We start from the raw sequence: 288358 nt of genomic DNA, 5'->3' as shown, positions 1-288358 counted from the left end.
TGGCTCTTTTCCAGTGATGTACTGGACAACGTGGAGGCTGAATTCAGCCTGGGATTACGAGGTGATTAAGTCTGAGCTATAGAAAAAAAATCAGTTGCTAAGCTCAGCCCAAAGGTAGGTGCCTCATGTCAATTGAGACATGCTAGGGCATGTGTCATAGCCATAAAGGAACAGCAGGCATGACACAGATGCCATGGGAAAATTTCTGGAGAAGCAGGCCTAAGCAAAAGGCCCTACAACATCTAAAATAAAGTTTAAACTGAGGAAGAATGTTGTCATCATATAGAGAGAAAATTAGAAAGGTGAAAGCTCAGCTAAAACTTAGTCTGGCCACTGCTGTGAAAGATAACAAAAAGTGTTTTTATAAATACATTAACAACAAAAAGAGAGTAAAGGAAAATCTCCCTTTATTATTGGTACACAGGGAAATGCAACACAGGATGAAGGAAAGATGGAGGTACTTCCTGCCTTTATCTCACTCTTTAACAGGAGGACAGGTTATCCTGGCTGGTAGACAGGGATGGGGTGCAGAATAGACTCCAGAAGGATAATAGTTAGTGACCTACTGAACCACTTAGACACTCAGAAATTTGTGGGGCCAGATGGAATCCACCTGAGGGTATCGTAGGAGCTGCAGAACAACTCACCAAGTCACTCTCCCTCATTTATTGTCAGTCCTGGCTCACCGGGGAGGTCCCAGATGACTGGAGGTTGGCCAATGTCACAACCATCCACAAGAAGAGTCAGAAGGAGGATCTGTGTAGTCACAGGCCTCTCAGCCTGATCTTGGTGTGGGGAACATTATGGAGTAGTTTATCCTGAGTGCCATCACATGGGACTTACAGGACAACCAGGGGATCAGGCCCAGCCAGCAGAGATTTAGGAAAGGCAAATCCTTTAGGAGAGGCTTGACCAACCTAATCTCCCTTTATGTATTCTGCTTAGATGAAGGGAAGGCTGTGGATATTACTTACCTGGACTTAATAAAGCCTTCAACACTGTCTCAGGGCATTGTCCTTGAGAAACCTGCAGCCCATGGACGGGTGCATTCTGTGCTGGGTTAAAAACCAGGCCAAGACCAACTGCAGAGGCTCAATAAGACAGAGTGACGGGTCTTGTACTTTGGTCACAATAACTCCACTTATAGCTACAGGCTTGGGAAAGGTTGGCTGGAAAGCTTCTCAGTAGAAAAGGACCTGGGGTACTGGTTGACAGGCAGCTGAACATGATCCCTGAGTGTGCTCAAGGAGGCTGATGGCATCCTGGCCAGTACCAAAAATAGTGCAGTCACCAGGACTAGGGCCAGTGATTATCTACCTGTACTCAGCACTGGTGAAGCCCAAATTTGAGTCCTGTGTCCAGTTCTGGGCCCCTCACTACAAGAAAGGCATTGAGGTGCTGGAGAGTGTCCAGAGAAGGACAATGGGGCTGGTGAAGGGTCTGACACGAGTCCTGTGAGGAGCAGCTGAGGGAGCTGGGGTTATTTAGCCTGCAGAAAAGGAGGCTCAGGGGTAACCTTGACTCTACAACCACCCAAAAGGAGGTTAGAGCAAGATGGGCGTCAGCGTCTTCTCCCAACTACTAGAGACAGGACAAGAAGAAACAGCTCAAGCTGTGCCAAGGGAGGTTTAGATTAGATACTAGGAAAAATTTCTTCACTGGAACTGTGGTTAATCATTGAAACTGCCCAGAGATGTAGTGGAGTCAGAATCCCTGGAAGTGTTCAAGAAACAACTGGATGAGTCACTTAGAGCTATGATTTAGTTGACACTAGTATTTAGTCAAAGGTTGGGTTCAATGATCATAGAGGCCTTTTCCAGCTGTAATGATTCTGTTCTACAATTTTATAATTTTGCAAGGAAAACCTTCTGTGAAAGTATAAAATAGTAGAACTGAAGACCAGGAGACTTTCTCTTATATTTTCAATGTTTGGTATATCATATCAGCTATTTGGTTGTGTAGACAAGTCTGAAGACCAGGTGGCACTCATGATAAAATTTCACATTGGACCAAGTCCCCAGTTATTCATAAAAGGTCACAGAAACAAAGGTAAGTTGACTGAAGGAAAGTAACAGAGATATTCATGTAAGGAAGTGTGCAGGACAGATGCATGAATATTATTAGAAAAATTCATGGTGTGTCCCCATGGTGAAATGAGCAGCAGGTGCAGGGTTGCTGCAAGGGAAATTAAACAGGCAGTTTGAAAGGGCAGATAGATAGCATAGCCCTGGGACACATTCATTATAGCAGAGGAGATGTGAATGTTCCCTTACCACATGCAATTACACTCTGCTGATTTGAAAACAACTGATTTTATTGTGAAAAATAAAGTCATAAGTGGCCAGAGAGCCAAAAGAACTCTGCTGAAAATTTCTGAGTACCTTTTTTTTTATTAAATGGAAGCACCAGACAAGTCTGGAGGTATTAAAACTGGACTTCAGGAAAGGCATTATTCTCAGCTTGTGGGACAGGAGCAGTGGAGAGCTCTGGAGAATTCAACAAAACTCCCAAAAGCCTGAGGAATTTTTTTTTTTCTTCGTAGAAAACAGTCATTGGAAAGGGCTAGGAAGATGTGAGTAACACTGGTACCTCTACAGAACGAATACTTTGGTATAAGTGTTTCTTAAATGTTTCCAACACATTAATCCTATAAGGTGGTAAATGAAATCCTATTTTAATGAAGGCCAAATACTGCTCCCCAAGAGATAAACTGAGAATGAATTCACTGATCTCAGTGGAGCTAGTGTGGATTATACAATCATGTCATGAAATGAAGGTTCAGTTTGGCTCTTTCTCAGCTAAGCAAGGGAAATGTCAACTTTATAAATGAAACCAGCCACATAGCAACAGCCTGGTTTCCCTTATCCAGCACAGACTCTGCTTTTAATTTCCATTTGTATTAAGGAAGTTTTATTTGGGTCATTAGGCATTTTTGTATCAGCACATCTGCCTTTGACTATAGAAACCGGTGATACGGCTTCCAAAATTAGCAGTGAAGGAAGAAAAAGGAAGATTGAGGAGAACAGCTTTAAAACATTGTAAAATGTGTTAGTTATTACTAATTATTTTAATCCATATATTAACTGGCTGAAAATACAAGATGAGTTGCAAGATTTTATAAATACATCAAAGACTTCTGGTTACATCAAAAGGCATTCACATTCTTTATCTATTATGCTTCGGGCTTAAGGTTTCCTATTCAAACCAGTTGTCATTTTTTCCTTTGAAGAGCAGATGCTCTAAAAGAGCATTGATACTTCAAAAGAATATACCTTGTACATCAAGTAACACTTAGTAAAAAATTTGTCTTATGTTCCTCTCTCCATATCTTGCAGAAGAGAAACATGGAACTTGCTAATACTTTTTGTCAAAACTCCATCACCATTATGATAAATAGAAAATGTCTCATATTTTGCTCCCCTTCAGTCCATCCTATACTTGTTTGAGAAATAGGAAAGATCTGTATTCACACTAAGTTGGACAGAGGAGCAAGACTTCATTACCCTTACACTAATTTGTGTTGCTAGGTGTGGGGAACTTCACTGGTGTGAAGTCATACTGCCCTTTTAGTTCTGGAATGATTGGTACATTGGAGAAGGCCTGAATCATCTGAAGCTGAAATCAAACCAGCATTTTTGAGAAATTTCCCAGAAGATTTCAGTGAACTTTGAATCATTCCCTCAAATGCCTCATAAGTCAAACAAAACAGAGAATTACATCTTAGAAAGGTTACAAGATAAGGGTAAATGTGATGCTTTTTTTCATCAGAGAATACTAAAATGGCCATAGATTTTGGAATATACAATTGCCAGGGAACATAACTAATGAGTGGGAGACAATAAGCAGGTAGAGAAAGTTATATGATTTATATAAGTCACAAGTAAGTGCAGAGCCAACCAACCCAAAATTTGCCAAAAGGGCAATCCTTCTGAAGAAAGGTTGCTACAAAGATGGTGGACCTAAGTCCTCTTAATTTAAGTTAAAACAGAGGGCAATGCCCACAGAGTGGGAGTTTGGTCGGGATGTTAGAAAACCCTGGCAGGCAGGATATATGAAAAATGTAGGAGGGCACTAAAGTGCTGGAACAGGTGCATGGAGACATTGTGGTAAATCCCTCTCCAGAGGGATGTGACAATGCCAGGTCTGATTGCTGACAGTGGCCCAGCTATTTGAGCTAAGTGGCTCCAGAGGCTTCCTCCAAGCAGTGTTTCTACAATTGCTTTGGTGACTGAAGGGCAGCATCTGCTTAGAATTACCATGTGTTTTAGTGGAATGAATCTTGCTTAAAGTATGGCAATACTTTGTTCACATTGAATGTGAAAGGGCAGGTCGGGTGTAATGGGGTTTGTTTGTAATCAATACAAACCTGCTGTTTTATTGGCATTTTGTTCCAAGTTTATGTTGTAGAAAGCCTCCAGTCAGCATCTCCCAGTGTCCTTGACACCTATGGAGAGGTTTCAAAAGGATTTTCAATTCCAGGAATTACACCTTTAATACAGATGGGAGCTGGTCTTCTGTGCTAGCAGTTTCTCTAGCCACTCATAACAGTGAATTTCTTACCTATTGTACTCATTATTCCAGAGAAATTGCTAAATCTAAGAGGGAAATGGTCATTAAAAGGAGGCATAGGTATTTCAATTTGTTATCAGCTTTTATTTATGCTACTCCAACTTCTTATTAGAGAAGCTAACTACCAGCTTCAGCCCTCTGCAAAAGAGTTACCTCATTTTTTGCAGCTCTAGCCTAGAGCAGTCTGAATGATATTGAAAATGTATATAACCTACAACATATCCAGTAATTTAAAAAAATAAATTATTGACACACATGTTTACTGTGAACACCTAGTGTAACCTAAATAGCTCACTGAGTTAATTTCTTCTCTAAAATGATGCATACATTTCAGAAGAACATGCAGCCTTGATTTTAAAATTGCTGCTGCTGTAGAAACTCATATTATTCTAAAGAATTGTCCCAGAGTTCAACTACTCTGGTGAACTCATCTCTATTCTGTACTGTACTTATAATTTGATTTTCTTTCATCTTGCTTTCAGTGTATTTTCTTATATCAAAGGTTCTCTCTGTGTAAACAATGTCTAAACATTGTTGCTTAGGTTGGTTTTCAAAGAATTCATAAAAGCACATGTTAACAATATGATATTGTGTCTTATGTGCCTGAAATGATACAAATAGGAAACACTGAATAGGAAAGACAGTTCAGGTTTCTCTTCCCTCTATTATTGCAATTAAATGAAGATCAAACAAACTCAACTGAGAAATTAAATCCATGACAAAAAGCGCAGTACATGTATAAAACGTCATTCCCATGAGTTTAAAATGACAGCAACACTAGCTGGCTCATTGTTAATTTATATCAAAGGCAATATTTATATCAAAGGCATCTAGTGCAATTCAGTCAATTGGAGATCAGAGTTTTGTCTGCACTATTTAACTCTACAAGTTTAGAAAGGGAGGATCCCAGAGGTACTTCTCTTCTGAGTGAGGAGCAGAGGTTTAACCTTGTGACTCATAGCAAGTTTAAAGCAGACTGTGTCCCCAGATCCCCACCTCTCACATTCCCACTCCCACTTGTTAAGAATAGCATGCCTAAATAGTAAGAAAACAAATGAGCAAATTACTTGGTTTATTTTCCCACTAATGTATGAAATGAGCTATGGTTTGTCTTTATAAATGTATTAACCAAGGAAATCCCATGATGGAGAAAAGTGTTATTTGGGTTAAAGAACTTAGATAACCTGGCTGTAAAGAAGCTTATAGTGATAATTAGAACACTTCTAGACATTATTACAGTGAAGATCCTTAATAACTTTCTACTTGGAGGCATTAAGGCAAAAAAAAAAAATCTAATTAGCTGAAAAATGGAGCTTGATCAATTATAAACCTATGGGGTTACAGGATGTGACTACCAGCAATGACAGGGGACTGAACTCATTGAAGTCTCTCTGATGCTTTGATTCTTACTGGAATATTTCAACCCTTCTCAGTTCTCCTGCCTGTGAGAGAGGTTCCACCTTGTGTTTTCATGGTATGGGAAGAAAAGAAGACTGACAGTTTCACAAGACATGTCGGTTCATTGCATCGTGTTCCTCTTTGATTCAAGTCCTCCAAAGCAGTAACTATCATTCTCTTTTCACAGCAAAGTGTGCACTTTTCCAACACTGGTGTGAGTATCTAGAATTGTGTTCAATAGGTTGGTGTAAATCTGTAGGTACATTTCTACTCTGCCTCACCTCTTCCGCTGTTACGATGATCCTCTTCAATCCCTTCCAACTCAGAATATTCTGTAATTCTGTGATTCTGAAATAATGGCATTGCTCAACATTTGCATAGATTTCTTTCAGTGACAATTTCTCCCACATTTTCCTGATGGAAAGTGAAGTTCCCTTTCCTTTATTTCACTGCCATGGGTACACATATTCCATTTTGGCATGTTCGGAGTATGACATCCCATCACCTGAACCTCTTACCTCAGGCAATAAGGCCAGCTGCCCGTCTGCACCTTCACTGGCTTGGGTGTCCTCCTGCAACAGAGCTCCTCTGAACCTCAAGGATCCCAAGCATCCCTGTGACCATGTGTTTTCCTGATATTGTCCTCCACAGGGCTTATCAAACATGTTAAAGGCGACACCAAAGACAGCTCTCCAGCTGAGTCTTGCAGAGGTAGACACAGCAGGCATGGCATTGACATTTTGTAGGCACTTTGGAACACCTCAGAGAAGATAAGGCTTTCCAACCCGACAAAACTTTTGGCAAAAGACATAGACACAAAATATTCTGTGCGTCTTTTAAGTTCACACATGTGAAAATGATAACCTGTGGCATATTGAGTAGTTTATATTTACTCTCTCTCTTCTATCTTATTATATGGAGTCACACCCATTAATCTTCATGAAAACAAAACTCTATAAAAGAGTGTCTGAAAAAAGTTTTATCCCTCATACTTTCCTTAATTTGAGGACACTGCAACTAAGAAATTTTGAAATAGGACAGAATAGGAATTTTGTCTTATTATATCTTAATGTATTGTAGATTGGGATGGATAAAATTAAACTGGAAAATGCTTTGGGCATGGTATCACTCAAATCTGCTTTAAACAGGATTAGATAACTAGGAAGGAAAAAAATTACCTGAATTCTGTAAAGCCTTGTCTGTAGTCACTTATCATATTTTACCCCATGAAATAATGAGGTAGATCACCAGAATAGTAGACTAGATACATAAATTAAAGCAACGATTTCTATTTAGACGTTTGTGCCTTATTTTACTCCAAACTGCTTGGGGTTTTTCTGTTAGCCATCTCTAATTTCCTTCTCTGAGCTTGTAGAATCCATTCATTTGAAGGGGACATAAGCCACCCTAGAGTCATAAAGTTGAAGAGGTTACAGAATTTAATCAGCTTGTTTACATTATTTATCTTTTTAATTTTTAACAGCCTATATTTTCTCTGTCATTCTCCCAGGACATTATAGCAGTAAAACTTTTCCAGATGAGGCTGCCAAGCCTGAGTTTTCAAAACATCTCCCTTCACAGCCCAGGATAAATTCCAGTGTGATCTTACTGAGGAGATTCCAGATTAAAAGAGGAACCATTTCAAGCTGCAAAATCTGTAATGCAAAAAGAGCTGAACTTGATGTAGAATTAGGATATGTCCTTGGTTTTTTGGTTGGTCTGCAGGGACATATCCCAGACACTATCCTCCTGGTGCTTAGAGCTCCACTTTTGTGGAGGACCCTGCCTCCCAAGAAAGCTCTCCACAGAGCCCACTTGCATTTCTTAGCTCTCCTACCGCAGCCCTCCTGGGCATTCAGTGACTGGGGCTGCCATGCAAGATTTGCCCTGGAATCAAGGGGCCCAGGAGATACTGTTATTCTTTTTCCTCCATACCTAGCATTACCAACTGCCATGACAGAGAAGATTTTGGGAAGACAGGCACAGCAGAGAACACACTCACAAGTGTGTTGTGTAGGAAGCTCATGGGAAAGGATAAAGAGCCCCTTTTTGTCTCCTAAAAGAATAGCAAGAAATGAAGCACAATAAACCAAGAAAGCGTTAGAGAAATTCAGAAGAATTGTACTCCAAAAGTGGAATTGCAGTCTGTGATGCAGAGATTTGGGACTTCGCAGTGTGTAGCCCACGACTGGGCTAACGTCAAAACCATGGCTGTTTGTGGAGTAACGACCATCTGAGGAGCAGCCTTCCAGGGCTTCAAGCCGTAAAAGCTGCAGATGTCAGGAGTACTTTAAAGGGAAATAGCCTTAAGAATGAAGTGTTTGGAGAAATCTTGTTGAGACATACCACACTGAAGATAAATCAATGCAATCATTCCTGGAAAGCCTGGCTGACAAATTTCCCTATTGCATAGTTTGGTTGGGATAGCATAAAATGTTTCCTGCCTTACTGATGCGAACATTCCGGGTAATTTCAGTAAGACCCAGACTAAATCTTGGAATGAAAAAATAGGATAGAGCCAGGAGTTTCCTGGTGCTTATGAAAATCCCCCAGGAGTCAGAAGGAAAATTATAGCTGTATTAAGGTAGTCTAGAATGTGAGAGATAATGCTTGATATGGACTTTTCAGGGGAATTTCAAAATTGATTCAAGAGGTTTCTCATTAGATTCACTCTCTGCTGAGTGCGGTTGCTACAATACTGTAGCGATTTTTGTTGGATAGGTTTTCCTCCATATTAGGAAAACAGCTTTCTAAAAGACAAAAATGACACATGAATGAATATGGCATACAGTAATTGAAAAATGATGTGTCTCAGTCTCCCATACATGAGCTGATATGGCTAGACTTATTTACAAACTGTTTTAGGTCTTCAGCAGAGGTGATACAGTTGCTTATCACAGATAATAAATATATATACTGAGAAGGAGTTTAGGTTCAGCTGCAAAACTACTGAACTTCTCATGACAGCATGGTTCTTCTGGAAGATTTCTGTGACTTTCAACCAGTGGTCAACCAAAACAATGCTTAACCAAAAGGGCCAGCTGCCATTTATCCCTTTTAGGGAATGTGACTATCCATACATATTGGAAGTATTTTTTTAGTGCTCAAAGTGTAATTCTTTCAGGACAAAACCGCTGTTCACAAAAAGTTATCTGTTTTGAAGCAACCTGGTGCCTCTAAAATGCAAGTTGCCAGAAGTTGCTGGCAGTGAGCTGGAGGTGGATGAGAGCTGAGGGGAATTCTTGGAGGAGCTGGGCTCCAAAGGGGCAGCATGGAAAGAGAGCATCTGGTGGTGGGAGCTGTGACCCCATTCACTGTGAGCCACACACAGGGACACTCTCCCCAGAAGTTGCAGTCACATCCTTTTGAAGGAGATCAGCAATTCCTGTTCTGAACTTCCTTTAGGGCTTTAGTAAACGCTGAGACTTTTCTTCTCATCCTGTTGAATAAACTGCAGAAGCAGAAAATGTCTCAGGATCCCTTGGGAATGCTTGTTGGCTATCTAAGCACAGACACAGGATTATATAGCTGCAGGTATGGAGTCCTTGGCTGGATCAGTTTATTTTATTGATTACGTGTAAAGTTGTGTCATTCTGGTTGCTCAGCTGAAGCCACATAGTAAGAATTAAAATAGAAGAGAAAAGATTTAGCATGCAGGACACATTGTCCAGAGGTAATTACTTTGGTCCAGTCAGAACATTACTTTTTTCCTAAGAAATGAGGAGAAAGAAAGACAGCGCTTTTCCCCATTGTATTTTTCTGTGCTTCTGCTGCAACAATTAAGTTAATATATCACATCTACTGTGCATCCTAACAAGGGAGGGTAGTCAGGATCTTACCCAACTCATCCAAGAGCAAGAAGCCTGAGATGTTCCTTTCTGAAACCCTGCAAGCAAAGTCTTTATTATGGATGAGGAATGTGACTGGTACTTATATCCTAGACCTTTTCTTTATATCTAAAAGCAGTTAATATAGATTAGTTTTCTAGCTTTCCCATTCCAACAGCCATAATATTCTTCAATTTTTTTCACAGAATTCCTAACCAGGAGACCAGTGATTAGTGTGTACCCCACTGGCATTTGTCTATACATCAGGCAAGGAAATAAGAGTGTAATCCAAAATTAATCAATGAAATGAAAAAGGGTCTGAAACTACTGTAAGTTTTTTTTTTTTAGTAAGTTTGAATTTTGATGAAGAGAGTTTGAATTTTTAGGTTTTCAAGCTACTAACTTTGACTTTTGGGAAAAAAAAAGGAATCTAACCCTCCAAATAGTTTCAAGCCAAGTGGAAAAGGAAATTTTTGGCTCACAGCTTCTAAAAGGATAATTCAGCCTAATCCAATCTTCAGGAGTAACTAAAATTTTGATGCCAAATTTCTGTTTCTAGCACAAATTGTTTTGTTATGCCAAAAATGTGTCTTGAAGAATTAAACTGCCTGAGGTTAAAATGTTTTCCCTGATTTACAATGTTTGGTTAAAAATGTATTTAGGCCAATGACAAGCAAAGCAAGGTGTAATTTAACTTGAAAAGAAGTTACTATAATGCTGAAAACCTCTCTGAGAAACTTTGGATATATAAAAGATAAAGGGAAATGCTGACAAACCAGAACTATCACAATGCCACAGAGTAAAATGGTCTTTAATAATGTGCATATTTTGTGAGGTATTCTTTTTATAATTGACAGTGGAAATGTGTATACTTTGCAAATTCTAATCATGGCAAGTGCTGCAAGATCAGCAAAGGTTTATATATAACTTCATCTGCATAAAGCAACTGCAGTGAGCTACATCCCATCTAAAATTAATGAATTCACAGATCAAGCCTGGTATTAAAGCACCTGTATTTAAGTGCCTAGCCTACTCTCTCTTTCTAATTAAGGTGTTACAGTGTGTTAAACCCAGTATCTAGCATTACGTTTCATCAGCTGAATAGCTTTTGAGGTCCAGGGAAGGGGAAAGTTCAGCAGCCTGAACAGACCTTTTGAAACGCTAAATATTTCCTTTACTTAAATATTTTCAATTATTCTACACAGCCTCAGCTGCTGCTGCAGAATAACATGGGCTCAATCTGTCACCGAGTGGTGACAATCATTGTCACCCCAATGGTGACAGCCTTGGGTGCCATGGGCTATCTCACTTGGCACTGACAGCCTGACTCTGGGTAACTGAGTCTCACCTTTTGTTTACTGGGGGTACTAGAGGCTCGATTCAGTTGTATGAACAAAGATGGGCTTAAAATTGGCTATTTCAGAGGACTCAGGATGTCAGCGGAATCTACTCAGGTGCCGCAAATATGGGTCAGGCCTCAGGGGACAGCCAGCAGAAAGGCAAAATGTCTTACCCAGGTCATTTAAAAAGGCACTGGGTGCCAAGCTGGGGTAACTCAATGGAGCTGTCCATTTTCATTAACTCTTACAGGAACACAAGAATCTGGAACTGAATTTCTGTCTGTATCTTGTATTTAAGCTGGTTATCTAAACTTTCCCCATGATCAGCAAAGAGAGATGTTTCCAGGGTCACTGGCATTAAATGTTTATTTCAATGTGGAACAAATCTTTCTGCAGAAAATCCTCAGCCACTCTGTGTTGGTTAAAGGGGGGACCTATATGGAAGGCTGCAGGAAAACAACAAAGGGGAGATGAGAAAAAATGCCAACTACATTCTGTATTATTTTTTCAGAATATCTTTTTATTAATTCTGATAAGGTCTATTGAGTTCAGTGGAAAATCTTTTAAGTTTTATTGAGAACAATTGTAGGTCCAAAGATACTTCAGGTCAATGAATTCAAAAGAGGTTTTATGCAATAATACACCAGTCTATTCTGCTTTTATAGACCACCTGTTTTAAGTGAAATATTTGGTGGGCCTGTATTTGCAATATAGTAAATTTCTGGGCAATTGCTACAGGACCATATTCCAATACCTGAATAATTTTGTCTTTTATGTTCTTATAGGGCTACCTAGAGATTAAATTGACCATTTCTGTTCCTCTACAGTCATTCACTGTCATTATCAGAAAATGCAGGGACAGGTAAACTCTCCTGCATGAGCAGGTCAGTTCAGAATTGAACCTTTGGTTATTGCTGCTGCCAAGCTACAGTGACCCTTTCTAAAGTAAGATTGGTTCTTCCCTTAAAAGATTTTTCAGTACAGAACCTGTGTTCCTACCTTCGGAAAACTGGAGTTTGGTATGCGGGTGGTGTTGCTACTTGTTTTTTGGAATGTTTAAACAGAGAAACCCAGATAATTTTGTGACTGCTTCTGGACCACACTATGATTACAAGTTTTTATAAGAGGTAAGAACCATAGCAGAAAATGGAAGGGGCTGTCTTCGTTCAATGTTGGGGTTTTTTTACACAGAAAAAATTCAAAAGAAAAAGCTGTTTGATGTGGAAAATACCATCTCTGCCTCTCTCTCTAAAACATAGATCTAAAAATCGTTATTCCAGCTCTCTGGTATTTGAGTAGCTGAACAGTTTAGGCTGAATATTGTCTTTTAGCTAAAACATACAATTTCTAAGTGTCAGACAGCTAATAAAAGAAATTGACTTATACTGCTGTATTAAATTAAATTAAATTGTTGTGTTAGCTAATTTTCCTCTGTACTCCAGATTAGACTGCTATGGATTTTCCCATAAAAATACTGAATGTCATCTGTATTTTAGTACTAGTCCAGACTCATCTTGACTCAGCTGTGAAGAATTTTGCTGTCAGGAAGACCTCACACTATTCGATGAAGTGTGTTCACAAAACAGTACTTCAAGTGATTTCTAAGCATACTATGATCACACTAGGAAAGAAGCACATATAGTTTAGGATTACATACATTTTTAGTGCTGTTTATCAGAAAGGAATATGATATTATTTCACAGGGTATGTGCTTTCAGTGGGTTTTAATAAGTTCAGTGCTACAATTTACTGTGAAATTGAAATTGTTTCATGCCAAGGGCATAATCAGTGTGAGAATAAGATTGTGATTTGATAAAATATGAGTTTGAGGGAATAAATTGTACAGGGAGCTAGCAGAAAGGCCTGGCTAAAAATGAGCATCTTAGCTTTACCTTTTAGGAAAAGGAGAATACTTAATTTTGATTCAGAGCAGATTCATGTTTCAGCTAAAACTTCAGGCCTCCTTTTGATCCATTTGAATATGACAAAGGACTTCACTGGGTAAGACAGCAGCTGAAAAGAAACCCTTCATTATTATTTACTTTCCCACAGTGATCACCCAGTAACCAGAGAAAGTGCCTTTGCAGGCTCAGGAGGACAGGACAGCCCATCCCTGGCTGGGACCTCCTCGGGGGAGCATCCACGGAACAGGGGCCCTGGGGAGGAGCTGCTGAGTGCCTTTCGGTGCAGTTACACCATTGCTCTTGGCAGCACATTTCACAGGGACTGAGAGCACTTGATGCCCAATGTGGACAGCACCAGCTGCTGTGCTGTTGTGCTCAGATTTATCCTCTCCCCTCTATGAGCTGTGTGGGTATTGGCTCAGTTCTGAAATCTCAGTTTGATGTTCTGATGTGAGAGGATAAACTGAACTGAATTCTGCAATGCTGAGAGGAATAGCCATAATGTGCCAGTGTGCCAGACTGCTGTGTGCTACCTCAGCTTTTCCTGCAGACAGGGTGATTGCATTCCGCTTATAAAAATAGCCCCAACATTTGTTTTAAACTCATGCTTTTGAAAACATTGCCCTTATGTAATTCCTGACATTTTGCAAAACGCATGTAATTGTGTTCAAGCCTCAAGCACTGGGGTTTTTTTGTCCCTGAAGGCTGGATTTCCAGTACTTGAAGAGTAAAGCCCCACCTCCATTCCTGATACATTTCAGTTTATCACTCTGTTTTTCACTTGCCAATGCGTACAAACTAAGACCTAGGAAAACCTTTTCAGGATGCTAATGGGGAACCCTCCAGTTTGGCAGTGCTAGCAGGATGCAAGGCTACAGCAGAAAAGGAGGAAATTAATCTTTCACCCTGGGAAAGCATTGCCTACTGCTTTAAGGAGCCATCTAATCTCAGTAGCCTTTTTAAACAGTTTACATGAAAAGGGAAAAAACCCCTGAACCCAACAAACAGAGGGAAGAAGGGAAGAAAGGAAGAAAGGGATTTCTGTTGCAAATTGACAGGAATGGTTGTATTGGATTTCTGCTGATAAAATCTCTCCACAGCAAAGAGTTACAAGGAACAAAAGAGGCTTTATGACTTTTTAGTTGGAGAGAAATGAGGACATAATGATGAGGCTGAATATGCAAGCAAAGTTCTCCAAATTTACCTGAGTATTTGGGGATTTATCATTTATGTTTCTTCATAAGCACCACATCTACCTGGCGTTTTTTTCAGTTAATTTGGTGAGGTTTTTTTTCTGTTTGTGACTCAGCTATTTGTGAGTGTCCAAAAGAGAGATTGTACTCTACAGTCAGAGGTGACAGCAACTCACTAGGCTGTTTTAAATGTGAATTAAAAAATCCGGGTTACCGTACCGGCCGTACGTTAGCGAGTGCAAGTCAGTTTAAAACAGACTGTACAAAAACCATTTATATATAATAACTCAAATATTTGTCTTTCCTGCAATAGCAGTATGGAAAATGGAAGGCATTTGAGAAATCCCTGAAATAAAGAATGATATATTTAATACCAATAGACTGCAGAGAAGAGAGAAAAATTTCTAGATGATATTTTCAACATGAAATTAATAGTCAATAGGAGAAAAGCCCTGAAGTTTAAAAAATACAAATTTAAAATATCTTCCATTGTTCTGGAACCATTCAGGTCAGAGATATCTTAAAATTATGAATATTCATCCAGTGACACTTACTAGGTCAGTAAAGCAGTAAATATGATTTGATAAACTGCATAAAGGATAGCACATCCGGGTTACCGTACCGGCTGTACGTTAGCAAGTGCAAGTCAGTTTAAGACAGACTGTACAAAAACCATTTATATATAATAACACAAATATTTGTCTTTCCTGCAATAGCAGTATGGAAAATGGAAGGCATTTGAGAAATCCCTGAAATAAAGAATGATATATTTAATACCAATAGACTGCAGAGAAGAGAGAAAAATTTCTAGATGATATTTTCAACATGAAATTAATAGTCAATAGGAGAAAAGCCCTGAAGTTTAAAAAATACAAATTTAAAATATCTTCCATTGTTCTGGAACCATTCAGGTCAGAGATATCTTAAAATTATGAATATTCATCCAGTGACACTTACTAGGTCAGTAAAGCAGTAAATATGATTTGATAAACTGCATAAAGGATAGCACACAAAATCTGATAACTTAATTATTGACTATTATTTCCTAAAGCAGTGAGAATGTCAAAGAAATATGAGGAGAAGATTTAAAGCATTCAAAAAGGAACATAATCACCTGGGTTATGTAAACTAGATGTTCTGCCCTCAGGAACACGCAAGAGCCAGGGTTCCACAACATGAAGTCTCTGGCAGCAATATTGGCTGCAGGTATTCTCATTACTATCTTTTCCTGATTTCACCTGCAAAGTTTCTTGAAATCCACTGGGGAGCCAATCATTCCAATATAGTTAATGGAAAGTTTTAAAGATTTGGTTGGGTTTTTTTGTGGGGTTTTGTTTGTTTGTTTGTTTAAGTTCAGAGCAGCTGCACTAAGACTGAAGCATGAGCTGATATTCATGCTTCAGTCTTAGTGCAGCTGCTCTGAACTTTGTATTATGAAATTCACACTTTGTATTATGAAATCTATTAGCTTGTACCTAAAGGTTTGATATAGCAAAGCTGCTGTCTTGTTGATGAGAGCAAAGACATTGAATGAAATAAATGCATTAAAACTGGTAAAACTGGTAAAAGATAACTACCCAGAAGTTTCATTCATTCTAAATGTTTGAATGCCATCTTGATCTTTTATCTTCAGTCAACCTCTTTACATCCTTAAGTATGCAATTCCAGTGAGTGCTTCTACATCCTTCACTGATAATTGTTCTGAGTTTAACCAGCCAAATTACTTTTTAAAGTGAAGTTTTATATTCTTAATAGCTCCAAGGATTGGTGTGAGAACATCAAAAGCTAATTTTATGCTTTCAAGAAAATTCCCAGCATACAGGAGTCTTTCTTGCCTATCAGATGTATTTCACTTATCAGAAATGTTTCTCTAGGCTGCTACCCTGCAAAACCAAACTGACCCATTGCATCTCGGAGCTTGTTGTTGCCCAGTTGTTTTTGGGGTTCTGGGCATGACTAAACTAGAGCAATAACCTGTTTAGAAAAACTCCTTTGGAAAACAAATTTCCTCAGAAGTAGCCAGCCATCTTAAAGCCTTATCGAACATGAAAAATTCGCAACATAAATAATTTTCGTAATAATTGCAGGGATTAGAAAGTAATTATTATGTTTAAAGAGAAGTGCCTGGAGATAGATAAAATCCATGCCTATTGACTCTGGAATCTGCTAAGTTCTGTAAGGGTTTCCTACTGCTAAGTTTCATCTAAAATGCTGTTGGCTGTCATTAGGGATGCTTTTCCTCTAAATAGGATAATACACAGACACAAAAGCTCCTTTTAATATATTTTGTTCTGAACGGAATGATCCATTGCTAAGGAACTCTTCCCAGCTGGTGCTCATGATTAACAAACTTTATCCAGGTGCCAGTTTTACGACATCTTGCAACTGCTGACTGCCCACCAGAGTCTTAATTCTCTTCTGTATGGAGATACTTTTGACTGTTTCTGGGTCAAGGTCAAGCAGAAGTCTTTCCTGTAAACATACCTATTTCCTGAAGATAAATACAATATCCTCCTAATGATATAGTACTTCTGAGTGCTACTCAAGATTTTCAGAGGATTATTGGCTTTGTAGGCATAAATTCAGTAACAATTTGTCTGTATTATTTTTCAATAAACAAATGGGAGTTTATATTCTTTCCAGGGCTTTGTATTTTTTTAATATGTCAAATTAGAAAAATAATAAGCTAACCCTGAAGAGATTTTATTTCTATAAAAATAGGCACTATGTATTAGTGTTATCTTTATTAATTGTCATCTTTCCAATAGCCATTAATTCTGTACATCACAAATATCTTTTTGCAAGGAGTTTCAAATACAGTTTAGAGGTACTCTACAATGTATAGAAAAGTGCTTAATTTTGATGAATTAATCATGATTTATTGCAATAATTAATGCAGACAAGTGGAAAAGAGAAGATGCAAATGCAGAAATCATGATAAATAGGTTGTATAGCATACAAGAGGTACTAATTCAATCTCTCTGAAACAATGCAATTCAGATGTGAAATGAAGCAGAGCCAATGTATAGTGAGGAGCATATGGAATTGATGTACCTCAGAACAAATCATCATAGGAAACATTTGGAAATGATCAGGAAAAACAAACAAAGAGATTGCCTTAAATCCTAGAGCTTGCTAATCACAAGCTATTGACTAAAAGAAGCTGGAAAACACAACAATTGTGAACAAAAAATGGTGTAATCAGTCCAGATCATCAATAAAAATAATAAACAGAAAAAAGCTGTAGTACCTCTATACTCTGAAAATGTGTTTCTCTGAATAACTCCTCTGGAGTATCTTTGATGCATTCACTGAGAAAATCCAGGTTCTCACTCTACATTTCAGATAATGCTCTGAAAGCCAAGCATCTCACATATATGTAACACCTTACATAACTTCCTGCTTTAGGTCTTTGCTGATACTAGCCCTACGTCCTCTGTGGTTCTTAGACAAGGATTTTCTGAATGATCCTGAAATGTACACAAAACTTACATTTTTTATCTTTTTTTCCCCTGCTTCAGTTGTATGTCGCATTATTTTGGAATTCTGCATGTTTAGGATGCCTGGATGAAAGATACTAAAGGAATAGATTCAATAGAAGACATTTTACATCAGCAAAGAAAGGTAGCTTTGAGTAACAACTATTTTAAGATTTCTATATAATTTAAGTAGTCAAGTCAAATAAAATAAATTAGGTCTCAGTTATTTCTTCATTTCTTTACCAAATTTATAGTTCCCATATGTGAAATTTGTCAGTCTTATGAGAATAGCCAAAATGGCCCTAAGTACCTTGGGTTTAACTTGAACTTAAATGCTCTAATGTGCCTATTTTTATAGAAATAAAATCTCTTCAGGGTTAGCTTATTATTTTTCTAATTTGACATTTTTTTATGTGTAGTATTTTAGTCCATATACTTCAGATTTCTTTTTCTAATTTAGCTTTAGTAAAGTGGCAAGTATTAGTCTATAAAACTTTACTGTAAGGAAAAAAAGTCTAAGGAATATATTTTCACAAGCAAAGAACTATGAAAAGTCTGAGATAGGTGCCACAGTCTGGGCCAGACATTGTTATCTTCATCACAAATTTGTTGTAATGGGAATGGAGACAGTGACATTTTAGATCACGTCGATATTCACATGAACAGAATTCATTTTAGTTTACTTTCTAAGTTTACTATGATTCACAAGGTTATACATCTGCCAGTGAGATACTGCCCTATAATGGAAGCATTAAAAATGCTGTGAAGAAAGCCACCTTGTGTCCAGCACTTTGCTACCAGGATCCCGTGCTGGTGTAGCCTCTGCAGCCCTGTAAGAACCATGTTGGTTAGCACTGAGTATTGAGACACACAGTTCAGCCATGGCAGGAGAAATTAGTGGTTTTGCTTGCTCTATCAAGCAGAATGTTCAAAACCACCACCTGTCTGGAGCAATAGGGCAGCTGTAGGTAGTTAATGTGGGAGCTGAAGGGTGTCTGATAAACACAGCTCTTTCACAGAAGAATGGAATAGTGTATTTGGGCCTCTTTTATATGCTTTTACTTTAGTGTTTTGCTTATCTTCTTAAAACCTTTATTGGTTATAACATAAAGGGGACTGGGATTAGGAAATTTTGCAGCTGTGTTTAAGAACTTTCTCAACAAACATCTTCATAAAACTGTTCCAGGGGGACTTTGGAGACACATTTATTTCCAGATAGTTCTGTTTGCTCCTGTGCTTCTTGGGTATTCCCAACAAGGAATCAGCTTAGAAAAGAAGAAATAAAAAAACTAATTTATAGGAGTTCAGGGAAAGAAACTTGGATATTCTGACAAAGGAAACTGTTCCAGAAATTTTCTACCACAAGCAGGGGAAATCCTCCTAGCATTCACTATAATGGATTTGTCCAACACTGAGGTGTTAGTTATATCTTCATCAATGAATTATGTCTATGTAGAAGATAGAGTTTGAAAAGAGTTTTTGGTACTCTTTTGCTTCAAAATCTGTATTGATAGATTTATTCACTGTAACTCTTTCTATTCTGTCTTGATATGACATCCATGAATAAGACGATTTCTTTTAAGATTTCTGAGAAGGAAGATAAATGTTGTCCAAAATATAGGGAATAAAATGCAACACTACTGGCCTCCTGGTCTGCAAATTCTTTAACTGCATGTGGTGCAGGCATTTAAATTCAGAGAAACCTTTTCTGTGGTTACTACATTCAAAGCCAATATTGGAAATTTTTCTCTGTTCTTTTATTTTTCACCAGATTCCTTCTAGTGATACTTTTAGAAATGCTAGAAAATTAGAGAATAACCCATTATTATTCCTTCTACTTTCAACTAACTGTCAATCAAACTTCCCACACAATTCTCCCTGATCTTCCTCCTGCTCCCATAGAAAGTATTTGGCTTGTTAAATATTTTTTTTCCTGTAACATTGTTAAGACATGTCTGATTCCATCCCTCCAGCTTGTAATGACCACCATTCCAGTTGCAGGTCATGTTGAAGCATTTTTCTCCAATGAAGATTCATGGTGCTATTTCCCAGATTCACATTGGAAAAAACAAGCTTATTCCAAATGAAATAAGACCCTACTGCAATTGAATGCTTTTTCCACCAGATTTTCTCTTCCATCCTTATCCACAAAGAGTTATTTTTCAAATAGGGAACCTTATCTTTGCTTCTTTTGATTCACAGTTCTATAAGTATAAATCTAAGTATATAAAAGAAAAACATTTCTTAATTCAGTAAAGCAGAATACTTATTTTTAAAGCTTTTTATTTTTAATGTATTTTTCCTTGATTCTCAATGTCAGAATTATTGCCCGTTCATTGAGCAGTGAAATGCATAAAAGGTAAGACTTATTGCTGCCTGGTAGCAAGATACCTTTCTCCTACTGCTTCATGAGATAATGATTGCTTATTAAAAATGTCTATAGTGGGAGGTGTCTGCTCTGAGGAGAAAGGGAGCTGGGGTGCTCTGGTGGCTCAAGCAGACCCTTTGTTCCCAGGCTGTTAGAAAAGCAGATGGATGTGAAGTGGAAAATGCCCAGCTCTGCAATTACCCCTGAGTTTATCTGAGAAAGCAAAGGCCTGCCTCCAGCTTCAGGTGAGGGTGTGTGGCAACAGCCCTGAGCACACTGTGGTGTCCACTCTCAGCAAGGAGGAGCTGATTTGCACAACCAAAGCTTCCCGGGGGAATTTCTCACTCACAGCCCTCCTTCTGCAGGGTAGTACTGCTGAGTATCACCCTCTGTCCACGGACTGAAGAGGCAGAGGGTCACTTCTGTGGAAGCTGCTGATGCCAAGGGACAGCAGCGAGCCCAGCAGGTCAGTGTGGCAGCCCTGAGGCACTCAGAGCTGGCACAAAGGAAAGCTTTGGAGAATAGATCATGTGCTGATTTTTGTCATGCATTTCTGAGAGAATTCCTCAGATACTATTCTGCAGCTTAGAACATATCCAGACTTTGTGCTTTCCCTTGTTCTTTGTTGGGAAGCTGCTCAGAGGGGAACAACGCTAAGCTGAAAGATGAGCTCTTAGAGGGCTGAGCATGTGCAGACAAGCACAATATTGACTGTAAAGAACTCACAAACAACGCTAAGCTGAAAGCTGAGCTCTTTTCTTAGAGGGCTGAGCATGTGCAGACAAGCACAATATTGACTGTAAAGAACTCACTATGTCCATTACCATGAGAAAAATCTCCTTCCCATCTCTCTTTCATATCTCACCATTGCAAAGGAAACCCAAGTCCTGCAATACTAAAAAATTAACCTACTATTTACCTGATATTCACCAATATTCATCGTGAAATACAGCGTTACACTCCATCTCCAGACCTTAAAATATTCAAAAAAATTGTAGTTTGTTGATTTTTTTTCTCATTACAGACAGAAGTTTATATCTCTGTTACTCTTTGATTTAAAATGTAAAAAGTACAATCTTTTCTTTGCCCAGATTAGGACCCATTTAAACTCTGGCAGACCAACAGGCACCTATTCAAAAGTCAGCACAAGCAGAAAATGAAACATCTCTGTCACTTCTCAAAAACCACCAAATAAAAGCCTTAATATATCTTTTTCTTAACATTTGATACAGCTTGATATGTACTGATACTCTCTCCTAATCTAAAGAGAATCTCTTTACTTGCCCCATTGCTGCCACTGGGACACAACAGTCTCTTCAAAGAACCATTGGAGAGTGACTCTGCTGTTTTGTTTAACAGCCTTCCTGAGAGCAAAAGCTCAATTTGCACTGAGCACATGCTGCCTACTGGTCTTGGCAGATTCTGCGTAAGGAGACAGGTCACCAGTGTAAGGAGAGGTGCTACAAGCAGAAGAGTATGCCTATGGTGATATGACAAATTTGATTTTGAATAAAGGCAGACTCTAAAGACAAAACCAAAAGCATAGAGATGGATGGTTTTACTGATGCAATGATTAAGTACAGGCAAATTTATGAGATGTTATGACATGTTTTTTGTTGATATAAAAAATATGAGTGATAGATAAGAAATTATTATCAGGAATAAAATCCAAGTTCCCAGTTAAAGGTACTGGGAACCTTTACCATGAAACCAAAAGAAGGATAGAAACTGTCATGGCCAATTAAAAGAGCCTCCTACTGCTTGTGTTTAATGTTAAAAAATCATGATACATCCACAGGGAGACAGCTGTTAGATGCTCAGAGATACTGTTACTGACCTCAGTAGGAAAGGTTAACATGTACCATGAACCTGAATATCATCAGTGTGCTTGTGATAATGAAAGCCATATGGCACAATCAATGCTTCAAGGAGGTTTAATTTTAATGAAAGATCTGAAAGGCTCAGGACAGAGCCCTGAGGCTCACTGACACTCAGAGAACTTACAACTGAAAAAAGCTTGATCAGCACTGGAGCTGAAAGGGTGGTTATGGAGTAACCAAACCTCATTCCAGCCCATGGAGCTTCTCAGACAACAGCTGCTGAAGTGATGCCAAGGGCAGCTGTTCAGCTGAACAAACCTGAAGAAAATCTGAGGAATGTCACTCAAGACCCTTGTTCCTTACAACAACTGTCTGAAAAATACAACTGCACACTAAACAAATGGTCAGTTTGAGACAGCATATGCTAAAGGATGTGTGGAAGAAAAGACCATAAAAAATAAGTGTAGATTTTGAACAACTGTCTGAAAAATACAACTGCACCTTGTTATACACTAAACAAATGGTCAGTTTGAGACAGCATATGCTAAAGGATGTGTGGAAGAAAAGACCATAAAAAATAAGTGTAGATTTTAATGAACTATAGGAGATAGTAATGGCTTGGTTCCAGTCATAATGGAAGCCTCATATCAGGCTTGGAATTCTGGTGTGAATCTAGAATGACTCATTGAACTAATAAAACCGAGAGTTTTCAATGTGGTTTCCTTCTCTAACAGTTGAAACTCTTAAATTAGGTCCATTGAGCATGAATAAACAATCCTTTCCCACCCTAACAATTAATTCCCTAGCTGCTGGTCCCTTACCTGGCCAAAGCACACATTACATTGTGTTACTGACAGACAATAAATGTATGGACATAGCAGTTCTGGTTCGAACGCTGATGCAGACCCCCAGTAGGGACACTTAGAGTGTGTTTAGTTCTGTGTAAAGAGTTGCATAATTTAAGTCATGCACATTTTGTTGCATCCTGAATATTCAGAAAGTCAATTAACTTTTTCTTCTGCTGAGGCCTATTTCCATGACTGTGCTATTCAACTCTGTCACTAAGATTTTTTAAAGGCTCTGAGGTCTATAGAAAGCAAGACTGAGCTACACAATTTAAAAAGGCGTGTACAGGGTACAGTCATTTACATATAAGGAAATTACTAATTTGACTGGACTTTAATTTCAGTTCACTGGAATCTCTCAGATATAATATTTTTTTGTCAATGACTTTTAAAGATCATGACACGCTGTAAGAAATTTGCTCCAGAAATACAATTTCAGTACTTCTGATAGGATACAATAATGTCTGTAAATCTCAGAAACCCAAAGCAGAAATAAAAAACAGCACAATGAGTCCTTGGATATACTGTTCACTAATTAACAACCATCTTGTTTTGGAGAAGATAACAGGCAAATGTAAATTCTGTGTTATATATATGTCTTGCCATAGATATTTTCCAAGGATAAATTTAGTAGGTAAGATTTTTGTAAATTATTGGTGTTACACATCAGTTGTCTTTGTTCACTTGCTAATTAAGGTTTTAGGGCTTTTTTCCCAGAACAACTCAGAAAACACAGATGAGATATTTTTCTTATATTTGTAAATCAGTAAGGAATCTTTCAGAAAAAAAAAATCTAAACAATAGCAATAGGAAAGCTCACAATTTTAATGTAACCTAAAATTCCTAGAATGTTCTCAGGAATATTCCAGTGGTGACTGGGTTGGTAACAGGTTGGTCTCATCATTACACCATTATATAAATAATATACATAATAAGAAACAAGCTACAAGCAAAGCCTGCAGTTTGGCTTTCCTGACTACATGCCATCCCAGTTTCTACAGAGAAGGTGATGAGGGGTTCCCTTCTCTCCAGGATCCAGCAGAAAGGGTCCTGTCATTAGATGTGCCAGATGCTCAAACAGGCAACACCTGTAATTCCAGAGCCTTCACTTGGCTGTAGAGCCACATAACCACTACTCTAGTTGTTCAAAGGAAGGAAATTATTTCAGGCACTAAATGCCCTTTTCACCTATTACAGAAGTAGCTCCTTAGGCAAATACAGACACTGATGCTCTGCCAGACAGGTCTGTCTTTGGTACCACAGTGCTGGCAGTGACAAATCCCTGTCTGAAAGCCTAAAGTGGACCCATACAGGGTCTAGGTCCCTTCAGGCCTCTAAATGAGCTCTGTAAATTTGGCTCTGGGCTTTTGGGCACTGTGGTAACACCTGCCAAATCTCCGTGGGTCCCAAGCTGAATGCCTTATTGGATGCTTCCTCATGTGCGTGGCACATATGTGTGCATGTGCATGCATGTGTTATCATTTATTTGATCACTTATTTATATGCAAAAGTATCTTCAATATAACTACATTATTAACCTGCTCTTCATACATTTTGCATAGGCAAAAGAGCAAGGACAAGACTTTGAGCAGTGTTTCAAACAGGTTAGCTTGAGTCCATTTCTTTGTAAGCATACATAAAATATATGATGGCATGACATAAAAATGTCAACACTTTTAGAGAAGAGTTTGTCAGATGACCAGAATGGAGACTGAACTAGCTATGAAGGTCATGTGCAGCTAGAAGAGGCAGCCAAAAGACACAGCACTTGGTGCAGCAGATGATGCAGAAGAGTGCAAGAGAGGAGGACAGAAGCCCTGTACTTGGTGTGCTTGGTGGTGGTGGACATGGTCCCAGCACACATGGGATCAACTCCCCTGGCACAGCAGAGACCTTGACCCAGAACAATCTACCCCAGGAGGACAGAGGTCCAGAGCCTCTGTGCCTCCCTCTGGGACCAGGGGAGAGGAAGTTCTTACATGCAGCCCATGTGCATGGGGGAAGGCTCTAAGCCAACAGGGAAAGGAGCTGGGAGAAGATGTCAGCAGGATGCATGGCCTCAGGGATGGTGAGAAAGAGGGAAAATGGTAGACTGGCTTTTCTATACTCAGCTCTGGTGAGACACCTCTGGAACACCAGGCCCTGTTCTGAGCTCCTCAGTATAAGGGATACATGGAGATTCTGGAGTGAGTCCATCAAAGGGCCACAAATGTGACCAACTTTGGCATCTTCCGTTTGAGGAGTTGTTGAGAACTGGACTTAGTGGTCTTAAAAGGGTCTTTTCCAACCAAAATAAATCCATGATTCTATGATTTTATTCAGCTTGGAGATGAGAAAGCTCAGGGAATCTTGTCCTTAGATGTAAATACCAGGTGGAGTAAAAAAGTAAGAGCCAGACTCTGCTTGGTGATGCCCAGTGACAAGAGGCAGTGGGCACAAACTAGAACACAGGAAATTCTGTATAAAGATAAGAAAATACTTTCTTCCTCTGGATGTCATCTGGCACAGTTTGCCCAGAGATGCTGTGGAAACCTTCAAAACGTGACTGGACATGGCCTGGCAGACTGCTCTGAGAGGAATTGTTGGGGAAGATGATTACCAAAGCTCTATTTCAAACACCACTGCTCTGACATACCTACTCAAGTCAAATGATGCTATTTTTTTTTGGAAATGTGGTAATTGAAAAAATGTCTGCAAGAAAGCCTTATGACACATAGCATTAATTTTGCACTTATCATACCTGTGTATGCTGATGTATGTGTTAATTTTTTTGCACATATGGAAACAGCCATGCATAAATTGCTGCTAACAAGAAATACTGATATGCTCGCAAATAATGCAAACACACATAGGCATGTCTTTACACATTTATTAGCTAATTTTTTATCTTGAATTTTTAAATTGTCTAAGAAAGTGGGGCTCGAGCCTGCTTTGGTGACACTTTCCAATGATAAATAAAAATACTTCCTAGCAATAATGAAGGGCCATGCAACAAAAGACACCTGATAAATGTCTCTGGTGCAGCAGTCTTTTATTTATTTATTTATTTATTTTTCTAAAACTGTGTGATATTAAAGCTGCTATATTTTTGTATATCAAACATTTCCTTGTTCAGTGACAGATTCCAGTCAATACCCCATACAGAGGTTAGGGGAAAAAAATCTCATGTAATTTTTAAAGGATACCAAGCAATCCAATCTCACTAGGAAGGGATTTCTCCAAGAAAGTATTAATTTTTGGGTCAGCTTGCCTGCAGCTGAGGGCTTTTAATATTTCAGCTGAGTTCACCAGGCAGTGTGTTACTACAGTCTTTAACAATTACCAGAAGGAATGCAGGAGCAGTCAAAGCATCTGTTTTCCAGCACTGACATACATAATGTCATCCTGAAAAACACAGGTATCTGGAGCCCTGAACTCTTACTGCAGTGCCTAGAGAAGCAGAGACCATGGCTTTCTTTCCTCTTTGTGTCCCATTTGCTATTTATCATCTCTTATATAATGTTTTTGGTTATAGCCTGTGCTCAGCTCATTTTATTTGCTTCTTCTATGTTGCAAGTACTTTTTTTATTTGTTGTTTCTCCTCTTCTTACCATTGTCTCAACCTGTTTTAAAGCTAGGAACTAGCTAAACTTTTGATTTTTATCCAGTTCTGATGCAACATCTATAGATTTTTGACCATGATTTTGAAACCTTGCTGTGACCCTTCTCTTCCTCTGGTGGAAGGGATGATTCAGAAACAGATTGAAAGCTGCTCTCTGCCCAGGCATGTGTCCACAGTCTCTGTATGAGGTCAAGACAGTTGCTGTAATTGGGGATCTCCAGCATAAGGAGCACCACAATAAAAAATGTACTGTAAAACTATATGGGGAAAAAAAGTGAATACTTAAAAACTTCCTTGGAAAGGGAGTCCTATGGGATAACAGAACAAAGAGCCAGAATAAGGATGAAGAAAACATGTCTGTGGAGAACAGAAGTGCCTGCAGGGACATGCTTTAAGAAGGAAGATATGTGAGTAGAGTAGGAACTAACAAAAAGAATTATTCCCATCTGCCTTTCATCTGGTGGTAAAGAAAGGTCGAAGATATATTCTTTGGCACATTGTTAGACGAAAAGTAACTCAAAATTAGAGGTGAAAATTATGGCAGATTTACAATGTAGTTATTAAAAAACTCAATCAAAGCTGTGAAGAGCCACGGGGTAACAAAGAAGGGCAGGCATTGCTGACAGCAGCTGGATTTACTTTTGGTAGAAAGAAATGCCTCTTGTTCCTGAGCACAAGGCAGATTTTTTTACTTCCTTGTGCCCTGTAGCTCAGCTCACTGGAAGAATTCAGGATTGCTTTGCAGTCGTTTCAATGAAAATCTTGAACTTGCTGAAAATATCCTTTCAAAATAACAAAAAGTTGTAAAAGGTCAAGGAAATTTTAACAAAGCACTGGAGTTAAAAATGTAGTTTTAATTCCTTATGATGTCAATAATTTCTTCTGTAATTACAGGTGATAGAGGAATAAAGACGGCTATCAGCTAAAGTTATTTAGAAGCTAATTGTCTCCTGAAATCACACAAAGAAAAACTGTTTTGCATATGGCAAAATCCTGGCATGTTCTTTAGCAGCCCTGTAATTTGTTCTGATATCCCAACGATGTACCAGCCTAATTTGGTTTTGGTGTGTTTTTAGATGCAAATACAAAAACAGCAGACCCAGGCTTTGGTCTTTCATGCTGAGGCTAGATTTATTTTTTGTTTTACACCAATTGCTGCAGGATGTCCAAGGAGGCTGGGTGGAGAACAGCCCTATTCCAAGGTAAATACTCCTCATCCAAGCTGCCCAGGTGAACAGGCCCAGTTATCCTGCCGAAAGACTTTCTACTCGGTGTCTGGCCCCAGCAGGGTTCTTTGCATGGTCCCATGAAACACTGATGCCCAGCCAAAATATTCATCCCTTCTGCAGCTCTTTAACCTCCAACACTCATTGCATGACCTTGTCCCTCAAGCAGGGACTCAGAAGTCTTGCCAGTCTTGGTATTGCTTTGCTACATAACCCTCCACAAAATGGGGATATCTCAGTTCCTTGGGTCTGCTCTCTTTCCTGAAGTTGGGCACAGCTTTAGCTGGGAACACCAATGCCTTTCTCTTCACATTCCATAGCTGGAATGTTAGGACAATAACTAAATATTTTTCCCTCCTGATTTTTTGGCTGTGTGATGACTAGGGATACACCACGTAGAAATGAGAAACTGTGGACTATAGGGAACTCTATGCGTGACACATCTGTGTAAAAGCTCTCTTTGTCCCGTGCACATTCCATAGCTGGAATATTAGGATGATAACGAAATACTTTTTCCCTTCTGATTTTTTGGCTGTGTGATGACTAGGGATACACCATGTAGAAATGAGAAACTGTGGACTGTAGGGAACTCTATGCGTGACACATCTGTGTAAAAGCTCTCTTTGTCCCTCAGATTGTGTCTGTCTGTCTGTCTATCTATCTATCCATCTATCCATCCATCCATCCATCTATCCATCTATCTTTTATCTGACTGTATCAGTGATCTGCATTTTCATTTCTCCTTAAGTATTGCATGACCAACAGCCAGTAGAGGCCAGTTACAGCAGACATTTGAAGACTGAGCGTCCTTGAATTAAACCTAAGATGAACCTGCAAAGAGCTCTCAACTTATTTTGCAGAAGAAGTAAACTAAATGTGACAGGAACTCACAGGGTTAGAAGATTTTCAGTTGGTCTGGTAGGTGTTAACCACCTCACTACCCCAGCATAATGAAACTCCATTAAACAAAACGAAACCCTAGAAGCCCCTAGGATTATGTGAGCTGCCTTCTACAAAGCAGATATTTATTTTCCCTGACTGGTGGAAGCCAGTGGAAAAACTACTATCTGCTGCTAATGGAAATTATCAACATCTCCTCCAAAGAAGCTTGTTTGTCAAGGTCCCTGAAAACAGGCCTCATTTCAAAAAGAATAAGGAAGTTAGAAAAGCCACATCCCGCATTTCCCTATTTCCAGACTGGGAAAATTGAGGAGTGGCAGGGAATGCAAAGCACGTGACATCTGCCATCATTCTTTGTAACTGGGATGACTTGGTCCTCAAGGAACTATGATATTATTGAGGACCATGACATCCTGAAGTTCCCATTGTTTGGCTTTCTGCAGCTTCAGAACAGCAGAGCATGAGTTACAGAGTCACCACACCTGGAGTCGTTGGCATCAGAGTGGTTTCAGTTTTAATTACTTTAAAAAAGCCAGTGATTCGTGATAGACAACAGTCTTTCTAGCCTAAATGCTCGGGTTTTTTTTAATCTTTTCAAAATATAAAGATATAATTTGGTATTGTGGAGGGGTGCAAAATGATGTCAGACCCACAGAAGGGTGATGATGATTTGACATAGCCAGTACCATCCTAAGATTGCTTTTCTTTCAGAGAAATTGAGAGATTTAGAAAAATCTAGAGATTTAAATCTAGACATTTAGGGAAAGTCAGTGAATCAGATTATCCATGCAAAACTTCAATAATGTTATTTGGAACAAAAGCAGTAATTAGCTAAGTACCAGACTCCTATTTATGAGGCTGGATAGAAGCAGATGTATTTGACATTTGTCTGGACAATTGATGTCAGCATGCAAAATGCCTTATTTTAATCACCAGGAATGAAATTAATCCCATCTAGTTTCAGATGATTCAAAATAAAGTTGTGAGTTTAGCTAATCATCCAGACTCTTGTATTCTGTGGAGATTTACAGACATTCATGAAAGGTGATTCATTCCACCCTGGATATTCAGTAGCAGTTGGAATAATCACTCTTCAGAGGTGTCTGTCCTTTTCCCTTGGCTATAGCAGGAAGCTAAGTGCTAGTTTAGGCTAAATGATTAGCATTTAATTGGAAGGCAAGATTAATCCCAGTTCATTTTAAAAATTCCCTGGCTACAACAGGCTTAATCCTGTCCCTTACATAAAGTAACATACTTTACTATTGCCTAGAGGTGGAAATGAAGTGTGTTTGAAGCTATGGAACACGAAGACAGATTTCTGCCTAGTGCTAAGTTACTGGAACCACATTAACCCTTTATCCCAACTTTCTTCTGGGTTCCAGTTTGAAGAGATGATTGGTTTGAAACCTGGATTTTACTTTTCAGTGACAATTAGCTGGGTCTTACAGAAATGCAAAGGTAGCCAAGGCAAAGGGCCTAAGGGACATGAGCCTTTTTTCTTCTATTCCCTCAGGGGCTTCACGTGGAGAAGGGTGATGATTTTCCTGCTTTTTCAGAGCATAAGACTGAACCAGACATTAAAGCCATGACCTATCTTGCAGGATTTGAATTAAATATTATCCTAGATTCAGACAGGACTTTGAAAATTATGAAACAGTTGGATGCCTGATCAAGAATATAATATGAAAATGGATGCATATCACTCCACATTCTGCTTCTAGCCTTTTCTTCCTTTCACTCTTCCCTTTCATTTTTAGCACATGCACAATTCCCAGAGTACTTTAATAATTCTGAATTCCCTCCCAAATTCTTCTTCCAGTGAGAATCCACTTTGATCATGATAATAAAATTAATTTTTCTGTAGTAGTACATTAAATTGAAATTGTGTAGTACTGAGTTTGGATCACAATCCTTCCTAATTTTCTTCTGCAAATCTGGTGCTTCCTACCATCATTATGCAGCAGCAAAAGAAGTGAATCACTGACCCTTCCGACCTTCCTAGGGGAGAGTCATATAACACAGCTTCAGGTTTCTATTACTGAGTTTTATAACAGTAATAAGGTAAGAATTTACTGCTGACCTGATATGCAGGAACAAAATCTTGCCACTTAATAAAGCTATCAAATATTCTGGATTTTTCCCTTGTAAGAGATCAAAATTACAACAATACCCAAATGTCCCTGGCACTACAAGGTAGCATTTAATGCCATTATACAGAATCATATGGTTTGTCCATAGATTTTATAATCCTGGAAGATACTGTGTCTGGAAAGTGGTTTTATTGTAATTCAATCCGTCCTAGATATTGCCATCAAAGATTAAACATCACTTTATCGCAGTGCTTGTTAGGGAAAAACACCTGGTGTCTGTGCAGCAAAGGTTATTGTGTTTCCCTTTCACAGGAGAGGTTTTCAGTCTTAACAATGGACTAGCTTCTTATAGCTGAGATTAAACCTGAGAATATGACAAGCAGGGTGAGGTGCTGCTCTGTTTATTGAATAATCTGATGATTTAAACAGGAAGATATAAAGATAATTCTCTCCCCAATGTTTCTTTTATTTTTCCAAGAAATCATATGTATAATGCCAAGTTCTAAAAATGTTATTCTTCTAAAGATTTTTCCACTTACATTTTTTCCAGGTATACCTGTCTCTCAAAAAAAAAGCAATTTTTAATTTGTTTAAATCTTGGACTTAGTGTTTTCACATGCAGCTGAAACTAGATTAATTAAAAGTGGAATTAAGGTAAGACTTATTTTCCAAACCCATTATTCTGTTACATTAATCATCACAACAATTTCAATATAAAAACTCTCCTACTGAAACCTTCAAAACCACCTCCAACTGGCCCAGAGACACTGAAAAAAAAAAAAGGAAAAGAAAAATAAGTATTAGCCCTCCTTAATTTAAACAGGTTCACAATGAAAATTGTGAGATTCATAGTAACTAGAACACATTTAAGAATGTTTATAATGCTCTAGTTGTTAATTTTTCAGGAATCATGGCTATCACATGCCTTTCTAGATTTTAGCATTAAGTTATCCTCAAACAAACTTTCAATAATTTGTGAACATTTTGAATGCGTTTTTCTTTAGCATTTTCCATTTTTTTTTTTTAAGCACAAAAAAAAAAACTCCAAAAGAGACTGTGGAGTCTTGTTGCCAGGACACTTAAGATAATGTGAGTTTTTTGAACTCTGTTATGAAGACTTAGCTTGTGTTTGACTTACATTGATGGATGAGATGTTAATTGGTTGAAGTATGGATGAACATATGGATAGAGAAGACCCACACTTTGGGAATGTCTTCTGTAAGCCTGCCTCAGCTGGCTCTGCTAGCATGGGAGTTACATTGCAAAAAAAGCAAATGCAACTCACTGCTCCCACTTTGCCTCCTAACCTTGTACATTAACCTGGGAAAGTCTGGTGCTAACACAGCTCTACAGACTCCAGACCACAACTGGCTTGGATATGGCCGGATTAAAAACTGGGCTTTTGCCATAGTGGACAGAAAGAAAAGAGAGCACAGTGATGGTGTCATGGATCCTGGCCGTGCAGACGCTCCCTGCTAATGCTGAAGGCAATGCTGATGTCACCCGTGCTCATCCCACACATGCACAGCCCCCAAATGTGGGAGCTGCCAGAGCAGGAGCCTGGGTGCTGCTGCTGCAGAGACAAGGGGCTGCTGCAGAAGAGCCTTCCCTCAGGGCTCTCCAGGCTGGTGAGGGTTCTCAGCAGGTGGGACAGGAGCCAGAGCTCTGGCTGCATCCTGAGCAGAGCGTGGGTGCAGAAAGGTGCCTTGCCTTTCTCAGGCAGAGCACCTGGTCCCCCTGTGAATGCAAATCCATCCCCTCCCCTGCAATGTGTGTAGAGCAGAGCAGCACCAATCCTCTGTGCACCTCCAGCCACTGCAGAAAGAAAGAGCTGGACTTAATAAATCATATGACAGAGATGGAGGAATCTGTGCCTTCTGCTTTATACTTCTGTGTAGCCATGATATTTTATGAAAAAAAACCCTTTACTAGGATTTTTCTCCTATTCTAGCTGAGAGGCCTCAGAAAAGAAATGTAAACAATTAACTCTCTGATGGCTGTGGAATGTGGTCTGGACATTGTTTACCAACAGGTGCATCTGTGATTGGGGCATGCTGGTTGTTTCTAATTAATGGCCAATCACAGTCAGCTGGCTCTCTGGGAGTCAGGAGCCTTTGTTATCATTCCGTTCCATTCCATTCCATTCCATTCCATTCCATTCCATTCCATTCCATTCCATTCCATTCCTGTTCTTTCTAGCCTTCTGATGAATCATTTTCTCTCTATTCTTTTAGTATATAATTTTAATATAATATATATCATAATATAATAAATCAGCCTTCTAAAACTTGGAGTCAAGATTCACGTCTCCTCGCACAAAGCATCAACCATACTTCTCCACATATGATAAAAGCTGCCTATTAGCTTCTTCTGTGTAAGTAAGAATAACTTCAGCCTTTTCTTTCTTTTTCCTTAAGCGTATTCTTTTCTGATTCTAAGATTCCCCATTTGCATCACTGTGCTATCCCAATTCCCAGTGGTATGGGATTATTTTCACATGTTCTTTTTTTCTTCCTAGATTGAGCTAGTGATTCATTGTCTCCACTAAAGGCCTTTTCTAAACTCAGACCAGTATGAGAATCCCTTTTCTTTGCTCCCTGACTTTTAAAAACTTGAGAGAGCATCAGTAATTCAAATGCAGTAGCAGTGCTGGGAATGGTTTCTGACTCACTGTAATTACTGGAGCAAAGGCAGTTAAATAGAGATACTGATAAATCTGCTCCAAGGAGTATATATCAAAGGGAAAAGATTTTCCTCCTGCCTCCTCCTATATGTGAAAATAACTGTATTCTAAAAGGACAGGAATACAAGAAAGAAAAAAAAAAAGGGCTTTTTTTCTTTTTTTCTTTTAACCTTCGCTTCAAGATGATATGCCCAAGGGAGCCTCCAAAAAACAGGGAACCAAAGTTCAGCTGTAGCATAAAACTGAAAAAGCAGAGATTCCATTAGAGATTAAAATGACAAAATTAAGGTCAATTAATTTAGGTCAACCAAGGAATGACCCAGTTGTTAACTATGGGCCATTTTCCACGTCTAGAGTATCTTGCCTATTGCTCTGGAGAAGCCACATCTCCCACAGATTCTGTGGCACATCTGCCAGTCCCTGTAGCTATCTCTTAAACTCTGGGGTTTCCCAAATGGCAACAGATGCCAATGCCTAGGCACTAGTCACATACACACGGGAATTTAAGTGTCTTAGTTTGGAACTGGACACCTCATAGAATATTTGTTTCCTCTTTCATCTCTCTGGAATCATGGAGTGACTTTTTTGGTGGTTTACATGGCATATACAGCTGAAGAAAGCATTTAGCAGTTATTGGAAAATGAATCACACCTTTTTTTTAGAATAACAGTCATCACTGTCAGTCCTTTATATGCCTTTTCTTGTAAAATAAATTGGCAAGCACCTAGAAAATAGCTTCAAAATGAGTGTAAGTTAATAGGCATTTGTCAAGAACAAATATATCTGACAAATTGTGTTTCCTTCTACAGCAGGGTAACCAGAACCAGGAAGAGCCAAGAGGCAGTACTTGTTACATAGCTAGTTCTCAGTGAGGCTTCTGGCACTGTGACCTGTGGGCACTTTTACAAACAAACAAGGGAAATGTTACCAGACTGAAACTACCACAAGCAGGTATAGGAGCTGCTGGGAAACCTCTGCTCAGAGAGAAGCTGTCAGCAAGTACATTGTCACAACACTGGCACTGATGGGTATTTGTCAGAGAAAGAGAAGGTTTGTCTCAGGCTTAACATTTTTCCATTAGCTCCCAGACACCTCAAAATGTGGAACGCAGGATATGTTTATTATATTTGCAGCTGATGCAGACTGTAAATTCACTGCAGCACAGGACTGAAAACAAACATGGTCCTGATGAGGTGGGATTAAATACACACATGTTCTTGACAAGGTGAAGACAGAGTGGAGGTAGCTCTCCTGAGTCCACAGGGGTTGCAATGGCTGTGAGGGGTATGTTATTCAACTTTGATGTGGTGTCATGATAAAGGCAAGCACTATATTTGGGTTTGAAGACTTGAATTATTGTTTTTATCCTTTTGCTCCAAGCAGCTGATAAAGTTTTGCACTGAATTTTGTATTTGCTTTTAGACACTGCCCTTGTAGTAAAAGCAATGTAGGATGAATTGAAAAGAATCCATAGGGAAGCAATGCAAATTATGAGAAATCTCAAAAAACAGGGCTTATAGGAGAAGGCTGAAAAAAGACTAGGGATATTAAAGCTATGACAGAGAAAAGAAAGCTTGGGGGGGGAGGGTGTGGAATCAGTCTGCAAATGATGAGAAAACTCAAAAAACAGGGCTTATAGGAGAAGGCTGAAAAAAGACTAGGGATATTAAAGCTATGACAGAGAAAAGAAAGCTTTGGGGGGGAGGGTGTGGAATCAGTCTTCAGGCACAGCAAGGAAATGACTGCCATGTCTGGGTGCTGGAGTTTCAACACCAGCCCCGATGACAGCAAGGATGCTATAGTCAGCATTTCCAGCACTTGGGCCTGGCCTAGCTCTCTTGGGAGAGCTGATGGGACATCAGAACAGGACTGCAATAACTGTAGGCTGAGAGTTTGCCCTGACTAAAATGATCATAAAGCATTCTAATTCAAGTAACAATTAACTATGTATCATGTCATGCCTCTGCCAGGAAAGAAGTGTACAGTGTATAAATCCTGGACCACTGTTGGATTTTGTACTTTATATTTTTTTTCTTTTTTCAGCAATAAAAGGTGAATTTCAGTAATAAAAGGTGTGATTCTTGTAGAGTTAACTTGATGAGTAGTTCTGAGCCAGTTTGGAGGGTATCTCTGAGGCAAGGCTTTGGGAATGTGATGGAAAGCTGTCGCAATTAAAAGGATTTTTTTTTATACTGATAATTGGAATTTATGACTCAGAGATAATCCCAAAACTATGTTGATTCAGTAAGAAAAAAAAAATCCTCTGAACTTCATTTCACTCATCTTTCCCACAGCACATTAATCCCAGTAAAATCCCTCTTTGTTCTCTGCTTACCTGTGCAACTTTGCAAATTTAGCTTTGCTGTTATTACCCCTGACTTCAATAGTTCTACACTACAAAATCATTTTGTTTCAGAATTGTTTCAGTTCCTATGAAACTATATGGAAGAGAAAGCTTGTTTGAGAAGGGGTGAATGACTTTTTTTCAGGGAGTCACCTTGATCTAATGTGAAGGTGTCAGGCTGGTAGCCCTTCCCTTCCCTTTGCCAGGAAGGGCTCTTATCCTTGATTACAAAAAGTCAGAAATCCACCCATTGGTGGTCTGTCATTTTGCCTCATTAGAGCCTTCCCTGTTTTCCTCAAGGCTACCTCAGGGATAAATTTTTGGAAACCTGCCTCCAGCTGGGTATGGCCTGTGATCTCCCTTCAATGGGAATTCCTTAGCAAGGCTATGATTCGGTCATTTGTCTGTTGACAATTATCTCAAACTGAGATTAGATAAGGTTTCATTACCACTCCTGGTTTTGTTAAGATCTATTCTGCCCAAAACAAAATTGTTACTGAAATTCACCGGTTTACTTTAGCAGAAATTAAGCAGTAGAGTTAACATTCTTTATTACAAAAATCAAGACACATTCATACAATCCAAACTTGCTAATAAATTTCTATTTCTTATCATAGCCAAAATTTCCTTAGCCCAGTAAAAGCAAATCACTGACAGATGATCAAAGCACCATCTTTCATAACCCAAATAATCTAGATTACACATTCACTTATTTAGATCCCACAATACATCTGTAGTATCTTATTCCAATAACTAAACATCAGTTCATTTACATTTACATAAATTCCATATTTTAACACCATTCAGAGCACAATAACTTTACAAAGATTTTGTCAAATTCCTTTTGCATTACAGTGACTGTGGTTACATTCACTAACTTCTTTGACAGTGACACCTCACCAATGCCTTGGCAAAACTTCCTCATCCTCCAGCATCAAACAACTTCACCACCCTTCAGACACATTCCATTCCAGCAACTCAGCACAAAACCATCTGAATTTTAATCACTTAATCAGTGCCTGCTTCCACGTAAAAGACAAACCATCACTGCTTCTGCCACATCAACCCACCAAGCTCCCAAACCAAGACGCTTCAGTACCCATCAAGTTACACCATTTACCAAAAAACCTTGGCTTTTTCAACTAGAGACATAAAAAAGTGTCTCCACATTCTTTATCATGGTGGTGGAAGTGCCCAAATTTTATGAGGAGATAGGACTAATTCTATGCTTCTATGGATTGGGAAATACCTGAGGTTGTAAGACCTTGCTTGCAGATAAGATTGTAGGCAGATAGAGATTTAGGCACTAGAAACAGAGGAACATTTTTGTCCACATAATTAAAATTAACAGAAGTAATGAATCATGTTGCCACAACCTGTGAAAATAAGTTACAGTTTAAAAGCTATCTCTATTTCAGTACTCATGAATGTTACAAATCCAACAGTAAGAAGACTCATTTTACAGAAGTTTTCCATATTGTGCTATTTTCTGTTCCCAGTTCCTTCTTTCTTGACCTGTATTTCAGTTCCATTATTTTCTGATGCTGCTTCCAACTCTCAGACCCCTAAGCATTATGGACCACTGCAGTTTCACACGCTATTCCCATATTCTCTGTGAATAGAAATCCTCACACTGGTCCCTCCAAAGCACACCAGGCTATCTCCATCACCTTTCACCATGACTTTAAACCCACTAACGCTCTCTGTGTCATGCCTTTTACAAAATATTTCCCTAGTTTGAGTGATTTTCTGACAGTTTTCCTTATTTGACCTTCCTGGACTGTTAATCCTTTCCCCAACAGAAAGTGCTTCCTGCAGAAACTCTCACCTTTTGTTTGAGAATTCTTTTTCTATCAGCCTGAAGAGCATCAACAATCTGAACTTCAACATTTTTCAGCCTGAGTCATTTCCTTCGCTTTTATGAACAAGCAGTTAACAATACTTTGCATGTGAAGGGTTTTTTCAACGGTGCACTCTAATAACTTGAAGAATGAAGCATACCTCACCACAGCATCATTAGATAAATACTCATGCTGTTTAGAAATAGATAAAATGAAACCTCTGAAAGAGACCTATACAGTATAGAGAGGTGAGTCTAAGTTAAAACCCTGGAAAAAGGGATATTTACATTCATCTACGGAATATTTTTTTCTTCTCATTTTCTGTAAGGCAACCACCCAAAACCATCTACCATGAATATAAAAAGGCTTTCCAGTTATGCCTCAGAGAACCAGCCCCATTTCCTTTGCAGAAGGTTTTAAAAAAAAAACATAAAAAACCAAGTACTTTTGACTTCAGCATCCAACTTATATGTTAAAAGCCAGCACTTCTCAGCTATCTTTTATGCATTTCTTTTAACTTGTAACTGTTGGCTACTTCTCTGCTAGAAGACAGTTTTGCTGAGGAGCTCTTGGTTTCTTAACACAACCAAACCATTTGGCCCAGGAAGTGCTATTAATGTATAGCATTTTTCAGCATTGGATAAGCCAATAAATTTAGAATCTAAAATACTTGTGCACAGGAACAGTGCAAGAGAATGCATGTGAGCACATAAAATCTTTGTTTTGTAGTCAAATAAAAGTGTATTTATTCATTGACGCTGCCTGAATGGCCGCTTTACTGAAGTGTTATTATAAAAGTCTTATTTTGAAAAAAACAAGGGCTCACTGGCTCACTCACTCCTTGTTGAGAGAGATTTAATATGACTTTGACCTACAACATTTCACCTGATTCATATTTAAGAGGCAAAATGTAGGCTTCACTGAGGCCAATGAAAAATTGCCTTCGTACTTCAGCATAGTAAGGATTTTAAGGAGCTGTCTATAAATTCCTGTATTATATCCAAAGAAATGGATTTACTCTGTAATCACCACTATAAAAATATACCATTTTCTAAATATATGGAGTGGTAGTCACTTGATCTGACTTTAGCTATCTAAAAGACAGATACCAAATATGCTCTGGCTGTATGTGACTCCTCGTATGACCAATGGCGAAAGTTCAGGCGTGGAGTGAGATTCTTCCTGTTCTGAGTTAGGTGGCTAGAATACCTGGAATGAACATTTGCAGGTGCTATTTGTTTCCCATTCCTTAAGGAAGATGCCTAGAAAACATGCTTATGCCTAGGTGACTAATAATTGCTCATTTAGACTGAAGTGTGATTAATTTCATGCACAAAACTTCTTCTCGAATCAGCAAGTTTTCTTTATTCCTCTTGCCATCCCACAAAGTAAACTTCTTGATTTCTATAGAACTAACTGTTCATAAAAGAGTTGACTGAATTTATTCTTGTGTCAATTTTAACTTTTATTCAAAACTGTGACTCTCCTTTCCTGGGGTTATCCTGAATCATATATTTAAAAGCACAACCGCTTTGTTATCTCCATTCAGACAGTAATGGCTACACTGCTGCATTTACATCTCCCCTTATTACCTCAGTTCTTCTTTAGCTTTCCTTTAAGATGAGCCTTTCATCTGATCCTGTGTTATTGAATGCCATCTTTCTTTTCGACCAGAATTTTGCACTCTTCCAGATAAGCATCTACCAGACTCACTGCACTGTGGTAGCAATGCTTTCTGGTTTTACCTTCCTAGGTGTATTTCCCAGGGATGTTCTTTCTGCCTTTAACTTCCATTTCTCTCTTTCACTCTCGGAGTTCCAGTCATGATTAATCCTCCACATTGTTTCTGTTACTGTTTCAATAGTAACAGATTAAAAATATGTCAGATATGTCAGTTGTAACAAATAAAATTTTGCACACAGAGGTTTTGTTGTATTTTCTTTAGTTTTTCTTTTTTCTTTCTTTTTTAGTTTTTGCATTTTCTTCACTCTGACAATGAAAATCAGTTGTATGAGAGTTCATGCAATGGACTTTAACCGTTTTTTCTTCTCATTTGTCAAACTTTCAGGAGAATGAGAAGAAAAATTGTGGGAAAATGATTTTTCACTCTTCAGATGAAATGAGGGGCTGCCTGCCACAAGCACTGCCAAACCTGACATATAAGGAGGCAGCTTTCCATGCTTCCATGGAAACATGGAAAAATGTATCCATCCTCCTTATGCAGACCTTCCTATGAGGATGAATGACAGTTAAAATTTTCCCTTCGATCCTTTTGGACATGCCTTTAGTAAATGTGCCATCCTCATAGCCTGTCCTGAAGCAGATTTCCCTTTCCTTTCCTGACTATGGCAGAAGCTGGAGGAGCTACTTAAGGAATGTGTGGACCTTGTTACTGGAGCCAGTTCAGCCTCTCTTTCTGTGGGGTCAGATTCTATCCCAGAGAAGCCTGCTTATAACTTCATCATGTAATTCTGTTGCCACGCAAGATGTGGCCATCCTGTGCCTTTCCTTTTCCTGCCATGAGAAATGTCAGGGAAGAATTAGAGATGAAGACATCTGGGACCTGGCTTGCTTCTCCTTCTGCTTGTGGCAAAGCTGGAATAACTGGGATAATGGGGACACTGGGGTCTGTTGTACCCATATGCACCAACCAGACCCTCAACATGATTTGCAGAGCTTTTGAATTCCAAAAATAGATAAAAGGTTGTCAGGACTTAGGGCTTCTCTGTGCATGAGAACCAGCACGAATACAGCTCCATAAAATATTTTCCTTTCCCTACACCAAATAGCAGCTTTGCAGTTGATAGATTTTTTTTTTTATTTTTTTAAATGCTACATGTTTCTACTGGCACAGTTAAATACACATGAAAGCATTCATAATTTGATGAGTAACTGCCAGCCTTAAAACTGGCTAATGGCTTGTGCAGACTTCAAGATTATTGAGAATGCTGTGCTTGTTCAAATGAAATTTCTTCATCCTGAGAGATTTCCAAGTAACACTAATATGGAGCAGTGACTTAATAAAAATGGAAAGACAAATCATTCCTGTTTCATCCCTCCTGTGGAAGGAAGTAGGAAAATATGAATTATTGATAGTGGATAAATAACATTTTTCTTCTCTTTTTGTGTATGTAATTCAAAGGTTTATCCTAATTTCCTCAATTTTTACATCTTTTAAAATTTACAGCATAACTCAGGGCACTTTCTTATATAATAAACCCTGTTTGTCTAAATAATGTAGTAATTCTATTACTACACTGTTAGAAGAGAAACAGTATTATTCTATTCTGAACCCAATTTGTGCCTGTTCTGGGTTCTAAATTGTTCCTCATCTCACTCTCTACCATAACCCACTGGCATTATATCAGCAATGTTTGTTTTAAAAAAATATTTGTTAGACTAAAACCTAATATGTAAAAAAGCTCCACCAACTTTAAGAAATGTTCAAGGAGCATGTGGATGTAAACTGATGGAAAAATTGAGACAGACGCCACAGCCACTAGAAGAAATTAAAAGGATATGTGACTAATTGTATAGAAGAACAAATCTCCACTTGCTAATTTCTAATTATTGGTTGTGTGTGCCACTGGTTGTAATTATTAATGCAACAGAGGCTTTTCACATCTTCCTATACCTACAAATCTGGATTAATCTATTTCATCCTCTGGCCATCACTACTACTTGCATAAACAAGATGACAGAAATATAGATCAGACAATCCTCTGCTGGTGGGAGATGTTCTCACTATGCTGGCACCACCTTCACACCTGCCACAGGGAGGCCTTTTTTGCTATTCCATAAGGGAATAGAATCCCAATAGAATAAGGGATTGGAATCTAGGCTTCCCAAGAGAGACACATACTTCTAGGCTATGAACTACTGTTAGTGAGGACACACAATTTAATAACAGAAAAAAAAAAAGAAAAGAACTCCTAACCCCCCAAGCAGACATTAATGAGATTGGGTATATATATTACTGCTATTAAAGGGAGCTGGTTCTAGGGTTATCCTAAAATAACCTATTATCTTTCTGCTTGTGCTCCTTAATCAGGTCTCCTAGTGCTGTTTTAATTAGAGAGAAATGCTATTAAGCCCAGAATAATGAAACCAAATAATTCAGTAATTGTAGAAGAGTGACAGGTTTATCTGCATTCCTTCTTTAAATTATGCTTCAAAAATATTCTCAACATTCAAGTTGCCATATTGCATTAGTATTTTGACTTCTCATTTAATTTCTTGTGTATATCCTGAAAATGGTAACTTTTAAGAAAATAAAAAAAATAACGCCAACTTTTTCAAACACACACTTCTTGCCTCTCTAATATTTAAAAATTGAAAATGCGACTAAAAACAGAAAGAAAGGTGAAAGAATAGAATAATAATAGAGAAACATTTTCAAGTGGAATTGTCTGTTTTCTAAGTAAAATAAAAATGAGGAAATAAAAAATTGCTAATGAAACCTTTTCCCATCCTGTCATGTAGTAGTTAGCTGTCAATTTGTTACCTTTCAGTGATCTAAATAGCTATAGCTGTATTTTTCCTGTTCAGTGACTATATAAAACACAAAGCCTCCATTTGCTGCCTTTTAAAGGCTTGATTATAAACCATTGTAAGGGTTCATAATTTTCAGGAATAGTTCTAATTACTCTCTATCCGTGTGTATTAACAAGAAATGAGGTGCTATTCCTTAAGAGGAAGTATCTCAATGAATTCAAATAACTATAAAAATTAGGACAGTTAAAGGAAGGAGACTTCTAAACTTTTTAGCTATTATCCCTTTTTAAATGGAAGTCCAAGAACAATAGTCTTATGCTAGAGCATTATATAATAACTTGTGTATCTCAAGATTTTATAAAAGTAACACAGCACCTGCTAAGAGAATTGTTCCCACACTTGGAGGAAACAGCAAAGCATTGCCTGAACAATTCACCCAAGAAGAATGTTACTGAGCCATACATTTTAGAGGAACCAGACGTTTTAAAACACACCTGTGCTGGCCTTGGGAAACAGCTCATGAGAAACTGCAGTTTTGCTAGCAGCTAAAGTGCTTTCTCCAAAGACATGATTTACTGGGAAGTCTGAGCTGTTCTCACAGGGGCTCCTGCTTCACTTGGGTCTGACTCTTTGGAAAGTGAAGATTCATGGGCTTGAACCTACCTCTGTGTAAATCAGGACTATCTCCTTTGAAGTCAGCAGATGTAAAAATCTGGGTGAATAAAGGAGGATCAAGGCCTGGGGCTGTCATCCCTGCCCTGCTGCTTTTATTCAGGTTAGGCTTTCAAATATGGAATTGCAATATTATTTTTCCTGTCATTTGGGAATGTGGGTTGAGGCTGAGCTGGAACAAAAGGATGAATAGGTGCAGGCTTTGCAGAGCTGCAGCATGGTGCCAAGGAAGGCAGTGGTGGCAGGTTTTCTGCTGCCCTGTCACTCTGAATGATCTCTCTCAGCACTGCTCCAGAACTCCCTCTTTTGCTACTCCATTCCTCTCTCAGGCAGCAGCAATAATGCCACTGTTATCACACTGTAGTAGAAGACTTCACGACTTCCTAATATATTGTTGCACTTCTAAACCAGAGCAACCTCATCAGTGATGGTTTTCTAGCCCATATCTTTCCTATATCACCCTTGTGCAATATATGTCCCTCACCTTTAACTGGGAGTATGCTTTGTACTGGAGTTCCTTCTCAAAGCAAGATGAATCCCACCTGGGAAAGTTACACATTATCTTAAGCATCAGTCCTCATGTTGGAGGTGAGGTTGTAAAGGTTATGATTGCAGCTGAGGTGTTCAGCGACCTGCGAGAGGCACGTGATATGGCAGGGCTGGCCAAAATTAGTAACATGATGAATGATTGTATTATTTACAGTCTCATTAACTGGGCCTGCACTTGAATCAGAAAACCAATTAAAAAAATTAAAGAAACAGAATATTCCACTCAAAGAGTGGAGTTAATGCAAAAGCCTACCTCAGAAGAAAGCACTTGCACCTGCAATGTTCAACTCCCACACGAATGACAATTTAATCTGTTCTGGCACAGAGATTTGATTTATGCACACAGATTCCCTAAACGTCACAGTCCAAACCAAGAGTCTAGCCCACACTGAAACCATTGTTAACATCACTGTTCTTTAGTCTCAATTTTTTACTATATTGAGTGCTAAATGAATAGTTAAAATGTAAAGAGGGTTTCTTTAATTTCAGAAAGCATATTAAATACAAATAGCTCAACATCAGCACTTCGAAGTGAGTGGGATTTTCCTCATGTGGAGAAGACAAAAACATTGTGCTCATTTCTATATGGGCAAGCAACTCAGTAAGACAGGACAATACTGCATTTTACATCCCTCTACCTCAAGACACACTTCCACTATTGCAAAGACCAGTATGTGAAAATACATCAGAAATGGTAGATCACGTACATAGCAACTTGTGCACGTTTTTGTTTATCACCAGCTTCCCAAAGCTGCCCACTGAAGGCCTTCAGGCCAGTTGTGTCCTGGCCAGTTACTGAGGTCCTGCTGTGCACTTCCTGTGTGGGTCAGCTCTTCTTCACTCCTCAAACACAAACTAAAACAGCATTTCCAAATGAAATGAATACCCTCAGTTTTGGTGACACAGATGAGAGCCACTAGCAATGCTCATTTTGTTTTGTTTTACAGGCTTATCTGAAAATTGTGCTGCTGCAGCTAAAAGCAGAATCTGCTAACGACTAGACATCTGTTCTATAGGAACAATTAAAAAGAAATATTTACTGTATTATTAAATAATATTTTAATGGAATCTCCTACAGTCCTTCATGGTGCTATAAAGGCTGGACATCTCAAAAAGAACTGGTTAATGAGCTGACATTTTAATTTGTGCTCTCAACAGTATCCTGTTGCATTTTCTACTGTGTAAAGAATATAATGTTTGCAATTAAGACACGGGACTAAAACAGATGATGCACACTGGTGTTTAGTGACCTACTATTACTAAAATAATGAAAAATGTGTTTTCACCTGTACTCGCAGATTTCCTGCTTTTCACAATGTACCCAGACCAGAGAGACTTTTATGCTTCCTACCTTTGGGACCCTCTGCTAACTGAGAGTCTCTTTGTTGAGCAATTGAAAAATGGGATACCCAAAACTCATAAAAAATAAACTAACAGCAGAAAAAGCAGCAACTTTATTGCTCTCTGAAAGCCAACAATGGGAAAATACAGTAGACTGGAGACAGTCTACTAAATAATTTATGACATATAGCCCATTTCAGAACTTTTTTTTTCCTGTTAGGTGTGCATTAACACATAAAAGTCAAACACATGGAAAATCTTATCTGGTCTCAGAGACAAACAGTCCCCCACCCTTCCATTTCCTCAAGCTCAACACTACTCTGAACTGCTACTGTCTTCTAAAGAGATTGTGTTATTGTTGCTCTAATTCTACTGAACCCCAAACTGGGATTTAAGTACACTTTTGAAACAATCATTATACCAACACAGGCTTCATCTACTACTTTCATTGCTTGCATCTCAACAGATTATTCCTCAAAAATCTGCATTTGTTAAACATAGCATTATACAATGTTACCTCATTCCTAGTCACAAAACTTTCAAATAAAGGGAAAAATCCTCATCTAAGACCGCATGCTACATTAAGTACCATATTTTGTTTTTATACAAGGATTACTTGCTCCCCCTGGGTTTCAATTCATTACTATGGACCATGCAAAATGCCACAGACCACAGAAGCTACATTTTCAAATGGAAGTTTTTATTGATTAATCAGGCATTGAATCACGTATTGTAAAATAAACAGATTTTGTTTGTTAAAAAATGTCCAGAAGAATACTATTCATAGCAAACTTGTTTCCTCATTGTCATACAGAATACGAAATTTTCCAAGAAACAAGGAAAAAAGGAACACCTGACTAACTGCTGTCACTTTGTATGTGTATATACATATTACAAACGTATATGTTTGTGTATACACAAATTACGCACTATATTTGTGCATATGCTGGTGTGTGTATACCCATACATATGTGTACATATATACACAAACATATATGCACAAAGAGTACTGACTGAGTTAATAGGACATTGGAGAAATGTGGCTTAGCTCCAAATGAAGTATTCTGTGTTAAAATAAAGATGATACAGCAAGGTCTGTAGATAAAAGACCATCCTTTTTCCACTGGCCAAAACCACAATCTGTCTTTAGACTCATGCTCTATCTTTACAATGAAAATATGTGAAATCATTTGGGACCTCTCCAAATTCATGGTATTATTTCCATCCAGCTCAGTCTCTGCCAACATTGTATAACCAAACACTGAACAGTATTTTCAGTTTATCCACTACTGAAATCAGCTTCTAGATCTAATATTTCTTGCAAAAGAGAAGATACACAGCCTTGCTACATGTACTTTGGTAATTCACTCTTTCCTTTTAGGCAGAAACTTGGCAATAACCGTAGAATAAAAGTCCTTTCTTCATGCATCCTTTTAACACTGCTTTGCATCAGACATCTTCTGTCAATTAATTTAAAAAATTTTCATACCACCTCAGCTAGCTCCCAAACATTCCAGGTCAGATCATCTGGGCATTGTATATCAGACTGTACCAGTAGCATTGTGCTCAGTTTTAAAATGTGACGCTTGGGGACTGATTTACTTTTTAATTTTTGAGGTTATACACTTCTTGATTATTAATGACACTATGATAAACAGTGAGGTTCACTGTATATACACACTTTGACTTTTTATGTCTACTTGGGAAAGATCAGTGGCTCCTACCTGTGAACTATGGGATGTTGCCCAGCTGAAAGCCATGGTATCAGCAATGTACTGCCAGATTTTTCTCCATTTAATTCAGCAGTTAGCAGGGCATGTAAAGAGAAATCAGATACATGGAAAGGAATTTATTTTCTATGAAAAAAAATCCCAAACAAACAAACAGACATGTGCATATTCTCCTCATCTTTTTCATAATTTTTTTTTATATAATCATAAGGCAAACTGTAGTAGAGCTTTGTACCTGGAGAATCAGTATTTAAAAAATCTGAAGCTGAGCTTGGGACCGTTTTATTTTGGACCCAATAGTGAACAAAGTGCATTAAGGCATCTTTGTCAAAAGACACCTAAAGCATGGTTATAAATTACTGAGCAAATCTTTAAAGCTGATATTCAATTTATCTTTTCTCTACATAGGCAGATATTCACCACTTGCATAGTAACAACAAAACACTGTAATAAAACCATTCTTTTAAAGTTGTCATATGCCTGAATCATCTCCCAAAATGATAATTTATACATAAGCATTGCAATAATTACAAAAAGCTTTTATCTGTAAAGGGAAAGAGGAAAAAAAATGCACCTGATTCAGCTCTGAGATAAAGTACATAGAACCTCTATTGCCTTCACTGAAGCTCTTCTACCAACACCAGGATGAACATAGGGTCTCCCTATGCAGATTTCTACTGCTGCTAAAAGCTTACCCTTTACTTTTCATTCACAAAGTGAACTGTGCTTTCCCAAACAACCTGGGACAATGATAACTATGAGCAAACTCCAGCTGCAGTGTTTCTCCATACAGCACATGCAAAACAGATTTCCTTGCTTTGTTATAGACACTACACAGTGTATGACAATGAAACATTTGTATTTAATTTAAAACCAATGGTAAAGTGGCGCATGTCTCACTTCCGAGTTGTTGGCTGGGCTTGCTATGTTGAACCTTGTAAAATCAGCAATAAGCATTCACATGTCTGCCATCAGAATTGTGACATCTTCTATTACAATCAATCTTTAAATGATGCCGTGCTTTATCAAATTAGTCTACAGTCAGACCTTGCATTGGCTGTTCTCCTCCAGTGCTGCTGATTCTCACAGATTGTATTGGTCTTCCACATCCTCAGTGATTCTATAATGTTTCCCAAAGAAGAAAGTGAAGCACTGGTAGATGGGAGTATTGCCATCAATAAAATAAATCACCAGATGATTTATCCACTCACATTTCTAGGAGATACTCCACATGTTTTTTATGAACAGAGAGAGCATTGCCCTGTGAACAGAAGTAAATTAAACTTTATTCTTTTGCTGTGTTGGCGAGCTCCACTTCCTCGCTTGCTTATTTTTGTTCTTTTGGTCTGCACATTCCCATGTGCAAAGTAGAAATTGAGAGTTCTCACACTCAACAAGACTGGTAATGAGACCACTTATGTTGGTACAAGTAAAACCTGCAGTATACTGACTTGTCCACTCCGCAGTTTTTATCTTTCCAATTTTCTTCTATTATCCACTGTAAAATAAAATTATTCAAAAGGCTGATGAAACTTTAATTAACAGGACCACCAATGTGCAAAAAAACCCCCCACAAAAAAACAAGAAGTCATTTCCCAGATGTCCATTCTAGGCTTTCACTTTTCTCTTTTTTTTTTTCCATTTTTATAAATAATTTATAAATCTTCCTGTAAGAGATGAAATACAAAACCAACCAAACAAAACCAACTGAAAAAAAAAGTTCTAAGGTATTATTGAAGCCACTTCTTGTCCTTCAGTACAAAATACACAGGAAGAGGTTTTCTCTCCTTGTCAGTTGTGCCCAAATTTGGCAGCATTGTCTGGGATGCCACATGGATCCTCCAGCTCTGGGTAAGCTCCTGGTGGCCCCACCTGGCCGCCCTGGGAAGATGTGCTGTCCTACCTTTTGGCTTTTAGCAGTCACGCCAGCTGCTCGGAGGAGTCTAGGTGGTCGGGGATAGGCAAGCCAGTTATAATGGTCAAACATTTATTCCACACCGTGAACGTGGGGCACACTGGCTGGCCAAATGTAATGTCAAAAGTGTAAAGGTGTAGGGAGTTCAAAGCATCGTAAAAGGCAAGGGAACCATTGTCGTAGTCCAGCAAAATGCCGACCCGCCGGAGGTGAGGCGCGGGCTCGATGGGGATTTCTTTGCTGTTGTGCCGCACCACCCACGTGTTGTTGCAGCGGCAAAGCACCCAGGAGGCAGAATTCTTTCCAATCCACTCGTGCTTCGGTGCTGACTTGTAGGAAATACCAATAGCATACCTGCAAAATGAAAGAACATCTCAAGGAAACAAATGCTTCCTGCCATTTTGTCTCTCAGTGAAGTCAAGTGTTAGCCCAGAGGACTTGCTGGAATGCCCCCACCTTTTACTGCTGTGAGTTAAGCTCTAATTAAACAACGTTTCACCACAACATCTGCACAGGCCTAATTAATGCTTTTCTCTATCTCTCTTTTGGGTCTGAGAGGTCAGGGAAACTCATAGTATTATTTCTGGTTTGGCAGCTACGGAAATTTTTTTGAGGGCTTCCCTCTGGTATTGAAAAGGAAGACTGTTGAATACTCAGCAACTCAGGGTTTAAATCACTGGACCTCAAATTTCCATTTCCAACAGATGGATACAGAGGAATTCATTGATTTTAAAATACACTGCTATCTGTCAGCTAATCTGATCTCTCCTTGCTCCTTTAATATGTGGCCCTGAAGAAGGAATGCAAGAGTAAACATCAAAGGACACATTAAACATCTCCCCCCCGCCCCCATTTTGCCACTTTCAAATATGTTTTGCCAGATGTTGGTGTGGTTTTCAGATTCAAATGAACATTTTTGAGACTGGGTTTCAGGCCAAGTTAAGCAACCGTAGGTGAAGACATTTGCTCTGCAAACCATAATTTATGGCAAGATGTGCAGAGCAGAAGGATTGTGAAAATATTCTCATTAAAGGATACTGAGGAAAAATACCTGATATGTCATATATAACAGAAATGTAAAAGTTCCTCACGTTCTAGAGACACTGCAGTATTTGTTGGACTTTCAACCGACAGAGATTAATCTGTCGTAAGACTTTTTTCCCCATCCCTTAGGACTGGCACAGACAAACAGCATTTTGCTTCTTTGAGACGGTGGGAAATACCTGAAGACCCCACTGATTTTCCACTCCATTAACTTTCATCATGGTGTCTTTGAATACCAAAGGATAACATCTCTTCCATTGACTAAAGGCCCTCTGAAATACACCTCTGTGTGACACAGAGGATCATTCAGAAGCGAAGGAAAGCAGTCTTCTGTTTCCTGCCCCTTGCTTCATTCCCCGGGGCACAGACCTACAGCTCTGCTACTTCACGTCCCCTTCCCAAAAGCAAGTCTGACCTCTGCCCCTGTTAAACTGGATCATCAAGTTGTCCTCAGTTTTATTTATTTTTTTCATCATGAAGGACAGAAAATCTTTTACATTTAGTAGAGAAATGATCACATTTATATAGTTATCTCTATGTAAACAAGATGGAAGTTTTTGATCCCTCAAATTAAAAAAAAGTCTTAATAAATACTGTATGTGGGTTCAAAAAAACAACCAACCCCAGCTGTGGAGTAAAAGTCCTGTGAAAGCTGCTAAATACAAAGATGCATAATCTGACAGATTTATTTCTGGAGTCCAAAAGTGCTGGACATTGGGAAACTCGTCTGACAAACTATTTGAAAATACATGCTTGGCCTGCTCATATACTGTTCCTGATGTCTCCGCTACTGGTCTCTGTCAGAGAAACTGTGCCAGCACCTGTGTGGTGGGAACTAGTGATTCTTTCCACATATATTTTTATATACGTACCATGTGCTCCCGCTTATAACCACTTCCCAGTAGTGCCGCCCGCTGTCGATGAACACGTTGCCAGCTACTCCATAGCTCCCTTGGCTCGTGAATCGCTCTGGTGTGTGACTCTTTTTGGATGATGTTTCATCCCGTTCCACCGTCAAGTTATCATGAGACACTTTCAATTTTCTATGAGCAGATTTGGGGTCCAGTTTAAATGGCTGACCTAGAGATGCAGAGATGACAGCAGAATGGTTTGGCTTTGATTTTTAGAAGGAGAGTGGATTAGCAAGCCTCTAAGAAGCCCACAGGATTACATAACCATATTAATTTCCTCCTCTCAAGCATTCTTGAGACAGACTAACCTATCCTGCTCCCTGCAATAGTTAGTTTCTATTGCATTGCATGGTTTACTGTCAGCTTCATTGTGCACTAACTTCCCTGTGTCGTCCCTGCAATAGCTAGTTTCTATTGCATTGTCGGTTTACTGTCAGCTTCATTGTGCACTAACTTCCCTGTGTCGATAATCCCTGAAAAGAGCCTACATAATCATCTTGTCCATTATCTCTGACCTAGAGGTAACCAGAATACTCTAATTCTTGCATGTAATTGAAACCAATATACATGCTAATAAAGGTCTGAGGGTTGCTTTTTTCACAGCATATTAGATTTAGAATAACTTGTGTTCTATTAATTCTCTAGGGGCAAAGCTCCATAATAACATCTTCATCATTTCTACAAAAAGTATGTTTTCAAATCCCACAAAATTAGTTTGAAAATAAGAAGAACTAGACTTGTCTCTTTGTTCACTGACAGCTTTATTTGCAACAAGCACAGTCAACAATTCAGGATTGCTTTGGAAGGATGCCCATGTGGTGTTGGATACTGTGCATTAACAGGAAGGAAGTGAACTGTAACTTGGTCCAAATAATATGGTGCAATAACATTACTCAGGCTGTTGCTCTTGGCAAGTATCTTCGGTGTAACACAAGGTTTGTAGACAATAACAGGAAGCTTTTTGGTAAACCAAACCTTGTAGATATATAAAGCCCACCACAATTCTGACAGGCTTGCTCATTGTGTCAGGAAGCAGAATGATCATTTACCTCCACCAAGAGACAACTAGAAAAGTACAACTCCACAAGTGGTCCAGCAAAGCACTTTTCTCTTCTTACTGTCTTTCATACCAAGGGGAAAAAAATGTAATCAGAAGATTTAATGGCATGCACAGAAAATTTAAATTAGATCTCTCATGAAACCTGTGTGAGGCACTGGCACATGTACTTAAAATAAGATGTAGACTGTTCAGGGCTACCTACTTTTGCAATGTGCATTTAGCTGCATATTATGACCAAACATAGAATGAACCCATTGCAAATTATTTGGGGACTATTTCTTACTACCTGACAGCAGTAACATAACCTCCTGCCTGCCTTTCCAACTGCTTAGTAGCCCTTGTGTGCTGGAGCAGTATCTGAGCGATGTCTCTGTACTAAATTGTGTCTGGTCACATCACACAAGTTAATAGCAAACAGGAGGAAACTAGAAAGGTGTACATGCCATTCTCTTCAGACTCCTTCTTGCACCACTCTCTATCACTCTCCCCTACAATAAGCAGGTTTCAGAAGATGCACAAATCCCAGTGTTTTCTTTGCAGCCCGCAGAGCTGCCCATGATGACTATGTGACTGAAGTATTAGCTTGGGCAAGAGGAAAAAACAGCTGAAAACTAGTCTATGCTATTCTACATCTGCTAATAATTTGAGTAACCATTGTTTTTTTGAAGTGGGATCTCTGACTAGTCTATCACCTTGCTGAACTCCATTAAAAAAATGAAGGGGTTGAAGCTAAGTTTTCTAATGTCCTAAAAAAGACATAATTTTGGAGGATAAAATTAGACTAGCAATTATCTTATGAACACGACACAAAAATAAAATGTTTGACTGCAAACATAAGAAAAGTTTTTGCTTTGTAGAGGAAAAAGAATAAAGAGGATATTAAAACAAAACCACAAAAGGCTATTTTCAACCATTTCACATATGATGTCTTCATTCCTATATGATATTTCCTGTGACCAGACTACAGATATATCTCTCAAAATAAAACTCCCAACATATTTTCTACACTACAGAAGACTAAGGGAATCTTGAATTATGTTAAATAAGTAGCTCTAATTTTGGAAAGCACTTTAAAAGAGTTGAATGTCTCTGTTCTCTTGTATTTCCCAAAGATCTGACCTAAAAAGGTAGGCCAGAAAGGAGAAGACTCAGTGCATCCTGATTTTGTGTTACTCACTGTTTGTCTTGAGCTTGCCAGGCTCGCTGCTGCGGCTGCCAGCCTGATTAATGGCCTTGACAATGAAGATGTACTTCGTGCCACTCTGTAACCCGTGCACCGTGTAGTGGTTTTGTTTGATATTAGGAACAATCATCCAGCTGTCGGCTGAGTTGCATAAACCTGCAATTTTGAACAGAGCACATCAGTCATGGCACACAAAACACACAGAGGGACATTTAGAGCATTCCCAGGCACCCAGCGACCAACATGAACTTTGCTTCTGTACCTTTTAAAGTGTTGTTACGTTTACTGAGCCACTACTTAAAGCCACTAATTCATTTTATCAACCTGCAGCCAAGGTACCTTTTAAATTCTTGCTCTGTGAAGTGAACCATAAAAAATGGGCATTTAAGAAATGGCTCAGTGGAGACACTAGCAGTCTGAGATTTTTCATATCCCAACACAAGGCATTCTTTATTGCTTAAGAACTGGAGGATTATGGAGATCCCATCAATCTACTGTTTGGATTAATGAACTCAGTTTAAACCTCAGAAAACGAACGTGAGCAGTAAAGCCAGGAGGGCTGGGGAGGCACCTTTGCTGACAGTCCCCAGGTATGCATTCTTCAGAATCTGAAGCAAATCATGGGAGGCCAAACAGGGTAGAGCATGGGCTTCAGGGAAACCCTTGGCTCTTGCACTTCAGACTTTGCCAGAAAGTAATCTAAGCCAGTAAATTTAATGGATGCAACTTTTTGATTTATGTCCTCATGCTGAGATGCCAGCTGGGAAAGAGCTGGAAAATCTTCCATTTATAAACCTTTTTGGTTTATATTTGGCTTACATTTGATGCCTACCACAGAAGTATAACACACAGGAAGTAAGCAAAATAAGGCAGTACCAATATCATAAACAAATCAGGAAAATACCCTATTAAAGTGAACTTTTTAATCTTTGCAAGTTTTTCCTACTGTGATATAAATGCAATGGCAGTCAATCACCCATCACTGTACATTTGGAACAGCTCCTGGTCTAATGGATTCCCCAACCTCTTATTATAGACGTTTACATAAAGAAAAAATTTAACATTTATGAAGAGTATATCTATTCACAACATTTTATATGGTTTTACAGCCAGAAATAGATAGATGCAAGTGGAAGTGTATGCGTGTGTGCACATATGTAAGGCTGGAAAATGGAACAGAGAAAGGCTGACAGACTTCTTGGCTTCTGTCTTTACTGGGCATAGAACACATTATGGAATCTGTTGTTATGCAGCTTGTTTGCAGACAGCTTTCAGCTTTTAATGAATGTTCTAACAGCAAACCACTAACGAAGACAATCTTTTAGAACTCAGTAGTAATTCAGCTCTACATATCAGACAATACCAAAACTTTATGTAAAATAAAATGTAAAGGCTACTGGTTACAAAACTTGAAAGGAGATCTGTGATACAGGTTTTCAGACTCATAGACAATTCATGGCCATACTGTGAGATTCCTTTCTAATGTGATGTATGCTTTTCATAACAAAAGATCATTAGAAACAGAATTTAAATTCCAGATTTCAATCTAAGTATTATGATGTTTGTGTCTCAAAATTTTCTTACATTACAAAGTATTTTTGAGAGGCAGGCAGAACAGAGATTCATCCTGCTGTGCAAATGGGGAATTGTGGCACAGTTTCAGGTTGGATTCATTCTATCTTGCCACCTGATGAAGAGCTACAAAATGCTGAGCCTATTTTTCTGTTCTCTGAGGAAAGGAAGAAATCAGTTAGTAGTTTCTTTCACTTTCCCAGGTGTGAACATCCTACCAACTGCAAATGCCTCTCTTTTCTTGTCCACAGAGGAAGCCTAGGTGATCAACATAGGTGAGATCTCAAATTTCAGGTATCTAAAATGACGTGAGATGAATCACCCATCTGTAGATAATTTTATATACATACATACATACATACATACATACATACATACATACATATATATATATATGATTGTATAGAACAATTATCTGCCTTTCTCATGAAGAAAAAGAACCCTACTTTATACCCCACGGTAACTCCACCAGCACTTGTAGTGAACTCCTTAAAGCAACATCTGTCCATGTCTTCTCTCACTGAGCCATAACACCAAATTATATTGATTTCTTTAGGCTGTGTGTGAATGAGTTTTCTATGAGGAAGAAAGAAAATAAAGGAAGAAGCTTCCTGACATAAGATATTTCACAGACTACTCAGAGGAAATCTCATCTTTTCCCAGTTTGCCACAGATATCAATTGCACACTTCTGTACCTGAACTACCACAGTGATTTTGCATTGAGACCATCCGTTACTGGACTCATAGATGCTATTGCAAAATAAATTAAGGTATGTGAAAATAAAACAAAGCACTGGATTTAAAAGAAATTCAGTAAGATCAAGGAGTCTTTAACTAAGATACCTCTGATGGGATGCCAAATAACATATGACAATCAGTGGGATGGACACAGACTGTGGTCCTAGAAGTGTCTTCTCCAACCACAACCACACTTTGAAAGCAAGTTCTGTGGTATGTATAAGCCATATATAAACTGACCATTAGGCAGACACAGAAATGCCCAGAGTTTTGCAAACTCATCTAGAAACTGTAGTTTTGTATTACTCACTATAATTCTCTAATTGGCACATTTTTAAGACCTTCATTACACTTTTTACGATACCCTCCAGAGGCCGATTGCTCCTTAACAAAGTATAAAACTTTGATCCAAATAAGTATATAAAGGACAGTAAAGTGTTGCATTGCTATGAGTCTCCTCTCGAGTTCATTCCCTCCTCCTGGCTATGTGGATTAATACACGTCCAATAATCACTGAAGGCCTTACCTACCCTAAACACTTTGCACAGTCAATAGAGAGAGCCAGAAACCTCCTGTTTGACCTGACTCATGTTCTAGAGGAAAGCTCTATCCTCTTTGATGACAGAATACATCTTAGGTTTCTTTTCTTTGTCCTTCCACTCTTAGGCATCCCAGACTACTGATGTGCAATAAATGCTGGATGTGCAGTGACTGACTCGGTTACTTTACTTGACAATCCTTGCTGTCTTAAAAAGCTCAGCTCTTGCCTCTGCACCAAAGGACTCAGTGATATGTTCTTCTGCTTTCTGACTGCCAGCTCTTTGGTAACAGGCTTTAAATTGTACTTTGATTCAAACATCCTGGGAATGAAGTATTGATGATGCCAAACTACAAGTCCAAACTCCTTCAAAAGGGTGAATAGTTACTTGTAGCAGCCAAGTTAAGCATTTACGTATGAAAGAATAATTTGTCGCTGCATCAAAGGAATTTGTCTCCAGTTATGCCCTGTCAGGACAGCCTTTCTTCTCTGAATACAAAAGAATATGATTAAGGAAGTTCAGGGAAATGAACAAGCAGCCTGATCACACTGGGATCCAGGGGAAGTGTTTGCCCTCTCCATTCCCTGCCGGTGGCAGCAGGTGAAGTGGAAAAGTACACATCTCCTCACTGGTGCAACAGCAGGAGCCAAGGGTCTCCTATTGTACCCACTCCTAATCCAGGCTGCATTCAGGTTTCTTGTTTCAAAAACCCAGGGCTTTTTACAGGGTTATGCAGATGGTAAAACAATGTATTTTAAAACTGTAGCCTACAAAAATGTAGAGAATTTAAATTACATCCTGGAATGGTGCAGTGAGCACAGTGATGTCCATACAGGATGTGTGAGTTTTCAAAACAAGTTTCTCAGAGTCTGGAGGTAATAATTCGTAAAGCTATTTCCCTGGTGTTGGCTGTTGATGCACTTTAAAAAACAGATGGGAAAAATCCCAAGGCGTAAATCCTCCTAAAATTTACACTGATAGATTTTAATAAAATATTTTCTTGAAAACTGGAAAAGGACCACAAAAGTCATGGGAAGGTTAGGTAATCTCTTGAGTATTTTAATTATTGTAAAATGTTTTATTTAAATAAACTATTACCAATTCAAATTGGTAGAGCAAATAAGGTAGGTGAAAGTAACAGATAGCTCTCCACCCCTACTCTCCATTACCATCTGAAAAAAAATATATGCAGGATTTCTGAAAACCACATTGAATTTTTTAAAGAAATACAGTATTTTTATATTTTTTAAGATGCAGAAGTTTTCCTGGTTTTATCTCAAATTTGCTTTTGTGCCATTAAATATTCCAGATTAAGTAAAAATCTCTAAAATCTCTAGTAGAAATCTGAAGACTGTTTCTGAAGGAATCTGTTTTTATTTTTGTTTCTGAAGGAATCTGTTTTTATTAAAATAAAACTTCCAGAAAGAGGTAAAGTCTAGAATATTAAAAAAATTATTTGGTGACTCATAAATTCACTATTTTTCATGGAAGTTTGGGCTCCTAATTGTCTCAGGTCCTTTCAAAAACTTTTATCCTTTCTTAAAGAAAGAGAAGTCCTGTAACATGAAAAGGTTCTGACAGTAGTACACTGCATCCTTCACAGAGTGATTTTTTAGAAATTAGACTGTATAACTAATTATCCCTGATTTCTTTCACCAGGTAAGAGAATAATTTGCTGCTCTTCATCTAGAAGGGAGAGATATATTTTCCTGAAGAATCTTTTATCAGAGCTAGAGAAAAATTTGAACCATCCAGAAAGAGACTTTAACAAATCTATGATGTTAAGAAAGGGCATACTCAATGAATGCTTCAAAATCTATTGAAATGGGGTAAAGAAATTATAATGCACATTAGTTAGCTCGTGACAAAGTAATTTTAGAAGCTTTTACCTATTCAGATTGCAGGTGATTAGCTGCCTCTCAGAAATGCAAATGTACAAATGGTATAACTCTGAGAACAACTGCTTTAGTAAAAGCCTACTTAATCTAGAGTTCCGTATTGCTCTTATGCACAGAGCAGGTCTGCCAAGCATTCAATAGCCAAGAAGTGTGGCCACATTTGGAAATAATCTTTCCTGTATGAAATAGAACTCAAATGAAATACTCTATTTGGACCTTGGCCATCAAATGTTAACTTTCCAATTTTTCAGTTAATAAAAAAGAATATAGTTGATTATGTTGGATAGAAAATATACTAAAAAAACATAGTATTGCTTGTTTTTGTTACTGAATTCTTAGCAATCTCTGGATGATATATGCCTCTGGTGGGGGAAATGTACTGTGAGTGGAAAGTGCAGTCAGGCTGGCTATGTGGTTTAAGAAACATTCCAAAATAACAGCCTCCATTAGCACGGTAGGTGGGTATGTATGCAAAGTGATTCTTATTGTCTCGAGGGAAAAAGCTTGTTGGTTTAATGCACTACTTGAGCTATTCCCTGGTGACTAATTCATAGCTAAAAACCCACGGAACTGAAGCCAATCTATGAACCTGTTTACATTATCTGCTAGATGCAACACACAATACCAATGGAAATTTTTGGGATATGACAGAGAAATAAAAATACAGTTATGTGCAGCAGCATGTGTATGCCATAAATATGAGGAAATTTGTGCTAACCCCAAATCTAAAACAGGATTAAAAAAACCCCAAAACACAAACCTATCCTCATCAAAACTTGAAGGCTGCAGTGCAACACCTGTTCATGCCACTTACAGTGAGAGCAGCTCTCTGTGTTCAACAGCACTACCAAGGTATCTAAGAACAGCCTTGGAATGCCATTTGTAACAGGTGTGATGCTAAATCCTTCTGCAGGATCAAGAATAGAATGTAACAAAGTGAATAAACATCCAAGCAGTGTTCTAAGCAAAATGAGGATGGGATTGACAGGGCAAGAAGAAACAGTCTCAAGCTGTACCAGGGGAGGTTTAGATTGGATATTAAGAAAAAAATTTTTCATGGAAAGGCTGGTCCAGCGTTGGAACAGACTGTCCAGGGAAGTGGTGGTGTCACCATTCCTGGAGGGATTCAAAAGTCGTGTGGATGTGACATTTAGGGCCACATTTTAGTGGTGGACTTGGCAGTGTTAAGTTAATGGATGAACTCAATTATCTTAGGGGCCTTTTCCAACCTAAGTGGTCCTATGATTCCACGAGGTTAGTGGGTAAATCTCCAATACCAGTGTAATTTGGAATGACCTGGGATAATCTCATATTTTAGAAACCCTGGCAGATTTGTAACGTGTTGGCCAGAAGATCACCATTAGAGGGGTTCAAGTCTATATTAAATAATGGTATTTAAAAATAGGCTTTGGAACATTTTGAAAGGCCTTTTACATATACTTACACATGCACGTATTTCAATTAAACCAGGATATTTGCATAAGAACTGGCTTTGTTAAGTACCCCAAACAACATTTTGAAAGGCCTTTCACATATACTTACACATGCACGTATTTATCTAGGTTAACCTTATAGCTTTCAATTAAACCAGGATATTTGCATAAGAACTGGCTTTGTTAAGTACCCCAAAACAAAAATCCAAACAAAACAAAATAAAAAACAAAAATACCACCCAAAAAACCCCCCAAAACCAAAAGCCATTCTTTAGTTTCTTTCTACTTTCATTTACGGTCTTCAGAGCATTTTGTAAACAAAGTTTCTTACAGTGTTAATTTGTTTACTCTTCAAAATTTTAATTAACTATTTTTGCAAAATGATAATATGAAAGTTCAGACTGCATACTGAGCACCTCATGCTATGCTTGAAAATTATAGTGCATCCCTGAAAGCAGACTTATTGATATAGGTTTTTCAGATCAAAGCTTTCACCTCCACATGGGAAACCTGCACTACAGCCTAAAATAGAAATACCTTGTTATTTATTCACTAGTAAGCAAGGAATGAAATCCCACAACCCAAGGCTGTGGAAATGGCACATCTTTTGCTGCTGCCATGTTCATACATAATGCCAATAATCGACTTGCACAGCATAAAGCCATAGATAAAAATGAACTAGAAAACAAGCAACACCAGCTTATCATTGTCATCTCTGCTTGGTAGTGATTTATCAGGGAAGGTTTTCCTTCCTTATCTACCTTGCTTCAATTTTTGAAAAGTTACTATTAGAATTTTTATTATCCAGCTTGCTCAGATGTAGAAGCATGTGTTGAAGTTTATTTGGTCTTTCCAACAGCCTTAAATTGTGCAGTGTGTTCTTCAAAATCAGGCTCTTAAGGGAAATATTAAATGGAGGTTTTAACAAAACATTCATCAAATTTTCAATAATCCATCTTCATTTTTAATTCAGTCCTGAATACTGTAATACATTCACAGTATGCTATTTAAAAAAGGTATTAAAATGCCAGCCCATGAATCCTCAGATGTCCTTTCAGATGGCTTGGAAAATAAACCCCTGCTCAGTGATGGAGAAGACGAGGTGCACACAGTAACAGAGGAGTCAGTGGGAGAGTTTGGCTCACTACTCAAACTTGGCATGCACCACCATTTTTCCACTGACATAAAGCATGTAAACATGCCCACAGCACTGACTTTCATCAAAGTATCTCAACAAATTTTCTTCTTACAAAAAAATTTGCAAGAAGAAAACCATTTCTGCCCTGTCTCACAACTAAGCCTATCTATCTCAGTGCATGGCCAGGGTATTTGATGGTGGGGAAACATGAGGGTGTACAAAGGTTTCAAGGAACAGGGAAAGCATACACTGATCATTTCTCACCTTGCTCTCCCAGGCATCAACAACTTACAGCTCTGGCACTTCCAGAGCAACTTCATTGCACTTCATTGCTCTCAGTGTATTTTTCTTGCATGATCTGTCCAGGCATCTCTTGAACTCAAAAACACACCAAACCCCTGTGGCGATGACTTCCTTGTCTAAATATGTATTGACTTGAACCAACTCCACATTTTGATTGATTTGGCTCATTTCAGAATCCTTGTTTAATAAAACAAGTCTGTGTCAGCTCGTCCATTAAATATACAGCAACCAGGAAGAAGCTGAATGACTTCTCCAAATTCATAGTCAATGACCCTAATGATTGTAGAACACTGAATCCAGAAACATTGACTTCCTGACCTAAGACTGGACAATATATATTTTTTATGTGAGGAGTAGTTATTAAACAATAAAGCAATCCAAAATCTAATTAAGTAAATTCGGACATTAAAGAAAGTCATAGACTCAAAACAGAGAGTGTACCCATAAAAAATGTGCTATAATACAAAATACATAATGTTTCTTAATCTCATTTTAAATGAAACCAAGTTATTTTATAAATTGTTTTTCCACTGGTGTTTTCTGACTTATCTTGTAGTGCACTGAGACCTATGGTTTGTAGCCTTGAAGACAATAAAAATCAGAGGGAAGGACTTAATCAGTATTTCAGACAAAGGTCCAGATATCAAGTTTCTATAAATGACAATGGGGCTGCAGTTCTAACTAATGACCAGTTCAACACAGGTTCCCATTTGCACACTGCCTGACTAGTACAGAGAATGGAACTGAGATCTTCGAACTTGCTGCATCTGCAAAAAGGGACTTGGGATGCTTTTAAAGTCATTATTGGTTTGGATTGAAAATTTTGGCTTTAAATCTTTCTAGAAAATAATTTGTCCTTTTGTTGTTGACATATTTATATTTATATTTAACGACACTTGGTTTTCATAGAAACCGTAAGGTTTCTATGAAAAAGAAGGTTTATACTCGCAAGAAAAGAGAAGGTTTATACTCACTAACAACGTTGGCTTGTCCAGTGAAGATGGTGTACTGCAGCTCATAAGAAACCACACTGAACTCATCATCTGAAGTCCAGTGCACAGTAATGGTGTCATAGGAGGCTGTGCAGAGCTCTTCTCGAATGGTGGGTGGGTTGGGAGCTGTGAGATACAACAAAGCAGGCACTGTCAGTGAAGAGTTTCCCTTAGATTAAGGGATGTACTTGATGTATGAGATTGTAGAGACATCATCCAACAGACTTTTCAACAACTTTTCACTAATTGCAGTAGTAACTTTGATTATCAATTAACAGCTAGGAAGGAATTCTTAATAACAACATAAACACCAAGGAACTCCAGATTTTGAAAATATTTTGTATTAAAGTAGTTTTAGTTTCAGATTTAATAGAACAAGTGACATATCTGTGTCACATTAGATGGATACAATGAGAAGTTACTTTTTCTAAAATTGTTCTGATCATTTCACCAAACTTATCAAAATTCCATTGAAGCATATCAAGAGGGAGGGTCAACACTCTTCACTGTTGATTTTAAAGCCGTGTTTGCCCAGCCTACCTTACCACAGATTGCCACAAATGGTATTGTGGTGGTCCATCCTTCCTGGCCCCGCTCTAGGCTGCACTATGATCTGTCATTCATTAGCAACAGGTATTTAAAAAATATAATCCTGGGGAAACTGCCAACACTCATGCTTTCATGCCAAATTTTCTCCTCTCTCCATTTTTATTGATTTCCTAACTATCCTTTCTAACATAGATACATATAATTTCTGCTGGTTATAAAAGTCACATTTTCCAGCATTAAAAAAAGAATTCTTATCATAACATAATGACCATATGATTATAAGCAAATAGTCACCCAGGAGCCCTCTGTCTCTCTTTTTTTATAATCAACAGGCAAAATCTTTGTGTAGTAAGATATACAATCATTTCCCATATTAACACATGAGTTTGTTTTAAAGACCTGTTTAAAGTGAAATTTGAAGCAAATTACTGGAGTCTAATTTTCCTGTTTGCAATCTTTAAAAAGCCAAACACCTAAATAACTAAGAAATGAGTCTCTCTTCCTGAGGGATTGTCCTGCATGCTTGTCTCTGTGGGAGCTTCATTCCAAATCATCTTTGCTACAAGCCACATCATGAAAAGAAGAATCACAAATCCTTTTACTTTAATAATGTTTCTCCCAGCTGTCACAGAGTGAAGAAGGAGGGCACTCAAGCTGAAACAACCAAATTATGTCTGTATTAAAGGAAAAGGAAGGCAACTGTGAATGTTTGTGGTTTGGTTTTGAAGTTTTTTTCTGTCAGCTCTTTAACCTCTGATAGCCACAAACAATAGCCCAAAAAAAAAGTCCCTCTGGATGAATTCCACCTTTACTTTCACAAGGCCTTATTTTTATGAAACATCTATTTTTTTCCGTCAAGAATTTTTATAGATCATGTCTCTGGCTCACTGATGTATGTTCCCAAGGATTAGAGAGCAGACAGGTTTCCAAGCAGCCTCTTTTAACCAAGGGGCTTAAGGAAAAGTTCAAATGTCTTTCATGATATGACCATGATTTGTGATGCTCTAGATATTGAATCACAGAAGCCTACCAATGCTATGTTTTTTTACCTTGTCAGAGAAACCCTTGGGACAGAAGGATATTAAAATGAAAAGAGATACAAATAAACTCAAGTAAGAACAGCTATCTGTGAGAAGAATATAATCAAAATGTGGGGGGGGGAAAAAGGCCCACCGTTTTCTGAAAAGATTAATAGTAATATCAGCTATGTTCCAAAAATGTATCCTGTAGAACAATCACTGGAGGTTTTAATTTTTATTTTATTCCTAGACGGAGCTTAATTTCAATATTTTGCTTGTCCTTCAAAGGCTGAACAAAAATTTGAATAACTGTTAAAAACAAATATACAAGTAGATAAATTATTATTTTTCTGATGGTGTTTAACTAAAGTTTCTTCTGTCATGTCCTGCACCTAACAGCAAAACATTTTACTTAAGAAATGTACTTGTTATTATTTCAACACAGAAAATAAATATTAATTTATGGAAAACAAAAATTACTGAAGGTTTAATTAATTGCAAACTGCATTTCAATGACGCCTAAGCATCTTCAACTTCTTTGAAAATGGCATCCTAAGTTTGCTCTTCATGTGCACACCTGGCCTTATATCTACAAATCTACAGGCCTTCATGTAATGAAAATGTCTGAAAGAGATTTTGCCTAAGAAAGACATATTTCCCCTGGCTCTTGTGATTAACCCACACTCACCTGAGACTATACTGCATGAATTCAGCTCTTTGGCAACATTCATTTCATAAACCACTCAGAATAAAACAAATACACCTGCTTCTCCTACAGAAAGGCAGGCAAGTCTACATTCAGATGCTTTGTTATGACAAAATAATGTAGCTGTCTGACTGCCAAATTCATCATTGCACAGCACATACTCCTTTAGAGAGTGTAAATTTGTAATGCAATTAAAGAGACTGACCTCAACCAGTTAGCTTCAATCAGTATTGCAATTGGTAGTGTGTGATTTGGTGAATTATTGCATTATCAGTCCTTTTACAGAGCTCTGTGCCACAGGGACCCTGCTCAAAGACTCCAGTGATCTCGAGGCTGCACCAGTGGGTTCCCCTTCCTGGCTCGGGAGTGCTTCACCATGCTCCAGAGGGGAAGCCCAGCATGCTTCCAGCAGAGCAGTGGAAGACACAATCCACTTCTCCACACAGGATCAGAGCACATATCTGGGAGTGGTAACTGCTTCAGACACTCAGACTTTCATTCATCAGTTTTGTATCAACACTTTCTCACATGACAGAAAAATCGTTGCTGAAGGCTGTTTTACTTCATTTTAGCTCAAAACTGAGTAAACACACTTAAAAAGTCAGTAACCACACCTAAAATGCCTGAAAGGCACTAATATTAGAAATGCAGTTTCTTAAATTTGCTTTCAGGAGTAACTGATCTCACGAGCATATTCCCTTTCCACCCATTTAGTTTAAGGCACCCTCCTTTCCGTGTCATCTGCATGGCTTTTGCTCTGAAGCAGAACTGATGCCTTACAAGGTCTGCACACCTGAGGGACAGTTCAGGGACACTGCCACCTCTCCCTGGTGAATTCCAGCATTAATTCAGTGTCTCCTGGGTGTCTATTGAGATTCTATTTAAATCCTCTCAGCACAAGGTCACAGAGATTGACTAAAACAACCTCAAATTAATTTTGTTCGCTCAGTTTCTCTCTCCCTATTTTCATGCAATGATTGACTTTGTAAAGATTTCTTATGGATTTTGATACTGAGTATTAAGACCTAAAAGAAGACCTAAGCAATCTGCTTGAATTAATGATGTTAGAAATATTCATATTGCTGGTATGATGTGAGGGAGTTGCAGAGCTGCTCTGAATCTCTTTTTTAGATATTCATTACTGATTCCATCTTGTATCATGACACTGGGCTGAATCAGCATGGAGGAATTGGAAAGGCACAGTTACATCAGATGTGGATACAAATTTTATGTGTTATTAACTTGTCATGTGTGAGTTAGTACCAAGGGCTTAGTCACACATACAAACCATCTCGACCCTATCTTTGGGCAGGCCAGGACTGCTCAAAGCCAACAGAATGAGAAGAGATTACCCCAGTGTTGTCTGGAACTGGTCTTTGATCTTTCAGTGCTGAAAGAGTTAAGCAGTAAGATAGGTTGTCAAGAGTTTCCAGAACAAAGTTGTTTCTGTGAAAAAATTGCTGGCATATGCTGGGCAATACATATTTCTTTGTGCAGTTGTAGGTGAAGTGATGGATGAAAAAAACTTATCATTGTTTCAGATAGGATTTCTGAAGTAGGGAAAATTGCAAGGTCAAAGAATGGATGCTCCTGCAATTGATTTCAAAGTATTAGGACGCAAAGCAAGCATTTTTGATTCACAGTGGACAAAAAAACTCCTTATGACAGTAATATTCTGCAGAGAGTTTGCAAGTTATATGTATTGCCTATATCTAGCTAGATACATGTCTAGAGAAAGATGGTTTCCAGATGAAGAGCTTGAGCAACTGTTAAGATAAGAATGCTTTCAAAAGATATCAAGGCTATATATAGAGAGAATAGAACAGTCAGATGAAGATTAGAAGTATTGTTTTAATATACAGAGTTTGATATCTCAATGTCTGGTTGGCAACTTTCAAAAAGATATCAGAGATTTTATTTGGATAGCAGAAGCTTTGGACAGACATCTACGTAAATGATAAGCACAAACTAGTTAAATTTATTTCTTCAGTAAAGAAAGAGCCTAGGAAGAAAGAAAGATAAGGATATAGAGATTGAAGAAGATCTGACAAATATTATACTGGGAAGAACCAAAGGAGAAAAAAATTGCCAGGAGACAGCCAAGGTCAATTGTTTCAAAAGCAACCGACAACAGAGATAATGAAGCTGGAACTTAGGTTTTGACATTTTGTTCAGAAGCAGTACAGATGACAGTCATAAGGTAGGCTTCTCACTTAATTCACAGTATAGATCTATGGCTAGGACATACAAGTGGTCTTCGTTTTACTTAACTGTGAAACATGATAAAAGTAAAGCCTAATTCACTCTGTCACAAAGTGTTCAGTTTATGATCTATGAAAATTCCATGCACCAATCTGAAACGGATAATATGAAGCTTTCTCAGGAATTTCTGGACAACAGTAGAGAATAATCAAATGCATTTTACTTTTGGGATTATATATATATAAGTGCACACATATATGTATACCTATATCTCATGTATAGCTATTTACATATATTTACATAAATGTATCTTAACTGTCTGCATAGATTGCATTTTATGCTCAGATAATTTCGACATGTGCTTTGCATTTTGCCACTGCAGCCATATGCTATTTATTAATGTGAAGAAAAGTCAGTTAGAACTGTTTTTCACTGGGCATCAAGGATAGAAATGGTTTGTTAGGAAAAAAACCCACTGAAATGCTTGATATGTAAGCAAGTTTCCTTAGACTGCATTGTGAGCAATTTTTAAGATTATGGATGAGTTAGGAAAAAGGCAGAGACGGACCTGTGTAAATGACAGTCATCATGATGGATCACAGGAAATATCTTTGCAGCAAGACAACCCTTCATTTTGGTGCAGATATAACCTTCGTTTTCTGCAGTGCACAGCAATTAAGTTGATAATATTGACATATGATGTACGAAGGGGAGAAGACCTGAGGGATTCGGGAACAGACTGCTAGAAGAATTAACATCATCATCTTCACAGATCTAAATCACAGCTATCTGCATTTGAATAAGTACATCCATCCTCTGTTTGGAAACAACCGGGAGAAGTGGGCAACTCCAGAATGGAGTCAAGTGCCTCAATATATGTGCCTCAAAATGAGATGGTTATTTCTCTTCTTTCACCATAAAGGAAGATGAGTGATTATTTCAGAGGAAGATTGTTAGATTAGGGTGAATGAGTCAGTTTTTTGTTTTAATCCTTCATTTCCTTGGATTTTTGTAAATTTGGGGTGAAGTCTGAACATGATGGAAAAATTCCTGCAGATTTAGAGATAAGCAGACAACATAACATTTCACTGGTACTGTATAAGAAGCAGAAATTGCTCTTATCACATTATTGTTGTGTTTTATTTATTTGAATATGTGTTAGACACTGATTGTATTCATCTGTCACACAGTGACAAAAAAAAAATTCCTTGCAGATACAATTTCTCTTTTAGATATGGCAAGAATCCCACAGCTCCATCAGGCAAGAGTGCTGCTGCCCTGTGTATGCACCCAGTCTTGCGCTTCCCAGTATTAATCTATTTGCTATTTATAGAATCATAGAATCAGAAAATACTTTGAATTGGGAGGAACCTTCAAAGGTCATCTGGCCCAATCTCCAGACAGTGAACAGGGACAGGTTGCTCAGAGTTCTGTCCAACTTGACCTTGAATGTTTCCAGGGATGGAACCTATACAGCCTCTCTGGCAACCTGGTCCAATGTCTCACCACCTCAATTTTTAAAGGTTTTTTCCTTATATGTAGTCTTAACTTACCCTCCTTTGGCTTAGATCTATTACTCCATGTCCTTTCTCTACAGACACTACTGAAATGTTTTAAGTCTGAAAGACCACAATGAGATCTCCTTGGATCCCTCTCATCTGCAGGTTGAACAACCCTAACTTTCTCAGCTTTTCCTCTGCAGAGAAGCCAGAAGCCAGTCCTTTGCTTGGAAAAGATAGTGGTTGGCAATGACGAGGCTGCACCCCTACATTCTCCTGAACTAACACAAGTATATCCTCTGAAAACTGGGGCAAGTGGGACCCAGGAAGTGTTTTCCAATGCTTTTCTAACAGTGCTTTGTGCCTTTCATTGCAAATTCTTGCTGCTAACAGCAGATGCTTAAAGACGTTGCAAAATAAAAACCTACCACATCTCTTCTGTTTTCAATTGAGCTGGAATGAATTGTTCTAATTCTGGCATTGAAATCAAAACACCCTAAATTACAGTAATTTGTTTCTCTTTGTGAGTCATTGTACACTCTGAGACTACACATTACTCAGGATTTCAGTAAAGGTCTAATCCTGTGGGCTTCCTCAGGCCAAAGACCTCAGTTAGGCGAGGTGGGGCTCTGCAGTGTGGAGTGCCCACCCCACAGCCAGGCTCAGAGCACACCACACTCTCCAGCTCCAGACACAGCCAGATCCTCCAGTTCTGTCATGGGGGAAATTCACAGCGTCCCCAACATGAGAAAACATCTTTCACTGCTGAGCCTGTGACATTGATTGCTTGAACAGCTTCTGATTGCTCGTGGGAACTCTGCCAGGCAGCAATCTGCTGCAGCAAGGAGGCAGCCCCAAGGGAGAGGGTAACACCTGGAGCATCCATCTCCTGGGAAATTGGGTTTGGTCCCTGCTCTCCCTCCTCTGGCTGCTCCAGGCTGAGCTCCAGCTGTTCTTTCACTGCACTCTGCCGCAGTGCCTTTTAATAATTTCTTAAACCTACTTCCTCACGCTCTGGTAGCGAAGAAAGCAAGGAGAGGAGGCAGGAAATGCATCCCAGTTGTTTGAAGCACCCAATGATTCCTGGGGTGTTCTGGGGCTGTTAGAGGTAATCCGTTCAGGATTAAGAGTTGGTTTATGTAGCAATGTTTTGGCTGGGCATTCAGGATTAAGAGGGAGAGTGTATTTGGTTTATGTAGCAATGTTTTGGCTGGGCTGCAGGGATTATCTCCATCAGAAAAGATCAGGAGCTGACTCAGTATCAGACACGGAGAGTTCTGAGATACCTGCCACTGTCCAAAGCTGAGCCCATCACTGGTGCTGATAGTGCCTCTGTGATAGCACTTTAAAGAAAGGGGAAGAAAGGCTGTGTAGAAGGGGAGGGAGAGAGGAGTGAGAAATGCTGTGGTAGAAACAGCCCTGCAGATGTCAAGGTTGGTGAAGAAGGAGGGCGAAGAGGTGCCCCAGGTGCTGGAGCAGAAATTCCCCTGCAGCCTGTGGTGGTGGCTGTGGTGATGCAGGCTGTTTCCCTGCAGCACACAGAGGACTACAGTGAAGGAGATGTCCACCAGCAGCTGTGGAGGACCCACACTGGAGCAGGCTGATATGCCCTGGAGGGAGCTGCAGCCTGCAGAGAGAGTACCACTCAGGATAAAGGTTTCTTACAGGAATTGTGGCCCATGGAGGACTCACACTGCAGCAGTCCACTCCTGAAGGACTCATCTGGTAGAAAGGACCCACTCTGGAGCAGTTGTTGGAGAATGGCACCCTTTTGCAAGGGCCCATGTTGGAAAAGTTCATGAAGAGCTGCATTCTGTGGGAGAAAGCCTATGCCAGAGTAGGGGAAGGGTGCCAGGCAGAAGGAGTGGCAGAGATGTTGTGTGATGAACTGACTACAGCCTCCATTCCTCAACCCCATGCACCACTTGCTGGGGGGCAGATAGAAGAGATGGGAGTGAAGTTGAGCCCAAGAAGGATGGAGTGGGGAAAAGTTTTTTGTTAGATTTATTTTTATTTCTCAGTGTCCTACTTTTACAATTAATTTGCAATAAATTACATTAATCTTTCCCAAGTTGAGTCTGTTTTGCCTGTAGCAGTAATTCTTGAGTGATCTCCTTTTCCTTATCTCAACCCATGAGCCTTTCATCTTATTTTCTCCCCTTACTGAGGAGATGCAGTGAGAGCAGCTTGGTGTGCACCTGGTAATCAGCCAAAGTTACAACCACAGGGAGAACTGAAAAAATCCTATCACTACTATTTTATGAGGAATATATAATAGCAGAATCTCAAGAAAAAAAAGTACCTGTAAGGTAATCAAGGCATTCCAACAATTTTTTCTCCCTGGTAAAATCAAGTGCGAAAGTATCAAAAGTATCGTTGAGATTAATTTCAGGAATTAGAACCTGGGAGGATGCAGTTGCCATGGAAACCCTGTAATGAAAAGAAAAATGTCTTTTAGCACTCAAGACACAATGACTTTTATATCAAGGTGGACTTGATCAACATGGTTGTTACAGCTTCTCAAAAAGCTTGATAAAAGCTTATATACATATTTTATTTATATGGTTTAAGTTAGGAACTTCTCCTGCCACTTTTATTTTTGACAGCAAGATCTCCAATATTTTTTTTTTACTGAACTTAGGGCTATCACACAGTATCAGATAAGATTTTAACAAAATATTGGCCAAACAACAATATCCCTTGAAGAATTCTTTTTAATCACCTATGGAACCAAAGAAGAAAGAGCTCTATAATTAGCTGTGTTTAAGCAATCCTGACAGATGCTGTATCTCTCCCAACCCTTGTTTTCCCAAGCAGTTTGTTGCTCCAGGCACGCCTTGGCACTGCTGTCCCAAGGGCTTGGTGCAGTCCTCCCAGCTCCTCAGCTGTTCACCACAGCACACTGCTGTTAACTTCAAAAAGCTCAGGAGGGAGATAAAACAAATAGATGTCAGCATGGTTTGTTTTAAAAGGCTTTTCCCTACAAAGGATGTGTGCATACTTATATTTCCTCCAAACTGGAAAAGCTTCCTCACCTAACTCATTTCAGGAGCTACATTTACATTTTCTCTGTCCAGATGTACTAATATAAAGAGATGAACCTTCACAAGAAAAATGCATTTTCCAGTCCATTCAGCCTGGTTTCACCAAATGCATATTTCTGCAGAGCTGGATACTGGATGTGTTTACAGAAAGTCTGACTGGTTTAAGGAGAGAGATCACTAAATCTTATGCTATACGACAGAAATTAGGCAAATGTTTCAGTTTGGAGATAAACAGACAACTGTGCATGAAATCTATGTCTGTTATCTGTCATTTGCGACGTGTCTGATCAAAGTATTTGCTTCAATTTAAAATTGTCCCATATTATTCTTTTTCTGTAGACTGGACTGAAATGACTCCAGGAATTATTTAAGGAATTTAAGAAGGACTATTTTCTAAAATATTTTTTGTGTAGTACTTTAGGAAAATACAATAAGGAAAGTCAAAACCAGAGCTGTACATCTCATTGTCTTCAGCATAGCTTTCAAAAGCTGAGCTGAGGAGGTTACCTGGTCAATATTTTTGTTATACAATTTTCAGCATTGTTTCTGTTGCAACTGTGAATGTAGAACTCAGTTTAAAGTAGATCCTAGGACAGATTTTTTTTTTTTTTTTTTACATTGTATTTTATATCAGCAGGTCTTTTTGGGCTCTTTTAGGGGATATGCAAAAGGTGCTCTGTATTTACATGTGCTACAGTCAGTTTTTGGTGAGATCAACAATTCAAAATTTCAGACACCATGTCACCACATTAGGTTCAGAGGATTGAATTTCGTCCTGTAATTCTGCCTACTGTTGACACTGTAAACACTGACACCGTACTTGATTGGAAAGGGTTTTTCCAGGATAAATGTATTTCATCCACTATAAATAATGCACAACTTAAACATCAGAGTGAATGTAATGACTTTGCTTGTGCAATTACCTGTTGTGCTTACAACAGAAAATATTTTACTGCAATTACTTTGAAATGTGTGGATGAAGAAATGCAATGAGCATGATTTCAGGAGACTTCTTTAGCTGCTGGAGCTCAGAGCCCTGGTGAGACTGTTACATGAGCAGTCTAAAAGCAAACAAAATATTGCTCACCACAGGAGAACTAAGAGAGTTACTTGTGAGGAATGACTTATTAATTCTATTTAGCCTCTTTTTCCATTTGCAATTTGTCTGCAAACACTTGGTATCTTTTTTACCTTTGGTTTTATTCACTGCTTGGAGTGATTCTGTGATTTTCAGCGTGTTCACAGCCATCTCATTACAGACATCAATCTGTGATAGCCAAGAATTGTTTGATTGGGCACATAGGTCAGGTTGTCTCATTTCTGCTCTCCCAGTGTCTCTCCTGTGACAGTATTGTATTTATGATGCAATTGTTCATGCTTGCAAGTTCAAAATGGAACTTCTCTGAATATTCTTTGGTAGTCAGTTAAAAAGCACTGTGTCTCCACAAGTTTCTGCCCTACTGCTGCTTCTGCTGAATACTGAAAAAAAGGGCAGACCCTCACCTTCAGCTTTTGATACTCTTTGTAGTTTTACTACTGGCTTCATCTGCGATGCCACAATGTTGCTTGGTGACACAATATAAACCACAGTCTGAGAGACAGCATATAACCCACTGCCTTGCCTGGCCTTGTCTTTTTAACTGATTTTCAATTCTCTGAATCTGTAATGGGCAACCCAGTGTTGCTGGCTTATTTATAAATTGGTAATTAGCTTTGATGAGGACTGGTGCAGCACACCAGAGTAAGGGAAAGACTTAAAGAAAAAGGCATAATAGGAGCAGGGAATTTAATGTTTTTGATTTGGGGAAATTGGCTGGAAAATGTGAAGATATAATGTGAACCCAGAAATAAAAAAATAACTAAAAATAACTAAAATTAAAAAAAAAGTTATTTGAAAAAAAAAAAAGAGCATACTTTTTATGTCTTCCTTTGATAAATCTGGCATGCTGAAGAGGAGCCAGGATCCTGAAAGGAGTAGAAAATCCATGCACCCAGGAGCCCAACACAACAACTGATGTAACTTCCAAACCTCCTGGACTGCTGAATCTCCATCTCTTCAAGATGCAAGGTACAGGTTCACAAAGTTACAAATTTAATTATCTTGTAGCTTTCTATTTTGTGAGGAACATGAATCCATTGAGTCATTCCCGGTTTCTTCTAAGGAATGTACTGACTGTCTGATTTCTTTCTCAATCTCAGAATTTTTCATGAATTAGGAATTTCAGCCGTAAACCCATTTTTTAAAGTGTGTTTAACATCAGACATCTGCTTGGCAACCATTCTAACTCTCACTTGTGCATGTTGCTATTGTAACCCTTACTTTGCCCCTTTTTTGACTGCTCCTCTTCTCAAAGGGATGTTTTGATTTAGCATTACAGTAAGGTTCTTCCCACTCTGGTATAGCACGAAGTAGCATTTTGGGGGAATATATCAACTACACCCCTGTCTTTGACCACATCTCTGATGTGACAAGACAATACAGAAACTATGGCAACCCATCTGCCTTAAAGTGAGGTTTTTCTTTTTATTGAGAGGAGCATGTCCTTTACCTTTCAGTGATATTTTTGGCTGTTTGCAGGAAGCGAGCGTGGTCGTTCTCCTTCAGTGACTGCTCAGCCTGAGAGATGAGGGATGTCGAGCGCTCAATGCACTGTTTGCAGTTCGCAATCTGCTGAGCCAGTTTTCTCAGCCTCACCACCTTGAGTGGAAACACAGGAAAGCAGTCATGTCTCTAAGGTCACAAATCATGGTTGGGATTGCAATTCAGAGGCAAAGCTGGGCAAAGGAGGAGTTAAGATGAATGGCTTTGGTGACAAGCTTCGTGGTGAACTCCATCTAGCCATGTAACATTTTAATAAGGGACAGGCACAGCCTTTCTGCCTGAATATTTTCCACATGGAAAACAACAGAGGAGAGCCAAAACAAGCACAGCTGGCCTATTTTCCAGCAGAAGGAACGTCATTTCCTGGTAATTTCTGCTTACATGATAGCTAAGGTCTATTTAGATAACTATTTCCCAGAAATTATGAGATCTGTGTTAAAGGCTACTTATAGATTAACTAGATCTTTTGTATTAATTGAGTTTCAGAAAAAGCAAAAAGCTGAAAATAAAAGTTAACAGAAAAAGACTGTTCAACTCTGTTAACAATACATGCCTGACCTCATTATGTGCTTTAAGTAAAAATGGGTGTTTTCTTGTTGGATATTTTTAACTGGACAAAAGCACAGTAGTGCTGGAGAGCTGATTATTATTACTGCAAACATATGTGCTGGAGATAAACACAGTAGATGTGACTGTAATCATTAGCAAAAAGGTTAGGGAAGGGCACAGTCCTCCATCTAAAGACAATGTTGGCTAACAAAACTTTCAGGAACTACAATAGTTCCTGAAAGGTCTGGGAGTCCTTCCCTTTGTTATCACATCAGGATCATAGTTTGAACAGGAGTAAGAAATAGGAAGGAAATTAAATAACTCTGGAGTTTAGAAAGGCACATTAAGACCCAGTTACATGCAAAATGAGGGAACTAACAACCAAGTGGGTTGGCAGAAATGTCCACATTTATAATCAAGATAGCATTCCCAATATCAGGAATTAGGGCACAGGCTATGAAGTTGCTGATTTGACTTTGAGATATATTTGCATCCTAAGCAGTGATGAGGGTATCTTAGTGCAGCTATTTGACAACAGAAACAAGTAGGAAAATAAACATTTAAAAAAAAACTTTCCAAAAAAGATACGGCCAAATGATTTGTGTCATGTGATATTGGTCTGTCTTTAATGATAGAAACAGCATAGAGAAGAAAATGCTGGGAACACCCAGATTTTGGTAACGCTAATGATTTGATCAGCTTCTAGAATGAACTAATGCCACAGTGTTTCCTATAACTTTGCATTTGCAGAGATTACAATTCAGTCTACACCAGCCTAACCAGGGAAAGGTTCACTGCCATGTTAAGAAGTTCATCTCTTTATTTACGAATTAATTAACAAGCAAACAGTGAACTGAAGTAAATATTAACTTACGAGTTTTCTGCAGTAGAAAGCATGTCATGGTTTGTGATGTCTAAATATGAACTATATTTTCCACTTGATTGATTCTTTCTTTTATCTTCAAGAAGAGGAAGATGAGATATTGAAATAGAACGAGTCTCATCTCAGTCCCCACACACTTCTGCAATGGTAGGAATGACATCTGCCCTAGGATTATTTTACCTAGTTGATATTTGCTTCTTTCCTGTTACATGTTCTGTGGAATTTTGTAGGGTTTGGGTGATAGATGAGATTACGAGTGGAGCTGCAGAGGGTGTTCAGACTTGTGCGTAACTGAAACTACAGCCTTGCAGGCACAGCCAGAGCTTAGTATGTGTTTCCAGCTCTGTAGCCACTCCTACAGTCCTATAGAGATATTTGCTGTGCTCTTATTCCAGAAAGACTCTTAGTCATAGGCACTCTTAAAGGAAGATACATTGGGCAGAACTTCCTGTGGCTTTTCACATGAGACCTTGGAATCTTTCAACATATATCACATTTGAGTCAAAGCATTCCAGACCTTGACTGGACCTCCACTGATATAACTTTCAGCTCAACAAAACAGAACAAAGAATGGGGACACCGCTATTCAAATAAATTTGGAGTCAATTGTATTACAAATCTTCCATGCTAGTGGAAATTATTTTAGCAAGCAACAGAGTTTTTAAAAGCAATGCGTATATTGCACAAATCCAGATGAATGGTATGTTTTCTACTTCATTGGTAGCACACCTGGTCTCTGTGCATAGAGGAAAGGAGTTGAAACAAAAATGAAGGCCATATATTTCATTTGAAGGGAATTATATTCTGGTAATTATATTTTGTTTTGGAAAGGAGTTGAAACAAAAATGAAGGCCATATATTTCATTTGAAGGCTATTCAGGTTTTTTCACACAGTGTACAGGACCTGTGGTTTCCAACGTGTTTAAGTTAGCCCTTGCCTACAGACTTTTCATTTCAAGTTAATTGGAATATCTTGACATCCATATGAAGCATTTAACCTGCTCTTGAGTTTATTCCTTTCCTGAGCTTTTCCCACACAAGAAGAATGAATATCTGACTTAGCTAGTTTAGGAGTTAAACAGTAAACACCTTGTACCTAGAAAATAAAAACATTAATTCAACTCTAATTCATTTCTGAGTTAACAGTTAGCTAGGAAAATACATTGAAACTTGAGTATCAGAGATTTTTCCTGCTCAATGTGTTTCCTACTAATAATCATGGAACTTTGTCAATTAGAAATGCACATTTAATTTAATTTCTTTCACACTTTTGAATATTTTTTGTAAATAAGTTAAGATCATATCCTCATGAATGACAACAAATGACAAAATTTTTGACAGTATTTGAATCAAAAGTTAAAGTACCTAGAAAAAAAAAAAAGAAGATAATTGTGAGACATGATTCTATATGCTGTAACATTTTGTGAAAGCTAACACTTTGGGGGAAATACTGTCAGGCAGTATAACAAAGAGAAGGAAGCATTAAGTGGACATAATTAATCATTTACTGATCACGACAAAATTTTTTGTTTTATCCTTAAAATCTATAATCACCTGCAGTAAGGGAAATATCAAATAAACAGTTGAGGTCTAGAGTACTACTCTTCAAGGATCTAATTCTTCTTTGCATGAAAGTATCAGTTAGTAGCCAAGAACTACCAAAGTTCAGTCAGTAGCCAAGGACGTTTACAAATTTCTACCAATAATATCTGTGGTCAAAAAAGCTGCAATCAAAAGGAAACAGTGTTGATCTACTTGTGATCTAAAGAAGAAAACCTTTTACCTTTCCTTCTTTGATTTTGGTTCCAATTATTTGCCGTCTTTGCTGGATTATTTCAATGAGTTGGTCACATTCTTCCATCAGCTTGGTTTCTTGGCGGGATGCATTTACCTACAAAGCAAAACCTTATGATTAGCAAAAACTTTTTTTGACATTTTCCATCTCCAAATTTAAAAACTGCTTTTTCTAAAAATATCGGGATTGGCGGTTTTTTTTCTCCTTTCTGTGTATAATCTATGTTATTTTCAGTCCCCTCTTTTTGATTTTGCGAAGTACTGAATTGAGTCTCAATGCATTGTGTGCAGGAGACAGGGCTTGCAAACAGACAATCAGGTGTTTCTAACTCAAGTGAGAAAAGTCTGGTTTGGTGAGTATTGAGTGGTGCCAGCTCTAACCCACTCTAGTGAGAAGCGAGGTCTCTTCAGGAGGTGTTTCACACATCATGGTCTGCAGCCATGTGAAGCACTGCAGTGAACATCAGTGTGCTCAAGGGCACAAGTACTGGAGCAGAGTCCATCTGCTGCAGCATCCCCTCTCACTGCTGCTGGTGCCAGCATCTGATAGCAATATATGTGTAAAGAATCAGAAAAAAAGGTTAAAAGTTCTAATCATATCTAGGAAAAAAAAAAAAGAAAGGAAAAAAAAAAAGAACTTATTTCAGAGCTCTGTTTCCATCTGCACTTTGCTAAAAGAGGGTAAGAAGGTAAAGCAGCTTTCAGCCCTGGCTAATTGCCTCCACAGCCATGTCACCTTTTCCACTGGGATAATAAGAGCCAGTGGAGAACAACAACAGGGAATACTTTCAGGTGACAAGTGACTATATTGCACCCCTTGACTGTTTTTTCAGTACGATGAGCCCCATGATTCTGCATCAGTATTCTTTTCTTTCCTTCCAACAATATGTTTAAACATGCATTTACCTGTAAGCACATTATGGAACTCATTAAGCTAAGCAAATGCTTATGTATCTAAATTTGGACCAGAACCAATTTTACAAATAACCTTCTTATGTGAAATTCAAAATGCCCTCCAGGCAAAGAGAGGACTTGTTTATGAAGACCTGCTTTCATCAAGGTTTTGGATTATCTTTCTGAAATCTTCATAAAGTTAAAGTTTGTTTGCACATTTTAGAGGCTTAATTATTAATTAAGACATCAAGTAAATGTCTTAAAGAGAGAAATATAAAAAGAGAGAAATATAAAAAGATAGAATACATTTGTTTCTGGAAAGGGCCAGATGTGACTGCAAGTGCTGGTGAAGATGTAGAAGGTTTTCCTATTATGTTGGTTTAGGTGCCCATGGCTCTGCTTTGCTGTTTGCTCTGCCTTCTCACCATCACAGTCCATGAGGAGAGAGAACACCAAACAGCCCACCCAAAGCCTCTAGCAGTGCCACTGTCTCTCCACTGATAGCTCAGGTAACCTAGAAAAGTTAGTCAGTCTGCACTGTCCCTCCTACTCCCTTTGCTCCTGTTGTCCCAGTACCTCAGCTGCATCACACGTCTTACTTTGGCATGAAACTCTGCAGAGCTGCTCTCAACAGGCTGTACCATGCACTGGTTTCCCTGCCCTGACTTCAGGTTCACTACTGGACTGAAATTCCACCAAGGAGCAGGGAAGCCTGCACAGGCTCAGCCCGGGCAGCGATCCCACCACTGCCTGTGGGCACAGCTCCTGTGTCAATACCAAGGCTGGCTCATGCCACAGCCAACTTCAGCACTTAATTACAGTAACACATTTGGCACTTCATTATGGTAACACTTGACGGGATTTTTGAGTACCTTCCACTCAAAGTGTTAGTTCTAGCACCACTTACATCACCAATTTGCTTTGTCAAGAAGATCTAATTAATTTTTGGGATAACTGTCATGAAACATAAAGTAACAGGAAGATTAAGTCAACATTGTTTCATTTAATACTCTAGTTGATTTGAATAATAATGTATTAATTGGATCTTAACCTAAAAAGATCTAGACTAAGAAAAACAAAATGCTTGGAAGAAAATCTCTGGATTTCTTTATGCACTGACTGCAGACTTCTCTTTTTCTTTGAAATCTGAAAAGTATACTCTTTTCTAAACACCATTTGAAGACTTTTCCAACTTTATAGCTTGGACAAGCTTGTTAAAAATGAAAATAATATTCTAAAATTATATTATACATTTGAGCTTTGTATGAAAAAAAATATCCCTCAACATTTAATCTAGGGGCTTTTCTTAAGCTGAAATACTACTTAATCATATTTTCAGCTCCCAAAGCCTCTGATTCAATAATAACTTTATAATTGAGCACATGCCTAATTTTAAGTGCACTATATTAGCTGTGGCTCTAAAGGGACTATTTGTGAGATTACCATTAAATATTATTTACTTGTATGTTCCCGAGGAGTCATGTGTCAGACTAAAGAGCCACAGGCATGGACCAGGGCTCCGGTGTACAGGTGCTACAAAAATAACAGAGTGAGGTTTTTCCTTCTGCTTGAGTCCTTTGATGAACAGCAACCTTGACAATAACTTCCAGCTGGGCTGGCCAAGGAATGTGAGTTCTGTCTGGTCAAATATTTGAGGTTTTACATTCTACATTTTTTCCACATTAAAAAACAAGCCCTCCTTCCAAGGAGTTTGTTAAAAGAGACTGATAGCTGCCTTATAAAGCCTGGTGACTGTGTCACACACTTTGTGAAAGTCTCCAAATCACAGAGAGAGCTGACTTCAGTCTGGGCTCCCTTCACCCAAGATGAAGGTTGATTCTTTAATCTGAGGTATCTGTTGTCTGAGAGTTTATGCTAGACTTGGTGACACCTTTCTATGGAACCAGTTTTGGCATCAACTGGTTCCTTAAACATCCATGTCCAGAAATACTTTGAACCTAAAACTTTCTGTTTTATTGGTATCATTTTTATAAATTTCTTTTCCATGCCAGAGTTAAAATTGACTAGGAGGCCTTATGATTTAGCAAGAACTATGACATCCACAAAGAAGAAGAAGGACAGATTCTACTTCTCCTGATTTTGTGGGGAATTTATTCCCATTTCTGAAACACACACACAGACCTCGAATAGTTTACTGAAAAAAAACCCAACTACCTTACAAATTCCAGGTTTCTTTCTAGGTTTTCCAGACATATGGATAGGGACTGTTGTCCTTTGCCTCGGGAAGTAGGAGTAGTTAAAAAAAGAAGAGAAATGGGGGTTCCTCAGATGTCTGTCAGGGAGCTGGAAACAACAAACCCTCTCAGCCCAAAGGGGAGAGCAGGCCAGCTGTTCCAGCTCCACAAGCTGAGAACTGATTTGGAAAGTGTTCTGCTCTCTGTGGAGGTTTCCCAGGCTTTCATCTTCTGAGACCTGAGCTAAATTGCAGCTTAGCTCATAAGAAAATGAACGTGGTGGTTTCAAAGTCCCCAGCAGATGTTTGGGAAATCACAAAACTACAGAATGGCTAGAGATTTGAGGTTACAGTGGAGCTTCTATGGTTAATTTAAAGGCAAACAGAACCAGAGGGCTGGATTCATACCCATGAAAACTTCCTCAACTAATATACTGAAGCAAAGGATTTTTTTAGTGTCTCAGAAGAATTTTCCTTGCAATAGCAAAACTCTTCCACTGAGATTCCTTCTGGGTGAGGCAATCCTCCCCACAAGTGGAAATCTTCATGTGTCTTTTTGGCAAACAATCTCTAAATGACAAACAAAATAAGATATCTTAAATTAGAGAGCATCTGCTTTTTAAGGCTATGCTCTTTGTGATAAATTCATCAAAACCAGAACAATTTTTATTTCCTAGTCATGAGTTTATTATGTAAAATGGAAGAAAGTATGTCGTAGAAAGAGTCTGATCTTTGGAAATTGAGGTATGAATCTGAGTTTCAGATTCATGATTTAAAAATTGTTTCAATTTCTTAAAAAAAGAAATTATTTGCACCTGTGGCTGTACAGGTAAAGAACTATGAATTTTTCTTTATGTGTTTAAGTTGATAGTTACAGAATGACTATATCCTATGGCTATAAATGACTATGTACTCATCACAATTACTGTATACTCAAAAGAAGACAAAAATATCAAACAAGGAAATTGAATGATTCCACTCAAAATCTGTTGCATCATGGCCACACACTTCACTTTAGATCTCAGCCTGAATTTCTTCTTGCACCAAACCCAGAAACTGAGATTAAAAAACCTGACATTTTTATACATAATGGCCAATACCTATTTGCTCTAGGAAAGTTTTCCTCATTGTCATGTAGATATGGAACACATTTTTTTGGATTAGTGTCCCTAAATTAATTAAAGGATTATACTCTTCTAAAGAGAGAGACTTGTTTATTTTACTCCATGTTGTAAAGTGAGTAACTTTTCTTCATAGAGCCAGAGTACATTGAAGTATTATTTTAACATCATCCATATGGAATTTATTTATTTAATGGAAATACAAAGGATAACCATTAACACACATTTATGAAAAAATGTCTTCCTTTTCGTTTTATGACCATGAGAGTTGTGGATTCAAACTTCCTATATTTCATATCCCTGTTTGATGTTATGGGTTGTTCAATTTAGTCTTCAACAGAGCAAAAGCAGAACTCTTAGAAAATAACTTTTTCAGGTTTTCTCCTAGTCTAAGCATAAATCTGATTTTATCTGTGATGACAAACCATGCCTTTGGAAATACGTGATATTAATCAGCTTGCCATCTGAATATAAATTTTTTAGTTTGAAATGGTGGGAAAAAAAAAAGGTCATCTTCCATTTCAAGTGTGCCAGAGGCTTTGTTTTTGTTTGCATTCCACATTTATCTCTAACCAGGAGACCGGTGTTTAGAGGCAGTCTCAGAGCAGGTTAAACAAAGGTCAGTGCAAAAATATGCCATCTTACTCTGGCTACATAGGAATTTTGTGAATGAAGGATCAATTAGGCCAGGAGAGCTAAACCACTTTGGTTCCAGCAGATAAGACTATCAGCCCCAATCCTGACTAAAGGTAAACCTTTTTTATAAGATTGAAGTACTCATTTTACTTACTAAAATATTGTTTTGAATTTTTTGTCCCACCGTGCTTTGAAGCACATTGGTGAGAAACTAACCAGCAAGACACTTAGAAGTCCCCTAGTGACAATCTCATCCTAAAACAAAAAAACCCCAGAATTTCATGGGGAAAAAATAATTTATAGGAATCTCATTATTTTTACTCTTTTTTTACACTTTATGTTAGACCTTTCTTTAAACCTAAATAATGAAAATATTTTTAATTGAACAATTCTTTTTAATTATTTATTGTTTTTAGTTTTTCCTGCTGATATTAAGCCTTTGATCCATATTGAGCAAAATATTCCACTTAATGTGTTTCATGTAGGACAGAAAAACAAAAACTATCAAATAATCATTGAAGTTCAAAGGACTGCCCATCCTTTCATGATATTGAAACCAGTGCACTTGTAAACAATAGTTCAATACTTAAAACTGTCATCCAGGATCCAGGGTCTTTAGCCCAGTACTCACAAGAGGACCAGTGCCTTTGGTCTCCCTGCTGCTCTCGTTGCTCTTTAGCTGTTTATGTTAGGCAAAAAAAGGAGGAATTCAAGAGTGTTTTGTTCCCATAATGATAAACGACTCAGAGACAGAAGGGTCCATAAATTGATAACATTTTGACTGAAAAATTACAGTCTCTGATAGCAGGCACAAAATTTTACCTGCTGCATTAATTAACCAGTAATTAATAGTGAAATAACCTCCATTTACTAGTCTAAGGTAAAAGTCTTGCAAGAATATCAGTCTAGGAAAAATCTGCACATCTGGATATGAGAGAAAGGGAGAGGTGGAGCAAATCAGGACTGGCCACCTTAGCAGGCAGTGAAAAGCTCTGTTATTAATTTATATACAATCTGTGTGACCTCTTACTGTAACTACAGCTCCAATTTATAGAAGGTACAAAACAGTTTTAGGTGCAATAACATATTCAGCACATGCTTAATCTGTACATAAAATGTATGCATAAATGCTGCAGTCCCATATTTCTATAAGACCAATTATACATTTAATTAGTAATTTTTGAAATCAATTTAATAATTCTTTAGGAAAATCGTATTTAACTACTAGGCTACAGCTTACTAGGCATGCAACTTAGGACATCCTTGAAGGAATACTCTGTATCACCATATGCTATGCAGCATGTTTTGTCAGTTTTTATTTTTGAAGTTTCTCTTTTCAGATGCTACATAAATTTAAGACTCTGAGTAAAGCTTACCTGAGAAATGAAGTTTTATGAGAGTGGAATTAAAAGTAGAATGAAAGTAATTAGAAGTCAAAATGGATCATACCACACATTTGATTAAAATAACCTTAATAGAGAAAGAGTCTCTTGTACTTTCTCTCATTAGAAATTGTCTTAGAAAAAAGAAATGCTGTAAACTCCATCCTAAGGTTTTATTCATGTGATCAGGTTTGCTATTAGTATCTTACTATATGGGATATATATAGATATATATAGATATATATATCCCATATCTTACTATATCGGATATATATACATATAAACTTACTAATGAATGAGAATTCCTAATTTCCTTCAACTCATATTTTTCTATTTCAGAAATAAAAAAATACCATTTACTTTTAGCACTTCAATATAGCAAATAAATGTAGCTGCTGAACAAGCATCTTCACAAAAATGGAAGCTAGTGGGGCAAAGGAAAAAGCAAATTTCTGTGGATGTCTGTTGCAAGTTATCTGCCAAGTTATCACACATATTCCACAGTGATGGTAACCACTTATCTAATCCATTGCTCCTTTCCTAGAAAAAAAAATCCCCAGCAAAGTAGATTCCTTATTCCAAAGACCTGGTATTACTCTGAAGGCCATTTACTGCAGTTCAGACACCAGGATTTACATACAGGCTTTCTAACTAAATTTTGCTATTACAAAAAAATAGAAAAAACTGAAAACTTCTCAGTTTACTTAGGTTTTGACAAAAATAATCTCAAGGAGTGAGTACCATGAAAATTTGTAAAAACAGAGTACTCACTGTTTTTTATAGTGACAGACAAAACCTCTTTATTTTTCAAGGGTCCTTTGAGAATTGTATTGAGAGCTGAGTTTTGATTTTGCTGTCTCTCAAGAAACAGAAATGCCATGCAAAAATTGATAGAGACATTTTGTTGCAAAATTTGGAGGAGCTATCTTGTCACTGAAGTCTTATGAGAAACTCAACATTCCATTATTATTAAATTTTCCTGTTTGGCTCATTTCTTTTTTATCAGCCATGCAAAAAAATAGCAACAGCAGGGTTTTTTAGGTGCTGCCATCTTCTCTTCATTGGTTTTGCACTACTGCTTTACACTGAAATGAAAAATGTATCTGGTAAATGTGAATGCTGAGTATCTGTGCCAGTGAAATAAAGGTTCTTTCAATGAACTACTTTTTATTCAGGTGATTATATAACATGACTATAAAAAACACCATTTGACACTCACGAACTCAATTTTTGACTGGGAACTCTACACTGAAATTTTGCCTGAAGCCCATCTTTAGAAGTGAGCTAGAAACAGAGCATTTCTGTTACATACAAAGAGCAAAGGATGAAGCACTTTGAGGGTTACACAATTAGAGGAAAACGCCTCCTCTTTATGCAACCCAAAATTATTTTACAGTTGTCCAGAATCTGCTTCCTATGACGTTTGGTGAATTCAAAACAAAACAAACAAAAAGACTGAGATGCAGATGCTATAAAGTTGTCTGCAAGCAAAACCTATTTCCTTTCTCCTCCCCCCTAGATAATTGCTCCAATTTTTCCTCCAGCTGAGTTCAGATTAGGTTTCTGTCTAACAGATGAGAAGCTTCATGGTATTGATGATATAACAGACATTCAATCATGCATTTCCTAGAAGAGACGAGAAACAAATCCAAAAAACAGAACTCAAATTGCTTAGAAACAAAGTAACTGGCATAAGAGGCTCATGCTCAAATTTGTGCCTTATGTCAATGAATGCCATGGTCTAAAAGGCTTCTGCAGAAACCTCACACAGTCATGGAGTGGAAATTATGGCAAAGAAGCAAATTTTCTGTGTCACAGAACCTTGTCATTCAGAGAAACCTGTAACACTAAAAGCAGCAGGAGCACCTAGACACTGATGGCATTGTATCCTCCCCTGACTGAACTAAGAAGGGGCTGAATCCCGAGCTGCATACAGCTGGAAGCGGCGCAGCCAGCGGAGCGGGACGCAGCCCCCATCACCTTGCATGTGGCAGGCGTGCAGGAGAGGGTGGCAGTGCTGCAGGGCTCACAGACAGGGCCACACAGTGCTAAAGGCCACACTGACCAAGGGACACCTGAGGTGGGCTGGTGTGGCCACAGGGGTGCTGTCACCCAGGGATTCACCTATAGGGCCGTACCCTGGGCCTGTCAATCCCAATTTTACAGCACTGTTTTTGGAAGATTTGTACAAGGTCCCTGCAGAAAATTTAAAGATAAAATTATCCAAGACAGTTTTTAACGCCCTTAAAAAAGTTTTCTACAGATCCCATCAGAAGTGTGAACGCAGTGAACTAGGTCTACAAAGAAATACATATCCAAGTAGCAATCGTTTCTATTCCATTCTCTCAGTTTGTGGAGAAAGCTCTGTTTTATCCCATGGATCAGTTTGTCACTTCATGCAGCCACAGGTGCCTTCCCTGCACAGAGTGAGCAGCAGAACTCAGCAGGGCCAGCCCTGCCAGCTGCCCTGGGCCAGGGGCTGCTCTGCAGAAAGCAGCAAGGCCAGAAGCATGAGGTTGAGGACTTGCCATGGTCTCTAAGGAAGGAAAAAAAGCTTTCCTGATTAACAGCCTTCAGGGTTTCTGCAAAACCAAGTAATGACAGACAGGATTACAGTGGAAGGGAGAACGGAAAGACAGAAAAGTTAGTGCAAAATGAAAAACACGTTAGAGATGTGTCTGAAAGATGAGTAGAACAAGTGTGTCAGCATGTACCTAAACAAACAGAAAGATTTGGGACAGAAAAGAATGTTATAGTCTTAAGCAATCATATTTCAGGGTGTGTCTCCCTTTGAGAAAATGGAATTTTAAAAACTGTTGCCATAAGCAAATAAGCTAATCCATGTTAGGCATGAAAGCAGACATGCAGACACTAAAATTGTTGTTATTATTATACAATGTTTAATATTATATCTTACTTAAAGCAGTAAAGAATACAGGTTTGGCTTGATTTATTTACAGATTTTCTTGCTGTTATGACCACAATCACCCATAGGAATGCAAGACTGGAAGTGCACTTCTTGAGTCTCCCAAGATCAGGTTCTTCATCAGGATAAATCCTGTCATAAATTGATAACCTCCATCTAAAAACTGGCAAGATTTATGCCTTCCCTGCTGTGATGAGAGGCCAAACCAGATACCCCACCCCAGTGGCTGGAAGGCCTCCAGAGTCCAGATTATCAACATCGCTGATGAGTCCTTGTGCACTCGTGGAGGAAAAAAAATGAAAATAAGTGCTTCAGAAAGGAATAAGCATTAGTTGTAAAACATAGAGAGATTGGGTTTTGGCCTTTGCTCTGGATGAAAGCACAGTTGGGAAGGATGCATGGCTGGATCACTAATCTGCCATAAATCAGGTTCCTGGGAAGCCAATGACTCCTCACTTGAGATGAAAAACAGTGACTTTGTGACAACATTTGGTTTGGCTGGCGAGGATTAATTTATTCAGAATACACAGAGCCTGTTTGTTGTTCATATTTGGAAACACCAGCTTCTGGTCCATATCAAACCAAAAAAGACATTTCTTTTTCATTTTTCATGTAACATTGAACTTTTTGCCTTATGACATGATAAAGGCTTAAAAATGTTACTGTTTATAGCTACAAATAAATGTTAGTGAGCATGACTTTTAAAAGTTTGTCTACATCAGAATAAAGTCTTGGTAACTTTAATACAAGGAATAATAATAATTTCCTTTCCTTCCTTGTTTTCAAAGTTCAAACTATATCTGAAACTGAGAGCTTATTTCCTTTTTTTTTAATCCAGTTTTAAAGCCCCCAAAATCTAAATCAAAACTATTTCAAATTAGGTAAGGAAAGTCAAAGTAGGTAACAAAAGTCTTTAAATTTACTACCTATGTTTTTATATGTTTTAAAATGATGTACAACGTATTGTACATTATTATCTGTAATATAATATATATAATAATGATAAAGAAAGCATTTGCTGTAAAACTAACTTCCTGTTCAGTTTCAGCATTTCAGTGAGTTCATACGTCAAAGCTAATACATTACCAATACATTTCCATTACATAGAAAACTTTTCCTAATATTTTGCAATTTTAAATTTGCGTTGTTAATGTTTTAGCCAATATATTGTTTAATTTAATTTTTAATTCAGGTTCCTGTCTTGGGTTTAATTTCTCTCCTGAACAAGCAAGAAGAAAAAGAGTGTACTGACTTTTCAAAAATCTATCTAAGCCACAGTTTGTCCAATGCTGGAGATATGCACATCATATCAGAAATTTTCACAGGGCTCTGAGAAACAGAGATAACTTCAAAGTTTACCTCCCCATCCCCACTTGCCCAATTTCCAGCACGGCCGAGGTCCAAGGTTTTGACTGAAGCTCATTTCTTGATATTTAGCTAATTTAAATGCTAATTAGACTAATTTGATGAATAAAACATGGTAGGAATTCATTAACAGCTATGTTGCGATTGCTTTATGTCTACAGAGAAATTTTCTGACACAGGACTCCAGGGACAGTAGCGCATCTGTTACCAGTTGAACAAGTTGGATTCTTTACAACACTAAACTTAGAGCTGGGAATGCACTGCAGAACTGCAGAGAAGATGGAGGAGCAATTTTAAGTTTTTCACATCTAGCACATCTTGGAGACAGGCCACCAATGAAGAAGAGGCTTTGTGCTGTCCTGAGCCCGTCTGCTTCATAGGGTTTGCTCTGAGCTTTAGACGCAGGGGAACAAATGGTGCCTTATCTCTGTCTCTCAATACCCTGATGCCATTCCAGCTGTTCTGCCTGGCCTTATTGGTGTCTATACAAAGGAATTAAACCATTCAGCTAATGTCTCATACTGTGGATTGACTTTCATGGTTTTATGGAGCTCTGTGAAGTTGGTGAGGCTCCAGAGAAGTGCAGTAGATACAAACATAGATAAGATGATCTCTTTGGAAGAATAGGGAGTTGTTTGGCTTTGGTTGGTTGGTTGGGTTTGTTTCTTTTTTTTTAATGTGTTTTGTTTGATTTTGTTTGCTTTGCCTTTTTTGGATGAACTTTTTTTCACCTTTCTGAGGGGGAAAGTATAGGTTCAGATCCCACCCTGCTAAAGATTTTTTTGATTCTCAGAGTGGAATAAGTAAGCGAAGCAACTAAAAGGCCTGTAAGAACCTGTCTTCTTTGGAAGACAAATATATTTAATGTATGACTTTTGGGTACAGAGAAGTATTTAAGTAGTTAATTCTGACTAAAAAAAAAAAGAAAATTAAAACAAAACCAGTGTTAAACAGAAACCTAAATGAGTTTGGGAAACTGGGTGTTCCTATATTTTTGCCTTCATTTTCCACCTGTAAATATTTCTCTATCTCAAAAAGCACCCAGAAAGACATGTGTTACAGGTAGTAAGTGATGTGTTCAAGGACAGTAGCAGTGGAGGCCATAGCAACACACCATAATTAAAACAGGACAGAAAGGAATGTAAAGGAGGTTATCTGCATTGAGAATACCACTTATCAGTGAAAAAGCTTTAAGTCAGTTTACCATTTAATTTCTGCACTTGTGTGTTTGGTTTTATTTATTTTTATTTTTTTGGTTTGTTTTGTTTTTGTTTGTTTATTTTGTTTAAATGTTTGCTCCTGGATGCTAGAAATGAATGTAAATAAGAATTTCTAATCAAGGTCAGTACTCACTTCTACATGTTGACAGGTCTGAATGAGTTTTGCCAGAAGAGTTTCCAGTTCAGTGTTCCTCTTAATAAGGTTGGTGAGGTTACTCTCCAAATTTTGCTGTAAGAATAAAAGAAAAAAAAACCCACATTTCGGTGAATATTTGAAAAATCAAATTACACAGGTATGATGAACATGAGGCTTCCTTATTGATATATTCCATTACATGTTTGATTAATTAGCTGCTTTGTCTATGCAAGACAAGAGAGCGAAAAAGTTCAAGAAAAGAGTGAATTCTGGAAAATAGGTTTTCTAAGGACCTAATAATAAAGATTAAGCAATTTGTTTTATTCGGGAAGAAAAAAATGAGTAAAGAGAAGACCAGAAATGACAAGAACATATGCCCAAAATAAATATTTATTTTAACTGAGAACATTTTTGACTCCTTATTTCCTGCTTTCAGTCTAACATCTGAATTTAAAACCCTGCTGCTAACTGAGGTCTCAGAACTGGTCAGCACTTTCTTCTTAACATTTGAAATGCTGGAGGTGTTTTGATCTATTTGATTTTATTCCCTAGTTCAGCGGAGTTATATTTTTTAATAAATAATTCAAAAGAAAAACATCCTTTCTATGAATAAGAATGAAATACCTGCTCACAAACTCTGCCTTCACTAACTGTTCATAAGAGAGAACTTGTGGCATGTTTCTGTGTTTATCAGCTGATTATGGTTGCCATAAATATCTGCAGCTGTGGTAGAGCAAAGTCTTTTCCAGCTCACAGATCTGAGGCTGCATCCTGGCTCCCTGCAATTGCATGGGAGATTGAGACCTAACAAAAACGGTTTCAGCCTCCCTTCTCCTCCCTGCATTCACAGAGGGGAACAAAAGCACACGAGGAGCAGGTCTGTGACAGCTCTGACCCACTCCCTGCAGTTACTCAACAGGAATACCAGAAGTGAGTCCTGTGCTTTTCTCCTGACAAGGGCTGCAAGTGTCTCTGCACAACTTTCATTAATTTCAACCCTCCTCATCTTTTATTAATGACCTTCTTTTCTTCACACTACTACCTTCCCTCTGGTGTATCTATTCTTTCATTTCAGTCCCTGCAGCTACCATTAACTTACCTGACTTGTATAACCCTCCCCCAATTCCCACCTCCGTACGCACATTTAGAGTGTGCGTGTGTTTTCTGGTGTTATTATTCCCTGCCTATTTCATGCTGTTTAAAACACTTTGTTCTTTGCCCTCCCTTTCTGCAGCCATGCAATTCCCTTCCCATTTTTGCATGTGGCTACAAACAAATGAAGATGGCAGTATTGAATTGCTGATTCAAATGATACACGCTTTGGCATGTACCAGGGTGATGCTGTAAGCACTGGAGAGGCAGACAGTTCTGTTCCACTAAGGCAAACACAACATTTTGGTGGCTTTGATGTATATGACCCTTTCAAGAAGTGTGATGGGTGCTTGAAGTACATAACTTTGGCATTTTCTTCCCAGCAGAGCCTTGCATATTGCGTTTGACAAGCTCTGGCTGCAAAAATACCTTCTACACTACATTTATTTCATAGCCCATTAAAACAAGGAGTAACAAGAACAGGCATTTTTACCAAACTGTTTGTGCTGGATCTTACATTTCCATAAGCCTTACTGTGAACAATCTTAATTGCAAAGGCATGTTGGCTGTGCTGTCAGATGTCCCTTTGTAGCTCTGAGGCTCACAGGCAAAGTCAAAATATCATATATAGTTACAATATCAGATAACTTTTGCCTTCAACAAACAGTTCCTTAAGATGATTTAAATGAGCAAATATGCTTGCAATTTTATTCATACGACTTCTTAATCTTATACATTAATGTTTTATATGTTTTAACATTTTACACTAAAATGTTTGAATGAAAATTGTGTATCCTTGATTGACGTTATCTAATTTAAAACATATTACTGAACATAAAAAATACTGGCAGTTGGTACCTACATATGCTATGTAGAAAAATATATTGAAAATGGTTGTGGAACACTGCAATGATTTCAAATAACTGACAGTTATTTCTCTTCAACTAAGGCCATTAATACAAGAAGAGTCAGCATTTTTCTCTGAAACAGAAATGTATTGACCCATAGATTATATATACGTTATTATATGATGAATATTTAAAAAATCTGGATTTAATAATCTATATTCCTCTGTGTGTGTATATATATATATATATCTGATGAACAACAAAATATTAGAATAAGTTTCCTATCCCGTGACTATAAATATAAACCCACATATATTATAATGGCTTCACACAGGTCTCTTGATATCTTCTGCATTTCCTGACCATGAAAATGGAAGAAAACTATGAAACAAGAGAGTTGCCTTAGAGAAATTTGATTTAATCCATTCCCATGATCAACCTCATTGAACTGTGAAATTTTAAATATGGGAAGTCTGGAATTTTGTTTCCATGCAGTTTGGTATGCAGGAGATTTTTTTTTTTTAAAGTCAAGAATAATCAGAATTTTGTAAAATTTTTGATGAAGAACATCAGTTTCTATTAATGCTTTACCAGACGACAAGAACATGGTGGCTGCTGTTTGAAATTAATGTCAATCTTTCCACTTTCACCAGGGCAGTACTGAATGGCAGCTCTTAAAAGTGGTCTTATTCAAAAGTTTTAAAGTTCATAAGACTTGATCAATTCCTGCAGTATGTTTTCCCAGATTTTCTCTCAGCAGTATCTTCCTCTAGTACTTTCTCCTATTATTTTCTCAGACAGACAATGGAGTCATTTTATCTACCTTGTGATAGTAAAGTTGCAGAGTTTGAGCTCTGCCCTTTTCCTTTACTCCATGTAGGGGGACACAGAAAAGGCCTGAACATTTAAATTTCAGAAACAGATGTTTGCTCAGAGACTTTCCAAAGTGTTGCAACCTCATTTCTCATCCACACCAGGAACTTCCCCAGTTGTGTAAGCCAACACTGCCAGATTTGGAGGTCCGGCCAACTTGGAAAATTAATTTAGTTGTTGTAGACCAGAATTCCTGGGAGACTGAATTTTAGCCAGGTTTGAAGTCTGAAGCAAGTGTGCTCTCACATTATGATGAGTACATGTGAAAATGAGTAGCAGAGTAACCTGAGTCCAAGTACCTTCCTTCTTCCCACCTAATCTTCTACTGCTGTTCTGTTGGGCAAACCAAATTACAATTGTATTTTTGGTAATGTGCTACGTAAATCACAATTTCTTGAACATTCACATCTTCCTTTTCTTACCTTTTTTTGTCAGTTGCTAATTTTCATTGTTATCTGTCTATTAAAAACTCATCTTAGAAACTCTGGTGGGGGTTTTTGGTTTTTTTTAAGAAGCACAATAGTTGCTCTGCATTTCCTCTGTGGACAGGCTTCATGCCTGTTAACTCAGTAGATGCAAACTGCTCTCAACAAGCAAAAGCAAGGCTGAATGCTTCCTGACTTACCAATGTAGATCCAGTCCAAGATCTTGACATTCCATGCATGCTTTGAAACTGTTTTTACAACAGTATAAAGTGAAAAGAATGCTTACTGTCCATTTAGCACGATCTGACAATTATACAACATAAATATTCCTATAATCTTGGGATAAATCCAAGTAGATGAAACCCCAGACACATAATTGAAAAGGACAGTTAAGGATGATGTTTCATTTTGACTCTGCATGACTATAAAATGATATGATCCAGGGACAGGAATCTAAGTTGGAAAAATTAATGCCAAAAACTAGAGGAAGGCAACTCAGTATTGATCACATATTTTAAGCTGCTGTCTAGCTCATGAACACGTTGCTGCTGAAGTCATGATCATGTTGCAGCAACAATTGCGTGAGGCTTGTGCCCTGATTGAAGTGGAAGGTCAGACTAGATGATCACAATGGTCTCTTCTAGTCTTTAAATCTATCAGTCTATGAAAACCAAATGTGAACCCATGCCCTTTGCCAAATTAACAGTCTCACGCAAAGCATTGCTTGTCTAAAATAAGAAGGTAGCACAAACAGATAATCCTAAGCTACTATGAGTTGGAAATTCTGTCAAAATAAATTAATGTAAGCTTCTAAAGAAGAGAAATGCTGAGTTGTGTGCTCCTGCCTTACATCACAGCAGACAAAATAAAAGCATTCCCAAAATCATCCTCTCAGAGACATTTTCCATTAAAAAAATCTATTTTAAAAAGCCAAAAAATAAAATAGATAGCTATCAGGTACAATGGAATTTTCAATTTCTTTTGAAGTAAAGCAACTGTATTTTTCTTATTAAAAATTCTATTCTTTCTCTCACTGGTAAATATAAGCAGTCATTTGAATTTTCCACTCACTGTTTATCGGAAAGCTTTGAGAATTGATACACTGAAACTGCTGCATGTGCTAAGACATGCAGTATCAGACAGTGTATGTAACAATAGTCCTGACCACCATTTTTATCAAATCACCATTTTATCCACCATGACCAAAGTCTTATCAAGCATTGACTGCAGCTTGCATTTCCTTTGATCCTAGTGTAGAACTGACCAGAGTAAAGCACATTTTGAGACTATCTCCTGCATAGTGGAACTTAAGTTCAGTAATTATATAGGTTTCTTGAGAACCATTCCCCCCCTCCCATCACCTCTTTACAAACAGTCAAAATGAAACAGTTTTTATACATTTTCAGACTGGGTTAGTTAAAGTGTGTAACTTAAAGCCACACAGTTGGACTGCTATAGATGAGGAATAAAACATCACAAAGCAAAAGTGTGATCACAATTCTAACTTACTCAAGCAAGCAGGGAAAGCAGGGTGGTGTTGACATGGCAGATCAATCTTTAGTATGTGCAGGCTGGTTAGAGACCATAAATGTACTCCCTGTCACTAACACAGTCCATGCAAACACATCTTCAGTGAAATGTTTTCCTCTGAATCCAAAAGCATTATGCTGCATGTGCTCCAGGTATATTTTCACCTCGTCATAGTGACATACCCCATGAACTAGTCCTGTTGCCCCAGGACTTGTGTCTAACCTATTAAAAAAGTTGCCTATCAAATCCAGAATAACTGCCAGAATATCAAGCATGGTTTTGAGCCAGGTTTGGGGTATATGTGAACTTATGCTTCATTTGGTGTTCTTTATTTAAATGGACATGCCAGGTGCACATGGAAAAACTTAAGCTAATTTTTGTTCTATGTACTTGTCCTGAAACAGATGACTACTCTTCTGTAGCATTCATGTGATCAATTCTGTATTTCTCCAGCCAGGGAATAGTAACACTTTAATATGAATGATTGACCTCAAGTCTCAAATGTGCAGAGCCTGACAACTGCACTCCACATTCCTATGTGTAAAGAAATAACAGCTATGATGTTGATAGACTCCTGGGAACTAGGATTTTTACCTCAAGTGATTATAGTATATCACAAGGAAAGACCCATGAGATACTGCACTGTTAATTAATTGTCCAGGACTATTTTTATTAAAAGTGCAATGAAAATATCTGCATGAGAAGCCATTATGACTCCAATGATGTTAACTAAGTTGAGTATTGAATATTTCCATATTTCATAGGAATGTCACAATTTTTTATTAATCTCTATTTAACATGGGACATTGTGGAAATTGAAGGAAATCCAAGCACTTCAAATTCTTGACCACATAAAATCTTTATTAACTGAGAAAGCAATATTCTAGGGAGAACCTCCAATTACACTCTCGTGTCTCTGCAAAGCCATGCCCTCAAATATACCAGGGGTTCCTGCCATTTGTAAGTGCAGTTCTGCCCTTTTATTTAACTACACCAATCTGTCTTGTGAATTGTTTTTCAGTCTTCCTCCACTGCTTCTTCTCTTTTGCAGAAAGAAATTTCATGGCTGGTGCCTTTGAGGAAAAAGAACAGGACAAGAGCTATATATGTAGCACCCTATAGCAAAAGTGTTCCATGGATGTGTACTAGAAGTTTGGAAAAGAAGCAATACATACACTTGAAAACTCATAGCTTTGCCCAAAGCAGGGACAATGTTTACCCAGAACACAGGTCAATGTAATTTTCACTGCATACTTATTTTCATAGTTATTTTTTTATTGTAACAGAAGGACAAATAAAAATGAAGTGAAAATAGAATTTTATTTTAAAGGTTTTCAAACTTGTTAAAATATTTCTGTTCCGCTTTAGATAATGACAAAACTGACTATAGGACAAACTGAGAATTTTTTTTCAATTAAGCTATTAGGAGATATACAAATGTTAACTTGTTTGGGATCTGGGGGGGTGTTTCAGGTTTGTTTTTTTTAATAAGTAATTAATTGAAGAAGGACCAGAACAATAGTCAGGAATCAAGGATCAAGAAGGAATAGATTTAGCATCTTACCACTTTAAAAACTAAAACACAGTTTGGGCTGATATGTGATTTAATAAAAGTTTGCAAAAATGTAAAAATATGTTTGAGGCCACAATATATTTGATCTTTTTTTCCTGCCTCAACGCAGGAGTCAAACTGGAAGCTGAAGTGTTAAAAGAGCAAAACAAATACCAGAAACCCTGAATTTAATGCATGTCATAAAAAACTTATTGTGGCGAGCTAGAGGGCTTATAAACTTATTCTTTTCCCCATAGGTTAATCCAGTGCAATGAAGGGGGTTAAGGACAACTTGAACTATTGCACAGCTGTCCTGCAGCACCCTAGCTAGATGTACTTCCAGCCTCCCAGGACATGGAATGTATTTAAAACCAGGAATTCAACACAAGCTCCTGCCCATGAGATGCATAACGTAATCCTGCCCAGAAAGATCTGGGAAGTATTCATTCCAAAACCTGAAATTCTAAGTTTTCCACCTAACTAACGGCAGGCATCTATACAAAAACAAAACAAAAATACTATCTAAAGAACCAAAATTTATGCAGTGTTAATAAACTCCTGGTTTCTACAGATGTCTGCCTAAACATTTCTGAAAGTTGTATTTATTTAAGAGGTTTTATTGTGGAAAGAAATCTGGGTTTAATCAGTCAATACATATTACTGCATTTTGCGGTTGAAAAATTCCATCTTATCTGAGTGGGTATGTGTAGGAACAATTCAGTATTATGCAAAGCTGGCAGGTTAGAAAGGGCAGTTGGATAGGTAAGAAATGGAGCAGGTCAATGTGGTGATTTGGTCTGCATGAGGTAATAGTGGTGGAGTTGTCACAAGCCCAATTCAGCTCTTTCTCCTGGCCTGTAATAAAGCTGACACTTGAGGCAGCTGCACCCTTCTGCACTTGTTTCTCAGTATATCAAACAGCACATTGAAGGATATTATTGATTTCCCTCCTGAGGATATTAATTGTCCATGCAGAGAATGAAGCAGTGAGTCCATCTCCTGGCATGACTAGAGGGTCTGGCACACCCAGACTCACACTGGCCTTGTCTCTCACCAGGCAGCCAGCCTGTAGCAGCTGGGCTGACACGGAGCACCAGCAGCTCCTATTCCAGGTGTGGGAGGGGCTGTCTGGGCAGTTCCACAGCTGCATCAGTGACCACGACATACTCCCACTGTGTCCCAGCAGCACAGAAGGAGCCATAGAGGCACCATTGGCAAACCCAAGGGAAGCCAGAGAACTGCAGCTTTTTTGGAAAATGCTGGTCCTGCATGTGTCATGGTTCATGAGGCAAGTGTCACCAAACCAGCTGAGGAGAAACCCCAATTCTGGCATAGGGTGAAGTATGCTAATCAAAGCACCAATTACAATTGTGTTTTATGGGGGTTTGTTTCTTGTGTTTATGAACCCTCTGAAATTTTGCCAAGAAGTACACCATGAGCTAGTTACGACCCTCTGGAGAGCTCTGCTTTTTCCTCACAGAAGTCGTTGAAATCTCTGCCTTTTCCTTGCAGTGAAAATACCATATACTATACCTTGCAGACTACATACCATAAAAAAGTTGGCACCTGTTCAGTTTGGTGTTCATTCTGTCACATGCTCAATGCCTTGCTGCCCATGGTTAGAGCTTGCTCTAGACAGAACTGTAAATCTCTCTGTTTTCTTCTCCTCATTTGCTCTATTGCCTGTTCAGCAAACTAAAACCATCTATTAGATTGAGTAAATGCCCTGAAGGAAGTTTGGTGTGAGGAACTTGTGTTTCCCACAGTCTTCAAGTTTAGATATAAGGTCAACTTTTTTGAAGAGAAGGCTTAAACATTCATCTAAAATACTTGTCAACCTGACCTAATAATATAATTATCAGTATTTTTCTATACAAAGCTTTTGACCAAGCACCAGGTCTCACACTGAGGAGTTACTAAAATAACAAACTTGATGCCTTGGACTGGCTACCTAGAACAGAGGCTAGACAGAGTTAGAGAATAAAGTAGGTATTTATTAAAGGCCTTCAATAGATACACCTTGGGCAGTGCCTCTCAAGGGCTACACTCAGGATGGACAATGGTCATGAGTTCTTCAGGATTTTTTCCTTTTTTTTTTTTTTTTTTTTTTTTTGTTGTTGTTGTTTTGTTTTTTGTTTTTTTTTTACAGTAGCCTTACTGTATCTTTGAAAAGAGACAAAAAATATTAAGAATAATAAAAAGGATCTAACAATATATTAAAATATTCTTTATTATTTAAATGATGGAAAATATCTAGAAAGAATAAAAGCAACCAGATCAGATTCCTTGATAACACCAGTTTATATTATTCATGCATCTGGAGCATTTATAATGTGTAAAACATTGATTTCACAATAAATATAGTAAAATTTCCTCCTTTACTATTATTTTAAATGTAGTTCCCTGAAAGGAATATGATGTGCATTGGGTTGTCTGCAGTACATACACATTTAGGAAAAAATGTGTTGTCTAAAATGGAAATGCCACATTCACAAGAGACAATATTCTTTGTTCAAAATTTGCTGTTACTTTATTCTCTAACTCTCTAGCCTCTATTCTAGGTATCCAGTCCAAGGCATCAATCTTTGGCTCAGATTTCAGGTACAGAGATGTTATTATATTTAAACCTTTGACTTTATAATTTGCTATGGATAAAATCAGACAGTAACATTACATATTCTTAGTAGAATTACATACTTAGGGACTTACTGGAAAGAATATGATGGTAGCGAGATGAGTTTAAACTAAATAGGGAGTATAAATTGCAAAGTACAGATAATGACTTGGAAGCAGATTTTTTTCATATTTTTGTCATAGTCAGGTGAAATTTCTGTTCTGACCTGCCTAGTCTTTATTGCCAATACTTTCTCAGAGATCAGCTGAAGATTTCAAATGCACTAACCACCACTACTGCCACCAAAAAAACCCTACCCACCCCAAACCTATAAAGACAAAAATTAAACCAAAACACCAACCAGCCCCCCAAGAGTTTTAGCTGAAAACCTAAAGTTCTGAGTGTATTTTAAATACTGATGGACTAGAAAAATAACCATGACAAATCCAGCACTTAATTTTTCCCTTGCATTTTGCAACTGATAAATGAAAGAAAAACATACCAAGACACTCAGAAGACAGAAGTATCACCCTTTCTCCTTTAATGTACAATACTAAAAGCTTTTCCTTCCCTTACCTCATCAGTGCATCAGCTCCATTCCCAGACATCCTGCTCTCCCTCACTACTCCTACTTCCAAAACATGCTCATGATTTTGCTCCATTTTTTTCTGGTCATGCTGTGACCTGTCCAGTTGCTGCTACAACATGCCCCTCACCTCCTGCTAGACTTTATGAACCTGAGCTGAACTCAGTTTTTGGCGCTTGATTTGCTGGCAGTGTACGGTGCCAAGAGTTTCTGGGAGGAAGGTCTGAAAGTAATGTGGGTGCTCAAGAAAATTCTCAGGGAGTGAGGGATGCATGCTACAGACAGCAGAACAGCCAAACAAATAACTCCTTCCCATGCTACGATGATATTTTTCACTCCCTCGTGGAGTGCATTTTCACAAAGAAACAAAATAATCAATTCAGTGATAATCCAACTATAATTTTAGAGTCCAATAATGCAGAACACATTATTTTTCAGCAGTCCTCAATAATGTATATGCAATGATTAAAAAATTGAAGCAGCCAGAAGCAAACATTCCATATGGAAACCACAGCAGACTTGCCTGTTCACTTACCTCAGCTTTGCAGATGATCACAGACACGTTTCCCTTTACTAATGTGAATTAATCAGTTTGTATCAACTAATGAGTTGTTCATGCTAGTATGACCAATTGCATGAGGGTACTTCAAAGTCGTGAGTTTTAGCTCAAGGAGTATGTTTGTAAGTAGTCTTGTATTTTTTTACTGTGCTCCTATAATCAGTTGCAGCATGCCTGACCATAAAATGTAACTCAAGCCAGTTCTACTTCATCAATAATTGAGACCCCATGACTATATACTGAACATTTTTTCTTATTTTTTTACTTCTGATTACACATACTTTGAAAAGTAAAACAGAAATAAAATTTCTGTGAGTTAAGAATTAGTGGATTGTGTAAGACTGTTTGTGATATCACCACAGAGCTCTGGTTCCACAAAACATTTAAAAAATACATTAAAAATAAATCTTATGCTGTAGTTTGCAAGGTGATAGATCATATAATATAAAATCAAAGGATATTTTTAGGGAAAGAAATGCAAGTACAAGCCTAGGTATGTGCAACTGTAAGATTTCAAACTCACAAACACAGGTCTGTTTCAATTTCTAAAACATTATTTCTACTCTTCTGAGTTAAAACTTTGCTTTCTTGATATTTCAGGTTTTCACCTGAAAGGCAAAACACAAAGGAAAGGCCACTTCTTTAAGAGAGCTGGAACAATCAATTAAAGCTCTACGTCTTCTAACAAGAAAAGACTTTGAATGTTTTACTAATAAAATAAGGATGATATTCTTTGTTTATGGCCTTAATATTAAGCACACAAATTTGCACTAGTAAATTTAATAAATCTGTGATCAGAAAAGAGAGCATTTAATCCTTAGAAAACAAAACCAATATATAAGTGCATATATATACTGGATTTCAATAAATGCTCAATTAAGAACGAAATATTTATGAATAATAGAGAATAAAACACCTGAATCCACAGTCCATTTTGTATAAGAACAGCAAGTGACAGGTATAGTTAAACCTTTCTTTAACATATTAAAAAATTCAGATAAATCATCATAAATTGTAGGTACTACTTTTCCCTGGTACCTCTTACTCCAAAATGCCAAATGCAAAAATGATGGTCCTCTAAAGGTGTGATCAATGAAGCAAGTGCCAGATTCTGCACCTAGAACAGGGCAACCCAGGTTGTGTGTAGAGACTGAGGAATGAGAAGCTGGAGAACAGAGCCATGAAAAGGGACCTGAGGGTCCTGGTCGATGGCAAGTTGAACATGAGTCAGCAGTGCCCTGGCAGCCAGGAGGGCCAACCTTGTCCTGGGGGCATCAGGCACAGCATGGCCAGCTGGGCAAGGGAGGGGATTGTCCTGCTCTGCTCTGAGCTGGGGCAGCCTCACCTCCAGTGCTGGGGGCAGTTTTGGTGCCACAATATCAAAAAGACATCAAGCTATTGGAGGTTGTCCAAAGGAGGACCATGAGAATGGTGAAGAACCTTGAGGGAAAGCTTTATGAGAAGCAGCTGGGAGAAGAGGATGCTGAGGGGAGACCTCATTGTGGTCATCAACATCCTCACGAGGGGAAGCAGAGGGGCAGATACCAATCTCTTCACTTTCATAACCAGTGACAGCACTCAAGGAAGCAGCATGAAGCTGGGTCACAAGAGGTTTAGTTTTGATATCAGTAAAAAGTTTTTCACCCAGAGGGTGGCTGGGCCATGGAACAGGCTCCCCAGGGAAGTGGTCACAGCACCAAGTTTGACAGAGACCAACAACATCCTCTGAATGATGCTCTCATGCACATACATGGTGGGATTGTTGGGGTGTCCTGTGCAGGGCCAGAGTTAGACTCAATGACCATTTTTGGTCCCTTCCAACTCAGCATATTCTATGATTTTATGAACTTTGAATGATTTACAAAGAATCTTAGAACATTTCATCTTATCCATTCTAGCATACCTAAACTGGCCTGCTGATCATCTTTACATCAGGTGGGATAACAGTAGTAAAATGTAGAAACAGCTTGCCTGAACCCTCCCATATAGCTTTGCTTATTTTTCTGTAAACTTTGTAACCATAATATGACAGGCATTCAGGTAATGAAAAATAAATGACTTCTCATTTTGCTGAAAAGACTAGCAATTTAGAGAGAAGTGCAAATCCAATTATTCCTACAGAAAGAGGGAGATCTTAACAATTCATTTGACACATTTACATAATGTGACCAATTTATAACGACTTCCTCCAGACAAATTATTCATTTGATTTATGACAGCCTTTGAAGTTTTGCCTACTATCAAGGCTACCAAACTTACTGATGAAAACATGAGTCAATGCTGATTATATAAGTATGCTTTTCATGGCACTTTGGGAAGATATTAAAACTGTAAAGCACATGGAAGTCTCAACCTGAGGCCTTCAATTAATTCAGTTTGATTTTGATCTCAGACAAAGTTTTCTTTGGAGAAAAGATATGAACTTTATTTACCCAGTACATTATTTCTGTCTTCCCTAAATCCATTGTTTCTGAGAGATGAGGCTACAGATTTTGTGAGAAATACCTTCTCTTTAGCCATATAAAACATACACAAAAAAGCACACATCTATTCAGGTGCTCATACATGCTCTGTAAAGTGAAAAGAATGAGTAATGCAATAAGCAAGGGGTGTAGAGTGAGAACAGGTTATTCTCTGGTGTTTCTAAAGCACATGGTCACCAATAACATTTTGAGGTCACACAATACTGATGGAGTGCTGAGCCTGATTCCATGTGCAACAACTTTTTAATTTCCTCATTTTTCCATTGGCTGAATTAAGATCTCTTCCCCCTGGATAACTGAAGGCTCAAGGGGCCTCATAGAATATCCCTGTACTTAAAGGACACTTACAAACAGACTAGCTCTTCACAAGCAGCCACACAGAGAAGATAAGAAGCAACAGGTATAAGCTGCACTGGGAGACATTTCACCGCCATGTAAAAAAGACTTGTTTTAGAGTAGGAACAATCATTTACTAAAATAGCCTCTCTAGGGACAAGGGAGAGTCCTCATCGCTGGAAGTCTTCAAGATGTAATTGGACAGATAGTCTGCATAGTCATCTAGGCTCCCTTTTCCATGAAAGGTTGAAACAGACCATCTTGGGAGGTCCCTTCCAAAGTGTGGTGCTCTACAAGTGATGATTTATTAATCACTCTTATTAGTTAAGGAGCTGTATCTATAACTGATTCATTATTTTAAGTATGGCCCTGTGTGCATGGCCATGGGCATGTGTGTACATAGGGATTTGTTTTAGCAACCCTCCAGTGAAATCAACCTAAAGGTTAGCTTGGCCTCTCATTCTAGCTTGCTGAGCCTCATGGCTGTATTTTGAGCTAATTTGCCCAGTCTGAAACTATTTCAATTATGACACTGTTCTCTGATTTTGAACACTACAGTGCCTTTAACAAAGTGAGTAATGTACAGGAGAGGAGAACTGACATCTCTCTAATTCCTACTGGCCTGATCCACACTTTCCTGTATCTGCAGATGCTTGGAAAACAAAGCCTGCCAAGACCTGCAAACGCTCAGGATGTCAGGATTTCCCAGAGGGAAGGCTTTTGACTCCTTAGCTCTGCACATGAGTTGGTTCACCCCTGCATAAACACACAAGTCTGTGAGATGGCCAAGAAATAATTGTGCAAATAGCTGAGGAGGGGTTAGGAGAACCATGCCCTATATTGCCTTTGTAACTATGTCAAGAGAGGCTTTATTCTCTAAATTGCTGTTACACTCTGATAGGAAAAACAAGTGGGTTTCGGTAAACCTTTCACTTTGCTGTAACTGTTCATGCAGGAGATGGGACATACATTTTGGAAATTACATATTCTAGATAATATTATTGAATATTGAAATGACATTTGCATTAACTTCCATTTTTTTCATTTGTTTCTGCCAGAGTGGTTCCTATTGAATATATAAAACCAGCTTTTACCTATGACTTTTGTAATTAATAAGGAACTTATTTTACTTTATAGCTCAATATCTCTGTTTTCTTTGTTTTCAAATTAAAGCATTTGTTAATGAAGTTAACAGTGATGCAAATCTTCCATAGTCTTTGTTTCCATAGTAACCACATTACTTCAAGAGAAAGAACCAAATCACATGCCGAGTACATGAGGCCCTAAAATGCTTTAAATTACTCACTTAACTAATTTTAAAAAAACCTGATAAAACAAAATTTCTTAATAGAGATAAAAGAGTAATAATGGCTACTTTGTTCTTTCCCTATATGAATTTCAATTACTTTTACACAAGAAAAACAACCTGATCCTTATTTTATAGATTATTAAATTTCCCCAAGATAAATGCCTTTAATCAAATATGCACTAAAGGCTATGCTAATTTTCCTACTGAGTCAATGGGCTTTGAATGAAGCCAGAAGTCATCAGAAGCCAGTAAAGTTAAGAAGGCCCCTTCCATTGTGGATAATAAATGCTGGCAAAATTTTTGTTCAGGAAAGTAATCTGGGTGCTCAAGATAATGATTATTACTTGTATGTTAGAGTGGTATCAGTTATTTCTCAAACAATCTATACATGGTTACTGAAGACAGCAAAAGGAAAGATTCCTAGGTTTGACATAACAGGTATTTTGCTCTTGCCACAGTCTGTTGACATGTGATCAAAATGAAAACTTACTGGATGAATGTTCTGGATTCAAACTTCTAAAACTAGCCCCTTGGAAACATGTTACAAAAAAACCCAAACAAACAAACAAACAAACAAACAAACAAACAATAGGCCCTTGGAAACATGTTACAAAAAACCCCAAACAAACAAACAAACAAACAAACAAACAAACAACCCCAAACCAAACCAAAATAAAAAAAAACCCTTGCCTTGGTCCTGAATGCAATTTTGAAACTGCATGTCTAAAAAAAGATTTCAATGGTTCTTGATGGGTTTGTCCAGACCTTTAAGGTTGTCCATTCTCATTATTAAATATGTGCTGTGGTACGTCTCCACTGTATGACACTAGCTGCTGGGTGCTTTTCAAAGTAAATAGAAGTCTGCTTTGTTTCATCTTGCAGAGTTCCCTAAAGGTAACCCCAGAAATGTCTTAGGTACAAATGAAATTTGTACATCAAAAATGCTTTTGAGACTCAGGGTCAAACAACTAGCATGAAAATGAAATGTGAATGAAAGAAAGAAAAGGGAAATGAAAGAAAAGGGAATCAAAGTAAAAGCAGTGGATTTCACAACTTGGTGATTTTCTTTAAGCAACTCTGTATTTCGGAAAAACATCTGTTAATCCTGACAGCTGCAGAAAAGGCCCCATGGATCCTGTGGACAAGGAGCTGACCACGTGCTCTCACAGCAAAGGTGGCTGTTGATGCCTTGAAGGTGTTTAAATGATGAAGGGCTTGCACAAAGGGGCTGTAAGTTTCTGTCCTTGAAGACAGTTAAAATATTCACTAGGCAACTTGCCCTCATTGTGAAAGAGGCTGCTGACTAGATAACTTCCAGAGGTCCCTTTCAAACTAAATTATTCTCTAATTCTGTAATTAAGACACTTATTTTTATAAATCATAAATATTACTGAAATTCTGAAAATATGTGGCTAATTAGTTGAACCATAAATAATTTTTATATAAAGAACTTAATGAAATATATTTTTAGCAGCTAACTTTATGACATAGCACAAGTGACAATGTTTTGTATATTTGACTGCACTATGCAAAGTATGTTGTAAACCATGATTGAATACTGCGGATACCTAGCTTTTCTATTACCCTCATTGAATCTATTCTTTGAGTTTTTATTTTCTGCATGATATCAAGCTCCAGTGAATAAAATTATTTTTGGGTAGTATACAGTTACAGAAACATCAGACTTTTTCTGCTTCACCTGGAATCTTTGACAAAGAACAAGACTGTAATTTATTAAGGGATGTTTTCAGTTTTCAGTGCACTTGTGAGAGATAAACAAAGCAGAACAGGAATTGCAAGGCATCTTCAGCCTTAATGTACTCTACTAAATAGAAAAATCTGATTTATTTTTTGTCATTCAGCATTGGCTGAGGAGTCTAACCAGGGGTGGAAGAACTGCCACTCTTTTTTCAGGACTTAAGTCTGCCAGCACATGGATCAGACAGTTGTGGTTCAGTGCTCCTGGGCTGAGCTAATGGGGATGAAAGATTCAAAGACCTTTAAATTTAAAACCCATTAATGGAGAGGACAGATGCAGGCTTGTTTTTAACTGCTTTTAACATTTACTTGCTTGATATGAAAACTGTAGGGCAAAAGGAAGATAAAGCCTTAAAATATGTGGATTGCTTTCTGTAGAAGTACAAAAGAAATTAACATAATTTAGTCCTATGCAGTGTTAGAAAACTGTAAAGACAGAACCACCTACATGAATTACAATGCTTATGTAAAACTTATGCCTACTTCTCAGTTTTCCTTGAATAGCCTGGCTGCCCTGGTTTTCTCTCCCCCCTTAAATTGTGCTTTTTTTTTTTTCACAGTCAAAATTGGTATTTAGCTGAAGTGAAATCCTTAAATCTTTTGAGGGTATACAGTATGAGTCTCCTAATTAGGACATCCGGTAGAAACACAATTTTAAAAAAGACTGGAGAAAGGGGAAAGAAATGCTACATCATGCTTTGTACTGAAATAATGTCCCAATTAAATAAAAATACAAGCTAAAAATTACATGCTCTTCATTTTCCCCTAGAGGTTTTGCATAAGGTTAAATGCAATTCCAGTTTGGTCCACCAGATTAAAAAAAAAAATGGAGCGCTATTATGCATCAGGGCTGTAATTAGTCATTTTGATAATAACAATGGAGTTTATAATTTCACACCAGGCTGATCATCACTTGAAACCATTTATTTCAGCTCAGTACATCCCGTGTTAATTGGAGTGTTTTGCTAGTGGTATGTTCCCATTAAGATACAGTCTTGTCATTAAGGCCATTAGGTTTGACCTCTTCCCTTGAATCCAGCCCAGGAAACAGCCATCAGGAATCCATGCATGTGGATAGCTGGATTCAGATGCACTAACAGCTATCCTCCTGTTCCTCACTGAGTTATAGGTGAAATAAAAGAATTAGTATGCAAAATGTTGTAGTCTCTCTTCCATGAGGTCAGATTCTGCAATTACTGTGGTCATACCTGGCCCTAGAATGCACAGGATTTATAATGTCTGCCTGCAGCAAGTTTTTAAAAGTAGTTTTGCTCTACACAAAGGGCTAAATCCAGCCATTAGTTGAATAGTAAGAATCAGATCATTTTGAGAGATGTAGCTTAGTTCATATTTAGAACAGTTAGATCAGTTCAACTATTTAGAACATATTTCAGACTTTTTAAAGCTATTACTCATATCAGCAGGGATTGTAGTTTCATCTATGATTATGTGTATTTGACGTTTCCCATTATTAGCTCCTTATTTCACATACTGCAATGTCAAACTTCAGTTGTATCAGATTAAATTTTCCAGTTGCAGTATTTCCTTGGCCTGATTTTATTTAATTTTCATTTTAATAGAAATGTCAGATAAAACCACCAGCTAATTTCACAAAACAAGCTACAGAAAATATGCTGCCATCGGTGATAAAAAGTTGTGCTTTGCTGCTTCAGTGTTTTGAAATCTGGACTTTGGCAGGAGAGGTTTTTGTGCCGGGTATATGTCTTTTTGCCTTTAGCTGCCAGTCCTTCCAAATTCAAACAAGAGCTGAAAAAATTGTACATCATAATTTTGCAACTAAAAATTCTGAAGACTGACAACACCAGCCGAGCTCCAGACTCCCAGCTGACCAGATGGGACATGTCCTATCACGGTACAGGTCAGGGCTACTCAAACTTGCCTACAATATCCTTGTAATGACTTCCTCCCACCTGATGACCTAAGGCAGGGTTATATTCCAGATCTAAAAGCAGAATTTCTCTCTCCTTGCCCCCAGTTCCCCTCCCTTGAGAACACACTTGTTAACACAGGGAAGTTCAACTGAAAATTAAAACGGAACAAGCACTGTAAGTTAGAAACAGAGAAAGGAGTATGAGAGATGGAATTAGGTAGACTAACAATGGATAAAAAATGCTCCTGGTGAGGCTAGAGGAGGTGCTGGGAAGAAATGGGGATGGATAACTGGAAAAGCAGAGTGAGCAGAGTCAGTATGAAAAAGGGTCCTGAGACTGGGAGATAAGTGAGCTGGAAGCCTCTCTGGAAGTACAACCAGATGAGAGCCTCAAATGAGAGAGTAAAATAACAACGTAGATACTGCAAATGATAACCCCAGGAACAAAAAAAGGGGCAGTGATGGTGGAAAGATAAGGTGATGGGAAGAAGAAACAGCAGAAGAAGGACCAAGGAAAAGTCAGCATAGTGAGAATACACAAAGGGGAATTACTGTTTTGGGTAAACAGCTGGGAAAATAAAGCCTTGCAGGATAGAACCACTAGGGCAAGAGAGCAGAGAGGGCAGAGTCCTGAGCAGAACAGTGGTCTGTGGGATGGCAGGGGCTTACCGAATATAGCTGAGCATCCATGGAGGTCCGAGCAGTCTGGGAACCAAAGGAAAAGGTTCAGAATAAATACAGATGTAGAAGCAGGAAAATACTAATCTGGGGACATGGATGCTGACCATGTACTGGAAAACTGGAAGAGGATCTGAACAGGCAAGGAGTCTGAGACTGGGTGTCAGTAAAGAGGAAGACCAAGTCTAAGGAAGGAAGATATGAGTTAGAAATTAGACTCTGTCAGAGGAGAAGGCCTCTAGGTGAACAATTTAGCAGGACTTTGTGTGGATTTATTTTACAGGGAAAATGTCTGCACCAGATAACTTTCTAATAAATCTCAAATGATCCCTATGATATCAGCTATATTTTCCCATTTAGTAAAACATTTCCATCTGCCAGCAGATGTGTAATCGTATATTACAACAGAATCACATAAATGAGACCAACAGAGACAACTGGTCCCTCAACAGAGAGTCTGGTTTTATTGTTTCTCACAAATCTTTTTTGAGGCCTTGAGAATATTTCTTACGTGCAAAATGTGAGAAGTAAAAACCAGAAATGGTCCAATGGTTGTCTTTGGAATTGCTGCTCTTTTGTAGGCACTTAAAAAGGCATACATCAAAGGATCTTTTACTCCTCTGAATTATCAACTTGTGATTTCTATGAGATTTTGCCATTGATTTGATTTAGGCAGGATTTCACCCCTTCATTGTTTGCAAAGGAAACTGAAATAAAGCACTTGTTCTCCCAATCCATGTTTTAATTAAAAAAAGACAACAAAGTTAGTGTGGTAATTTGGGTTTTCACTTGCTAAGGATACCTCAGTGTAAGGATCAAGACTTTGATCTCTTTTATAGGTTTTTTTTTCAATTTCTTTTCTGACATTACCAATCAAAGAAGAAGTAAAAGTGCTTTCATTTCCCATATACAATAATTTAAAAAATGTGTTTTCTCACTTTTATGGTTTAATCCCAGCTGTCATCTCAGTACCAGCAGCCAGGTTGGACAGGAGCTCAAGGATCATGTGGTCCAAACTTTCCTGGCAAAAGCACAGTCTAGACAAGATGGTCCAGCACCCCGACCTGCAGAATCTTAAAACTGTCCAGCTCTGGGGAGTCCAACACCACTTCCCTGAGGAGATTATTCCAATCGCTGATTGTGAAAAATTTACCTTTCATGTCTAATCAGAATCTCCCCAGTAGTAACTTGTACCAATTACCCCTCATTTTTCCATTGGACTGCTTGTAAAAAGAAGTCTCTGTCCTCTTTGTAGTCACCTTTAAATACTGAAACATGATGATAAGGTCTGCCTTAAGCTTTCTTTTCACAAGGCTAAACAAACCCACTTAGCTGGAGTGAAATCCTTAATTCTTTTGAAGATATACAGTATGGGTCTAATAATTAGTACATCCAATAGAAAATCAATTTTAAAAAAGACTGGACAAAGAGTAAAGAAAGTTCTTGTTTTAGACTAAGCACTACTTAGCAACAACAAGTCATCAGCGCATTATCAACATCATTCTCACACTAAATCCAAAATTTAGCACTGTACCAGCCTGACTCTGCCAGCTGGCTTTAGAGATATTTTAGTATTTCACACTTGTCATATGTAAAAGGTGAAATGTTGTCCTCCAATACTTTTATTCAGTGCTAGCCATTTCTCTCACCCTGCTAGATATTGCTGTTTGTTCAAGGAATAAGGCATTGTCTGGAAGAAAAACTGTTTTTGAAAACAAAATTCATATGCCTGACTTAATCCACACAGAGAAACCCCAGAAAATACCAATTATCTTGTGAAAAAACTACTTATGCATAGCAAGATTTACCCCTTATTTAAAAGATTCTGAAAATGGCATAGTGCACGTGGCATGATGAGCGTGCTTTTAAAAGCAACAGGTTTACTGTGTTACTTTCTTACTAGTCTTAAGGAAGAAACATTCCTGACTGGCAACATCCAGAAAAGAAAAGAAGAAGAAATCATTATGAGAGAGCTGCATTATTTTGAGCACAGACTGGTAGGAACATAGCCCTACAGTTTTTCATGTAAGTTATTTCTTGACTTTTATTCCCAGGAGTGATGTTTATTCTATGGCCTTTGCCACTTCACATCACTGAGTATTTCAGTTTTTTCATCTATAAAAGAAAAAGAAAAGAAATATTGGCTTAACTCTCTTTCATGAGAAATACAAAACTGGCCTCAGGGCAGTACCCAAGAGCCTTCCACAGCCACCCTTCATGTAGTGGGACCTGCTGGATTTCCTGGAGTGGGAACAGGCACTACAAATGTCCTGGCCACCTTTACCTGTCAATTCTCCCCATTGAATGGGACCGGTTATATACAAATAACACAAACAACACTGAATATGAGGAGTCCTGTAGTCTCTAATATGATACTGTCACTTCCTGGCTGCAATGCAAGGCCAGTTTAAGAAAGATGGGTTTGCCCTCCCCACTACTCTAATCCTACTGGCACCACTCTGTGCTGCTACACTGTAAGCCAGGTGTGGGTTAAACCTCTGGAACAAAGTAGGGAATAAGAATTTTCCTTTAAGCATGTATAAGAGATCTAGTTTGCAACATCTCCACGAATGCTTGTAGCAGACAAACCGAGGAGTTGATGATCTGTGGCAGAGCGGGAAGAGCGAGTGCCGAAGGCCAGAAGTTGCCGGGTGATCTCCAGGCCAAGGGCAGCATCTCCTGGATTCGCTACAAGGTAATCCTGACTCACTAAAGCCCTTTAGCACTTTCAAATACACTCACATAGATCACTATTTTTACTGATGTTGTGATATTAAAAGGAGAGAAATTTACTACCAAAAATTCAAAGTCAGCACCTTATGCTACGTGTGATAATAAAACAAAAAGGGAGGGAAGAGAACAAATGTACAGCTGTTGCCAGTTTTCAGGAAATCTCATGCTGAGGTGTGTGATCATGTCTCTTTGGTCAAACATTTTGCAATGTGCAAAACAGCCAGTCAACTCCAGATGCAAATTAATGTTATCACATCTGATAATTTAGTGATGATCTATTTACTTACTTTGAATAGGCATGATGGTTTCTGCTATGAATATCTTTCTTCCCATCTATTTTGAAGTTATATATGTGGCCACAAGGTTAGCTTTACTTCAAAATATTAAAAAATACTCTCATTTACTGAAATCACTTATTTCACATGACAACTGGGAATGTATTCATTATGGGATGAGTATACATTTGTATTCAGGAAACTGAATTATAAATGCAGGTTTCCTTACCTGGCCTGCCATGGCACTACAGAGTGATACTGCCACAGCTCCTGAATTCTCAGCAAATTCTGGACTCCAGGATGGGGTTATTTCCTTGGTGAGAAAGAAATGAATTGATACAGATAGAGTTTATGGCACCCTTGCATCTTTAATTTACGGTAGATGCAATTTTAAAGAGAGGAATTAGATGGCTAAGTCAGTGTGTGGCAAGTGACTCAGAGACTGATTCTGAAATTCCAGAAAAGACTCCCTCAGTATAAAAATCCGTATTGTTTTCCAGAGTAGAGAAAAGACTCTGTTTAACCTCATTTCTCCAGACAGAGACAAACTCTTAGCTTTATCTGTCTTACTTTTTCTTTCTTCTTCTTCTTTTTTGGCAGCTAGTGACTTAATTTCAAAAGTTATTAAATAAATTAAGAACATGCCATTGTTAAAAGGGTCATTCTTGCTCTCACCCTTTCATCAGCACTACAGCACGTGGGGCATATAGCCAAGTACATCAAAATATTAATCTTACTGAAAGTAAATCCTTCTCCAAGGTGTGTGATTGTAGCAGCCAGCACCAGTGAGGAGGTGGATAACAAGCTATCATGAAGCAAATAGTGAAACAGAACTATCTTTCCTGTTAATAAGGTCTCAAATTATCTGAAATTACTCACAAAACTTCTCTAAGTGACAATTTCCTCAGAAGTTTCTAGAACCTACACTATTTTCTTTAGGCTTATGATTGTTGAAAGTCTTGCAGCCCCTCTGAACACTAAGTAACTTTTACTCAGAAATGTTAATGTTTAGTTTTTCCAGATGCCTTGGATTAGAAGGACACGTTTCCAAAATATGGATTAAACAACCAAAATTCCAAACAAAACAAAAACATAAACTAAAAGACCACTGGAAAAAGTAAAGGTTGAGTTAAATTTCAAGTACTCAAAAGTATTTTATTTGCATATTATTTTTCTGGATAAGCAAACTACAGCTGTAGAATTATGGGTATCCTCAGAACACCTGTCTCTTGAAGTACTGAGTCATTCAGAAAAATACAGAAATGACTGAAATATTTTAAACAGAAAAAAATGGTTCCAAACTGTGTAGACTTGTACTGGTGAAAGAGGGAAGAGGAGGGAGTGAAAAAGTAGGTTTTTTAGCATTCTTGAGGGAGATAATATAGCGGATAGTGAAGAAAACCTTTGTTTCCTACAGCGTTTCATTTAAATTCAACCTTCTCTCTAACTTTGACCTGACTGCCTATAATATCTCCATGCAGTTATCTTCCACGTCTACAATAGTTGCAAACTGAATGCCTAACTTTAAATAAACAGAGACAGAAATCTTAGCTATGCTTAAGTCCTACAAATTCCATTCACATTTCTTGTTGAATGGGGGAGTGAGAGCTCTGTTACTGATCCTGTTGAGGAGGAAAACCACGGTGAGAACTGATCTGACTCAGGGCTTGCTGAAGCATCCGGGTACCCTGGACACCTCCCCTGTGCTGCCCAGCTGCTTGCCCACCTGGTAGCCTATGCAAAGGAAGAGGGATTGAGGACATCCACAGGTTTTCAAGAAAGCATAGCAAGGAACAAAAACTGAACCCATAGAGCATGAGAAGAAACTGGATTTATTCAGAGCAGCAATCAAGGAAAAAGCTGCTGTTTGTAGCTTTGTTGGCCCTGCTGCCCATAGAGCTTACTTTGTAATGCACTTGCCACTTTTCTAGAGACTCCAGCTTAGACTGAGGCTGGGTTATGAACATCAGGAAAGGAACTAACCTCTAGCCACAGGAGAAGTAAAAGCAAAGAATAAATTCTTGTCAACATTCCTGAGCATCAACTGCACTCAAGGCAAAAAGTGTGGTATTGAGCCCAGCTGGAAAGTGCTGCAGTGAATACTGGTTGTATCCCAAAAATACTGCAGGGTGCCACTATAAATAACTGCATAGTACACCAAAATAGATATGAAACTGTGTGCTATGCATTATTACAAGGCATACCACATTGCAATATGCTACTGCAGTATCACTAGCTGCAATAAGATACATAAAAACACAGTTTATGACAAATTACAGAAAAGTATTTCAGTGAAAGCAGCTTTATATTTGTAGCACATTTTTCTATTAGCACAGTTTCACACTCATATTTGCAATATTTGTGTGCCTGTCAAATTTGAGAAATGAGTCAAAATTAATGACAAAGGTCTAAATTATCAAAGAAATGCATTTAGATCTATGGACCAGCCCATTCCCTTTAAGCACTTTTAAGAAGGCTCACAAGAACTGTTCTATCCTAAAGAGCTGTACTTTAGCTAATTTCTTTTGAACTATAATGCCAAGAACTCACTGAATTAATCAGATCTTGGTAGGGAGACTTTGCCGTTTGTGATGATAGTGCCCCATTTTTACACTGCAGGTAGGAAAGAGTCTTTTTGTCACCTCCTGGCTCAGAGGACTTAGGCTGGAATTCATCAAGTTGGATAAGAACGTGCTCACTCTTAAATTCCTTCGTAATTATAAGGACTGTTACTCAGCACCAGGAATCTATCTGAACTACACCACTCTACAACATGCAAAGTCCACAAAATTAAGCACAGAAAGCAAACAAACAGCCAATTAATCAATTAATATGCTGATTATCAACACATAAGAAAGGACCAAACACTAATTTTTGAGCCTGCTAATGCCTCTTTCCTTCTTCAGTGTATGAGACATTTATCTGTAAATAAAATGTCGCTAGTGAATAACTGTGAAATTAAAAGAAAGTTATAGTAATTAAAAGCAGAGCTGAGGACTGAAATATTCCCTCCAGGGACACTTGTTCAAATACTGCCTTTTTTAAATGTTAGAGAATTTAGGTTAAAACATAAATAGTGATAATTATCCATAGCTCACAGATGATTAAATGATTACTGAATTGATTAGTGTTAGTTGGTTAAAATTAAACTAATTTATAAAATTTATATATAAATATCATAGGGCATGCTTTTAAAACCATAATTCATGATTAGAGAACTGTCCCAAATGTTTATAAGCCAAAAAATAATGAAACCAGCATTTAGAATTTTTTTCACTGAAGTTTTTAATACTTACTATATTGCTATATGGTGGATCCAAAGCTGAAATTAGTCATTAGTTTTGAAATGCTTGTGATAAATCAATTTATTTATCAGAAAATGAAGTGACATACTGCATTCTTTCCTCTGTCTCCCACTATTGAGTGGTGTCCCATATGAGAAGTCTGCTCTGCTAGATACTGTATGAATACAAGACAAAAATGTAGTCTTGCTCCAAAAGTAGCTAAACATTTCAAGCAAAGAGCCTAGCATTAAAAGATAAAAAATGGATGCCATCTTTTATTATAATTATTTTTAAATTCCTTGACATATAACATTCTGAAAAGGCAAAAATTTAGACTTCACTGTTTTGGAAGTGCTGTCTTTGAGCCTGAAGTAACCTTGCCCTGAAACACTGAGCATTTTTCTAGGTAAGAAGATGAAATATGAAAAGTGGATATTTATTTGGAAAATGGCAGCACTGAGACAATGACAAGATCAAGGGAGAAGCAGCAGCAAAGTATCACCATATAGGCTGTTCAATGGAATCCTGGGAAGCTGAAACTCAGGGAACATCAAAATAGAAAGATTCTAAAGTGATAGGAAAGTAACATGGCTGAGTCAATACCTGGGACATGCAATTTTGACAATAGTACCTTGGACAATGCGGAACAAAATGAGTCAAGAGCCAAATTCATGAGGAGGCAGGAGTAGGAGTCTATATGGGGAACGATCAGTGTATAGACAAGCAAGAACTTGAGCACGTGAGCCCCTGCAGGAGAAAATGAAAGGCTAAATATATAAAAAAGTCAGTCTGTCTGAAAATATTGTTTTAGATAGACACATACGTATTCATACACAAATGTATAAAAATATATCTACCTGTGTATGTCTATATATATAGACACATACGCTTGCCAGTGTCAGGTCAGAAATATCTTGACAAAATGAAAAAAACTTCTGGGAATGTCCCATTCTATGGATGCTCCATCCTTTCAAGTGTTCAAGGCCAGGTTGGATGGGGTACTGAGCCACCTGACCTGATTGGGAGGCATCCCTGCCCATGGTGGGGTCAGAAGGTTAGGTCCTTTGAAACTCAAGCCCTCTTGTGATTCCATGAATGAAGATTTTTCAGCCAATGTGACTGCCTGTTTTTCTGCAGATGACAGTAATTTTTATTTTTGTTCTAAGCTGTGTTTGTTTCTCCCCAGTTCTTTTGCCTTCAGACCTTACTCTGGACTGGTCTCAACTGCAACAAAGCCAAGCATGCTGATGAGAAGTACAGCCTGAGTGTATGGGATGCTGAGATGTGACTCTCAGAGAGAGACGTCAAGCCTCCCAAATGTCAGTAAAGGTCACAGTGCCAAAAATTTTAAAAATTAGTTTCTTAGATGCACATTCTTTGAGGGGAAGTCTTAAGGAGTAGTAGACAGATGGGGGCAAGGAAACATTTGTCATTGCTGAGGAAGGAAGCCCCTGTGGTTTAAAGAACAAAAGAAAGTGTGGGGGCACAGGGAGGCAAATGAGTATGAGAGAAACCACAGCTGGCTGAACGTGTTCTAGCAAAAAATGAATTAAGATTGTAGAGCTTCATAAGAATGATGGTAGAAAGGTAACTGAATTAACTGAATACACTGGTCAGAAACTTCATAGGATAAGCAAAAAGTAGGCTTTAGCTTTTACATTTTCTATTGGCCCCAAGATTACTCTTTTGTACATGTAGCTACATGTACAAGGAGCTATGCTTTCTTTCCTGAATTGCAGTGCAACTTTTTTATCATGTATCAATATAGTAGTGTGAGAGATCCATGTTCCACCTGTGATTTCAATGTTTATAAATAGTTATAGATTGAGCACATAATGTACAAAACATATACTTGAACTTTGACGTTCCATAATACTGATTGGAACAAGTTTCCTTCAATGTCAATTAAGAGTGCACCTGTAACAGGAGCATGCAGTTCCCCAGTCCTTCACAAAATGCCCCCTTACAGAAACAGTTGTGAACTTCCAACAAAGGGTTCTCCCTAATCATTACTGATTAACAAGGGTTAATCTGGATCCCCTTTTTCTCTGAAGAAATTTCTGGCTTTCTGCAGAAATGTTATTAAAAATGGACCATACCTGGAAAAAAAATTGCAACTACCAGCATACAAAAAAACCTACAATAGAAAGTTCATGCTCAAATTTCTAGTTGTCCCTGCTTCCAGTCCCATACAGGATCCTATCACATTGATATCTACACATGTCTGTAATAACAGTTCTGAAAAGATAGGTAAGGTTCACCTTTGGACCCTTTTCTTTGCAGCACAGATTGGAATGCATTAATTAAGAAAAATAAAACAGCTAAAAACCCACAAGTTATCTTTATTTGGAAGTTACACTGAAATGGAAATTGAATCTTTGTGACCTAATACTGTGTTTAAGTGACAGGAGATTCAGTTACTGGGTCTGAAATAATAATAAAAAAAAAACTGTTGAAGTGAATTGCAGCACTAAAAGTGGACCTGTGCCCAGGCATCAGACTATATTTCATTTAAAGGTTTTGGGAAATTTTTTTTGTTGTTTCATTTTTTGGTTTTTGGGTTTTTTTGTGTGTTTGTTTTTTGTTTGTTTGTTTGTTTGGGTTTTTTTTTAATTTGTTTTTAAGGTTTTTTTAGGTTGAAAAAATGAAATAATATAAGATAATTAATTGACTATTAAGAGTAAGAATGGCAGAACACTATCCAATTTTATTTCACTCAGTCTTAGCTTTGTTTTAAATAAAGTAATTCAATAATGAATTCCTAATATAATATAAATAATAACTGTTTCCAATGCTTATCTCATGTTCTTTATGAAAATAAAAGAATACAAAATTACTATCATTATCTCCTGATGTTTTTGGCTCTTGATCAAAGATAAACCTAATCTGATCTGCCTGTGTCTTATCCTGAGATTTTCTACTGGGAGTTGCACTGCAGCTTTCATCATTTGTAAAGTTTCAGGTTGCTCTTTTTGTTCTAGTAAGGCATAATGCTTTGTCAAACTTCTAAGATATTTCTATCTAACATAATTAAAAAATAAAGCATTTGTTCAGCTTCTCTGTTTGAAATAAACACGGAACTTTTTGGGATAAAACAGGTGATCAAAATCTGAAACCTAGACAGGAATCCAGAAATTTTTTTTCATTTGCTTGAGGCAACATTGTTTACTAGCCAGAATACCAGCATAATACTTGTACTTAACAGAAGAAAAAAACCCTGGGTTCCATCTCAAGTTTTGGCAACCAGTGTGGATGAGACAAACACAATGCTTTCTGTTCTTGCTTTAAACTAAGGGTACAGTCACAAAAACTGTGGGAGTACATTTGGTTTTGAAGTGCTTCAAGGAGAGAGCACAATAGAAGTCATGAAAGAATATTTGTGGTGGTTCTGCAGTGTCATGTTGCTTTTACTTCACACTGTGGTTTTCTTTCAAGTTCCAACAAAGCTCTTCTCTCATGCTGCCCAAGTTCTGCTAGCACCTTAATTCAAAAGTTTAGATAGATAATCTGGCTCAAAAAGTCAAGAAAGACTGTAGCTATCATAACACTCAAAGTAATTTTTACTCTCCAAGAGTAACGCTAACTAACCCAGTGAGTGAAAGATTTTCAGGTCCAATCCATGAAGCAGTACAAATCCTGTATCATCTCTGTGATCTCTGCTGCAAGTTTTGATGGTGACTTACAGGAATAAATAGTCCCAGCTAGATGTAACAGGCTGCACTTCTAGTTTTCAGGTTGTTTATAAATTTGAGACATGCTATACTCCTGCTTTGCAAGGATGACTTATAAGACACAAAAGTGCTACCTGTAATACCATAAAGGGGCCCTGGTCCAGGCAATTATTAAGACTCACTAGTTTTTGGGGGTTTTTTAAAATTTAAACTTAATATACCAAGAAATTTAAATGATGGAAAAATAGAATCTTGCATTTTTCATTTTTCACATAAATCTGTCCTTTTTAATGCAGCCCTCTATTTAGAAGAGTATGTTCTTTTCTTTCTAACATGTAGGTTTGTTATCTGGAGGAAAATATGCCAAAGAGAAAGGCATACATTCAGTTTGTTGTTTCTTGTACTGTGGTAAAAAGTGCTGGTTGGAGACATTCCTGGAAAATATTATTGTTTAACATTTCTATTTAGTACTTTGAAATGGTATCCCTGGACTTTATCCCATAAATCCTCATATGAGTGATCCTTACTCCTGCCAGTAGTACAGCTGGACAGAGAAACAGATCACTATTTACCATATATTTCCATTACATGGGGCTGACAAACTATATTGTTTTTAACTATTCAAGCCTCTTCCTTCTTAAAAGCTTTGACATAACATGTTCAGTCTATGAAAGTTCCATTATAAGTGGTACCACAAAACACAGGATAACTTTTATTTGCATGCAACATGCATTGAACTGCAGTGATGTCTTCAAGGTAAGGGTCCCACCACAGTTATCCCACCTTGTGGAACCTAAGCATACTGAAAGGTCAGGTTATCCATAAGTGATGAAAAAACAACTTCCCATTATCCCTAGCCTAAGGTAACAAACAGATAAATATCACAAATTATCCTATGCATTTATGAAAGTTTAATTTTTGAACATATAACCTTTTTTTCAACCTTTTAATCCTGATAGTTTTTACACTGTAGAAGTGCAGTATAAAATTATATGTGAATTAATTATGAACTTCTCAAATAAATACTGCAACTAAACATCCGTCTTTAAGGGTCTCGAAGCAGAGATCTACATTACAGAGTGATGTTCCCAGAATCACAGAGTGGTTTGAAGGGACCTTGTTCCATCCTTCCTGCCATGGGCAGGGACATCTTCCACTAGACCACGCTGCACTTCCAGCAATGCAGCATCCATGATTTCTGGAGGCAACAACTTCCAGTGTCTCACCAACCTCATACAAAAGAACTTTTTCCTAATATCTAAGCTAAACCTACTCTTAGTTTAAAGCCATATTCTTTGTCCTATCACTACACACACTGGTAAAAAGTCCCTCTCCAGCTTTCCTGTAGGCTCCCGTTAGGTACTGGAAAGCTGCTACTGTAAAGGTGTACCCAGAGCTTTCTCTTCTCCAGGTTGAACAGCCCCAGTTCTCTCAGCCTGTCTGCACAGCTGAGGTGTTCCAGCCCTCTGACCACATTTGTGATCCTCTCTGGACCCACTCCAGCTGCTCCTGGCTGGTACCAGTGTGAAACAACAGCAGCAGGTATTAGTGGGCTGTACGAGGGTTGGCAGTCTGTCAGTGACACAAACCCTGGTAAGCAGCACCTCTCTCTCGAGCACACGGGTGCCTCCCAGTGTACCTGGCAGAAGAGTCACCCACTGCTCTCACCAGTCCCCTTTTCTCAAATGCACAGGTTGTCACACAGAGCAGATGGAGCTGCCTTACTCAGTTCCAGCAGCAATCCTGATCTGACAGGTCTTTCCTCTTCACCATCCAGAGTGGTGAAGTGGTTCTGTGATGGCACCTCACCCTTCAGGGGAAGTGTCATCCTCCTGCTGGTCCTTGCCTACCCAAACTTCCATTCTTCTTCATGACTACCCTCTTCTCTCTTCTCTCTGTGTGCTGGTAGGGGAGCTTTTGCCTCTTTGGGCTGTGGGTCCCTGCAGACTGTGTTTGGAATCAGCTGCCTAATTCCTTCTCAGTCCCCGACATTGTGCAGGCTTCATTCCATTTCTGCAGCTCACTCACCAACCTCAAAAGCATAGGGTACAGATACTGCAATCTCCACTAAAAACTGCGGATAAAAACTGGATTGTACTTTTAAGAGGTTATAGCCAGAGTAGAAAAATCCAGGGTGGTATTAGTTCTGATTCCCTAAACATAACCCACAGTATTTACAGTAAGATTTAATTTGGTGATTTTGGATAATTTTTTTTAGGTTAACAAATGTAATTTGAAAGTTTCTCATTAAATGTCATGTCTATATTCCCCGAGTTCTTCAGTGGATTTCAGAGATGTAAACACATTTTACACCCAGAGATACCTTATAGCTGAGCTAGATGTCTCCTGCTGTACTCTTAGGGCCCAAACAGCACAGAAAGTGTGGTACTATCAGTGAATTAACTTTAGATTTGACCTACAGAGGCAGGTTTCTATGGGGTATTGTTAAGCAATTCACTATAGGCTCATTGAACCCCGAGGTCTCTTGCAAACCAAGATGTCAAATGGCAAAGGTGCTTTGTGAAATCACCTATTGTACATCAGACACCAAACTGAGACTCTAGTTTTCATCCTCTGCCAAGTTCTCAGACATGAACAGCTCATGTTTAACTTCACTAAAGACCCTTTTTTCAACAGCAGGACAGACTGCAGATTGTCACTGGAAGTAAAAGGTTTACAAAACTTCTATTAGACATTAATGCTAGCCTGGGGGTCTTTAGCTCTTGAATGACACAAAAAAATATGGCAAACACACAAAACCACTTTACATAATGACAGTTCCATATCTTGTAAGCAAAAGGGCATTCTGCTAAAGGGCAAGTTCCTGCTCCCATTTAACTGAACAGCACAATTTCCTTGAACAAGACTGGGGCCTTTACATAGCTTTTATTTACCTTTTTTCCATATTTTGTAGTCTGTTTTTCATTCTTTCCTATCCTCTCTTTTATATTTTTTTACAGAGTAACTAAGCAAATTATAAATCCTGAAATACTTTTAAATTACAGTAAAACAAGACGTTTCACTAATTAATTTATATGTCTTAAAAATAAACAGCCTTTCACTTCAGACAAGTTATAGGCAAGTTATAATGCTCAGAGACATCAACAACAGGACAATGAAACCTGATATTTTCCAGATAAAAGGTCAATAAATAACTAATATGCCCACCAAATATCTGTCTCAGAAGCATCTTATTATTATAACTTATTATATCTTATTATTAAGCATCTGTATTAGAACCAGGAATATCTGAAACCTAGCAATTGCTGTCTTTTCACATGAAACTTGAAAGTAAAAAATGCATTAGGATGTTCAAAAGAAATGTATAAATATATACTGTAAAACTTAAAGTACTTGAGTATCTTTATCTTAACTCAGGAGGAAAGAATCCTGTCTCACAAGGAAAAAAATAGTTTTAAAGAGACATCAATTCTTGTTCTTTAAAGTAGACACTAACTATATGGTGTCTCTTGTAACTCAGTGACCGTATATAATAAGTTATTCCAGAAATTCAGATTCCTACTGAAATAGTGTTGCATGAATTGGGAACATTACCAGGAAGACAGGATGCATTTTCCAACTATTTTTAAAATAGCTTGGTAGCCTACTGGTTTATGAATAAAATAAAAGGAATGAAATGGAGAAATAAAGAATGAAATAAAGGTCAAATGCACAATATCTTAGTGACAGAATTCCTTGCACCGCACACTGAAATGCTTGCAGGGCATTTATAAAAGCTTTAAATATTCACTAGAATTATTTCTTCAAAAGGGCTACTTTTTCTAGTGAAGCAAACACAAAGTGTTAAGTCAGTCAGCAGAAGTAAAATAGACCACTTTTACTATGCAATAACCTCATTGCAGTTACAAAGTTGGTGGTTGCTTTGTTTCCACCTATGTCTTTTGTAATATGGACAATCCAGGGGACCAGGAGCTTGGGTTATGTAGAAAAGTTTTTGCTAGGCAAAAATTCCTGATCTAAAAGCTCTGAACACTGGCTGTATATTCAATAAATCTGAAAATTTGAAGGTATATAGAATTTCTGGGGCTGAAAAGGCCATGTGGGCACAGTGTGACCCTTGCCAGGGACCTTCTGAAGGCTTATTACACAGTTGAAACTGAATATATAGCATAGTTCATGTTCACGAAGACTGGGATGTCCTGACAGCACAGAATTCCCATGCACAGGGGAAGAGCAGCATGCACATGCCTGGGTAGTGATTGCTGGAAATCCCAAAGATGTTTAGGGTTCCAGATGGAAAGCAGCCAAATTCATGCAACACTATTTTAGTGGAAATTTGAATTTCTAGAATGACTTATATCTGGTCACTGAGTTATAAGAGACACAATATAGCTAGTGCCTACATTAAAGCATGTGAGCCATTAGAGTTACCATCTGGAAATTCTGGCCTTAAAAATTTGCACAATCCAGGAGAGGACTGACCTCAGAAAACCTGAGTATATGGGAGCTTTTTATTACAATCTTGTCAGGGCTTAGAATGTGAAAAAGACATCATAATCACGAATACTGATGAACTTCAGTTCGCCAGAATCAGAGAACCACAGTGGGATCCTTGAGACCTTCTCGCCCATGAAATCCACTTGAGCAGAATGGACAAGGCTAACAGAAAACATTCTTATGATCTGACACAGAGTTGACACAGAAAAAGTTCATTATTAGTATACAAGATAAATTCAGATTAAAAGCTGAGTAAAAACTAGTACTGTAGAAGTAAGACGTTCCACTTACACTAGTAAGGTGTTGTTTTGCAAAAATGAATAAATGCCATCCACTGTCTATCAGTATGTCATGAAAAGTGTCAACCTACAACAGAAGATCCCTCATTGGGAATGGACCCCTGACACTATAACTATAGAATACAGAATTTTAAATTGCCCATTCTAACTTTATTCTCTATTTCAAAATCAAAGTGTTGCCACTGTAAATTTCTACTTAAATAAGAAAAAAAAAACAAACCCAGAAAATATAATTTTAGACAGAAGTCCTTGTAGAATTTAAACTCCATTGCTTCTCAGGAGGAAAGGTTTATTATGATAGCAGTTAGTTTAAATGAAGATAAATCAACCAAAAATTTGAACTAATCAGAAGCACAGCTTTTAAAATAATGCTTATTATTTGGATAATTTTAATTCCCAGGACTTCATAGTCTGATGTTCAGATCTCTAGGCTTCTTGATTTTAGCTACAATGAATGTGAAAACACAGAGGAGAGAAGAACTCTTGGCATTTGACATGTTCTAAAGCTATCAAAAATCAGTGTTTGTGAATCAACCTTTTCCCAAGGCATCACAGTACTTACTGCCATTTCTTGACTGTTCTGAAAACCTTGCCATCCAAAAATCTCCCTCTCCTCTACCATGTTGAGGGACCTGGTATTCCACAGGACTTGGCAGCATCTCTCCTGGTCCCTCTGCTGCTTAACTGCATGCTGCCCTGTGGTGTCCGAATCAGACACACATCAGGCTTCATGGCATACTTCCAGTGGAGAAGCCTTTGAGCAATTCAGATCTTCCTTAGTGTGTGGGTCACAAACAACAGAAGCCCTTCAGAGCTCTGAGGCTGAAATAATGCTTGCAGGGATGAGTTGCTAATAGAGTTTGCTAATGCCTGTAGTACAAACCAGGCAAAAGCAGCCGTGTTCTTCTGTAAAGAAAACCTGCCTTACATGAACTTATGTAACATTGCTGTGTTGCTGGTGGTGTGCAAAAATCCAAAATGAAATATTTCCTTCTTCTTTCTCCAGTAATTAATTTGTAGTGCCAAAATGTAGAATCCAAAGATCAGGATGATAACTCAAGCAAACACTAAAAATGCTGAGAGAACAGCACAAAGTCATTTTCTGCAAACTCTGTGGGAAGCTTCTAAACCATGGATTTAACCTTAGGATTTGCAAAATTACACAAAAATGATTTAAATAGCTCTGTTTAAGGAAGTTGGCCCAATAGTGCTGCGACTGAATTACAGCTGGTCAGTTGATTAAAGACAGAGTTATCCAGAAATGACTGGATTTGGGGACCACAAAAATCCAGGCACAGCAGCTGGACCGGAATGGGCCAAACTTTGACCATTGCTCTTTAGTAATAAGTATCCTGATTAATGATCTTTGAATGTCAACAGCTGGGATCAGATGGAACACAAGCAAAAGAAAGTTATGGATATGAGGAAACAAAGATGGAATGTTGCAAAGATATTACAGTGATCAAAACTGGACTGACCACAAATCCCAAACCAGGCTGCAAGAACAAAAGAGCATTTTAATGGGTGGAAATTATTCGTAATATATTATTCTCCTCACATAATAAAGAGGAAATCTCTTTTTTCCCTTTTAGTGTTGTCTTATATATTGGATTGAAACACTTCCTTCTGGTCCTCTCTGCCAAATCTCAGTATCAGAGGAAATATCAGCTCACTATTGTTACTATATAAATTAGTTGAACTTCATCTAAGACCAGTCTGTAGAACTACTGTGCCAAAAAGGAAAAAAAAATAAATTGGTATTCTCTTAACTCACTACATCTCTGTTTTAAATAAACCTGCACAGAAAACGAGATTCATTTGGAGAATGTAAAGGGCTATAAAGAGCTAAATAAGGCAGTACAGAGAAAGCAGCCTCTGCAGATGTGTAAGCTCCACATGGGCCAGACATAGTCACTGTCATACTGGATATTACCTGATTCTGCACTACGTAAGGCTGTGACTGTAATTGATTTTCTGGGTCAGCAGCCAATCTGAAATACTGGAAACAAAACATGGCTGTTTCTTTGGTCCCTGCTCTAGACTGGGAAAAGAACAAACTTGACCTGGGGTTCCTGTTTCTCAGGGAGAGAATGAACATCCAGGCTCTATGGACAACCAAGCCAGGAGGGCAGAGATGGGCACTGATGTTAAAGCTGTGTCAGCAGCAGTGTGAGTGCCAAGGCTGTGTGCTGCCAGGGGCTTCATGAGCCAAAGCAGCCCAGACAGCAGCAGGCTGAGAACCCCAGAGCCCATCACCTCTGTCTGGCTGGGCCCAAGAGATGGGGCCAGAAACAGGAAGAGCTCATTCCAAATTTCCTCTAACTTTCTCCTCAGAGACTTTGCTCTTTTGTAGAGGGAGGTGCTGTTTCCAAGGCCTTCATGATGAGATTAAAAACCAAATTCCACAATCCCTGGGTTAGTGGACAAAAGGGGGGTAACATGATTAGAGTTTATCTCCAGGCTACTTTTTCCTTACCTCAAAAAAATTCTGCCATTCTACTAAAAAGTGGAAATAGTTTTAGGATCAAAACTCCATTTGTGATGAATTTGCAGTCACAAAAATGTTACCCAACTCTATTGACTAAATTGCAGGATAAGGCCAGTCTGATCCTTCCATTAAGCTCAAGATTATGCCAGCATTTTCTCAGTGACTTTACAGCGCTTTACAGCAGCCAAATAATCTGACCAAAGAGTCCAAAGTTGAAGTCATCAACAACTAATTTGAAAAAAAAATCACAGTGAAGTTGTTAAGCAACTGCTACATTTTTGGGGGTATGGCACAGGATAGAGGCACTTAATTGTCTCCAGCAATGATGAAGGTATTGCATATGAAATTCAGGATAACTGTAAGGCTTATTGAGAGCTGAGAAAACTTGGCAACAAATTATTTCAGCCTCTCATTAAGATTGCCAGTACTGTCATTTGACAAACCTCTAAGAAGTCATGAATATTTGTTTTTCTAGATCTGATATAGCTTTGGGTTTGCAAAGCTACATAAACAAATTAAAACCATGAAATCCATGACAAATCTACAAATTCCACCCTGCCTATTTCTCTTTAACTTCCCTTTGTGTCAGTTCAAACTCAGGACACATCAGTCTGTTGCTAGAGTAGATTTATGTTTCTGCAACACTCACCTGAGGTTGAATGTTAGCTCTAATAACTATTTTCTATTTCCATACAAAAGGATGTTTATTGGTCAGTTCTGAGCAGCAGTATTGAAGGATACAACAGGCTCATTTTTTCTTCAAGCCCAAAACCACAGCGTTTCTCCAAGTATATACATATAATAGGAATTCCCACCTGAACTATTTCCTCTTAGTATTTTTAATGTTGTTTCCACATCAAAGTTGTTAAGTTGTTCTGGGAACTTTACTATTCAACATGTTGATCTTTAATCTAAACATTTCCTTTATATCTTTAGTAAATTATTTATTTTGGTTTTCATCAAAACTCTGAAATTTCTCTGTTTGTCCCTTTCCCCAAGCCCATTTTCCAATTAGTTCTGCTGTCAGCTGTTGCTTCTGCAAATTTGCCAGTAACTGCTATGCATTAAGAAATATAAAAAAAAAAACAACTAAACAAACAAGAAAAAAGAAAACACCACTTTCCCCCCATCCACCCCCAAGAAGAGAAAAAGAAAAGAAAAGAAAAGAAAAGAAAAGAAAAGAAAAGAAAAGAAAAGAAAAGAAAAGAAAAGAAAAGAAAAGAAAAGAAAAGAGGACTCGGCTTCATTTGATCAGCCTTCCCTGAGCTGAAGTGTTAGGTAACTCCTTTAGGGACATATAATGTTAAATATTGATGGATATACAATTATGAAGCCATAATAGTGAATATTCATACTGGAAACACAACCCCATGAGATTTGCTTAGCCTATAAAGGAACACAAACATTGTTGTTAAACTAAAGTATGCTCTAAGCTGCAATATTTTATGTAAGCTTGTTTAGAATGGGCATACTAAGGTTTATTAAGCATAAACTTTTAAAGGCTCAGATTTGGCCAAAATGCAAATTTCTCTCTCCTGAAATTAGAATTTAATTTGTGTTCACTTTTGGAACAAATTAGAAACACAACCTGCTTTTTTTATGAGACTGGGTGATCCTGGTTTTAGTTTTGCAATCACAAAAATGATTGTGGTAGTCACTTCATCACAACTCTCTGTACTTGAATGGCAGTTTGTTTGATCTTGAGCAGCCTTACCAAGGACAATGGTGTGTTCATCACGGAAGATGATGAAACAACTTCAAAACGGAAGTTTTTACAGTTGTTTGAGTCGTGTGTTGAATCTCCCTGAGCCAGCCCAGGTCCTGACAGCTCTGGGAAACTCATCATGCAAGAGGCCAGCATTGCTGCCTTCCCCCAGATGGAGGAGGTGGCTGCAGTTACAGTCAAGCATCCACACTGACTGACAGAAGAGGAGGGACAATGTTCCAATGTTTGTGTAAGGGAGCAGGCAGGGAGGACGAGGCAGCTCTGGGCATGAGGCTGCAGAGCTACCCTTGCCTGACCAGGGGTTGTGACCCTCCTGACCCTGATGGTGGCAAAGCTGTGGCTCCTGCAGGCTCCCTGTGGTGGGCCCTCTTTCCTTGTTGACCTTGTCACTGCAGAGAGCGGTAGGGAATTTTTCTGATGTAATATATTCAAGTTTTCTCATCCTGTGCTCCCCTTGCCATCCCAACAGGCTTTCCAGCATGGCTTGGATTAGCCTTAAGTTCTTGTGGTTTCTTGTTTCAGATTTTGGTCTGGCCATTTGTCATGCTGGTTCTGTTTCTCCTCTCTCTGTTCTCAGAATGACAGAACACAGGATCACCTCTTTGGATAAGATTATAAATGCTTCGCTGTTGAATTGCCAGTAATGAGTCTCTGCCAAATTTATACTCTAAAATTCCCCAAGCAGCAATTTAATTACATTATTTTGGATACAGCACCATAGCAGCTGCATTCATTTGATGAGGATTCATTATGGTTTATGGTGAAAACAATGGCAAATTAGCTCTGGTGTGTTTTGGAATTTGCTCCTTATTTAGTTTAGAATAACCCTGTTTTAGTGAGCATGACTCCCAAGCTCGTCTGATCCTGTAGTCTGTGAGAAAGTGGTAAAGCTCTGACAAAAGTTTTTAAAAACCAGATATATCTACACCTGTTGCAGCTCAGCTGTTGAACTCCTGCTGGTTTGTGGTTAAAAGGGAATTACCAGACAGATCCATTCTACTATGTTTCAAAGAATATTACAGGACTATTTCCAGTCATATGTATAAATCAAAATAAATACATAAATAAAAAATCTTCAGACTTGCCCATATTTTTCATTGATGAATCTTTTCTGCAGAAAAGTATTATATCCCTACCAGAAATCTAGTATGGGTTCTCAAGGAAATCAAAACCAAATGACTTCTACAGCTACTTCCAAGATCAAACTAAAGCCAGCTTTGTGAAGTATTTGTTTAGCATTTTTTAAACTCTCTGGAGGATTTATAGCAAGTTAGGGAGTGACATGATGCCTAATCATAGGGCAAAAAACACAGCTACAGTGTAAAAACCTCCTAAGATAAAATCTGTTCTTCTACCACTATTCTAAACAAAAGCCACAGCTTCACACTAGAAACTTTTGCCAGAATGCCAACATCATGTGAGGGGCATAACTTCTGCAGGAAATTTTTGTACTGAAAGAAGTCTTTCTATAGATATGGTAATATAACCACTTTTCTATCCCTCCAGTTTATTGATACTGGTAATTTTAATGGTAAAAATAATTTTTGGCCACTTAAGAACACAAGAAGAAAGAAAGTTTCAGTTTTCAGCTTTCTTAAAATCTGACTCATTTGTTCATCTTAACCAGTCTGTGCTGATAAAGGGAACAACACTTGACAGAGCTGGACACAGAGAAGTTGCTGTGTCCCCTTTTGTTATACTCTGTTAAGGGCTGTAGATGGAATTGCTTCTCCTTCCTTAGGATAATATTTAAAGTTCATTCAATCACTTTCCTTCCTGTCCTAATCTGTCAGATCGTTGTCTTTATTTTGTACCACAACCAGACTAAATCTGATCCATCACTGCATACTTTCAACTTGCTAAACACCCAGGAAATTATTCACTTATTATGCAGAGTTTAGGGGGTTTTTTGTTCTTGAGAGCTGGCATAGTTAGGGTTGGATTGAGCAGGCAGGGCATAGGAGATAGGGATGAACTGCTACAGGGAGGGGAAAATGGTGGATGCACAGAAACCAGCCTCAAATTGTTATAGCTGCAGGGAAATTGTATTTAAGGCAACTAATTGGTGCACCTACTATCAGCATCTAGGGAAGCAGTCTTCCTAGGGTACACTTGTGCAGTCCATGGACACTGCTGAAGAGGGAGGAGATGCACCAGCCTCCGCTGTGCCTGCTCCCCTGCACTGTTGGGGCTGCTCATGGCCAGCAGAAAATGCAGGGAATCAGTTCACCAAAGGGTTGCACAGCTACTGAGGCTGCTCCAGTGGGACGACAGCAGCATGTACACAAGACAGGGAGAGCAACATAATCAGAAAGAACAATTTTTGGTGGAAGCAGCCTTGTTAAATTAGTTCAGTTATCCCATAATATATCTTCAGTGCTAACAGTACAAGTAACAAAACTCCTAAATTGCCAATGATAACTAATAAACAAACAAGCAAACAATCCCATAACACTTGTTGAAGCAATGTGGGATTTTGGTGGTCTGTCTGAGGCCAGAATTTGATGTATACTATAAACAAAATATAAAGCAAAAATAGTAATAGAGCCAAATTTTTAAGACTGAACAGGACACCTTTTACTCCCAAAGTGATACTGCTTCACAGCACTAGAAAAGAATTAACCTGACTTCTGATTCTTAAACAAGAATAGTGAAATTATGTATGTAATGTATTAGAAAACAAAAGACCAAAGCTTCAAAAGACTTTTCTTGTACCCAGCATGCCCAGTTTAAAACAGCTTCCCATTAGGGAAGCACTTAGCTTCTTTGGGGTTTATGACATACTTTCCTTATGAATTTTTCTGTAGAAACAGTGACTCAGAGGGAGCAGCCTGGAGACACGCAGCTTCCAAGATCGGATATTTATTTGCCTGACCTTGCAGACCTCCTTGGGAAGGAAATGAGTTCCTCCAAGGAAAACACGTGACAGCAGATTCAGCCTGTTCTGCAAGCAGGAGTCATTCAGTGAGGCACTCCAGTCTGGAACCTCAGGGTGAACCAGGGTTTCTACCATGCCTACAACATGTCAGAAAAAAACCCCAAACCAAACTACAGGAACAAACATGCATTCCCCTCTTTACCTTCTCTTGTTTTCTTCCTTAATGTGACAGTTCATTGTAAACTATAATCAGAGTCATTACAAAATAAGCTCTCCCACATCTGAATTTGTTACATGACAATAATTTACCTGTAACACAACAATTTACTTGTACGCCTTTACTGCAAACACTCAACTCTGCACACAATAGATGCAAAAACTAGACTAAAATTAATTCCTAATTTATTCAAAATGATTTTAATATTAATCTGAAGCTTTCACTGTTGGAATGAAGTATTATGAGATTTTATAGAACTACAAATTGGTTTTATTTGATTTTATTTTGTTTTCCCTTAAGTGTAGTAGTGACTTATTTGGCAGAAAAATTACATTGCCTTCAATACTAAATCAATTAGGCAGAGCAAGAACCCATTTAAAACTACTCAAAATTCAGAAATCATTTAAATGTTTTTCATTTTTTCAGAAAAATGTTTTAGTAGCTTATCATTCTCTTTACCCAACCTCTTCTAACAAAAGACATTACCAGAAAATTATTAACCTGAAGAGGTAGTTTTACTTGGAGTAATTCACTGCATATTCAGACAAACATTTTCAACTAGTATAAATATGAACAAACCTGGAAGTAATCAAGGAAATTAATGGGGTAAAAAAAGGTTCCTCAGAGGAACCTTTTTTTACCCCACTAATTTCCTTGATTCCTTTTCTTTCCTTGATTTCTTTCCTTTTCTTACCCCAAAAGAACTGCAGTAATAATTGCATTCTGCCTGCATAAGAATTTTAGTGCATCAAAATTTCAGAAGTGTGTACCTACCAAGTCTGAGCAGAAAGCTAATTCAGCAGAGGCAAAAAAGTGCAAAACCACAAAAAAGCTTCATGGTGCTGCTCTGTTTGGTGGATTTGACTGGAAAGGTCAGTTTTTCCTCAAGAGTGATCATAAGCAATGCTCAAAAGAGGGTGAAAACATTTTTGTACGGCTAATATAATGCCCTTTCCCCCACAAGCTCCAGCATATTTTTGAAGTTGAAGGTTGTAATCAAAGGCATGGCCAAGAACAATGTTGGCCCATACTTAAGGGACACAGGCACGAAAAGACTGAATAATTGTATAAATTCACCCAAATTTTGCATGATGTAGCAGGCATCTCATGGGTCCTTTTTGGTAAGTGGGCACCTCATTGGCTCCTGGGCTGAAGAAAAGCCTCAATGCAGGAGCTCTCTCACATGACAGATTTTTCAATGTAGTTGAAATGAGTTCTATTTTAAAATGAGATGAGTTGTAACACCCAGTGCCAGCCTTCCAACAGCAAGCACTTACCCACAAAGCAAATGCAGCTCACCCCTGGCAAGCTGAAGAGCTCCCTGTGCCATGGGAGAGTCTCAGCACTGGCGAGGCCATCCTGGAGTGACCCACTGCCCCAGCAGCCCCCTGTCCACACAGGGGAAGCACACACGATCATACAGGCAGCAGGAGATCCATCACTGCTGCAAAAACACAGGAGCTTTCACTACCAAGCATTCACTTCTATCCTTCTCTTACTTATCTGTACATATATTTCCCTCTCTTTTATAGCTGACAGACTATAGTCCATTTTGTTATATTGGGAAACACATTGGAAAAAATATATTTTTGGATTGAGAATTTAAAGTTCTTTTTTTAAAAAACTACATTCAGGTATCATTTGCAGTATTTTAGCAGTTACTTGAATTATTCCTTTGAAGGGACTTCTTGCATGCATGTGTTGCAAGTCTTTGGACAAGAAATAAAATATTTTAAATACCTATTCAGATGAACCTTCATTCATACACAGATCAGAATTTTCTCTTCTCTTTAGTAACTAATTATTAGGATAGATATTGTTCAAACTGAGTTTGAATGAATTATAATCTCCATATGCTGCTCTCTTAATTTGGAAATAAGTTTTGCACACGCTGTCATTAGCTATAGCTTAACAAATCTGCTTGATGCTTCTACCACAAGACACACATGTTGTGAACATTTGCTCATCTTTAATCTCTTTCAAAGTCTGACAGTATCCTAACAAATAACAAAGCTCTAGTTCATAGTCTCACATTTCAGAATAGTCAGGACATCTCCAAAAATGCAGATGCATTTCAGGGGGAAGGCTACTGAAGTGTGGGAACCTATGGAAGTTCCAGCTGGTCTTAGAGCAAAGCTCTGAATGCTTACCAAGAGAATATTAATGTGTAATACAGGTCCAGTGCAGAAACAGAGCTTCTTCTTTTTTACTTCCTCAGAGGAAGTTTTTATTTCTCCAGTAGTTAATGAAAAATAAGGTATTTTCTATTTCACTTTTGTTATTTTTAACTATCAACCAGATCTACATGTAGAAAATTTCTCAGATATTGAAACACATTACAAGCTTGAATGGACATTATTATTCATAGACAGCATGACATCCCAGTCACCGTGACCTGCATGGGGTAAACAGGAGAGTTTGAAAAGTCTCATGTTTTGTTGTATATGTGTGGATAGTCCCAAAGAGAAGAGAAAAGCTGGATTATTTAAACTGGGCAAGCACTTTTTTCTTCATCTGCTTCAAATTGGCCATTGCCTCACCCAACTCTGATACTCTGAGTATGTTAAGAAATCTTTCAGTAATATTTGCTATCAGAGATGTTCCAGCTAATTTGTAGTCAAACACCTAATTGTTTCTTCTGAGGCAGAAATAGAAGTTTAATATCTATAAAGTACTTCAAAATGTCCATGAATTACTGGTAGAATGACAGTAAACAATACAAAAAAAAGCTGTAGTGCTTAGTGTTTTAGGTATACCCCTGGACAAGAGGTATTTGAACAATCCCATCCTGATATAAGTCTTGGGCTGCAGGAGCTCTACCCCCCAGCCCCTCACTCCCATCCCTTCACTCAGCCTAAGAGCAGGTTGATGTTCCCATCTTCATCTGTCCTGGTATTAGCAATGATTTATCACCCACAACTGGTGAGCCTACGGTAAACAATGGTGAAAGAAATGATTAATGCAGTATGGCAGTAGGAAGTCATTGCATCAAAAAGGCTGCACATTTTCCTATTTATTAGAATGAGCTGATACATAATTTACATTAAAGATCTCTTCTCATTGGACAATGATTTTATCTTCCTTTTATTTTGAATAAACCTTAAAAAATAATTTGATATCAAACCCAAAACTGCATTAAGAAATTAAAGCTGAAACACTTAGAAGAGAATCTTTTTCTCATAGGATATGAGAGATTCTCTCATATTTTGGATTTTTTTTTTTTCAAATTGAGGGTGTGTAGGTTTCAGTCAATTGAGAATACTGTTATAGCAGTAACTAACATCAGTTTCAAGATAAGAAGTAATTTCTTCGACTGGCACATAAGGAAGGACATACAGAGCCAGAAACTGCAGTGGCACCTCTTCTCTTAGATGAAGAGTAGAAGAATCCAGGCTTTTCAACATAAGGACAAGGGAAGGTGGGGCTATTTTATTTCAAACCAAAATAATTATATGAAATCAAATAGTATTGTTTTCACTGGCTAGTGAACTAGCCAATATTAATTTCAAACATTATTTTAAACTTGGCCATTACATGATGCAAACAGCTCACTTGAATATTACTGTGACCATAAAAAATGTCTATGTACCCATCATGCTTGCTGTTGTGTTTTGTTCTAAGGATGGCTGAACGAATATTCTTTGCAGCTGGGATTACATCTGAAGTACTTGTAAAAGAGCTTATATTATAGGACTTTCTGTTTCAACTGAGCCTTTGGGGATTATCAGAGTAAAAAGAAGTAAATTAATTTCTATACTTGATAGATGTAGTTGGCAGAGATACTAGTATAGGGGAACTGTCTAAAAGTCAAAAATACCCACAGAGATTTTATTTTCTTTTTTTTCTTTCCTTTTTTTAATTTAAAAAACCCCTCAACTGTCATGTAAATCTGAAACTTTATTATTCCATCAAATTATCTTTGACCTTCAAACTTTCAGCATTTGATTTCTGCAGCCACTCTTCTCTGGGCCACAAAAAGGCTATGAGCAAGAGGTCTGGGGTAATTTAGAAGACCATTCTGAATATCACAACTAATTGAACAGGTAAATAACAAAATGAAAAAGTTAGCCATATGCACTCTAGCTACTTTTCTCATCTGTGCTGAATTTGATTACTTTCACAATGTAAAATATAATTATAGAATCATACTGCTACTTTATGTTAATATGGTCAACATACTGTAAGGAACCTAAAATTGTAAAGTTTCAAAAAAATAAGACTGAGACTACATTTAGACAGGAGATTTTCAGTTCTCAAGAAATGCAAAGTTTGTGAACATGGAAAAAACCCCAAACCAATACACACTCTTGTTTTCCGTCAAACTGACAGAACTTTGTTCATGTAATAAACATAAAAATATAAATAGCCCAGAAATTCTGGAAGTGCGATAGGCATAATTGAGATGAACAGGGGAAACCCTTTCTACATAACCTGTCTATGAGCCTGTCTGTGAACTCATTGCTTTTGTCTTTTTCTGACCCTCTCTGCTTTTCAGAATCACAGGGAGCTCTTACAGAGAAGTCACAGTGCATGTGCAAACACAGGTGCTAGTAGGGGGCAGAGAATTTTCTAAGTTTTTGAAGTGCAGTATTAGCTACTGCAAAGAATCACATCTTGGCAACTGGGAACAGCTGAAAATGGATTATTCATCTTTAATGGAGAGGATCTGTAAGGTACAAAAGCAACCCAAACAAAAGCAACCCAAAGGCCCAGTCTTTCAAGCACATTTTTCTGAGGCACTGAAATAACCCTGTAGATGCAGCCCTTCCACCCTTGTAAACGGAGATATTGCATAGGACCAACATGCCAAACAAAAAAGAAGTATGTATAAAAGTATTATGACTACTCCAGCCTGTAGAAATTAAAAAAGAAAAGGCTATCATAAAAATCAATCCTGCTGGCACCATCAAGGCTAATCATCAAGAAAGTCTGTGGTATGTATTACATGTTTATTAGCTAACCAAGCTATTTTAAGCATTCTACTGGTGAAAACAATGCACTTTCAACTATTTGTTCTGCAAAAGGGTAAGGATTACTTAAATAAGTGTTTTCAGAAGGTGTAAGAATAACTCAGTATAGTCACACTATGATAAAATTAACTTTTTCTTTGCTCTTCTTCAATTTTCACTGGCTTGAGACAACTGGAAAATAGATTTGCCAGAGCAGCATTATAAATGAGATGTGAAAGCTGTGAAGGACAGGAATCCCCTTGCCTCAGGTTCCTGGTGTGGGTGTTTTCTCTCAAGGACAAAAATGTCCTCCCAGCAAAAGAAAACACTTCTAGCTTGGACAGTCAAGGGATGCCCACAGAGATGGGAGTCTGTATGACTGGTTTTGGGGAGAGGTAAATACAGATGGGAGAGAAAGGGAGCGCAGTCTTATCACTCATATCAGGCTTTGAGTCCAAAGTGTGCTTTAGCAACCCAACACAGCTTTCCAGTCCATGACCTTCTGCAGGAATTTCCCTTGTGATGGACTATTCAGGCTTTCCAAATTAGGCACCATTTCTGTTTGTTATAAACCCAGTGTAAGATTCCCAGTGCTAATGACATGTACAAGTATTGTTGTTTTGATAGAAAGTGTACATTTTACTTAAGAAAGAGGGTCAAAGTAAAACATAACAGTTGTAAAGACCAAAATTAGAAGGATTATACTGGGATCATTGCTAAATTTGTTTGTGTTTTAAGATCAGAAAAAGTGAAACAAAAAAAGATGTCATGAAAATTATTCAACATAAGATGGCGAGCTAAATGCTTTAGTTCTTAACCTCCATCTCATGCTCCTGTAATTGTGTGTCATTACTGGTCAGAGTTAAAATAATTTGGGTTTCTCTTCATGGATTAATTTAAAGTAATAAGTTAAATCTTGAAAAAAATCTGAATGATAAGTTTTCTGCCGTGCTTCTTTGGGAGACATTTACATCCAGATTTTGGGGTGGGGTTTTTCCTGTTTCAAGTCTATCATTAACAACCCTCATATTTGTCTGAAAGTGCATTTGCTGCCATATTACTTTTTAAAATATTTTCATTCAAACATAGTTATGCTTTACAATAAATTCAGATTATACATACCCAGAGACATACACATTTATACCCTTGACACACCTCCCAATGCCACTGAAGACTGTGTGCTTTAGCCTACTGTCCGTGCTGAGTGGTTTTTGCCTTATGCCCCCTATTAGCATTATCATTCCCTGGTAAAGCACTAAAACAATTTATTGACTCATTCTATTTATCAGCTATAACAAAATGCACTGTCAAACTAAAACCCTTAAACATTCTCCTTTTGAAGACAACTTGTTTGTTACTTTTCCTGTTACCAACACTATCTTTATTACTCTGGTAGGCAGACTACATTTTCTAAATGTAAATTCCCAGTGTTGTAAAACAGTTTGTTGGTTTGCCTTTATACTCTACTTGTTCAATATCCACATTTATCACTTTATTATTTACTGTTTCTACACAAATCCTCATTCCAAGGGAGTATCTGTTGTGAATTATGTTCCACCAACAACATTCAATCATTGTATTACCTAAAAACATACCAAAAATGAAAGGTCAGGCAAGAGGTCATTACAATACACCAGTTTAGAGCTTGAAAATGGACTTAAAGCCTGTTATCTGAACAGTTTGGACCCTAACCATGGAAAAGTATGACAGTATATTTTATTTAACTTTTAGTCCGTCTTCCCTGGAAAGCAGGGTCATGCAAACAAAGATAATAATGCTGTACTATTCCCAATTTTGTTTAGTTCTTTAATTTTTCCTGAATAGATTAGACCTTCAACACCATCATTTCCACTAAAATTGAAGGAAATATACTATGTGAAAGACTTGCCAACTATTAAATATTTTTAATTAAGGTTTAAAAAACTGGCTTATATTATTTGAGGGATCTTGGGCAGATAAAACCCCCTAATCTCATAGTACTTATAACTATTCTAAAATCATAGTTCATTGTCCACAGTCATATACATGAAGAACTTCAAAATGTATCTAAAATAAACACATACATATATTCTCCCCTGATAAAAAACTAATTTTGGTATTCTGTATTAATACTTTCTGTTATCCTTCTAAACTCTGAAAATAAATACCAAATGGAGGAAAAAGACACAGCAGATAACATCAAGCTAAAGAGAGAAATTTCTAAAGTCTGCCTTAGTAATTATATTTCAATGTAATAAAATAAGTGTGGATGGAAAATTGTTGTAATAAAAGAGCTTATTCCTACATCAATCCTCTTCCATGCAACAACTTCATATTTTTGGATCTTTCCAAATACTGAAGCATAACCAGTTAGTTATATTTTTGCATCTATTTCTGGTTTAAATAATTAAGTAATATCAAATAATATTCCATAATAATCACTGTGATCATTCATCATTTTAATTTAATAAAAAAATTGTACACTGAAATATCTATCAAGCAGTATCTAATCTAATAATAATAATGCAATGATAATATGAAGCTGCATCTAATCTAATAATAATGAAAGTTCATGAGCTCTACACTTTGCCAGGATGGATATGATGTTCTAACTATATATTAAACTTGCAAAACTGGCACTACTCTCAATCTGTTATGAACAATGTAAAGGAAGGTGCCATTTATCCAAATGTTTAATAACATGTATCACCATTCCACTGACATACCATGTCTTTCTATATCGATGCTGAATTGATTTTTGTCTTTTTGCTTTTATATATTCTCTATATTCTTTACATATATTATATCAACTCAGCATTAATAAATTTCAAACAAAAATATGGTGAACCAAAGCTAAGCTACAACAGTTTGATTCAGCAAAAGTTCTTTCTTGACCAAGCATTAGAAAAATTGTGCCAAAACTATTTTTGGCAAGAAGATATATGTTAGAGGCTAAATGCTAAGTAAATAGGAAGACAAGTAAAAAAATTCATTTCCATGGTGTTATGCTGGCTTTACACCATTTCAAAACACATTTTACCGTCTTTCTTTTTCTTTTGTTATACCTCTTCAGGGCTCTTTGCTAATATTAAATGAGCGACATATTTCCATCCACACCTTGTAAGTTTGTTCCTCCTCAAATATTCTCTATTGTTCAAAATAAATCTTATCTTACTGGGGTTTTCCTCATGTCCCTGAGTTTAAATACATCTATCAAACAATGGTAATTTTATTTTTTCTGGGGAAAAAAAAAAAAAAGTGTGTTTAAATTGTCACTTTCTTTTTATTGCAACAAGACAAAAAAGTGAAGAATCAATATCAAAATTAGCCATAAATATTTTCTTTGAGGTAATATGGTGTGGTATACACAGACATTTATTCCTTCTGTATTTAAAACCTTGGTTGTTTTTCCTGCTAAAAATAATTTTTATCACAATTTTGATCACCACACCATAAATCTTGTGTATTACCAATATATTTCCTGTTCTTGGTTTTGGTCATGGTTTATTGCTTTTTCCATTACTAATATGCATTTGTTTACGATCAATTTTAAAAAGAAAAATAAAAACAAAAGCGCATCTATAAGCACTAGGCCAACAGTGAGCACGAAGGTGGTATCGTGGCTGAAGGAACACAAATGCCCTCAGTTCCCCCTGCTCCAGTTCAGGTTGAGAAATAGCAGCACCTCTCAGGGCTGGAGATATCTTTGCCGAAGGAAAGCACTTTCTCATTTTGAGATGTCCGCTATTGTTGTTACACTCACTGTTAAACACAGTTCAGTGTAGACACCTCTGCTGGACAAGAGTACAGAACTCCTAATTAAGGAGCTCCATTTTTGCCACAAAAGGAGTTAGATTGTAATGGAAGATTTTGTCCTATGCTTAATGAGGGGTGAGATATTGTTTAAACCACTAGCAACACCACTGCAAGAAAATGCAAGTAATTAGCATAGCTTAACACCCAGAACAGCACCAGTTGCTGTTGTAAGTACCAGTGGTGTCAATTTAAAAAGAAAAATCAAAAGAAAGTCACCTTAAGAGGGTGAGCTTTTCTTTTTGAAAGGTAACATTAACCACACATTTTTAACTGATCACACTATGATCATACTATTGGTTATCTCATTCTTTCAGACGTTTTTTTAAAGACTGGAGTAGCCTATATATCAAACCGCATGTATACTAAAAAGTCACAGCAGCAAAACAGCAAGCAACAACCCATTTTCTCAAGTGGGGATTTTCTAATCCATTTTAGCATTTAATTTGCCAGGGTGTGTGCACATTACCCGTAAGTTAGTGAAGACCATCTGCAATCTCATGCCTAATATTATGTTACAGAAAGACCAGAGACTCAGGAGGTCATATCACCCTTAAGGAAGGAAGAGGAAGAGGCCTGAATGTGAAAATGGACATGAAATTTTTGAACATCAGCTACCAAATGCTGGTGGAACTGGTATAGCTCCTACTTCTGAGGGATAAATGCTAATCTACAAAACTGAAAATCTCATTTTCTAAGATTGATTTGTAAACCAGAACTCAGTCCTGTGATGGGAGAGGTAACAATAAAAGGAAAGCCATTACTTTCAGATTACCTTCTTGTGAACAGAGAATGGATGCTGGAGCTGCATGGAAACCACCAGGACTAGTGTTCCTGGACCAGAGCATAAATGGGTTGTATATGTGGTGTACTTGGCATGACTGATGTCATCACTGGCATTACCAACATGAAATAGGCTTCTTCATGACTAAGATGAGAGGAACACGATTTCACATGGACTACCAATCGTGTGCATAAAGGTCTTTTATATAGTTTGGGTACAAAGAAATTCTTTGTCTAAAAAAAATCAAACAAATAATGTAAGTAATGCTATGAGTTGTCATTCTGAGACAAGAGCTATTTGGCTCAAGTCTACACTAACCATTAAACTAGAACTTTAATTAGTCTTCAAGGTAGCTGGTGTAAAGATCTTTAGTAGACTTAGAACTTCAGTTGCCTTACTTTTAGGTTAGCTAAGCTGGGTGACATCCAATGTGAATGTTATTTATCTTTTTAAGCTTCAGAGCTTGCTTAGTCATCTTTGCACAGAAAAGACACAGATCATGAAAAAATACACTCATTTTCTTCCTATCAACAGTATTGAGTCAAAGATCACACAAGCAAGAAGACAAACCTTTTAAAGTCTACTTTCAAGACTTGCATTATCTATGTGCAACAAGACCAAGAAATGTTTACTCCTTTTTTTTGCATCATCAAAAATATGCTTATCCAGTATGTAATGTTGAACATTCTTTCATGTTAAATAGTGTATTAATAGTGGTATAAAGTTGGTAATCAATACCTTGTTATGCCCCTAAATAGTAGTACCTGTTAAGGATGTAAGCTCACTGGATTAATAAAAAGCACAGTAAATCCAGGTGGCTATTCACCTTTATGGCCCATGCTAATGTTATCAATGATAAAACTATGAAAATAACAAATTAGTTCAGAATAAAAGAAAGCAAAAATAACTCTTTGGTAAATAAAAAAGAGATGAAAGGAAGTTATCAGTCTTTAAGAGATGAAAGGAAGTTATCAGGTCCAGGTAAAGAAGTGTCAATCATTATGTTAATATGAATACGATGTGCATGTTTGCACAGCATAGAGGCGCAAAACCTGCACAGAATGTGTGTGCAGATTTCACCACTGAGCATCTAAAGTTATCGTAGACATGAGTGCAGACACATGCTTTAATCTGAAAGTATTTCAGTTAGTTAAACCCATAATTCAGTGTTTTTTCCATGTTCAAAATTCTGTTTGGGAAGGCTGGCAGATGAACCTTGCTCTCCATGCTTGTGATTTCTGGATTGCAGTCCATGTTTAAAAAATCCACCCACAGCTGCACACAGGCACATGCAAACCATCTGGAAGGAGCAGGTGGAGGAAAGTGGGGGATGCCAATTCCTGCCTTGGCAGCACAGGAATCAGCATGAGAGAAATGTACACGCAGGTGGGCGTGAGGTCACCTGCCTTGGCCTCAATGTTCAGCAGGAGTTCTGCCTCTGCTGGCAGCCTGGAGAGTCTCCAGAGCACCCTGAGACCTGGCTGCCCACTGCCACCTCACCCAGGGTATCCTGCACAGAGCCAGGCTAGGGGATCGTCCCAGCTACCTGGTAGGACATGTTTCAGAAGCTTGTGGGACTGTGGGAATGCTGCAAGATCAAAAACAATTTTGGCTTTGTTACCAGGATTGCACTGCCTGCGAGCCCGGTGGGAGGCAGCGCAGGAAGAGCAGAGCCGGCGTTCAGCTTCCCTGGCTGGATGGGCAGCTGGCATCCCTGAAGCCAGCACAGATAAATGCATCTCCTGTTAGTGGTGATGTGAATGGCCTTTCACAATGAAAGCAACCTAATGAAAAATGATCAACAGCAAAGCCTGTGCAAAGAATGCATGACATTTCAGTCTGTGTATGTGTACTCAGCGCGAAACATTGCCAGCTGCAGATAGGTAAGAAAATTCACCTGAACGGTAGTTTGTACTGCATATTCCTTATGATAGCTTTAGAGAAGCCCAAACACAAGTAAGAAATTTTTTCTTAAGTAAAATCTGGCACCCTTGACATGGTGAGCAAATGCACAAACAGATCTGTATGTGTATCTCATATGATTAGAGATCACACACCTGCCTTCCCCAACTGCTGCTGGAATGAGGACTTTAGCATGCAACCAAAGGATATTTTCCTTTCCCAACCACACACTGCTTGGCTAAAAAACAGATAGGTAACACTGACCTTTAGCTTGTCATAGCGGTCACTTAAAGCTGCCACCTGATGGTCACGGTGTCGCCCGACCAGTTTACACAAGGCACAAATTAACTGGTCATCAGTCACACAGTACATGTTAACTTTCTCGTCCTCATGCTCCAAGCACATTAATCCCCTGATGTGAGAGTCCGGGATTGGCTCGATGAGACGGTGGCCGGTGAATGGCTTCTTATTGGGGTGAGTGGCTTTCAGGCACTCCTCGCAGTAGGACACCTCGCAGGTAACGCAGGTTTTCACCGCCTCCTGGGCAGGGTCCTGGTCGCAGAACTGGCAGAGGACCTTCTCGCAGGACGACATGCTGTTGTTATCGAACGCCCGCTCCCGGCGGGTCTCGCTGGGGGAGTTGGGCCCGCTGACCGAGGCTTTCTGAAACCTGTCGATGATGTTCTGCAGGGTGACGTTGCGCTTGAGCCCGTCTAGACCGCGCTGGCTGAGGGTGATGACATAGCGGCAGGTCGGGCACTGGAAGGCGGTGATAGACTCCACCGGCTCGTTGGTGGCGCAGTGGGAGACCAGGATGCGGTGCGCGCAGTTGAAGCAGAGGCTGTGAGCGCAAGGCAGCAGCAGCGGGTCTTCAAACAGCTCCAGACAGATAGGGCAGGTCAGTTCTGACTCCAGTGTTTCCATCTTCAGGCAAAGCTTTCCTGTGGCGTCAGCGAAATCCAGGGAAGCTGATCAGCTATCTGGAAACACATGTAAAATTCGATTAGGCAAGAGAAAACATGAGGGGTCAGCCATGGGGGGTTGTCAACTTTCGCCACTGCTCGCTGGTCTATCAACCCACCATGCCGGGCGGGAGAGCAATCAAAAGTTTTGAACCTGCACATACACTCTTCAAGGTATTTAAACTGTTTTATTCTATCTCCCCCCACCTTCTGTTCACTTAAGAATGAAAAAAACCAACTGTTCTTAATTTTTTTCTCTTTCCCTTTCTCTTTTACGCAATCAAGGAAAACAGCAGATGTTTCTGTGCATTATTAAAACCCAAAATGATGAACTTCAAAAGTCTATTACAGCAAAATTCTTCTGCAGATGCTGCTTTTGGCTTCACTCATCTCTTAGTAAAACTTTAAAAAAAAATCCTTCAGTTTTGTGCGGTATTGTGCAAGGATTAGTCCAGAGTATTCTAACTGATAAATTTAAAATCTCTATTAGCATTGAGTTATTTTATCAGATTGAAATTTTCACTTGCTACTATAGCAATAGCACAGCATTTAGAGTATATGTCTGTGATTATTTGTGCAAATATATATATGAATTTAAACACATAGAATAATGTTTCTAGCATGTGATATCCTACATATATGTATAATATATATAATATATACTCCTATGTATTTCAATAATACATGCAGTTGTATTTATGTGCACCTATATTTTTGTGCATATATACCTGTATACATATGCCAAAAAGTGTATCACATACATGTTTGTAGTAAGATTAATATAGCCACAGGAGCACACAGTGTTTTACTGAAATGCCTAAATGAAGATGAATTGGGTACATGCCAAAGAGTGGCTTAGCGCAAATTAGTGATGATCCCAACCTCTAATACAAGAAAAGCCTCTAGACAGTAAGATAGTGAAATGTGTGATTTGCTTAGGAAGAGTTTGTGTAAGTATCCACTTTTGTATGAGTACTCTCTACTGCTAAAACATATGAACTATGGCTTGCTCTAGTGACCTTATTAAACCCCTGAAGTGGATTTGGACCAGAATCAACGATTTTTGAATGGAGGGCATGAGATTTTCTGGAGAAGGCAGTGGTACACTCCCATCAAAGATCAACTGAAACTTCATTTTTCTTATTTTCCTGTGCTCAGTGTTACAAAGAATGGTTTTGAAAGAGTCGCCCTACGCGACTCTCCCTGCCTAAGCTCCCGTCAAGGGCCTGTCACTGCTGCAAGCAGACAGGTCAGTGAAGCAGAAGCAAAAGCTATGCTTCACACTCACAGAGCTGTACCTCTTCACAGTACAATCTATTTAAGCTTTGTTGCTCATAACTGAGGATGGCTTCAGATGGCACAGCTGCATCGTCTTTACACTGTAAAGTCATTGTTCAGTTGTGTGAACTCCTGACTCCTCCCCTGGCCAGGGAAAAAGACAGAAGGACAAGAATCCCCCACAAACAAACCTTGATTCATTAAGGGTGAGAAAAGCTCAGGGCTCATTAGCAGCCTTGGGAACCAGGCAGGCTTGAGTCTTCTGTACTTCATGACAATTAGTGTGGGGAGCATGGTGGCAGTGACAGGAATGCTACCTATAACCCCAACATGAACCAAAGCAAAAAGGAAAGTTCAGCTAACAGAGACAAGGCTCAGACCTCACCATTGGTATTTAGTCCTCCTTGCTGTGTGGGAAGAGCAGCAAGGCGTCTATTCCAGAGGTATGCCTAGAAATGAGGATACTTTGCCTCTCTGCACTAATGCATCCTTTTATTCTGCCAAGAAATCTGAGCATTTAAAAAAATGCACTGACCCCATCACAAAATTTGCTTTCCTGTATCTTCCATGATGCTGATCTTTTTTGAAATAAAGTTCCGTTTGCCAAAGACTAATTCATTTATAGCTATCCATCAGCTGCCATAATTGCACGGTGCATCTGGTCAAAATTAAACGTCTGGAAATTTAATATAAGCAGGAAGACAACTCCCCTCTCAGCCATAGCCATACAGCACAGAAGAGATTAAAGCCTTTTCTGCAAATGAAGACCAGTTTGTCTTTCCTCCTCTTCACTCTCTGTCTCACAGAAGTCCCAGAAGATCAAAATCTCATTCACATGGTTTGAATCCCTTCCACACCACAACTGTCTACCTCATCATCCTCTTATCCTGCAGGCTGAACACTGCACTGGAAAAGGGAGAAGGGATTTGGGTTTGGCAGGAGACAATGTTTAAAAAGACAAACTAATCATTTCTCATCTATTGGCAGCCCTGTGAAAACCTGCCAGCTTTTAAGGTTTATTTCTCAGGACCATGTTCAGAATACAGGGCTTTCTTCTATGCTAATCTTTCTGTAAAAAATTCCTTCTCCTCCTCCATGTGCCAAACAGATTAATTCATTCTGTTTCCCTCCCAAAGCACTTTTTTTTAAAAGCAAAGTCTTTTTTATCGTACTCATATCAAAGAGATGTATAGATAAACAGCTAGAAGCAGCAGAAAAACATTTGCATCACTGCCTCATAGAAAGATGTTTGAATCACCATCGGGGCTGCACTCTATGAGGAAATACCACCATCTCAATTGATGCCTAACTCAAATCCATCTGACCTGAATGAGCAGCAGCTGAGCCCTAACTAATGCTATTCAGTATGAGCAAGGGTGCCAAAATCTGATCTCAGACTGTAAACCTCTTGGAATAAGAACCTATCTTCCAAGGTAAACAAAGCGGAGCACACTGATAGAAACAAAAAAAATTACATTTCCCCCTTTTCTTTTGCAGTTGCAAGTAAGTCAAAACACAGCACATCTAGGACTGAATAATGAATCCTTTGAGAGCCACTCACCAAAGACAGGCTGCATTTTCTGGACAATCAAATGATTAATCCATTGAATTTCTGCTTTCACTTTTAAGTAGGTGCCTAAAGTACAGATCAGCATGCTGATGATCCAGCTACAAAATCTTTCAAACTCACTGGCCCTTGCCTTAAGGTTTCATATTGAGTTTCAGTTTTTCTTTCTCCCTTGAGAATGGTAGAGAATCCATAGCTACAGAGAACAGGAAGATTAGGCAGAAACACAATACGTATTGTTTATATGTGCATATGGTTGTATTCCATATTCAACCTAACTCAAAAATTGAAATGCACATAGCCTCCAGACACAGAAAAGAATGAAGGAATTTCAAATACACGATTTCCTATTTGCAAAATATGGAATTACTGTCAGGAAATTATATTATCAAAATGTCATTGAAATTACAAGAGTTATTTTTCTACCCACAGGAGGTAATTTTAAGAGCAGATATCAAAATAAAAGAGATTGTCAAAACAAATGTTATTTAAACAACAAAAATATACTTAAGTAACTTTGAATTTGTGACATCCCCTTAGGCATACAATGATTAGTTATGCAGTATATTGTAAACATGCACTAAATAAAATCCCAACATCAATCTAGTTCATTGCAAGAGTCTAGCGGAATTAGTATCTCTGTACCTCTGCTTACAAACAGGACATATTTTGTAGGTGGCATTAACACCTTCATTTGCCAAGACATAGCCCAGCAGCAACTGGGATAACTTCTGAGATAACAGATTTAGGAAGCGAGAAAAAAGCTATTGCAGAGAAGCAACTGCAAGCAGAGAAGAAGGGAGTGAGTGTATGTGAGAGAAACAGCTCTGCAGACAACAAGGACAGTGAATAAGGAGAGGGAGGAGGTGCTCCAGGTGCAGATATCCCTGCAACCTGAAAGGAATAAGATGAATGTGTCTTTACAAACAGATGGTGTGAATCTGCTTGTAGATAGGGCCCAGGGACTTGTAGGTAGGGGAGTAACAGGAGAAATCATGAGTTTCAAAATATTCTACTAATTCACATGGAAAGCTGCTCTGCCAAGGTCATGCTAAATTACACAACTTCAAGAAGAACAAAGATTTAATAGAGCTATGTTATATAAAGGGTGTGTGTGGGTTTGTGTGTGCATGTTAAGGGGAACATATAACAGGTGAATTGGGGAGTCTGCACCTTCCAAGTGCTTTACCCAATGGAGAAAGGGAGAGGGTGATGTGGCCAGGAAAACTGGGCTGAAAAGGAGGCTGCAGCCTCCAACAATTTGAGGCCCCATGCAGAAACTCCCTATGGCCTCTCCCTTTGTTCATGAATAAAGTTAGAGGACACTTCTGTTGTGTATCTGGACATAAACCTCTGCCAACGTGAATTTTTCCACACGAACCCATGGTGAAAACCATGATGAGGCAGGCTGTCCCCCTGCAGCTGTTCATGGTGGAGCTGAGATCCACCTGCAGCCCTTGCAAGACTTCATACCAGAACAAGTTAATGCCAAGAGGAGTCTGTGACCCTGTGGGAAGCCCATACTGGAGCAGATTCCTGGCAGGACTTGTGACCCTGTGACTGACCTGTGTTGGAACAGCCTGTTCCTGAAGGACTGCACAGTGTGGAAGAGATCCACACTGGAGAGTTTGTGAAGAACTGCACTCTATGAGGAAAACTCATGTTGCAAAATCTCTTGTAGGAACTGCTGTCTCCTATGGGATGGATCCCACGCCAGAGCAGGTGAAGAGGGTGAAGACTCCTCTACCCAAGGAGGAAGGAGTGGCAGAAAAAATGTGTGATGCACTGGCTGCAACACCCATTCCCCATCTCCTACTGCTGCTAGGGAGGAAAATCAGAAGTGAAATTAAGTCCGGGAAGAAGGAGTGGAGGAGAAGGTATTTTATTTTTCATTACCTGATTCTGATTTGATTGGTAAAAAGTTAAATTAATTTTCCCAAGTTGATTCTGTTTTGCCTATGACAGTAACTGGTGAGTGATCTCTCTGTGTCCTTACCTTGAGCCATCAGCCTTTTATTGTATTTATTTTCCTTGCTCAGCTGAGGAGGGGGAACAGAGGAGTTTTGGTCAGCACTTGGCATCCAGCCAGGGTCAACTCACCACAAGGATAAAACTACACTTATAAATGAATGCGTCAAAAATTCTAGTATATTGAGATCACTTTTGGTCAGTGAAACACTACAGAATTCTCCCCACACTGAATAAATCCCTAGCTACTACAATAAAGTTAGCAGGCAATGTTTTAGCATGCCACACACTCTCCTGCTCTTCTTCTATTCCAGCTGATCCTACAACCTTCACAAGAGGTGGGAACAGAATCTATCAGGAGTGGAAAAGCAGTGGGAAACCATGTTCTTTTGTAAAGTTGGAGCTCATGGCATGAATAAAGCTGTTTCATTTCAATTGTAGTGAACTTGGTCCATTGAAGGAGGAAGAAGCTGTAGGGCATTCTAGAAATTTTAAGCATCTTACTAACAAGTAGCACTAGGTAGAAGAGTTGGACTTGTGACATGCTCCAAAATTCCTTGAAAATCCTCTCTGGTAGAATCACAGTTTGCAGTGGTTTGGTGAATTATAGACAAAATATGGCTAAGTGGGCTTGAATAGCATTTTTTCTAACAATTAGAAATTAGTCATGTTTTCTAACAATTTACTGTGTTAAGACTACTATGGAATGGCTGTTACAGTAAGGCCATTTCAATCCTGGCCCTCCAAACTCATATACAGGATGGACACAAGACCACTGGCTAATTTAAAGATTGAACACCTGAAGACTAAGTATTTTTGTTGAAAACACTTGGCAACTTTTTCAGATAGAAAATGAAATTTATTAAAATGTCATTATATGAATATGAAAAGAAAGGTAATACAAAACATAAGTATGTAATGCAATCAAATGAGTTATGCTTGCATACATATGTCCATGTATGTATTTTAGGTTTATAGTACAAGGGGAATTGCAGTCAGCACCCACACTATTCCTGAGTAATCTATGGAATGCTTAAGCAGGTTATTACCATAATACAGAGTTGTAGTTTTCGAAGTCACAACATTTTTCTGTTAAGTGCACAATAAAAGTAAAATTATTATCTTCTGTTCCTGTGATAAACCTGCTACAAGCTATAGAAGAAACACCCAGCTTTCAATTTCTTCTGTTAACAGTGAAGAAAAAGAAAGAATTTTGCCATATCATTTTCTAGGATATACACAAAATTTTCTGGGGAACAACTTTTCTCTCCAAAAGTGAATGTGATTGTTCCACAGCCCATTCAATCAACATTTCAAATGTCATCAAACCAATGAACTCCTGCATAGCTTAGGTGGTCCTTAGTCCATGACAGATTTTACCTTCTGCAGCACAGATATTGAAGCTTGTGGGTACCCATGATGTTAGCAATTGCCAACAGCACAGCTAGTGAGATATTCATGCAAATAGTGACTTGAGTGAGTAATGCAAAAAGAACTAATAATCCAACATCTTTTTTTTTTTAGAAATGTTTAATGGAAACTTCTGTAGCAGTAAAGAAAGCAAGCTGCACACACCCTGAAGCAAGCAAATACTTGTTTTCCCACTGGCTTTTATCAAAGCAATGAGAATTAATAAATATTCAAAGGCTAGTGTCTGTTCAACAGCTCCCAATATGCAAAAACAAATGATCAGCATGAAAAAAAATTACAAGTTCATCCTATTCATCCATTTTCATTGACAGAAGAATGATCATCTGCCTTGTCTAGAAGTTACATGCAGTTTCCATATTGTTGAGATAGTTGTTTGCAACATTTAAATTATATCAATACAGGAAAAGCACACCTGCTATGCTGTCTGCAGTGTTACAGAGCCTTGACAACATCCCTTTCAGGTTGAAATATATGCTAGCAGGAGAATATATTTTTGAAAAGATGAATCCTGTTATGTCATGCAGTGAGACAAGAACATCTCACAGAACTAAGGTTTTTGGCATAACATCATATGCTTCTGCTCATGGGAGATAAAACAATAACTAAGGCTCAAAAACAGACCACAAAAAGTCTTGACCTGTAAATCCCAAAGCAATCAATAAATTGCTGATTTAATATTATATATAGCAATATATTAGCTACAATATTAAATATACACATAAACCTATACTACTATACACTTGGAATGCTTTTTGGTCTTTATTTTTCATGTTCTTGCAACTCCTGTATCTTTACATTCTTTAGATACAAGATTTAATATTTCCTCAAAATTCTTCAGGGGAATGAAAGCAATTAATTGTTCAATCTTTAGCACATGTGAATCAGCACTGACCTCCAATTAAATTTATGGTTGAGAGTCTGTTCCGAAAATCTCCTCAACTAAATTCATACTCTTCATTTGAGAAAATGGTATTTATTCTGGGGTATATCATTGCTGTACAGGAACAAATATCAAGTTCACGTCTTGGTCTGATACTAGCAGCATGGAAAACAATAACTGGAGCAACCTCAAAAACTTACCAAAGGAGACAAATTGCTTTGTACCACACCACTCTTTTTTCCTCACTCATTTCAAACCAACAGGTTCCTTGATATAGATGCCACTCCACAACAAAAATAAGGTAAGATAATTTTACCCACCCACCAGTTTTATGAAAACCCACCAGTTTTCATAAGGCTTTGGTTGCAGGGTAGAGCTGGAAATCTCCCACACTTCCCCAGCTTGTGTAATGCCATAGGTGACACAGTACACCCTGATTTTTAACATAGACTATACAGCAACAGAAATACTCAGAAATTGTGTTCCAACACATTCCTTCTAGTCATGATGGGTCACACACAGATATGTTAGTGCAGCTTGGAAACTCTGTAGCTGTTAAACTACTGCAAGTTTTCAGAGGTGGCAGAAAGAAATTATTGCATTCTCTTCTCACTAAGTTGTTCTATGAATTCCTTCCCCACAGCTAAGTAAAGGGAATCATGGGCACTAAAGTTCACAATCACTGTCTGCACCTAGATAATCACATTTTAATTTCTCACAGGAGGATAGCTTGCTATTCTTACCCTTTATCTGGGTCTGATTTCTTATCAGAGAGAGCATTTAAAATAACAGCAATAATTCCCACGAACTGGTACAAATATAAAGATGTGACCTCAACACACCACACAGGGCTCTGAACTTAAAGTACCTGCAATATGTGTTTTTGATGAACTAAAAATCCTTATATTTATAATCACATTACAAAATACACAGTGTTGACCTCTCACTGTCCTGTTCCCCATATACAATCCTCAAAAAGCCTATAAAATATTTTTTTTAAAGGAATGAACACATTTTCATAGAGTTCTACCCTGCAGATTTACGAAGAATATAAAGAGATTCTGGCTATTGCAAAAAAACCCCCACCCTACTGTCTAACACTGAAGAGCTCCTTCTAATTTATGCCTGCTGTACTCTCAGTACACTGAACTCCCTAAGATCATTGGTGTATTTAAAACTCAAGAATTTAACCAGGTCATTAAGGGGGAATTAGCTGTGAACCATGGGAAGATGGAAGATAAGGAACAAGTCATATCTGTGGTCTGAAGGTTATCTGTTTTAGGTCCCTGACAGAAGCCTCTCACCAGTGGTGGAAACACCTAGCTCAGGCTTTCTGAGTCTGAAAATAAAATGGCAATCAGCAGGAGGACTACTCCATTGGGAAGGAGAATCTTCACCCAGGTCCTTGCCAGACCCTAAGTCCTGCTCTGAGAGGAGTGTCTTACTGTCTTTTCCTGTCTTACTGGTGTCACTGGGGCCACCATGGGCACGTTTCTGCCACCACAGCCTGGGGTACCAGGCTCCTGTTCACTGTTAGCAGAATGATTTTTAGGAGCATTCTTCAGCTCAGTAGTCCAGAACAGAAATCTGCAAGTACCTGTTAGCAAATCACTAACTGAAAAAACATGAGAATGCAGTCCTTCTCTCTTGCTGCATAGTGGTTCCTAAATGCAAGTGGTGGCTTTCATTTAAACAGGTCTCTATAGGGTCCCTTGGAAATCAATGGAAATAAGTGGCCATCTCTAAAGCCATCTGATTTAAACTATATGACATTTTCTTTAGTGTTAAGTGATCTGTGTTTTCTAGATCTGTTTATTTTATTCCAGTTATGAAAGGAACTTTAGACTCTAAGAAATAAAGACTACCTCAACTAACAAGTAACTCTTTCCAGTGCTCTCGAGCTTTAAAGAGAAAATAGAGAATCTAACATCTATCCTTTTATTCTTATGTGTTCAATGATCACTTGTTAGCCAAATTTGCTTCCAATAAATATCTTCAGATATGCTTAATTTCTATAGTTGTCTAGTTAAAAATCCAAGAGGAAACACAGAAAACTGAGTTGAGTTGCAGGAGAATGATCCCAGAGCAACCTCTTTCCAGCTGAGCAGGGATCTTTTCTGGATTTGGATAGTTCTGCTTCTGAATTACTGTATCAATATCACTAATGGGCCTCTCAAATAAAAGGTTCTTAATATCACTCAAAAAATAGCTTAGTAGCTTTTGAGAGAATGGAAAGAGAAAACAATACCTTGATTATTATATCCTTTTAGATGTTCTTCATCAAAAATGTCTCACTGTTTATCTCAAAACAAATAGAACAAAATTGAGTATTTCCTGTTGGCTGGCAAACAGGTCAGTGTTACTGTAATAACTAGAGTAGCACTTGAGGAAGAGTTACTGATATGCATCCGCACAGCTTCCAGCTTTTTCTTCCAGCAGCTTCATAAATACCTACTTTCCAACATCACTTAATATCATCTTATCCTTAGACAACTGTTTTTCTGGAAATACTTTACTGGGAAAATCACAAAATGACTCTGTACCTACGAGCTATACAGGCTGCTGATTCTCCTGTATGCTGCATTTTGTAGGCTTTTGTGCATATAGAATTTGCATGCAAAATAACCATAGTGACCAGACCATCAGTCTGAGCATACTGGTGCCAAATGCACATCCTTTGAAAAAATCTCACCTCTCAGCCATCATACTTGAAACATGTCACTGTTTTAGGTTATGTAACTTCACCATTTACAAAGAAATAAATAAATAATGGAATTTGAAAGACTTTGCACAAGGACTGAAGCAGGCATCAGGGAATGATTGTAGTTTTAAAATTTTTCTCATGTAAACATGTATCTCAGCCTTCATCTGTTATTTTAAAAACAGAATTATAATGTTCCAGATGTTGTTAACACTATGCAGATGCTAATGCCCCTTTATCTCTCTAACTGGTTTTATGACAACTAACAAGACAATAAGTCCTTGTTTGAAAACTCAAGATGAAAAATGTTCCATTTTTTCCAGACTTTCCAGCACCAAGAAGATAATTGATCACAGCAACAGAGCAAACCTCAACTCCTCCCTAGGACTGCTAAACACATTATAAAATACTTCCTAAATTACTTGCCATGGCAAGCGTACACATATGCATGTGATCCACTCCCACAAAGCCACCCAGCCGCATACCCACCGCTGGATCCCGCCCTACATCTTCTGTGGGAAACATTGCTGCGGAGACAGGGACCACGCTGACCCTCCAGAAACCACCAGCAGCCCAACTGGGACAGGCAGCAGACCCCACCACTGTCCCAGTAATCCTGTGGCAGCGCTGACTGCGTCTGAAACTGCAAGACAGTTGTGGCTGAAACACAACAGGAAAATCTCCCCTACAATTGCAGGAAAACCCGCTCCACCTAACTGTCTCCGCCAGGATCCGTGCTCCTGAGGCCAGCCCTTCGTGCTGCACCCACAGCAAAACACCTCCTGTCCCTCCCAAGGGCCAGCCCTGGTGGGCTGAAGGCAGGAAGAAATGGATCTCCTTGCAGAGCATCCCAGCAAGCCACCAAGGGCTGTGGTGGGACAGTGCTGCCCACGGCTTGGGCGAGCTCGGCCCTGGGGCAACCAGCCCGGAGTGGGGCTGGCACACCCAGCCCTGTAACGGGAGGCTGCCTTCAGCTGGCCAAACCTGCCACGCCCAAAAGGAACATTTCCACATTTCTGTTCTCCAGAATGGCAGAGTTCTGCACGACAGGCTTGCGGCAAATAACCACTTATTTTTTGCTGCTTTCTCCAAATATTATTCAAAAATATAACAGTGTAAAGTGTAGCGGGAGTTTGCTATAAGTGGGGACAATTTGGGAGAGTACTGCACCTGTGTGAGAGACTTCCTTCAAACAACACAGAGACCCTACTGCTTTGAGATTCACCAGGTGAAACACAAGATGATAGCAGTTGCTTCATTTTTTTTTTAATTTTTATTTTACCTTAACTTGTATGTAAGCAGCAAACTGTAACAGGAAACTGAAAATGTTTTACCAAAGTGCCCAGGAGGAATCCTGACTGAGTCACACCAGACATTTGGTCTCCAACAAAGGTGTTAAAAAATCACACAAAGTGGAAACAGCAGGAAAGAATTGCTTCCTTGTGTTCTCTGTTTTTCATGTTGCAATGCCCTCTTTCATACAATGGTAACACAACAAAGTGAAACAAAACATACCTCAGACATCTGAGCATAAGATTACAAACCCACACTTAGGTCTTTCTTCCATGGAAGAGCCTGCACTTTGTTCTTTTGAAGCAATAAACAACTGTTGTGATTATTTAATTTCCTATTCATTTCATTTCCTTGAAACAATAGACCAGAGACCTCATACAAATCCATGTTCTTCATAAGGTTTTTAAAGCTTTTTGCTGGCAACGTCTGTTAACTTGTGTGTGGAATAGTGAATTCTAACAGGCAAACTGAGCGTGCAGAAAGCGAGACAGATGGGCAGAGGGATTATGATTATTAGAACCCTCTGCCATGATATTAAATGTCCATGGATTACCTACAGTCAAGTTATAAGCAACACTGCAGGAGCCACAACACAAGTCCTAGACAGAAGAATTTTAGATTCCTCAACACATATCCTGTCCTTGATCTTTTATTGAACAGTATCAGTAGTTTCTTTGGACTGTCTGTCCAGCCATGCTGGTTTATACTCATCCAGATGCATTTGTGATCAACCAGCTCAAAGGATTATTGATTCTATGATTATCAGGTGCTGTCCTGCTGCTCTTTGTCCCCATTATAGTCAGTCTACCTTTTCATGCCCTTTGCTTGCAGACAACCAGCCACAGTCTGAAGCAGCTTCAATGAACAAACATTTTTAATATTTAAATATTCTTAATCAATCATAAAAGTGACACCAATAATAAAAGTGATACCAATTAAAACAATCTCAACTTTGCTGATACATCTGCCTTAGTTACTGCATGAGTTTTACTTCAGTTTGAGGGTAACACTGCATGTATTACAATAGTCAACACAGAGAGATTTCATAGAGCTGAGTATCTCCATGTGATGGTTTGTCAGCAAAGGCTTCAGGATACTTTCACTGCTTATGCACTTGTATGCACATATACACATGTATACAAGTGAATTATCATGAGTTCAAACCATGGCCTCATGGCCATCACTTGTGATGCCAGCTTGCTTATCATACTAAAACCTTAAGATAATGAAGTCATCTAAGAAATATCCTCTACCACACTAATCTCTCTTCTTTCACTTTTGAACTAAAGTGTGGACTGTAAAATAGATGTGTTCTACCCTTCCTCCTCTTCAATATCTATTGAAATTAATGAAAACATCAATAGAAGCATCTTTAGACATGAAGCTGGATTCTCATATAGCAGAAGGACTGAGATACATGACTGAATATAATCAAATTGCCACAGTTTAACAAGATAACATCTCTAGTGCTCAGAGCCAACACAGCTGTGCATTTGTGTTCTTATAATCCCCACCAAGAGCTTTGGCAACAAAAGTTATTTCAGCCACCAATAGCTCCTTTCTGCTGAAACCTACCACCTTCACCCCAGAATCAGTAGATTAAGTGCTGAACCCACAGCTTGTGTGTTTCTTTGCATGGTATAAACCACCAAAAATGATTGTTTAAGGTGTATAGGGTTGCAGTAAGTTACAGCAGCGAAAAGAAGTGGGTAGCTTGTGACAGTAATTTCTTAAACTATGTCAAAATATTCACTAGATATCAACTGACAATGTCTCTAGCTCAAACAGGATGTGAAGAAATTCAGTCCAAGAGTCTGAGCTAATATATTACTAGAGAGATATGTTACTGTATCTAAATTTAATATAGCTTAAGGCTCAGAGACTTAATGAAAATCCATCTATTGACCCTCTGTAAAATTATTCTTTCATCATGTGTGGGTTCTAAAATTATGTGTTTCTGATGCCAGAGTGTCCAAACTGTGTCTGTTTGCTGTGCAGCCACTGTTTCTGCCAAATAGCGTCAGCTCTTCATGGTAAAAGTTTGATCAGCATGATGCTGTTTAGGGAAGCATTGAGTATCACATTTTGCATTCTGCATGCCTCACAGCTGTGCTTTGCAGTTACTGTGTTATTCTGGTTACAACGCTCCTGGCAGAAAGAAACAGAGCACCTTAGGAGTTCAAGCAGATAAATAGAATAGAAACAAGCAAGTGCCCAGTTAGGTTGAAAGAAATCATGTTTCCAGAAAACATTCAAAGTGCTAAAAAAAGACAAAACCAGGACTGACTGGGAGAAGCAATTTAGATGGGGCACAAAATCATGATCCAATGTTAATCCTGAAATTCACCAACCCACAAGCATCCAGCACAGCTTTTTTCTGGGTTCCGTTGTGTTGCTTCTAAGTCAGGCATAGATATTTTCATAAAAACAGTTGGACTTGAAAACTGGTCCATGTGGTTCTTAAGAAAGCTAAAAAGTAAGATTTTTCTTTTGCTAGTTTGGAAATACTAATATGCAGTTACCACTGTCATTTTTACTACCTTGCCTTCTGCCCTTGAAAGAGAATTCTCTATGCCATTCATTCAATGTGCAGAATAGAAATACGATCTTTCTTTTATAGTTCATTTTCTGTGCAATTTTATCTTATTTTGATGGACAGGGAACATAAATTTTTAGATTGATAGGTGCTGCTGCCGGGCACTTATTCCAAACAATCAGTCCACTGTCTTCAGAAAGCAGATACCACAGTGTAGTATAATGGATCATATTGAAACTGTAATGTTAACAAATGGAAAAAATATACTTATGTCTGCAGTTTATAACTTTTCCACAGGCAAGCACAATCACATGAATTACTTGTTCTATACAGCTAATCATAGGATTCCATTATGAAGAAAATCAGCAACAGTGGATTGGTTAAAAATAGTATCTCCCCAGTCTTTCCTCTCTTGCCATATGGTCAGTCAGCACAGAGGGGCTGATCCAAATGGCATTAGCAACTCTCATTTTTCTGAACAGAGCCAGAGTAAGAGCAGCCTCGTTGCTGTTGTTAACAGCATGTCTGAGATGTAGGGTTTTCCTGCTCCAGGCAAATGTCTTCAGTACATTTCTGACTAGCCACATCCTCTGCTAACCCAAGTGAAGGAAGTGGAGAAAACACAGATGCCCCTCCCTTCAAGTCAGTATCTACACCTTGTAAGTCTCTTTGCACACTAAGGACATAAAATGAAAAAAAAAAAGCAGTCTGGCTTTTTGGAAAAATTAAGAAATATCATGTCACAAAGAGTGATTCATGTGATACAATTTGAGCAATTTCTTAGAATGAAATTGTTTCATAGGAATGCTAAGTGCTAATTCTCCCTCAAATATTTTAACATTAATTGTTCTTTGAGCTTTAAACCTCCTCTGGTCTCCTTGACGGAACTCTTAAGACATTGATGGGTCACTGTATGCAGGTATGCCATTTTCCCCTAGCATTTCATTTGTATCTAAATATCATTTGAATTGGAACCAAAAGCCATACTATAAATGACCCATCATTAAGGCTCTTTATAGAGAGGCAAAACTATAATTTCAACAGCAGCATGGGATTCTAAAATACTTTATGTCTTGCTGAAGGTGAAATATTTAGCACTTGATTCATATTTGAATAGATTATAAATTGCTCTATCAAATGCCATGCTTCCCCAATTTAAACAAAAGCCTATCTTTCTAAACTTCAAAGTAAGCCACAAACAGAAAATCCCCTTGCTTAGAATGCACAGCAGCTGCTTGTAAATTTGGGGGTAAGTGAGGCAGAGAAAGGGGGAAAAAAAGCTACTCCAACTGCTACACACAACTTGCTTTTAACAATTCCTTGTGATCAATGAAGCCTTTTGCTCAGTGCTGCATTTTGGAACTGCTCTGTTCTAGATGAACTGTTAGATTAACAACACAGCATCCAATTTGTGAATTTGAATTCTAGTCTGACCCCCTGAATCATGGAGGGAATGATCATTTCAGGAGTATGAAAACATCAATTGAACCTGACTGTCAAAATAAGATTCGAAGAATATCAGTGTGCAAGGACGTGTTTAAAAAGAGGGGCGGGGGGGGGACACCTAACCCAGTCAAAAGCACAGGAACTTGATACTTTTTATGTTTTCTCCTGCAGCATATCCAAAAGGATTTTTTGCCCTTTCAATCTCATCACATGGAAAAGGTTTTGTATTGAAAAGATAAGAAAATGGTTTTCTTTTCCTTTGTTGTTAACTGCTTTTTAGCAGTATGATGCTAAATCAGACTTGAGCTGACACTTACTAAAAGTGAAGCCTGAAGTTTTTAAACACATCTTCTGAAGTCTAAGTCTCTTCTCCAGTATTTGAAAAGGCAATTAAATCCTAAATTGTGGAGAGGATATTGGGATCTAAAATCTAGACAGCCTTAAAACTTTGGAAGGTTTACAGATCAATCTTAATTTTGAGGGTCTTGGCTACACCTAAATCCTCCACTGTTTTATATTAAAAAATTATGGGTTTTTTAGCATAACAGGTATATTAGTGTCTTTGGTGAATATGCTTTACAAAAAAGATGTCTGATTATGATTTCCCTCTAGGTGATCTGATTCTGAAAACTGGGATAAAGACTTCATTTTAAAGACCTTGACAAACACGACCTGAATCTGTTCATGTTTTTATATCATGGCCACAGGAAACTGCATTAGAGAAGAAATTTAAATTTGTTTTCTTAAGCATTGAAATATAGCCCTTAGTATTATGGGAAGATTATGTGGTATTCATGAGCAGCAGTATGAATCTACAGTTTCAGCAATTACAAGTGTATTTTAGCCTCACATTCAGCTCCCACTTTTGCTGAAACTTCAGTTCTGTTTCCAACCAGAGCCATAGTTCAACAGCTTTCTTCTGAAGGGAACATCTTACTGAAAACAGTAGTGGCAGCTGCTCTGCAGACACTAAGAGATAGCATCAGATACAAGAATTTCTTGGGAATGCTAAATAAAGTTAAGTACATTGACAAATACTTAGAGGATTAGAACCAAACAAGTTTATGCTAATGAAATAATCTTTGGTCCTGAGGGTATTGTCTATTGTCTTCCAGTGATATTCATATATTAACTGCACCAGGATATTTTAAAAAAAAATGAGGATCATTAACAAATTAAAATGAATAGCGTTGAAAAGTATTAGTAAAAGAAAGCTGTGCCTTTTAATAAAGAACATTAACTTATGAAAAACAAAGCAAAGCATTGAGAACTCAAATCCTTACTTACCAGCACAGGGCCTGTTAAGTGAATTAATTGCCTTTTAAATTTCTAAAAGCTTCAGGATAGAGACCCTTGATATGCAGAGAAACTTATAGACCCTTTTGTTATTTTTCTAATCATTTGTCAAGTGAAGAGTCAAGAGAATAACTATTTACAAATGCAAGTGTACAAAAGAAAAAAAAATCTGGATATTCAATGTTCTCAATGGAAAATAAATAGCTTAAAGCATAAACATTATATACTTAGTCTAGTTAGTTCAAAGACTAATTCTTGTAACATCACATAAGGTGAATTTGAACACAGACCATCAGAGACTGCGAAAGAAAACATCTCCACAAAGGCAGGCCTTGTCAAGTGTGTTTGATTTATGGGTTGATTCAGGTTTTTTTGATTCTCCAATGAAATATAAATCACTGTGAGCCATTATGTACTATTTTTGTTGCACTAATTACCTGTTCATCTGATTTCTCTTCCATTCAAAACCAAAATGGTTTGAATTCATAAACCAGTATGGATTGCAAAGAACATTCTTACAAACTTCAAGTTTTAATTAATGAGCCACAAGAGCCAGGAACACTTGTTAAACAAATATCTCTAATTAATCCCATCAATTACTCTCCCTTTAAATACTCATGATCTGCAAGAAATTAAATAAGCACCAAGTCCTGGACAACACAGCAATCACTTTTTTCTTATTTATTATTAATTCTCTAATTATCTGTCAACTTTCCTCTTGTGTCATACTCTACTCCTTATTTTCTTGTCAGTGTCTTCTTCTAGATGCAGGGTGGTGCACCTGCATCTAGACACAACTGACTGTCAAATTTCAGATTAAGGACTCATGCAAATATTTTTTCCCATCACCCTGAAAGAAGAGTCTGTCACTCAAGTTGTAGGCTCTGCAGAGCTCCTGCACTTCTCAGTACCACTGTCACTATAGTCCGTGTCACGGAGTTTTCCCCAAAAGTAATGCTGACAAATAGATGAAGAAATCATATATTTTTTGTTAGAAAGGATATATATTTTTTATACAATATTTTATATCTTCCTGTTCTTCAAAAGAACCTCCTACTACTGCAGCCTACCATGAAATACAATTTAAATTGCAACTAAAAGCATGATAAGAAACTGTTCTTTTGTACTCAAGCAAGAGAAAAGGAAAGGGCTTAAATAAAAACAAAGTCTAGCAGGTAAACCAAAGAACAAAGGCCCCCATATTGACTCAAGAAAAAAACCCAAACCAGATGGCTATTAAGCAGTAGCAATATCTTTGGAGGAATTTTTATGCAACTTCCAGGTCTTGAGCAAGATATTTTTCAGACTAAAAGGAATGGCAAAGTCCTTTAACTGGTGGGGGTATTATATTTCAAATTTCTGTTAATGAACAGGTCATCACATAGCCAATATGTTTTGAAAGCTATAATTTCTACAGAACTGATATTACCATACCACAGAATACCAGGCGAGAATAATGCAAATTGCAACCTTTAATTTTATTCTCCCTGAACCTGAGATTTTTAATGCAGATATATAATTTCATAGGGAGCAGTCACACTAGATTAAAGAAATGTTCTCTTCAGTTGCCATAGAAAGCCTATGTCCCATAGAAGATGAGTGAGGTAAAAGGAAACTGAGGAATAAACCTATTACTGAGTGATCCTTTCCCAGGAATACTCACTCTGATGCAGTGGAACAGCCATCCATGTGCCCATCTTCCATTAGTTACTCCCTTGAAAGCCTTTTTATACTTTAGCCCTTTATAACATGCCATTGCAGTGAGATGCACTGGCAATTTTAACTTTTGGACTCGCTGAGCAATAATTCCACTCCCCCTGCCACAAAACAAAAACCACCAAAAAACCTTTCCCCCAAATAACCCATTGCTATTAGTGCTTTACATAGTGAAGATTCAAAGAATTGAGATCTTGATTCTATGCATTTCATATTTATTGCAAATTCTATTTTCCTTTCCAGGTAAGATTTATTTGCCACAACTACCATCAGTTTATCCTACCTAGCTTACCTAACTCTCTTTAGAGCAAATAGACAAAGCACAAGTCCCTTGAAAAAAGTTACTGGGCTGTTTTCAGTTGCCAGTAGAGACACCTGCTATGCTCTGCAATTTTCCTCTCCACTTGTCAGTCCTGTGTATATTATCAGCCCAGGAATGCAATAACTTTTCTTCCCTTTTCCTTTCCTACCTTCTTGATCTAATTAATGCCAACCAGAATAAATGTGTCTTTGTGAACTAGTCAGACACAGTAGTGGCTGCTCTGGGTAGCAGCTCCAGGTGGCAGTTTGTGCCCCTCCAGATTTCACAAAGCAACCGAACAGGTTCAGCAACATCTGACATCTGAGCATAACTGGGGGGAAAGAGAGAAGGGGGAAAAAAAGACAAGACAGGCAAAACAACCCACCTTTGGATTACTTTGCACTAATGTCTATGAATGTGATATATATTCAAAAACATGATGATTTTTGTTTAACAATGAGAGAATAATTCCATTTTTTTTATAACAAGCAAAAGGAATCTGCTCAAAAGCTTGAATAATGGACACAGTGCACTTATTAAACAGCAGCCAGTCTACAAAGATTTATTTTCTGGGAAACCAGTCTAGCTGGCAGGTAACTCTCCCTGACAGGAGACACGCTGTATTAGTCTTAAAACCACATACTCTTATAGGTAGATATAAGGACAGAAACGTCACATTTTCTAACTACTTTTGTTTCTGCTGGACCAATCTAATAGTATCTTCTGCCTGCATTTGTCCTAGATGAAAAAATTGCCCTAGCAGAACATGAACACTCATCACCCCCCTTCCAGCAACAAGAAATGATGAAAAGGTGTTCTATTACTTGAGATGCTGGAGAAAAGAAGTAGCTACAATATACCAGAAAGAACAGTTTGCTGCCACTGGGAATTAGAGCAGATCAGTTATATCCCATGACACTGATATGTTAAGGGCTCTTCTCCTGCACTGAGTTTTGCAGTTGTTTTCTACCCCTTCCAATTTCTTTGTCAACACAGAGATCCACACCCAAAATGGTGTCAGAATCATCATCTGCCATGGAGTCACACCTGGAATAGAAATCCATTATTTGATCCATTCACTCCATGATTAGATTTCTTGCAGCTTCTTTTTCCACTTTCATTTAGGAAAAGACAACTTCAGTCATCTCTAATGCCACAGACAGGATGAGCCAGATTAGTGTGGGATGACTATATTGTCAAGAAACCACTCTGAGAAAGGGCAAATGGGACAAGGGGCTGGCCAAATGGGGCAGGTAGGTGGCCTGTGTCAAAGAACAGATAGCTAAGTTCCTCTAGACATGACAGAACAAAACCTTATTTTTGGCCATTAAAAAGCTAGACAAAATTTTAGCCACCTGTTTCAGGTTCTGTCTAGAAAATTGAGCGAAACAGGCATTACAGACTGGGATGGGGAAAATCTTCCTTGGGAGATAGCTCTCCAAAACAGGAAGCATGAATGTGTCTTTATCATCTAACCATCTCTTCCACTAATGACTCAGAGAAAAACAGTACAGCCAGGATGTTCTGGGTTCTTGACCATCAGACAGCTAAACCAGCCCTCTCTGGAAGAGCTGGGAGTGTGTAAAGGCAGTGAACACATAGCTCATACCCAGTTTCTATCACTTCCTTTAAACCCTGCTCAGGGTTCCTGGATTACCATCAGGAAAGGATGATCCAGCATTTCTTCAAGACTTTCACAAATGCCAGACCTACTGAACCCAAGCAGAAATGGACAGAACTGTTTCAACATACATTTCCTCTTTCTGCTAATCTTGCAAATGCACTTGGGAGACTTCCAGTGCAGTGGTGATGGGAAATTCCATCTCAATGACATAAAAATACCCCCACAAATGAGAGCAAGAAATTAAGTCTGTTTTCACTATCTTTCTTTACCCAGTTTTAAACAACGTCTAAAATACCAGTTAAAGCTGCTCTCATTTCCAGGTCATAAGAACCAAGCCTTAAAAAACCCTCATAGAAACAATTACTTTTTTTTTTTTTTTTTGCTTGTGTTTCAACTCACGTCAGCAACATTGCATATGTGAAAGGGTCACATCTTTATTTATAGTATTTCCTGAACTGTTTTCCTTCCCTAAACTATATACACCTCTAGAAAAGAAAGATTAGTATAAATCCAAGAATCGTAGCACAGGTCCTGTGTAAAAGACATAAACAAAATATGGAAAATAAGGTGGTAGCAACAGAGCCTGTCAAGCTTCCAGCCTTCCAGCTCATATTGGAGTGTCTATAATTCAGTGAAACATGATTTCTAAAGCAGAGGGAAGGCCAGGTTCAGGAGTATTATTCTGGGAAAGACTCTGTGTCAAAAGCAACTTTTGCAGTCCTAGATATGAGGATACAGAATCATGGAATCAATTAGGTTGGAAAAGACCTCTGATCATGGTATCCAGCCTATGAACCAACACCACCTTGTCCACTAGACCCAGGCACTGAGTCTTTCCTTAAACACCTCTGGGGAGGGTGGCTCCACCCCTCACTGGGCAGCATATTCCAATGCCTAATTACTCCTCCTGTGTAAACTTTCTTCCTAATGCTCCACCTAAACCTCCCCTGGTGGGGCTAAAGACTGTTGTGACTCAAGTGCAGGACCCAGCTCTTCATCTTGTTGAACCTCGTATCATTGGCCTCAGCCCACCAATCCAGGAGCCTGTCCAGACCTCTGTAGAGCATTTCCATCCTCCAGCAGATCAACACCCATGCCCAACCAGGTGTCATCTGCAAATTGACTGAGGGTGGCCTCAATCCCCTCACCCAGGTCATTGATACATATATCAAAACTGTCCCCAGAACTGAGCCTAGGAAATGTCACTGGTGATTGTCTCCCAGCTGGATGAACCCCATTCACCACCACTCTCTGGACTGGTCATGCAGACATTTTTTTCACCCAGAGGAGAGTGCACCTGTCCATGCCATGGCCAGCCAGGTTCTCCAGGAGGATACTGTGGGAAACAGTGTCAAAGCTTTACTGAAGTCCAGGTAAACAACATCCACAGCCTTTCCCTCATCCTGAAGGCAGGTCACCCTGTCATAGAAGGAGATCAGTTGGTCAGCAGGACCTGCCTTTCCTAAACCCACACTGGCTGGGCCAGACCCCCAATTGTCCTGCCACATGATGGCCCTCAAGATGATCTGCTCCACTTGGTGCTTCACTGCCACCAAGGTCGCACTGGCATTACCCTCTTTGCTCAGGAAGCTGAGTGTACCAGACTATACAAAGAGATGAAATACTCTTTGTAAAAGATGAGAAACCAAAACATTTTCCTCACATTAGCATGGATGAGATGTGTAAGAAACCCTGAGAGATGAAATATTTTAGCTGCCATGCATGGATTCAAAAGGCAGTAGAACAGCCATCGTTATTTAAATGTTTAATGTTGAAAGAAGATTTAATGTTATCCTCAGAGACTCTTATTTTAGGTAACAAGAGAACAAGTATTCTGTCTCCACATTGATTTTTTAAAGTAATTTAGGAATAATTGTATACAAAAAAAACCTACACAATAAACAAGGAAATAATATAGCAATATATATCAGAATTACCAAAATATATCAGAATTACCAGCAGAGGAGATGGGGAAAAGTACTTTTTTCTCCATATTCCAATTCAAGAATAAGTTATTCTGTCACCAGTGCTAATCTCCTTTGACATAAAGAGCCTGCTTTAAAAACGACACTCAGCATCTAAGGAGACAGATTAAAAAGTCCACCAAGCAGTTCACCAGGAGCCCTGCTATCACTGCTAAGGTTATTATTTCAGGATAAATCCTGTCTCATTTACAAACTTCCTTCCCCTTCTCCTCCCCCAGGGCTGACTTTTGATTTCACAATCTTGTTTTCTCTTTAGAGTAGTGATAGGGGGGAGTTCTCTTGTGAGGAACTTAGAAATTGTGATTGTAAAACTGGCTGAGCTTACTGAAGGAAGCTTTGTTCTCTCCTTTTCCTTCCTCCTGGAGCAAGCTGAGTTTTTCCCTTTTTTCCCTTGCTTTCCCCTCCTTCTTTTTGAAATTCAGTTTGTCAAACATCAGCCATACATTCACAAACCCTCCTCTTCTCCACCCCCTTAACTCCACGCCCACAACCTGGCACATCAATGCCCAGAAGCAATTGCCTGAATGGGAGATTTTTAATCACTGTCTTGACTGGCAGCACAGGGATTAAGCTATGGTCCATTTGAGTAGTAGCTTTAAAACAACTTAGCCCCCTGAAGTACTAAACTCTAAACCTTTTTCTTCTGCTGTGTCTTGCCTGTATCTTGCAAAAATCTATACTGATGGGTGCAATGCATGGTTTTTGATCCACAGATCATTACAGAAATTAACTGGCACACCATTTAAAAAAAATACAACTTACCCTTCTGTTCAGAATGCAATAATGCAGAATTAGAAACTTCCTTTTAATAAAGAAACCCTTTGCTGTTTCTTATATTACTGAAGAAAACACTTTTGCTTATTCCTAGATCAACTTATAGTAATTATTTATTTTATTGCTGCAGGTCTTTATACTACCCTATCATCTCCACTACAGTTTTGGAAGGGATCAGATGTAAATAAATGAAGATGTTGATCAAGGCATCTTCTTAATTTAGTATAGTTTCTGACTTAAGTTTCTTAACTTAGTATAGTTTCTGATGGCCACACCTAACAATATACCATCTGGCCAGATTCTGCTACATTGATATCTTTAATAAGCCAGGACAAATCACTGCTACCATAATGCAGTTCCTCCTACTGAGTATTTTTTTTTCCAGCAGTGTCAATATCTTTGCCATTTGTAATGCAGAATCTGAGAATATTCATCTCTGATAGCAATGGCATCCCATGCAGTAGGTATGGATCATCTTTGAAAATTTCCATAAATGTTTGTGCTTTTTAAAACAAAGGAATTTGCTGGATTTTTTTTTTAAAGCCAAGTTTATACACCATGCCTCTTTTACTCCATTAGTGCCAGTATGCCTCAAGATCAGCACTGCGTTAAATGTCCAATGGTGATTTAATAAAAAAGGGACTAAACAGACTGCTGAGCTCTTTCAATTGTCACCTAAATCAGATTATAACCTTGGCTTTTCAAAGGTGAATAGAATGCTGTAGACTAAATATCCAGCATCATTTACATTAAATCCCACAGGAGCAAACATTTTGAACTCCTTAGGAAGCAAAGAAAGTTAATACTTCATTTTGCTGTGCATTCATGCTGGAATTTTATCACACACCCAAAGTACTGAATATCTTTAGCAAAGAAACTCTATTCCTTTCAGCACTTATATTATTGTATATTATTTTTAAATATTGAAAGACTTATACTCAAAAGACCGCATATATTTTTCAGATCTATGGCTTTGTATTATATTTTTACTTGGGTTAGGAAGTAATAAGAATTAGCATTTCCTGGAAATGAAAACACAAAAACGTGATTCTGAAACCACAGTCCTTGTCTTCTTGAGTGCTTTATTATGAAATCAAACTGAGCTTCATTACGGTCTCTAGGTGGAAGGTGCCCTGGACCATTTGTACATAATCAGAATGTGATCAAAGTGGTTTATAATTACAAACCACATAAATAACTACACAGTATTATCAGCCTATCTTTAGATGCCATCTCTTTCACTTGTGGGAAAAATTCATATTCTGTGCATACAAGGAAAAAGCAACAAAACCCCCAAACACTTGCTTTGTGAGAGAGCCTTGAGATGAGAAATAAAGTGAAAAACTTCAAAATAAATACTGACCACAACACCCAGAATTATTTTCTCTTACCAAAGCCAATAAAACAAATTATATTATTCAGATCTTTTACATAAGTAATAGGGAAAAGTGTCTGACAGTGTTATGTACAGAATTATTCATGTCTATGCCACCACTAATGCTCTGAACAGTGTAAATCAGACATATGAAACCTGAGCCCTCAATCAGTGAGTGATGTAAATTTTTCAGTTACATTTGTTCAGCCCCCCTCCCCTAAAAAGTCAGACAAGAAAAACTCCGTGTCAAATATGTCTATGTTGCATCAGGAACATGGATATCCTATTTCAGATGCCAAGCAAAACAAATTTTTAAATAATATAAAGAAGAGGGGGGAGAAGATAAACAATTCAAAGCATAATACTTCGCCATTCACTTGAGATTCTATGATAAATATCTTTCTTTACTTTGAGTCAGACCTGCACACGAGGCCTTGAAAATTTTTCTTCTGTCTAGTTTGAAGATAAATATCACCCTATTGTAGCAGAGTAAATTAGTTCTCAGGATCAGTTTCTTTTTTGGTACAGATGCCCATTACATTCAATGGTGCTTGTTCTTAGGACAAAACATTTTAAACACTCAATCTTTTAAAGCATTCTCTCATACATATTTTTAGTCTACTACCTCATATATTAAACAATAAGGGTCTGCTTTCAACTTAAATATTTCAGAAGCAAGGATTTTTCTATATCAGAAATATGACATTGTAAAAATATGTAGTTAAGATATAGGGGAATGGGCAATGTTATCAAACATGTCTTTTTATGGGCAATGTTATCGAACCTCCCTTGGGTTTCCTGTCTGCTTTTCTTAGATGCTTCGGCAGTGGAGAAGAGTTCCATGGAGGTACAGCATCTGGCACAGATCAACTCTTCCAGGACAACTGGTCAGTGAATAGGTTACCAGAATGCTGTTAGGGAGAATGGCTCCATAATCAACAAAATCACACTTTTGCCAATCTGTTGTCTGGCAACCCTGCTCACTCACCACCCTCTCTGAAGATATTTCTGTTATCTGTCAAGCTGGACACACCACTACAGACAGAAATCTCGACATAAGGCTTATTGGTGGGTTTTACCTGATGTATTTTAAGTTAGGACCATGTCTTACTGTTAAACTAATAAGGTTGAATTTCCAAGGGGGAAGTGGTAGATAAATTTTCTGACACAAGTCACAGTTTATCTTAGAGAACAAAATATAGATGCAGAGAACTGAGCTCTCAAACTGGTGTCTTTAGCGTTTTTTCCGAGTCAGAAGTCAGGATGTGTCTTGGAATGGTTTTGGTTATGATATTGGTTTATAATATGGATGGGAAATTGAAGGCAAATTAATTTTTTCCCTTTTTTACTGTTATACTTTTATTTTCAAAAAAGGCATATGACAATATATAGGTTTTATATAACCAGTTTGTTGTTTTTTGGAGAAGTTCTCAGGAGCCTTTAAAAACAATCCATTTAATATGTTTCTAGTGACCTTGAAAATACAGGGTGTTCCTTCTCCCCATCATACTGTGAGGAAAAGTTAAGCTACAGCCACATAGCTAAAAGCTGCCATTTGCAAGCGCCCATGTGTGCCATGACATTTCCAGTCCCAGTATGCTACCATTTCCTTCCTGAATCAAAGTTCTCTCCCAGACATCTTCAAAAATCTCAGTTAAAAATCAGAACTGGATCGATGCAGTTCTTCTAAATGATAGCCTAGGCCTTCAAAGTTTGATTTTCTTCCTTACCGGAGTCATACAACAGGCTTCGTATTTTCCTGCAGCATAAATTTGTATAAATTCTAAAATAACGAGGCTTTAATGAAACATAAAATGATTACATCTGTAGGTAGCTTTTTGCTGCTGGCTGTTCCTTAGAGTCTTTGCCATGCATGGCTCATTACACAGGAAACAGTTCTAGTTTTCTTGTGCCCTACCCCCAGTTTGTATGTACTATTCCTTCATGGATCATAACATCTGCCTTTTTATTCCTGGATTTTAAAACATCAAACTGCTAAACACATTTTAGTATTTCTTGGAATTATGGGCATTTAATCACTACATTCAAGCAGCCAAACAGATCAGATGATATATGACGGTTGGTTGAACAGGGAACACTTGTTCATCTTTTTCTCAGTGTTATGAATGCAAGCAAAACATAAGGTGTCATTTTGGAGGCTATAAAGAAAGCAGCATTCAAGCATAACTTCAAAAAGAGTTTTAGCCATTGAACCTCAGCAGCTGAGGGCAACAAAAATTTCCCATGGATTTAAAATTCATAGAACTGGCAAATCTTTTGTAGAGGCAAGGGGTAAAGTTCATGCATTTCATAGCTTCACTAACTCCAAGAAACAACAGTGCCTTTATGTACTCCTGAGCTTTTCTATAGAAGAGATCTTTCCATGGTTAGCTGAGATAAGAAATAATGCAATGCAGATACAATACTCTCATACTTCTGAGAAGCATAACATCCTAAACACATTCATATGCTCGGTCAGCAGATATTCTGCAACTTTGGTAGAGTTACAATGTTTTAACAGTAAAAAGCTGTTTCCCACCTTGAAGAAACATTAGCTGCCTTTTGCAGTTCTGCTCCCTGTTAACTAAGGAAAGAGACAGCTCTGCTCGGAACGGGGGTCTGGAAAGACAGAGCAAAGTCTGAATAATCAGGCCCCAATAGGGGTCTGACAACAAAACCCAGAGAGGAAGTTAAAAGGATTAGCACTATAACAGTGTTTAGCATTAGTGCTCCTCTCTCCCAGTCTGACCCATACCCACCTTCCTCCTGCTAAGCTTGTCCTTCATCATTTTTACTCAGGGTGCTCAGAATACCCAGGTTCACTCGTGCAGAACTTTACCTCCTCACCTGAGGAGCAGTCACACTGCTGTGCCCTAGGAGCAGGGGCTTGCTCATTATCTGTGTCTGCACTGCCAGCACCATCACTCAGGATGAGCCTGGTTGGAGAGCTGCATTAGGGAAATGAGCATACAAATGCTAATTCAAGGATATCCGTGCCCTTGCAAAGTGGGAGCTGTGCTTGCTGTATATCTTCCTGGTAGTGCTTTTGTTCAGGTCATGGAAACGTTTTTAAGCAACCTCCCAGTCCTCTCCATTAATCAGGCTTGGAGTCATATCCCTGACTAATGCATGAAGTCTCATCCTCTCAGACATAATAGCACAGATGATGAGCTCTAGATGAGCACTTAATAATGACCTTCTGCTGCTAATGAAGTCTTTGGGCCCTGACTATAAGAAGTACAGTATGGAGTACAGTATTATACAAAAAAAACTTGTATAGTCTGGGTATTGGGTTCTCTGTATCAATAATTTCATTCTCCTGATCTGCTGTTAACTGGTCCAGCATGACTTGTTAATGTGGATGCAGGCACTGAATATGCCAAAACCTTCAGGAAAATCTGACCAAAAATTTAAATGTGGGTAAGATTGGAAAGTGGGAAATGTGGAGTTTCAGAAATAGAATGTACAGGAAAATGTGAAATAATGGGAATGAGTCGGAAAAGGCAGGAGATGTTAATGACTGCAATCCTGGTTTATGAAGATAAAAATGTATGGCATGAAGCAGGCAACATTTCCTTCCACAGGTAAAGTTCCCATTAGGATTCTTCCAGGTGTAATACAGGTCTCAACCATAATCACATTTTGGATGGGAGAAATGCTTCTGAAGTCAACATTTTTTAAATTAAATGGTCAGTTTATGCCCTCATTCAGCTCATCATAATGAAATGCCATTGAGCACTTAAAATTCTGGTACAGAAATAATCTCCGGCTGCCAGGGACTGCAGTACCACTCTAACCTTGGTTGGTCACACTCTCTATAAAGGCTGAAATTCATCTCACCTGACTTTAGATCAGAAAAACAACATAAAGCAAGATTTTGCTGCATGTCTTATACAGACATCTTTGAATGGGCTATAAGGTGTCAGGAAAAACAGAGCCTTCTCTAAATAATATTAAATTTCTGTTCATCTGATGAAGTAGAGGTGTCTGAAATATAGAAGCCTACAGATGGCAAGATCCTTGTAATCCTGGGATCCTTTCCTACTCAACAGGCATTTCAAGGAATCATTTTCTCTTACAGTTTTTTATGGTTTAGTGCAGAGAAAAATCTTACTCATGAGGTAGCTATATCCATGGACTACAAAAGAAGCTAGTAGCAAGTGGGCTAAGACACAGATATCCCCATTGTCAGAGGACTCCGATCACAAAAGTACAGTATATCCAGAGAATTTCCAGTTAAATCAGTACACTTCCTGGAATGCAGTCATGCATGGTTGAATCAAGTTTAAAATGCCTCATTAAAAGAGGGAATCTCATAGCATTGCTTAAAACATGACCTAAATAAACAAAACAAAACAAAAAAAAAAAAAAAAGAAAAGATTTTTCAAATATTGCTTAAAACATGACCTAAATAAACGAAAAAAAAAATAATAAAAGTCTTTTCAATGCAACCCAGAGATCATATACTTCAACACCTCTGCTATGGCCACCAACAATAATAGATGGCATTGCTCAAAGCCTCCTCCAGCCTGACCTTGAGCACTTCTAATGATGGAACATCCAAAACTTCTCTGGACAACCTGTTTGAGTATCTCACCACCCTTAGCATAAAACAATTTTCTTCCTTGCAGGCAATCTAAATGCACTCTCTTACAATCTAAAACTGCTGCCCCTTGTCCTATCACCATACTGTCAGTTCATATCCAGCCTCTCTTCCACTGGTATCCCAAAGTACTTGCCCTCAGCCTTGCTCTCAAATCCATTCATCCCTCAGTTTGTATTGATAGAGGGTATTGCCCTGACTTGATTAAGTTCACATTGGTCTACTCCTCTCCTACCTCCTCCTCCCTCTGGATGGTATCCCTTCCCTCATGTATATTAAATGAGTCACTGAATTTCTTGCAACTGTTTAATTACATGCAAATATCTATGAATGCCTTCTAAATCTGTGTAATATCGCACTTGGACTTTCTATTGAAGTTGGTTTTAAAAGGTATGTCTTTTATAGGCAGCACTATCTTTTGCTGTCTCATTTTTTAAATACTACTCCTGTCTTTAAAAAAATAAAAAAAAACAAAAAACACTTCCATTTTAAACCTTTTAAATAAGGATTAGAGGAGAACACAGCAAATTAAGAGTACTATTGGATTTAAGGCTAGCATGAGGTTTTCTTACTTTCTTTAAAATACCTACTGAAGATGCCTTTTCTTTACACCCTTTCTTCATGCTGTATTGACCTTGCTGAAACACTAACACAGTAACTGTGTGTTCTGACTTCTCAGAGAACAGCAAATGCTCAATATTATTTTCATTATTTTGTATTGTTCTGCCTAGATCAAACCTATGTTACAAAATATCTTTTACCACAATCCATTTAAAGCATTTCACCACTTTTCTTCCTTATTTAAGGGAATATCCAACTCAGCACCAGGAGGCTTCAGCTCTTTATGTCAATCTATCCATCATTTGAAGAGATATTGGACAGATGACAAAGATTTGTTATGCAAGGTATTTTTGGGAAAGACATGATTCCACAGGTCCCTTCTTATATATCTCCTTCCCTTCTTGATAAAATTAATAAGCTACATATTTAGACCCAGACACCTAAAATTCATCTAAGTAAGGCCGATAAACTCATGTTCAACTCACGTATTTAAAATTTTCAGTCCATTGTTTTTCACATCAGTTTTCAGACCCAAGTTCCTGTGTTTGTTCCTAAGTTTTGCTGAGGCAATTGCTGTGGTTTCTGTACCTAAGCTGCTCCCTGATGCTTTCTACTTAAATGCAGGAAGTCTTTGCTGAACTTCTGGGTGCTCTGGAGGGAAGTATAAACCGGTATTAGAAAACTAGCAGCATAAATTGATTTAGACTGTGTCCTCCCCCCGAGGTGAATAAAGAGCATATAGTGGCTGACATGAAAGTAGAACTGCCTATGTTTTTAGATTGGGAGAACTGGAGGTCGCCACCCAAACAAGCTGAATAATAAACTCCTCAGTTGCCGTGTGGACATATGGAAATGTAACAGACCACAGACTGACCCAAGTCCAAGATTCCTGGCCCAACACATTTGCATTTAAAAGATAAAGATAAATCTGCAGAATATTAAAAACCTTGTACCAAACCTTTGAAATGATGCTTTAAACCACAGCCAGGTTTTGGCATGGTAAAACATCTGTGAATTATTTCATCCACTGGAATGAAATGCTCTGAATCTTTGGAAAACATGGTCCGTTCATTTTACATGCTCAGAGTTAAACTGATAATACATCTAGAGGACAGACAGAAATTTCTAAGGTCCAGTTTGCGGATTTAGATTGTTTTATCGAGAACCTTTTCTTAGTATTAGCATTGTCCACTTCCTATTATCATTTACGATTTCCCCCAGTTTTCCCCAAATTTCTCTGCTAGTGCAAGAACACTAGCAATTTATCTCCCTTGTTCTGAGCTATTCTGGAGGATTTTATGGCTTTTGATCTTTTGTACCATCTCTCTTAAATATTTTCTGAGATACTATGACTCATTTCATTACTTGTATAATTAAGATTTGGAGAGTGGATGTTCCTTGTGCCCTCCTGAGCTACCGAAATTTGTTTTTCCCATTCTCCTTACCTCTGTCAAATTTCTCCTGCCCACATAACAAAGTTACAACAAAGTAGTGTGGCATGAAGTCTCTTCATTCATACAAACAGACTTATACCAAGAACCTTCCTATATTTCCTCTTTTTTTTTAAAAAAACAGAGTCTTTCAACAACAATAAAATAGAAACAATCCCAAATACTATAGTTTACCTATGTGCCAATTTGCATCTGTCTCTGAAACAAGAGTTGACAAGTCCAACATGTGTGAGAAATAACTGCTATTCAAAGTTAAGCTCTGGAAATGGTGACTGACATGGAGCCAGGCGTTTCTTTAGCCAAGGGAATTATCAACTATAGACCAGCCAAAATAAACTCAGAAATATCCTCTGGGTGTTAATCACTCTGAGTATCGTTCTTTCCCACACACTGGGCAAAGATTCTTGACCTCCTGATTTTGAGCAAAATCACCCCTATTAATTAAATAATTTGTCCATTATCACCTGAAGACATATGTAACCTTTTCACCCTGCACAAGAAAGAACACACTAAGTAAATAAATGTCTATTGTAAATATGAGCAAATCCCCAAGCTTGTTTCATTTCCTGCAGTGCATATGCCATCCCAGTACTGCTTAGTGTAGATCTGCACAACATAACACATTAACACATCTTTTAAATCTCCTATGAATGTCTTTGCGCAGGACTTTCAAATGAAACAGTCCAAAGCTAGGAAAATTAACTATAATTGACCTTACAGCTATAATGGCTGGATTTATGCCTGGCCTGAAGTACAGTACTGCACATCCCTCCATATCATACCACTTAGGTTATATAGCTTTTATAGTGTGCTTTACTGAGACGACAACATCAAATGTCATTATCACAAAAAAAATAGCTTTTCTCATGGAACTGCAATCATTAAATTGTGGGGGAAAAGCTTTGGAATTGTCATTTCTGCATAGTGAGTCTTTATCTATGCAGTGGAAGATCTACAAACTCATCAGGACTAATGTTCTCACAATTGGAATGAAACCCTTTTTTAACAGTATCTTAATGGTAAAAATTATCCTCAGAATTTTTTTATATTGGTGCTGCCCCAGAAGTCCAGCTAACAAATTTCAGATGTGAAAATGCCTAAAGTTATTGGTATATTTGACTATTTAAAGGATTACATGTACCTCTAGCCCTCATGCACAAGGTTTCACCATCTGGTAGAGACCATTCATTTGCACACACTATATAATGACCTCAAGACTAAAAGCCAAAGCCTTACAGCTTGATGAGAAAACTAAGCCTTCTATTTTAGTTGCTTTTTACAGACACTAAAATACCCAACACCCCAGAATACTCTTATGAATTTTAAAAAGACACTACAAAGAAAAGCTTGCTAGGAAAATAGTTTTCCAGAGGATTTATAAAACAAAACTCCATTGATCATCCCATTACACCTTTACACTGCAATGCAAATGTGAAGAACAAGTACCATTGGGAATGGCTCTTTCAAGAGGAGAAAGGCCAGGCTGTTTTAATGGAGGTAGTAAGTGTTTAACTCCCTTTGTAAGCCTACAGAGTCTTCTTTGTCCTCTTTACCTTTCTGTCTTCTACCTTCCTTCTCTTTGTCTCCAAGTTCTTGAAGTTTCTGTACTATTCCTCTCTTTCATTTGTGCTTACCAAGGCAAGTTCTGACTTTGTACCACTGAAAAATCCTATTTTCATCCTCAAGATTCTCAAACAAGATTCATTCTTGATTTCTGAATAAAACCTGCTTCCTCTGCTTTCCTAATACAGTTTAAAAAGACAGATGGTTAATCTTTTCCTTCTCTGCAGAGTTCCTCCTGGTCTCCTCTGCTACACAATTATTTTCCCTCTGTGCCTCTCTCATGTACTTTATTTTCTAAGTAACCTAGTCTAGTCTCAGGAATGCATCCCGATATTTTAAAATGTACTTCTCTCAACAAAAAGTAGAGCTGCTTCCCCTGCTATTATGTAGGAATAACACAAACAGCCAGACCTTCCCCTTGCTTTCTTTTCTCTTCCCCTTCCTTTACACAAAGTACCTCAAAAAAGCCAACACACTTAGACCTTCCTTGGCATAGCACCAATCAATGGCACAAACATCTGCCAAAAGTTGTTCAGAAAGACTAGAACACAATTTCTATCTTAGGATTTTTCAAGAAAAATTTGCAAATCCAGTTCAGTGTTAGAAGGCCAGGAATGGAGGGGGAAAATCAGTTTTCTTCTCCTTTGTCATGATCAAGCTTCCAGCTTCACACTGACAGAGCCAGGAGTTATACTGTATTGATGAGGTTAAATGCACATTTGAAAAAGGGGAGGGATTGAGACAACATTTACTCTCTCTTTCCCCTGCATTTACCTTATAGTTCTGAGAGGTACAGTGTTGTTCAGATACCTGGGGAAGGAGCAGGAGGCCAGAAAAGTGGGGACAGAGAAGTGAGGAGGCAGTAACAGAAAACCTAGAGCAGTGTCAGAGAGTGGTGCAGCAAGGCTCAATACAAAGAGCTAAAAAAATATTGGACTAAGAAAGTGTACTGGAATTAGAATGAAAACTCAAGGGAACATTAGGCAAAAAATCAGCAGCACTGGTTATTAGTCTCTTTTGGTGCATACCTGCATCATCAGCTCAAGACAAATGGGGAAATAAAGTCCATTTCTCTATAAACCTGTTTTCTCCAGTAACAGTTTCCAGATTTTCAAGACCAAAATGACACAATCTGTCTTCCTAAAGCTAACTCTTCTACAATATTTAGAGGTATAAAATCATAGAAATACACAATTGAAAACAGCATGAAAATAGACAATTTAGACGAACTCCATGATCTAATACACCAGGATTTCTGGTCCAGAAAGACAGATAATGCTTGAGAAATAACTAAAGTCCTTTGTGAACAATCATGCAATAAGATGAACTTAAACAGGGAAAATTTCAGGGCTTGTTTTAGTTTTGTTATGTTGGCCAGGAAGTCCCTCTTGGAGACTGCAAAGTGACTTTATCAAGTAAGCCATAATGTGAGCTTAAACAAAGATAAATGTAATGTTCTGTACTTGGAAAGAAGTAATCCCAAGCAGCAGCACAAGCTGGGGACTGATGGGCTGGAGCAGCAGCTCTGCTGAAAGGAACCTGGGGGCAGTGGCAGGCAGTGAGCTGACTGGAAGCCAGCAGTGTGCCCTGGCAGGGAAGGTGGCCAGCAGCCTCCTGGGCTGCACCAGAAAAGGTGGAGTCAGTAACCCAAGAAATGTGGCTATTCCATTCAACTTGCAAGGTCACACCTGGAATACTGTCACCACTTGTGGTCCCTCAGCTGGAGAACTTGAGAAGGGTCCAGCAGAGGCTACTGGGATTATTAAGGTGTTGTAGCACTTGACATTTGAAGAAAGGTTGAAGGAAACAGGTTTACTCTGACTGGGGAACAGAAGCTTCAAAGGAGATCTAATCACATTCCTTGAATATCTATAAAGCTAGTTATAGAGGAAACAAAGCTACTCTCTAGACAAGGATGCCTGCTGACAGAACAAGAGGCAATGGGCATGAAGTGCTGCAAGAGAAATTGTCTGGATTGAAGGGGAAAAAAAAAGACAAAAAGATTGTAATAGGCTGCCAGAATTGCAGTGGACTCTCATGCACTGGAAATTCTCAATATTGTTTGAAGAAAATATTGTTTGAAGAAATTGCTGTAGCAACCTGTGCTGAAGAGAAGGTTGGGCCAGATAATCTCCAGAGTACAGTGAGAACTTTCCATGAATCCCTGCACAGTCTTTCCAGCTATGTGAATCATCTTGTCAGCCCACAATCATCATCTTCCTCACACATGAGGCTTCTACTACTCTGGAGATACATGATATTTATTTCCAGTCATTGCTAATCCTTCATAAGCAGTTTACACTTTAGTTCCATTTAAAAGAAGGAGGCCCATGGGAGGCAGTAGCAGACTCCTACCCTGACAATTTCTTTTGCAGTCACGACATTCAAGGAGAGCTAAATTGCGGGAGGATTTTTTAACCTTCAGTAATAAGGCCTAATTAGGAATCAAGAGCAAACGTTACGGCAAAGAAGAGGCACCTCTGAACACACATTCATATTGGGCTTTTGTTCCAATTAAGCCGGTTAAGAAGGGATGTAAGAGCATTTGCATCTGAAGTATGCTCAAAGAATTCAGATAGCTATTATAATTTTTAATTTTATTTGAGCTGAGAATTCTGAGTAAGAGGGACCTTTTGAAGATTAGATATATTTGTGCAGAAATGGTGAAGAACTTGTACAGGTTTTACTTAGCTCATTTTGACACTGAAATGAAAAAGCTCATGCTGAAACTCAAGAATACATTTCTTATTATTCAAGAAAATAGGAATTTTTAAAAAAAAATTGTAAAAAAAATTGGGAAAGAAAGTATGTTTTGCTCTCACACTACCACCTGATCTGTTCAGCACTTGTCACAAAAGATGTATTTGAATAACTGCAATAAAAGACTATTTTGAATGGGGGATCTGCCTGACCTCCCCAATAACACTGACTTCAGCAGAAGCAAAATCAGGCTTCAGAGCCACCCACTTTGGACCAAGAAATGTTAAGAAGCAGAAGGGGCAACCTTACCATACCCTACACTTGTTAAATACAGTAAGAGGCATAGCTGTGAGAAGATAGGTAAAGCTAAGGAACAGATGGAGCTTTTCTTTGCTAACATTTACCAAAATACTGTAACAGCAAATTTTTTCCATTAGAGCAAAGAACTGTAACATCTAATCCCCTGGTTGTTCCCCGATGTACCACAACTTGAGCCCTGGCAAATGTCTTACAAGTCCAGATGGCAGCAGAGGGAAAAACCAACATAAATATGAAGGAAAGGGCTTGTGATTTTGATGAAGACTAAAAAAACACCTCATTTTTCCCAAGAGAAATACTGAGGACTTTGAATGAGACCTTACCTTTAGGGAAGAATATGGTATGGCTCCTTTAAGCCACTCGATTTTACATAAACATCTGGGTAAAGTTAAAAATGCAGGGTCTTAGCAATTAAAAACCTCTATGGAAAAGGTGTACATGGTTATACATGTTAGCACAGTTATTTTACATTCATGAACTTTACTGAGTTTTAAATACAAAGGGGACAAGATTATTTTCAGAATTTGTAGCTATAATTTTGCTGTGACTAAATTTACTCATTTTTGTTACACAGAGGACATACATGAAAGGGAAACTAGTTTCAGGAGGTTTTTGTTTTGTATCAGTTTTCCCCAGATCTCTAGAATTAGCCTGAAGGATTCTTTTAGAGAGCAAGTAAATATCTAAAATATTAGGACAACACTGCAATGCAAAAAGGATGTTAAATTGCTCATCCAAGGAGATGACATAACAAATACTGACATAATTTCCAAGCAGCAAAGCAAAACTAGGTCAAATCACATTGACCTATCTAACATAATAAGCCCTTTTTTTTCAGATTTTTACAATGTAGACTGTGTCTCCAGGCATTAATGTCCCCTGTTATCAATGTATAGTGTTGTCACTCTGCTTTAATGTCTTATCACCATGTTGTGTTAATTAGACCAAAACAATACAGTGCACTTTTGAACTGCTTAAATCCCAGTTTGAAATCTCTTGTCTAAATTATAATTCTGAGGTTTCCCAGTTAGAAATGAAGTCATTAATCATCTACCTGTTTCAATAGGTGGTGGTGGGATGGGGAAAATTTTGCCCTGTATGGTTAAAACCCAGGCTTCCTAAGTTGTTCAAAACAAGGCCCACACAGCTGGCATCTCTCAGTGAGGAATACATCAATACATGCTAGTATTGATGGCATTGGATACAAGGCACAAGCAAAGAACACACAATCTCTCAAGTACTGCATGGACAAACCTGGCCTGTGCTTGACAACCTGTCCCTGGTCCGTATCCAAGAGCTTTATCCACATGCTCTGCCCTGAAAGGAACAGTCCTTCTCCTTGCCCAGGGCAGCCTTCCCTTCCCCTATTCTTGCTGTTCCTCTGCACATCAGATTTACAACACATGTGATTTTCAGTGAGATTATTTACAGAGTTGTGTTGGCTTCTGCCTACGGCCTCTTGCAATTCCAACAAGAACAGAAACACAAGAAGTAAGAGTCTGTATCCCTGCATCCAGAGCTGAGGTGGAACCAGAGACCAGGCTGAGGGCCTGAGACCTCACTGCCCAGGGACTGGAGCTGGTTCCAAAGGAGGAAAAAAGGGCAGGCAGGAGACAGAGGCAGCCCTTGGTGGTCCACAAAGGAGAAATTGTCAATAATATACATCTTCCATGTAAAATAAATACAGATTTTGCAATAAAGGTATTCAATCAATGATAAAACCAAAACCCCTTCCAAAACTTCTGAAGCTTGCCTGGTGATGAAGAGCTCCTTGAAACTGTGGTGCTGGTTGTTTTTATGATGGAGTTGCTAGATTTGGCAACCCCAATTCTAACTATACATTGTCAAAAAGTGTTTCTTCTTCCTTCTTTTTTTTCATGTCTCCAATTACTTTTCAGGAAGAAAACTGCCCAAACTAATACACAAAAACCAAATTAAAAAGGAAAAAACAAAAACAAAGAAAAAAAAAGAAAGAAACAAACAAAAAAATCCTACTCCAAACAAAAACCCAAAATCCCAAATCAAAACAAAATAAAAATCAAAAGGGATCATGTTTCCATGTGGGATAACTACTAAAAAAAAGAATGGCATTTTTTGGAGAACAATTTTGCCATAAATTATTGCTTTCTCAGTATTTTTTGAAAGAAAACAGCAGCCTCAGCTAGTGCCTCAAATAAAGGTTAAAAAAAAAAAAAGGGGAGTTCCCAGAGATGGTGTGGAGGGGGAGGGAGGGTCTCATCTAAGCAAGTCGTTGTTTCACCTGGGTCTGCAAAGTGCATCAGCTTGCCAGAACCACAAATGAGTCTGCCCAACCACTCTGGGCTCTGGTGTGTGTGTGGGGAGGGGGATCTCTCTAAGCTCCTGCTTCAGTTGTTCAGTATTTAAATACCTGCAGATCCAAAGAGATGAGTCAATGCTATTAGTCCTGGGCACCTGCTCCGACACTGGAGCCCCACAGGTGCACAGGCAGCACAGGACAGCCTGGGTGAAGAGTGATGGGAAGATGTTGTTGCCACCAAAAGCATGAGAAATATGTTTGCCTTCCTGACCCAAAATGTGGAGCAACTGTCATAGTGTGTTACCAGCTCCTTTCTGGGGGCATAATATGTTCTCCTTAAATATTTTCCTTAAAGACTATTACACTACAATAAAAAAATCAGCCCCATGGATCTCCTCATGTACTGTCCTGTCATTCCTTTTACAGGATTAAAAGCCTGGAATTTCTTTTATTTGTTTTACTATCTTAAAATTGTTCTTGCACCCAGTTATCTCAACACTTATTCAATCAACAAAGTTGATAAAACATTTTGGGCCAAACAAACATTGCTTCTTTGCCAGCTTTTTTCTCCTCCCACATCCCCCGGGAAGATATAAATACTAATGATAAAAAAACATGACATGACAGCAAATGGGAAAGAATTCTAAAGAATTAAGAACTATTTTTACTGTTTAGAAAAGAGATCAAAATCAGCTTCCTACCCTTTAGCGCTTTTCCCAGCTTTCAGACAGGCTGGATTCTGCACTGCAAGCCAGGGATCTCAGGGATATGCAGTAATTCCTTACAGCTTGCTAAAGCATTACAAGCTCTAAGCTGCACGACTGTAATAAAGACTTTGAACCAAAAACAGGCTAAAGAATTAAATACCCTACAAAGTCTGAAATTCACTTCTAACAAACTCCAGCACACATCCAAAAGACAATTAATACAGCTGTGTGTGAATACTGGTCTGCTCCTTTCTCTCCACTCAGTTTCACCCACAGCCAAATTAAACGTTTTCTCCAATTGCTGAAGAATTTTTTGAGTTTCAGCAGCTTCCCTGAGCCTTCACCACCGCGAGCTCCTTGTTCCCAGCATTTCATTTTCCTTGAGCCCAGGCTCCAGCAGACCCTTACCTCTCGTGCTACTCTGTGGAGGGACTCTGAGGTCTGACAACTTTTTGCAGTGCTCAGAAGCTGTGGAAGCCCTCTGTGGCACTGCCTGCTCCCCTGTCCGTGCCAGGGGGAAGCCCTGGGAGCAGGCAGCAGTGGGAAGCCGGCAGCCAGCGCACAGAGGGCCGGGCAGCCCGGAGGGAGGGAGCTGGGACAGACCTCATCAAAGGTAGGAGGCCTGGTGGGGATCATGGAGACAGAGATACACATCTAAATAATTCAGGCACTAATAAAAGCTTTAGGTTGGGCTCTGTCCAAGATGTGAAATGAAGCTGAATTTTGATGTATTTCAAGCTTCCATCAATGCAGAACGTGGTGTTACTTAATAACCTGACACTGAAAAACCAACATTATTTTAAAAGTGTTCCACATAAAGTTAATGAGGAAAGTGGCTATGGATATGTATATTTACAATTTTAGGTTGAAATTCTATCATGGGAAGATTTTGAGAGCTTCAAGTCTGACCTCTACAGGTAGACTGCTGAAATAGGAACAGGATTTTGGGATTGCAAATTGCACACAAAACTCTTACAAATCAGGGAAAGGTAACAGATCAGATGGGCTACTTAACATCATATCATCAGTGCCTCCTGAAGCCATATTTTAAAAACACAACTATTTGTATCATCATCTATGGGACTTTGTCTCCTGCAAATGCTTCTTTTGCAAACTGCATAGACAGTGCAGCACCATAAGAAAAAGCACATCCAGCATGAATATTTTTACATTCAAAAGTGTAAATGGGTTATGCTCTGCTTTTTATTATCCCTCCCCCTTCCTCACCAATCTTCCACACGATCTACTCTTGCAGAGCTACAGAAACAAGCATTACTTTGAAACTGATAACATTCATTTGTGTTTTGCAAAACTGATGCTTTTAAATGCCCTGATTGGTGCCACCTTTTTCTAATCAGAACCAACCACTCTAACAAACTACCCTTTGTCAAGGGATCCCATCCCCTCTGTTCCCACCAACCTACAGCACACGTTGCTATAGCTACCCTGCATGTCTATTTACCACACAAGTGATCAAAGGGAGCAGACAACGCACATACACACAAAAAAATCCTCTCCAGGCTTCCTACCCAGCAATGTCCAGCCACTAATTAACTGGTACGCTCCCAGCCTGCAGACTCTGTACACCTGTTTTCTTTATTCTGCATGGTCCACACACAAAAAGGGCAGCATTCTTTAAGATGCTCTTTCTTCCCTCACAGGCCAAACAAACAACAAAACATCCCAGGATGAACTCTATAAGATAAGGCACAAGGATTACAGAACTTCAGGATAAAAATACAACTTTTCTACAGAAGAACGCATTAAGAATTTTAAAAGGTATGCAAAAGAATATAGGAAATAAGAAACACATGCTAAGAACCTAAACAGCTGAAAGGAAAGGGGGTGATTTTGAATTTTGCATAAGTTTTGCACCGAAATTGTATATAGCCTTTGTTCACTTGGTGAATTATAGGCACACTAAAAGGCGTGTGACTACAGACACGATAACTAATTGTAATGGTTTTATGTATCTTAGAAACACAGCTTTTCATTTTTAGGTGGCCTGTCAGTTAACAGTTGTTTAGTTTAACCTCTTTATGTGACAAAGGCTCAAGACTGCCTCGATCAAAGTCAATAGTACTTCAATAGGAAGAGGCCAAAATAAGGAGCTGCATATTTTGTCAATGACACTCCTGCGAGCTGCACTTCAGGGATATATTGTGGTTGAAAGGGAATGAAAATGAAGTATTAAAATTCATCAAACATTTGATTTTCTGTGAAGTAGGCTTAGGAAACAAAACAGAGCCCACAGTGCCCTCTCCAGTTCTGCAGCAAACTCAGGGAATCCAGCCTCATAACTGTGTCCAGCCTCACAAAAAACTCCACCTTCATGAAGGCTAAGCACCTCTTTACGAGTTTCCAACACTTGCAAATTTCCTTACTTTATAAATAACAAACTGAACTCAGTACTCTGCAAAGTAGAAAAAAAGTGTTACTTGCAAAGGCTTTTTTCTTGTCTGTTAGTTCTTTTTAATTTTTTTGCAACTATATAAGATAACTTTAGAATTGCACTTATGTGTCTTACAGCATACTAGCACACACAAATGGGTGTATTTCCTGTGGATGTACATTCTGATCAGCATAGTTTCCCAGATAGGATAGAAATGTTCCTTTTTTGGTTTTTGGACCTTATTTGTGAGGTTATTGTATGAGACAGTGAGAAGACAGCTCTTGCTGAGGTTTTCAATGATCACCTAAAAATGACTGCTTCTTTATACTCTAATTTACAAATCTCAGCTCAGTATTTACACCAACCCCTGTGACCTGCTGGAGACTAGTGGACTGGCACGGTAATAAAGTAGGTTGAATCTTATCAACAGGCTGCATATTACATTTCTACAGTAATTCCTCCACTTCTATTGGGGGAATTAGTGCATTTTTCTTTCTGTGTGCTATTGTTCAGTAGCTGTGGGTTGCCCTTGGGTCAGATCAGTCATCAGCATAGTACATGGTTTCATTCCAACATCTGCAGTACATTGCCATATGCCTACATCCTCGATGGTTAACTCTGCAACACCAAACTGAGCTCTAGGTCCTACCAAGAGCCTCTCAAAGTGGGAGCTCTCACTCCCAAAGCCTGTGAAGAGGAAGGAGTTAACCCACTCCATCCCAGCTGGTGTAAGGATGAGGGAAAAAATCACCAAGGAAGGGCAAAGAAAGCAAGAGGACAGGTAGGGAGAGATGATTGTAAGGTGGAAGACAAGGTAAAAAAAGAGCTCTGTTGCTTTGACTAGGAGGGCCATGGAAAAGTCACCCTCCCTCTGCATATAACTTTCCCTTAACAATTTCCAACTAACAGCAGGAATGAGGGCTCCAGCTTCACATGACTTGCCTGCTTCTAGATGTCTGCTGTAATGGATTTCCTAAACGTTTTATACGGTTACTTCATAGCCCATCACAGCCTTCATTTCCCCTAAAACAGCAGTTCTGCTGACAGGGGCTGATGCACACAGCAGCTCAGCACCACCCTGACATCCAGCTCCCTGGATTGTGTCCCTCGAACCCTAGCACTGCCCACAGAATTTCCCTGCCAAACTGAAAATACTTGTGCACAGAAATGCTCCCAATGTTCCCTTGGCAGGGAGAGAAGCGGCGCTCGGGGCAGGTGTTTAAACAAACTCCCCCGAGCAGCGCCCGGCAAGAACGAGCCCGCCTGTGCCTGCACCTCCCTTGGGGATGGAATGTCTCCCCCATCCCTCCTCCTCTTCTGGAAGGTACGTGTGTGCCTTAGCATTCCCCCTCCGCCCCCATTCTCTATTACATTTATTTGCCTTGCTTTTTTAACCCACCACTTATGAATCTTCGTGATCCCTAAAGCCTATTCTTTAGGTAGAAATATTTCAGGAGAGTAAAGTGCACGTTTCACAGAGAGTTTTGCACTTTATTATTGCCGTCCTGTAACATTGCTGCTCCTTTTGCGCTCCTCCTTGGTAACCCCCTGTGCCAAAGTACCCTCTTGTGGTGATAATGATTTTTGATGACTACGTGCATCCAGCTGACCAGCTTGGATATATAAAATGCCCTTCATTGTGCTTTGCAAGGACAAGAATGTCTCTCTCTTTAAAGAGTTACAAAACGTGGTGATTTTGCTAGTGGGAGCAAGAAATACTTTTCTTCTTGTACCACCTGCGTTTTTCTTCACCCTTCCTCACCTCCTGTAACTTAGAGAAAACTGGCAAGGAAGCTGGGATTTCCCACCACGGTTTCAGAAAGCGAGTGTAAAACAAATGTTCCATTTGCACTACAGGTGCAAAATCCTCACACATGCATTTCCTGGACATGTACTATAAAAGTCCCCCTGAGAACTGAATGAATGACACCCACACAGAAAACCTAGATAACTTCTGATTACCTCTTATTTACTTACTGCCTACCCAAAAAATAATATATTTTGAGCAAGTTTAGGAAGTGGACTGGCTTTTTAAACTGGGACAGATCTTTGAGTCAGTCTTAAGATACAGCCAGTTGTTTTTCGTCCCACAAGGCACTTGTAAGTGTACATTGTTGCTGGAAAACTATGAAAAACAAGAATCAAAAACACTTTGTCACTGTGCTTTATAACTGTGAGAATGAAAATAAAAGCTCCTTTTGTCTCCTCAGGTGAATAGAAGTCTTTAAAAAACCCCTAATTTGAATAATCTTAGAAAAAAAATCCCTAGAAAACCCATCTCAAAGTACTTTTGTGAAGCTGCAAGACAGCTTGAAACTACTACGTTTTAAAACAATCAGAAGATTAAAGCACTGGCAGGCATGGAACTCATGCAGAGCTGTTTAATAAATTATCCTTGGGCTGAATTATTGGCATATTTAGGCTTATAACACAGCAAGTTCTTTCCTTTCGCATGTCACAAACAGGGCTCCGAGACAGCCTACACAATGCACTTAAGCCATGGCAAACTGGAATTGATTTACATAGCTCGCAAACCGCTTCCATGCTCCCGACGAACCCAAAACGCACCATGACTTGCATGGCATCCCTATCCCTGCCTACCGGGAGAACTGGGGAGGCGGGGAGGGGGGGAGGAATTTTTTTTTTCTTTTCCCACCTGGAAACTTACAATTATAAGAAGAAAATAAAGAGGGGGGGAAAGGCGGCAGGGGCTGGGAGCGGTAGCAGCCGGAGCCGGCGGGCAGTGGCTCCTTACCTGCCTCATGGTGAGATTCCCATCATCCATCCAGCCGGCCAGGGGCTGCTCACTCCGCGCTGCTGTCGGCAGGGCACAAATCCATCAACTTTCCCACCGTAAGCAAGTTTCCCTCCCTCCTCTTTCCTGTCTATTATTCCCCCCCCGCTTTTTATTCCTGGCTAGGGGGGAGCCCTAAGACAATGTCAAGTTTCCCAACCTTCTTTGCCCAGCCTATGAAAAGTCGGCGGCGGGGAGGCAACTGTGCGCCTGGCTCTGGTTTCAAACGCAGCCCAGGGATGGAGCAGTTGGCTGTGGAATAGCCTCGCCAATCAGGGGGAAGGGGAGGGCGGCAGAGAGCATAAAGGCTGTGCCTACACGCGGATTAGGAAAGCTTTCAAGGATTTAAAAGACTGAAAGCAGCTGGAAACAGTGTCTAGGGCTACAAAGAGGGAAGTCAATTTGCGGTGTAAGAGATTATTCACATTCTCATGTAACTGCTCCGGGCCTGCTCGAAGCTTAGCAGACTGCCAGGACTTCGGCAAGGATATGTAAATGCCCGCTTGAAATTACTGCAGCATCAGAGTGATGCAGGAACGCTCGACAGCCGCCCGGTAAAGTGGCAATATCCCGTCTCCAGAAGCACCGATTTCCTCATGTCAGATTAAAAGGAAAATTACATAATGACGAAAGCAGGAAGTAAAATTCCCGTTTGCCATTTACATTAAGGGCAAGTGTGTGTCTGTTGGAAGGAACAAAAATATACGTGTGGGTCCGTAGGCTATAGAAATGCTTTGTTGCAAAGTTTTATTTGTTTCATCCCGTTTAATCAACTCTAGCTTCAGTTCATTGCCAGCTTTCCCTTCTTTAGGGAGGATGGTCTCCTCATTCCTGAAGCTGAGATTTTTATGCAAGATAACACTGGACTCAAAATGCAACTTCAAAGAAAAAAAAAAAAAGTGTTTTGTTTAGTTTTTAATGAGATCAGCTGCTATCTGCTGCCCCTCGGTGGCTTTCATTAAAATAAACAAAGAAAAGACAAAATCGGAAATCTCAAATCTGAAGTGCCATTGCGGTTTGAGTTACATCTTTCATAGAATTATAGAATTGTTTGGGTTGGAAGGGACCTTGAAGAAAATTTGTTCCAAATTTCTTGAGTTGAAAAAACCCAACCAACCAACAAAAAAAAAAAAAAAACAACAAAAAAAAAAAACCATCAACAAACCAACGACAAACAAACAAAGAACCACAAAAAAAAAAAACCCCAAAAAACCCAAAAAAACCCCCACAAAACTAAGCAACCAACGACAAACAAACAAACAAAAAACCACAAAAAAAAACCCCAAAAAATAAAAAACCCCCCCACAAAACTAAGCAAACAAACAAACACCAGAGAAGTGCAAGCCTGCAAATTGATACCAGCCAATCTTCTCCAAAGTGGAGAAGGGTTCTAACTTAATATCAGCTCAGAAGCTTGTTAATCATTCTGTTCTGCTCTTAATGGAAATCTGTCTTTTGATCTGAGGGAACAATCAGGCAAATCTGATGCCTGAAGTAAAGTCCCAATATCATGAATTTGCTTCTGCAATGGCTTTATCTACCAATGAAAAAATTAGTCACTATCCATAAAAAACCTTAGCAGTTCAAGTAATCTTATTGAGTTACAGGAAAAAAAAAAAAAAGTTAAAGGACATGTTTCTAGGATTTTAATTAAAAGCTTCCAAAAATAGATTTCCTTTTAACTTATGATAAGCTCCAGCAGTGTGTATGTCACAGGGAAAGAAAGAAAAGATCTGAAATATGTATTTATTTGTTTTTCCATTTAAAGACAATAATTTTTCCACAACTGCAACAAAGAAAGGAGCTTGCATAATAGTGTCACTGTCTAGATCAGAAGCATGTCATGGATGGAGAGAAAACTTGACTGAAACCACCACTGGAATTTATCCAGTTCCAGCTTTAGTCTTGCCAGGTCTGTGTCCTGGAGGACAGCAGGAAGGATCCAGTGATATACTTTAATGTACAACACCAACCAGCTCCAGGGATCAATATAACAGCTGCACGAGGGTAAGACCAACCATTCTTTCTAGCCAATATGGAGACAAGTGAGTGATGCCTCAGTGATGGTCTAATACTGCCCACTTGCACAACAGCTTGAAGCAGCTGCAATGCAGAGAGTGAGGTGCATTAAGAGCACGTAACAGGAATGCTTGTCCTTGTTCCCCAAGCATAGCTCAGGGAACATGTGTCACTTGAAATGAGTATGTGAAACGAGAAGACCTTTTACTGCTTTGAATCTGGGAGAATCTTCTCCAGGATGCATTCAAAGGAAATATAAATGTACTTTTTCAAAGTAATTAGAACATTAGGGGTAAACTACGCTGGTGAAGAAGATGTAGTAAAAAGTTCAAAACTTACAAAATTAGTAAGGATTATAAAAGATTCACACAAAACCCCTATATTTGATTTCAGGGTTTTAAGGAGGGGATTATTAGGACAGTTCAGAGTTTCACATGGGAACAGAGCAAAAGTTTCTGTAAGAACTCAAATATTAGAAAGAAAAAACAATTGCATAACTTTTCTAGAAATGCAGACACCTTTTCTCATACAACATGCACAGCTTACAGAACTGGATGGGTACTGCATTTTACTGAAAACCCAGCAGAATGGCATAAAAAATGAGTTGATTGTATAGGATGAAAACCGATTTCTAGTATTAGCAAAAAAATGAAACCATTAAGATTGATAACCTATGTTCAGGGTGGGGTGTGGACTATTTTTTTAAAATTCAGAGTCACAAAGCTCCTATTCTATTTATGCCATTCACTTTCTACCTTTGAGGAATGTATTTGTGATTAACACACACTCAGTTGCTGGAGTTTTTGGTGTAAGACAGTTTTTGTTGTCAGACCAAGATAAGTCTACACCAGCTGCAGGGGGTGCAGTGGTATTATCACACACAGTGGACTCAGAAAACTAGGTCCTATACTTCACTTCCTAGAGGATTCTGAGTGGCACAAGAGGAAAAGAGAGGATCTATATCTCAAGTGGTTTGAGGGTAGTCAGCATCCAAAGACACAGATGAACAGCTAGATGTGGGGAAAAGGAATTGCTGTCTGGGATGCAAGAAGACAGGTGCTGGTTTTTACACCTTCCTCTGAAGATCAGATTTCCTATCTATATATAACCGAAGTGTATGTCTGTGCATGAGAAAGTCCTGTGGTGTTTGGAGAAGTGAAAGGAGATTCTGTCCCTGACAGAGGAAACCTTTGCAGTCTGTTCAGTGGAACCAGTGGAGGTAAGAGCAGCCAGAGGAGCTGATGCCAGCTGTAAGTCCAGACATCACTGGGAGCAAAGACCTGTATAAGCCAGACCAAAGGCATGGTAGGGACTGCAATACTTTTAAAGGATTCATGTTGAATTAATCCAAGTTAAAATGGCTACAAGCACACCAAACCACTGACAGTTTTATGTCATGTGAACACTGGTTATCAGCAGTAATGGTCACATATCCCTTTTATCAAACCCCTTGGAGTTATGAGTGACACCAGCAGACACACAAATGCCAAAGTAGCTCTGACCTTGCTGCTCACTGTGAATGCCTGCCACAGTCCTTATCACACACCAAGCACCTCCCAGACACAAAGGGCAGACACACAAGCCCTCCATCCAGCCTCATGTCTCAAGCATTATGTTTCCCCTTTCACTAAAGTAAAATCAAGGCAGCATAACCTCGGCTGGGCTTCCCGTATTGGCAGCATTGATCAGGAGGATCTTCAGCATGGTCCATGCTGTTCTGCTCTTGACTTGGTAAAAGTAGTCAGCAGGCACTTGTGAGAACTCAGGCTGTTGGGTTCTAACTAAAAATCCTTGCTCCTGTTGCTACTTAAGACAAAGAGATAATGTTAGTACGTGTTGTGAGCCAGTCTATGTAGTCAAAAAGTTTTGAGAGTTCCTGTAAATGTGCAGAAAACTCACCACTGTGTAATACCAGTTACAAATTTTACATTATGTAAAAATATCACACATTTTTTACAGAGACATAGTAAATTAGGTGTTGAGTGCTCTTTGTCATCACATCAACTATTTCTCAAAATGGTCATTTAAATTTAGTGGGAAGAGGCTTAGTTCAGTGCTTATCAATGCAGTGTGCAGTTTTGAAGGTTTTAAGTTGTGACAAGGCAAAGACAAAAGTCTTGATACTAACAATTTATCACTGTTTCAGATTCTGAAACTTTTGCTCACTGATTTTTAACTAAACCTTCCTTATCTACTTTCATGATTTCTAATAAATTACCAAACACAGGAGTTATTTTGAACTGGGATCAAAAGCAAAAGCACCTAATGTGGGATCACTCAGTTGCTGGAGTATATATATATATATTTTTTTTTTTTTTTTTTTTTTTTTTTTTGTGTAATACAGTTTACGTAGTCCAGACCAAGATAAGTCTGCATCAGCTGCAGGGGGAGCACAGAACAGGAAGTGGCAAAAATTACTTTCTCTCATTAGCTGAATTCCAGCTGCCATGGAAATCCTCCTGGGCCCAGAGAATTTAATATACGCTGAAGACAGAGAACCACTCAATTTCTTTACTGATCTGTGCCAAACAAAGACAGACCAGACCTCAGGATCTGATTATATGGTAGGAGTGAAAGAGTTGCAGCAGAGAAAAATATGATCCAGCATATAGGTTAGAAAGGAACAACCCTAGTTAGAAAATTAGCATCTTAGGTATGAAGTCAATCACAAATATATTGCCTTTAATCTGCAATATAGACTACTAATAAAAACATGCTTTTCAAAATAAGACAAGCAGCTAGACTGCTGCATTTTGAGAGAAAAATGTAATATTCACACCGAAACTATTGGCATTGAAATTAATTTCTAATTGTTTTTATAGTCCCTCCCTTGGCAGTTTTAAATTGGCACCTGCAGAAAGCGCAGGATGTCCAGAATACAAAATACTTCTTAATAACCCCATATAACACTAGAATACTTAACTGAAGGCAACACTGGCATTTAAAAATGACCTCTAGAAGAACTGGCACAAAATGTGAGGTTGTAAGATGAAGACAAATTTATGAGAAGGCTATATTAAAAAAAAAAAAAAGGGGGAAATTCTGAAATACGGAAGACAAATTTATGAGAAGACTGTATTAAAAAAAAAAAAAAAGGGGAAATTCTGAAATACCCCGAATATCAAAAGATGTTCTCAAGATGTGAATGTTATCATGCAATGATTTCAAATGATAGAGTTAACATTTGTGAATGTAAGACTGTAGAGGGCTTGGATCTCACCAAGCAGTACTTAGCTGCGTTTATAAACATTGCTGCAGTGAATGCCATGAAGACAAACTGACTGTGCTGGCAGAATGTCCGAATCATGGCATCTGAATGCAAACACATTTTCTGACAGAATTTTAAAAAAAGGACCAGCAGTGTCAGACATCCTTACATGTGCACATACACACTGAAAGCCACAGTGCACAAAGGTGTCCTTAAGCTGGATTTTCAAGACTTTCAAGACAGCCTTTTGGAAGGGTATCAGTAAAACAGGCAGCTGTGAGGAAGATCAGGGCATCTGGGGAATTCACTGTCTTTCAAGACTCAGCCTTTTGGAAGGGTATCAGTAAAACAGGCAGCTGTGAGGAAGATCCTTCAGTCCTCTTGGTGGAGCAACCCTTAGAAGACCATTCACCCTTTACAGAATCACTCAAGGTGCTCTGATCTCACTTGAGGGCATCCTTCAGTCCTCTTGGTGGAGCAACCTTAGAAGACCATTCACCCTTTACAGAATCACTCAAGGTGCTGTGATCTCACTGGGGACTGCACCAGCTGCAGGCAAGAGAGAAGGGGAGATATCTTCAGGACAGCTTTTTTCTTCATAACTTATGCAACCTATGTAATCCTCAGCTGAAACAGACAAAAAGGTGGTTAAACAATTATCCATCTCCACTTGCCTTAGGACTACACTGACTAGACTTTTTGATTAAGGCTTTTTAATCAAAAGAATAATATCTGCTGGATTTCATTTTACTACATCTGCTATGAGGCAGATACTTGATCTGCTAGGCTGAACAAGTTGGTGCACAGTCATGTGTAATAAATTAGTGATCAGAAGACTCTGACAGTCTATTCTAAAATTCTATGGAAGTATAGTAAGCTAAGAAGACTAACAAAGAAGGATGCTATAAGGGTTCAGAATTTCCAAAACATCTGTTCCCTAGTATATATAAATGCTGAATTAAATGGAAATCATAATTAATTTACCACTATTTTTCCATTTGATTTCCTAGGTTTTTACAATTAGTTGCTACTTCAGTGATAATTATACTTCATTACTCTTAGAAGCAGTAGATAAAAGTTAAATTATTACATTTTAAAAAATATTCTAGTTCTTAGAAGCCTCCATTAAAAAAGAATTTTAAAGTAAGAAGTCAGGAATTGCCTTATGTATCTGTAATCTCTATTAGCATAGAAAAAAAGAGAGTAACTTTATTCCATTAAGCATTTTGTACCAACTGCTTATTTAGTGACCAATTGCAAGAGTCAGTCATGAAGTGATTCAAGATAAGGAAATAAAGATTCGGGCAAACAGCAGAAGTTATAACAAATGTCCCTTCATCAGTCAAACATCGAACAGTATCTGTCAAAATCAGTACTTTTTTCCTATTCCAGGAGACATATCCAAACATATGATCACACAGGGTCAAGGGAGAGTCATCTGGCCACAGTGTCACTAAAATAACTTAAAGCCTAAACTGATAAATTGTCACTTGAAGCAAGCAGGCAACTACTCAAATCCTCATTATCTGAGTGTTAGCTGAGATCATCAAACCATGCAAATCCTTCCTTTCCAAATAAAAGCCCCTAAACCACAGGTTTAGCAAAAAAAAAAAACCAAAAAAAAACATGTACTCCTTTCCAAATAAAAGCCCCTAAACCAGAGGTTTAGCAAAAAAAAAAAAAAAAAGCACGTAACACTCACAATTAAGCCACTCTGCTCTAAAACAGTTTTCCTTCAACCTGCATACAACAGGTTAGACATATCATATGCCATGCATGAGCGTGTCACAAGTGAGAACCTCTAAGCACTGTCGAGACTATGCCTTGTCCAGGAAGAATTATAGAGAGATTGACTATGTGTTGCAAAACTTTACAAAACAGAAGAAATGCTGGTGTTTTAACACCTTGTCAAAATCTCAGCTGGGACAAGGCATGAACAGGAAAAACTGGGATATTTCTGCATAATTTTTAATTCCTTATATTTCTTGTTCTCACAAAACTTTTGCTATTTCAAGTTTCTGTTGTATTTCCCTGGAGTGACACTACATGGTTTTGGTCATACAGAGGTAAAAAGATATTAGCTCAGGTATCTCTTTAAAAATCCCAAAATTTTAAAAATTTTGTCACTGAAGGGACAACTAACCAATATTTTACTGACTTCAAATCAGTATTTCAGCTAAAATCAATGGAGCCAAAATTGTCTAAAACTCAAGTCAGATTAAAGTATTGTTATTTCATTTTTCTAGTCATGAAAGTTTGCCAGCAGTCTGCACTATCTCATGGAAATTAATAAGATTACTTTTTGCAGTTAAAATTCCTGAGAACATTTTGTAGAGAATTCTCATTTTTTCTCTTTATCCCAGTGTCCTGGCTACCCATGCCAGCCCCCTGCCCCATGGAAAAAGGGCTTCTGTGAAACAGGCAGCCTCTTGGAATGGGGGGTACTAAAGTTACCTGTCAGCTGTGCAGCAAGGGGGTCACATGGAAAACTTGTGAAGTGATGTGATTCAGAATCATATTTTAAACAGTGGAAATACAAACTGCAGCCTGAAAATTACTTGTGCTCAGGGTGCAAGATGTTTCATCTCCTTCACTGGAATTCTCAGACCAAGTATTCAAGCTGTCTTTATACTGCTGAGAGTAATAAAGGAAAGAATAAATCTATAAAGGCTAAAACATCTTTGAACATTGCTGTAATCAGGGCAGCACAGTCTCTGCTATAAGCAGGAATGAAAGACACAAAAAGACTAATCTTTGTAGATGTAACTGCAAGTTTTTGGGCTAAATCAAAATATTTAGAATGCAAAAGTGTGTATTAACCAGATGACACAACAATCAGACTACTGAAATTATTTCTAGAAAAGTGTGTGTGTCTGTGTGTGTGTGCGTGTAGACATCCCTGAATGTGTAGAGAAATATGTTCAAATTTTCCAAGAAAAATCCAAGGTATATGCTTGGACTTTCTCAGTGAAAAAGAATTGAGTCTTAAGGTGCTCTTCTCTGCAACTGAACAAAATATTTCCCTACTCAGAATACCAGTGGATTGCAGTGTTGGTGGTGAGATGAGGTTGTAGGGGGTGGGCTGGGGAATGACAGCAAAAACCTTAACCCAAATCCCAAATCCTTAAAATCTGGCCAGGAAAACCGCTTTATACAACTGAGAATTTGCTAACATATGTGACTCATGATTCGACTCACAAGCTTCTGAAGTTCACTGGGGTTACCATCAAGGTCAGATTACCTATGAAATATCAGATTACTACACCTTCCCATTGCTTCAGAGAAACCCTTGGTACTGACCATGTAATATATTTATGTGGGAAGGTTAACACCAAAACCATCACATTCCTCTAATTTCAAATGAGAAAAACAGGCAAAGAATGTAGAAGAAAATCAAAAGAACCTTCTCATGAGAGGATTTTAAATTAAGCAATTCAAGGATGTGGGCAGATATCACGAAGCATTAGTCACAGAAGTTAAGTTGGAGACAGTTTCAGAAAGTCTTTGCTTATCACATTAATGTTTTTTTCTCACCAGGAGCATTGCTTAAAACTACCTAAGGAGGGTTTCAGACTGGTGTGTTTATAAATAGGCTCACTAGAGCTGCCCTGGGAGGACTGGTCTGGTTGGGTCTCACGCTTCTATCCGTGTTGAGTAGTCCTTTTTTAACTTTTAAACCATATTCAGATGGCACTTTTACGAGTCCCTGTACCTAATTCCTTTTACTTACAGGAATATATATAGTGTAGATTTACCAGTCTCCAAAATAATTTTTACTTTCTTCAGCTCACATTTCCAGAGGTGTCACCTATTCAGTCCTCCCTTTTTGTTAAACAGCACTGGCAATAAAAAGCAATGACTGCAAAGATAATGTGTTTCTCCAGGTTCCAAGAAAACCACTTTTATAATCTGAACCTTTGATTCTCATTTTATAAGCCGCCCTTATAAAAAAAGACTAAAATAAAAAAAGCAGACTGGTCCATGAAAACTATGGGTTCATAGTTGGTGATAAACATTTTCGTAAAGATACTCAAAAAATATGAAATAACCCAGAAAATCTGACTCAGGTAAGACTGATGGAAAATGAAGCCCAGCAAAGAAATAAAATGCTTGCTATTAGGCATTAATTTTTACATCTCTTATTTTCACAGGTTATTATTAGTTTGCATTTATCACTTCAATGCTGAAATTAGCAGATATTGTCCAGAGTCTTACATCATAAATACACATGCTTATTTGCAGGGAGACTCAACCATTATAACCCCTTCCAGCAACACATTCTCCAACATTGTTATTTCACACCAACAGCAGGGCAAAAAAAAAACCAGAAGTAGATGCTACTGCACATCAGCCGAATGATGAAGGTTAATGCATGCCTTCTAAACTATTTCATGCAGATTTTGATCCCTAGGGCCACACTGTCACATATGCTCATATTCTCTCTCCTTCTTGTTCAGATATCTCCCTTAGCTGTAATTTTGCTGTAATCCACTATGAAACTGCAATGATATGCAAAGGTCCTAACACACATTTCATAAAGCCTTTTCCACATCTCTTGGGCACAAAGAAGGTCCTTTATGTCAATGAGAATGCACAGTGATGTCCTGAATACCCTGTCATCTCAGCAATCCAAGCTTTTGGTGCTCTCAGTTTCCCATCAACCTCCTGAAATTAACAACTAATAACTTGATACTATATGATCCTGCAGAGCAAAATGAGACAGGAAGACCCCTCAGTATGTACAGAGAGGTTAAGCTGAGTTGTGCAGTCATGTTGCTCAATTATCAAATCACTTGGCAACAACTGATTTTGCTTTCCTCCTTCTGCATGTCTGTTCAGAGTGGAAGCACATGTAGACAGTGTATTGCACTTCACATTGAAGTGAGAGAGAAAAAAAGAATCATACTAAGGATTCAAAAATGAAAGACTCATTTGATTCAAACTCAAAATGATTCACACACAATTTCCATACTTCTTTTATCACAGGAACTCGTAATTCATTGGGACTACCCACTTCTCTAAGTATTTGTGTGGAAAAACATAGTACACCACAAAAAAGGACAAAGTACAAAGTCCTGTGGGAAAAGGTGATGAAATTTAAGCAGGGGAGCTCTGCAGGCCTTCCCAACATCCTGAGCCCTAAAGGCTGTGGGACACAGAAATAACGCCACAGAAAATTTCACCTGCCATATCCTCATATTAGACCTTAGAAGTGTAAAGCTCTGGCCACTTACAGCTTCAAAGCTGAAAAAGAAGGGAGACCACCTGAAATGCAACATCTAAAAAAAGAGAAGCTGTCTCTACAGTCAGAAACTGAAGCTTTACGAAATTTGAAATCCTGCAAATAAAGCAAATGGCACAACTCACATTCTTTTTAGATTGATAACTGCTGCAAAGAGGGTATCTGTACTTACCTTATTTTGGGTGTCTTCCTGTGAGTTCTCATGTTCAAGCCTTTTGGGAAACTTTTCCCTTCATGTAGGCTTTGTTTGGCCACCACAAACCCCTAAAACCTTCAGCACACTTAACCGAGGGTGGTTATTACAGGCATGCTGTAAGTGAGCAGTGATGTGTGTCGACCACTCTGCTCCCTCCAGTGACTTCTTGAACCCATTAATCTTTTGCTTTTGCTAAATCAAACTGATATATAAAAATAAAGTAGAAGGGCGAGGAGAGATCAGACAGTAGACAGGTGATCTTGAGTCTCAAGCATTTTTTGCATTTGTTTTTCAGTGTGGCCATTTTCAAGAACTAATACTATCAGTGTTTTACAAATATTAGTGGGGCATTTGATGCACATTTCATGGAGATGTTGCAGCATCTCAAACAGGTGATAAGGGGTTGCTATGGTTACGATATTTTCTTAAGCTGAATACTTAAGAGGTTCACAAAATACATATTCTTACTTGTTATATAAAATATTAGTTGCCCAACAGGCATTTGCTTATGCACCCCTTTCATTTTTTCATGGACTTTCCACTCCTTTATCTATCAAATATAGTGGATTTTCATACTGTTTAGAGAAAGGAGAAGTCACTAACCATTTTCCTTCTTCAGAAAAGGGGACAAGCTAGATATCTCATTATCTAGCCTGTTTATAAATAAGTCCAAAAATAACTGCTCCACTGTACTAGAATTGTGAGAACTTTTATTTCAGAGGATTTAATGAGTCATGGAAACATGTTTAAAAGTCTTCACTAAACAAAGAACTAAACATTAGCATGGCAATAGACCATATAGCTTTTAATGGTCTGAACTCTTTGTCTCACATTCAGACACAGACCCGGGATTGTCCCATCACCAACATTTCATCCAGTTTCTTTCAGATGGGTTCCTTTTTTGCCAGTGAATCTGAAGGTGATATTTAGGAAGCCTATTATCAGATATGCAAATTGAGGGGGGAAATGTGTCACATCAAATCACGACTGTTTAATAAGATATTACTCATGGGCAAATGCTTTCATGTACTGCCTACTTAGAAAGGGCAGGTTGAATGGAGTTACTGTAAAGGCACCAAATTTCAAACTTTTTTACTCATTTGTACTCTTCACGAGGCAACTAAAAGGAAGTTTGAGCACATTCACTTATTTTAATTTGATTTCCTAATTTGGTTTATTAGGATACGTAGAATGTAAATAAACAAAGGGTTTCCTAATTTTTATTATCATCAAAACACTAATGTTTTGACTTCTTTGGGTCACTGTGATCATTATGTAGCTGCTACCTTATTTTGAAAATTTCCAAGGACATCTGATACAGTCATAGGATGGAGCCCTGCTATCATGAAACTCATTCATTTTAAAATTGTCCCAATTTTTACTGAGGTAAATATGAGTAGGATTACATCCATATGCAACTGATAACCTGACTGTGGTCAGGGAAAACATAAAGAATCTTCCAAGCTTGGCTAATAATTTAGTTGGATATATTTGAACACCTGTTACTATAATAGTGTTTGTAATCGGTTCAGTTTGGAGTAAGATTGAGCAAGAGCAAATGTGATTGCAACTCCCAGATACAGCTTTCACAGCTTGTATCCAAAGAGATTCCTGGGAAATGAATTAATATTTTGCAGTCTGAGGCAGCAAATTTTTATAGCAGGTCTGAGCAACAGAGTACGAATTCATGTAAGATAATATATTGAGCAAATCTGACTATTAAATAGACCCTTTCCTTATGTATTTTGAGGCGCAGAATGTTGCATATTTCTGGAATGAAAAATGGACATAACATGTACTTGCAAGGTGTTACCATGTTAACAACTAGAGAACCTTCTGTTAAATCTATTAGTATGTGGCTTATCACTTCATAAAAGCTTGAAATCACAATACAACAACAACAAGCACATGTGGTACACATGAAGCCAGTCTGCAAATACAATAATATGCATTCAGCAAGAGGCGGTTTTGTACTGCAGTTAGCTGAGGTAAAATTGTCATGCTTGTTCTACAATCATCACTTTTGTTACCTGCAAAATAAACCCACCCATACTTACCTTGTATTTGGGCTCTTTTCTGAAGTGCAAGAAAGGGTTTTGTTGCCTTCTTGTTCTTCAGCACACACCAAACCTGACTTGGGAAGTCTAGAGGTGACGGTGAAGTCATCTGCCAGAAGGCTTAGCAATTTTAAGGAAATCTGTTCCCAAAGCTGCAGCTGACCCTCTGTTTGCCAAGATAGACATCATTTATCATAATGATTCTGTCATTGGTGTCAGTATTTGGGTAGTTGTAGCACTTACAGGATAAGTGCAGGAATAAACATGCAAAAGTAGATGGGGTGATAAATTATGAGACTGAGAGATGGGAAGAGGAAACACTACAAGAATTTAACGTAAATCATAGAATCATTTAAGTTGGAAAATACCTTTAAGATCGAGTACAACTATTAACACAGCACAGCCAAGCCCACCACTAAACCACGTCCCTGTGCAGACGGATAGGTGTCTTTGTACACTTTTAAATACCCCCAAGGACAGTGACACCACCACTTCCCTGTCCCCATGCTTGAGAACCTGCACATCTACATTAAAACGAGCTCATGAATTCCAAACTGGTGCATGCACACAGGTGGGAAGTGGGGCTGGGAGCTCCCTGCCCGGCTCCCTGCCCGCCCAGCTGGGCACAGCCCGCACGGAACAGAGTGGGAACGGCTCTGCCAGGCAGATGTGGCACCACTTTCTTGTAGAAACTGCACAAACTTTCCATTTGCAAGGGAAATCTGAACAGTTTTTGGTTACTTCTCAGTTAAGCTTCAGATCCAAACTTAGCAACCATAAAATACATTTTAAAAAGCCATATATAGCAGGCGGTTCTTTCATCTATAACACTGTAAGATCCACTTCTTCCTAAAATGACATGAAATACATTTCTAAACTTTTCTGATGCTAAAGCTGATTTCTCTACACAAAGAGAAGAGAGCTTAGGTTCAAACCAGCAGCTGCTTTTCACCTAGCTTTAATGGCTGTGGAGGAAACACACTATTGCTGCATTCCAGAAATTGCATTTTATGCCCCAGCATCATCAGTATCCCTGAAGTCTCTGTAATTCCTCTGTACTTAGAGTCTTAAAAGGCCACAAGTTTACATACTTGAAATTTGTGATATATTTTCTTCCCAGCATATGCCTACCCCCTTGAGACACAAGAGTTTTTGTTAAGGACCAGCTTTTTCTGCTTGCTAAAATAAAATTAAATCACTGAACTCTGACCATTAAAGCAGAGAGTGTTCCACACTAGCCTATAGGAACAGAATATCCTGGCAGTCAGCATAAGGGGGGATAAAAACACCAGCAAGTAAATCTTGGGATAACTCAAACTATTCACTCCCAATATATGGATATCAATCCATCTTGCTCATTTTCATTTTCCTTGTGTCTTTCTTAATTCAACAGGTACATTTTTCTTTCCCTTCAAAAGTGGTAAGCAGTAAACATAAACACTGAATTTTTGTACAAGACAAAAAACCAAGTTTCGAATGTCATGTGCAGACAGATGAGAAATGTGTTCAATACCAGGGCAGCTATCATATAAAATGACTCTGTGGAAACAATATTATTCCACTGATTATTACATCCTCCAAGATCCATGCTAAAACCAGATCTCCTCATAAAGAAACAAACTTTTATGCCCATCTGCACTCAAAGATTTCTGTTGCTCATTTCTTCCTAGATAGGGAAATAGTAAATATTATGAAATTTTGTGCATATATGCCCCTATTTCCACCTTTGTGAATAATCAGTTTCATATTATTTTTGGATGTGAACAGGTTGAGTCCTTATCCCTCTGCTTGGAAAACATGTAAACCTAAAAGTATACATCCAAGTTTGACCTCCTCTTGGAGATAGATTTATTGTTCTTACCAACCCCTTCCACCCCCCAAAAAACAATACAGCTTAACCTTCAGATGAAACTTCCTCTCCAAGCTCATCCATTCACAGTATTTCTTCTTAGGAATTCCTCTATCTTCAGTTAATTCTTCCTCCTACTCAAACTTCCTTTGCTTTAGGAGTAGAGAATGAAACTGCATTTGCCACAACAATTCAGCAGAACCTTAGCAGCTTTGGGCAAGCAAGTGGGAAAAGAGCATCCTGCCACTTCTGTGTGTGTCCAAGAGCAAGGGTGCTGACAAATGATTAGCTGATATCATATTCCTCTTATTTTCAGTCTTGTGAAAAAGACCTCTCAAATGAGAGCAAATTTTATTCAACTGAGATTTTAATATTTCTCTGTATCTTATCAGCCCTGGCATTAATATGATGTCGTGGTGATTTAACTTAGGAGTGTGGGAATTGCTGAGGGATGTGCTTATTTTTCTAACAAAAGTTCAGGCATGCTATTATTAGCAATCTCTGGTATGTCATCAATGTCAAAGGCCAAATGCTTTCTTGAAATGTTTAGGAATCAAGTGTGTTCTGAATCAGAGGAGTCTGTTCTCACTCTGCCATTCACATGCACACACAGCAGCATGCTGCAAAAAGACTCCATTTTGCCAGAACGCTGCTGAACACTCCCAGTGCATCTGTTCTGATGGTGTTCAGGTTCTCAACAGGACAAATATTGACTTCAGAGAGCAGACTAAACCTCGCCAGCCAGTATTTCACAAACACTGGACCTGGGAGCTTAACCTATTTTAGAGTTTAACCTATTTTGGAGACCACTTTACACCACATACAGCTCCTTGCATACATAATTGTGCCTGCCAGTTTAGAACCTCAATAATGCTCAGCCAGCTGCCATAGTGCGCTACCAAGAACACAAAAATAATTCACACAGGGGGTATTGACATAAAAGTCTTCAAGCAATTGTATCATCAGGTAGATCAAGAAGAGGGTGTCCCTGACCACTCCCAAGATCTCTCTGAATGTAGCATAGATGTACCACATCACTCTGAGAGCTGGCTCTTAGCAGCTCTGTGCTTCCTCACAGACTTTTGGATTAAACTTTCCCTGTCACATTTTATGAAGAGAAAGAGGGTGACCAATGTGAAAAGGAAACCTGAGAGAAGTAGCCATTCTTTCATTAAAAATTGGCAATAATTTTTTGAACCAAAAACTTGCTTGTCTTTGTCATCAGGGTCATTTACAGAGAATAAGAATGGCAGTAGCAAGCCCAAGCTTTTTCTTTCCCAAGAAAAGGGTTAAGAAATATAATTATTTCATCAGAAGCAGTGGCCATCTGTTATGCTTTATAAAAAGACTGGCAAACAATGTTAAAAACATCCATTACATGCAATAGAGAAAAGAAAAATATGTTTATTTAGCAAATGTTAATGTTTCTGAAAGATGTTTGATTAGAGTCTGGAATTTATCATCATTTGCTAGAGCTCAGGCTAGAAGCCTAACATCATCAACACATATTGTCAACAGGCATTAGCAAACAGTTTCGTCTCCATGTGAAAAAAAAAGTGATTAACCTCTTCCAACTACATCATTAGGTGTATCATCCTCCACAAAACATAATATATGCATTTTTACATCCTCTTCCAAGAAATATCTCTCCAATCTCTTAGTAATTTTTTTTCTCTGTGTAGTCTAAAGACTTAAAAAGACAGTCTTTAGAAACAAAAAGACAGGAGGGCTTTCTAGCAAAAACAAGTCTTTAAACCTTCACAGGAAGATTTCATGCAAGAAGAAAAAGTAATGTGATTTTGAATCAGAAGAAAACTGAAACTTTTTATTAATAAAAAAAGGCAATGTCAGAAAGCATGTAGTGCAGGTGCAAAACTGAAAGTAAGCCTTTCTATGTTGATTGTTTGCTTCTCAACGTATAGATAAATACTTAAAAAAACCCAAAACCACAGGATAGTAGAGCTTATCTGCTGCTGCTGTGGCTGCCAGATATCATAAAGGATATTCTAATGGGAGAAGAGAGAATGATGCTAAATTGTTTTGGTGCTGTTTTGCTACAACCTTACTTAAAGAAAGCAATGGCTTTTGTGCTGGGAAAAGGAGAGAGACAGGGGAAGAGTAGACACACACCTTTATTAAAATGTGTATACACATATACACAAAAGCTCCATTTGAATCAAAGGGTAATGTCCACTGGCTGGTTCATGCATAATGAACCATGCAGTATTTCTCCAAAATCAGAAACTTGTGGGAGAAGCAAAGCAGAGGGATAGCAGGGGTATATATAATAGGGAAAACTTTCCCACATTCTATACTCACACAAGCAAAAAAAAATTTTTCATTTTCATATAGTAGGCAAAAGGGTTGAAGCCAAGCTCTTCCATTTGAATTAATTTGAAATAATAGGGACTTAAAAACTTTTAGGATAAAATTCTCCCAGTAGCAATCTACCTGCTCATGGGCTGGTTTATAACACCTCCAGAGTGTTACCACACCACGCCTTGTGGCAAGTTTGTCCTGCACAGTCCTGACTGTGAGAGATTCTTGCTGAAGAATGATACTCATCAGGCCAGGAACTGCAGAACCCTGCACATACGTCTGAGAAGACCATGTAAGTTTTATGATCTCTCCTTTCAGAGCACATTACTGCTTTCTGATGGCTTCTGGATTTCCTGTTACTCATTGCACATTTGTGACTTATACCTACCTGTCTTGAAACACATTAAAAGGGCTGTAAGATTTTATTTCCTCCAGACAGAGCAATAATTAAACATAGCAGGCTTTAATATTTGAATCCATTTCAAGGGAATGAGGATACACTAGAGGCCATGGGGAGGGACATGTGCTTTGTGAGTGAAAAGAGCACATGGAAATGCTTTTATCCCATTAGCACAGGCACTGAGGTTGCTCCAACACAGCTGCAGCTGTTGGAGAAGAGTGTGCAGGCTGAGACGAGCTCATGGTTGGGTCCAAATGGGACAAGGGTCCTGGTCTCTTTTCAAGGAAGATCACCGAGGAAGAACAAGCTGTTCACTGTATTGTCCCTCCATCTCTATTCCCTAATTTTCCAGGAATTTGATGCCAAGCAGCCACTCATAACCAATTTTGGCCCCATCTGTGCCCATGAGTCATTAACTTTTGCACAGTATCTCACATCTTGTTACCATTTGACATGCCACAACCATCAAATTAACTCCACACAATGCTTGAGTGAGCAGCTATAACAATATAGAAATGTGGAGCACAAACAGCAATCCCCAACACACACAGCAGAGGAGCAGTACCATCTCCTGTCACTGGGACTATATATATTCTTGGTCATGTGTCTCAGAGAACATTCAAAGACTGCCATAACTGAGATGTTACTCGGTGGGATAATGAGGCTTTGCCATTCCTTACAGTTCTGTCACAAGGCTTAGGCTATTTGATCTTTTCTGTGAAGCCTCAGCTCCAGATACCAAATCATTATGTGAGAACTGAAGATTTATTTTCTTTTTTGAAAGGGATTTAGCCTTTAGACTGCTACAGAGAGAGAGCTGACAGTCTGACCTGAATATAACCCCTACAATTTGAAAGCCAGAGGCTAGAAAAAAGGCATGCAGAATTGTCTTTAACATGTTATGATTTTTAACCTAAAATATTATGATTGTGAAAGAGGTGGAGTCTGGCAGGAGGTTAATGCTTTTTGAAAGCTAGCTCTCCTCTACAGGTAAAAAAAAGACCTCATTTTGTGCTCATGCCAGCCTAGGCAGAGAGTTCCTGGAAGTGTTAATATGTCTTGTGATAGCCAGAAGGGTGCTGCAGGCTCCCTTCCTATGCAGAGGAGGTTGTGCAAATCATACTAACTTTCAGGTTAAGTACCTGTTGCTTTAAACAACCTGCTGGCTCCTTTGCATTCATTAGTTTTAGCTCAGGTTTTGCAATTTCTTTAAATGGAAAGGACTACAGAAATCTTTGTTCATTTGCTATCCCGTTTCCCACACCTGTTTGCTGTTTGCAAGGGGAAACGTCTAAAAGACACAAACCACATTGATCCTGAATGCATTCCCTTTTGGAAAAAGCAGTTAACTGAACATTCAAAGTTATCAGCATTTTAAGATTTTCATTACCTGCCCTGCTGCCTTTCCTGTAGCCCATCACTGGCAAACTCTTTTGTGTAACCACACGTGTGTGTACATCTCTGGGTGTTAGATTTTTCCTTTTTTATGCCAGGATCACACAAAGCACAGGAACCATGGCAGCCAGCTCTAGGTGCATAAGGGAAGCAGCCAGATGGTGGGGGCAGGAGAGCAACTTTGGCCTTGCTGCCTGGTTTGCCAGGAGGTGATGGGTGTCAGTGGGTGTTCCACAGGAGCAAAGAAGGGCAGCTATTCCCAGGGAAAGCTGTTCCTTCCCGGCTGGGTCCCACATCTCAGCCCTTCTTGCCACTTCACTCAACAGCTGGAGCAGACAATGAGACCCTTTTCCCAGAGGTCTTGCCTTGACCTCCTTTCCAGCTTTTCTTTTTCTCCCAGTGCTTCCCCTTGGAGCAGCACCCTGACCCCACTCCACTTCATGAGATGGCTTTTGCCTGTGACTGCTGGTATGATCTGAAAAGTAAGGCAATTGTTCCCTTAACTCTAATTAAAACACTACCATTTAGAAACCTCCGGGCTTCTTATGATACCTCCTCGTTTTATTTTCATTTCAGCTCCCACTGCAACACCAAGTGCAAAATTACAGATTAACAGGGAGTCTTGGGTGAGTTAATGAGGCAAAATGGGCCCCAGTCACTACATTGTTAGAAAACCTGGGTCCTGCAGCAACAGTATTGATGGCCTTCACCCCCACCTAAAAAACGGTAACAGGCAGAAAGAATATGTAAACAGTTATATAGATATGTATAAAAAGCAAGCAAGCATGCAAGAAAGCAGTTCTACTAATCAATGAAAGTAGGGCTCTTTTATATATATATATAAAAATATATAAGAGTTGTGAAAACAGTGTGTGCATGTCTGTATGGATGCTTGTAGGTATGTAATCTTATTATTATGATAATTACTTAAGAATACCTCCCATTTTCCTGTGTACTGTAAGGCAGAGACTAAACAGCAAGAAAACCCTTGATTGCATCCAAACTATTCCACCCAGACTACAAAAGTCGCAATCTCCTGGCACTGCCCCAAATCAAATCCTATCACTGCAAATGCAGTAGCAGACAGATACACATGTTATTGCTTATTTTTATAGTGAAATACTGAGTATATAATTCCAGAAGCCTTCTATTTAATGTTTTAACAAATTAAACAATTAAGTAAACATAATCAGATAAATCTGATCTTGATGCCAGCAATATGAAGAGAGACTGGTAAACAACGAGAACTTTGCAGTCACTGCAAGAAAGCTTACTCACAAATTGATTCAGAGGGGAAATTACAGGCACATGCAACTATCATGTTGCATCAGAAATAGATTACGAAAACCCACAAATTCTAAAAATTGTTCAGTTGGTGAAGTCAGGAATTTCCAGCTAAATACATTATCTCCAGACAATGACTTGCCCTTTTGCCTTAAAAATTTAACTTTATTTGGGCTCCAGAGGCTTATCAACTCTCACATCATTTCAGCTACACCAAATCTCAGCACAAGCTTTACTAGGGAATCTACTTGCTCAGCATTTCCGCTGTGGCTGGGTTCTTATGGCAGGTCTTCAATGCTCCATGGAGCTTGATCCATGTACCTTGCTGTTCCAGGTACCAGGGACTTGAATTATGGCAGCAGAGTGAAGGTTTACCCACGTCACAGCAAGAAGCAACATGGGAGGAGCCCAATATATTGGAAGCACTCGTAAGACAGTGCTATGCTCAAGTTAAATGTGATAATATTGGCTCTGAATTCAAGCTCCCCACAAGATTTGTCAGCTCAGGTCAGGCACACAGCCCCAAGTCCTGAGTGCACAGAGATGGAGCCAACTCAGATGTCTCTGCTCAGGCAGCACAAGTACCTAAAGAAGGTGCTGGAAACCTGCCCACCCCGCTTAGCTGCTCAGGAGAGTTTTGCCTCCAAATGACTGCACGTATCCTACTACATAGCTCTGTGTATGCTGTCAGTACAACTAGACTAAAGCGTTTCACACTGTAAGGCCAAAGCTGAGAAGACATTTCGTTTTTCAAAACTAACACCCAGGTCTTGCTGAATGCTCAGAAGACAAGGCCTAAGGGAAAAGAAGTCAACAGTGTTAAAACACTGGATCATAAACTCTCAAAATTTTGGTGTCATCTTTTATGCATGTAAGAAAGAGGGAGAAAGACAACGCAAAAGAAATATAACATCAATATTTCTGGCCGTTATTGCTTTTTTTTAATTAAATCAAGCTCTGCTTGTTGGAATGCTTTTTGATCTCCTGCTAAGCACCTTATACCTTCTCAGCCTTCTTTCATGCTCCCTATACTAGCAGTATCTCATTTGTGTCCTTGTAAGATGCTTTAAGCTGTAACAAGTATGAAAGGTGCTATACAAAACACTATTCTGTTCTCTCATATTCTAGTTAACTTTCAAAACCAAAATACTGCACTTGGATGCACACATGCAGCTTTGGCTGTAGCCATTGGGAGTTTTCTGCCTATATCTGCAGGGATGACGTGGATCTTTCTGCATTTAAACTGCTCAGATACTGGGGGTGAGGAGGATTGGGGTGGGGTCCTTTCCCTTGGAGTAATCTTAAAAAAATTCCTGCATCATACTGCATCCATTTGAAACCTCTAAATGTTCATATCCGCAGCAGTCCTGTGGGTCACCTGCCCTGGAAAAAAAATTTCCCTGGACAAAAAGGTATTAAAATATTTTATTACAGAAATATACTTTTCAGGCCTTAAACCAGATTAAATATATGAGAATTCCTAGAAGTCTATATTGTTCCCCTCAGGGATGCCAGACTTTATTTACAAAGCTTATATATTGCTATGGCAAGGAGTTTTCATGGATGAAAACTGCTCAAGGCATTATGATGGATGGGTAGATGGCAATGAATGGGAAAGAAAGCAAATAGAAGCTCCACCTGACTGAATGGCATTAAGATTCCCCACGGGAGTCATATGAGGATGCAAGGTTTTTCTCTACTGTTTGCTCTAAAAATGACATACATGCATACATACATATATACATAAATGAAATCACTCACAGCACTCAATAATTTATTTGCTTCATCCTGGCTGTGAATGTGCTAGAATAATAAAACCACCATATGGGTGATAGTACAGTCACTACCAGTGATTCCACACTATTGTAGCTTTACAACAAGATAGCTTAATCTTTGTTTCTTCTGAAAGATCAAAAAAATGGACATATATAGCCCTGCTTTAGAATTATATTTTCTGTTGCTTGCTTTTCCCAGTATTAAAAAGAGTCAACAAATACCTTTTCTTAACAGCTACACTCTCAAGGGCAGAAGTAAATCTAGCAGAACAAGGATTCCTAATTCTAAAGATGCTAATGGCAAATACTCACATGTGTGTAAATAATTAATTGCTTTCTTGCAAACAAGTCTAGTTTTTTTATTCTTTGTTAGTGACCCCAAGGATTGTTTTTTCTATGAGAAATAGAAACATTTAGGATTGTATCTTCCTAGTCCATGACTAATTTATAGGCTCTTGTGGCGTCAGGTGCAAAGATTCAAGATTCAATTTGTCACCCCAGGCAATTCCCACTTTAAAAGATGATGTAGGTATTCTGCAGAAATAAAGAGAGGAAAACATTAATGGTGTAAAATCAACAGTAGTATCCCCTATGGAGGTCATATCTTTCAAATTCATAGAGACACATCAAGATATTGAATGCCTTTTGTACTGGTCTGGAAAGAACATAAAGCCCTCTAATGATCTCCTACAGAAAAAAAACCAGAGAGAATTAACAGCACATTTTTCATGCTGAACAGTATCAGCTACAGCTTTTTGGCCTGAATTTTTCCCAGAATTTTGTTTGTTGTTTGATTTTGGTGGTTTTTAGTTGCTTTTTTGCTTCAGGCTTTTGGTTTTTTTGTTTGGGTTTTTGGTTTTTTGGGGGTTTTTTTTGTTTGTTTGTTTTTTGGTTTTTTTTGTGAGGATTTTTTGGGGTTTGGTTTTTTTTGTTTTTTTGGTTTTTTTTTGGGGGGTTTTTTTGGGTTTGGTTTTTTTTTTTTTGGTTTTTTTTTTTTTTTTTTTGTTTTTCTGGTTTGCTTGTTTGGTTGGTTTTTGTTTGGGTTTTGGGTTTTTTTAACTTCAGATTTTTTCAATTTGATCTAGCATTTCCAAGCCTACAGCTCTATCCAAAGATGACAACATAGAAATGGCATAACAGAAAGAGTCAGACATCTAACAAAATGAAATTATTTTCCCCCATTTTTTACTTTTTCCAGATAGATCACCAATCACATAAATATTTACTTTCTGTGTACATGCAGCTCAATGGCTGCATTGTTAATGACTACAATTGTACTCCAACAAATGTGTCCTGTTAATAAGCCCCCACCTGCTTCCCCAGTATGTCTCCCTGGGACTGATTCTGGGAAAACCTCTTCTCATGGGGGAGAGAAGAGCATATGTGAAAGATGTCCTGACCTCTGATCATGAACACTAGAGACCTACTTGGCTCAGAAATTCCGGAATCAGATCAAAACACTGAACCTCTTTGTTATCCTTTCAGTAAAATGGGAGCTCTTTGTACAGATTTCCTTATGCTGAAAAATACTCTGCAAATGCAACTTAATTACAGTGTAACTACTTGAAAACTTCCAGGAGGATGACTGATTATGGGGATTTAACAACATGATGAATTCTGTGTATGAGACACAACATTTTTCTCTCTTTTCCTATTTGAAATTCATTGTAAGCACTTACATGGAAAAACCATACTACTGTAGAAAACATTTGTTCACTCTTGCAAATTCAGGACTTGCAAATTCAGTATCTTAAGAAAATGCTGTTCACATAGCTTCACGACATTTTAATGTTTTGCTTTGCTTCTTGATTGCATCGTCTTGAATTTGGTATTTAATCTAAGAACCCAAGAAATCTTTAGAAAATAATGTTCTAAGACTATTGAAAATAGGTGCCATAACTTTCCAGAGAAAAACAGGCTACACATTAATATACACTTTTTACTGTTAACAATTTCGAGGAGTGATTAAGTATTTTAGATGTGCCTCCTCTTTAAAAACGTTTGCAGTCTATGTGTGTAGGGATGGTATTTTATGTTCTTTAAATGTCAAGATAGTTCTGCAGACTTTAACATTATAATGACACCAAATTTAAGTCATTAAAGTAGAGATTTATCTCACATTTTAAACATTGAAATTGGGGGTTAAATCTGAGTATGTGAGCTTCTGCTATAATGCAGAAAGACACAAACCTCCAGAAAGCATGTATGAAAAGGCTTATCCTTTAGAATTAACAGTGAAACAATCTGTCATTTTGATTCATGGAGGTTAGCAAAGATAAATCCCCATTTTTAATTAGCTATCCAGGATGGATATCAGAAGGAAAAGTAACAAGGAATAATATAAAACATATTAGTAATATGAATCTAACAAAAGATGAAACAGAGCCCAAGCACAATTTCCTCTGTTGATGTTCAAGAGGAGGTAAGGTTGAAGTTAAAATCATCTGTTAGAAAAGTTTCCTTGTGGATTTAGACAGAAGAGTTTCCAGCACTACTCTCCATAGCTGAAAAAATATCCAAACTCCAGATACAAAAATCATCTCAAGAATCAGTGTTTAAAGGTTTAAGATGCTTTCTCTTGTATTTTTTAGCCACTAAAACTGAGATTTTTAGCTTTAGGAAGCTTCATGTTACTCATCCAAACAGCCATTTTCAGTTAGCACATGACATCTGCAGACTGCAGTAACCTCAGTGGGAGCTCTATCAATATGTGTTCAGGCTTAAAAAAAAAAATGTACCCATCAATTTCTATGTACTCAGGTCAAGAAATGCTGGTAGCATCTACATTAATGCAATATGGCAACTGAAGATAGCTGCTGAATTTTTTGAATGCCTGGCTCCACAAAGATTAAAATTGATCTTTTTTAGCCTAAGATATTTCAAGTTCTGTATGTCAAGGCAATTTCTATCACTCCATATTTCAAGGCACGAAATGTTTTTTTTTTTATGATGGCAAACATTAGGGCTTCAATAACCTTATAAGTTTGCTTTTCACAAAAGGATTCAATACAAATTCTCAGCATTTGTCTGAAACTTACAGTATATTTAGAAATGCAATTAAACTGTTTTTATAATTATGTACAGAGTAGTTCTTTTGTTTAGTGACCTCAGTTGAAGGGAGCAGAATGGTTTGTACTACAAACATGAGCATGAAGTGAATATTTAATACCAAGAAAATAAACCTCTAAATAAGAGTCCAGACTGTCACTAAAACCTACAAGAGTGGATTGCATATAATGCAGCCTTTGAGAGGATATAAGAAATAACAAGACATTGGCAGGCAAATAGACCAAGGAAGCTTCCTGGATCTTTTCCACTAATAAATTCTCTCCATTTTGGCAAGAGATACCCGTAATTTGTAAGTGGTTTTGATTTCAGGGAAACTTTCCTGCATTTCTGCAGTGAGGGAAGACTTTCTATATGGGAGGCCGTGCTATCAGTCCCTTCGGGTGGAAGGCCAGGATAGAATTTGACACTCACGCAGTGACTGGTATGGTTTCAAAGATAGTTCTTATCTCTTCTTCTCAGAAACCAAGCAGAAAATCACAATGTTGTGCCTGATGACAGTAGAAAATATAAGGTCATAAATTGCTCCCTGTTTTGCTCAGATGCCAATTCCACACAACAAAACAGATGTTTTTCTCTCTGTCACCACCAGCAGCTCTTACACCAGCTATCATGAAAGCAAGGACAGAAATTACACAGTATACATGTTATTTGCACTTTTATTCTGCATACTTGTGATACTGGGAACATATAATAAGGGAGATAATTTTCTGGTTTCATTCAATAAAATAAACATTTTTCCCATTAAAATTGAACATTTCATAACAAAATTTTCCTCTTGAAAATAAAAATAAATATACACCTAACATTTCCATCTACATAGTATTATGTATATGTTGCAGCAGTGAAAGATGTACAGCAAGGAATCAAATTGGAAAAATTCTAAACGTTTCCTTGTCCCACTGGGTGTTAGTCCTCAGGCAGCCCAGCTTTAGAAAACAATATTTGATAGTATTCAAGGAATTTTAAAACATATCTGTATGGAGAAAGTTGATTTTTACTTGTAAAATAAATTAGCTGCAGACTAGCAAGACTTTAAACAAAATATCAGGAGAGACATTGTTACCAGAGAAGAAGTCCTGCCCAGCAGGTTACTCAACTACAAAGGCATACTTAAATTGTGCTTATCCCAATTCCATGTGGGCTCCTGTGGAGAGATTCCTGGGGCTGCATACATGTGGAACTAATCAATCAGATAAAAACATCCACAGTTCTTAAAAAACATATTCTGTGCTCAATGTGATTTTGGCACAAATGTGTTATTTGATATCATACCTGATCCAGGTTACCAATTGGCTGGAATCTGCTCTCCAATGAAGATGCTTTGCTACCTCAGGTGTTCTACACCTGGCCAAACAGTTTTAACGAACTTCCCTCATTACAGCAATTATTAAGGTCTTAGCTTTAACAATGCTATAGAAAACAGCTATTGAGGAACCTGTACTTGATTGGCAAAAAAATCTCTGGGGTTGGAAGACAGGCACCACTACCTCGTTATGTGCTTCTGGCTAATTAAGGTGTTGACTGAGCCTATGTTAACCAAGATCCATCAAACTATGCTTAATTAATATGTAAATTGGTAAACCCTGCCATAATTGCCCTACCATCTGAACCCTAGCTATTGGCCCCAAGATAGACAATGACTTATAGTTTATTTTAAGTTGGGGAAATAATTTTCTGAAAACAAAGGAATTGTGAGGTGGAGTGCAAATGTATATTGTTTCAAAATACACATGGATACATTAGACAAACATTATAGATATGCATAACAATGTGAAAGTTTAAAGATGTGTCAGCAAAAGGACTTCATGTGAGTTATACATAACAAAAGGAAAGCATTTTTTTCCTCAGTTTAATTTCTCAGAGGTGATGGTCCCATGCAAATGACAAAGGGAGGTAAATCTAGAAGCCAGTTCCAATCATTTAAGAGAGAAGTCATGCCAAATTAGATTAATAGAATATTATGATAGATATCTTGAAAAAACTGTTGGTTAAACCTCTTTTAGTCCGAACATATTAACAGAACTTAGAATAACCTTAGGAAAGTGTAATATTCAGATGACCTGAGATGTAATGAGCATGCCTGATGTTTTCTATCAACTGGTCCTAGAGGTTACCAGCTCAGCATCTTACCAAGGCCACATGAATCAGTCCAAGGAGAGTCTCCCCTTGGCTGGAGATTTATGCAGGATTAAAATAATTGAGATAAGGTCTGTATAGGTCTCAATGGTTTATAAAGTCAATGAAGAGTCCTAATTTAAGCATTCAAAATAGGTGCCTTCAGAGGATAGGACAAATACAATTTCCTCCTTCCTCCCTGCTTTCCTTTTTCCTCCTATTACCATAATGAACAGGAACACTTTAATGTTAGTCCATAAATAACTCTTTTACTTCAATAGTAGTGATGTAATAAAAACATGTAAAAAAATCAGCAATTATTCAGATTGTGGGTGCCTGTAGACAGGCTAACTGTGAAAGCTGGCACTATAGTCAGTGATCACTGAGTCCACATGAGCAGTGGAATGAGAAGAACTGCTGAGATGGCCTCCCTTTTGAGGGGTCTGTACATAGGGGCCTCATTTCAGAGGCCCTGGCAGAGCTACTTCTCCAGAAAGGCAGTGTGTCACAATGTCCTGTGTCACCTCTCAGTCCCACGTGGGTGTCTGAGGTACCTTAATGCATCTCTGGTGGCACTAGATTCCCATGTCTGGACAAGAGAATTGCACTTCAGGTGTCAGTTGTCACTGGAGTTGAATCACATGTGGACATTTATACTACTTCTCCAGAAAGGCAGTCTGTCACAATGTCCTGTGTCACCTCTGGTGGCACTAGATTCCCATGTCTGGACAAGAGAATTGCACTTCAGGTGTCAGTTGTCACTGGAGTTGAATCACATGTGGACATTTATGCACAGTTGCCCAATTTTTAGAATCTTAATCTGGAACTGAATGCCAACCAGGTTGTATTGCATGTTCTCCCAGCTTTCACTCTTATTGTTCTCTCAGCATCTACTGACATTTCAAAACACTTTCTAGCCATTATTGACTTAGAGAGCAAAAGGTGTGGAGTACAAAAATATTCATAAAATGGAGTAGCACTCAGTGCAAAGTCTAGTATTTAAGAGAAGCAGAGGTAGTCAAAATTCATTGTTCCTTCACTTGCCTCCTGAGAATGCTCTGAAAGTCCTTGAGGTCCCAAAGTCTCAGTTCTTACATTGGTTCTTACCCCAGTTCTACACTGGGTTTGCACTGGGTAAGAAGGACTAACTCAGGAAAAAAGATCCTGCATTTTTGTAATGTAGATGAGTTTTGACTGACAGCTTGACCCTTAGATTCCTTTATTTAGCACTGAACTAAGATACTCCTATTCATGGAAGTAAAAATAATCCATTTCACTATTCTGTCTTATGCAATCCAGAAAGCTTCAAAAATCCTTACAAATCTCCATAGATGTCAGCTAACAGTGTACTGGGCTTGGACAGACTCAGGTATTGTTAGAAGCTAAAAGTTCTTTTCCCCTAGGAAATCACTGGTGGTCTTTCCCAGAATGTCAACCAAAAGATCCTTAAAATTTCAGTCAGTTTTAAGTGGATAAGACCACACATCTCTATCATTTTACTCTGCATCAGCTATGACAGCATCTTGCCCAGTCTGCCACACCCTGCAGGATGAATTTTAACTTTTAATGGACCAAAAGTCAATCTCCTAAAACCTGGAGGTTTATCATGGAAAATGAATAGTACTTTGCTAGAAAGAACAGAGATTTCAAAGATGAAGATTACTTACATCCAACCAGGAGGCACAACATGCTTGTAAACATTACAACTTTTCAAAAATGAAGGGTTATGGCCATATATTATTGAAGCAAATCCCAGTGAGAGAGTGGGATGTGTGTGAACTCTTCAAACCTAAACCATATATAATTACATCTGCCACAGATCATACATTCAAAGCATCCTGCAGATGATCTCCTAATCAGCAGTTAAATATCTGCCTGTTTACAATGAATTTTAAAAAAAGAAAATCCCAGGATATGAAGCACACTGTGATTCTGAGGTGCTGGAGGATGTGCATAAGAGAATGATCCACCAGCAATCATGCAGATTTCCATCGCAAAGTTTTGAAAGTTAGAGACATATCTAGGAACTATAAATGTCATTGAAATATTTAATAAAAATACTCTACATGTTCTACATTCTATTACTTCATGAGTAAAAAAAATTGAATTGGTAACTGACTACTTTCACAGCATTTTCAAAAAATGATAAATGATGATTTTGAAGCAGCATTCAAAATCTCTTGTTTTGTCAGGCAGTCACGTGGGATCTGTGCTTGCTAATTCCTATCCTTTTCCACCAGTCTGGACCTCCTGCTGCTTACTGTCTGCAACGTGCAGCTTCCCAGGAGAGCCCAGGTGTGTTTTCCTCCTGTTAAGAATAAGACAAGTAAAATCCTTTTGGAGTATGCTTAGCCTGACTTAGTGGCATTCACTCCAGGTAGTAATTCCTACAAATATGGGCAGCCTTCAGCTCTAAGTGTAAGATTTGTGAATCCTCTAATAATCCTAATAACAAACATAGAAGTGTTTAGTTGATATGGAAGATGTTTGATGTTTCCATGAGTCTTTTCAGATCTATTCAAAGAACAGATCTTACAGTGGTGCAAGCCAGAGTACAAGTAAAAGAATACTAACAAAACCAGCTGGGAAAAATCTGCAGTATGCCAAGTACATCTTAACAAATGTTCATTAATGTTTATACATATATATATATAAGTATAATGTAAATCATATAGGAGACACACCCTTTTTTCTTCTTGGGATTTTTTGGGGGGTTTTTTTGTTGTTTTTTTTTTTTGTTTGGGTTTTTTTTGTTTTTTTGGGTTTTGGGGTTTTGTTTGTTTGTTTGTTTTGGTTTGTTTTTTTTTCTCTATACACTGTTTATGTAACATTTAGACCCAGAAATTGAAAAAACTCACCAAAAAAATCACCAAACTCCAGCAGAGCACCAGTGTGGCAGGTCCACCTCCACAACTTCTTTTACAGAAATGTTTATGTGTTTTGAGAAGCAATATTACTGTTTTGATCTGCATAAACCTTTCAGTTGTGACAAACAGCGGATAGCTAATGACTGCTGGAACATGTTTAGATTGCTCTAATTTTATAAATTAATATTATGTTTGCTTATGTGTTTGGAATTTTGTTCTGCTTTAACTCAATATAAGACATTTATAGCCAAGATTTACTTCTTTATGTATAAATGTGATGTTGGTGGTGACCAAGGCCCTTTTTCCAACAATAATGGCCATATAAAAGTCCATGTATGTCTGCTTTTAAAAATTGATGGGATGGACAATTCTCTGTTTCAGACAGGTAATTTCAGGACTCTTTGGCAAAATAATTTTAGTATAGTTCCTTTACCATGCAGACCTGTAAAATCAGTTGTGAGTTCTGTTAAGTTAGATGACTATCTTTTCTCCAAAATACAATTTGAGAAGTAGCAGCAAATAAATCTCTTTTATCTCTGTAAAATAAAGGATGCTGTTGAACAGTTTAGAAACATTGAACCAGAGTAATTTCTCTTTTAGAGAACCGAGGATCCTTAACTGGTGTATCAATTGCCACAGAAGGCATCCTGCTTCTTGTTTGCTTGCAGTGAAACCAAGTATGTGAAATAAACATTGCCCCCTGGAGACTCTGTTACCTTTGCCTACCTACAACCAGGAGAAGCCTAACCAGAAATAGCAGTTTATTGTATTTGCTAGGAGTGACACTTATCACTAAGAGTACATACAAGTACGTGATAAAGACCACCCTAAATTAACTTTTTTTTTTTAAGGTAAGGAGTACCTCATAGTTGTGGTGGTATTTCAAGAGTCATGGCCATATGTAGTGGTGCAACACAAAGAGATTAATTAAATTTCCCTTGCTTCTAAAGCTGTTAATAAGCTAAAGAGAGGGAACATTTTTATTATAACTCCTAAAACGCTGCTGTCACATTCTTATATTAATACCACATTCTTATGTTAAATCACTGAATTTTTCTATCCTTGGGCCCCTCTAGCAGATCTCATTAGTGGTTGTTTTTGTAGAGATTTTTGTTTTTAAGCCAAAAGAGAACCATAGTAACTGTGCATTTCCCAAACCATTTCATTCATGAATGGGAAATGAGTCTTCAAATCTTTACTCACATGAGTAACCACATTGATATACTTGGGCCTTCCATTATTAGCAGCTAGAACTGTGAGTGTAAATCTGCAGGATTTGGATGTGGCACTTCATTACTTCATAGGAGTGAAATCTGTAGCTGAAATCAATAGCTAAGCATGTGAGGCATATAAAAGATACACATTCTTTCATGGAGGTCTGATTGCAATGCATCTCTCAATTTTGTTTCGGCATCAACAAATAAGCATATCATTGTAAAGAGACATACAGACTATAGGCAGTAATTACAAAGACACATTTTAGATAGACATTCTAGCCTCAATAGAGGAGTTGGGAATAGTCCATCAGAAAGAACAGAATAATAGTGAAAAAGGTCAACACTTCTTGAAAAACTAACATAGTAAGTCACAAACCAAGTTTTTGGTTCTCTGTCAATCAGTAGCGTAACTGTTGTCAATCATTCCCTCTTACCTTGTTTGCGATTTTTGAATGGGCACAAAAGAAACTTTTGTTGGTAATTATGGTCTTTACAATTCATCTGAGTCACAGGCAGGATTTTCAGAGGCTGCCTGTGGAATAGGCATGGTGTACCCCAAGCTGCGCTCACGTATGTCCAACCAATTCAAGCTAAAGTTTCCCACGATAAAATGAAAGGAAATAAAAGATTCTGACCAACACAAGTCACTATTCTAGAAATAACAAAAGGAACAGGATAGCCAGGATCTTCTGGTTTAACACTCCTTTTTTTTTTTTCCTTTAAGGCCATCATTTGATAACTTTTCCTTTTCCTTTGGAAGGGTGCAGTTAGACAGGACATGCACCTGTACATCTTGGATCTTCTGAAAGAGTATTTCAAGTCTCTGCTTAACCACATGCTTCCCATTACACTGATATTCTGCTAAAAATTACTGCTATGAATTAAGGCTTCTTCATTTATTTTTTTAATTCCTGAATTCCCCTAGGATTCTTTCTTTCCTCAAATACTTCCACCTTCCACAGATACATTTTTGTTTTGTTTTCTTTGGCTATCAATTTATCTTGGCCCTGCTGAAAACATGAAAAGGTTTGTGAAGAAAGGTTCTCACATAAAACCCAGTTTTGGAGTTGATTCAGCAAAGTAACAGATCTGATAACATCAAAGCAAGAACATCTGAAGCTAAGAATTAAGCAGAACAGATTTTTCAACAAATTGCAGCCTCTATAAATTTACCCATTTGCAAACAGCCAAGTCTGTTTATTTGCTTATTTTCCTAGCTTTGCCAAAAGAAAAGCTCAAAGAACTTCGGAAAAATAACAGCAAAGTTGTTCAGCGGAAACCAGCCCCTGTACTGTAAACAGTGCCTCTCCCCAAACTGCAGCTGCACAAAGCAGAGACAATGCAGGGACCCTCAGCATCATTAACCAATTTCCCTTCTTCACCAAACAGCCGCTTCGATAAAGCAATTACAATAACATCATGGAACAGTAGAACAAGGGAAAAAAAAAATAACCTTACCAGCTTCTCCTACAGTACACAGCTGAAAGGAAAACAAAACCCCCAGCTGCCGTATCGCATGCAATTGGTCTCTGAGAATGAACTGACTGAAAGAACTATGAAAGGCTAAAGTCTTTCGGCCCCTCTGTTCAGCCTCTCTTCAGCTCCCACTCTCCGAGCTTCCTCACAAAGCCATTCTCCTACTCCCTAATCCTCGCACAGGAAAAAGCAGCTCGCACCAAATGACTTCAGCAGGAGCGGTCCTCCGGGGGGTGGGGGAAGCGGAGATGCTGCCAGCGCTCAGCCCCAGCCCCGCCGCCGCTCAGCATCCCCGGGGAGGGCAGCCACCAGCCTGCCAGCCACCGTGCCCGACGGGACACGGCACGGAAAAGTGTCCATCTCCAGTCATCTCCCTCCCAGCCTCTCATTTCTGAAATGAGAACACCCCTGGGTGCTTGCAAGAGTCACCCGCGCGCATCTCAGTTAGCCCGCACTGAGCTAATTAGGCTTTTTTTCCTCCTTTTAAAATTAGCCATGTGACTTCCTAAAGCTCTTGTTGGGCCTTAGATGTTTCTTTTTCACAAAGAACATGAGAGTAAATCTTAAATATTTCAAACGGTAAAAAAACCACCATCAACAAAGATGCTTCCCCAGCAAATCAATAACAAAATTATAAGAAAAGAGACCCCAACAGACACAAAATCAATAACATTATGAGGCACCATATTAAAAAACCGCTGGTGCCTTGCTGAAATGCTTCTGATAGCTAAAATCAGAACAAGCAATTTCATTTTTTGCAATGAGAAAATGATTCTATCTTCATTTCCAGTTTATGTAAAAAGAAACAACATTTTTAATACAAATTATCTTGAAAACATGAGATAAATATTGAGATAACATCCTCCGCATAGCCTCTGCTTTTCAAGAAAGTATTAAATCCTTGTTAAAGAAGCACTGTTGTCATAATAGTTTTTAGAACAAGTTTTACTTGTCCATAAGATGCAAAGAACTCAGAAACAGGCAGCTGCCTCAAAGTAAATCAAAGACCTAGAAAAGCAGATGGCATAATTTCACATCTTAAATGTTGGCTGTGAGCCTTCCAGTAATAATTTATAAGGAGACTTCCTCCTGCCTGTTCCTCTGCTTGGCAGCATGCTGTTTGAGCCTTTCAAACAAAATAAATAGACTTCAAGCCACCAGCTTCACACACACTAACACTTACCAATGCTATTTCAACCTGACACAAGCTGACTTTGTTCCTCTGTGACCCTGGAGAGAAAACCAAGGTGACAGTTTGATGGATGGGATCTCTTTTCACAATGTGGGTTGTGACTTCACAGCCCTGTCTCCCCATTATTGCTTAGCTGAAGGAGGAGACAGGAGCAGAGGAGAATCTTCCACCATACAGAGCCATTTTAACAGTGAACCAAATGTGCAATAAATGCCTGGAACACAAAATCGTGAATTTAAGGGAATCCCTTTCCACTTGGAGTTCAGGTCTTAGGGCAGAAGGAAAAGGCTTCAAGAGGACGAATTAATCCAAATTGTTTATTTCAGACATATTTTAGTATAGGAAAATAGCAACCTCTCCAGAGAACAAAGGAAAGAAGGAAGGAAAGAAAGAATTTGATTTGTTTCATTTATGACCAAAGAACACTTTGACTGTGACTTTTGTGAATTATCTCTTACAAAGGTCTCACTGCAATAATCTGAGGCCAAAAATTGCAATGTGATGTTTTTTATTTATTACCTAAAAGACATCATAAAGTATCAGAGGATTCATATATCTTAAAATTGATGTCTGCAAATTCAGTATTTGAATGAAGATTCTCTGCTAAAATTATTTCAGAAATCTTTTTAGAAGACTAACATATTTAACATAAAAGTCCTCTTAGATTTCACAGAACTCTTCATGAAGAAACTGCTTTTCCATGGAAAGATATGAAAAAGGAAGATGGTGAATGAACTCTGAAATGTAAAGCTCCACCTCCACAGGCTTGAGTTCATTAAAGGAATCCTAATGCCTGTAGTTGGCCTCTTATTTCCTTAGAGAGGAGCACAGGCTGTTAATATATCTTGGTCTTTGTTTCTGATTGTTCATCTGATCAGATGGGTTCATCACAGATACTGGAGGGTGTCAGATCTCTGATTTTACAGGTGGATACTGGGGCCAAATGACCTGCCTCAACAAAATCTCTGGCAGAAAGCCAAACCTCTGCTGTTCCAGAATAGCTCAACCCAGCTCCAGTGATCATCCTGCTCCAGAAGATGATTTCTGAAACCAGGGTCTAGTCTACTCATGTTTGAGATAAAGCTTCATATGGTCTGTATTTGTTATCACACAAATTATGTTACTATTGTTTCTAGTTTGGGATTCAATATTCACAATTCTGAACAGGAGCCCATATCTTTTGACATTCTTAAAAAAAATTTTACTGTCTTTTTAAAAAGATGTACTTTGTTTCAGATAACCATATTTAAGTGCTTCCATATTTACAAATATTTTTGTTTTAATACAATTAGAATATACATGAGGTAGTACCCAACTTATGATACTGAAAGATAATCAAACAAAAGACAGAAAGTGATTGATATTCCACAAAAAGTAAAATCTGACAGATTTGTACAGAGGAATATCAGCAATTATCAAGTTTCATAAATTAAATTCCAATTTTTACTTTGTTTTGTTAGTTAGTTTGTTTTGGGGTTTTGTTTGTTTGTTTTTTCTTTTGTTTTTTCCTAAGAACCACCTTAGAATTACACTCTTGGTTTAGGTGACCCCATTGTGGGACTCAGGGGGGGACTCTAGCATAGTGAAAGTAATGTGGTATGAATTTCACCCTTTGAAAAGAAGTTTTAAAAGATGCACTTGTGAACCATTTGCATCCCAATTACAGTTTCTAAACTGCCACCATTGCTTCTTTGCCTCTCCCTAACAATCTGAGAGCATTCTCATTGTAAAGAAGGAAGTATCTTAAACATTTTAGAAACAATAAGGCCTCTTCACAGACCACTTGATATAAATACATTACCTCTAAATAAAAAGTTTTCTACCATCCAGCAGGTGGTTAACTATGCCACGCACAAATGAGATGAGCTCTACCGATCAAAAGGAAGAATGAAGCGTGAAAAATGCAGTCACCTTTGTACTTGGAAGCTTTCATAGAGGAACAAAAAATTCACAATGGGACAAAAGTTACAGGCACTAAAATTTTGGGAGAGCTCATTTTTCTCATTCTTGTAGCAGAATGTAACTTTCAGACTCATTATAAATACCTGAAGACAGTTTGAGCTTTAAGAAATAGCAGCACTCTGCTCTGTAAGGTTTTCTCTGCTTGCTCACAACTATGTCCTCTTATCTGTAGAATCTGTCCAAAGCACCTTTTTTTTTTTTGCACAATATTTACTCCTTTCCTCATTTCTAGGATTAACAAAAAGCATAAGGCTCTTGGACAAGGCTTTCATTTGGATAACAGCCATACATGTTTAATAGCAATCATAAGAGCAGTTCGGAGGATCTTTTCTACAAGCAGAGTGGTGCAGGCAATTGCACTGGAAAAGATTCCAGCAAAACTAAAGATTCCTGAGCTCTTTGAGACACTGGTGAGTGCACTCTGATTAATGCAATCTACTGCACCTCTTTGATTTTTTTTTAACCTAAACTCCCAGTAATTCTTAAAGGCAGTGTAGAAAATGGAATCATAGAAAGATTTGGGTTGGAAGGGACCTTAAAGATCATCTGGATCATCTGGAGATGGCATATCTTTATAAACAGAAGGAAATTCACATTTTAAAGATACACCATGTGACTTTTAAGCATTTGATTGAGAAACATGAGTTCTATGGTCAGTAGATGCTCTAAGAGTACACTTTTTAATGGGCTCCTTAGCACAGTCAATCAATTTTAAAAGTTTACTATTCAATGGTAAGGTTTTTTAATGCATTAAACACATATAACACATGTATGTCAAATTTCAGGAATATTCTTTATCTATTTGACCAGATTTTTTTTCTGAGAAAGCAGTGGGGTGGCATCTCTGCAAACTGGAAGAGGAATGACCCGACAAGGAAGAAAGGATTAACAATGAGAGGAGAACACAGTAAAAAAACCATAGTTGGGTAAAAAGGAAGAGAAATTAAAAACTGATGATTGGAGTCACTTGAGCAGGAATGTTACTGAAGTCAATGTTTCGCTTTATCCAGGGTTATCTAATAGCATTTCCCTGGGGTTTGATCTCCATGGGTTCAGCCTAAACCCAGTCTCTGCTTTTGTTTCAGGGTTGGATGAAAGCAAGGATTCAGCAGTGCAGCTGCGTTTACATTAGGAGTGTGTGTGTGAAGCTGAGGATATCTAGCTTGGAACTTCAAAGTGCATCAGCCAACACTGGTGCATCAGCCTGCAAACTTCAGTAAATATGCCAGTCTTCCTGAAGTTAGATAGAAGAGCAAAATTAAAACAGTGAAGGAAAAGAACAGCAGGGATACTACACATTGCTAAACCTCCTTCAGCAATAAGATACAAGGAGCAAAAAAGAGGTTGTCTGTAAATTTGGCAAGAAAACACATTCTGAGTGCCTTTTCAGGGGCTTTGGCAGATATGGCATGCTGGTCAATGATAAGCCAACACTGTCATTTTGGACAGTGGGGCACATCCCTTGTGCAGCCAGGAAAAATTCCCATAATCCAGCCTATCTTCCACAGCCTTCTGCACCAACCTAGGCTTCAGTGGGCAGCATGGGGTCAGGAAACATCCGTAGTGTGGACATTCCCTGGTATTTTTTAAAGATCAGATATTGTCATCACAACTGTGCTGTGATGACAGACAGACTGACGAGCAGACACACAGACACAGTTATTGAGAAGACTGGAGGGCCTTTAAAGCCCAAGCATCAAGACTTTTGTAACCCCTTTAGCATATAAAGACAAACATCTGCTAAAAAATTCTTAGGCTTGGAGCCTCAGACTGTTAAGTCTTTTGGAGGAGACACATGTATTTTCCCTGTAGTTCAGAGGTTTGCAGCACAGCTGGAATTCCAACTTTTGAATATTAGTACAGTGAAAACATATACACAATTATTTAAATAGTGATGTTCTTGTCCATTTTTCCAAAACAAAGAGAAATTAATAGAGCTAACTAGGGTATATTTAGGAAGGGGGAGAGAAGAAAGGAGTAAAGAGGGGTACAGACATATGGTATAAATAGCTTATGGGAAACTGCCCTGCAAACTGCTGCAAACACAAGCATCATCAATGCCTTACAGTTAATCAGACCCCATACAAGAAATCTACTTATACAAACAAGAATTTGTAGTACTGAGCTGGAACATAAGCACTGTTGTAGATTTAATCCCTCATTAAAGATTCCTCCCAGGAATTACCATCATATTCATATGACAAGAAAAAATAACATATGACTTTATCTGGACATTATCCAATAATGTATGCAAGAAAAGTAGTAGAATATTAGGTGTGAGAAATGCCTGAGTTAATACCATGCACTGCTCTTGCTGTGAGAAAATGTGGGATTTTTTTTTTTTCTTTTCTACAAAATAGTGTAAAATAAACCTTTTACAATCCAGGACAAATTTCGGAGTATATATTGAATGGCAGAGGATTCAGAAAGCAATAATATGGCCTAGAACTGAAATAAGAAGGAGAGAAACTTGAAAAGGCAGCTTTGCAAGGCTGGAGCACCCACTTTCCTGTTTGAGTACACTGGGAGCTCTCATTCCACAAGTGTTGTGTTTCTGTAACATCTCAGCAGCATCTCCATCCCTCTCTCAGAGGCCACTTCACCCTCAGTGCCCCAGCTCAGACCTGTATGTTGAGGAGGAGGATGGCATACCTGGTGGTCAAACATAAGGGAAACCTCTGACCATTGCAAAAGGGAGCTTCAAGCTGAATCACCAAGCACAAGTAACCACAGCAAATTATTTTTGACAACATATAAACTTCAAGGGCACTTTCCTTTACATCTCGTATTCAGATTTATGCAGTCAAATTACCTAAAATTTAACGCAATTTGGGTTTTAAGCTCTTATAACATTTTATGTTATTCTTCTGCTCAGGCTGCTCTAACCATTCTGTTTTTCCTCTCTAATGATGTATTTCCCTTCTGCATCTATTTTGTGGTTTTTAATTTGACTGACTAATCCTCTTTCTCTTATAGCAGCTTACTGGTGCAATTCAACATAATCAAAGTAGTCAGAAATTTTATTATAGTCTGCCATGTGTTTCCTTCCACCTAAAGGAACTCCACTAAAGAATAAGTTTAATTATGAACAGCATAAACTTGTGCTAAGGTCAAACCTAACTTGAATTAATGGACAACAACTGAAAAATGGACTGTCCAAAGTTTATTGTCTGTAGTGAAGAGAAAAATGTCATGAAAAAGAGTCTAACATCTGCAGCACCAGGCAAACACCATTCTCTCTTGTACCAGCTGTGGATGATGCAGTGAGCTGGCAGGTACTTATGTAACAGCTATTTTCAAAAAAAAACCGCAAATCCCTCTTATGCATGTATGATCCTGCACTTCTAAAACCCCCCCGGAGCAGGTTTGAGAGTTTCTGCATAGCTGTTTGTGGAGCCAGCAGCCTTGGCTCCCGTGCAAATGGACCTGCCTGTGAAACTGCCGGGGATCAGCCGCACAGGAGCAAAGGAAGCGTTTCCACCTCCAAACGCGATGTCAGGAGGACACCTGCCCAGGCAGCGCCTGCAGCTCCCGCGCTGAATTCGGAAGAGGAGAGGCTCCCTCCTATGGCTGAACCGCGCAAAGCTGAGCTCCACCTGAGCACGGATGCTTCAGGCACAAAGCCGAGAAAGAAAGAAAGAAAACTATAAAATATCTCTATTACATATGTGAGGCACATGGAAACGGAAATCCAGAAATCCATATCTTGCAGGAACACACAAAAAAAAGTTATAATGATGTAGTAATAATAATGACATAAATCTGAATTTTCTAGCTAAACACCTCACACTTCCTTAGAGAAATTATTTTTTAAATATATTTTTATGCTTTTGTAATATTTTAATAGCTAAAATAGCATGGCAGTCGGAGAATGGACACCTTTGTGGAATAAATGTGATCTAGAGAATAATAATGAAGATACGTTGTATAAAACAACAAATGTGTCTAACATTTTTTCAAACCCTTTAGGCATGTATGAAGCACAACACCGGGAACAAGTAATCTATGTGATTGGAACCCTACTTATGATCTATTCTTAGCTTTTTTTTTTTTTTTCTTACACTGGAAAGCCACAGTTCTGATACTACAAACTTGGAATTTGTAGTTACTTGACTGGAATTACTGGACTGAATGGTTCAGAAGCACAGGTTTACTTATCTAAAGAAATAGCAGCTGTGTCCTGAGACCAATAATGCCACTTGCCTAAAGAACATAACCATGCCAACGAGAGGGGAAAAATGTTTCAGACAATATTCAGTTATTCATTTTTTACTTGAAACAAGTTGTGGTTTTTAAATTTCCTTTATTACAATTACAGCAAGTAAACTCTTTCACCAACTCTCTCTGGGCAGCTCAGCTTACGTTCAAGCCTACCAGACCTAAAATGAGCTGTCACGAGTTCTTGGTTTCCATTGTTTTTATGGCAATACTAAAAGAAAAATAAAAATTGTGAATAGCATGCTTGGAGAAATAACATTAATTCCTCTAAATTAATAATGCATTGTTTTACAGCTAAAAAAAAGGCACAGTGGATAAAAATGTTTTCCTTTAATTTGTTTCCCATATTAAGAGGCACTAATCTTGGTTTTTCATTTTTTCCATTTCAGTCTCAATACATGTGAGTGTAAAAGAGTATGTGACCAAGTACAATAAACAACCTCTTGACTGCTAAAATTTTATTGTGGTATACTCAGCACCTGCACTAGCACACTTTTCATTAATGGACTACAGTAAATGTTTATACAACTACCAAGAGAGTTTATTAATGTGAACAAAAATTCTAGCAGATAGATCATCCTTTGCAGCAATTAACCTCTACAATAAAATGCAGTCTGACATATACACAGTTCTCTGAGGCACCTCAGATTAATGAAAGGGGGATATAAAATCAACCCTGATCCTGTGGTAAGAAATCCCTTTTGTCCTACACACCAGCTTTTTTTGTAGAGCTTAAACTATTACAGCTTTTATGAAAAATAAAAAGGAAAGGTTTAATTTTCAAATAAATAATCAATTTTTCTGCAAGAGAACCTAATATTCTCTCAGGTCTCTGCATGTGAGTGGAAATTGAAGAAGATCTGGGAAAAGCTACACAGAGATGCTCTAAGACACAGTAACTCCAAGAAGTAATTTGCTGTATAGAAACCTCAATATCTGGAATGTACCAGATTTCAGGTCTTTCATTCTGTCTTTCCCACCTTCTCTTATTCAAGGATGTGGAGGACAAAGGAATCTAATCCTCAGACTGTAAATGTCTTCTGAATGAAATTCAGTTTGAGCTGTTAAGTATCATGGACACTAGAACAGGAGGAAGTAACAACACTGCAAGTATTGTACCCTGGGAATGTCCCATTTTTCTGTAATGCAGCCATTTGATTTGTTTTCCATGTGATGAAGTAAAGGAAATTATATCGAAAGTGCCTGAAGCAACTTTAGTCTAAAATATGCAAAATGTGTTGGTTTTCAGTTGTGTGCCATTTCAACCCACATGGTCACCTCTTGCTGGCACTAACTCAACAACAAAATGTGGCATCTCTCATTCATACAAATAGTCCTGAATTAAACAAGGGTACTGGAAGGAATCTAGTTTAATCACACATGGAACTTCCCAATTCCATGTATAACCTTTACTAGCTAATTCAGACATCCCTGGTGTTTTTTTCTGATGATGATGATGACATTATTTTATTCCCATGCACACACGGACTTACTACACGTACATATGTATATATGCATACACATGTATGTGCAACCATATCACAGAAATTACACTAGAAATCACTATAGAAAAAGCATATCATTATATATATTTTTTTTAATTGCCACAGAAGCTTGACAGCATTCTTCTATTTTTCTCTCCTCAAGATTTCACAGAGCTTTTAGAACAAGTGAAGTCTTGAATATGCACCTTATTTGAATAAGAATGGGGGTGAATGTACTCTTTGGCAGCAGCAGTGCCTCCAAAGACAAATGTTGTCTCCTATTACCGATTTTCTTGCCGAAAGCCAAGCCCTGAGCCTTGCACTCAGGCTGGAATCTGCTGAGCCCATTTCAGCTGGGCTGGCAGGGGTCTTGCTCTCCAAGGGAGGAGGTCAGTCCCGTGGCCTGGAGCAGAGGGCAGGGGGCTGCAGGGTGACCCCCAGCCCAGACATTGTGCTCAGGGGCTGGAAGGCAGCTCCTCTCATGCAGGATCACGCAGTGAACCCGCCCGACACGTCTGGCAGACAGAGGTCACCTTCCATCGTGGGGGTTCATTCACACAGGCAAATCTCCTCCTCTGCATGTTTCTATCGTTTGAATAGCAACTGTGACAACAAGAATGGTTCCCTGGAGACATTTGGGGTACTGATGAACTCATTTTCAAAGAGCATTGGGAAAAGAGATAGAATTGTGGGTGTCTTACCATTAATAGAAGGCTAAATCACACAACATGTGATGCTCCTTACAAATAAAAGCAGTGTGTAGCAGTAGAAAGGATATTGTGGAGAGAAAGACTAGGTATTAATACACATTTTAAAGTTTGCACTTCGTCTCTATTGCTATTGTGTGCTTTCACTGTGACCTTGGATAATCCTGATCTCGCTGTTCTTTCCTTACCTGTCCTTATAGTGGAGTTTTTGTTCCCTCAAAAGATGAGCATTGTTAAGAAAAAGCCATTAAGCTTTAAGGGATATCCAGCTATGCTGTGGAGGAGAATCATAAGCTTTTCAGTCTGTAAATAAAAGATATATATAATAGAAGATTACCCTACAAAGTCTATATCTTGCAGATATCCCTTGATTTTTAGTTGCTCTTATTCTTGTTCTATTTGAACTATTTAAAGAAAATAATCATGAAGCTACCAGCTCTATTATTGGTATCTTAAGAAATAAATTGCTGGGTAGAGCTGCTTCCACTCTTTAGAATTATTTAGCATTTTTATTTTCCCACCAGGGAAGTTAACCATATCTTTCAGAAATTATTTATACACCAGTAGTCAGGAAAGTATCAAAAAAAGCTGCTCATTGCTGTTTTCCTTTTACTGCTGATCTTTTCATAGAATGAATAGAAATAACCATAAATTAGAAGAGAAATTTATAGCATAAAGTATCTAGCACAGTATGAAGTATCCAATCATTTTGCCTACACACAATTCCATTTCTAAACAACTCACTTAAAATTAGTAATATACTGAAAAGTATTCAACAAATCATGCTGGCTTCAGAGAGAAAGGTGATGTGTTGGACACCTGCACTGATGGAGTAACCCAGCATTGCCCAGTTCTCAGCAGTATCCCAGAGCCAGATGTGCCAGCTGTTTCTCCCTATTCACTGGCCCAGTACTGGCAGATTCTTAGCAGACATCACACACCATTTGTAGTACTACAAAGAAAAATCTGTGAGTGAACAGACACTCTGAGGACATCCCCAAGAGCCAGCAGATCAAACATCACCTAGAGAAAAGGCTGCTGGAAGCCTTGTTGTTGCATTCAGTGGGGACAGCACCATATTCTCTGCCAAAGCAGGCATACACTGCCTTTACCAACGCTGCTCCTGCACACACACACATCCTGAAGCAGCAGTAGAGAGGGTACTCAGCAGTTCTAGTGTCCAATCCGTTGCTGATCAGCACTGTGAAAACCTGCAGGGTTCATAGTTACCTGCTGTATGAGTTACAGTGCTATTTCTGATTCATATCACAATTAGCTCTAGGCCTTCTTAGCCTTCAACCCTGTAAGAGACTTAAAAATCCTACTTGTCTTAAACAGTATTAGGATCACTGAAGGATTTGCCCTCTATGGCAAACTATAAAAAAGCTGTGACTACAAAAGCCCACCCCCCACCCCAAATATGCCTCCAGGATTTCTGGAATTTGGACTTTGAGTTAAGCCACCTGACAGAACCTTGAGATAAGATAAACATTGTACTATTGTCCAATTATCTCAGGTCTAAGGAGAAGTAAACAAGGCTCATTTACTGAGGTCAGGTTTTCACACTCCTTCCCTGCCAGTCAAGGGGGAGGAGGATTTTTTGAGTGAGTGATGGTGAAAGCTCTGGTCCACATGTGACAGAAGAAGTGACACCAACCACCAGAGGCTGCAGGCTGGGCTGAGTAAGTAGACCTGAGGAGACGGGATGGTGCTGTTTATCATGTGAATTTTCTTCCCTGACACAAACTGCCCCAGCTGTAAAACTTCCCCACCCCAGGAAGGTCACATTCACACAACACATTTATGTGAGAGGTAGCTGCCATGGCTTAGAAAGGATCAACTATCAAAGATTCTCCAAGTGCCCCCAGACTCATTCCTGAGGCCTTCCACCAACTGTGTGTGATCCACAAACAGGGTGACACATCCAGTCTTGCAAAAGGCAGTGTAAATCTTCCCTGGCCCCTGCAGGGTTGATGCTTGGGTGTACCCACATATACCAGCACATATTAACCCACTGGACTCTGTGTTTTGGGGGACCCCCATGACCAAGAAAACCAGAAGAAGAGGTCCAATGGGGTGCCACTGGATCCACAGGCATGGTGACTATCTTTCTACTCTAATTCGTCTGTCACTCTCTTTCTTTGCCCTCTCTCCCTCTTTTTCCTATTTATTATTGCTCTATTTCACATTTACTGTTAAATAAAGTCCATATTAATGACTTCAGCATAGGATCTCCTTTGCACGTTAATTTGCACCGAGGCATCTCTCACTAATCATAGTAATCAGATCATGAAAAATTCCCAACATAATCACAACTTAAGTGAAAAAAATATAGCCTACTCTTTCCCTTTCTTCTCGTTTCCCACCACCCCTTAAGAGCCAACACCTCCATGGCATGGAATATGTGTTAGGTCAGAATTTCCAATGAACCTGTACCAATGAACCTTTTGTACAACCTTTTGAAGTTGTACACTGCAATGGTAGTTTGGGTTAAAAAATGCAAGACTCTAAATTCCTAGATATTCAGTTTTAGTCTGTGAAAGAGCCATCTACTAAGGTTGTACAGTGTCTAAAATATTGTGCTTTTCAAGTACAATATAATATACAAATAATATCATATAATGCAGTATAATATTATGAATAATAAGACAAAGCACTAGAGTTAGAGCCAAAATTGACATTTAGGTGAGTAAAGTAACAAGAGATTTATGGGTTTACATCCTCCTCTTTCACAAGAAAGCCATCTGTGGACAGGGATATACCTACTATTTTTATTAGATTTGTGTCACTGACAGTGACTACAAAGAAAAAAGAGGCAGGAAATGCAATTCATACTCTCAGCAGATATATCTAATGATGCTATATGAAGCATGGGTGATCTGTGGTGCTGAGAGGGATATTAGTGTGCAAGGTCTGCTTTTCCCAAAGCATTGGCAGTTGCTCAAGTGGAAAAAAAATAGGTTTTTCAACAAGGGCAAATCATCTATGTGCATATAGTGGCTCTGGTACACAGAAATAATCAGGAATTTGGGATATTAAATACTCTTCATCAGGAAATTATTGTTTCAAAAGGTTTATTCAAAAAGACAAATATTTAATGAAGATATCTAGCTTGCAGTTTGGAATCTGAATCTCCACATCTGAAATGACTGTCATAAGGACAAGCTATTTTGGGGTTTTTTTACCCTTTCTGGGGAACAGCCTAAAAATACTTTTTTTTTTTTTTTTTTTTTTTTTTTTTTTTTAATCTCAGAAGATTTTAATGGGGTGAGAAAATTGTTTCCTGCCCAGCTCTCATGGTGAGTGGCTGGCAAATGATAGCAACACACAGAATGCAAACAGCTGGATTCAATCACTGCACTTAGTAGGTCTATGAAATGGGATTGTGGATGCACCAGGTACTCTAAGAACCAGTAAAGAGAGTTCTTGCAAACTCCAGGACAGGCATCTGGCAGTAACAGAGTTCTGAGACTATCGGGGAACATGGCACATCACACACCCATTTGATGAATCAATTAATCACACCATAATTAAAATAGATGTGTAATGACCTGTGCTTTGCTGTCTTTGGAGGTGAGTATTCAGATACCAGAAGACATAGCAAATTCTTGAACTGTCTTACTGAGATACTGGTACTTGAAGCCAAAGTCACACCTTTCTAAAAATACAAATATGTGTTTCCCCAGTAAAGCTACCTTTAGGAGGAACATTGCCTAACGTGTCACTCACAGCACCATTCGGTGGAAAAATCACTCCATGTAAAAGAAGACATCTTCTAGAGAAAGATGTACAGATCCAAACTCAAAAGAAATGCATTTTTACCCTCCAGTCCTCTTGTCTTCCAAAATTCATTATTTTTTAGTATAATGTATATCTATCCCACCACATTACTGATTTAATGGTTTGGATAAGTGTTTTCACATCACCATATAATAGAACGACATTTTCAAAGTGATGTTTTATTATTCTTTTACTGATGGTGCTATCAGATGAAAGATCAAGAAGTGGATGAAACTTAAAAAATAAACATGTTACAAATCTTTGCAATTGTCAGCTTTGCTAAGTCACATACACATAAATTGAAATTTTATAGACATGGGAAAAGTTGTGTTAGCTGAAGGGGATTTGTAAGCTTACTTAAATAACAGGTTTTATATCATCAGTCAGGTTCCAACAAAAATATGTAACTTAAAATTAAAAAAGAGAACTTAAGGAACTTAAGAACTTAAGGAAATCTACTTTTTCATGTAGTTTATGGTTAAGCAAGTAGCTTTCATGGTAGCTTATGGTTAAGCAAGAGGTTAGTCTAGATTGGCTTCTAGACTTCTTCCAACCTGAATTTTGCTATGATCTTATCAACTGGCTTTTTTAAGTTTAAAGCCTCTGAAAAGAATAAACAAGTAATTTGACTCCTAGAATTATTTTTAATTAAGAAAACAAAAGGAATATAAAAAGGCAGAGTAATTTCAACAGCACTAACATGTAACACAACCATACAGCCTGTATTGCTGCATCTCTCAGGTAACTGGGCAACTCACCCCAGCAGCAGGAGCTGGGTGTGCCTGTGTTGAGACCCATAGGGATTGTTACAAGGGCCTCTCACAGTCACCCCTTCTGCCACAACTAAAGACCCCCCTCTGATCCCAAGTTTTTAAACAAATGTTGTAATTGGAGCAAAGGTGGAAACCCATTTGTAGTCTAGGGAATGTGTTATCAGGATATGTTGCTGCAGGTTTGAATGAGCCAAATCGACCTTTAGAACAGATTTCCTAATGTAGGCAGGATTTTATAAGAATGGACTAGACACACTTGTTTATACTTAAAGGTGAAGAATTAAGGCCTAAGAATATTAATTAATAAAAAAATTAACAATATTACACTGAATGAAAAAGGCTTTATAATTATGAAATAACAATTTCCTGTTTGACTAAACCAAGTCTATGTAATGACATATAATGAAGACTGAAGCTAAAATGCAGTAGTGTTTTTTCTGCAAGCATTATAGAGAAAGATTTTTGAAGAAGCTTAACAGAAAACAGTACTGAAAAAGCAGGAAAGTAATGTTTCACTCGGAGGGGCTTCTTACAGCTTCTTTATGCAAGCTTGTCTTCTCATAGTTTCTCTCCTACATTCAGGTAAAGTGTATGGTATGAAGAAAAAGAACTAAAAATTGTTAACAGAATCCTATCAGTCTTCGTTTAATTTGTGTGTGTGTGTGTGTGTGTGTGTGTGTGTGTGTGTAAAATAAAACAGCATGATGATGTTATAGATCCAGCAGAATTTGATTTCAACAAAAGCTGAACAAAGCATAAACAGGACGCAGGGAATCTACTGAACTGCTGTCCTGCACAGTCACTAATCCCCACCAGGAGTCCCATGCTTTTTATCTATACCTCACCTGAAACACATTTTGCTCTTCTGCTGCCTCATACCTCCTTTTGCTAGATAAAGTGGAATAAGGAAAAACATGAAAAAATTGAGAGGGCATGCTGGAGGTTTGGAGATACAGAATGATCTCTCTGACAAATCTGCTCATAATGGATGAAAATGCAGTCCAAATTACTTACAGAGTCTGCTTCCTCACAAACATATTCAGTGTGTTTCCCACACCTCACATGAATCCACCATGCATTGTTTAAGGTGAATTGTTTTATTACCTTTATCTGTGCATGGTAATTACATCTGATGTTTTGCATTTAACTCCTTCCTTAAACAGCATTTTTGTGTGACTTTAGAGAACAGATGTACATTGCAGGAAGTAATTCAGCAATTCAGAGAATTATTCAATTGTTCAATTCAGAGAAATGTTTACTCTCATTCCAGAGAATGTGAGTAACAAAAGCTAGAAGTATATGCATGATAGACTGCTCTTGAAATGAGTTTTGCCACTGTTTTAATTACTACATTTTTTACTCATAAATTAATTACTTCATTTACCTGTCTAAAGTAGTAAGCATACCACAGAAGGTGATCTGATTAATACTCAATACTAATGAATTAAAAATATGTTGGACTCATTTCTAAAAGCTCCAGTCATGAGAGAATCATAATTTTGCTGAATCTTAAGATATATGCAGAGAGCAGCATCCCTGCCCCATGCTATAACATCATGCATATGTATTAAAGTTAAAAATATAATAAACAAGAAAGGAGAATAAAGGGAAATATAGTTTGTCTAAACAGATTATGATGTCTTTATTAGTACAAAGTGTCAATGACCTCTCTCTATTGCTAACACACTAAACATCTTTCCTGTACTTCCTGGAAGATGGGAGAACAGTGATTCTGTATCTAGTTTTTATAACACATAACTTCAAATAAGCTATTGAATGGCTGCACTGCAAATTTCAAACATCTGCATCTCCACTCCATTCACAAATTTACCCAGGTCTTCAAACATATTCATACATGAAAGACTGTATTCCTTTAAAGTTCACAGTTCAAGGCAAGTTTTTGACACATGAATGTAAAAAAAATCCAAAAGAAACCCAATAGAAATGAAAAATATGTTTTACAATAGCAGCTCAGAAAAGAAGACCATGCCTTTGATTATGAAATTCAAAGTAGATACCTAGCAGTCTTGAATTGTGATCCTACCAATAATATCCACAGAGCAGAGCGTACAGTGTGAGTAAACTATGTGTCAGAATAACCTTCAAGGAGCACTGAAAAGAGAGAACATCATTGCAGAATAGCAAAGCACCATTATTATTTCTCCAATTTTACAGCAAATTACAGGTATATATGGAGCCCAGCACTCCAAAATAAAGTATGCAAGACTTGAAAACAATGTTGAAATGCAGAACTAGGCGATACCTACATGATTCTCTAACCCCTCCTGACTACTTAAATTTTCTTAACTGCAAAGAAATACTATGAGCTCCTTTAATTTCCTACTTAATCTTCTACAGATGAACTGTACTCTAAAAGTAGACTTTAGAGTTGCTTCTGAGGATTTGAATAGTATTTATGTATTAAAAATATTTAAAATATAGGACTTTTAGAACTTCAAAAGAGAAACACCTGTTAGTATCTAGAAAGATGATAGTATTGAAGAATAAAAGTTCTAGTGTTTCACTGGGAGCCGGAAGATATACCTTTAATAAATAACTATAACAGTCTAGAAGTAGTTACTAAAAGTAAAAACAAAATAATTCAAATAAAAAAGAAAATCTGCATGGCCTATTGAGCTATCTTTTACAGATTTCATTGCTCTCACGAGCAATGATTTGTTAAAAGCCTAACTGATAGCCACTGTCTGTAGGACCTCTTGTCTTAATAAAATACCTTCTACCTTTTAAAAATGCATATAATTAAGACTTAAAATGAAACAGCTGTTGTTGGATCATGGAACCACAGAATCAATCAGGGTGGAAAAGACCTCCAAGATTGAGTCCAATCTTTGACCAACTACCATGTCAACTACGTCATGGCACAGACTGCCACATCCAGTCATTTCTTGACCACCTCCAGGTGACTCCACCACCTCCCTGGGCAGCCCATTCCAACACCTAACCTGTCAGTGAGGAAATTTCTCCTGATGTCCAATCTGAACCTCCTCTGGCACAGCTTGAGACTGTGTCCTCTTGTCCTGTCACTGGTTGCTTGGGAGAGGAGGACAACCCTCAGCTGTCTGTAACCTCACGGGTGGTTGTACAGAGTGATAAGGTCTTTCCTGAGCTTCCTTTTCTCCAGGCCAAACAATTCCAGCTCCCTCAGCCATTCCTTGTATGAGTCACTCTCTAGACCCTTCAGCAGCTTCATTGCTCTTCTCTGGATGTATCAGACACATCCTGAACAAACAATGATGAAATATGACTCTAGTCATTGCTAAGAAAACAAATGCACACAAACAAGAGAAGACATTTAAAGTACTCTCTCTTAACAAAGACTTTTAATCTGAGGCATTATTCTGAAGTATCCTATAACATTGTGTGAACCAACCGAAAATATGAGGAGAGGAGAAATAATCAAGGCTACAAGCTAGTACAAAACTGGTTTTTCTGTAAAGGAAAATTTGTGGTCCTGGCACATGACTTGTAGCCAGGAAATCTGACTTCTATTCTCCCAGAATAAAAGAACTCCCAGATTCTTTGCCCCTTTCAAAAAAGCCCTTCCAAAAGCTGCAAATGCAGAAATAAATTAGAAACGACAAAAGGATGGTGATGGAAAAAAAACCAACCAAAACAAAACTGGCTATGTTAATCCAAATTCTTTGGTACTCCAAATTCCATTGTGGATACTTGGTTAAAGCAGCTTGTTCCCTGGCAGTCATGGCTTTCTCATCTAACTCATGGCCTCTGAATGTGCTGGCTGTGTGCCACGAGCTCCTGCACACCAACAGGTACCCCAGAACCACACACACAGGGGTGTGTAAATATGCAGACAGACAGACATGTGGAAAAAGTGGGCAACAGCAGTAGGTACTTGAAACTGTGTACAAAATTGTTCCTTTCTTAAGATGATTTTACAAAGGAGTGATGACTTTCACTAAGGCTGTAATCAGATTTTGCACATCTGTGCAGCAAATCAGCCATGGCAATAACTCCAGACTATCTGCCACAACCCAAGTTTGAGACTAGCTGCTGTGGGAAAGGCTCCTCTCCAATTTTAACCAGAAATTCTGTTTCAGCCTTGGTTTTTCCAGATTAATTTGTGAAACGAATTCCTTTTTAGCATGATACAGTTACACCAGTAGGCATTTACCAGAGAGAATACTTTGAAAATGCCCTGGATGCCAACAGTTATGAGGTGAGAGCAGAACTCCTGGAGAGTCACGGCTATTAATAATTGAAATTTGTTTTAAAATTCTGAGTATTAAATGGCTTAGCACATTTTTGTATGAACCTGCATCTTGTGAAGAAAATACAAAATATTTAGTGCCAAATGTGATGTCAAATCCCCTGTGTGAAAATAGATATTTTAAAATTTTTTTTTCTTTGCTCTTCTACTAGATGACCTTTTATTCACTTAATCTTAGAAATCTTTCTAATTCTCAAAGCAGTGGTAGAAGTTATTAAGTTTCATTTCCTGAGCATTTAAGAACTAAATTTTGTTTAAATTCTAATGGAATAATTTCAAGTTGTGATAAATAATCTCAATAATCTCTTATTTTAATCTACTGAATTTCCTTTTTTTTTTTTTTGGCTGAGCTGAGAGGGATATAAGGAAGATATATTCAATTCAGTGTTTCCACCATGAACCAGGAAGAGTTGACAAAGACAGAAACACAAATAAAGAAAAGGCTGCTCCTTTCCAGCTCTCCAGCTGTCAGGACAGTAAGTTTAGGATTACAGGGCTAAGTACTCTATCTTATTGAAGAAGTTGCTTTTGTAACCACTTCAGATAAAAAATCCGCAAAGGAATGTATTCAACAGCATTTATGAACTTGGGTTTCAGTAAAATTAATAAATATTCTTCATTTTAGAAATCAAACAGTTGCAGTGAACAGTCTTGCCTGTACTAAAATGAAAATATGTGTAAGTAATCCATGAATTTCAGCCTTGTATTTCCATAAACTGTTCAGATCCATGGCAAGGCCAGCACACAGATGCAAGCAAACACCACCTCTCTGAAGATAAACAGGAAAGGTCTGTGATATTATAGTTTAATGGCCTTTGAAAATTAAGTAGAATAAACATCTTTTGTGGTTGGTTAAAGAGATGCCATTTGGGCAAGATTCCTTTGGCCAAGAGAAAATAATAAAAAGCAAAAATTAGGGAAAAGTGGTCAATTTTCCTAAAAATAGGCTATGTATCTGAATATATAACACTACACTAAATGAGAAGGAAAAAAAAATATTACTGTAATGCCAAAATTTCTAGTGTAGCCTTCTGTCACATGAACCGTTCTCATTCAGAGTGTGTACTACTCTGAAATTATTAAAGCAAGAATGATAACAACCCCACAGAACTCCCAAGGAAAGGGTTAAGAAAAAAGAATAGGAAATATTTTATTCTTTAAAATCTTCTAAATAACTACAAATTAAAGATACATTCCACTGAACCAGCCATAAGCAACCAGAGAACCACGTTGGTCACAGCTTATGTTTTCCATGCTTCAAAGCATGTAGCTTACTAAAACATGAAAAAGCTGAGTGGGCCATCAGATCACCATTTCACTTTAAACCAAGTGAGAGGGAATAATTGTCTGGCACAAATGATCTTGATTTATGCACATTGTAGTGTTTGTTCTCTCTGTATGAGAACTGGAAGCCACATGATCACCTGCACTGAACTAAGTATTCCTCCAATTTTTTTTCTTCAAAAATATTGAGAGAAAACAATATATCTCTGTAACTGCATGCACTTCCCAAACATATTAAATAACCATTTCTTCTGATCTCTTCTGATTGTCATAAATAAACTGATAATTAATATTTGTGTATTCAGATTATATTCTTGTATTATTGTGACCAAGAACATTGCTCCTGGATGTTGTTCTGGTAATATTTTGGATGCCTGTACTTTGAAAACCTTTCCCAGCCTGAATATTTCCTATTCAGAATGAAACCAACTGCAGCTCCCTGGACTAGTAAGAGATCTATGGCCACTTACTGCTCACAATTTCAAAGGTATAAACACAGTTTAAAGAGCAGCTTCTCCTCTGCTCTCCCTAGATCATTCTCCAGAAATGCTTTCTTTATAGTGGCAGTTAATAAATGTTTTTTTAAGAATATTTTGAGAAAAATATTCTCGACAAAGTGTGCATAAAGAATGGCAGCAGTTTCATGTTAGCAACATTTCTGAGATCGTTAGAGTTGACTGCAAAGTTGGACTTCAGCTCTTGCAAATGCAAAGAAAGCTTGCAGGGCTGAGCAGCTTAAAGCTGACAGTGCATAGAAATGGTTTGGCAGGTCATGCAATGTTATTTTACTAGCTGGTCACTAAAGCCATGCAAAAGCTAGTGTAACTGCTCAAAATGTTAAATTTTTCTTTATATACAAAGTTTACTATGTTGTAGAAAATTATGCAAACATTTGTCACAGTTTGAGGTGCCACATCCTTTCCCAGCTGTAATCTCAGAGCAACACAATTTTTCAGTGTACCAGCTGTGCCAAACAGAAGCATCGTGGTTTTCAGACACTGCTACAAATCATTTGGATGGATGTTTCTGGTTCTCCATGATGCAGATGCAAAAAAAAAAAAATTGTGTTTAATTTTACCCTGAATTCTTTCCTGACAGAAAATGTTGCCCATATATTCTTGTCAGAATTTTGGATATGAACTTCATAGCATGGCACAGACACCTCCCAGTGACAGGAACAAGAGTTTAATCATTCATTTTCGTGGAATCAAAAATAAGACCAAGACAGGCAAAACCAGACAGGGCTGCAAAACATCTTATCTGTCAATTTTTGATGTCTGGATTGCAATGATCATAGCTAAAATTCTAGTGACTTGAGGAACATGTGTCAACTGAATGTTTCTTGTTTAGTATTGCTTTCTATTTCAAAGCATACAGCAAACTGTCACAGATGTTAAAAACTTCTCGAATTTCATGCCCTTGTGCTTAGCTGAATTCTTTCCTGTGAAAGATCCTTGACACTTTATTTAATATTTTTGTTTTGCTCTGCAGAAAATACAGACATAAGATGGAAAGATTAAAACATTTCTTTCTTTCCTGAGGCTTAAATGTTATTCCCCAATTTCCTCAGCCAATAGTTTTGTTTCCTCACTGTAAAGTAAACACCAGTGGACATTTTGTCAAATAATTTTTACTTGAAATTATTTTGCCTTTTTCCCCCCTTCCACTGTTTAAAAACTGCATCTATCTTTAGTTAAACTGGAATGCTATTCCAACTGGACGGGATACACTGTCATTCCTGAAACCGGCTCCGGGTCATGAAGAAGTAATGGGAAATCTTAACAGAAACTTCAGTGGCAGCTGGAAGGAGCCTGTGATGTGCACACTAATGGCTTTCTTTAAGCAGTGCCAAGGTCAATTTATCATCTGTTTCAGATTTTATTATTTGAGCTTATTCATAACATTGCACTATTTCAAAAGGATATGCACAATAAAATATAGTAAGAAACCAGAGAAATCTTGGTTCAGGAATAAAGGTGTATGGGATCAGTTCCTCCCTCTACCACAGACTGTCAGTGTGGCATTAAGCAACTTGCCTTAGTCCAAAGTCACACTCTATACCTTGAGTAAATATGAGGGAGTGGGAAATAATTTCAGTGGAGAAATGGCAATCAAAGCACCTGAGGATCCATCCAACTGATACCATGCAGTTATTGTTCCAGTATTCACATATTCTTTTCTGTATTAAAAAAGCAAAACCTCAAGATGAACATATATGCAGAAAATAAAAATATAGAACTATATTACCAGCAGCATATTCTGCTGTAATAATCTCAAGCATCCACTGGAATGATGGGAAGTTATCAATATTCCTCAGGAATAATTTTATATGTCATCAATCTTTGCATATTAATGTATACTTCATAGCTGGAAACTAAGACTGTTGGCTATATAAGCTGGTAGTAAGAAGTACAACCAGAAACTGAAAAAAAAAGAAATGTCAGACAGATGTACTGAAGGAAAGAGGTGGTACAACAGCTACTGTCATTGGCACCAGCTGTGAAATACCAGCCCTTTTGTAGCATGGGAAAAATTAGAAAATCAAAAGTAGAAATGTAAATCAGTCTGGCTGAACATTGAATTATTCCGTTCAAGAGAAAAAGGTTACAGACTTTTATCACTAGGCAAGGATAGACTTTTAGGTCTAATTTTTCAGTTATTTCACTCTTCCAGGAGGAAAACAACATGGGAAGAATAAAAAAACCTATGAATAGTTATGCATAAGTGCAACTGATCCTCCATAAAAGCATGTGAAAAATGTACTGAAAAGTCCAGCAGTTCTTTCAAAATCTCCAAAAAGCAAAGGGGCTGAATAGCAAAAGCTGTTCAATACTCAGATTTAAGGAGAAAGTAGGGAATGTAGAATGAATTTCTCTTAGCCTACAGTCAATATGCAGTATAAGCAACTTTCTTTGAGATGTAAGTGGAATTTACAGTATCATAAGCCTTCCCTTGTGGGTCCAGCCCTTTAGTCCACTAAAACATCATTATAGTTTAGCTCTATTGACATTTTCAGATGAGGAGCCAGCCACTGAAGTACTTACTGAGCTGAGTTTTTTCTCAAAGGGAAGAATTTCAAACAGAAAGATGTTTTGGGTTCAAAGAAAAATGAAAAGCACTCAATTTGTCTGCTCAGAAGTACTTTTGAAAATACATGAACAGGGATTCCCCAGAGAACCAGTCTCTAATTACTCAGATACCCTGAGGATATCTGGGACCTCTGCCCCTCCAAGAAAAGCATAGATAATTCCAAACCTATGCCTATGCTTCCTGTTACTATTTGTGAAGTCAAATTTATGAACTTTGAAGCTGGTCTGAGTAATTTTTAAAACTTATTTCTCTAGTCCTGTTGCACTAGTCCTGTTACATTATCCTAGCTCAAAATTTTCACTCTCAAATCAATTTTTTCCCATGGGAGGTGAAAAATAAAACCTGAAGATTTTTACATATTTGATGTGTGGAAGAAGCTGAAATCTATTAAACTTTTTTTAAAAGGTAGAAACCAAATATTTTTATATTTATAAATAATTTTATTAAAAATAACTCCATGCAGATGATAGGTTTTCAACTAGAAATGCACATACAGGTATCAATTAAACATAGTTTTTATTTTGGAGGCGGTTTTTTACACATTTACAAGCCTAATTAGCTCCATGCTTTCTCTAATGGTGGCCACAGTTCTCAAACCATCTGCAAATTTCTCTTTTCAGTGACTTGTCAGTGCCTGCCCACTTGTTCAAAAATCAGCAGAACAGGATCCTAGGTCAACAAATAACAATGGCATCTTCTGTTTTCTACAATTCCTGACCCCATCTTGCATTCCTAAAATGCAATGGGGACTTTAGATACTCAAATCTTCTTACTTGCCAAAAGTAGAATAAAAGCAATGTGCTGTCAGCATGTTTTCCCTCTCTGTTTGAATGTAGCAATTTAATCACTTTCAGGAAATTCTCCAAAGTGATGAGCTTAGAAACAAGGGGTTTGATTCTCTTATTTCTCCCTCCAGAGTACTTTAATGGTACAGAGACATTATTTGTATTAATATATTAATTTTCAGGTTAAGAGCAAGCAGGCTTTTCTTGGAAGAGCATTGTGTTTTGCTAGCAATTTAAAGCTAGTGAGCGCAGATGATGTCTCGGGGATTCCACTTTGGCCCTTCCACTCAGGGAGGCACACGTTCCCCCTGCCTCACCACGCCTCCCTGCAGCTGCTGGCCCAGGCAGGGAAGGGATCCCAATGGAGACCCTGCTGGGAGTTCACAGGCAGAACGTGCAGCAGATCACAGCAGCCTGTGGGGCCTTTGCTGGGGCACCCACATGGGTACCACTCTTCTGCCCAGGGTATTCCCTAGAAATGCATCCCCTTCCAGGGCTGCCTGGTTGAAAGAGACCATGAGGTTTTCAAATTACCACGGGGATAATGGCAAAGAAAATATTGAGGCACACAATGCTATAAAGATGGAACCAGGCTGAAAACATCTGATCAACGTGAGAGAGTAGAAAGAGAAAAACAATGTAAGGCCCAGACCTTGCCCTGCTTTGATGAGACAAGTCCTGAGTCCTCATTTTCATGGGTAACTGGAGAAGCCAAAGGAATGCAGTATGGGTCAAACAAGTTAGGAACAAATCCCAACAAAGACTATGGCTCCCTGAACATGCTCAGAAACTTCAGCTACTGCAGTGGTACCAATACAACTTTCTGCAAAACTCCTCTTCTCATCCTTCTGCTTTTTTTTCAGATGAGAAAAAATAGGATGCTCTCCCAGCTGAAAGAGAACATCCTATAAGCAAGTAGGAACTGCTCATTATATTTCAGTTCCTGAGCATCTCTAACTTAATTTTGGTGCTGAATGGGGTGCATTCAGTAGGAATCTTCCTCCTTTGAAAATATCACCATGACTGATGAAAAGGACAGAGAAGATAAACATCACAAAATGCTGTCAGCGTAAATGTAGGGGATATATATTAACTTTGATGTAAGCCTTTTATGGCATACATAAAAATAAATGACCTTAAAAGTTAATACCAATCACCAAGTACATATATGTGAAATCACAAGAGCCATCAGTGAGTTACAGATCTCTATCTGAGTAACAGGACCCACGTGCTATAGCTCTGTATAAATCATATTTACATAATCTGGCTGTGCTCCCTTGCACATATCTCTGCAAAGCATCATTTCATTATCAAGACTGTTTCTTCCCTGTGAAATGTAAATCTTGCAATAGGGGCCTGCTGAGATGCAGGGCTGAGTGCAATGTGACTCCACCATGCTAATTAACTAACAGGCAGGCTCAATCTCAAAGTAAATGTCAATCCATGTGATTAGAGAAATTGCTGCACTGGCATTTTCTTTACTGCCTAAAGAAAGCTACTTCAGAGTCGTTCTTTACTTCAAATGCCAGACTACAACACACTCTCTAGTCCTAGGCTACCATTCTTAGTTGCTCTATCATTATCCTGATTTGTTAATTTTCTCCTTTTGAAAAGTCAAATATTACAGAATAACATTGTAGTATGTGTGTATTTATATATATAATAGGTGACATTATCAAGATGCATAATTTAACACGAGTTCTTGAAAATGGTACAATTAAACATAAGACAAAAGAAGATAGTACAAGAGACTAGAAAGAAATCACACTGCAACAAAAACAAGCTTGGTGAGGAGAATAGAATAACTTAGAGCTCTCTCTAGTGTATGTCAGAAAAAGACATGGCCTAACTCATAAAGTAAAACACTATTATTATCTATCCCAGAAATGATTTAGGATAATTTTCTTGCAGTATAAAGAATTGAAGCATGTAGTTTTAAAGCCATCAGCTTGCTTCCCCCCCCCTCCCTCCCATACTATCTAAAAGCATTTTTCACAAAAATTTTTTTACCAAAACTTTCAAACAAAACAGCTGCAACCTCAGATACTTGTTCCTTCTCTTCAAAGGGCAGAGACAAGGCAAGTGCAACCTGTAGGTAAATATGTCAGGCCTCAAATCGCCATCCCAGATTCTTTCCACACAAGTTCCATCTTTACATTTGTGTCAGGATCCCCACTTCCATTAAGTTCCTATGGGCAAAGTGAATCAGGCTCAGGAACCATAATTTAGCATTGGTGGAAATCACTTCTGATAAACAGAAAAGTGGCATTTGGTTTTGTCTGTAGCTCCTCAGGTTACAGACATCAATTCCCTTCTCCACACACGTAGAGGTTCTCTTTATTGTTGTCATGGTTTAGCCCCAGCCAACCACCAAGCTCTATGGAAATGCTCACTCATTCCCCCACCAGCAAGAACAGGGAGAGAATGGGAAGAGTAAAAGATAGAAAACAGATAAATGCAATTTTATAGGAAAAGTAAAAGCTGCACACATGAGCAAAGCAAAACCAGGAACTCATTCACTACTTCCCACAGGCAGGCAGGTGTTCAGACATCTCCAGGAGAGCAGAGCCCTACCATGTGTCACAGTGACTTAGGAAGACAAACTCCATCACTCCGAATTCCCCCCCCTTCCTTCTTCTTCCCCCCACTTTATATACTGAGCATGATGTCAGACAGTCTGGAATATCCTTTGCTCAGCTGGGGTCACCTGTCCCAGCTGTGTCTCTGCTCCCAGTCTCCCATTCATCACCAAGGTCCTCACCAGCATGGCAGCAGGAAAGGCAGAAAAGGCCTTGGCTCTGTGTAACCACCACTCAGCAATAACAAAACCATTTCTGTGTTATCAGTCCTGTGCTCAACACAAATACAAAACAAGCCCCATACCAGCCACTGTGAAGGATGTTAACTCTACTCCAGCCAAAGCAGCACAACTGTTTATGATTTCAGCCTCTCTCAGCAGCAAAACCCTTATTCACTCATATCACCCCTGGAACCATGCGGACTAACAGGAATGGTCTTTGATCCCTCTCCTGGACGGCCCACATTAGGGTTACATTGCATTCACTAGGTAAGAATCTTGATCTTCTCAACTTTTTACCTCTGAGGAAGGGGAATAGCTCAGCAGACTAGCTCTTGTTTCACAATCAATGAGAAAATTGGTTATATACATGAAAAAAAGTTGATCAAAACAAGCCAGATATACTAGCAGCAGCTCTACATAGAAAAGTGATATTTCACTGAAAATCTACTTGACAAATAGCTACCAGAAAGAAATTTTCCAAATGTGGTGATGTGCACTAAAGTGTCATGATTGTTTCCACTTGGTTTAAGACAGAAATGTATAAATTTTTTCCTGAAGTAAATATACTCTTTTCTCTCTTCTAGTCCCAAAATATTAAGATAATATCCAGCTCCTGGGAAAAAGAAATGAGCACTTTCCTTCTCTTCTAATTAATGGGTATCACCATGTCTTGAAAACTCCTCTTGTCAAAACATGTGTAACTTGTAGCAGTTTGCTATTAATAATGATGTTAACAATGACCTGTCAAATTAACTAAAAACAAGTGAATTAGGATTGCTTGTGAAACAGACAGAAAGCCTGATGGGAATGTCAAAACTAACAGAAGAGCTTCAACTCTGGTGGTCTTCTAGGATTATATATGACATACTTTGAAAGGTCAGAAACAGTTAATCAGCTTAACATAGAAGACTTGACCAGAATTGTCACTTCAGAAAGACTTCTAAGCATTATACATGCCTTGGTTTAAAAAAAACCCAAAACACCAAAAACCAAAAAAGTGCTTATTATGAAAAATCTCTTCAGTGCATTTTGACATATTCTGTTATAATAATATTTCTGTACCACAGACCTGTCTAGACATTAGAAGGACCATTATTCATTACAATAATTCACCACCACCTCACCAGAGTAACTCTTATGTTCCTTAATTGAATGAATAGAAGATTTAGATTAATAAAATAATTCTTGAACCCAGGGTTTTCTTGAGGAAATAGAGAGTTTTCCAGGACATATTTCCACTTAAATGTAAGTAGCATCTGCAAAAAAACCCATTAAATGGGAGCTTTGGGAGCATACACACAAAGATCTGAATGTAAACCTCTGTTTTGAAAGCATAGCTGCTAATCTCCTGCCTAAAAGGAATGCTCTTCTTTGTCTATCCTTGTTCAAATACAGATAACAAGAAAAAAACCCAACCAAAAAACCACGGTCCCCCAAAGTACATACCTGAATATCAACGAAAGAATCTACATTTTTTACATAAATGTAATATTGTCAAATCTGCAGATTTTAATTATGTGTTTTCTTAAAATAACATTTCATATTAAAATATATTGGTATGTCACTACAAGCAATACCACAAACCAGTGGAATTTGAATATTATATTTATTATTAAATACAAAATTATCTTTATTTTCAATACTTGCAATAGATTTAGAAAGACATATTCTCACATTATCTGGATTTCACATAATAATATTGTCAAATCTGCAGATTTTAATTATGTGTTTTCTAAAAACATTTCATATTAAAATATATTGGTATGTCACTACAAGCAATACCACAAACCAGTGGAATTTGAATATTATATTTATTATTAAATACAAAATTATCTTTATTTTCAATACTTGCAATAGATTTAGAAAGACATATTCTCACATTATCTGGATTTCACATAAGCATCCAAAAACATTCCACTGTTCACTGTCTTGAAAACAGAAAAGGAGGCTGAGGTTTATGTCTAAAGACCTGACTCTGGGTCACAAAAGGAGAACTCAAAAGAAAGAGGCAGAGTTAGTTGCTAAGAGACCACAGCTACTGAACACATGCTGTTACCTAATGGCATGCGATGGAGGCTTTGCAGCGAGAGAATGTGTAATGTATCTCTATGTACCAATAACGCCTGCCATTTACTGAGGGCAAAATACCATAATAATAGTGCAGGAGGCCCCTCATTGTCAGCTGAACCATACAAATGCTTAAAAAAACGATCCAAAAACAAAACCAACAAAAAAAAAATCCCCTCTAAAAGTTGTGAGGATTAAGTCCCCTTGAATTCATTATTATTTCTTCATGAGTTTTTAAGTTACTAAATTATTACATAATTCACATCTCTGCTACTAATTTATTGATATGAATTTGTATCTTATAATCAGATCCAAAACCAAAACCAACAAAAAAAAAAAAACCCTCTAAAAGTTGTGAGGATTAAGCCCCCTTGAATTCATTATTATTTCTTCATGTGCTTTTAAGTTACTAAATTATTACATCTCTGCTACTAATTTATTGATATGAATTTGTATCTTATAATCAGCAGTATAAATTTCCACAACACTGAAACATAGAAAAGAAAGGAGTCTGCACCAGCCTGATCATTCCAGAACTAAAACGTTTGTATGTGATGTTCAGATAATAGAATACCACCCTTTTCTGCAACAAGCTTTTAACTGGCAGAGTCCTTTTTAGAAAAAGCCAGCTTTGGGCTTCACCCTGAATACATGGCAGCACAATGCTGGAAGCATAGAAAAGGCAAACTACTTCAACATTTACCAGGTTGAGATTACAAAACCCAAAAACTTTTTTTAAAATTCTATTTAGAAATTTATTTTCCATATTTATACTGCTTTTTGAACTTAAAAGTTTCTTTATGCACCAAAATGTTGCAGGTATCTCAGGAATATCATGTGGAGAATAGATGGTGCTTCTGCAGCTCCTCTGCTCTAAAAGGTCTCAGATATGCCTTTTTCTTAAGCAAAACATTCATTCTGTCTCCCATATCACTTTCTTCTTCTTCTTACTCCTCAACTGTTAATCTGCCTGAACTTGCATAAGAATAGGCAGGTGTGGAGCTGTGAGCAAACCCAGCCATGCTCAGCTAAGCCATTCCTGCTCAACCACTATGCCTGTAACTAGATTCAGCATCCTTTCACAAGTATGTCTGTCCTCTGGCTATAAAAGGCCAGTGCAAAACTAGCTGAAACCAACAACTAAAGTTGCCTATAATGAAACAAAATTAATTCCACATGTGCTGTCATAATCATAGAAGAGTTCAGGCCATCTAGTCCAGCCTCCCTGAAAGGAGCAGAGACATCTTCAAGTTGCCCAGAGCCCCACCCACTCTGACTTTGAATGTCTCCAGGGATTGAGGCATCTACCACCTCTCTAGGTAACCTGTTCCACCATCACTATTCTCAGTTTAAGAATAATTTTATTTGTATCTATGCTGAATCTACTCACTGTTAGTTTAAACCTGTACCACTTGTCCTACCAAATGTGAATGTGGATAAGGTAACACATGGGGTTACCAAGATCCAGGACACAGATGTACACCCTGTTACTTACATTTATTTATGAAATTTATGCAACTTAGCTCTAGCAAAAACAGGTAGGATGCTTACAGAATAAAATCTAAACCAGGATATTTCTATTCTTTTCCCTTGCAACATCACACTAAAAAGGCAGCTTTAAGGTTTCTTGCATAAAGCCTATGCAGAGCATTTTCCCAGCACTGCTCTACCCCGTGCCAGTGGCTTTTCCAGAATAGAGCAACCAGAAAGAAAGTGAAGCTCTTGTTCCTGGAATGGGAATACTGACGCTCTCTTGAAGATGTGAATCTGCTCTAGTTATTCATCCACAGAGCTACAATGAATGTTTGCTTCTTAGCAAAATTATTGTACTAATAAAGTGTAATTGTTCCTTTGCAGCTATTGTGGTCAGTAACAAATCCAGCTTGCATGAATGTGCACTCTATTCTTATGCCAAAATTCTCAAAGAAACAAAACATTGTGACATTCTTCCCTTAATGTGTGTGTTTAATTACTGATAAAAGAAATGGGAGTTATAAATGTGAACTAAAGCAAAATTCTTGGTATTCACCTAAATTCAATGAAGCTATTTCCCTTCCCAGAAATTCCTGACGCTAATTGCTGTTTCCTTTAAATATTCACAACAGAGGATGCAGAATTTTCAATCTGTTCAATTCTAGTACCTTTTTTGTTCACTCAAAAATGTAAACTAAAACTTCTGGAAAAAAATAAATAACCCTATGCCTATAATTTGGATCAGTGTCCACAATCAAGATAGAAAAAGGTTCAGAGAGCAGAACCTTTCCAACTCAAACACCAAACTCACAACATAAAGGCAATGAATCATGTATTTCATTTTCAGGATGATTCAATCAGAATATTAAAATGCATTACGATTATAAGACGCAACTAAAGATCCACATCTGCCTTATATCCATAAAATCTTTAAGTGATTTAATAAGTCAACAGGATTTCCAAATTAAACTTACAAATGCTTATGTATAATCAACAAAATCAGCACATGCATGTGTATGTATATGCTTGAGCATTTTAAGCAGAACAGCTTTTATCTGTGAATAAATTCATTATGGGTTATAGTCTTCCAACAGTTATGTTTGCAAGAGCAATAATCATGGTTCTGACTCCACTGTAGTCATTTGAAAACCTCAATTTTCTTTTAAAAGGGTCATCTCTCTTCCAAGGGTACTAAACATAAATAGGTTTGGAACTATAAGTATTCTTAGATAAATATAAGAATAAGACCAATGTAAATACAGGCATGGAAGTAAGACCAAGTGACCTGAGTTTCCATTTCTACCTCCAAATAGTCACCACTTCAGAAAATGGCAGATCATTGCATGCATCAAATAAATTCTATAAATTATATTGCACTATTGTGAGGCACTACCACCATGTAATCTGTCCTCTGGTAATGTTTTTCATAGTGCTAAAGAGATATACTATAGAAAGCATCTGTTATTTTGCATTTCAGTAATCATTTAAATTGAGAAAAATACATGTTTGTTCCAAAAGAAGTAAAAGCCTGACATAAGGCTTGGGATTAATTTGGGGTTTTTGAGTTAAGGAGAGTAGCATGATTTCCTTAATCTTACTGTAGAGATTGAGACTATGAGAGAAAAGGTGTGCTTGTATCGTGTAGACCATGAAAAACACACCTTTGAGAACTGAGCCTGTTGCACAGAACCACATTACACACATAGCATGCATTCTTTGCAATAAAGATCTACATTTCAAAGAAGCAGTTAAAGCCTTTCCTGAGCAGGTTGCAAATCCCTCTAAGAGTTGCACAAACCAAAGCCACTTTGACCTTTCTGTGATGGATTGCACGTGGAAGGTTTTCTAAGGAATTTGAGTGCCAACACCTGTTCCAATGAAAAAGGGGCTCACAGTTTCTGGCTCTGGAAATTCAATTTCATAGAAAAGGGTCTTTGACTTTTGGTCTTGAATTGTCATTTTCCACAATTTGACACTAAACACAATAATCCAGACATGTGAAAAAACCTACTAGAATCTGCACAAAATGCTATTGAGCTAGAGGCTTCCTAGTAAAAAATTAGAATTGTATTTTCATTCTCTGCCACAGAATGAAAGCATATTTCTGACTTTCCATTGATTTATATATCTATTTGTAACAAATGAAAAAGAGCTATTTATACTGTATCACTAATGGAATCTTACAAAAGTTGCTAAACAACTTGAAAATGAAAATAAATAAAATTTCTTTTCAATCTGTTATCATTTACCTCTTTCTTTGGCCTAGGATGTACAGTCAAAAACACCATATGTGGTTACTTCTGACCTCTGAAAGCAAAAGAGTTTTCTACCAATGTATCTAATCTCTGTAACCAGTTCAATCTTAAAAATTTTCTCTCACCTCAGTGTCACATAATTTTGAAAGGCTATAAAAATAGGCAATTAATTAATTTGATTTACAAATTTAAAAGTACTTAATAAGTAGTCTCTTTTTTAGTTTTCAAAAAGTTGTTGCTTTCAGCAGAAGTGTCCATAGAATTATGCATTTGGTGGGAGTTCATAGTTTAGGAAAGCAATATACATGTTCTGGCCATCCTACTTGAGTTAATAATAGCAACTACATCATTTCAAGTACAAGCATTCTCTTTGCTCCTGGCTCCCTGGAAAAGGGGACACAAAAATGCAGTAAATCCCACTGGCAGAAAGAAAAACACTGGGGGGCCCTGAAGCGATGCTCGGCCACACCTTTGAAAGCTCCACCATGAGTTTCCTCCACAGCTCTTGGGGTGCTTCCAAAGGCAATTCAGTAATTCCAGGTGTGGACACAGACACAGAGATCAGGGCCCTCGTGGCCCAGGGTCAGAGCCCAGGGCAGGCAGGTCCTTCACAGAGCACAAGTGGTACCAACAAAGGTCCTGCAGCAGAGCATCCTCACACATGAGCTGGACCAGGAGCAGCACGTGCAGCAGCTCAGACCACAGGGCACAGGGAGGTGCAGGCCACAGTTTTATTTGTGACTCATCATTTAGGTGAAATAAAGCTAAGAAATATGACCATGACTGAAAAGGTAGCAAGAAATTGTTGATGCTTGGAACCCTGTGTTCTCACAGGGTTCTAAAAGCTTCAATATCTGAGAGTAAGTAGCAGACAGGACAGAGAATGGAGAAATGATATCCTGTTCTTGCTGATGTCCATCTGTTTGAGAGTCCAGAACAAACTCAGATGCTGCTTACTCTTACATTTTGGTTTCCTAATCTTGAATTTCAATATTAAATCTGAAAGTAATTCAGGAGGCATTCGAAGGATTACCTGAAAATATATACTGAGCAAAGCTAATAACTGGAACAGAGTGTGAAAGTTTTAAGTGCTAATAGGAGAAAGACAAACAGTAAGATACTAAAAGCAGCAGCATTTAACCAATCTCAGAGACAAAGCACTTCTCTTTAATGAACAAATAGCAGGGAGAAAAGGCAGGGGCACACACTAGTCATAACAATTACATCAAGAGTCTCTCTGTCGCTAACTGTCACAAAGACCAAGGAGGAAGAGAGCAGATTTATTGCTAGGCTTGTGTAGAGGCTAATCACTAATTCCTGCTGATAGTTTGAAATGTTTTGGATGGTTGATTTTGTCCTATTACCAGACAGAAGCCATCAGCTACCAAGAAAACAAACACTGTGGCAGATACAATATTCCTGATCAATTACCAGGCAGCACAAGGACCGGGCTCAGCTGCTCATCATTTCAGCCATTCACCAGCAGATGGGACTTACAGCATATTAGTATTTCAATTAGTCATCATCCTTATGTACTTCATTAGAAAAACCCAATACACTAACTAAAGACATTCAAGAAAGCTCTTTTTTTGTTTGTTTGGTTTTTTGACAAATACGTTCCAATTCTAAGAGTCAGGTCTGAGTCTAAGGGAATGACAAACTGATTCAATAGCTCTTCACTGCTTGAATTTGAGCTGACTTTTGCCATGGCCCAAGTTTTGTCTCTTCATCAATTTCTGTTCTGTATGAAATCAGATTCATGCAGAGGCTAGCTGTTGAATCAGTTTGTCTTTCACTTAGACACCTGTGAAATTAACTAATTTACTGATATTCAACACTGAAAAATCCAACAAAACAAAACAAAAACATACCAAAAACAAAAAAGCAAACAAAAAAGGCAAAACAAAACAAACCAAAAAACTCCAAATCCACCAACCAAAGAAAATCAACAAAAAAAATCATAGTCATACAAGCAGCAGCACAGGACCCCCAGCCCCCTGCAGCTTCCATGGCTGAGCCCCAGCTAAGGATGAGCAAGCAGCTCTGCTCTTTGCATTTTCATTTCCACAGGGAAAAGAGCTTCAACAAGTTGCTATTTCAAGAGCTTGCCAGAGGCAAGAGCAATGGTGCAAAATGTTCCTAACTACACGTTGCACATGAGGCACCAAGCACGAATCAGTTTATTAGTGTTGTCAATCTACTTTGATAAGTACTGGGAAGCCTACAATGAAAGGCTTTGTTTCTTCACTTTTTATGAGGCACCTAATTGTCATGGTTATTTTTACTCTCGGTGTCTTACAGTTTGATGTTGAACACAATCAAGTTCCCAGCCTCCATCTAAGCCCATGTGCATACAACCCCATACTCCCACCATGCCTAAGTGACTGTTCAGTTTCAGATTACTGCCAATTAAAACACAGAAGAAGAAGAGGTCCAGGAAGGAGATCACATTGCACCAAGGTAGGACACATATTATTCTATTTAAAATTACTGTAGATGTACTTGAGACAAGGAAAGCTGTGAGGTTTACATTTTAGGAGAAGGAATCAATTATCTTGCTGCTCAAGGAAAAGAAAGATTTAAAAGAACTCATATAGCACAGTGGAAGACATCATCTTTCACTGCAGCCAGCATCAGCTTATAGGCAGAGCAAGAAAGAAAACAAGCAGGAGAAAGGGACTGGAAGGAGGAATAAGAAAGTATTTTAGCTCCTGGATAACTATTTATTACTAGTGACCATAAATCAACAGAAAGGAAAAAAACCCCAACAATATTTGTCTATACAGATACTGTTCTTATTAAGCAAAATCTGAAATTTTGATGTAAATTATTTGTAAAATAATTCCAGCATGGAAAACCTCTCCTGTGCACACTCTTGATTTAGTAACACAAGGTCTTTATTTTTGCTCAATTTGACCTCAAGCCCTGCAGCCAATTTCTATTTTTTAGTAAGAATAGATGCTCTGCTTCTCTGACTGGACTCCATACTTCTATCCACAGGTTTGTTTCCCATGCAGGGAAACACAAGATGCTTTTTCACTAATTTCCTGTTGTATTTTTATAACATTACCTAAAAGTCACACAGTTAGGTCTTAACCCCTATTGATACCTTTTTTCTCTTTTCACTAGAGATGTAGTAAAAAATAATAAAAAGCAAGCAGATGATATCTATGTTATTGAATTTTGAACATAATTTAGTTGGATTTCAGGTTTTGTTTCTAGAAACTCTAGGAAAAGTATAAGGGTTTCAAGAATGCAATTCATACACTGTCAGAACATAACAAGAGGAGTGAACTGCTTAAAATCCATACACAGCCAATTAACTTATATGGCACACAAATGATTACAGATGTTTCAAAAATGTAACCTTTTCCCTGCTCATGTTTAGAATTGACGCTGACAAAATTCCCACCTCCAGTTCCAGCCACTTTGAAAAGGCTCCTCAAATGGTGTGCACAGATATAACATGCAAATGCTTGCATTAGTTGATTAAGCAATGTTGTGTGGCTGAAGCTGTGAGAGTCACTAGGTCATCAGTGTCTCAGGAGTGTGTGACATGCTGAGAACGCTCCCCAGCACAGGCTTCACCCAAGACTGCTGTGTTTTCATTCCCCAGGAAAGTACAGCAACAGTAATCCTGCCTCATCATCCTAATATTTAACAGCTGCAAATTCTAAGTCCTTATCTTTTGTTTATTTGTGTCTTGTTGTTTTGTGGTGGGATTTTTAACCCCTCTCAACAGCCACTGAGGAATTGCATAGCATAGATAGATTTAGGCACAAAGGGCACCTGGGGCAACCTCCAGATTAAAGCAGGAATAATCCAACCTTCTAGGACTGTCATGCCAGACGTCATACCTTCCAAAGAGAGTTTGTCTCACAGAAGGCTCTCCACTTCTCTGCAAAACAGCATCTCAGTGAGGGACACATTTTTTCCATGCCTTTAAAACAACCACAGGGTTGGATTTAGGGATGCTAATGGGAAGTCCCACATCTAATGTGGAGGCGTGGGAGGGAAGATGGAGGAGAAATAAAGCAGAATCCCATTCTGTTTCATCCTGATCCAGTGAACAGAGAGGAGGAAGACAGCAGCCACATGAAGGAGCAAGAGGGAACACAGAAACCAAAAGCCTGTGTGAGGAAACCAATTCCAGCTCCCCAAATCTGGTGTCATCCAGAGTGCAAATATCCTTCAACACGGCACTGCTTGGCCTCCCCTCTCCTCTGCCAGGTCTCAGAGCTGCTTTACGTGTGATGCTGCAGGGTGTGCAGCATGCTGGGTGTGCAGCATGGACACCCACTCAAGTCCTGGAATGGCAGAGACCTGCCAGGAGCACAGCTCCGTGGGGCTGGGACAGAGTGTGCTCCCCTGGAAGCCGTGGGGCAATACCAACATCACAGACACACTGACCACAAGGGCCTCTCCTCCCATCTGCACTTTTGTCCTCTTGAATGGCTTTCATCTCTTTCATACTGCACAAAGAATGGCAATATTTGACCTAATAATCCATAACTGTTTATCAGAGTCCTTACAAAGACAAAAAATATTTTTTCTCATTTAAAATGGTGCTCTTGATGTTGGCCCATTTTTATTTTCATTTACTAAACTAAGCATTGTCTGGTGTAATAAAAATGAGACTCATAATATTACTTGCAGTGAATAGTTTGAGCTGGAAAAAACCTCTCACTTCAGCAATAAATTATCTCCAAGAGTAATTTTCTTGCCTCATGCTACAACACTGCCCCCTAAATACATTTTCTCTTAAATAAGAGAAATAACTATTTCTCTTATTTAAGAAATAGATTCTTTTTCTTATTTAAGAAAGAGAATATTTCTGCAATATCAGTTCCTCTTGCTTTGAGAAACAGAAGTCAGCTTCCCAGTGACATTTGACATTTTGTGAATGTTTCAGTATTTTACTGCTCATAAGTGATCCATTATTTTATACAAAAGCTATACTGAGCAGGCACCACCTTTTGAATGTCCCACATAACCATCAATAAAAGGTCCTTAAAATTCTCCTTTTGTGTAGTGTGCATTTGATCATGGTAGTTTCCCAAATGCTGAATTCCTAATATGAAGTCAAGTTTGTCTCCCCCTCATTCTCCAGGCAATCTGAACTATAAATGATTTTCATTATCCGTTGTCAAGTCTTCATACAGAAGAAAAGTCATAAAATAACCCCAAGAGAAAACACTTGAAGTGACCTTGTGAATGAGAAAGACCATGATTTATTTTTGATAACAGGATGATTTTGACTCTAATATGTGGTTGCCTTCAGCCCCTATGGTCATCTCAAGGGTGCTATATGGATTCTCTATTAAGCTAGTTTAACAAAGACAGGCAGAAAAATATCCTTGCAATAATAAAAAGAAAATGATGGCCCAAGCCAACATTAAGTCTAGTCAGCCTTTTAAAATAATATTTTCAGACCTGTCAAAGTAAGTGCTTTATTATAAATGGAACTTTTATTGAGATATAATTGAAAAAAATAAAAAAAAATGAAAAAAGCCCAGAAAGCACCTAAATATCCTTTCATTGTTTTCTTCAGATCATTCCATTAGATGTATCATTTCCAAGGTGCTTAAACTGAGTAGGCTGTACAAATCATGGGGTAATCTCAGTGGCTTAAACAAGTAGACCCAGCCCACTGTCCCTTCCCCAGGCAAAAAGTTACTTCCAGTTAAGCTTACGTGGGATCCCAAGCAGCACTAACACCAGTGTGATGGAAAGCAAGGGTTTCAGAGCTCCACAGATCACCTGGCTGCTTATGCCCTTTTTTGACCCACAGTTTTAGAGGAAAAGTCCTCTCCTTCTAGCAGAGAAGGTTGTGAAAATAACCCTCTTTAAAAACACTTGTGTTGATCTTTGTGTTTGGAGAAAGTATCACATATGGGCATGGGATTTCCCCTTGGGAATCTACCAGCAAAATAAATCCTGAAGACACACATTGATCAAGGGAATGAATTCAGTGTGTGCCCTGCTTTCTTGGATAATGACAATGTCATGACATTTTGCTTTCTAGGGAAATAATGACCTCTCTCTTCCTTAAGTGACTGAGCCCAAACCAGCATAATTTAAATTATTTCTGGGAAAACTTTCAGTATTTTCTCTTTATATGCAATAAGATGGTAAAGCCTAGCCCATGCTTCTTTTTATCTGTAGAAATGTACAACTGAGTCACTTCTAACTTCAGGCAGCAATGCCAGTGCTACACATGTATCCATTCAAAGGAAATTATTTTCTGTAAATTTCAATCTTTTGATGCTTTTGTTGTGTTGTCAGGAGACCTAATAAGACTGATAACAGGCAGAGCATCTTAGTGCCTGTTAGATCCTCTTTATTCTGTTTTTGTCTCCAGTCCTGAACCTCTGTTGAATGTCCATGTATTTCTAAATATTTCTCAAAGGTCCTTCCATGGATGACCTTGCAGAACCTGCTGCCTTTCCATCTTTCTGGCAGGTATGCCCTGAACATTTCTGTGCCTGTCACTCCTTTTCACCACTGCATCACCTAGCATGTTCTTCAGGGTTCTTTCCAGCAGTTCTGAATCAGACTCCACTCTTCTTTCAATTAATGTACAAAATCAGACTCCTTCTGGGCCCATGGGTAATCCTCAAGGACTCTGGACTGTTTGATAATCCTGAGGATTTGGTTTCAGGACTTGCCTGATTCATATTTTTCCTTCTTTCTTCCTTGTGTAAATCTGCATATTTGTCTTTGCTTCTATTATTCATTTATACAATTCTTTTAAGCAACTTTATGTACTTTAAGTTCTCTAGTACTATTTTCTACAAATTTTAGCAGCCACTAGCAACTGCCTCTGTGTTTTAATTGTATAGAGCATTTCAGACTAAGCTGGGATGAGAAAATTAAGCTGGGATGAGAAAAGTACACAAAGTAAAGCATATTGGAAAGATTTATGTTGGTTTTACACTGTGCTGAACTTCTTCCCTACCAAGAAAAAGAAAGTAAATCCAGAAAGCTCAAGAAAAAGAAGGCAAATCCAGACAAAAGCTCATTAAATTGTGCCAGGCTACTTCTTAGACACTGTTTTATATTGCATGGACATAAAGTCCATTTCTTTCATTGCTTTTTACATTTCCTAATTTTGTTTACTGCTGTAAGGAGTTCCTATTCCATATGAAGGCTTATAGGAAGAACATTCACAGTGATAATGAGGCCAGCAAATCTATGTTAAATTAACTTGAGAAAACTATGATGTTGTTGTAGCAAGACTGGGTTTTCAATTAAATGTGATTAAGAAAATAACTACTACCTTACAATTGAAGTTTAACATCAGAATCTCTCAGATTTCAGAGAAACATCACAGGTAAAAAAAATAATACAGAATGCCTTTTGTTGTTGTTGCTGTTATTAGGAAATCTCTCTTCTCAAAAAATTCTGGGGTTTATTTTTTTGCATGGTTTTTCCAACAAATTTAATTTCAGACAGGCTAGACAAGGAATGTCAGATCAGGCTCCAAAAATTAAAGTGCGATAAAATATATTTGTCAAGATCAGTTTAATTAGACCAATTGGCATTGCACCAAGACCCATATGGGAAATACAATTTTATCACCAAGAGCTCCAGAAGAGTAGACCAATTCTCTGTCTGACCTACCTTTCCACCTAAGAAAACCAATAATATCAGCAATAATGGTTTCATATACCTGTAAAAATAGCAAGCACACTTAGGTAAAATACAAATAGACAAGTGAATATGAAGCTGCACCAACTTTCAGCTTTTAGTGCTGAAAGTGCTGAAAGTAGCCAGCATTTCCAAGCTATTGAGGAGCTCAGTGCCACCCCTAAAATAGACAAGTGAATCTGAAGCTTCACCAACATAGGCTTTTAGTGCTGAAAGTAACCAGCATTTCCAAGCTATTGAGGAGCTCAGTGCCACCCCTCCACCTCTTACACTCTTGTTACCATGCAGGGCTCTCACACATGCATGACATCTGACAATCACAACAGGTAACAACAGGCACAGCCACACTTGAGTTTAGTCAAAATTATATTTAAAAATCCCTTTTACCAATGGAAAAAAATATATAAAAATTGTAACTCTTGTGTGGTCAAAAAGTTATCACAATTATTGGTTTATAGATGATTTTATTGGCTAGCAGCTTCTCATTTCAAGTAGATTTATAAAATTCAAATCATCGTTCATTCAAAATTCAGATCATATCACATCTTACTAAACTAAGACTGAAGCTATTAAATAAAACCTTGAAAAATTGCTTGTAATTAAAACATAAGTGGAATCTTAACTCAAGCTTTGAAATGAAACAGTAACCAACCTGTATTTTTATAGAGTTTTTTGCTTTCAACCTATAGTTTGCCACATCTGCTTAAACTCCTTTCCAAAGCTGTACAAAAGCTGAGCTGTTAACAGTTTATTGTTGAGTAAACTCTATTATTAAATTATGCATGTGTTTTTTCCTTCACCTAGGAAGTCTGTTTTATAGATTTCAACTTTTTTTTATTTGCATGGTGATTTATATGCATCAGTCATAAAAATAAATTATGTAGTTCATATAAATGACCTGAATACTATTTTAAGGATCACTCAAAATGTGGGATTGGAAAGTTGTATTTCAGATCACTACCTTCAACATATAATAGGCAGCAGTTCTGGTTACAAAAAATTTAGAGTACATTAGAACAGTAAAAAAAGGATGAGGAAAGTGCCTTTATTAGCTTTCCCATGTTATAGATTCAAACCTGAGAAAACTATAGCCTCAGGTGTACAGAGGGCCACCATTTTAGGGACGAAATTATGACCCCGTGAAGTGTGTCCAGCCAGCAGGAAAACTCATTACTCACTTCTGAAAACTGAAGTATTTGGCTCAAAGTCACCCTGAGAGTCAATAAAGCAGCCAGGTAGCAATCCATGCTTCCCTCACCCCAGTCTAGCCTGCAGAGTAAAATTATCTTCCTAGTTAAATACAATATTGAACCCCATTTGCTGTTCTTTTTCCTGACTAAGGTTGTTTTCACTGTCCCTTACAACAACCACTGTAGATGCAGCCAAGAGCAGTGGTACTTCCAAAGACCTGTATAGTAAAATAGTAAAATATTCACCAGGTATGCTGCTGCTGTTCTTTGCCTTGCTAGGGTTGAAAAATCCAGAATGGGTAAATTCCAGTGTTTGCTTAGCATTTTGTTGGGACACAGTGCCAACAATTATTTGAATTCATTAAATGAGCCTGAGGTTGTTGTCTGGCACAGGCAAACAGGCATGAAATATCTCACATTCACCTTGCTAAGTTCTCATGCTCTCTGAAAACACAGGCAAACAGGCATGAAATATCTCACATTCACCTTGCTAAGTTCTCATGCTCTCTGAAACAAGGTGGCCACAGGCACAATTTATTGCAGGGATTATCCCTGGCTCATCCTGGTACCCAAACCATACCTGGGAATAAGGAAGGCATTAGTTTGCCAGGTCAAAATCATGTTCAGGTCCTTCCCTATTAGCAGGTCTCTACCTGCCCTGGCCTCCTGCAGGCCCTTTCTTCAGGGGTGAATTTTTGTCCAAGCTAAAGAAAGATAATTTCCCTTTATCTCAAATTCCTAAAAACACTAATGGATCAAATAGTAGCTGCAGCAATGTAACAACTTGATTCCTTCACAGTCACTAGGAAATCAGGTTTTTTATTCACACTCCTTTCACAGTTTTTGAGAAACAACCAGATCTATAATTTTTGGTGCTTCCAAATTTAAAGAAAAGAGTTGTGTCGCAACATGGCCATTAATAATGAAAAAAAAATTGCCAAAATATTTAGTTTCTCAAATCATAGGGACCCAAATTAAACTACCCATAGAAAGGTTAAAATTCTTTGGTTTCAGAGTGGGAGGAAAGGCATACATCAGTTTTGATCTCGCTGGCACCTTCCATGTACTTTCTGTTACTCTGCATTTCCAGTGCTGCTATTCATGGCCAGGGAGGGGGTGCGGGGACAGAAGAAAAAATACAGAGAAAGCAAGACGTTTTCCTCAGTCTGATAAGAACAAAGAGCTCACATCCACATGGAGAGGCTGCTTTTTACAACAAACACACCTCCTAAAAGTTAATTACTTTCCATTTAACACAGGAGGAGTGACTGGAGGCGCTGCCGAAACACACAGTGCCATCTAATGGAGGAACCACCTCCTGTAACCCGAGCATCCAGACGGGGAAAAACAACAAAGTCCACACTGGATCTGTGTCAAGCCACAAGCGCACCAGGAATTTTTCAACCAATAGATGATTCCTGACAAAAACGTCATCTCTAAGTTTAGCATTTTTCATAATCAGGCTGCATACGTGGGTAACTGCAGCAAAACCCAGGGGCTGAGGCTGCATTCCCTTCTTTGGGGGTGCACTATAGCAGGGTACCAAAGGAAAGCACACCAACACAAGCTGGTGACACATTCTAAAACGTGCCAGACACCTACAGAAGGGTGGAGGAAAAAGAATTAAGCTTCAGTGTTGCTCTCGTCTCCCCCAGAATCAGCCCTCCCATGAGGCAGTAACAGCACACAGCACCCTGCCATGGGCTGCCTCTGCTCAGGGCTCTTGCAAGATCCACCATGGGCTGCAACTCCACATCAGAAAAAAAGTGGTTCCTTCTATAAATACAATTTGTGGGAATGAAATGGTAATGAAAAGTCCTTATATGGTTTTTCAAACCCAAACCATGTCATAGCTGGGAGGGGATTTGCAGGGGGTGTTAAATTAAACAGTTATTTTTAACTGCGGCTGGTTAAAAAATAAAGAGAGAGATTAAAAAAAAAAATAAAAAAGGAAAAAGAAAGAATGTCTGCATTTTTAATAGATAACAAAAATTACAATGGTACTTGTATTCCAAAATCCTCAAGCCTTAGAAAAATATCTTAGGAAGGCAATACAAATTGAAGTTCATTATACAAATAAAAAGAATGCTGAACATTTATATGACAGACACAAAAAAAGGCCAAGAAATAAACTTTTCTCAGTGGAAGATTTGTTAAAAATACCTCTATATTAGAATGATACCAGAAGACTAATTTTGAGGCAATTTTAATCCTTGATTCTCTAATTATTTTAGTCTTTGAAATTTCAAAGTATAACTGCATAGGGTAAAATAATTTGGCATTTTGAAAGTGCATAATATCCTCCTGATAGTTAGCAGAATGTTTTTCAAATTCATATGGCGAGATACATAATGATATCAGCATATACGACTAACATGTAAATCACACCTGGGCTGCCACATCCTTCTAGAAATTATAAGGAAGCTCTTTATTTCAAAGAGCTTCCTTAACCTTAGAGTCCAGTGATAATATATTTATATGTCACATTTTATTCAAGGCTGATTAAATCCATATTTACTTTCAAAATTAAGCTCAAAGCACCACAATTATACATTTTGTATGCATACATGTACAAAATAGTCTTGCTTTAGTTGTTTCACATCTCTTGTACCCTGAAAGTACAAACCTGAATGTTTCAGCCCTGTTTTTCTTTTCCTTTACAGATATGAGGAAATTAGAATTTAGCAGAAAATTAGAAGAAATTTTCATGTAAAAAATTCATTTCATAAATACATAATAGATAAGGATCACAGAATCATTGGGTTGGCTAAAAAAATTCTATGGATTTTATAAATATTTGAGGCCTAAAAATGGCAAGGCAGTTTAAAATAAACTAAAACCAAATGTATAAATGCCTTCAGTGTAACTGTGAATTCAACAGCAAACTATGTTATTATTGACTGATTGAAATAGAACTCTTTTTTACATTAATAAAGGCACATGTTCAACCATAGTAAAGAACTGTATGTTCCCGTGTGTCTTTCTGCATGACTCATTGTGTTAGAGATAAAGTGATGTTAAAGTAATTTAACCAGTCCATGAGGCTGCAGCTCCTGTTTACCCTAAAACTCATCCTCACATCATCCTTCCCACTTGGCCAGCACAGGGATTCTCCAGTAACGTGGTTGCCCCTACAAGGATTCATGCCACATACCCACTGGTACATGGCATGAATCCACTGGGAACATTTGCTTCATTGCTGGTATCACCAGTTGATTTGGGGTTTTTTTAATCATTCCCAGTACTGGGAAATTGTCCCTTAGTAATCAAGACTAGACAGTGTTTTCTTGGGATTTTCCAGAGAATTGTCAATGGAGGGATGAGAAAGAAACCACAATAACATGAAGTTTCTTGGCATTAGTAGGCTGACTCTGGCTTAACTTCACTTGTGAATTCTCTATCTCCTATCCCCCGCAGCACAGGGGGATGGGGAATGGGTGTTGCAATGAGTTCATTAGGTGTCTCTGACACTCCTTCCTCCTCAGAGGCAGGACCTCTCATACTCTTCTGCTGGCTGAAGTTCTTTACAAACTGCTGCAGTGTGGGTCCCTTCCATGAGGTGCATTCCTTCAGGAATGTGCTCCATAGTGGGTTCCCCCATGGTCACAGCCTCCTTTGGGCACCTCCTTTGGGGACCTGCCTCCTCTGGTGTGGGGTCCTCCACAGGCTGCAGGCAGGTTCTGCTCCAGCAGGGATCTTCGTGGGCTGCAGGGGCACAGCTACCTCAGCATGGTCTCCACCACGGGCTGCAGATGCATCTCTGTTCTGGCACCTGAGGTACCTTTGCCCCCTTCTTCTTCACTGACCTTGGTGTCTGCAGGCCTGTTCCTATCACAGATTCTCACTCCTCTCTGGCTGCTTCTGTGCAGTAATATCTTTCCACCTCTTAATAAGTTAGCACAGAGGTGCTTCCACTGTCACTGATGGACGCAGCCAGCAGCAGGTCCATCTTTGAGGAAGCTGGACATGGGGAATCTTCTAGCAGCTTTTCACAAAACCATCCACCAACAAAAGCTTTTCCTCAAAAACACCACAGCCTCCTTTTCTCACCTCCACCCTCCCACAGGTAGGGATGTCATCTTCTGTTCACTCTGGGCAGATGGGCTTGCCTTACCAAACACAGTTTTCACAAGAGACAAGATGTATGGAATAGGATGCACCATACAATATTTCCACCAAACCTCTCCCTGGTACAGCCTTGCCATCACGCAGAGCTGTACAGGACAGGGAAGAGGTGCTGGAAGGCAGTTCTGCCTCAGCATTACTGCTCACCACAGAGCCCTGGCATGCCTGTGCCACATGCTATCTCCAGTGTAGGTAGCCAGCTACCCAGCCCTCTGCTGTGCCCCAGCCCAGGCATGCAGAGCAGTCCCCAGTACCAGGCATGGAACACAGGCACCATGTGTGCCACTGCAGCTCACAGCTCACTGCTGGTGGAGATGCTTCACCTCTGCCAGCAGAGGTTACTTTTAACATGGTGACACATTCACCAGGGATGGTTGGCTTGGATGGATGATCTAGTGGTCAGTGCTCCTGCTTACTGATTTAACAATGAGCTGGCCAGAAGATTGAGTGGCTTTCCCTAAGTGACTCAGTAAGCCAGGGCCACACTTCTTATTAACACCCAAAGTATTTCCTGCTACCACCTTTAGCCCTGAATAGCAAAGCTGCCTTTCCAGAAAACAAATATGAGAAACCTATTGTAAAGTACATTAAATTTCAATGAGTGAACAAACTGTGTAGAGTGTGAAAGTGCAGAACATTGACAGATAAATCTTGAAAGAATAAAGGACAAGGGGTGTTTAAAAACAAACAAAAATATAAAATTCATACTGTTATCTATTTTAGAAAGGGACATGAGATAGTTTTTCAAGATTGGAGATGAAAAAGCTACATTGATCCACATTTATCCTCGATTACTTCTGGGAGATGAGGGTTCAGCTTCTTGTTTCATCTGCAGAATTCTTTTATGAAAAGTCAATTAAATTTTCTCTTGGTTGAAACATTGTACCTTTTAGTAAAATCTCTGTCCCTTACTTCTCTATTTCTCAGATTCTCCCCTGTAAAGTCAAGATAATGAATGTTTCCTTTTCTCCTACCCTTTATCTGAAATAGCTTTCAAGTTCTGAGGAAGCACATCATACAAAGTGACTAACAGGAGAAAGCTCTATTCTCAGCAACTCCTCTAGACACTACTAGGGAGTTCAGAATATGAAAGGTTGCAAAACTCTTCCTTAATAAAACAGAGGTTAACAAGACCATAAACCTCTATCTGTAAGTTCAAACGTTCTTTCAGTATTACTGCAGTGATAAATAAAACATCCCCAGCATTAAAGTTCCCATCATTTAGGCTTTCCTCTTGATGTTTGCAGTGTGTTTATCAAACTAAAGAGTTCATAAAGGAGTCCCAGGCTCCAACTATCAAGTCAATACTCTTCCCCGTAAACACAACATCAAAAAGCCAAACTGTTTTAAATACACAAGACTATAAAGTTTTCTTTTCATTTGTTATCTCTCTTGCACCTGCTCTAAATAAGTCTTAGCTTAATTGATGGTCTCTAAACAACCAGTGTTTATATTCACTTTGGAGCTGCTTCAGAAGGAAGATAGTAGTCACTGTTTGTTTTCCTTCTGTATCCTGGGTGTCACTCAGAGCCACATTGAATGGAAACTTGATTTCCATTGCAGACACTGCCAGGAGAGTCCTGCACCCACCACAGACATTGTCTGACTCTGGTTAACAATTCACATATTAACCATGCTACTCTACCTACCTTTTATGTTTGAGCATTTTTATTGCATTCCAGTAAACCCAACCACCTTCAGGCAACAGCAACATACAGGCTAGTAAACCCTGGCCCGAGGTCAACCACTCCTGCACCAGCTCTCTGGGGCTGTCACCCAAGGAAGTGAACTATTTTTGTCCCTGGGGTTTCACTCCCCTGAACTCACAGGATGGACCATGGAGTTGGTCTGCACCTCATGGTCCTAGGGGCAAATAACCCAGGAGCACTGTATTTAGTGGGACCTGAACTCTGCTTCCCCACTCCTGGCATCATACATCCTCTGAAGAGTTAGAGCATCTTGTCCTCCATGGCCCAGGCTCCCAGAGTGGGTCACAAGGAGCAGGAGACAATCACAAGCTTTGAATATATTCTTTACACTTTGAACCTGAGTCTGCAGAGGACTCAACAGGATAAGAAAAATTAATGTTATGTAGTTGAATGAAGAGGAAAAGAAAATGAAGAGGCCCTGTCTGGTGTTGTGATAGGGGGAATTTTTGTATCAGTTTAATCATTCATTCTTCAGTAGGAATCAAGTTCAAAAAAGAAGGAAAACAAAAAAAAAAAGGTAAAATTTTTAGCTTCTCTGTGACAAAAATGTAGCAATCTCTGGAGAATGTTAATGCTGCAAAATATAAAATATTCCTTTTATTACTCAGTGTGCCTCATCTGTGCAGATGGACTCTCTTGTTACCCCAGTGGTCAAGTTCAGCTGACAACCCCCTGAGTAAATAGCACATGGGAAGCTGGGGAGCAGTTGCACCTTGGAAGATTTCCATCAGCCCAGGAGAGGTGCAGAGAAGACAGGCACCAACAGGCTCAGTGCTTGCACAGCTCAAACCTTGAACTTATATGCACCCAAAAAGACAATAGGGACCTTCATCCCGAGCTGAGGGCTCATCATGCAATGATGAGCCAAAATACTGTCAGGAATGATCTCTCAAAACTGGGACAGGCAAAGGTGTCTTGGCACAGCCCAGCTGCATCTCTCTTGAACTTCAGCGATGCTTCTAGGGCACCTCCTTATGGCCAGACACCACTTCTCAAGGGAAGATGGATGGTCATTCACAACACATTTCTGTACATGCATCATTTGGTAATTTTACTTCTCTATTTAAAAACAAACACCTCTCTTTAACAAAGAAGAAATTAAGACCTACAATATTTAAATTCCCAAAGAAAGTGTGAATCCCAGGAAAATTGTGATTTCCAATATCAGGTCATGGTTAAGGTAACGTTTTCATTACTGCAGAGTTACAGTTTCTCAAGTACATGTTTCTCAACAACACATTTTCTAGTATTATCAAAGAAAATGCAGTGATACCTAGATAGTATGCCTCATTTAATGCCAACATCCTCTCTTAAGAAACACTTCCCACAGAATGATGGGTGTGCAGAATCCTTTGCAAGAGTTCACTTAATTATCTATCAAATCTACCCTTCCCTAACTGGGAGGTAAGTGACAGGCAGTGTCATTTCACTCACAAAATGACAATTTGGAGAAAGCATGCAAATGAAAGTACAGATATTGCCAAAAGTATGCCTACTTAAAAAGTACTTTTTAATGAATGCAAAAGAGACCAAAAAGCTTCTTTCCCAAAAGGGTGCTGTTAATATTTCCCTTGTGATCTGAGTGAAAATATGAGAAAATAGTGATTTCAGCTGTGAGGTTTTTGTGGTTTAGATAAACATTCTTGCTGTTAGGGAATTGATGTCTGACAAATTCCATTCCTTGATTTATCACATTTCACACAAAAATTCATCTAATTGCATATTGTTATTTTTTGCATTTACAGTACTATCATTGTGGCCCACCATGATTACAGCACCTGTGAAACTCAGTGCCTGGGGGAAAACTGCCTTAATACCGTCTCCTTTCTATTAATGGAGTAATTCAATATGTTTACCTTCCTCAGCACTGTCATTTTATACAGCCAAAGCTACATATTTCCTGCTGAAACACTGCAAGAAACATTCTTACATTGTGCTTATTTAATATGCTGGGTAATTCGCATGGGAAAGAAAAGTATTTAAAAAAAATAAAGGGATACTCATTTTCCTTTCAGGTAGAAAATCCTTTTTACTACTTATTATGTTTTTATTTTAAATATTTAAATAAAGTCCCTCTTTTCTACAGTTTGGTGGGTACTTTAATAAGAAATTAGAAATCAAATTTATCAAGTTTATTAGTAAGGATCTCCATATTGATTCAGTTACATTTTATTTTTTGATAGTCATCCTCACAGCCTATGGAAACTTACAGAACTTCCTGTTATGATAAATATACAGAACTTGTAAAAGACCAAAGAAGCATGGAAATTTCATTTGTTTCCCTCATTAAGTAAAGATTCAAATTCTGCATTTTATTGTGCATGCACAGCTTCTCTTTCTACTCAGTGGAACTGAGGGCCAAGTCACATCCCTATTTATTCTAAGATCTTATTCAAACATAATTCAAAGCATATCTTTCCTCTACAACTCTATAAACAATGAAAAGAATTGTCAGCTTTAGTTTTCAGGCTTTAAAACAGATCACTGACTTGACAGTGCTTAGAAAGTGTGCTAAAAAATGACTAATGTTACAGCTTTAAAGAACATGCTTTCAGACTCTCCTTGTTGTCTTACAATCACACTGCAAAAGGGCTAAAATCAAAAATGACTACCCAGCAACAAATATTCCTCTTGAATCTGCTTATCTAGATTTTATCCATTACAACTGCTACAATTTAACTGAGCAAAATGATGTCATTTAATGAATACAGACATAATCAAAATCTATCTGCTTTTTTATTTTTGAAAACCCCAAACAGATAACAATTCAAAGGGTAGAAGGGAAAATATGAAAATATATGGAACATGGCCTGCTTGTGAGGCAGATTTGGACTTAAAGGAATCTAAAGTTAGTTACATAAATATAGGAGTCTCATTTTCACTTTAAAACATGCAAAATGATGTCATGTAATGAATACGGACCTAATCAAAATCTGCTTTGTTGTTTTTGAAAACCCCAAACAGATAACAATTCAAAGGGTAGAAGGGAAAATATGAAAATATATGGAACATGGCCTGCTTGTGAGGCAGATTTGGACTTAAAGGAATCTAAAGTTAGTTACATAAATATAGGAGTCTCATTTTCACTTTAAAATAAGCCTCTAAAAGTGTTTTTCCCTTGGCTGAAGATAGTTATCAAAGTGCTTATGAATGGAAAAAACTGCTAATATTAAAAGACTGTTCAGCTGGGCTGCACCTCAGCAGTTGCTTTCCTTCTTTGACTGATGCACACACAAACCTGTGTACTCACATCTGCACATATATTTACTTTTTTTTTTAAGAGTGCAAATCAAAAGATTTGGATACATCAAGACAAGGATGATGCCTGAATCTTCTGCAGATGAGTAGCTCAATCCTACAAAGTATGGCTGTTGTGGATTAACACCAGTGGGCAGATAAGAACCACACAGTCACTGGGCACCACTCAGGTGCCACCCTCACTGGGATGGGGGAAGAAGAAAGAAAAAAAAAGACAAACCAACAAGAAAACACAAGATTGTGTTTAACAAATAAAAAATATATATTTGAATAAATGAAAGAAAAGGGAGAGGGAGACTAGAGAAAACAAGCAACGCAATAGCCATCACTCACCACTTCCTTTGGGTAGACTGATGCTTACAGAGTTCCTGAGCTAAAGATGGCTAATTCCCTATATCTTCCTGTTTTCCCTTTTATTGGGAAGCATGAATGTATATGCCATGGGATATGTCTTTTGTTGGTTCAGGTCATTTGCCTGGTTGTGAACCTTCATCCTCCATCTATTCACCGGGGTGTCAGAGTGAGAAACAGAGCAGACCTTGATGCTGTACAAACATTGTTCTGCACCAGCTAGAGTATTAAGAGTGTTATCTGTTCTATTTCAGTCAAAATTCTGAAACACAGAGCTGCTATGAAAGAAAAATCTATTCTATTCTAGCCAGGGCCAGTGCAAAGGTATAATTACTTTCATCAATCCTGAGTTATGTTCAGAAGAAAAAGAACAAAAAGAAATGTCTCCTAAGGCATAACAAATGCTGACAAGCAGCTGAGCTGTTATGTTTGTTAGTTTTTTGGCAGTAGACTGTACCTTTCTCTATTAATTTAGAGGGACCAAAACACCTAGCCACTTCTGCAAATGTTCACTTTGATTACACCCTTCCCAAACTTTTACAGGCAACCTGGGTTTGTGTATTTTTCTAGAGCCATAGTACATATCACTAGGAATTCGGAGAGGGCTTACTTCAAGACAATCTTTCTTATCTGAGAGACTTCATAAAGCATATGCCTGCACATTTGGGATATAATTTTGTGGTGTTGCAACTGATGCAGCCCATTCCCTGCTCTAACAGGTAGGACACTTGCAGAATTAACAGCACCAGACTCCAACCTTTCCCCTGCCAACCTCAGGACAAAAATCATCATGTGCTTACACAATTTACTTGAGGCAAGTTTGGAATTATAAAAATGGCAAGAGCTGAAATATGACAGTTTCTAGACATAGTTACTCCTGTTCAACCTCACTGACACATGGAGAATTTCACTCAGTCTCTGCTAGCATCCCTAGTATTGCTGTTGAGCAAGGAGAATTGGGTCAGACTGTTACTTCATGGAGAAGCCGATATATTTGCAAGAGTCCTGCCAAATTTCCCACCTGAGGTCTAAAAGGAGGTGTTGATGGAAGATGATCTGGAACCATTTCCCTTTGCTAAGTGATCAGGGGAAAAGCAGTTATCACTCATCATTTTTTTCTTCTGTAGAAGGCCCTTGCCTACGAGCCTTCCCTCTTCTCACCTGCAGCTGAGGGAGACCTGCCTGTTTACCTTGGAGAGAGCAAAAAGAACATATCCAGCCCTCTCTTACCTATCCTACCACCAGCACTTGTACTTTTCTCCTTTCCTGAAGTATCTCTTAGCTGAACCCAGCAGTAGAAGTAGATAAAATCTTTCATATGCTGCTGCCAGAGCTAAGGTGAAGAACAGATGCTTAATGGAAGGAGCTAAAGCTGATCCCATCAAGTAAATGACAGAACAATGACGATCCAGAAGTTCTGAGTTTAAAAATACGGGACAAAAAATGTGAAGAAGCAGGGAAATAATGCAACTAATAAATTCTAGGAGATCCAAGGAGATGGAGTAGTTTTCCCCAGATGGGTACAAGGGAGTTGCTAACCACAGCAGAAGATTTCTGGAGGAGGCTTGGATTGAAGTAATTTGCACATATCAAGTAACAAATTTCTAAATTGCAAATTTGGCAATGACATCACAGATTTAGGAAGCTGGTCTACCACTAAAGAGGAAAAAAACCCCTTATGGTACATTTGCATTTTATAGAACATAAAAATATTTATTTTCTGAGATAACAGATATGTAGGTCCAAAAGGATTAAGTGCCCTACTCATTTTACTTAGAAAGCCACAGTTACAGAGAAATTGAGACTGCAACAAGAAAGAACCCTTACCTTTAAACTTGTTACTTTGTTGGCACTCACAATTCCTATTTCAAAAATACATTCCTAGGCACCAGTGGGGGAGTCTTGACAGACTCCCAGAAAAGGCAGAGAGCCAACTTGTAGTTATTTTAAAGAATGCATCAGTTGTCTACAATTTTGCACCCTGGTACAGATCCTGTTTGTCTGAAAAGGATCCAGGCCACGTGAAAACGTTGGACAGAGTCCAGAGTTTTGCAGACTAAAAGCACATAATTTTACAACATTCCACCTCAAATCTTGCATGAAAATGCTGGTTAGCAAATTGTGATAGGTAAAGGGAGGCAAGCAACTTTTAACATAGTCAAAACATTTTTGGGTCAATCTCAAGACTGTGGGAAGAGCAATATCAGCACTGTGGGAAGAGCAAAATGGAAAAGTAACATCTGTAAAATATTTTGTGTTCTAGTCTTCCTGCATCCTTGCAGTGACACTTTACTCTGGTACACATACAGGGAGGTATTGCTCTATATTTTCAGTTTACAATGCATAAGCTCCTTGCCATCTCTTAAAAATTCAGATGAACAAAATCATCTAGCTGCACAGAGGGTCTGTTAATCTATTCTGCAACACTGTTGAGAATCAAATATGAGGCTACAGTTCTAAGAAGACCTCCTTACACAATTACTTTTATTGCCATGAGCAGACCTACTAACCTACACAGGACTATGCTATACAGCCAAGTTAAGCAAGTGTGTAAATGTTTGCAAGTTCAGAGCATTAGATCCCTGTTTTGGTCCCCATGACCTAACATAGCAAGTAATATTCACAATAAAATTGAGTCCTTCTCAGTTGTTAGACACTGAAACTTTGTGTGCAAGATAGGAAATTTCTTTGCACCACTCAGTTCTGAGAGAAAGTCCTTTAATGCTGTAAAACTGGCCAGTGATGTGAATTCATCCCAGACAGCTTATGTGCAGGCACACTTGGTGTAGGCACAGCCCCCATTGCAGTGGGAGTGGCATGATACTCTCCTCAGCATGACCATACATGCACACAGCTGAAAGACAACAGGTAAAGCTGCTACATTCAAACAATCTCATTCCTAATAGGCTACAAGCCTTGCTTAGCCAGAGGTCAAGTTTACCAAATAAACAGGCTTTTAGCAAAGAGTGATCAGGTTCATTAAAAGAGGGAATTACAGCCTGAGCAAAAACAACATCTGCATAACCGAGGACAAATGCCCAGGGCCCCAGACAAGGAGACAGGCTGACAAAGCTGTGGATAAATCAGGATGCCATCCTATTCCAAAGAAAGGACTCAAAAGAGACATTGGTGCCCTGTTATTAATCCAATCACTTTTGAGTGGTAGACCATAAGAGTAAAGCTAGTAGTTCACATGGTTAAGGGCCCCCACATTAAAAGCCATTTGAACTTGTTCCAACAGCATTGTATAAGAAGCTGCCAGTTGTACCAGTCTGACATAAAACAAGGTCCCTTCATCTTCCCTTATAGAGCAGTTGCTGCAGAGCTATTTGCCTTATAGGACCACATTTGCCTGCTTCATCATGCCATAATTCCAACAGACTAGGGTATTTTTAAAAGTGACTGCAAAGAAAGGAGGCACAGGAAAAATTGCTTTTTAGGCAAAATACTTTATATCAACAAAGTTAAAACTAGACAAAAAGGTTTTCCTTTCAGAAATGCTTCATTATACATCTAGGTAAATTTATGGTGCTCTGAAGTAAAGACAGCAGAAAGGAAGACTCACTCACTTAAGACTTTGATAAAATATTTACAAAAGTCACTTCAGATGTGTGCTCTAAGTTCTTCTGACAAAAAAGAACTTAGATGATTGTACAAAATACAACATTAGAAGCTACTGGGAGCAACTCAAAGCAGCCAGAGACTGGGTCACTTATTCAAGACATGACAGACTCAGGGTTAAAATCCCATATCAGAACAAATTCATATGCACTTTTGAAGCCAGATTCTCTGTTCCTCCTCCACACCCTCCATTTTAATGGCTGTTCTTAAGAAGAGAGCCTTTTAATTAACAGAGGTATTGTCAAAATTAATCAATTCTTCCAAGAAAATGTTTTGACCAACTCATGCTTTCAACCAGTAACAGTAGATGAAAAAATAATAAGAAAACACAAACCAGAAATAAACAACTCACAGGGGCTTCAGGAAATATGGAATATGGCTATTTGCCATATTTCTGAGTAAGTGGCTGAGATGTTCTTTATAGACAAGCTACAAAGCCCACAGTGGGTTCTAATGTCACCCCATGTAATAGGGAAAAAAGTTGATAGATGTGGTGCCTTTTTTTCATCACACAGACTATTTATGTGATTGGTGGGACATTTGCTATTTCAGAGTTTGTTATTTCTTGTGCTTTGAACAGTGATTCCATCCCTAGTTAAATTGGCACGCAATTCCCCTGAATCCCAAATGCATACATATTTTCAAATTAAACACAACAACAATAAAAAAAAAACCTCAATCTGAAAATTCTGTAACAATAGAGTTGGAGGAAATAGTTCATTTATCTGAATGCTGTAAATTTGGCACAACCTGGTGCTTCTGCATCAGCACAACTGTCAAAATGCAAGTCAGAATTGAGACATGGAAACTCTACCATGTCATCACATCCACACCACTGCTCCTCTCAAATCTGCTTTCTGAAGAGCCTTCAAACATTTTGCAGACCTCATTTGCCAACAGTTGAGTACACAGCGCTTCACCACTTCCCTTGAAAGAGTACTCCATAAATGTGAGTCATAAACTGAAGAGGAATTTATAATTGGATACAGATCTCTCCCAAAAATTGTCACACACCATATATTAATTTCTGCTTGCTGATGAGTGCAGTATGAAAGCTTCTGTAATACTCATTCAACATCTTCTTTAATACACGATAGGATGAAATACTCTAAATAATTCCTCTTTTGTGCTTTTGAAACCTTTTCAGACAGTTTTATTCCTTATAGCAGATGAACAGTTCACTGCAAAAGCAACACCATAGTACCTATTGTTTCAGTTTATGAGCTTGCATTTTAATTCTAGAACAACATATACGGTGAAGAATCTCTCTTGACACAGAAACATGTTTTGTCATTGTTGTGGAAGGGCAGAAGAACAAATGTCCTTGTGTTCTATAAGATGTATGAACAGTGGGGTTTAGCACAGCAGTATTCTTCACTTGAGGAGTCAAAAGAAAGTGTACTTACCAATGTAATTGTAAATTAGATTGGAATTATACCTTACATTAGGCAGAAAAAAGAAACATGCTATGGAAGAAAAAAAAATTACAGTCTTAATATTAGATCCCCTATTACTCCAGTCTCCTGCACCTAGGATCTCTTCCTTAAGAATAAAGTTGGAAGTAATTTTGGAGAGAAGCCAGCTGTCTGGAATCCTTTGTCGAAAACTAAGTGTGGGCTTCTAACAAGTCATAACAGAAAAAGGCAAGAATCTTTCACTTTTTATAGTATCTTAAAAGCTCCTTTCTCCCTGCAGTTTCACAGAAACTTAAAAGACAAATTAAATCAAGGCAATTGAGAACAGAAAAGTCCTGCTTCATTTTCAAATGTTCAACAGAACCTATAGTGCTTACCACCGTACATAAGAAAAAAGTTCTACCTATCTGAGAGCATGAGAAAACAGTGGCAGGTAGTGAAAAGTGAATATAAGAAACAATAGAACAGCTGCCTTCAGCTCTTACATGTATTTGCTTCTGTTGATGAATTTTGATAATACACAGAGATTCCACTATGCACCTGCAAGTTTTAACAATGAGGTCAGTCTCACTTCACATGGACTGTTCTATTAACTTATGTGTTCAGAGCCTTAAAATTTTGTCTTCCCATGAGCCCAGGGTTCTCTGCTCCCCATAGTTCATAAGTTAAGCCCTTTTCCCCTGAAACTGCAGGTAGACTAATATTGCTGCTTTAAAAACACTGATCATTCTGAGAAAGGAGCCCTTAGCTGCAGCTGATGTATCACCAGAAAGAATACTCCAAGGGAATTAGACCTTATGATTTCAAGGGCACAGAAGGTCTATTGATCTTGGGAACAGTCTCTCCTAGACAGGAATGTGTAACACTGTTCCAGCACTCTGCTCAACAGATACATCCCCATTCACCCTCTACTGAAAAACAAACAGTACCTTAAATATGAAGCCTAGGAACCAGGGGTAAACAACAGTGACTTCTGCAGAGTCTGCACCAATTACAGTGAAAGACTGATTAATTTGGACAAACTTTGTTTTTTAAAAATCCAAGAAAAACACAAATCAGGTTCTATGCTTGTACAAACATCTCAGTACCTGGTTGCTATCTCTACCTATTAATAATTCAAGAGACCCAAGTTCATGTAAGTGCCAGAATCCTATGGAAGCACCTACCTTTACATAAAGCTTTTAAGGCTTTTGAAAGCCTGTTTTGATTTAGTCTTAGTTTTCCACATGTCACATTTGCAGCCTCCATGTGGGTGGAAAAATTCCTTGATTTTTTGGGTCAACATCCTCATAATGTAAAACATAACAGTGACATTGGTTATGCCCACAATCTAGGGTACTCCCTTCCTTTGGTGACAGCTCTCCCCAGAGGACCACAAAGTCCTGACTTTTGTGACATTGTTCTTCCAGTGAATGGGCACTCCAGGAGGGAACGAGTTCATATTTACACAGATATATCACCTTGTGGCCATAGCACTCCCTCTTTAGGAGAGTGAAGGTTTCCAGCACACATCTTGCATTTCCTGGGCAAGTTAGTAATAAAAAGATGGATACAACCTAAAGCATCTCTTCTTGGGCTTATAAAACAATAAGCTTTGTCTAGCTCTTGAGATAATAGTAACTAGCAACCACACTTGGAAAATAATTGCAAGTAAACAAAACTATGCACTGGCACTAAAGAAATTAGTGAAGTTTCTGGAGATCAGAAGAGGGCAGCCCATCTCCCCCTGTAATGGGGATGTTGTAGGTCTTGGTCTGGGGTTGTGACTGCAACAGGCACAGCAGTCAAGGCTTAACATCACACCTCACACACCTTCAAGCCCAGCAAAACCTGGTTGCAGCACACATCTTGGTCAATCTCATGTTAAATTATTTCAGTGGAGGAAAAATGCTGAGACACAGTTCTTTAGAAAGTACAGAATGCTTTCTATTGAATATTGGTTCCATACTTGCACATTGTCCAGATTTTCTTTTTCAGAATATAAAACCATGAAAAACTACTGACCCCGTCCTGATCTAGGAGTAATATTGAACCTTGCTCAGAAGGATGTCATCTTTCAAACAAGCTTTACCTTTAGATGTAGTCTGTCCAAACATTTTAAAGAACATTTTCCTCTAGGCAAGACATCAAAAGCTGGGATGAAATAGACATATGACTATACATTTGCCTAAAATTACTGAATATTTTAGAAGCCTGGTTCAATTTAATTTTTGCAAATTATTTTTAGATGGAAAACTTCTAAACCTCAGAAAGAGTTGTATAGTGATGTTGCCTATGAATATGAAATAATATGCTTCTCTCCCAAAAACACAGTAATTAACGTTTGTAGTAATTACTGCCATCACAAACCAAGTATTTTTCCTAACAGTTACACATTGGCTGCCTGAGACAACGTTCCTTTCCTCTGTGCTCAGAATAAGGATTGAATTAAGACAGAAACCACTGTGGAAGACAGTAAATTTCCAACAGGAATGAGCAGAATGCATTATGGCATCCCTTTTGCAAGATGGAGTCCCCAGCTGACCACAGTCTTTGCCCAGAGAGCCGTGAAATTCACAGTGACTGTCTCACCACTCTGCCTAAACACTGGCCTGGAGAAGAGTTCTGAAGAACAGCCCCAGCTCTGAAAGGAGAAGTGAAAAATATTCAGGCTCTGCCACTGAGAGATGTCTTTGAACAGTGTGGTAGAAAGCAGGTATAGATAAAAAGAAATAATTTAATTAAGATATCTGTGAGCAGATATCTCTGCTGTAACAACTTTGCACCCTCCAAATCAGAGTGGAGCATTCAAAGACAAGTAAACAGATGGACTGATTCAAATGTATGACTGTGATAGTAAAAAGGTTTACTGCTAATAAAAATATTCACCTATAGTTTAAAATCACAGTATGAGATAATTTTCCATTTTTGGGAAGGTCAATAGTCCAGCATTTGCCATTTAATGAATTAGACACTAACAATTAATTTAATTATTATTAAGGAACTCATTTAGTAAACAAACCTCATGAATCATGATCTCACAAAGTAGCTAACCTCAGAAATGCTGAGTCATGAGAAGGTTATGGGAAGTATCAAGTAGAAGGAATTAATCTCACTCCCATTTCCCTGTTTTTCTATTTTTACATTCTCCTTTTCCTGGATCATTGCCTTTAATCTGGGACCTTATTGATTGACTGCTATGCCTTGTACTCTCACAGAGAAATTAATGGATTTAGCACTGCAGTGAACAGCATTGATCGACTGTAATCAAGGACTCAGCACTGCCACACAAACGGGGAGACAGACTCATTTGTGGCCCGTAGCACATCAATAACACATTTTACACAACAAACCAAATTTGTTCTCCAAGAACCTTGTCATGTAACTACCCAATCTACCTCCTACTTAGATTCAGTGTTGAGAACAGCCTCCTCTCCTTCACTAAAATAATCCCCACATTTATTTACAGTAGCTATGTTCTTGCTTACTTTACATCAACAGAGATTGTGCTGTTCCAGTTTTCATGGCTACATCAAATGATATAGTAAGAGAAAAAGGAGTATATTTTGTAGAGTAAATGGCAGTGGTTTAAGACATCGTTTCCACATGTGTAACTATTCACACTTTTACCATGATTTTATTAGGTTTTGTATTCATTCATGTAATTTCTGTATTTGTTATTACTAAATGCTAATGTTAAAATGGGAATCTTAGCAATAACTCTTGAGACCAATAATTGGGTAGAAGCTAAAGTAACATAGTCAGAGTTCCCAAACTCTAAAGCAGTGAGTCTATGGTACTGGAATCAGTAAAGAAAGTAGCAGTGGGTCCAAATCTGAGGCTGAGCCTGCTCTTCTTTACAGGTAAGGGCCAGCTGTGAGACACCTTTCACTGCTGATCTACTGGCACCTGATTAGAGTATGGAACTGGAGGCATGAAGTGGACGTGAAAGGAAAATGCAGGCCCAGCTTAAGCACTGCTAAGGTGCTGGGACATGGGCATGGGACAGTCTGGACTCTGAAATTGGAAAATATTTCCTGCTAGGAACACAGACAAAGTCATAGCAAGCAACTACAGCTGTAAGTGTGAAAAGTCTTTGTGGAGTCATTCCCTGCTCACCGTGAGGATCAGGTACACTTAGATCCTGCACAACAAAATATTTTGTTCAGTATGAAAAATCTCCAAAGACTGACCTGGAGCTTTTTTGGGTAACCCATCACAGTGCCTAAATGCCAGCTATAGAGTTCTTCCTAGAATCTAATGAAACCCACCATTAATGCAAATTGCCTTTTGTTCCATCCGCAGAGATGAAGAACAATTAATTGCTGTTACATTTACAACCATGCCTGTATTATTTATTCTCTTTTCTAGACAGAAATTCACCAAGCTGAGCTCATGCAAGGAAAACCAATGAGTTGCCAGATTTGGGGGTGGCTGCTGCAACTGGGTGTGTTCACCTTTTGTTCTCGTATGAAGGGAGCAGTGGGCAGCAGGAAAAGCTCAGCTCCTCCTTGGACCTCTGGGTGCAGGCAGATACAGAATATTGGTTCATAAGATGCTTGTACAGAACACACTGGGAAGCCAGATTTTCAATAAAACACATTCAGTTCCTGCAATCTATGTCACATTTTCTTAGTACAATTTTTGATTTGCTTTCCATTAGTTTTTCTCTGGGTTTTTTTCTGTATTTCTTAAAGTATCACATATAAAACTGGGTGAACAATTCAGGATGGTGTTTATCACAACAGAACAGGGCGAAATGGTTACTTCTCATCCTCTTGTTGATAGTACCTTCAGTAATGACTCCCCGAATGGCTTTCACATTTCAGCATTTTGCCTCATCAGCGACTTGCATTCATTTTCTAATTTGTGGTAGCCCACAGATACTCCTGCTGACTGAATTATTCCCCATTTTCTATAAATAAATTATATTTTCTTCTCTGACTATAGAAACTCATAGCTTCTTTTGATTCCATTATATCTTCTTGATTTCAGACCAGCTTGCCAGCTAGTGAAATAACTTTCAAATTTAGTTCTACCTCCCTCAGCCTGGGTGTTGTACTGGAAACTTGGCAGATGACACCGACTCCATCAATTAAACTTTTTGGTTTTGCAAGCCCTTTCTAGAGAGCTTTTTGTTTTAATTTTTATTATATTATAGCAATTCTGCATACCAACTTTAAAATGTCTGTGGGGGAATAAAGGCCTTTCAGCTGATGGTTCTGCTCAACTGTAATCTTCCATTTTCTCCTTGTGCTTTGTTGCTTTAGTTCTCATGTGGCAGAGAAAATGTCCTAATTGGACTCCTCATGGTACAGAAACATATGAATTAAACCTTCAAGGCACATTAGCTTAACCTCCAAAATTAAAATGCAAGCTGGCAACTGTAAGTCATTTCACTCACTTTCATTAATGCAAACCAAAGTAATCTGCTTGTGCATTCCAGCAATGTGGAATGATACACTCTAGAACCAACATGGCAGGTCTCTGAAACATCAATGTACCTATGGGATATTGCTGAAAAATAGCTGAGATTAACAGCTAAACTTATTTCCAAATCCAGGTAACCTCTTTCATTAAAGTGAACATGCCAGAGCATATATGGATATATCAAAATTCATGGTTTTTCTTACAAGTATTCCATTCATGCCATAAATGTGGTGAGATTCTAGAATTAAGGATATCAAGCTTTAATAACTTTGTTTTCTATCAGGTGCATTTCTCTGTTATCATCATTGTCTGAGATATGGATGCATATAATCTTTCCTTTTGTATTGACTTCTATGTGACTCCCTCCAAACCATTAAAAACCCACTAAAATATGGAATACTTGCAAGTCTAGAAGTGAACTTGTCACTTTTCTGTGTATATCACATATATGATTCTTTAGGACTCGCACTTTATTAACACAACTTAAGGCTTTTTATTAAACCAATCATACATGCTCATTGAGTCCAGTGATTCACATCATGTAAAAACTGAATACATTAAGCAACACATGTGCAATAAAAGCAAACAGATCTTTGCAGTCTAAGCTTGCATTAATGGTGGTGGTGTGGCAACATATCAAAGGCAAAATGCAACATGGCCAGAATTTCCCACTGGAGTGTTAAGCAGAGCTGCATAACTTTGAACCCACAACAAATAGGATATCCCAAACCACCCTGGGTACATTGCTGTATTTAAGGTAAGAATTCATAACTAACTGCTAATGCCTAAATTCCCCAGCTAAAATTGAATGGAATTTCCCATAAAGGAGGCAACGAAGATACAAAGAGTATAGTAAAACAACTACTCATTTTACAGAATTAACACAGCAGGAGAATTCATGTTATTTCATGCATAGTGAAATTAAATTTGTCCAAAAAAAAGAAAAACCAAAACCAAAAAACACCTTAGGAGGCTGGATTTGAGGTTTTATATGGAATTTTCCAAGCTAGGTGGCTACAAAGCAGAAATGTTAGGAACTCAGCAGCAGGAGCACATGCATCTCTGGAGGAGCAGAGCAGACAAGTCATGTCACTTCCAAACTGACACCCTGAGCACTCTGCAATCCAGCGCATCACCAAGCAGAGCGCTCTCAGCCCGCTGCAGGGACTGAACTGCGCGCACGGGGTCAAAAATGGCCTTTCTTTCATAACACTGAATGTGAACGTTATGGATGCTAAATGAAGCTGAACTTAATATAATGATATCTAATGAAAGCAACTGGTTTTTTTTCAATATGCCATCTCCCTAAATCCAGCTTTCAGAGGACGAATACAAAAACACCATTGAGTGAAATTGCTAAAGAAAAGAGAGCGCAACCTAACTGCTACCCCCTAATGAACCCTTAAGTGGAGGATCTCATTTTTTTCAAGGAAAATCCTGAATATTAACTGATTTACCTAAAAGCAAGGATCAATTATTTCAGTCTTTGCGCACACAGTCATGTGAAAATTGTATCTTTACTAAAAAAAAAAAAACAGCAGAGATTTTAGGTGCATATGAAATGGAACATGTGTTACAATCATAGATATAGATTAGGAAACATGCATCTGCCTTTGTACAGGCTTTTAGACTCAAGTATATTTCTAGATATCTTGTTGAACAAAAAATACATTTAATGCAAAAAAAAAATTAAAATCTGGAATAACACAAAATTTGCAATTAAATATTTGTCTTCCCTGGATTACTTGGTACACTTTCAAAATCTAGATTTAATATTACTATATTTAATGAAAGAATAAAAATGAAAACAGCAGGGATATACATCCTAAGCAGCTAGTAAACTCAGACCCTAACACAGGTTGCATATTTTTAATATCTTGCCCTTATGAGTCTCAACACAGTGTATATTCCAAAGCTCTAACCCTGATAAATGGTTTTGAAACATAACTTGGAATTAACACAGGAAAAAAAATAGATTTAAACTTATAAGCTGTCATAAATAAGACTACTTGCAAGATAACACAGGACTAGAGAATTTGTACAGGCTTAATTTTCAGCCCAGTCATTTTCTCAACTTTTTGGAATGAACAAACACACAGGAAGATAGGATAAAAATTTCACATCTTCATAGACTTCTCATGCTTCACATTTCCCAACCTTTTAAACAAAATACTTGCATTTTTCCTGTCCTAAACAATTACATTACACAATAGTGAGCAAATATACAGATGTCACAGACTTCTAATCCAGAGCACAGTTTAATATTCTCTCATCTAAGAAAATGCCTTTTAAGCCATTCCTCAGCTTCACACTCTCCAGCTTTTTGCCTCCTTCTCTTTCATGACTCTTAAGCACTTATGCTCACAGGAGCTGTAATGAAGGCAATGCTAGGCCAGAGGTTTCTCATGGGGAACACCCCATCTCATTTTTAGGTTGTGGTTACAGACTGCAATCATCATAACTGTGTCCTGAAAGTGGCACACCAGAGCCAAGCAAGGCGCTGCAGTATGAGGACAGCTGCTGGACTAGAAAGCTCAGCCCAGATTTGGAATGAAGTTTTTAGCTTTGAATTCCAAATACATTTACCAAAGGCTGAAAGAAGAGAGGCAAGATTTTAAAAAAAGGTTGAAAAAACCTTTTTGTGGATCACATGATCTCTGGAGAGCAGCATTATGCAGATGAACTGGGCAGACAGATAAAGATGCCCTTCCTATAATTCCTTATCTTCATCTTCAAAGCAAGTATTTCACTTCATGCAATACAGTGAATTCTACAGAAAAAAGTGATTTTGCCTTGCTCTCTAGACACCCATCTCCATCTTGAATTATTCTTAGAGCTCTTGCTTAGAGCTCTTCAACTGCAGATGGCAATTTTCAATTAGGTATGTGCTTCAGGGGAAATAAGGAATTTACTAAGGTCACTTAAGGGCAATGAAATCACACATGCCATATAAAATGCTTACACTACAAAATGATAGCATAATGGAATGGTAAAGCCTTTAACAAAATCGTAAAGGGAGCATGCAACTAGTACAGCATGTTCCTTTATTATTTCAAGCTCTCCAGTTGCACCTTTGAAAGGTTAGTCTTTTTTTTTTTATTTTATTGAATATGTGTAAAGGTATCAGGAAAAAACATGATGTACCAGACTGCCTCCTGACAATGTGTAAGGGCACTCAGCTTCAAATTATATGCAAATCAGAAATTGAAAGCAAAAATGGAGTGATGGACGCAAGTCAAGCAAGCCTACAAAAAAAAGTTAAAAAAGTGCCCTAACTTTGTTTTTAGGATGAGCAGTTACTAAATGTGGAAAAACATTAAAGGCATTTAGCATGTTACTTCATTTCTAAACAAAAATTTTATGATATATATGCTAAATACATAAAGCACGTTCTGATTTGAAAGTGGCAAATTAATAACAGTTGTCATTAATTAACCCATCAGTAACACAAGAGGAAGGCAGAAGTGCAAGTCAAGCAAGCCTACAAAAAAAAGTGCCCTAACTTTGTTTTTAGGATGAGCAGTTACTAAATGTGGAAAAACATTAAAGGCATTTAGCATGTTACTTCATTTCTAAACAAAAATTTTATGATATATATGCTAAATACATAAAGCACGTTCTGATTTGAAAGTGGCAAATTAATAACAGTTGTCATTAATTAACCCATCAGTAACACAAGAGGAAGGCAGAAGATAATTTGGGTTCATTGTCAATACTATCAAGTCCAAGTATTTCTGCTTTCTTTCAGTCTTGTCCCAGTTACACAACTAAAGCTGGCACCACAGGTGTGTGCACAGACTTGATGTGCTCATTGCCTTCATCTGGGTTCAGCACATTCATCCTCAAAATATAGAGTCCAACATCATTACTGCACTCTGAACACAGTTCTGCCATTAAAATTAATACAAAGGAATCCTTGAATGAATGAAAAAAAATCTTTAAACAGGGTCAGAATGTCTTTTGCGCCCTCATCTTTAATCAGTGAATAAAGCACATCACCTTTTAGCATGGGTTAGAGACTCATGCTTAGGGTAGCAGGCTGATTTGCAGGAGCTCAGGACAGAGAATGGCCTATCCCATTATTACTTTTAATTATCCCATATTTTAAATAGGATAAAAATATTTTAAATTTTAATTACTTTGAAATTGTTTTCACACTGTAAGCAAGGATAAAATTTCCCTGGGGTATATATCTCCCAGGCATCAGTTCTGGCCTGAAAAGAATTTGCTTTTTGTGCCACACCAGAGGCACAGCAAGCTGAGGTGAAACCCCGGGGCAGACACTGGTTTTAGGCAGGTCCCCCCGATGCTGCAAGCTCTGAAGCCGCATCATTGCACATCTCCTGTGGGTGGCAGAGGCAGGCACTGTGGCTGAAGGGAGTGAGAGCCACTCCTCCCCTGTGTCCCCCGGGAGGGTCACACCCGCAAAGCTCACCCAGGGACAGGCTGCAGCCTGGGCCAGCCCTGCCCCACACGGCCACACAGGTGGCTGCTCACATCCTGGGACACAGCAAGCTCCTGCCGGCCCCAAACACACTGCAGAGACTTTGAACCACATTTCTACCTTCCTTGGCGCTGGGAAATCAAAAGACCATTAATGATTGCAACATAGCTAGACAAACCGATGGGGGCAATGCAATTTCCTGCAGAGACAGGGAAAAGGTGATTTAAGAGCGGGTTTCCCTGGAGTCTGCTCTTGCCTTTTAAATTTACGTTTTACTAACAGCCCTGTTAAAAGTCCTTTCTCTGTACTTCTTTTCAATTCAAAATAATAAAGATATTCCACAAAGCCGCCAGGATGAGAAGTGCAACAAGTGAAATTTATGGTTCTGGTCCACCAGCCTTGCTTTCTTTGTGGCTTCACCACCACCAAAGATGATTCATCACAATAAACCCATTAGCTTCAGCCCTGAAATAGGTATTTGGGAGCTTGCTATGTACTGTGTGGTGTTGAAGCTCCTATAACAGTCTCTACTGAAACTACTATAGCTATCCTTTGTCATTCCCATTAAAACCTCACTCAACATTTAAAGTCAGGAGTTAACAAAAATCTTACACAGAAATTAATGAGAATCTCTATGAACATAAGTGACTTTTAATTCTTTCTTTATTCTGAATTAATTTTAAGGAGGTAATACTATATTACTAATCTCAGGGAGATATTCATTCATAAAAGTCACAGCTATTTAGAAGGAAGAGGGTTTTTAAATAATAATCATCTTCATTGTAAGCTTCTAACCCCCTAGGACTTTTACTTTCCCACTAGGAAAGATGTAGCTAAATCCCTGTTATATGAGTGCATTCACATGCCTGTGCACACATAAATATGAATAATCATGAAAATAAGAGGAAAGTAATCATATATCTATTAGTCTCTATCATCAGGAAAACAAAAATCACTCTGAAAATGCACTCTGACTAGGGCTCTGCAACTCTTTTTCCTTAGAAGACACTACAAAAGATCAACTGAAAATATTTTTCCATTTCTATGTAATACACCATAATGGCAGAAAAATAAAGTTCTACAATGAACATACTGTTACTTAACAGTAACTGTCTTGATGGATTGCACACCAGTATTCTTACAGCTAGAGACATACTGGAAAATAGCTTTCAACTTCGTTTTTCATTATGTCCTGACTAAAATCTGCAGGGAAAAATTTCTCCCTCTTTGTGAAGTTTTTACTGAAAACCTGTTCAAAAATGTTGTCATACTCTGCAAATACTTCCTAAGAAATACAAATCCTTGTTTTGAACTGGGTAATCCCCATTGTAGTAGAACCTGTTTGGCTTACATTTCCTATAACAGTACCTGAAGTTTATTTTTTTAACTCACTGCAAAATCTTTATTGCTACAGGAACTCCCTGTATTGTAACAAACACATTCCAGCTATGCTGATTTAGCTGCATTCACACGCATCCAAATAAAATACACCAAAACCCTAGACATGTTAAAGGGGTGAACTTTTGCAAAATGTACATATTAAGATTTTAAAAAATAACAAACACGTCAATAACTTCTTTTCCCAGATATACCAGGATGATAGCACCACGGATTTGCAGCGCTTCAGCCAACAGACCAAAGCATCTCAGCTTTATTTCCAGTCCCAGCTCACATCTGTGTTCCATCAGAGCTAAGAAAGTTTGAGAATCTCCGCAGTGAAACGAAGGTGCACCAGGCTCAGGAGCACGGGGAATGTCAGACGAGCGGCGGAGCTGCTCCCGCAGCCCCACGGAACTCACCAGCCCTTTCGGAGGGAACAGTTGGAAAGGCAAATCCCGCTCCGCACCCCGGCTCCGCCACCCCCCAGCTGCGAGGATCCGCCTGACATACCTGCTTCTCCATTTTTCCCGCCGGCAGTGTTTCCCTGTTTTCCCGAGGCCGAGGAGAGGGGCGCAGCGCTTCCCTGGCGGGCGCCGGAGCGCTGCGGTGCGGGGCGGCCGCCGGGGGCTGCGCTCGCCGCGCTCCTGCCCCGCCCGCCCCTCGCCGGCACACACAGCCCCGCCGAGCTCCCCTGGCTCCAACAGGTTTCCTTATATAGGTAAACACAAATTGCATTCCTGGTGACAGAGGCTAACTGGAAGTAAGCTTAATTCAGTTAACTCCACAGATACCAAATGGGTGCGAGTGCCTGAAGTTTGTTTGGCGTGGCGTGGTGAAGGGTATGCACAAGGGAGAGCAGTTTCTTCACAGTAGTTTAGCACCTATGTAGTTATCCCATTACTTAAAGCCATAGCAATACTGAGTAACTGAGTACTATGTTCACATTACATTAAACACTTCACGATTTTACACAACACTGAGCCTGCATTTTCATCCTAGAAAAGTGGAGGTGACAAAGGTGTGTATGTGCTACAAGGTGACAAAGGTCTGTGCACACACCTTCTAGAAATGTTAAAATAATTCCCACAATACTGAAGTTTCCATAGAAAGACTATCATATATCAAGTGTTATGTGAAAAGGTTAGAAAATGAGGATTGCATTACTGATATCAGTGGAAAGATGCAGTGTAGGAAAAACTTGTTTTACTTTTTCCAGGTTCATTTTCTATACAATGTAATAGTTAAGCATTTGGTGACAGATCTGTCTTTGTCAGAGATGTGTGATTACAATACATTAACAGACACACCCCTACCTAAACAGGGAAGCAGAGATAGAGGAAGTACCAAGAACAAGCCTATGCTGCACTCTACAGAGCAATAACATGTGTATTTCACATATTTTTCTCATCACCTTGACTGCTCACTACTTGCTAACCCCTTTCTACAAATACAACTTGCTTGTCCAGAAGAACTTCAGCAGGCAGTCAATTAATTAATTAATTACAGGGAAAATCATGTAATATGTGTCACTTTATTATATTCAGGCAAGATTCACTGTTAGTTATGGCTTTTCTACAATATAAAACACTGTTGATATGCAGAGGGAATTAGACAGCAAAAAGCACGAGGATAGGGAAAAAAACCAATAAAACAAACGATGGAGGAACACAGAAATATAAGTGAAAATGAGAAAATTTTCAAGATTTGATAAGATTATGAAAAGCTGACTTAAAAAAAAACCAGCGAGCTCTAAAATATAAAATTGTTTTTCATTCTGTCCCCCAGATATATTGCCTATAATTCAAAATGCACAAGAGACATAAATTTGACTTCCTGGTGACCTATGAAGTGTTAGAAACACCAGTGTACCACCCAAAAAGCTGGAAATAATAATTATCCAGTGGACTACAGCATTTCTTATTGCTGCCCAATATATGACTTGAAGATCATTAAATAATATACTGCAAAGAAAAGCTATTCCTAATGTCCAGTCCTAATGGTTTCAATATTTCTTTAGTTATAATTTTCCTCTTTCCCTGAGGCATAAACATTCAGCCTCATGATACTGAAGGAGTTTGGCTTAGAAGTTGAGAAAAATGAAAAACAATACCAATAAAAGTTGTAAGACACTCAATAAATACATCTAAAATAGTCTCTCTATACAGTGTATAGAGAATCAGGAATATGTGGCCAGGGGCTTGGTGTAATGATCTTCATTTAGTTCTTTTGGGACAGATAACTCACTTGTGGCTCCACTGCATAAGAAGAGGATCTTGGCCTTGCCAAGTTCATGCTCCTGTGACAAAGCATTTGCACTGGACTACACAGCCAAGTATTCCCTTACCACCAGTGATCTCATGACCAGTTCCTGAATGAGTATCAGGTTTTTAGCATGAGGCAAGCCAATTAAAATTCATAAGATTCCCAAAACTGCAACAACAAAGGAATTTTAAGAGGGCTACTAGGCTAATAGTAGATTAGATAGCAGATATTACTTCAAGTATGGTTAACACTCTGTCCTTAGGCTAGCACTTTTTCTGTTAGTCAACTCAGACCCACAATAAACATCACGTTCATTTATCTAAGATACTCTCAGTTAAGGATTTTCCCACCATTTGTTCAGTGCCCATACACATGCTTTACTTACTCTAGTCTCAAGCTGAAAACTCAACTGACTTTCATACTCTACACCTGACATACCCCTTTACCTCCTGACATACCTGTTTACCTCCATCTCTTTACCCAAACATCACACTGAGAATGAGTCAGGGGATCTAGACTCTTACAGCCAGGCATGAAATCTCTTTCTTTACTTCCTGGCCCCCAAGCTGTGATTTCATTAGAATGCTGGAAAAAGCATGAAAAGTTTCCCCGAGTCCTGCACATGCTACCTTTGTAAGAGAGAATCTCTTTGCTTAAGCAATGCTTGTAATAAAACAATAATTTATTCCTCAAACATAAATCAGAATGAAATTCATTTACATTTTCACTGCATGTGTCTGCTAAAGTATCAACAGCAGTCAATCATAATAATCAATGTCATAGTCAGATCTTTTTTTATTTCTGAGTTCTGTATTTTTTTAAGAATACTCTATATAATTCTCAAGCAATTCAGCTAATTCTTGAAGCTGAGAGTAACTTAGACTTATTACCCCCATTTACTGCACTGTCACACATACATATCCTCATGTAATGCTAAGATTAATTACGCTGAAACCATCCTCTCCTTTTCTCCAGGAAGAGGTCTGCACAATACAGAATACCAGCAAACTTGAGCTTGTATTCTGCATCAAAGAAAAGATCTGAATAGACCTCTAGAATATGTTGGGTTCAATGCTAGGAATTTTAAAAAATCATTAGAAATTAATGCAATTGATGAGAAGGAGTTATTTTCTTCATTGCTGAGATCCAAGCTGCCCTCAGCAAAAGCCCAGCATTAAACAGACACTGTCATTCAGTGTGTCATTAGCTTGTTTCATGTGCACAATCCATACAAACAGTTTACTGGCTTTAGTTTAGTCCCTGCTGTTAAGATAGTAACTATTTGTAAGCCAAATGACCTTTGTCCAGCAGAGCCAAGAATTACAGTCCCAGGCAGAACCTTAGTTATAGATCAATGTGTTACTGCCTTTCTCTTCCAGTTGTATGTCTTACTAGCCATACTTGCCTCATCTCAAAAAGTGGTTTATAAGAAATATTTTCTCTTGTGAAAAGACTGATGGATTTTCCCTCTTCTACTTTTGCCCATTTTTTAAATACACAGTCATGTCACTTTTTTGTAGTTCTGTACCAGAAATGGAAACCTAGTACAAATTTTCATAGTGAATTTTGATTGAATGGGATAGGTGAGAGCAGTACACCAAGAAATATATATGAAACAAATAATGTTCATTTCCAATCATCTTGCCATGAGTCTCTAAATATCTCCCTTAAACTTTTTCCCTTTTAAATGCTCAGGGTGAAACACAGCAGGTTTAGTCTCCTTTCACTGAATTCTTACTCACTAACAAGGTTTGCTTCTGAAGTTCTTTGTAGGCTGAAATTGTCCACACTTGAGTGGCTAAATAAATTGGCTCAATTTAGCCAGGTAAGTATAAAGCAACAGAGATCTCTCAGGTTTCACTGCACAGTGCACAGTGCACAGTGCTGCACATTTTCCAGAATCAAGCTGTTAATGCATTCTCAAAGTTCTAATTTCTTCCATGCAATGGCAACACTTCCTTTCACTTTGATACAGGCAAGATTTCAAACCTCATCTTGGTATCTGCATCTTTACATCTTCAGTTTCCCTCAGAGATGTGCATCACCGGCATCCCACAATGTATGTTCTGTTTGTGGGGTGCAACAAGATCATTCCTTCAATAGTTTTTTTTTGTTCTCAGCTACATTACCCAGCCCTCAAATCAGGTAACATGCTCAGCTAGAATGGCAGCACTGAGTACCTGACAAATGAGGCAGATTCAGTTCTAACAGCCTTTGTTTCACACACAAGTCTCTTCAAAGATATGCAATATCGTAAGGCATCTCTCTTTCTACATCAAATGGTTTTTAGCTTAAAAACCTAAACCCCTGAATACATTTCTATGCACACGTCTGCAAGTGCTTTTTCTTTACTATCATTAAATAACTTATACATGCAGAATGCTAATATTGCATTTTAAGATACTGTGGCAGCATACACAGATACACAAATGCACAGGTACACTCAGATTTTTAGTTTACAAGCTGAAAAAAACTATGAACAAAATGCCCTGGTGCTGAGTGCAGCCTTCCCCAAGCAAGCTAACTGCTGGAGAAAACACAGGTACACTCAGACTTTTAGTTTACAAGCTGGTGCTGAGTGCAGCCTTCCCCAAGCAAGCTAACTGCTGGAGAAACCCATATGAGTGGATTTGTCTGGGATAGAATTAACTTTCTTCTGAGGGGCCAGTATGATTCTGTTTTGGCTTTTTGGCTGAAACTGTGTTGATAAAATACTTTTGCCTGGCTGTTACTGAAGAGTGCTTACACCACCTCAACACACAAAGTTGCCTTTTTTCCCCACACT

General features: G+C 38.3%; 1 protein-coding gene across 4 annotated transcripts; it reads right to left on the bottom strand.

Annotated features, from left to right (window-relative positions):
- Nucleotides 1-45169: 45169 nt before the first annotated feature.
- Nucleotides 45170-283942, bottom strand: MID1 (midline 1). 4 transcript variants are annotated; one of them, XM_039714476.1, is made up of 10 exons: nt 283822-283942; nt 139917-140632; nt 87660-87755; nt 75778-75885; nt 72510-72658; nt 69219-69346; nt 60924-61067; nt 52322-52483; nt 50046-50253; nt 45170-48483 (listed from the first exon to the last, which is right to left on the bottom strand). In XM_039714476.1, the coding sequence occupies exons 2-10, from the start codon at nt 140574-140576 to the stop codon at nt 48135-48137; spliced, it is 2004 nt and encodes a 667-aa protein (XP_039570410.1). In that variant the 5' UTR covers nt 140577-140632; nt 283822-283942; the 3' UTR covers nt 45170-48134. The 4 variants fall into 4 exon arrangements, with proteins under 4 accessions (XP_039570410.1, XP_039570409.1, XP_039570408.1 ...); XM_039714475.1 differs by lacking the exon at nt 283822-283942 and adding an exon at nt 216623-216913; XM_039714474.1 differs by lacking the exon at nt 283822-283942 and adding an exon at nt 184114-184322.
- Nucleotides 283943-288358: the final 4416 nt, after the last annotated feature.

This window comes from Passer montanus, unplaced genomic scaffold, assembly GCF_014805655.1.
Source record: "Passer montanus isolate IOZ18808 unplaced genomic scaffold, ASM1480565v1 scaffold3, whole genome shotgun sequence".
Classification (NCBI taxonomy): Eukaryota; Metazoa; Chordata; class Aves; order Passeriformes; family Passeridae; genus Passer; species Passer montanus.
The sequence above is the reverse complement of the archived record's forward strand: the minus strand, read 5'-3'. Positions and strand labels throughout refer to the sequence as shown.

Excerpts from the sequence above, each read along its gene's own strand:
- MID1 (XM_039714476.1), bottom strand. The coding sequence starts at position 140,576 with ATGGAAACACTGGAGTCAGAACTGACCTGCCCTATCTGTCTGGAGCTG. Across the intron at positions 72,659-75,777 it reads CCAAAATCAAAGAAGGAAAG|GTGGTGAGGCTGAGAAAACT; the intron begins GTAAAAGGTTTT and ends TTTCCACTCAAG. Across the intron at positions 48,484-50,045 it reads GTTATAAGCGGGAGCACATG|GTATGCTATTGGTATTTCCT; the intron begins GTACGTATATAA and ends TTCATTTTGCAG.